This window comes from Choloepus didactylus, chromosome 3 (assembly GCF_015220235.1).
Source record: "Choloepus didactylus isolate mChoDid1 chromosome 3, mChoDid1.pri, whole genome shotgun sequence".
NCBI lineage: Eukaryota > Metazoa > Chordata > Mammalia > Pilosa > Megalonychidae > Choloepus > Choloepus didactylus.
In genome coordinates, this window is record NC_051309.1 from 172,367,030 (window position 1) to 172,655,387 (window position 288,358).

General features: G+C 37.2%; 4 protein-coding genes and 2 pseudogenes across 6 annotated transcripts; 2 read left to right on the forward strand and 4 right to left on the reverse strand.

The window, feature by feature from the left end:
* Window positions 1-4,250: 4,250 nt before the first annotated feature.
* LOC119530538 lies at window positions 4,251-4,780 on the reverse strand (annotated as a pseudogene).
* Window positions 4,781-12,730: 7,950 nt separating this feature from the next.
* RXFP1 (relaxin family peptide receptor 1) lies at window positions 12,731-168,984 on the forward strand. The gene is made up of 18 exons (XM_037829098.1): window positions 12,731-12,814; window positions 61,581-61,718; window positions 93,911-94,009; window positions 100,889-100,994; window positions 112,686-112,757; window positions 115,063-115,134; window positions 118,082-118,153; window positions 118,242-118,313; window positions 118,900-118,974; window positions 148,079-148,150; window positions 149,827-149,898; window positions 152,625-152,696; window positions 154,027-154,098; window positions 154,997-155,068; window positions 157,319-157,548; window positions 159,209-159,619; window positions 160,371-160,589; window positions 168,614-168,984. The coding sequence occupies exons 1-18, from the start codon at window positions 12,766-12,768 to the stop codon at window positions 168,913-168,915; spliced, it is 2,277 nt and encodes a 758-aa protein (XP_037685026.1). The 5' UTR covers window positions 12,731-12,765; the 3' UTR covers window positions 168,916-168,984.
* Window positions 26,806-27,725, reverse strand: LOC119528894 (annotated as a pseudogene).
* Window positions 168,985-182,982: 13,998 nt separating the features above from the next.
* C3H4orf46 (chromosome 3 C4orf46 homolog) lies at window positions 182,983-186,704 on the reverse strand. Its single transcript, XM_037830906.1, has 2 exons — window positions 186,033-186,704; window positions 182,983-184,486 (listed from the first exon to the last, which is right to left on the reverse strand). Exons 1-2 carry the CDS (start codon window positions 186,216-186,218, stop codon window positions 184,331-184,333), a joined length of 342 nt encoding a protein of 113 aa, XP_037686834.1. The 5' UTR covers window positions 186,219-186,704; the 3' UTR covers window positions 182,983-184,330.
* ETFDH (electron transfer flavoprotein dehydrogenase) lies at window positions 186,412-231,389 on the forward strand. 2 transcript variants are annotated; one of them, XM_037830902.1, is made up of 13 exons: window positions 186,412-186,778; window positions 198,796-198,936; window positions 199,359-199,588; window positions 200,970-201,051; window positions 201,486-201,604; window positions 204,419-204,496; window positions 215,009-215,155; window positions 216,730-216,870; window positions 218,087-218,230; window positions 221,231-221,399; window positions 228,612-228,794; window positions 229,209-229,430; window positions 230,877-231,389. In XM_037830902.1, exons 1-13 carry the CDS (start codon window positions 186,547-186,549, stop codon window positions 231,038-231,040), a joined length of 2,052 nt encoding a protein of 683 aa, XP_037686830.1. In that variant the 5' UTR covers window positions 186,412-186,546; the 3' UTR covers window positions 231,041-231,389. The 2 variants fall into 2 exon arrangements, with proteins under 2 accessions (XP_037686830.1, XP_037686831.1); XM_037830903.1 differs by having other exon boundaries at window positions 186,634-186,967.
* A 393-nt stretch (window positions 231,390-231,782) lies between these two features.
* PPID (peptidylprolyl isomerase D) lies at window positions 231,783-245,995 on the reverse strand. Of its 2 annotated transcripts, XM_037830905.1 has the most exons (11): window positions 245,789-245,995; window positions 244,362-244,502; window positions 240,492-240,598; window positions 237,912-238,100; window positions 236,846-236,968; window positions 236,604-236,710; window positions 234,691-234,832; window positions 232,983-233,069; window positions 232,851-232,893; window positions 232,422-232,423; window positions 231,783-232,036 (listed from the first exon to the last, which is right to left on the reverse strand). In XM_037830905.1, exons 1-11 carry the CDS (start codon window positions 245,871-245,873, stop codon window positions 231,950-231,952), a joined length of 1,113 nt encoding a protein of 370 aa, XP_037686833.1. In that variant the 5' UTR covers window positions 245,874-245,995; the 3' UTR covers window positions 231,783-231,949. The 2 variants fall into 2 exon arrangements, with proteins under 2 accessions (XP_037686833.1, XP_037686832.1); XM_037830904.1 differs by lacking the exon at window positions 232,422-232,423.
* Between the last annotated feature and the right edge of the window lie 42,363 nt (window positions 245,996-288,358).

The window sequence follows — 288,358 nt, forward strand, 5'->3', positions numbered from 1 at the left end:
CCTTTTTGGTCAGGAAGGCTTTCTCAATCCCTCAATGCTGGATCCAGGCTCATCCCTGGGAGTCAATGTCCTGCATTGTCAGGGAGACTTACACCCCTAGGAATCATGTCTCACACAGGGGGAAGGGCAGTAATTTTACCTGCTGAGTGAGCTTACAGAGAGACAGGCCACTTCTGAGCAACAAAGAGGTTCTCGGGGGGTGTGCCAGTTTGAATGTATTATGTCCCCCAAAACACCATTATCTTTGATGTAATCTTGTGTGAGCAGACGTATCAGTGTTGATAAGATTGCAATTCTTTGAGTGTTTCCACGGAGATGAACCCCACCCAACTGTGGGTGATGACTCTGATTGGATAATTTCCATGGAGTGTTACCCCACCCATTCAGGGTAGGTCTAAATTAAATCACTGGAGCCATATAAATGAGCTGACAAACAGAAGGAACTCAGTGCAGCTGGGAGTGACATTTTGAAGAAGAGCTACAGCCAAGAGGGACACTTTGAATAATGCACAGTAGCTGAGAGAGTAGCTGCAGCTGAGAGACAGTTCAAAAAAGGCTGTTGAAAGCAGACTTTTGCTGCGGAGAAGCTAAGAGAGGAAAAACGCCCCAAGAGCAACAGAGTGACATTTTTGAGGAACTACAGCCTAGAGAGGAGAGTCCTGGGAGAATGCCATTTTGAAACCAGAACTCTGGAACAGACATCAGCCACATGCCTTCCCAGCTAACAGAGGTTTTCCAGACATCATTGGCTATCCTCCAGTGAAGGTACCCAATTGTTGATGCATTACCTTAGACACTTTATGGCCTTAAGACTGTAACTTTGTAACCAAATTAACCCCCTTTATAAAAGCCAATCCATTTGTGGTGTTTTGCATTCTGGCAGCATTAGCAGACTAGAACAGGGGGTGACCCTTAGGCACAATTACAAGTAGGCTTAGCCTCTCCTCTGCAGTAACAAGCTTCATAATGGCAAGCCCCAAGATCAAGGGCTTGGCCTACTAAGATGGTAGTCTCCAATGCTTGAGAGAATATCAGGAATTCCCCAGTTGGGGAAGTTTAGTATTTCCACATTTTTCCCCTGTCCCTCAGTGGTCTTTGCAAATACTTTTTATTCTCTGCCCAAATTACTCTGGGGTGATTCAGGGTTTCATGCTTACCTGTACAAACCAACCAGATCTCACCCCCTATTCAGGGTTCCATGTAACTATGGTGTTTGAATAAACTGACCATACAAGTTAAATTATATAGCGTGCTACTGAAAATATAGATTTTTCACCAAATAAATATTTTTTAATAATTCAATTTTATTGAGATATATTCACATACCATACAGTCATACAAAGCGTACAATCAGTTGTTCACAGTACCACCATATAGTTGTACATCCATCACCAAAATTAATTTTTGAACATTTTCATTACCACACACACAAAAAGTAATAAGAATAAAAATTAAAGTGAAAAAGAACAACTAAAGTAAAAAAAAAGATCACTGGGTAGCTTTTTTCCCCCCCATTTTTCTACTCATCCGTCCATACACTGGACAAAGGGTAGTATGATCCACATGGCTTTCCGAATCACATTGTCACCCCTCATAAGCTAAATTTTTATATAATCGTCTTCAAGATTCAAGGGTTCTGCATTGTAATTTGATATTTTCAGGTATCTACTGCTAGCTATTCCAATTCATTAGAACCTAAAAAGTGTTATCTATATTATGCATAAGAGTATCCACCAGAGTGACCACTCGGCTCCTTTTGGAATCTCTCAGCCACTGAAATGTATTTCATTTCATTTCGCATCTCTCTTTTGGTCAAGAAGATGTTCTCCATCCCACAATGCCGGGTCCAGATTCCTCCCCAGGAGTCATATTCCATGTTGCCAGGGGTGTTTACACCCCTGGGTGTCAGATCCCACATAGAGGGGAGGGCAGTGATTTCATCTGCCAAGTTGGCTTAGCTAGAGAGAGAGGGCCCCATTTGAGCAACAAAGAGGCATTCAGGAGGAGACACTTAGGCACAATTATAAGCAGGCCTAGCCTCTCCTTTGCAGTAACAGTCTTCCCAAGGGCACATCCTGTGATTGAGGGCTCAGCCCATCAAACCACCAGTCCCTAATGTCTGTGAGCAGATCAGCAACCATCGAGGTGGGTAAGCCCAACAACACCCCATGCATTCTCTCCCAGCAATGTTCACATTAGTGGTACCATATAATATTTATCTTTTTGTGCCTGGCTTATTTTGCTCTCCATCATGGGATGGAGAACATCTTCTTGACCAAAAGGGGGATGTGAAATGAAATGAAATAAGTTTCAGCATTATGTCTTCAAGGTTTATCCAAGTTGTCATATGTTTCACAACATCGTTCCTTCTTACTGCTGCATAGTATTCCATTGTGTGTATATACCATATTTTATTTATCCAAATTTTTTTCCTTTGGTCTCACACAGAAGTTAAGGTTTTAAAACACAGTCAATATCATCCTTTTCCCTTTAGACTGGTTTACCTTAATTCTAATCAAGTCCATTTTGTTCATATCTCTAATTGAATTCTGATCTCTTTTTCAGCTTCTCTAACATTTGCTGTATGGGGAATTTTTTAAATGAAGATTTTTAAACCAATTTTTTAAAATATTTAGAAACAATCTGCTCTTCTGAAAAATTAGGCTGATTTGTGTTTTTTCTGTGATTATAACAAATTAGGCATAATTATAACACAGAATTGTTAAGTAGAAAAACAATGCACTAGTTTTCTTGTTAAAATTTAAAGGCTTGATTGTGAAAGAGATATATAGCAAGGCAGGTTTAACCTAGAAATCCCAAACTGGAAAAATACTAGTATTTGTATGCATATTTATATTATGTATGTCATACATACATAAAAGTAACAGATATATTGTATAAATTATATAAATATGTTATATATATATGTACACACACACACACTATCATACAAAGATAGCTAAACAAGAGTGATTTTAACAAACCAGGCAAAAATACCATATATACCTGAATATTAGGTAACTGGAAGTTAAAAGCATTCAATTAAGACAATTACTTTATTTTGAATAAGAAAGTAGTCTAAGCTACTTAGAGTGCAGCCATAATAGGAGAGGCTCTTCCCTGTTCCACTATATTATATAATTTGGGGAGAAAAAAATGTATCTTATATTTGATTAGTTCTAATCTCTATTATTATACCTCCTTATAAAGCCACTGATAATCTGGTTTAAAGTCTAAGAATCATATCCAGACAGAATATGCTAAGTAGTTACATTTTGAGAGATTAAACTTTCATTTGGGTTGAAGTTGAATGCATGTACTAATGCAAGGCTACTGAAAACCACTATTTTTTATTTAGTTAGAGAAAATGAATGTAAAAATCAGTTATATTGTTACTTTCATTAAAAAATATTCTATGTCCTCTCTAAGCCAACTCCCAGGCAAACTCATTGCCCTCCCCCATCAAGTGGGACACGACTCCCAGGGGTGAAAGTCTCCCTGACAATGTGGGACATGACTCCTGGGGATGAGCCCTGACCAGCACCATGGGACACAGAAAACTCTCTTGACCAAAAGGGGGAAGAGAAATGAAACAAAATAAAGTTTTAGTGGCTGAGAGATTCCAAATGGAGTTGAGAGTTCACTCTGGAGGTCATTCTCACGCATTATATAGATATCCTTTTGTAGTTTCCAGTGCACTGGAATAGCCAGAAGGAAATCCCTGAAACCTCCGAACTGCAACCCAGCAGCCCCAATTCTTGAAGAAGACCGTACAACTGTGCAGCCTTCACAGTGCAACCATGTGACTGTGAAAATCCTGTGGCCCACACTCCCTTTATCCAATGCATGGATAGATGAGTAGAAAAATGGGGACAAAAATTAAATGAACAATGTGGGGGGCAGTGCTTTGGGCATTCCTATCCACTTTAATTTTTATTCTTATTTTTATTTTCCTTGGAGTAATGAAAATGTTCAAAAATTGATTGCGGTGATGAATGCACAACTACTGATGGTGCTGTGAAAAATCAACTGCACACTTTGGATGATCACACAGTATGTGAATGTATCTCAACAAAATTGAATAGAAAAATATACATATATTCTGACCAAATAAGCTTGCATAGAAAAGACAACCTAGCCTCAATTCTACACTATAAAGGCAAAAAGAAAGTGACTGGTGTTCTGCTCAATTATCATGTTTAGGACTGTTACAAGTAATTATTAGTGTCTAGAGAGCATCACTATAGTGTCTATATCAAAGACATCACATACTGTCCTCGAGCATCAAAATGGTCAGCTGGCTGTTGTAGGCTGTCCACACTGGTTCTCCAACAAACCACCACATTACCGTCACATAGTTCTTTTCATCCAGTGTGAAGCAGTGATAAATTCCTACAGGAAGTGTTATTATGTCTCCCTTCTCCATGAAAATCCAGATTCACGTGTCCTCTTTATCCCTCACATCAAAATATCTACTTCCATCCAAGATATATCAAATTTCATCATCCAAGTGTACATGTTCTTCATAAAACATTTTAATCTTTTCTTCATAATTTGGTAGTTTATCTTTGCTTATGGTTATTATGTCCATCCAGGAGTAGTTTCTCTTGTTTCAGATCTTTTCTAATTCTGGATCATTCTCATATTTGTCAGCATCCAGTTTCCAGTAAAAGACCCTGAGTTGACGCAGCAGCTCCAGGTCGATGGGGCAGCTGGGCTCCAGTTAGTAGGGATTCCTTTGGTCCTCCGGGGACTTGTCCATATACCACACGCCCACCATATTCCCAGCCTCGACCACAGGAGGCCACAGGTCCCAGGTTTACCAGCTTCTTGCATAAGAACTTTCCCAGCTCCACAATCAAAGAAACTCTTAATAAAATGGCAGTTTGTACTATTGAAAATGATGGTGGTCAACAGATTCAGAAGCAAAGACAAAAGTCCCCACGTGTCATCATTTAATTTTAAAATATGGTGCTGAAGAGAGTAGTGGTCTATTTCAGTCATGGAAGGATGGAAAAACTACTGATTAACCACAAGGTTGGAGACTTGGATCTATAGAGCATAGGTAACAATATTGTCATGTGACTCACAAAGTTGTTATGAGAAGTAATTTTGAAATACATAATTTTGTTATTATTCAGAATACCTCAATAAAGTTTTAAGAGGTTCCAAGATAAGAAAGGGTGTTAACCTATTACCCTGTGCCAGCACCTAACCTAGAATCGAGAATCCTGCTGTGCTCAACCAAATAGAGACACTGACATCAGAGATTCCATCAGGTTCATAATGCAAGTTTATAATTGAACAATGTGGGCAGGAAGAAAACGCTAGAAACACACACCATCTATTTGTGTTTAAAACTCTTAAATGTATATCCTGAAACTGCAAAAGAAGAGAATGAGAAAACACACTTTATTCAAATTTTAGGAAGGAAGAATTCTATTTTAGTTATCTGGTAAAAATCACTACCCAAACATTGTTCAAGGATTCTTTTGCTTGAATACAATGTTCTCAACCAGGGGCGATTTTATCCCTCGGGACATTTGGCAATGTCTGGAGACATTTTTAATAGTCACAACTGGGGAGTGCTACTGGCATCTAGTGGACAGAGGTCAGGGGTGCTGCTAAACATCCTACAAAGTGGAGGACAGCTCTCCACAATAAAGAATTCTCCAGCCAAAAATTTCAGTAGTGCTGAGGTTGAGAAACCCTACTACCATGTATGGTATGAATACTCTATGTTCACTCTTGGGTTTTTCCCACCAACATATTTATAATACTCGATTCACTCCTTTGCCAAATATAAAAAAGAAGTAGCATCCACAGAAAACAAATGTCTAAAATTGTTTCTTTGGGTAAATATCTATTTCAGCAAAATGAATATATTCTTAATAAAATGATAAATGATTTTGAAGCCTTCTTTACTAAGTAAGCCAGACACAAAAAGACAAATATAAAACCTGCAAATTCAGAGAAACAGAAAGTAAATTGCAGGTTGCCAGGGACAGGTGGTGAGGGGTGGGAAATGAGAAGTTATTTCTTAATGGGTATAGAGTTTCTGTTTGGAGTGATGAAAAGTTTTGGTAATGGATGATGGCGATGGTAGCACAACTTTGTGGATATTATTAATACCACTGAATTGTACACTTGGAAGTGGTTAAAATGAGAAATTTTGAGTTGTATATATGTTCCCACAATAAAAAGTCAAATGTGTATGTGTGTGTGTGTTTGTGTGTGTATATATATATATAGTTAAGACTACTTCCTGGCCCATGGTCAGCTAATTGTTTATAATATCACTTCAGCAAAATTTTCAAAGCTAACAAAATAACATCAGAGTTACTTTGAAAATCTCTGTATTATCAGCTTAGTTTATACTGGGAAAATTCACAAAGCAAGTTCCTTAATTTTACTGTTGAAAAGAATTTTATGGGTTGCCCTTCAGATATTCTCATAGCATCCCTCCAGGAGGCACTATTTCTGAAATATATAATCCACCAACCACTCACAAAACATTTTTAAAACATTTCATGTATTATTAAGAATACTAATCATTTTCAAATTCAGTTAACCATAAACATTTCTAACAAAAGAACAGTGTCTTCATTTTCTAAAAATCTACTGCTAAATGAGTAAGGATTTATCAAGATTTGTATACTGCATTTCTCCTTTCATGGAATTAATTATATCTACCAGAAAAAAAGCAGTGTTACTATAAGCATTTAGCCACCATTTAGAAACAGGCTTTTCTTATATTGCTGTCAGTAAGATAAAGACAGGCAGTTTAAGCATATCCTATTTGTAGAGTGGTTAGGAGACATTAATCTTAGAAACAAATTTCTCGTGTCACCATGATACCCAGTTCTTCTAACAAAACTTTACCCTGTAGTGAAATAAGAATGATATAGCCTGGTTAACAGAGAATGCAAAGCTTTTCAGACATCCAGCCAACCAAGATGGCAATGTAAGATGCTACAGAGTACCATTCCCCCACAGAATCTGAATAACCAGCAAAAACTGGCAGAGCCATCTTGCTTAAACTCCAGACACAGTTAAAAGGTTGCAGTAACTGGGTGAGGGCTGAATCAAGAAAGCACAGATTAAAAACAGTAGCAGAAGCTTACTGCTCATCAAACCCCTCCCCAGCACAGTGCAAAACCAGTATGTACTCCCATTCTGGGTCTCTGGCCCTGTTTGGGAGGGAGCAGAGTAAGAGGTGCCTGTATGTCAGTACTAATTTATCAGGTGACAACATGAAAGATTGAACCCAGACATTCATTTCTGGCTTGCCATACCCAGACTTTTCCTGCAGGCAGAAGCAACTTGTAGACAGCTAAAGCAGTATAAGAACCAATTAAGTCAATGCAGTCTTGGGCAAAATATTACCAACTTTAAAACTTACAATAGAGCACCCTGGAGCAGGAAGAGCACCCCAGAATGGGGAAAGTCAATTTCACAGGGCGTAAGGGGGACATTCAGATCCCTGTAAATGGGGGAATTCCTAAGGCAAGGAGCAGGCGGCAAGCACAGCACCAAACTCAGATTCAGGACAGAAAGGTCCCAGCACTTCACTTTCACTCCAGCTGATCTTCTTGATGGGAGCCTAAACTCTGAAGAAAAATACTGGGCAATGCAGAGCCAGTTTTCAAAGACTGTGAAAGGTATTTGTTGCACTGATTTGTTGTTTTGGTTATCTCCCGGCACGCTAACAAGTCTGTCATATCAATAGTCATGTACAAACAAGAAATAGGCAGCTGAGGGACAAAGTACTGAGTTAACACAAAAAAATATTAAAATATACAAGGTTCAACAAAAGATTACAAGAAAAGCAAAGAAATAGGAAATGATAGCCCATCCAAGGGAACAATATAAAATTCATCAACAAAGAAGATTAGACTTTGAACAATGACTTTTTAAATTTTACCTTTAATATGCTCAAGGAAATAAAGGAAAACAGTGAGAAAGAACTAAAGGATTTCAGGAAAATGATGAATGAACACTATGAGACCCTCAATAAAGAGACAGAAACTTTAAAAGAAACCAAACAGATAAACCAGAGTTGAAGAAGACAATACCTGAAGTGAAAAAAATCCCTAAGCATTTCAAGAGCAAATTGGAGCTGACAGAAGAAAGATCAGTGAACTCAAAGACAAGACAATTGAAATGATTCAGGCTGAGGAGCAGAAAGAAAAAAGAATGAATAAAAGTGAACAGAATCTAAAAGACCTAACTAAATCTAAAAAATCTAGATTGAAAAAAGAAAAAAGAGGACACAAATAATCAAAATCAAAAGGGGGGCCATACTACCAGCCCCATAGAAATAAAAAAGGATTATAAGAGGATATGATGAACAACTATATGCCAACAAATTAGATAACTTAGATGAAATGGAAAAATTTCTAGAGATACACAAACTACCTGCACTGACTCACAAAGAAATAGAAGATTTCAACAAACCAATAACAAAGAGATTGAATCAGGAATCAAAAACCCCCCACCAAAGAAAAACCCAGGACTGCATGGCTTCACTGGTGCATTTTACCAAACATTCCAAGAATTATCACCAGTCCTGCTTAAATGCTTCCAAAAAATTGAAGAGGAGGGAACACTTCCTAAACTCATTCTATCAGGCCAACATCATCCTCATACCAAAGCCAGATAAGAATACCACACACAAAAAAAATTATAGACAAATATCTCTTTTGGATATAGATGCAAAAATCTTCAACAAACACCTCACAAACCAAATCCATCACTACATTAAAAGAAGTGTACAACATAATCAAGTAGGATTTATCCCAAATATGCAAGGGTGATTCAACATAAGAAAATCATTTAATATAATACACTACATTAAAAGAACAAAGGAAAAAAAACACATGATCATTTCAACTGATGCAGAAAAGACATTTGACAAAACCCAGCATCATTTCTTAACACAACCACTCTAGATAAAGGAAATATCCTTAACATGATAAAGGGCATATATGAAAAACCCACCACTAACATCATACTCAATGGTGAAAGACTTAAAGTTTTCCTTCTAATATCAGGAACAAGAAAATATGCCCACTGTCACCACTGTTACTCAACATTATACTGAAAGTTCTAGCCAGAGCAATTGGGTAAGAAAAAGAAATAAAATGCAGACAAATTGTAAAGGAAGAGGTAAAACTTCCCCTATTAACAGATGACATGATCCAATATATATATAAAATCCTGAAAAATCCATAGCAAAATTACTAGAGCTAATAAACAAACTCAATAAAGTGGCAGGATACAGGATTAACATGCAAAAATCAGTAGTGTTTCTATACACTAATAAAGAACACTCAGAACAAGAAATCAAGAAAACCATTCCATTCACAACAGCAACTAAAAGAATCAAATATTGAGAAATAAATTTAAGCAAGGATATAAGGACTTGTACATGGAAAACTACAAAACTTTACTGATAGAAATTAAAGATGACCTAAATAAATGGAAGGATATTCTGTGTTCATGAATTGAAAGACTAAATATTGTTAAGATGACAATTTCTACCCAAAGCCATTTACAGATTCAACACAATTCCTGTCTAAACTCCAACAGCCTTCTTTGCAGAAATGGAAAAGCCAATCATCAAATTGATGTGGAAGGGTAAGGGACCCTGAAGAGCCAAAGCTATCTAGAAAAAGAAGAATGAAGTTGGAGAACTCACACTTCCCAATTTTAAATCTTATTATAAAGCTACAATAATCAAAACACCATGGTACTGGCACAAGGACAGACATATAGACCAATGGAATCAAATTGAGAGTCCAGAAATAAACCCTCACATTTACGGCCAAATGATTTTTGACAAGGGGGCAAAGACCATTCAATTGGGAAAGAATAGTCTATTCAACAAATGGTGCTGGGAAAACTGGCTCACCATTTGCAAAAGAATGAAGGAGGAATCCTATATTACACCTTATACAAAACTCAACTCAAAATGGATCAAAGATCTAAATATAAGAGACAGAACTATCAAACTTCTAAAAGAAAATATAGGGAAGCATCTTCAGGAACTTGTGTTAGGCAATGGTTTCTTACACTTTATACCAAAAGCATGAACAACAAAAGAAAAAAATGGATAAATGAGACTTCATCAAAATTAAAAACCTTTGCATATCAAAGGACTTCATCATGAAACTAAAATGACAAGTTACACAATGGGAGAAAATATCTGGAAACCACACATCTGATAAGGGCTTAATATCCAGAATAGATAAATCCCACAACTCAACAACAAAAAGATAACCTGCTGGGGAAGTCACAGACACACACACCCAGTGGCCATCTTCCAGGCCACACCTACACCCCACCCCACCCCACCTCCTCTTCTATTGTGTGATGATCTTTCAGTCAGCTTCCATTCCACAACCTGGGGACATGTTAGGTCTAATGGAAAGACCCAACCAGACCTTAAACCTGGAAGCCAGGAACGAACAGTCCCAAATGCTTATCAGGGCAGAAACTCTCAGTGGCAGGGGCCCCTCCCCCTTGGGTCATATAAATACCTCACTCCAACAGCACAGATTTGTCTCTCCTCTTGGTTGTAAAGTAAGGCATGTGGAGCTGCCACCCACTGACCCTAACTCAAACATTTTGGCCTCCCTGGGAGACCAGCAGTGATGAGATCTCTTCCCTTGCTCTTCTAAATCCTTTGTGCTATGTAAGTAATAAAGTGGATATTTGGTAAAAATTTCTGTTGCACCTAAGCCTGTGTTCCCACAATACATCGTCTAGCAACTTACTCCAGACAAGCCAGTTACAAAATGGGCAAAAGACTTAAGCATTTCTCTAAAGAAGATACACAAATGGCCAATAAGCACATGCAAAAAATGCTCAACATCATTAACCATTGAGATATGTAAATCAGAACCACAATGAGATACCATTGTAGAATGGCTACTATTTAAAAAAAAAAACAAAAATAGAAAATAGCAAGTGTTGAAGAGGATGTGGATATATAGGAACCCTTGTTCATTGTTGGTAGAAATGTAAAATGGTGCAGCTGCTGCGGAAAACAGTTTGGCAGTTCCTCAGAAAACTAAGTATGACCTGTCAATCCTTCTTCTAGATATATACCAAAAAAGCATTGAAAGCAGGGACTCAAACAGATATTTTCACACTGATGTTCATAGCAGCATTATTCACAATTATGAAAATGTGGAACCAACCCAAATGTCCATCAACAGATGAACAGATAAACAAAATGTGGTATATAAATACAATGGAATATTATTCAGCTATAAAAAGTAATGAAGTTCTGATATATGCAATGACATGGATGAACCTTGAAGACATCATGTTGAGTGAAATAAGCCAGACACAAAAGGACAAACAGTGTATGATCTCAATGATATGAACTAATTACAACAAGCAAATTCATAGAGTCGGAAACTAGAATACAGGTTACCACGGGCCAGAGTGGGGTTAGGAAATGGGGAGTTTCTACTTAGGATGATGGAAAAGTTTTGTTAATGGCTGGTGGTGATTATAGAACAACATAGTGAATGTAAATAACACCACATAATTATATATTTGTGATTAAAAGGGGAAATTTTAGGATGCATATGTTACTAGAATAATTTTTTTAAAAGTCATGGGACTGTACATACAACACAAACAGTGAACTCTAAGGTAAACTACGGACTATAGTTAATGATTTTTCCATAACCCTACCACTTCTCTGATTAAAAAAAAAAAAAAAAAAGAATCCCTGCACCCAAAACAAAAAGAGAGAGAATGCATGCCATAGAAAATATTCTTTACATTTGCATGTCTTTTTCACTGATCAAAATACTAAAAACATCACCAATGAATGGCTGCTATTTATTAATCACCTATTATCCACTAGGACTTGTGGCAGACATCAGGATGCACTGGACTCATCATCACAGCTACCTTGTTGAGTCAATATTTTCCTCTTATTATAGAGGAGGAAGCCAAGGCTCAGCAAGACTAAGCAACTACCCAACTATAAAGTAACAGGGTGTGATTCAAACCCAGGAAGGCTTTACTTCACAGCCAATCACATATCATGGTCTCCACTGTAGTAAAATTCACTTAAATTCAAGGGGATTTAAGTTTTTAAAAAAATGTTTGCAATTTTTTTGGAATGATATCCTATTCCAATTCTTAAGCTCAGATAAATCATAAAAGATTGCTATAGTTATACTTTAATTCCTCCTTATACTTAATTCCAGAAAGGTAATCTGTCCTGGGTAGTTCTGTTCTTTTCTAGCCCCAAGTCATGGAGAAAAATGCATTTTTGTGTGTTTGTGATATATATCCAGTTCAGTTTCTTTCTCGTAGCGTGCCTTTGATCACTTCAGACGTTTGTCAGTGTTCATACAAACCCTCATTTGTAGACTGTCACAGGACATAGAAACAAGATGTTTACAGTGAACAAGAAAAGCCTGTGTGTTCTCTCTGAAACTTTTCCTCACCACTCAGCTTTGTCTGTGTGTCTGCATGTGTGTGTGTGTAAAGTAGATTGAGACTTACAGAGAAGGGGGGTGGGGAAGAGAGATCCTGAGGGAGAGAAAAGGATAAAGAAAAGACGAGGGAATGACAAGAGAAAGGGAGAGGCAATGGGAGAGGAAGGAGGGAGGACAGCTTTATAGCTGCTAAGACTGCAGACAGAAATAGCACACAACCACCAAGTGCTGTATACGACTCAGAAACCAAGATCAAATTGTATTCGTTTTTATTAATCAGTTGCTCAGAAAGAAGAAAATGACACCTGGTCCTGTCTTCTTCTACATCTTGATTATTGGAAAATATAGTAAGTATGCTCAGTATTTAATTTTGTGTATCTTAGTTTTTTATGGAAATAGAAGTACAAATGCTTATACTTTTATTTGTGCTTTTAAGATAAAAATGCATTTTCCAATGAAATTGCAATCTCACTTCAGAATAAATCTTCCTAATAAATGTCTGGTATTTGTATTTAAAACTGGAATATATTGTTCTAGTCAATAGTTGAGAAAGACTGTTACATAGAGCTATGCTTCATAACAACCAATTGTATAATTGATACTGACAATTATCTTAATAAGTTTATAATGCTTAAAAGGTAGCAACCCTTAAAGAAGAGATTGTGTACAAGGAATATGTCCAATGAAATATGCTAGTAAATTCTTTACATTTATTCCAGTTACTGTGTAGTTTTACTGCTTAGTCTTCTTTGTCTTTTGTTATTTGATGTCATAGGTGTGATTCTTCTCAAAGAGATGAATACATATAACCCCTTTTTTTATTTAGCAAGATTTCTTATTATTCCTTGAAAGAAAAACAAGAAAAAGCACAAAACAATTAAAAGCACACATAAACACAAACACAATGAACTCCAAATGGACATTTTACTTTTGCTAAAGTGACAAATTTTGCTTTCTGTATGTGTGCCATAGTTTATTTTTCAGAACATCTTTTAATTCAAGGGAAGGAGCCATTCTGCATTAATCCTCATTTAAATTATGTGAATAGAAGTAAAATGTTTTTGTTTCTTGGGTAATAAAAATGAGAAAGGCAAAGCAAACCAAGAAAGAAAACTTTCTGGGTACCTTTAATACCTTATGATGCTGGGGAATGATTAAGCTTTAAATAATTTGAAACTCACAAGGATGTTTATATTCCTCTCTCTTAAAAGTTTGCAAAAGTTTTGCTTTCACTAAATATCCTATGGAGGAATATCTCAGGGTAAATTTTAATCCTAACTCAAACCACTTATGGAATGCCTGATACTTTAATAAGCAATAGAACTAAAAGATGAATATTGTATGATCCCTGCTCTGTAGGAATAGAGTGGAAAAGATATGAACTTAATCTAGAATTACCATTCAGTCAGACAAGGGCAAAACCGAGGTATACACGGATTAAAATTCTGATGGCATGTACTATGCCAAAATGAATATTTTTTCCTTTCTTCTCTCTCCTCTCGACCTCTAGTATACCTCTTCTAAACGGGCAAAGAAAGGTGAGGAACATCATCAAAATTATCCAGAGTCCTGGAGAAACATTCCAATTCATAGCTTTTTCATCTCTAACCTTGTTTACTGAACATTTCCATTTTTAAACTGGAGAGAAAAATGTCAAATTGTAATCCACCACCAAAAATTTAATGTTTCTAATTATAATCCCATGTTTAAGCTACCAGAGTTTTGGACATTTACAGTCAACAGCCTCATAAGTAGATACTGTATTTTACCTTCTCTTATCCAATTTCAATGAAATGAATGGATTGAATAAGCCAAAGGCATACATACTTCCAAAACAGGAATTCTAGTATGAGGAGTTCAAGGATATGTAAAAGATGTTCAGGGCAGGTTAAAAGCAATTTTGGCTAATGTACTACCAGTCATTTCAGGTTAGTAAAAAAGTTCCATGTTTACATATTATCTTTTGTTAATAAGACATTATTTTCATGAACAGAAAATAGATAATAAAAATGATGATACCCAAACCCTCCATCCTTTTAAATTTAAGTTCTCTTTTGACTAAAAAAAATGGTTATTAATGCAATGTGAGTACTTGGAAGCTCCAAGTTCTTATTCCTCCATGAGTTCCACAGGCGATGAGGCCATAAACGTCTAAGATGTCTATAATGAAGAGCTGAGCAAGCCAGATTCCTGGCTATATAGTGTTCACCCAGCAGAGGGAGCACTTGCCAGGGACCCCCTGAAATAGCATCTCTCACCCATGGCTCACCTTTGGACTTACTTAGCCCATCACCCAGCCCTACCTAATAGAGGATTTCCAGTGCACGGAGCAAAGGAAGTCAACAACTACACAGAAGGATAAATTTCCTATACCTCTATGACTGACCATGATTGTTATCTTTTTTATCCACTCTCCTGTTACCGTGGAAAGGCAATGGGATGTCACATAAAATGCTTGACCTAAGGTGCTTATCAGCACTACCATATACTAGTTCTGTGACTTTAGATAAATGACTTAACCTCTCTGAGCCTTAGTTTATAAAATGGCAATAAAATCCTTTACCTTATCTAACTCTCAGAGCCCTGTGTTTGATCCTTTTTGACATAAATTATATTTTTGAATCTTCACGTATCTAAGATGTAGACAGAATTAAACACATGAGGAAGGTAAGACCCAACCCCATCCAGTGCCTTGTCACAAGACACAAGCTAAAAAATACCAAAATTTTGATGCTTTCCAAGTCTATGCTTTTTTACATAAACCATGATAAATTTCAGGAAAGAGAATATGTATAAATGGGCTTTGAAAACTCTAAAGTCCTTTTGGGACTTGAGCAATTATTAGTCATCCTTTTAACCAAAACCACTTATGGAATGCCTGATACTTTAATAAGCAGTAGAACTAAAAGATGACTGTGGTATGATCCCTGCTCTGTAGGAATAGAGTGGAAAAGATATGAACTTAATCTAGAATTACCATTCAGTCAGACAAGGGCAAAACTGAGGTATACACAGATTAAAATTTAGAGGTTTCCTTTTACCCTTGACGATTTTTCACTCCTTAAAAATTCCTCTGTGTCTAGCTAATTATATTGTGTCATTGTCAATTTCCAGGTTTTGATAATGCAGTATAGTTAGGTATGGTGTTACCATTAGAGGAAGATGGGTCAAGAGTATACAGAACATCTGTGTAGTATTTTTGCTACCTCTTGTGAATCTATAATTATTTCAAATTTTTTAAAAATCCCCAAGAAGAGTCCTTATCAGCAAATGCTTCCATTATTACTTAGTATCATTAAGCAAAAATAATCATTTTACTTTACGGCTTGGATAGGCAGGGGAAAAAAGTGAAGAAATAGGAAATAAAAGGGCCCAAACACAAACTTGATCTACTTTAATATTTTGCCAAGGACTGACCCAGCTGGTAAAAACCTCACTTTTAGACTCTGAATAGATACTTAGATACCCTGGTCTTTGCCATGGATCCTAGCAGTGGCATACCTTCTAGAATTCTCTTCTCTTACCATGAAAGAGAAGTATAAGGGAGGAGGCAATCCCAGGACAGATCAGTTAGTACGTGAAAAAGGAGAATACTGGTGTATTTATCAAATCCAAAAGATAGGAGAATATACTTTCCAAAAGGTAAATTACAGAAATATCTAGTATTCCATATTAAATTATTTTAAGGTTGCTTACGATTTTTGTTTCAAGTAGAAAGAAAAGTAATGTCTCTGCAAATAGCATCACCATCTCCATAAAGGTAAATAAATTATTATATTTGTGAACTAATTTCTTAAGCATAATTTCACACATCAGGACAAACTTGTTAAACTGGAATGCCAATAGTTGTATGTTCTAGTTAAGCTTATATTTTTGTCTGGAAGAAATTGTAAGCATTTAAACCATTTTTATTTCAACACTTATGGTTGTGGGATGGGTAGTGGTTGTTTTTATATCTACCATTTATTGAGAGCTGTCCATGGGCCAGGAACTGTGCTAAGTGCTTTGAAAATATTATTTCATTTTATCCTATAACAACTCTGTGAGATATGCCCACCTTACAAAATAGGAATAAAATGTAAGAAATATTAAGTAGCTTGCCTGGCAGGCATCATGCTTACCATGCTTGCCTGGTAAGCATTGGAAAAGAGGTTTGAATCAAAGTTTGTTTCCTTGAAAAGTGTATGCTTGTAAAACATGACTCAAGTCTAATACTTTCTAAACTGAAAATATCTTAGAATTAAAAGGGACCTTAACAGATCATCTGATCTAGCTCACTGGCCTTCAGGCAAGTTAGATATTTCTCCATTTTTTAATAGTAATTTGGATATTTGATTTTTTTTGTTAAATAGATTCATTTTATATTTATTTAGATATGAAATGAATTAACTGGATTCACCATTTTTTTAAGTCTTATGTAATAATAAATGTGTCTTTTTGAAATATTCAGTCTTCAAAAAATTTCTGAGAATTATTCTTTGGGAAGAGGACTGTCAGGGCTTTTTCACAGGCAGAAGAGTCTTTGCTTCTCGCCATCATGCCAGCTCCTCTCTCCACCTCTCTCTCCCCATCATTCTTCATCAACTTCTCCTATACTGCCCAAGGAACTCAAGTTCTTCTGAACCTATAATGCAGAACAACTCATTTCTCTCTTTAGCCCCTGTTTCCAAATTCAATTTCAGATCCTCCTTTGTATGTCCAGTCAAGGCACTCAGCCAAACCAAAATTTCCCCCACGGGATTAGCCACAAAAAGGGACAGCATGATTCACCCTTCTTCGAAGGCAGTTGAGACTGTAAATAAATTTTGGTTTTTGCTGGAGGATTGAGTGTACTTTTGAACTGAGGGGCCATACAACTATATGATCCATTTGACTGATTAAAATTCACTGAGAATCTAGTTATGCTGTTGTCTCCCAAATTCTTATCTAACTCATTTAAAAAAAAATAATACGAAACTTCTTTTTCTGCCTCTTGCAGTCTGGCCTGGAGTTATTGCTCTCAGTTAAATGATTTCCCCTTATATTTATCAAGTAATTTTTTAATTCCAGTTTCAAAAAATCAGATGTTTCTGAGTTGTATGGAAACATATAGAGCACAATGCCATCATATTTTACATATGAAGAATCTGAGACTATATAGCTGTGTTCCTATTTATTTTCAGCTCAATTATTCTTTACTCACTTCAAAAGTAGGTCTCCAAATTTCATGTGTAGGACAAGAAGGGAACAAGAAATATCAGAAGGATGGAAAAATCCCCTTAAAATAGAAAGAATCTAGACTGAAGCAATTAAACTGAATTCATTATCCACCGAACTCTTAGCTTCAAAGATTAAGACTTCGCCTATTCACTTTGCTAATATAATCATTTTTCACATACCTGCCTGGAGCTAAACACTTTAAATAGCTCTCACAGCCAAGGAGAGAATGGGGCAAGGGAGAGAAGGTTCTGATCACACTTCCACAAGTCCAAGATAGCAGTCAGACCCAGAGGAGGTTTAATGAAAAGGACTCTTGAAATTCTCAGAGTGGATTAAGGTTCCATGGACATCTCCACTATCTTGTTTCCCTCTCCAGTTCCTGCTCCTATCCTAGTCCCCAAAAACAAAGTCATCTCTAAGGAAGCAGCCCTGCCCAACACATGCCATCCAGGTAATGAATCTGGTCCCTGGGGTCACCACTCTGAGGTGGGGGAGTAGTTGTGTGTTACAGGTTGAAAAATGTGCACAGTAAAGCTACAATGGAAGAAAAATTTGCCAACTTTTTGGGAATGATTTGTAGATTATCAGAATCTTTCAGACACTCCCAGTTTCCAGACAGATGCATTCTTTTCTCTAGATGCCCCAAATAGCATGGACACCAAATACCTATTTGCTCAACCTCTCTCATACCCCTTCCCCTCCCCCATGATAAAGAATAGCATCTCTTCGGTCTTTCTGCCTGTGCAGGGGCTGGTGCAGAGAGAGGAAGTGCAGGTGAGGCCCTGATTACCTGCAGTGGAGTCACCCTAACCTGACTCTTTTCCTCCCTCTCCCCATCCCCAGCATACACGGTGTCCTGAGATGGGAGTAACATGTTTTCCAACTTTAAGCAGATTGAAAGGACATCCACAGGGGCAATGCAATGCAGTCAGATCATCTTCACTATTGTGTAAGGCTACCCGAAGGTGCTGATTCTTGAGTTGTTAACAAATGGCTCACACTTGTAATAAACTGCCCATTGCCATGACAGTCTGTTTCCTCTTCATCAAGTGGGGTGAGACTGTCTTTGCATTTTAATTCTAGGCATTGAGATGCACTAGATATGTGAAATTATTTAATTCTCCCTGGCTGCTTTCCCATCTCCTTCAAGTTTTGACCCTGCTATGTACTCAGTTTCTCCCTCTTATCTCTCCCATGTACAGTCTATGTATTGCCAATGGAACTTCAGGGGAACTTCCTTTCTGGCCTCTGAGTGGCCCAGCAATTGGTTCCCAATTCTAATCAACTGGTTGCTCTTTCTCCTATAGCATTTGATGTCTCCTCCTTATCCTAACCATTTCTTATTCTCTATTTCTGAGTATTACCACACTGCTTGACAAAATACTCTCCTCTCTTGGTCCCAAATGTTGCAACCAGAATTCTTATTTCTACACACCTCTTCTCCATGATATTCCCTCCTCAGGAATTAGGACTATCAGAGATGACAATTGTCTATTAAACAAACTGGATGCAGATTAGCTCTCATTCTCCACCTCACCCCCATTTTGCACAGATACCTGGATTCATGGACATTTTTAGCAGCTTTTTTCATTATTCAATACGGTGAATCCAATACCTGATACTCATAGTATAGGGAAATTAAAGCCCTGCAGTTACCATAGCAGCAGCCATTTAATCAGATAAATCTTATTTTACAGAATTGACATCATTGCTTAAGAGAATAAAACATACAAACGGATATGAATTGAAAAATTTTGAGAAAACTTGTAAATGTATGTCTCTGGATCTACTGAGAGAAATCAGATAAGCTGCCCTGAAAAACCTTTTTGGAAGCTTTTATTTAGGCCATCCATTGCAAGTATAAATTAAAATAAGTTATTAAGTTCTCAGGTGCACCAGGCCCTGGCTTCAGAGATAGAGCACAATTCACTCTATTGCATTCACTCACAAAACTTCTGATCCTTGTCTTTCTTTTTATCTTCTTCTCTCATCCTCCATTGCTCACACCAGCCTTTTGATATTTTAATAGGTTTTTCCCAGAGCAGGCTAAAAATGTTTGACTCATTTTCAACGGTCCAGAAGTTTTGCCATTTTTACTTTCCTAAGTCATGGCTGATTTGTTGGAAATTGCAAAACTGCCTCATGATTTATAAATGTTTCTACTTTCTCATACATTTCAAACCTAAACAAGAAGATATCATCAGTCATACTTTTTGTTAGCTTCTCCCAACCTCCATTTAACATCCTTCTTTGTGTTAAGGTCAAGAGAGGTGGCTAGTTTCGCTAAGCTAAATTTAGATTTTTATTTCTGCCCTTCGAATAGCAGTCCTTCCATCCTGATCTTGAGAGCTTACAGCAAAGCAATTTAAGCTCCCTATAAAGAGGGATCATTTTTGGGTTTTGAAATTAAATAAGTTTTCTCAACAACTGAGCATTCCTCCCTAGTGTTGACCTCAAATAATGTGGCAGATCATTTGTCCATCAAATCCATTTTGATGAAAAAATCTGTACTAATTTTTTGCATGTTGCTGGTTCTTACACATCATTTTTTGAAGTGTCTATGCTGGTATATGCAGTACAGTCAATATTATCCTCGTGGTCCATTACAGTCAATAACTAGGAGGACCTGCATAAATAATTAAATAGACTTGGTCCTTTCCTTCTAGGAGTACACAATCTAAAAATCTAAGTATAGATAGGTCAAGTCCAAAAGTTATCATTAGGATATCCCCTCAACTTTTTCCCTAATATATGGATATAATAACAAGTGAAGAGACAAATGAAGAATGCATGCATGCATGCATGCATGAATGAATGAATTAGTGAGTGAATGAATGAATGAGTACTGTACATTTCAGGAAAAATGGAACTAGAAGGCAGTGTGCCATGAGGGAAATCAAAGAAGGAATGATGCTAATTGGTGTTGAATAAAAATAGCAAGATTTGGGGACAGACACCAAGCCCTTGGAGGTAAAAGAAGACTTCCCTATCAGTCCTCAAGACTCAAGAGCACTTTCCTCTTTCTACCCAGCAGATTTCTTTTTTTGATCCAAGGCAAGGTGGACGCAATATCTCCCTCACATTTCCCTCAACCACCCTGCCCCACACTGCTGTTGTGCTCCTGACACTGCACACCCCTCTGTCTGCTACACAAAGTTTCTTTTCTACTCTAATTTTTTCATGAGAATTCACCTCTAGTTTTTGTCTTTTCTTTCTCAGAAAGCACAGGGTGGAAAAGGGAATCCAGGCAAGAAGGTTAAAAGGGCAATGCCTAGCATTCTCTGTGATGAAGGTTGAAGACTGGGAGAAATGTTATAAACTAAATAGATGCATACACATTTACACTCAAATATATACACTTTATTAGTTTTTGTCCCATCATTAATATTATTTACCAAAATCAGCTATAATGTGTGGTGCTAAATTTTTCATTGTCTCAAACCACAGATACGCAAAAATGAGATTTTATATTTCTATAACTGAATTCAGAGCTCACGACTCCTACATAAAATACAGGAATTTAAAAATTTTCTAATCCAAGTGCTATGGTTTGCTAAAGCTGCCATTATGCAAAATACCAGAAATGGACTGGCTTTTATAAAGAGAATTTATTAGCATACAAATTTACAGTTCTAAGGCCATAAAAAGTGTCCAAACCAAGGCATCAACAAAAGGATCCCTTCATTGAAGAATGGCTGATGGCATCCAGAACACTTCCATCAGCTGAGAAGGCATATGGCTCGTGTCTGCTGGTCCTTTGCTCCTGGGTTCTGTTTTCAAAATGGCTTTCTCCAAAATGTCTCTGTACATCTGTCTTAGCTCCTCTCTCTCAGCTCCTCTACATCCTTGCTTCTTTCTGGGGATCCTCTCTTAGCTTCTCTGGGGCAAACTCTGGGCTTCATCTCTTTGTTTAGCATCTCCAATCGTCCTTCTGTCTGCATCTCCAAGCATCACCAAGCATCAGCAGCTGTGTCGGCTCTTGAGCTCTCTTAAATACTCCAGCGAACTAATCAAGACCCACCCTGAATGGGTGGGGTCCACACATCCATGGGAACAATTTAATCAAAGGTCTCCCCCACAGTTGGTTGAGTCATATCTCCACAGAAACACTCAAAAGATTCCACCTTAATCAAAAGATTAATAAGTCTGCCCCAACCAGATTTCATTAGAGAACATGACTTTTGTGGGGTCATAATAGATCCAAACCAGCACACCAAGGTAGCCTGATCTAAAAGTCAGTCACTTTTGATCTAAAATTCATTCTCAATCACTTCAGAATTCTTACCATCTCCACCCTCCTTCGTTTCTGCCTGATAGCAAATGGGTTCAGCTTCTGAAACATTGAAGGGCTGGGGTAGGCATGTGAGGAAAGCAGAGAGACGAACGTCTGCTGTAATTTTGCCAGCTTCTCATGAAGTTTAACTCATTCCAGAATGTCTTGGCATCAGCCCTCACCAAAGCATTCACACACCTGTCCATATTCTCACCTACCAGGTATAGATACTCCCCATCCTTCTCACTCAAATAACACCCCTTTACATTGGCTATCTGCTCATAGCCAACCTTCTCAGCAGAGCATAGGAAACTTTCAAACACCTGTCCTTGTCTTTTAGGAGCCAAGGGAGATTTGGGGCTGAGTGAGGCCCTGTCCTTGCTTATCTTTCACCACAGCTACCCAGCCATCTCACATCACCCAGGGCACATGTCTTCTTTTAGAGACTACCCCTTCATGTTGTCCATATTAGGATGTGAGACAGGAATCACCTTGGTTTGGGTAATCTCCAAACAACCTTAGTAGTTCCCACCTCTTCCCTTCCTCTAAGGGGTTTTAGATCCCAAGAGGGCAGGATGCTTCATACTCACATTTAACTCTCACCAAGTCCAGGAAAACTGCTTTTGGGAATCACATATTCTTAACCCTCTCTGCAGGCTGTGAAAAGATTCAATGCTCTGTGACCTTTGATATTTGGTCTTGATATTCAAAGCCAAGATAGTAGAATTGAAAAAATAAATAAGGAAAAGACAAAAAAATTCTATTAAGCGCCTGGCTTTTGCAGTTGAAAGCCACAACTTTTAAGCTTTGGAACTCAAAGCCAAGAATTTGACTATTCTGGAAAGGTTCTTCTGTGCCCTAACTTCCCTGGGGCAATAAAGCACAGTCGAACTGCCTAGTTTCAGTAGTGGAAGAGTGAAAAGGAATAACCAAGAAGAAAACATACTTTAACATATCATAAAGGCACAGAGCATTTTGTAAGCAGGAATTATAAGCATAAAACCACAGTGATTTGAAATAATAGTTAAAATGAAATTTCTTAGTAAAGTATGAAATCTTTTGAAAATTTGCAAAACATATAATATCAAATACTTAAACGTATTTCCCAACAGTGCTAAGTCTACCCGGATGAATATACATGCTTACCCCACTTTCAAGAACCCTCCATAGGAGAATCAGAATTTTCAAAACTTCCATAATAGTGGATAGGGTTATTCATTTTATCAGAGGAGTAACTGCATTTGGTAGTTTCTTTTTAAGTCACACAAAATTTACTCACTCTATTTGGATTCTAACTCAAATATCCTGGCTCAGAATCCTGTGCCCTTTGGGAAACTGTTTCCTCCCACTCTTCCACTTTTTTAGCCACACTTGTTCCTCCTATTTCACTTACACCTACATTTTTATGCAATGTTCATGTTTAATCCCTTTTCTCTACTTTTTACTATATGTCGTCTTTTCCTATTGTTCTAGACAACACTAGTCACATAATTTTAGAAGAAAACACCAAAATAGAAAAGTTATTCAAAATGTGAAAAATAAAAAATCACTGGTTTTATCTACTAACTTTCTTCCACAAATGCTTTCTGGTGGAATGCCTAAAATAGTAGAATTTGGGATAAATATAATGAAAGAGTGAGGAATAGTTTGACAATATACACTTCCAGAAGCTATCACAAACACTCTTCTCTAATAAAGTCTGCCAGGAACCTACCCTGCTTTTAAATTTAATCTGGGGAAATTGCTGCAAAATTTTAATATATTACCATGTGTTGTATTCTGTGTCCTTAGATACACAAAATGTGCTAGACCAAAGTTACCATATTCTGGTCATTATCATAAATTATTTATATTGCCAAAATTCTAATTACAGGTAAATTGCTGAAGTTCTAATTGAATGATAAGAACTTGTAAGCAATGTCTACTTAAATCCTCACAGAAACCATGGAGGGTAATGTATCCTGACTTCTCCAGATGAGAGACTAAATCTCAGATAGATTTAGACATTTGCTAAGGAATATGGGCTTGTAAGTATTTAATACAAAACTAGAACTCAAGTTTATCTGATTCCCAAGCCTGAGCTCTTTCCACTCACCATACAAACCACAAGCTCATGATACATAATTTTGTATATTATGTATACAGAATACACATCATTTTATAGGACAATTATTCTTGTTCCCACTTACAGATGAAGAAACTGCACAAGAAGGTTGAACTCAATTCAAATCTATCACTCATCACTTCCCAGGGAAATAGGAGAGGGCACTGCAGGGCAGGTACTGCCTGTGCAAGGCCACAGAGACAGGAAAGTGCAGGGCATGCTTAAGGAATGAAGAGAAGTTCCAGGTGGTTTATGAGTAGGGCTGGAGCAAATGCTTGGAGATAAAGTTATAGAGGCTGGTGAAAACCAGGCAGACAGGTCTTTGTATGCCACACTCAAGAATTTGAACTTATTCTATAAGTTATAAAAATGCAGATTTTGTGTTGGTAACATAAAGAAATTAATTCCTTAGGAAGTAACTCCAGCAACTTTACCAGAAATGAACTAGAATGTGAGAATCTAAAAGCATCCCTAAAGGATGTGACCAGTTATGCACACTCATATCATTGCACCTGAGTCACTAAAAAGGTATAAGTGATGGCCAGTTCAAACCAGCTGCTGGTTTTTACATGGTCTCCCTGGGACCTTAAGATGTTTTTAATAACTTTTCTCCCTAACTAGTACTTATAAACTACATAAAATATATGGGGAATACAATACAAAGTTTGATTTAATACCCTGAAAATGACAAGACTATCTTTTTTAATATCGTACTACACAAAGACCCAAATATTTTCTCAACTTCTCATTCCCCAGAGTCCTTTTGATCTATTCTGTGACTATATTTACCATACTTCCTATTTCTCTTGTGCCATTTATTTTCTAAGGCTCTGTTGTCTTTAATTGTGTAAAGCTTTTGGATCCAATTTGCAAATAAGGCAAAAGATAAAACACAATAGAAAGCTTTAACAAAGGTGTATACAATAATGGACAGTATGTGGACAGAGTGTTTATACACAGTCATATGAAACAAGTGGCTGTGTACTGATCTGGAAGTACAATCAGTACTCTTTACTCAATAAGTAACTTAGTAACACAAGACTGTTACTAAAAAAGTATTAGTCAACAAACTTAGAGAATTTACTCAGCAACTGTAACCTGACAACAGTAAAAAACTTCGCAAATACAAATAACTTAAAACAGTGTGTTTATAGGGCCAAGACAAAATACCTATAAGAATGTAATTTTACTCTGTTTTACAACACTTACATTTTAACAATAGCACTACCCATGATAAGTTTTATGCTCATGTGTGCCTTCATTATTTTATTGCACTTGGGTTTTTCTTTATGAAGGGCCCAATAAGAGCACTATGTAACACTGCTGAAAGTTTAAGATTCACTATTAAAAATGCATCACAGATACCCTAACCCCTCAGTACAGTTTCATGCTCCTTTAAATTTCCAGAATCCTTGGCAAGCTATCTAAAGAGATAGCTTGTCCAGGAAATCATTAAAATAAGAATACATTATATCATTCTTGCAGGTAATTATTAACCCAAGTATTGAACTAAAAGAGATCCATGACTGAAAATGGGCTCTTTTTGCAAATACTGTATTCATAATACAAAAGCCATTGCTAAGAAGTTCCAATATGGCTAGAAATATTATATGTTGCAGAAAATTTTAAAAACTGTTTCAATATTTTATGAAAGAGTAGTGATTCACCTTCAGCTAAACTAAATCATATTCTTCCACTGGATAAATTACTTTCTGGTGTAAATTAAATGTACATCTGGAAACTGTATTAACTCTTTACAAATAACACTTAGGGTACCATATATATTTTAAAAGTGCAACTCTGGGTTACTAAATAAGGTTTACAATAGTGGGCTGAAATAGTTCCATACATGTGGAAGGCACAATTGTTACTTATCGTTTCCCAAAAAGAAGGAATTCCATGTTCATTTGTCAATTTAGAGAAACTTAGATAAGCCAGGAAAATAGGTTTTTGTTAACTTAATCAATATAGATGTATGTTCTAGCATCTAAATCTAGAATCCAAGCTTGTTAGGGTTTTCACCAGCATTTGATGACAACCTACAGCTGTCATAGTATCATCCGCATCACTAGCTTTACTAGAGAGCTACTGTTGATTTAAAATGGTTCTCTTTTGATCTCTTTATTCCCTATCTCTTCCCTTCATCCCCTCCTCTCCTTCCCCAGAACAGAGCTAAGGCCTTTTAGTCTAGTTATTCTATAAACAAAATATGTGGTCCCTAGAGCTGCTATGAGTGTGGAATTCTATTTGGAAACAGGGACTTGGTGGCTGATTACAGTAAGATAAGGCTCAGGTTGCCTTTGGGGAATATTGTTTTAAAGAAATTGGGCCCTAATCAGCCAAAGCCAGAGTCTGGGGAGAAGGTCCATTTGTCACACATGTTAAAGATATCTTCACACTATTTTAAAACACTATTCTAAACGTTCCAAATACATGAATAATCATTCTTTACTTCTTTATTTTACCTACTATTTTTTTTTAACAATCAATAAGGAAGCATTTATTTTAGGTTTAACATGAAATCATACAAATAAAATTTGTATAAACACAAATCCACACCAAGGCATAACATAGATAGCAAAGGACAAAGTAAAAACAAAGAAAACTAATTGGCAGCTATATACAGTTGGACAGTTGTGTCTTGTACACTAGAAAGTCTTTTACAAAATAATCATCTTAGATCAACAGAAGACCAATCTTCAACATTGTCCTGCAAGATGGGTTACTTTAGTATTTCCTCCTCTTTTCTCCAAGGCCCTCTTTTAGTATGGCTGGTAATTGTTTTGGTGATTGCCACCCCCTCAAGATGCCCTGCCATATGTGCTCTGTTGGCCACTGTAGTCTGTATATCCCTGTCCATATCCATAGTTCCCACAGTTATACCCAGTATAATCGTATCGCCATAGCCACTATAGTTCTGATCACCACCATAGGCACTATTGTAATTTCCATATCCTTGATCATAATAGTTATTAAATCCTTGGTTCCAGTTTTGGCCCTGACCTTGTCCTCGACCCCTTGTACCACCTCGTCCAGCAGCTGCGGCTCCTCTTCCTCCTTTCTGTTGTTGCTGTTGCTGCCTATATACCTCTTTGGGTTGTGCAACTTTGATTTCACACTTTCCAGAACCAATTTGACGGTATCTGCTTTCTAATAATTTCTTTATTGGCTCTTCATCTGTATATGTGATAAAACAAAATCCTCTTCTTTCATTTGTTTTTGTATCCATGGGAAGTTCAATGTTTTCGATCTCTGCAAATGCTCCAAAATATTCTTTTATTTGCTTTTCAGAAGTATCTGGGCTCAATCTACCCACAAAAACTTTTTTAGGGGGTTCTTTCCCTTTTAAAGCCTTTGCCCTTTTGGGGTCTATCAATTTGCCATCCAGTTTGTGTTCTTTCAGTTCCAAAACCTTATCAACACTAGCAGCATCTTTGAAAAGCACAAATCCAAATCCTCTTGATCTTCCAGTGACTGGATCTGTTTTAATTGTGAAGTCTACAGCCTCTCCAAATCAAGACAAATATTCAGTCAGATCTTTCTTGCTTGTATCCCACCTCAAGCCTCCAATAAACATTTTACCGTCATCCTGCTGATTCTTGCTGGCGTTAATCTTGGATCCCTCTGCGAATTCCTCTATGTTGCTGTACTCGTTCCTGTCCCCCATGGTGGCGGAATCGTCGGTAGGGGGTGCTGGCGCGCAGACCGAGTCCCGGCGGCAGCGGCAGCGGTGCGCTGTATGGAGCTGGATTTAAAACGGCGGCGGAAGAGCACCTACTATTTTTTAATCCCTACAATATGCCAAGTGCTAATACAGGCATCCGAAATCAATGCTGGACAAGACAGAAAAGATCCCTTCCCCACGGAATTTACATTCTGATAACAATATCCAAATAACAAAAAAGTAAACTAATAAATAATCCATTTAAGATGGTAATAAGTGCTGTGGAGGAAAAAAAAAAACAAAAGGAAAACATTGAAATAGGATAGTGGCTAGCAAGCAATGTGGAAGAACTTTAGATAGAGTGATCCCAGGCAGTCTCTCTAAGGCAGAGAGATTTAATCTGAGATCTGACTAGTTAGGAACAGCCATCCTTGTAATAATCTGAGGGAAGAACAGTCCAGGCAGAGGGAACAGGTAATGCAAAGACCCAAAAGCAAGATCAAGCTTAGCACATCCAGAAAGGATGGTCAGTGGGGCACAAACTGAATGAGGAAGGAAAAGTGGAGGAAAACCAAGTCAGAAAATAGGAGTGGCCTATTTTATGTAAGGTCAAAAGGTAATGGTGAAAAGTTTGGATTTCATTTTAAGAACAGTGGGGTGGTAGAAGGTTTAAAAGAGGATATTTTCATCATCTAATTTGTTTTTGAAAGATCTCAGGCTGCTGTGTGTAGAACAGGTTGAAAAGAGGCAAGAGTGGAAGCAGGAAGTCTATGTGAGAGACTATTGCAGTTAAGAAACATGGTGACTGACTCTCGGGAAGAAGCAGAGATGGGGAGAAATGGGCATATTCAGGATAGTTGTGCAAAAAACATGGAAGGATTGTAGATAGAAGGTGAGGGGAAAAGAGAAAGGGAATCCTCCATCACTAAAAAGATGAGAGGATGCAAAAGGAATTGTGAGGTTTTGAGAGAAGTTAAAGTAATTGAGAGAGAAAAATAGAGAGAATGAATAAGAGAATAAATGAATATGTAGAAAAGAGGTCATGTAATCTTGGCTTTCCTGCTTCCTGTAGGCGAATTTCCTGCTCTAGAATATTCAATTCTGGAGACGTGGTGCTTCCTCTTACCTACCACAGATAAGCATCCAACCTATTTATTGATCTAGTGAGCTGGGTACAGATGTGCCATCCAGCAGGCAGTCATTCAAAGTAAATCCAGGTGGCAACAGCAAAGACAGAGCATGACCAAAGAGGGAGAAAAATGAATCCTTCCTCACTGCTTAGCCTGGTGACCTGAATTAGCAACCACTTCCCATCACAGGTTTCACTCATAATTTGTAATCACAGCATGGACAGAAATAGGAAATCAGACAGTCAGCAATACACAGCTAAGTACACACATGGCTATGTTCACTAGAAGGCAATCAAGAAAGGTTTAGAAGTGGGGGTTCTCCACAAAAAAATTAAGAGAACTAACTACTTCCCAATAGACAGATATAAGAAAAGGAGAAAGACACAAGCAACATCTCTATGGTGTAAGAGAAGCTCATAGCATCAAAGAGGACCACAAGCAACTCAGTATCTGAGCTAATACATGGCCAGTGCTTAGAATTTCATGGATTGATGACTTATTGAATAGTATAGATTCCATGACTTTAACATAGTTAGTAGTTAAAGTAGAAGTAACCTGGAAATTAGGACCAATGCACTTAGAAAGGAGGGAAATTCATATTTAGTACATGTGACTTCTATTTAGACAGTTTGCTAATGCTGCCAGAATGCAAAACACCAGAGATGGATTGACTTTTATAAAAGGGGGTTTATTGGGTTACACAGTTACAGTCTTAAGGCCATAAAGTGTCCAAGGTAACACATCAGCAATCGGGTACCTTCACTGGAGGATGGTCAATGGTGTCTAGAAAACCTCTGTTAGCTGGGAAGGCGTGTGGCTGGCATCTGTTCCAAAGTTCTGGGTCCAAAACGGCTTTCTCCAAGGCCATTCCTCTCTAGGCTGCAGTTCCTCAAAAATGTGACTCTCAGTTGCTCTTGGAGCATTTGTCCTCTCTTAGCTTCTCTGGAGCAAAAGTCTGCTTTCAACAGCCATCTTCAAACTGTCTCTCATCTGCAGCTACTCTCTTAGTTTCTGTGCATTCTTCAAAGTATCCCTCTTGGCTGTAGCTCCTCTTCAAAATGTCCCTCACAGCTGCACTGAGTTCCTTCTGTTTGTCAGCTCATTTATATGGCTCCAGTGATTTAATTTAGACCCACCCTGAATGGGTGGGGTAACACCACCATGGAAATTATCCAATCAAGAGTCATTACCCACAGTTGGGTGGGGCACATCTCCACGGAAACACTCAAAGAATTACAATCTAATCAACACTGATACACAAGATTACACAAAGATTACATCAAAGATAATGTAAGATTATCTTACACAAGATTACATCAAAGATAATGGCGTTTTGGGGGACATAATACATTCAAACTGGCACAGACAGTATGAGAGACACATTCACATCCGTTAACTTTATCTAATCATACCAAACAACCTGGGAGGTAAAGGTACTGATCTCCATGTTCTAAGTGGAAACTAAGAAGTCAAGAAACCTGTGCAAAGTCCACAATGGAACAACTGGGAACTTCCAAGAATAACCCTCCCTGCCACACAGCAGCCACACTTAGGCTGCACTGTGGCCATGTGATGCAGATGTGTGGAGCATGCATCAGGGACTGCTGTTGTCTTAGGTTGTGGTTATTTCAGAAAATGCAAAAGCAGAAAAAACAGTATTCAAATTTAAATAAGCCTTTTTTGATTTTGTTGAGTATCAAGCAGTTGTAAGGAAAAGTATTAGAATTAAGCCCATGGTAGATGTCTGTTTTAGTATCCTTGGCCACCAAAGCAAATACTATGGAATGGGTCAGCTTAAAGAGTGAGAATTTAATGGCTCACAGTTTTGAGGTTAAGATAGAAGTCCAAGTCATGACATTATCAAGGCAATTCTTTCTCCCTGAAGACTGTGGCATTCCAGGGCTGGCTAGTGGCAATCCTTGGCCCATAGCTTGCATATTGGAAGGCACATGTCGGCATCACCTGGTCTCTCCCTTCTCTTCCGTGTTCTGTTGATGTTCAGCTTCTAGCTGCTGTCTCTGCTTTTCTCTCTCTCAGTGTCTGAATTTCATTCTCTTATAAAGGACTCCAGTAATAGGATTGAGACCCATCCTGACTGAATTGGGCTACACCTTAACTGAAGTAACCTCATCAAAAAAGTCCTACTTACAATGGATTCACACCCACAAGAATGGATTAAGTTTAAGAACATGTTTTTGTGGGGTTCATACAGCTCCAAACCACCACTATGTCATTAACTAAATAACAGCCACCATGAGAATCCCAACAAGGAAGCAGTGCCCACTGGCCTGCGGCCTGTGGAGAAGCAATTAGCCAATAGTCGCTACCCTCAGCTGCCCCTAATGCCACTCAGAGTCCTGCTTATTGTATTTCCCCATGAAAGGTAATATCCCCACTATGAAATATGAGATATCTATGTCCCTTCCAGTGAAACTTTGTCCAATTCTCATAGCCTATAACTTTTTTTGAGGGTCCTTTTGGTTATTAAAGATGGGGGGAAATATATCACAGACTCCAAGTCATAAACACGTGGTTGATATGAAATGAAATACCTTACAAATAGTATTCCTGACATTTAAAATTCTTTGTGTCTTACACACATAATTCTCAGAAAGCCCATGTACATATATGTATACATATAAATATGCATATACATCACACACACATGCATGTGGTGGCCAGGTAATTTCATATTTATTCAAAAGTTGTGTAAACATGTACCCAAATACCAGGCAGAAGGCAGCCAAATATTCTCCAAATCATAAAAATTTTAAAACTTAGAAACTTCATAAACTACTTCACCTGTAATAAGCTAAAAAGATAAACATGTTAACCAAACTTATTTACAAAAAAATTTGAAAAATTTCAAACCTAAAAGTAGTACAGTATGTACAAAGTGCATCCATGTGACTATTACCTAGATTCATCCACATTTACTTTATCTCTATCAGGCATACATACATATTTTTTTCTTACTGAATGATTTAAGAGTACATTGAAGACATTGTGAAACTTCATGCCTAAATACTTCAGCATGTATCCACTAAGAATTATATTCTCCTACAGAGCCCCCATATAATTACTAAATTCAGGAAATTTAACATTGATAAAATAATACTTTTATCTTGATAAAAGTCTATATTCATATTTTATCAATTGTTCCCCCCAAATTTTTTTTCTAATCTAGGCTCCAATCCAAGATCACACATTGCTTTCAGTGGCCACATTGCTATAATCTCCTTCAGTCTGGAGGCAATTGAGAGTTTTGAAGATTGTGGGCCAGTTGTTCTATAGAATATCCCACATTTGGATTTGTCTGATTGTAAGCATACTATTTTATATATATCTAACAGTATACCTTTTGCAAATACAAGATTGTCACAAAATTTGTCATGGAACTATACCAGGGGAAAGCTACATGTTTTGGTCTGGGCTGATCTCCTGTTTAAGTGTTTCTTCACATTTGCATTAATTTTTCTCTAAAATTATGTCTCACCGAACTTCTTGTTTTCACCTCTCACACTTTTAATTGTTCTCTGCAATTCTTCAAACAAAAAAATATTACATTTATCTATCCTGTTTTCAAAGTTATTTCTGAAACCTTGACCCTAAACCCCACACCTTGCCTTCACCTTTTGGCAATCATTTTCAAGGTTTCTTTACATAGATATATTTATGGCTCTGTGGCTCCCTTCCTGATGACACAGCATCTCATCCTTGCACTGAAATATTTACTTTCCACGTGTTCATGCTTGTCAGTTCTGCTTTGATCATCTGAACATTTCACATGGTCCCCTTCTGAATAGTTTTATGAAAACATATTTACAGCCCTTAAGTTTTATTTCACTCATTCAGGCAACAAGTACTTATTAAGCAATCACTGTAAGCCTGTCATTCCATAGGTTCTAGTGTATAACAAAAAAGGTCCCATCACCAAGAACACTTTTTGAAGAAACCCAACAGAATCACATGTCAAGTTACATAATTGTACAAGACAATATGGAAGGCACCATCATATAGTTGGTGAGTTCTATAGGACTTATTCCCCAGAACAGAGTGGTTAGGGAGAAAGAAAGTGTATTGGATCTTGATCTTGAAGGATGACAGGCAGATGAAAAAAATATATACAGAGAGACTGTCATAGTGAAAAAAGAGATGCAGAAATACGAATCATTTCTCAGGGGCTCATAAGCAGATCAATATTGGTGCACTGGTAGAGGTACAGTGGTTGAATTCACATGTTCTGGAATTAGACACACCTGGGTCTGAATCCCAGCTCCACTACTTACTAGTTCTGTGATTCCCAAGCGATTACTCCTCTATGCCTTAGTTTCCTAAACCGTAAAGCCTTTATAATGTTAATACTTATTTAATGAAGTTGTTATGCAGATAAAATGTGATAAGCCATGTAAAGTGCTTAGCCTAGTTCTGGTAATATAGTAAATGCTCAAAAACATGAAAGAAAAATTGACTGACCACAGCAAAAAGTTAATGTAATGAACTATAAGGTTAAAGAAGTAGGTTGTGGCCAGATGAGGATGGCATGAATACAAGCCTGAGGTGTAATCAAAAGGAGGTCATTAAAGATTTATTACCTAGCCCTGAGATAATAAGGATTGGAATCAACATTGGGGTGGTAGAAATGGAAACTAAGTATTGAATGGAAGAGCTATTAAGAAGAAATACTACTGCTCTCAATTTAGGATTCTTATTTTTTTGGCTGTAAGAACACCATAATCAATAAAACTGACTGTTGTCAAACCAATGAGTAGGAATAAAAAATAATGCTTGGGGTAGTCAAGAAAAGAGTTTTGGTCACAGTTTGAGGTGAATGCAACAAATGTACAAATACAAAATTCAGAAACCTCAACTACTCTGTTGGGAAATACATACATTCATTTAATAAAAGTTTACTGAATGCTTATTATGACAGGACACTGAGCTCTAAGTAATGTTTATAATAATACATTACCCATCTGAAGATCTCTTATCCTAGAACCTCAAAATTTTTTGAGTCTCCAAAAAACCCAGGCATTTAAAAAAAAAGAGAGAAAGAAAAATATCTTATCTTTTTCAGGCCCTCATTCATAGTTTATTTGCTCTTACTTTACACAGAAGTCTAACATGTTTGAGCTTCTGCATTTTTAGCCACAGCAGATTCAGGTAATAAATTAGAAATGGGAATTAGGGTAGTGATACTAGAGAGGGGGACAAACTGATGATGGTAGAAGTGAAGACAAGTAGAGAATTATGAAGAAAAACTGTGAAATATGTACAGAACAGAAGCACAGGAATCTGTGATCAAATTCACAGGGCAAATATCCCTTCAAAAAGTCCTAAAGGCATCACTGTATTGTTCAACATGATAAATCCAAATTCACAAAGAAAAGGTTAATTGAATGCAGTGTATTTCTGAAACTTTGGCGGTAAGGCTAAACACAAAATTTATATCTGAGACACCAGTACAGAAATTCTTTGATTAAGTTTTGTTGCAAAAGGGGAGACAAGAACTGGGGATTTAACTGGTGTGGGAAATGGGATCAAGACAGTACTTTTTTCTTTTTTTTTTTCATCTTGTTTTTAAGAGGGGAGATACAACAGCATGTTTTCAGGGTGTTGAGAATGATCCAGGAAAGAAGCAATAATTGATGATGTTTAAGAGAGAAAAGAGAGTCTCTGGAATGTGTCCTGAGTAGAAGGGGGTGGAACATGGAGCTCAGGTGAAGGAATGAATTTAAACAGAAGCACAGACAGCACGTCTAACACGGAGAGCCCACAGGCGGAGCGTGTGAGTGTTGTCTGTGGGGAGGTTTGTCACCGTTCCTCTGATGGTCTCCATTTTACCCTTGAAGTAGGAAGATGGGAGGGGAGTGCAGGATGTTTGAGAAGAAAGGCAATAAAACAGTCATCTAAGAGAGTGGGAGAGTAAATGGAAGAGGAAACCATTGCTGAGCAGCCTTTAGGGCCCCTTAAGGTTTAGATCATGGATTTGACCTGGGTTCAGTGTGCTTTACTCTTGCCAAGTTTAGCCGCTCAGGTGCAGGTCCAGAAGAAACACAAAGTTAGATTTAACCAGGGTTGTGATTTTCCCACAAAAGTGAACAAAGCTTTACATTTAAAAAGGGTAAGTTTCTTTTTTTAATCTGCAGATTTTACTGAGATATGTTCACATACCATATATTCCATCCAAAGTATACAGTGTTTCACAGTATCATCACTCAGTTGTGTAATCATCATCACACTCAATTTTAGACAATTTTCATTACTCCAAAGAGAAAAATAACAGACAGACATAAAAAAGGAAAACCCAAAACACCCCATATCCCTTACCCCCCTCCCATTATTGACCCCTAGTATTAGTGTGGTACACCTGTTACTGTTGATGAAAAATATTAAGGTATTACTGTCTGTAGCTTGTAATAGGTAATTTTTCCCATATACCACTCTATTATTAACTCTTTGTACTACTCTATAGTAATTCATACAAGAGCTTATTTATATTTGTAGTGTTAATCGATGGCATACATGACTTTAAACAACCCCTAAAAGGGGTAAGTTTTATATGCTGCAAATCAACCTAGAGATCTCTTTATTCACTCGGTAAGATTTCCTGAAAGCTTCCTAGGTTTGGGGCACCCCTGAGCTTTCACAAAAGAGAGCAGCTCTTTTCCCAGGTGTTTTAATTTGCTAAAGCTGATGAAATGCAATATACCAGAAATGGACTGGCTTTTAGCAATGGAGATTTATTAGCTTACAAGTTTATAGTTATGAGGTGTCCTAGTTTGCTAATGCTGGAGAATGCAAAACACCAGAGATGAATAGGCTTTTATAAAATGGGGATTTATTTCACTACACAATTACAGTCTTAAGGCCACAAAGCATCCAAGGTAACACATCAGCAATCGGGTACCCTCACCGGAGGATGGCCAATGGCCTCCGGAAAACCTCTGTTAGCTAGGAAGGCAGCTGGCATCTGCTCCAAAGCTCCGGCCTCAAAACAGCTTTCTCCCAGGACGTTCCTCTCCAGCAAGCTTGCTTCTCTTCAAAACATCACTCCCAGCTGCACTCTCTTTCCTCTTTGAGTCAGCTCATTTATATAGCTCCACCGATCAAGGCCCACCCCGAATGGGTGGGGCCAAGCCTCCATGGGAACATCTCATCAGAATTATCTCCCACAGCTGGGTGGGGCACACTCCAAGCAAATCCAACCAGCACCAAAACTTCTGCCCCACACAAGACTACAAAGATAATGGCATTTGGGGGACACAATACACTCAAACCGGCACATTCCACCCCCTGGAACCCAAAATGGCATTATCTTTCCAAATACAAAATACATTCATTTCACAAAAACTTAAATCATTTCAGTAACAAAAGTTAAGTACAAAATCCCATCAAAATCAGTTTAGGCTTGGTCAGTTCTAAGGCATAATTCCCCTCTAGCTGTGGATCTGTGAACCTAGAACAAGTTATGTGCTTCCAATATACAAAGGAGAGACATTCATAGGATAAACATTTCCATTGCCATAAGGAGAAACAGTAAGGAAAACAGCGTTAACAGGAGCAAAACAGTTCCTAAAACCCACAGGACAAAGTCCATTAGATTTCAAAGTCCGAGAGTCATTTACAGAACAATGTTGCATCCTTGGGGCTTGAGAGAGTGGGAGCCTAACCCTTCCCAAGGGCCTTTTCAGCAGCCCGTTCCTCTCCAAACACTTAGGTGAGTGCTCCAACATTTCCACACATTGGGGAGACCACCTTCTCGGCCCCACCCTCCTCAAACATCGGGGCAGCTCCCGGATTCCCTTCCATCTCCGGGTCACACGCTCAACCCCTTCAGAACAGTGTGGTGGCAGCCAGGCTCTCCCCAATTCCCTGGGAATGTGCTCCAACCTCTTTGGGACCTGAGGTGGCAAAACTCTTCCAGAGCATCGAGGCGGAAAGCCCGCCCTCGACCTCCAGGGCAAACTCACCCTTTCCATGCATGTGGGCTGCTCCGCTCTCTCAGCCCTAGACCTCCTGACTCCAGACCTCAACCTCCATGGCTCTGTCTTTGAAGAGATTTTTCCTTTAATTTTTTCCTTGTCTGTCTCCTCCAGTCCAGACCGGCAATGGCTCCGTCTATAAAGATCTCGCAAAAATTCTGTTGGCTTTGCATGAAGCATGCAGGGGTCAAAGCCATCAGACAATAGGAGTTTCCACAAATCCTTTCTGCTTAACTCCTTATCCAATCTTGGCTTGTACTGAAATGGCGGCTGGGTTCCATGTTTGGTTACATCCTCACGTTGGGCTGTAGCTTCTGGGATTCCACCCCCTGGAAGCCTGTAATTTTCCAAGCCATCAACTTCTGGTTTCTTTGAACCCAAGAGTTCAGTTCTAAGTTTATCTCTCTCTGCTCGCGTTTTACTATAAGCTGCAAGGAGAAGCCAGGATATGTCCTCCACACGTAGTCTGGAGATCTCCTCAGCTAAGTATTCCAGGTTGTTGCTTCCAGATTCTTCCTTCCATCTGACACCAGGACTCAATTTTGCCAAATTTTGTGCCACTTTAAAACAAGGATCACCTTTCTTCCAGTTTGCAACAACACATTCATCATTTCTGCTCAAGTCCTCATCAGAAGTATCTTTAGAGTCCATATTTCCACAAACAGTCTCTTTAAAGCAGTTTTGGCCTTTTCTATCAAGCTCCTCACAACTCTTCCAGAAATTCCCCCTTATCCATTTAAAAAGCTGTTCCAACATGTTTGGTATTTGCAAACTCAGCAGCAAAAGCACCCCACTTCTCTGGTACCAAAATCTGTCCTAGTTTGCTAATGCTGGAGAATGCAAAACACCAGAGATGAATAGGCTTTTATAAAATGGGGATTTATTTCACTACACAATTACAGTCTTAAGGCCACAAAGCATCCAAGGTAACACATCAGCAATCGGGTACCCTCACCGGAGGATGGCCAATGGCCTCCGGAAAACCTCTGTTAGCTAGGAAGGCAGCTGGCATCTGCTCCAAAGCTCCGGCCTCAAAACAGCTTTCTCCCAGGACGTTCCTCTCCAGCAAGCTTGCTTCTCTTCAAAACATCACTCCCAGCTGCACTCTCTTTCCTCTTTGAGTCAGCTCATTTATATAGCTCCACCGATCAAGGCCCACCCCGAATGGGTGGGGCCAAGCCTCCATGGGAACATCTCATCAGAATTATCTCCCACAGCTGGGTGGGGCACACTCCAAGCAAATCCAACCAGCACCAAAACTTCTGCCCCACACAAGACTACAAAGATAATGGCATTTGGGGGACACAATACACTCAAACCGGCACATGAGGCAATGAAAATGTCGAAATTAAGGCATCAACAGGATACCTTCTCCCCAAAGACTGGCCATTGGTGACCTTGGGATCCTCTGTCAGATAGCAAGGCACATGGCAACGTCTGCTGGTCATTCTCTCCCGGGTTTCATTGCTTCCAGCTTCTGGGCTTCACTGGCTTCCTCTCTGAGCTTCTGTGTGTTTCTCTCTCTTAGCTTTTGTCTCTCTTGGTTTCTCTGTGTCCTTCTCTCAAAACTCTGTGCCTTCTCTCTTCTTTTATCTTTCATAAAGGACTCCAGTAAGAGCATTAAGACCCACCCTGAATGATGTGGGTCACATCCCAATTGAAATAACCTAATCAAAAGATCCCACCTACAATAGGTCTACACCCATAGGAATGGATTAAAAGAATATGATCTTTTCTGAGGTACATACAGCTTCAAACCACCACACCAGGGATGTCAGATAAGCTAATCCTGTGTGCTTTGCTTGAAATGTTACCTTCCTCCAGAAAGGAGTTGCATGGCAGCAGCTTAGTAACTTTGAGTACATAAAGGTTGGAATTCATCTCAGTGATGTATAATTCCAGAAGTATCCCATTTAAAATATATTTTGAACTCTAAAGTACCTGATTTAAATCTGTTCAAAACACACATGCACGGGAAAGCATACACACAGAATGTGACATTTTAAAAATATGGCTCTTACCGTCATATTGAAAAATACACAATTTAGACATAAGGAAAACAAATAGTAAAACTCCTTTTAGGAAGTTAGGGATTATATAAATGGAATTTTATTTCTCTGTAACTGAAAAACTTGAGTGTCCACTTCTGCAGGTAGCAGAAGACTTAATTTACTCATTTTCAAGTAACTCAATCACTTCTGTTTTCTTTCTCTCTCTCTCTCTCTCTTTTTCCTTCAATAGTCTTTTGACTAATACTCTGTCAGTTCAAGGCTATGCTCCTCTTGCAACTCCTTCTCTTCTCCCCAGGAGTGCTCTTGGTTCTACCATGTTTTTTGCGTCATCTAGGCACCAGAAGGTGGAGGAGTGTCATCTGCTTAAGTCCAGTGGTGATGCCCACTCCTAGGTAATTCACACCATAACCCACACCACCTGTCCTTTGTGGTGGACCTCTGTCCCTGCCACACCTGCAGTCAAGGCACCAGCTCCTCCACACTCTCCAACTGCTGGCTTCACTTGTGTCTGCATCTTCCTCCTCACACTCATGAGACCTGGCCTGGTCTGGGCTCATTCTCAGGTACTTTTGTTCCCTCTGGAGAGCTCAGGAAACTTCTGGTGGCTTTTCCATTCCAGGCCAGGGTTTCATGAAATAAAAGTCTGTAAAAAGGGGCCCTTCGGGTCTCTGTATTTTAACACACCACACCTCCTTTTCTCTTCTATTGTGGGTATATCATGTGAGGTTTGTGATCTCTTTTTACTCCACCCAGAACACAGGTTCCTACTGCTTCTTGGTCCTCCCCCCAGATTATCTGTTTGGTCTCAAACCAGCAGAATAATGGTACCCTCTGATCCATTTATTCCTGCTTTCTGGTGGATTCTTATATCTTTGGAGGTCAGGAAAACTGCCCCACTGTAGGTATTCTAACTCACTCTGTGGTTTATGTATAACTTCTATGATCTGAGTTCTCCAGATGAGTCAATCCTTCTGAGCTCAAAGAAGAAGAAATCTTTTCCCTCTCAAAAACCTTGCTTCTTGCAATGGGAAGCCAATGCTTTCAACAACATTGCTTTAGCTAAAAGTTTATAAATTAATTCAGATAGCAGTGTATTTCTTGGTCCTCAGTATAACTCCCTCCCTCAAAATGAACCAAGATCACGCACCTAAGATTTAAAAGGAATCAGGTCAAATTTAATGGAAATTTATGGACTTATTAAAAATAACATTCTGCCTAGTTTTTTAGGTTCTTTTGTCTTGGTTTTCATGGAAAGTTATTTGTGATGGGCATATCCTTATATTCTTCCAGCCTAATGATATGAAGAGAATATGAGTGGAATAAAGAATGGGCTATTAAGCTAGTAAAAACGAAAAGACAGCACTAATGAAAATTTTGTTAGTTTCTATTCATTTCAGTATAATTTCATTCATTCATGCATTTATATACAAATAGGAACAAACTATATAGACTATTCTTCATCATAATTTCTATAATTTAGTGCTATGCTTCGAACATCTTATATGAGGTACATGTATGTCTACCTCATTTTGCAAATTTTTAAACTGAATATGTATTTATATATGCATACATATTTCTGTAATTGTACCATATAATTTATTTAACTAATCCTCTGCTAAAAATTATACCTCTTGCTTTGTTTTTAGATATCCAAAATAGTTACCAATAGCCATCATTTAAGATATAAATTATCTTTAAAAATAAGTGGGTTGAGCATGGGAAAAGCTTGTCTTTGTTTTTTGGGGCTTAACTACTTTTTAAAAGGTACTTTAGTAATGCTACCTACATACTTTTGATGATATGAGAAATTATCTAAGATAGTAGGAATATTGCATATTTTCTACAGATTGTAAAAGGATTTCAGATGCTGGAGAAATAAGTCATAGAGTCCAATGAAACTCTTATCTCAGTGCTTGTAACAGTAATTGCTATATAGAAACACGCTATAAACATTTTAATTAAATGTATTAAATACACTCACCTACTTTATTTTTTAACTTATAGAACTACCTTTAATGCAGTGACTGCACTGATTTCAGAGTAACTTACTTTAGTCATGTTAAAATTTTCCATATTAATAATTTAATGTTGTTATAGAATAAGGGTTATAATTTCACTGAGTTGATGTTTCCATGAATTCCCTAGACACAGTGGTTGCTTATGCATTTCTGTCAAGTCTGTCAGAGAGTGAAAGCTAATTTTCATTCCACTGATGACAAACCACTAGGGACTTAGCATTCTAGAAATGTTTATTGAAACCCTTAAGGTTTTAGTTCTGAGAGAGGGATTCAAGATTTAAACATAGCCCAGGTCAAATCAGATCTCAGAAGGAAAAAAAAGCCAACATAGTAGCCAGCCATGGCATAGTCACCTTATTGAATGTAAAGTGGTGGCATTTTCTTAAAATCATATTATAAATATGGTCCACTCTATTTGCTCTCTGACTTTGGTCCTCAAATTACATTGGGACCAAATTAAGCCAATGAGAAAAATCACGAAAGCGGTACAGAAAAGTCCAGTGTTTCCTTCCATGTGTCCCACAGTTCCCACAGTGCCCTTAAAATACAGCCAGCGCACGCACACATTTTTTTAGTCACTGGGGAATGGAAATAATTCATTTTAGGACAGGAAAACAAAATCACTGATATTCCCTTGGTACATGTATCTCAGTTGTCAATCAGCCTTTTGTGACTGTTCCATTTTCCATCCACCTAATCTCAAAGGATTTTCAGGAGAAGGAAAAAGAAAAGATTTAACTACTTCATCAAAAATGTTTCTGCTGTTGCTATTAGAATTATTAAGCATTTTTCCAAGTTGATTTCAAATTTTTTCCTGTAATATTTATTTGGGTTCTTATGCTCTGGATTAATTTTTCAGTTAGGGTACTTTTTAAAAAATTAATTAATAAATATATTAAATTATAAATGATTTTTATATGAGATGAGAATATTCGAATTAAAAATCATGATAAAAGTTTAATTTCAAGTAATAAAAAGCAAAATTCATGTTATATCAGCATTAAATATTGATTTATTCCCCACTAGTAGAGCCAAATGCATCATTGTCATAGAGTTACCTTCCTCGATTGCTGCATGGCTGGAGCTCTGCTAAATGTTTTAAATCAGGTCTGAGTCTATTTTGCTACCAGTCTCTGTTGGAATTATTAATTTCCTGATCCCAGTGTCTTACAAATTCTCAGTGCATCAGTATGTTCAGATATATTTAATACTTCATTTATATTGGTCAGAAAGTCTTCAAAAGCTTATTTAGGAATGCATTTACTTCTAAGCCACATATTCTCCCTGTGATCCGAGCCTATCAATGTTGAAATTAAATTTCATTTTCTTAAGCGTCTCTAGCTCATCTATTCACTCCTTATCTGAAAAGAGCTTACTATTACCTTCAGTACTAAAAAAGCCTGATTTTAAAATAAGCAAAATATGACTTAAATGAAGCCATCTGCCTCCTCACTACTATCCTCATCCTTTTGTGCTTTAACTTTCTACATGGTGTGTGTGCTTTGACATGCACACACATACCCATGAAGAACACAGACAGTAAAAAGTAGTTCCTTCCTCCATTTAAACTGTACATCAAGAAATCATGGAGGCTTCCTTATATATAGCCAAATCAAAACACAGATTCTCAATGAAGATGGCTGTCCTAGTTTGCTAATGCTGTTGGAATGCAAAACACCAGAAATAGATTGGCTTTTATAAAAGGGGGTTTATTTGGTTACACAGTTATGGTGTTAAGGCCATAAAGTGTCCAAGGTAAGTCATCAACAATCGGGTACCTTCACTGGAGGATGGCCAATGGCGTCCAGAAAACCTCTGTTAGCTGGGAAGGCACATGGCTGGCATCTGCTCCAGAGTTCTGGTTTCAAAATGGCTTTCTCCCAGGACATTCCTCCCTAAGCTTCAGCTCCTCAAAAATGTCACCCTTAGTTGCTCTTGGGGTGTTTGTCCTTTCTTAGCTTATCCAGAGCAAAAGTCTGCTTTCAAAGGCCATCTCCAAAATGTCTCTGTAAGCTGAAACTCCTCTCTCAGCTCCTGTGCATTCTTCAAAGTGTCCCTCTTGACTGTAGCAAGCTTGCTCCTTCTGTCTGAGCTTATATAGTGCTCTAGTAAACTAATCAAGGCCCACACTGGATGGGCAGGGCCACACCTCCATGGAAATTATCCAATCAGAGTTATCACCCACAGTTGGGTGGGTCACATCTCCATGGAAACACTCAATCAAAGAATTACAGTCTAATCAACACTAATACATTTGCCCACACAAGATTACATCAAAGATAATGGCATTTTGAGGGATATAATACATTCAAACCAGCACAGTGGCTTAATTAGAATTGAGGAATGGATTAGGTAAGGCATATATGGTTTAACATAGCACATCCAGAATTTCAGTATAGGTTTATATTTGGTAAAAACATTCCTTTCATAATATCTACAAAACAATAAAACTGGACTAAATGCTCTTGGTTGGTGGAGAGCCACAAAACATCTTTAAAAATCTTATGTAGGTTATATATTCACTCCTATGGAAAATATAGCAGAATCTCATGGAAGTGCATGAAACATTTTGATCGTCAGAATTGCGAATAGACTCTAAAAGCTTAAGAAACACTGAATTTAAATGAATTCTATAACAGACATCTGTTGGTTAGGTATGAAAAAATAAGCTTTTGGAATGCAGAAAAGCCATAGACCCATAATATTGTAATTGAAGAAGCAAGCTATGTGATCAATAGTTTTAAAATTTATAAAATGGCTTATAACAATTTATATTTATAAAATATATTTATTAAAGAACCAATCAATTAGGGCAAGCTGATGAACACAAAAATTTTGAACTAATGTTTAGGAGTGACAGCTATAGCCACAGTAGCCTCAAAAGAATTTACTTATCCAGCAATAATAAAAATAATTATGTACACATATGAGTTACAAATGGTCCTAGTTTTAAAACAAAACTCACATTGCAATCTGGTAGAACAATTGTTATTCAAGGTGTGATGGTTAAGTTCATGTGTCAAATTGGCCAGGTTATGGTGTTCAGTTGTTTGGTTGAGGGTATTTTATGGACTTAAATCATCAGTAGTTTGATTGCATCTATGGCTGACTACATCTACAATTAACTGAAGACATTGCCTTTAACAGTGAGAGATGCCTCATCTAATCAGTTGAAGGCTTTAAAAGGAGAAGTGAGGATTTCAGCAGTCAGAAAGGAGAATTTCCATCTCCATCTACTTCAGCCAGCCAGCTTCTCCTGGGAAATCTATCAAGGACTTTCATTGCTGTTCCTGGCTTACAGCCTGCCCTACAAAACTTGGACTTGTGCATCCCCACACCCACATGAGACAGTTCTTATAAAAATCTCAGAATATTTACAAATATCTTTTGTTGGTTCTGTTACCCTGAGAATCCTGACTAATATACAAGGACTGTGTAAAATGAAGTTAACCTAGTTTTGTAAGTCAGCATGCTGGCAATTTCCACTGTGTAAAATTTTTATAGATTTAACACAGGTGTTTGTGCTTTAGTTATCATATTTTTAGTTTAAAATGTATTTTTAAACATAAAAGTCTAGCAAATACCCGTAGAACCCCTGATTCACCTTCCTGAATCCTAATTATCTTAAACTACGTTTAAAACCATTGAACCAATTAACCATTTATTTTCCAGATGATGAAAGTTAACTTCAAAAAATTTGTCCCAGATCGCATATCCAGGGAGATGACAAATGAAGGCATGAACTCCTGGTGTTTGATTTCTCAATTCTAATCTTTTTTTTCTTTTGGTACACCAGTAGCAGATGTGTTTAAAAACCATCTCATATACCAATTATATATCCATCATTAATACAAATGGTTAAGAAATCTAATCTCAGGTTTGTGTATCAACCACAAAAAAAAAATACTAATTTTTTCCTATTTTAACATAAATTTGAAGACCATAGTATGCAAACTAAGAAGGTAGAAGTCCGTTCATGACACGATACACAGTTGTCTTTCAGGTGACAAATTAATATTCTTGTAAAATTCTGCAATAATTTTTCTAAGTATTTCTGTTTCTTGCAATGAAATTATTAAGTTGCAACAAACTTGACAAGTAAAATTAAATCACTTATTGTCAGGTAAGGAAAACATCAGGGCTATGGATATACATTAATATAAAACCAAGCTATAAAATGCTTATAAGTTGTTTTAATCATTAATGATGTCTTTCTCCAAGAGTAAAGGCAAGCCCTATTCCCTTATTCCAGGAAAATTAAATTAACATCGTGGGACGCAAAGGGAGGTAAAGCTTTCCTCTGGTTTTTCCTCCTGAACCTGACTGGATGTAAATAACCCAGGTAGCTGCAGGCCACCTTGTTACACAGAGCATATCATAGAAACTACCTGGCTGCATGTCAGCCCCAACAACCTCTCCATAACTCAAACCAACTTTTTACTTTCCAGACATTTCCCTTTGGGATTCCAACAGACTGCATGCCAGGGAAAGACTGATAGCTCAGTGATGATTTCATTCCTACCTGATCTAAGCAGCCTAACAGGGAAGGCTAATCCCACCAAGTCTGAAGGAATGCGTAGTCCATTTATACCTGAGGATCAGTGAAAATGCCTCCTCCTACTGCCTGTCCTTACAAACCCCATCAGTCTTTGGCTTATTCATCCAATCATTCTTTCAAAGAAATTGCCAAAGTAAGATTTTTCATATCTGGAAGTATGCTTTATTGGCAGAAAAGACACTTTTGGGTTTCTCAATATATCAATTTATGTATGCATTTTCTTGAAACAAGAAAAAGCTAGCCTAAAATGGCCTACACAAAGAGGAGTCTGAGTGAGCAGATCTTTCCAAACTGGCATTTCTGAGATATGTGTGCGTTTTCTTGGTCTTGCCCTTGTGCTTGTTACCTCATGGTTGCAAGACGGTTGCTGCAGTTTCACACATCACACCCTGTTCAAGGCAGGAAGAATGTGGAAGGCATGGCAACAGTCTCATCCATCCCTTATGTCAGGAAAGCTAACACCTCCAGAGCTTTCTCTGGCATGTTGCTGCATATGTTGCATTGACCAGAAGAAAGGAAACTGGGAAAGAAACTATTTTCTTTTTCCAATTTCTGTAACAGAAGGGCAGAAAGAAAGAAGGGCTTTGAGAATTGCTACTGAATTAGCAAACCAACAGTATCTACCACACTTGGGTTTTAATTTATTATAGTTTATTATGGTAACGCATTTAAAAACCTAGTTTCATTTAAGCCTTTAACTTCACCTTGCAAACCTTTTTATTCTATTTTTAAATCATGTAAAATAAGAACATTCACCTTCACTTTTTCTTTCATTAATGCTAAACTCAAGTTGAACAAACTGATCTTTTAACAATCAGTCCCATTCAAGGCTAAGTTAGTTAAATATACTCAACGATTTGAAACTGCACTTTAAAGGTAATGATTAAATTTTATTTTAAATACTTTAAATGCTTGACCCAAGAAGCAAAACTTTCTCAATTGTTTAAAAACTAGGAACTCTAATAAAATACATTTTTAAGTATAGTAAATCTCCACTTGTCTTAAATATTCCAATACTGCTTATAAACCTGGTCAAATTCATTTATAACATACAATCTCAAGTTTAAAGTCAATTACCTATTCTAAATAGAAATTTGTAGGAAAATCTGTTATTCTTTAATTGCCTAATTTTCTTAGACATTGAAAACACTTTAAACCCCATAAGCACGGGTTTTCTTATATTAAAATACAGTATCAATACTACCCATTTTATTAATTTTATCGTCTCTATAATTAACTCAAAATTTACCATGGATGAAAATATGCATAATCCATTAAGGGAAGAATTTTATCATACTCGATGGACAAGCATTTCATCTCAAGCAAACTGAGGTTACTTTTCAGCCAACAATTTTTTTACCAAGACACCATAACTGGAATTTCTTATGTCCAGGTTATTCTACCTGAAGCTTGACAGTAGGGAACTCCAAGAGCACACTGGTCAGTGGCAGTTGGTCTCAAAATCACATCCTCTGTGTTCAAGTAATACCTTTTCAGGATAGAATGAAAGCATGATTTGCATACAAATGTAAAATGAATATGTCTCAGTGATTTTATTAAATTTATTTTTTAATGAATGAACCAGTAAGATGTTTCAACCAATTCAAAAGAGAATTCAAAATTACATACATATATAGGCCAATAGGGATGCTGAAATAAATTCACTTAATGGATGTGAAACTCTCCAACATCTACAGGGCAATATTCAATTGTTGTATCTCCACCACCACCACACACAATTTGCCTTTCCATGGACAAAAATCATTTGCATTGCTGTAAGTTTTCTGCAATACACAGAATTGTAAAATAGTTCAAAGACAATGTAAAGTGGTGGTAACATGGCACAGTAATTTTTACCTTTTTTGCACATTTCATAATCTTTCACAATTTTCCCTGGCATAACATTGCCTCATTTATCAATAACTCTTTCAAAATGTAAGACATGATTAGTAGGCAGGGTTTTGTGCCCCTAATAAATTTGTACCCAACTTCCTTCCTTAATCTCTCCACTTTATGATTAAATTTTGTTTTCTTTTTTTCTTATTCCTTCTGTCTGGCAGAGCCACAATTCTTATAAATACCTTAGTATAATCCTAACAGATTCTGCATATCTCCTGATTTTCTCTGATTCTGCTTAGCGTTCCATCACTGGAGACATACTTAGGAAACATGCAAAGAACAACAGAGATACCTCGTCAGCTTAGATTCTTTTTCTTTTCTACTTGGGGTACTCAGCCAACTCCCAATGTATTGTCTATAATCACTTAATATCCTGTACCAGAAAATAGAAATCTCTCTTAGGGTTTGTTAAGCACTATATACTCACTGGTGTATAACAATGACACATTTTTTCTCACCACTTCACACCCGGTCCCAAACTTAGTTATCAGTCTTCCCAACCACAGTTACTAGATGATCAAGATTCAATGCTTTGAGTCAGCTTTGTTTTACCAGCTTGCATCCTTTATAGGTCCTAGGTATGCCGATTCAAATGCAAAGCTATTCAAAAGTTGACATTTAAATCACACCTAAGTGATCCTATCCAAAGCACCCAGTGATTCCTTACATTTTTTACATTCCAATAAGAATACCTTTCCCATATTCCAACAGTTCTGCATGCAAAAATCCTTTGGAAAAGCTCCTTGGGAGCACATTTTTTGGTGTTATTCATATTCCCTGCTGCCTTATAAGGAAATCTGGCTCCTAGATACAGCTATACAAATATTTGAAAAAGGCTAAATTACTCTGCACGAGAAAGAAGGAAGATGAGAGAGGTTGAGGACAAATCCAAACTAAAGAGAGGTTGAAAGCTACTCAAGAATGGAAATGGTGAATTCCTTTTAGCACCACAGCCAGAAAGAGTTTATAAGAAGCATCAGTGTAAAGAGGATAGTTACAATAATTTGCATCGAAATATAAATGCTTTTATCTCACTGCTTTAAAATTGTTAATCACTGAAATTATTTTTAGGGGTCATGAAAATGTGCTAAGGTCTCTATTAACTTTAGCTCAGGACAAAAACAGACAGCACTCAGGGACAGTGGAATAGCTAGGCTACACTACCCCAGCATGTTTACTTGCTCCTATTACTATTAGTTCTGTAACTCTTTGGGCACATTTTTCCAGAGGGACTCGTGATGGTTAGGTTCATGTGTCAGCTTGGCCAGGTGATGGTATCCAGGTATCTGGTCAAGCAAGCACTGGCCTAACCATTGCTGCAAGGACCTTTGTGGCTGGTTAATAAACCAGAAGGCTGGTTTATTAAATCATCAGTCAATTGGCTGCAGCTGTGACTGATTATATCAATGAAGGGCACATCTTCCACAATGAGAGAATTCAATCAACTGGATTTAATCCAATCAGTTGAAGACTTTTAAGCAACACAGGTAGAGGACCTTCACTTCTTCTTCAGCTAACCAGCAAAGCATTTCCTGAGGAGTTCATCGAATACCTTCATCGGAGTTGCCAGTTCACTGCCTGAGGAGTTCATCAAGCACCTTCATTGGAGTTGCCCCTCTGCTGCCTGCCCTACGGAATTTGGACTCATGCATCATTGTAGTTGTGTGAGACACTTCTATAAAATCTTATATTTATAGATATCTCTTGTTGAGTCTAGTTTCCCTAGAGAACCCTAACTAATAAAGGACTTGATATAGGTTTTTCTATTTATCAGTGCTATTATAGGAAGTGGCCCAAATGCCAATGGCCCCCACTGCTGCCACATTACCTTCTTTTTCCCAGTCCATAGCTATGGCCTCATGGGGAGTTCTCCAGAAGAGAAAATTGAGACCTTATTTACAGACAATTCTGCACAATATACCAGTGCCACCTGAAAGTGGACAGCTCTAGCACTATAGCCTCTTTCTGGGACAACCCAGAAGGCAGTGGTGAAGCAAAATCCTCCCAGTGGGCAGAACTTCGAGCCATGCACCTGGTTGTTCATCTTGCTTGGAAGGAGAAATGGCTAAAGCTGCATTTATTTACTGAATCATGAGGTGTTGCCAATGGTCTGGATGGTTGGTCAGGGATTTTGAAGTAACATAATTGGAAAATTGGTGACAAAGAAGTCTAGGGAAGAGGTATGCGGATAGACCTTACTGAGTGGGCAAAAAAACATGAAAATATTTGTGTCCCACATGAATGCTTACCAGAGCGTGACTTCAGCAGTGGAGGATTTTAATAATCAAATGGGTAAGATGACTCATTCTGTGAATACCAGTCAGCCTGTTTCCCCAGCCACTCCTGTCATTGCCCAATGAGATCATGAACAAAGTGGCCATGGTGGTATGGATGGAGGTTATGCATGGGCTCAGAAACATGGACTTCACTCACCAAGGCCAACCTGGCTACAGACACTTCTGAGTACCCAATCTGCCACCAGCAAAGACCAACAGTCCCCAATAAGGCAGCATTCCCCGAGGTGGTCAACCTGCTTCCTGGTGGCAAGATGATTATATTGGACCACTTCCAACATGGAAGGGGCAGTGTTTTCTTCTAACTGGAATAAACACATTTTAGATATGGGTTCGCCTTCCCAGCACACAATACTTCTGCTAAAACTACCATCCATGGACTTATAAAATTCCTTATCCACTTCCACAGTGTCGGAAATAAAGCGGTACCTGTAAGGGAATAAACGCTCTCTCGGTTCTGGAGGAGAAAAGAATTTATTTACAATCTTGCAAGATAGGGCATCCACCCAAACACAAGGAAGGCTGGAGCGCCAGAGGAAGAGAATGGCGATCTTTAAATCTCCTACTCCTAATTCGCAAGTCCCTCCCCTGTTTCCCCATTGACTGGGTACTACAGAGGTTACAGCCTATCCGAGAACACTAACTAATTCATCTTTTGAGATTTTAATTTGTACAGCCAATCCCAGAGAGCCAACTAGCTCATTATTGAGATTTTGAACTGATTAGCCAATTCCCCCCAAATTTTTATTTTTTTGCTGTTAGTTCCCGCCTCTGATATTACCTCATATCTCTTTACATTCCAGTAACTATGGTTACTTTTCCATATAAGGAGCAGGCAGATTCTCTCTTCTCTTTGTCTGGGGCTTGTTTAAACTGGTTTTGCCTCCATTTCCCTTATTCCATGCTGTCTCTGTGTGAAAACGAAACTTATTCCTTTCTTACAGATTCCCTCCTCTTTCTTTTTAAACACTTTTAGTTTTTACATTTTAGATTCTCAAATTTCCTAAGGGCTTTTTCACATTCCTCATCATAGGGATCTTTCTTATTTTTGATTCCAGTGGTTTTGATGGGTTTTTGAACTAGCCTTTGAGCACACAGGATTATGTAGCACCCAGCTGTTATAAACATTTTGGCTGGAATGATAAGGAAAATTAAAATAGATGTTGCAATTCCTTTCCATTTCTCGAACCAATTTTCCAACCATTCTGTGAGTGGGTTGTTAATGCTAGAATTCTTTTCTAGTTTCTGAAATAAGGTTGTTAAGCCTTGTAGGGCTTTGGTGATAGTTCCATTAGGTGCGGTATTATTGGGGATGAATGTGCGACAATTTCCCCCAACTATAGCACAGACGCCTCCTTTTTCAGCTAGCATCATGTCTAGGGCCATTCTGTTTTCCCATGCCATTCGGCCAGTGGCATCTAACTGTTCTGCTATTTCTTTAATGACATCCCTGGTATAGTTGATAAATTTTAGCTGATGATTGACATTTTCATTGATGGTGACCCACCAGAATAAGGACGATTTAAATTCTGCAGCTACTTGATTTTTAGCTTTAAACTCATTAGGAACTTTCTGGGGAACCCCTATGCTATCTACAAACATTTTTTTATTGAAGGAACTAGGTACATTTTGTACATTTTTCTTTTCTCCTTTGCCTTGGGTTGGTACTTATTACTTTCAAATGCCAGGGTAAATGAGATAGCCAGTTGAACCAGAGCACAGGTTCCTCCCCACCTTTCAGGTAGTGTTGGCCAGAGGATGCCCTTCCCACAGCACCACCAGAGGTCTGCTCGGGGTATAGTTAGGCTGGAGAAGTTGCCAGTACTATCCTTGCTCACATTCCACACCTGTGTACACAAAGCCATGGTACCAAGATCCTGGAGCCCTTCTTCCCATCTGGAGAGACAGGCAGAGTGGTTTCCGGGACCAAGGTGAGATGCTGGTATGGCTTTGACACTTCCCTTCTGGGCTGGAGGGAAAAGGGAGGACAACGTACTACCACTTTCACCAGGAGTAGCATTTTGAAAGAGGAGTGTTATACATTTAAACTCCCTTTCATGCTTTTTCATCCCCAAGGGGAAGGGCATAATCTGAACAGTGGGTTGTTTGGTTGTACAAGCATAACAGTCACTTCTGTTTAGACTCTGGATGGTATGTTTGCCCCATTCTACCCAGGCATTTGTATTTCCATAACCTGTCTCTATTTCTGTGGTTTGCTTTAAGTCTTTGGCCTTAAGAATTCTAATGACCTTGGGGTCAATTTGAACTGGAGAGTTAAATTCCAGCCAAGTTTCCCTTAATGGTTTTTCCTCCAACCTGGGTAAGACCCATCCCTCATACTGTGTGGTCCACCAAGCAGTGTTCCAAGAACAACAGGGGTTAGGTGTCTCATAAGTTATACTCTCAAATGTTTGCCCCCCAACAATCTTGCTTTCTATTTGAACAGTCTGCTTACATAAATGTTTATATTTCTCCCTCAGTTGTTGCTGATGTTTTAGATTTTTACAGCTCATTACTTGACAAACATCAAATTGTACAGTTTGAGACTTTAAGGCTTTGACTACACTTATAACTAGCTTAGCAGAACCTGTTACTCCTTGAATATAGAACATTATGATCAGTATAAGCAATTTCATCATTAAGCTATACACAGAGCACAATGCAAACATAGGGTTTAATCCAGCCCTTCCTCCCTCCTAGTGTGTTCTTTCAACTGTTGCCTATTTAAAGTGATCCTTAGGGGATCTGAGGTAGGAGTCACTTTCCAGGATTCAGGTTGAGTTGCTGGATACTTATCGTCTGGTTCAGGCACCGGTCCCTTCACTCGTGTGTAATGAGTTCAGCCTCTTTCTGCCATTCGGACTGCCGTCTCAGTTGTCAGCAAGACTTGATAGGGTCCCTCCCAGATCGGTTGAAGTTTGGATTCTCTCCACGACTGGATCAGAACCCAGCTGCCAGGCTGATGTCGATGGGCAGCAAATTCAAGAGACGGGGTCTAAGCCAGCAGTCCACAGTGCCTGAGAGATGATAAAGTAGAAGACAAGGCCAGTATATAATTCTTAAGAAAAAGATCCTTTGTGTCGATGGAGGGGCGCTCTCCAGTCCTCCTGGGGAAAGGCAAACCAAAAAGCATTTCATAAGGGGAAATTCCCAGTTCTTTTCTAGGGGCAGTCCTGATTCTTAGTAGAGCTATAGGTAAGCACTTGATCCAAGGTAACTTTGTTTCCAAAACTAATTTAGAAAGATGTTTCTTTATGGTTTGATTCATTCTTTCCACTCTCCCAGAGGATGGTGGATGCCAGGGAGCGTGGAAGTCCCAAGTGACACCCAGGCTTCTCATGACATTCTGCAACACACGGGAGGTAAAGTGACTGCCATTATCAGAGTCTATATTTTCCACTAACCCATAACGGGGAATGATTTGTTCAAGGATAACTTTAGAAGTTCCCAATGCTGTAGCTGAGGGTAGAGGGTAGGCTTCCACCCATCCAGTGAGGTGGTCGACAATTACCAAAATATATTTTAAACGACCGATTGGTGGCATTTCAGTATAATCAACTTGAATGCTCTGGAATGGTCTCAGGCCCGGCTCTCTTCCCCCTTGTACCTGTTTTCTTAAAACCTTTTTATTAATTTTTTGACAAATTATGCACCGCTCACAGATTTGTTTAGCAACTGTATAAAGGCCTACACATCCAAATTGTTTAAGTACTACATCACACATGGCTTGTACCCCCCAATGACTCCCCTGGTGTAGGACTGCTAATATCTCCCTCATTATTTGTTTATTTAACATTTGTCTGCCATCTAGGAGAAACCATTTCCCCTGATCATTTAAGGTTGCTCCTAACTGTTTCAACTCTTTTACTTCTTTGGCAGAGAATGTAGGGACCCCAAATTCCTTAGGGAAAGAGGGTATTAGGACCATTATTTTTAAAGGGGGGTAGAGAGAGGCCTCCTTAGCCTTTTCATCAGCCAACCTATTGCCTTTTGCCTCAAAAGTTGGTCCCTTCTGGTGTCCATTTATATGCACCACTGATATTTCTCTAGGTAAGAGTAGATTCGTTAATACTTGTTTCACCAATTCCCCATGAACCAGTTCTTTTCCTTTGCTATTGATTAATCCCCTTTCTTCCCAGATCTTTCCAAAGGTGTGGACTACCCCAAAGGCATACTTAGAGTCAGTGTATATTGTACCATCCTTTCCTTCTAATAATTTGAGGGCTTGATTTAGTGCATACAACTCACAAGTTTGAGCTGACCACTTATTGGGCAATCGGCTAGCTTCTTTTACTTCACAAGTTATCCCATCTACAACTGCATAGCCATTGTGCCTTTCTCCTTCTAGGACTTTGGAGGATCCATCTATGAACAGTCTTTCCCCCGAGTGCAGGGGAAGATCCCTTAGGTCAGGTCGGACTTGAGTTTGGTATTCAATTAGGTCTAAACAGTCATGCTCAGGGGTCTCTACTTGCTCAGGCCCCTTCCAGAGGAAGGAGGCCAGGTTTAGGGTATGATCTGTTGTTAAGACCAAATCATCTTTTTCCATTAGGATTGCCTCATATTTTAAGATTCGGGAATTAGTTAACCATTTCCCTGACATTTGAGACAGAATAGTTCTCACTTGATGAGGAGTACTAACTACTAATGCCCCTCCAAAGGTTAATTTCCTGCTTTCTTCTACTAAAAGGGCAGTTGCTGCAATGGCTTGAACACACCCAGGCCACCCCCTAGAGACTGGATCTAAAACCTTTGAAAGGAAAGCCACCAGCTTTCTTTGGCCTCCCCAGATTTGGGTTAGGACCCCCAAAGCTGTTCCCTTATCTACTGTAACAAACAGGTGAAAGGGTTTTTCGAGGGAAGGAAGTGCTAGAACAGGAGCTTGCACCAGTGCCTGCTTGAGTTCATTTAATGCCTTTATTTCCACTTCCTCCCATTCTATCTTGTCAGGCTCTTCCTCTAGTAATTTTTGGTATAGCTCTTTAGTTCGAGATGCAAAAGAATCTATCCACAATCTACAGTACCCTACCAATTCCAGGAATTTTCTTAGCTCTCTTTTTGTTTGAGGAAGAGGCAACTCTACTATGGCCTGGATTCTTTCTGGATGGATTTTTCTTTTTCCTTCACTTATGAGGTGGCCTAGGTACTTAACTTCCCTTGCTAAAAATTGCAGTTTACTTTTAGATACCCTTAATCCTTGTTCCCCTAAAAAGTTCAGTAGATTTTTCGTAGCTTGAGCCACCACTTGCCTTTCTTTACCTGATATTAATAGATCATCTACATATTGCAGAAGGGTGATTTCAGGTGGGACTGGAAATTTTTCCAGTACCCTCTCTAACTCTTGCCCAAAGAGATTGGGGGACTCCGTGAAACCCTGAGGTAAGACCGTCCATCTGTATTGCTGCTTTCGCCCATTGAAGGGATCTTCCCACTCAAAGGCAAACAGGTCTCTACTTTCTGGATCAAGTGGACAGGCCCAGAAGGCATCCTTTAAATCTACTACACTAAACCACTTATGATGGAAGGGAATTTTACTCAGGAGAGTGTAAGGATTAGGAACTACAGGGTGTCGAACCTGGACAATTTTATTAATGGCCCTTAGATCCTGCACCATTCTCCAGCTACCATCTGGTTTCTGAATGGGGAGAATGGGAGTATTAAAAGAGGACATACAGGTTTCCAAGAGTCCATCTCAAAGGAGACCCTCAATGATGGGTTGGAGTCCCTGTCTTCCTTTAAGAGGAATAGCATATTGTTTCTGGCACACGACCTCCCCTTCCTTTTTTAACTTGATTTTAATTGGGGGAATTTGCAACCCTCCCCTGTTTCCTTCTTTTACCCATACCTCCTTCTTAATGTCTTTTTCATCTTCTTCAGTGAGCAGGGCCAAAACCTCAATCCGTCCATTCCTTACCTCTAAATCCAGTCCCATAGGTATTATTAGGTCTCTTCCTAATAAATTACTCCCAGCTTCTGGGATGCGCAACAAGGGAGCTATGATTTGATTATTTTCCCAACAAATGTTAGTAGGTTCAAGAATGGGAACTTTAAATCCCTCCCCTTTTACCCCTGTGATGGTGAGGGAACTGCCAGAGAGCCTGGCTCCCTTTGGAAGATGATTTACAGAGGAGCAAGCTGCTCCAGTGTCTACCAAGAATGTAATTTCCTCTTGATATGGGCCCACCTTTAAATTTACTAAAGGCTCCTGGTGGGCTTCTGAGATGAGGAGCCTCTGACTCTCCTAGTCTTCAAAATTCATTAGCGGTGTAACTCGACCCTCCTTCTGTAAGTCTGGGCACTCCCTTTTGAAATGGCCAGGATTTTCACAATGATAACACCCTGCAGAGTTCTGCATTTTCCTTGCTCCTTTTTTTAAATCAGCCCAGCCCCCTCCCCTATCTCACCTCTGTCTGCATCCCCCATTTCCTGTTTTTAATCTTTCCTTGACCAAGTGGTCAACAGTGGCTATCATGACTTTAGCCTGCTGCTTTTGTTTTTCATCCTCCCTTCTTACAAATACTTTCTGTGCTTCCCTTAATAACTCCTCCAATGGCTTATTCATCCATCCATCTATTTTCTGAATCTTTTTCTGAATATCAGGCCAAGATCCCTTCACATAGCTGACCTTTAACATTCCCTGGGCTACAGGGTCTTCAGGATCCATACCTGAATATTTCCTTACTTGTTCTCTCAATCTTTGTAGATAAGCAGAGGGAGACTCAACTTTCTCTTGATTTACCTCAAAGGCCTTATCCAAATTTTGAGATTTGGGTACCGCCAATTTTATTCCCTCTACAATGAGGTCTCTGAGATCCTTCATTTGTGCCCTATCCTCTTTATCATTATTATCCCAATCAGGGTCAGTATTTGGAAATTTTTGCTCTGCTGCCATCACCCCTTGCCCTGGCAGGTGTTGCCTTTCCCATTCTTTCATAGCAGCCCCTCTTATCATTTCTCTCTCCTCTTTCTTAAAGAGGATGTTTAATATGGACATAAGTTCAGACCACGTGTATAGGCTAGAGCCTAGGAACTGATCTATTTGCTCAGCCAGCCCCATTGGGTCCTCTATTAGTGATTTCATCTCCTTCTTAAAATTTCTTACTTCTGCACTCGTTAATGGGGCATTTACATACCCGACTTCCTTTGGTCCCATAGGCACCTCCCTCAAGGGGTAAAGAGATTTAACGGGGTGATGTTCCCTTACTCTCTTTCCTTCAAGAGTTTTTGGAAATGGAAAATTTTGTACATCCTTTTTGCACTGTGTTAATTCTTTCCTCAACCATTGATGGGTCATATCTGGTGGGGCAGTTGGCGCCGATGGGCCTCCTGATTCCCCTGGAACCTGTGTGGACTTTATTAGGTCCTCAGATTCTAACAATCTCTGCCCTAGGGGAGGAGGGGAATAGTAGGGAGGAGGAAGGCTTAATAAGGGGTCCCAGGGTTTAGATTCTACCAACTCATCTTCCAAGTTTGGGTTTTTATCTTTCACAGGGTAAAGGGGAGTTTTTTGTTCTTTAGCCAGCACGTGGCATAATCAGACTCCTCCTTAGGAAAGGGTTTCTTCTTATTAACATAAATTACAAGGTTGGCACAGAGCCAGTCCTCCTCTGTCCCATACTTTGGCCAGAATACATCTGGCGGTGAAATGCTTTCTTCAGTCCAAATGTAACAACAATATTTAATCATTTTCTTTTTGTCCTTTCCCTTGGTCCGATCGCTATTGGTCCAATATTTTAACATCCTACCTAGTGGGCTATCTGGAGGGATGTCCCCGAGGGACTCTATAGGTGCCCCCTTTTCTTCTTCCCCGGCCAGCCAACTGCCTCTATTTCCCATCCTGAGTCTTGTCTGGGCTTCTTTCTCTCAGTTCCTTTCGCTTTGTCTGTCTCTGGCCCTTTCCCTCATGGGAGAAGGGAACTGCAGATTGAGACTCCGCACTCGCTTCGTGCAGTATGTCGCACATCTCAGTCACACACAAGCAGCTCGAGACTCATCAGGAATTCCCGACCACCAAAGCAATATATTACTTTCCTTACCTTGGTCCGTGCACGGAGTTGCCTGGTCAAACAGAGGCAAGCCTTTCCTTTTCCCCCTTTTCTCATCCACAACCGGCAGATCCAAACGTCTGGTCTCGGGCCCTTTAGCTGCCGGAGATGGGCCCCCAATGGCGGAGTCCGTGACCCTTCAATCAGCAGGGCGCGCCTTCCCTTTGTCCACCTCGGGGGTCCCCCTCCGAAGCTTTGGATCCCGGACGAGCCCCCAAGTTGTCGGAAATAAAGCAGTACCTGTAAGGGAATAAACACTCTCTCGGTTCTGGAGGAGAAAAGAATTTATTTACAATCTTGCAAGATAGGGCGTCCAGCCAAACACACGGAAGGCTGGCACGCCAGAGGAAGAGAATGGCGATCTTTAAATCTCCTACTCCTAATTCGCAAGTCCCTCCCCTGTTTCCCCATTGACTGGGTACTACAGAGGTTACAGCCTATCCGAGAACACTAACTAATTCATCTTTTGAGATTTTAATTTGTACAGCCAATCCCAGAGAGCCAACTAGCTCATTATTGAGATTTTGAACTGATTAGCCAATTCCCCCCAAATTTTTATTTTTTTGCTGTGAGTTCGCGTCTCTGATATTACCTCATATCTCTTTACATTCCAGTAACTATGGTTACTTTTCCATGTAAGGAGCAGGCAGATTCTCTCTTCTCTTTGTCTGGGGCTTGTTTAAACTGGTTTTGCCTCCATTTCCCTTATTCCATGCTGTCTCTGTGTGAAAACGAAACTTATTCCTTTCTTACACATAGTATTCCACACAGGATTGCTTCTGATCAAGTAACCCCCTTCATGGTAAATTATGTGCAGGAATGGGCACATGCTCATGGAATTCTCTGGTATTACCATGTTCCCCATAATCCAGAGGCAACTGGGTTGATAGAACAGTGGAATGGCCTTTTGACAACTCAATTATGGCATCAACTGGGTGGCAATACCTTGCAGGGCTAAGGCAGTGCTCTCCAGGAGGGTGTATATACTCTACATTAGCATCCATTCTTTGATGCTTTCTACCATAGCTAGGAATCACAGGTTCAGAAGGGGTGGAAATGGGAGTGGCACCACTCACTATTACCCCTAGCAATCCACTAGAAAAATCAGGCCAGTGCTTGCTTGACCAAATAACTGGACACGTCATAACCTAATCAAGTTGGCACATGAACTTAACCATCACAGAATTTTTCTGAAAACCTTGATTTTAAGAATTTTATTTTAAAGATAAAAACATAAAAAGTCAGTCTCCACATGGATAATTTATGTATATGTACACTTGAGATCTCTGAAATGTGTGCTGTTCCACTATTGATGTCCCGTGGTAGTCAAATCCTTTATTTTGACTTTGTTTAATCAATTGGTTGGAAAATGATTGATAAATAAGTTTAAAATAATTTCACAACAGAGAATGCTATTTACAACACAGCTCATTATTACATAGATGACTATTTCCTTCATCAAATTATGTGCTCTAAAACTAATATAGACAGATTGCTTCTCTATGAGAATGTTGCTTGCCCTATTATTAAAAGGTCACATTTATTTTTTTCCTGCTTTGATAATATGCCATAAGTACATTTTTACATAATAAGCTGTTTATTGACTGTTCAAATTATTCTGTTTTTATTTCTTCATAATTGATGAGTATTCTAGAAAGTTCCAAAGCTGTACAAATTTGGTAAGGATAATGAGGATCATATTTTGGTTCTACAATGATTTTTGAAGTCATATAAAACTGAGATTAAAAATGGCATAGCTACCCTTCAAAGTTAGAATAGGGTGGCTATGTAGAATGCTATCATGTATTTGTACATTTTGGTTCTTATTTTAATAACTTTAACAAAAAATCATTTCCTCTAAGTTTTATTGAGCCAACTTTTCTTTATATGTTTATGGAACAGTTTTACTCCTTACATTGATATCACTAATTTTTCTATTCAACAAATAATTTGAAGGTTTCCTAACCATGGATATAAATAAATAATCATGTGGACTTTGTTTACAATGAGTTTTCTTTCTTGTGGGAAAGACAAGTTTAAAGCATGAAAAATAATTTAAGAACCAATAAGTGAGGAAATTTAATTGTTTGTTGGTATAGACTGGAGAGCTAATAGGGAGAGGTTAGTGGGGAATGTTTTCTGAATTCCCAAAATTCCTACATCCTTCCTCATTCTATTTAATGTTTATTTATAGAGGCACAAATATAAAAAGTCAGGTGATATTCCAAAACTTCATTTTAAAAATGGTTTTTGGTATTCAGAATACATTCTCCTTTAGAAATATGGTTACAGATAGAGACTAATTTTCCCTCAAAAACAAATAAATAAAATAATATTTATCTAGTAGGAGTCCCACCTAGCTGCAAGCCAATATAGTCTGAACCAGGAATTCCAAAAAGGCTGGAGCCCAGATTTGGGGGGAAGTGATAGTGATGAAGAGGAAGCAATGGTGATGAAAGAGGAGTTCCATGAATTGGGGAAGGAATGAAAAACCAGAAAGGGGAATCTGGACTGAAGATGGGTGGGTGGAAGGTGGAATTGGTGTTGAGCTGAGTTGGAAAGCTCAGAAGGTGAAGCTTTTGCATAAACGATGAAAATGAAACTAAGTGAGCCATATTCCACCTTGCACCCTATCACATCCCCAGACAGTCTCAGTAATGGCACTACCATGTTCTCAGCTTCTTAAGCCATTTCAGCAAATTCTGCCTATTCTACCTCTAAATTACATCTCAAATGTGTTCATTTTTCTCATCTCCACTGGCACCACCCTAGACTAAGCCACATCATCTTTCCCCTAGAATACTTCAAAGTCTCCTAACTGGCAGCCCAGCTTCCACCCTTGCCTGCCCTAGCCCCTACCCACTGACACCTGACCTCCAGCAGCCAGAGTAATCTACTAAAGTATACATGTTTCCCAGGAGGTACCTTGGCTTAAAGTCCTTTGTAGGTTTCCCTTTGCATTTAAAAAGAAATCCAAACTCCTTCTCTTGGTCTGAAGATACCTCTCTACCTGTCAACGTCAGCTCATACACCCATCCCCACACAGCATGCTCTGTCAAGCAACCTTCTTTCAGTTCCAGGATCCTCTGCTGGAAGCCCTCTTCGGCACCTCTTCAACCACCACCACCCCTTCTCCACTTCCACCTCCCCCACTTCCACTAGTGATTTCTTTTCTTCTTTCATGTCTTACTTAAATGGCACCTTTTTACAGAGGTCCCCACTAACATTTGTATAAAGCCCTGGCAGTCAGTTATGTTGCATTATAGAAACAATTTTCATTCTTTGTGCACCTCTCATAATTTGTAACTATTTGTTGACTTGTTTGTTTTGTTGACTTGTGTCATCCCTGCTAGACAGTAAAATCCACAAAGGCAGGAACCCTGTTTCATTCAATGTGGAACGCACAAAATCATGCACAGAGCCTCACACACAGGAACTATCCAATAAATGAATGAACCAGTGGCACATGCTTTCCTGTTACTCTTTTGTGTTCTTCCTCCTCTAATACCAGACTAGCCTTGATTCTGAACCATTAGGTAAGAATGCAGTAAATTCTGATTTTTAAGTTGATTGCTGAAAAATTTTTGAAGGAAAAGAAGGGAATTGAACTGAATTGTAAAAGATGGGCAGACGTCTCATAGAAAAAGAATGGGGAAGACACTCTAGATGGGAAATAGCATGAGTAAAGGCAAAGAAATGAAAATCTGGAAATAGTCTGGAGACATGGAAAAGAACATCTTATTTGGAGTGAAAGTTCTTAGAAAATAGTTGGTGTCAGGCTAGTAAGTAAGCTGGAGCTACCATACAGAAGGTAGTACGTACTAGGATGATGCAGGCACATGTCTGTGAAACATCAAGGAAGAATCACTTTTTACAATGGCTTTGTATTAACTTCTTCAAATATTGTGTCCTTTCTCCCCGTTTCATCACAGTTACTCATGGAAGCGAACATGATGTCAAGTGCTCCCTTGGATATTTCCCTTGTGGGAATATTACAAAGTGCTTGCCTCAATTTCTTCACTGTAATGGTGTGGATGACTGTGGGAATCAAGCCGATGAGGACAACTGTGGTGAGTGAAGCTACCTGTATTCACAGCAAGAGAAAGGGGCAAAAAGTACTGAAGGGAAGTCACACATCTCTTAACAAAAAGAGAAACGGGAAGGGAGGAAACAAAAATGAAATACAAAACATAAGTTACTTAAGGAAATCTTACATTTATTTCATTAGCTTAAAATATCCATTCTTTGCTATGTAGTGGTATCACAGCCAATGTCTCAGTAGAGTAGTCATTGCTTTGTAAGTATTTTAACCCAGCAAATCTGCCTGGTTAGTCTCTTAGAGGCAGAATGCTGTAGGCAAGGAGATTATGGGCTCTGGAGCCAGACTGCTGGGATTTGAGCCCAGGTACAAAAATGTCCAGCAAAGTAAACTTGAAAATGTTTCTTAACCCCTTTATGCTTCAGTTCCTTCATTTGTAAAAAGATTTGATATCTGTCCCTACATTGGGAGAATTTGTGAAGATTAAATGTAAAGGATTAGAACAGTGCCAGGCCTATGACAAGTGTTATAAAAGTATTAGATGCTATTATTCTTTCTTACCTTTTGCTTACTAGAACTGAGGAGGAAAAGTGAGGCCTCCTAAAAAAGAAAAACAATATGTAAGTATAGCTTACCTATTATTTAACCAACAGCCATACTTATAGCCTTGTAAAGCCAACAAGTAGGGCTTCTGGCCAATTAAAGCCCCTGAGAGAATTTGGCTCTCAGAATATTGTTCAAATTCTGAAGCCTTAAACACATAAATTTATAAAGAACACAAATTGCCTGGTTCTAGCTCACTACAAAAAAGAAGAGCTTCATAAATAGTGTCAAATAATAAGATTTAGCACTCATGGAGAAATAAAGTACTATTTTTGGAGGACAAAAACATGCATAGCAATGTTAGCATTTGAAATACTACTTAATTAACTTAATATACTAAATAGGCCTTTCTGCTATCACTGCCTCAAGTGATACACGTGTTTTAAGGCAGCACCCGAAAGAATTAAACTTTTCAGTTTGGAACGCCATCTCTAGATCAAGGTGATAGCTCAAGGGTAACTACGCTATCTAAACTGGTGACTTTATGCTGTAAGTACATTTGATTTTGTAGGCTGTAAGGATTTGTGTTCTTTTAAAAAATGTGTAACTTCTTGATAAAATAACTAAATGCTAAGCAAATGTTAAAAAAAAAAAACTAAGACAAGACAATGTTCTGCCCACTGCCAACCACTTTCCCCTCTGATGTGATGGTTTCCCATGGGCAATCAATGGAAATGGCAGCCAGAAGCAGGAAAAGGAACTTGATAGGAGTAACAAATTCACCACCAAATTAGTTTCTCAGTGAAGTTTGTAAACTCTTGCTTTAGTGCTAAGTTTAAAGAGACCAAGTAACAAAAAATGACAATCATTAAAGTCATGCAGGTTTCTCAAGATTCACCAACCAGCAAATTCAAATGGAGGCAATATGAGGTTTACAGATTAGGCTTGGGAGTTAGAGAGGCCTGGATTTAAATTCTGGCTGTTAGCGGGATAAAAGTGGCTGATTTCTTATCTATAAAATGAGAATAATAAGAATATCTGTGACTTTGGGTTGCTAAGACAGTTCCGTGAGATAATGTATCTAAGATGCTTAGCAGAATATATGACATATAATTAGCATTCAAATATTAGCTAATACAGTTACACAATAAACACAGTGGCTTAAAAAGTAACCACTTATTGAACTCATGGTTGTATAGATCACAATTTAACCTGGGCTGAGCTCAGATCGTCTGGGCAGTTCTTCTGGTCTCAACTGGACTTTCTCACTCATCTGCCGTCATCTGTGGATCAGCTTTGTGATCCTGACCTTGGCCGAGACAACTGGGGTGACTCAGCTCTGGTCCATGTGTTTTCTCATCCTCCAGCAGGCTAGCCCGGGCTTGCTCTCATGATGGGGACATGAAACTCAACCGTAGGAGTGGAAGCAGCATGCAAGTCCTCTTGACACCTAAACTCAGAACCAGCACACTGTCACTTCCACCACATCTTTGCCAAAGCAAGTCATGAGGACACTCCCATTTCAAGAGGTGGTCACACTGCTTGGATGTAGGGAGGGCAATAACTGCAGCCATTTTTACTACAGCCACAGTTAGTATTATAATTGTTTTCCCCACATACATTAATATTAATTCTCAGTGACTCAGATCCCTCACATGTTTGATGGTAGGAAGTCCTGTCTGTTAAACATTACAAATATTTGTAGAACAGCCATGAGTTATCAAGTTACTTGTTTTACTGCAACAGCAGCTAAAACCATAAGGAATAATAATATTTTTCTGCACTCTGATTATATGTATGTGTTTGTGTATGTGTATCTTACTGATTCTGCAGTACTTAGGGGATGGGTAAGCTTTCCCACATCTCCTGAAATTGTGCTAATAATAACTAATAATTGTTACATTGTACAAATAACAAATGAATGATTGAACAAATAATAATAATAATTGTATGAAGAATAAACCAATAATAGTTTATTATTGGGGGAAATAAATTATGTAGATTGCTGTATTTGGCCCTTTTATATGTTCATTACCCCGAATCCTGGTGAATTTTAATAGAAAGCAATTTAACATTAGAAAAAGCATTAAGGTGTATTTCTTTATATTCAGAATTTGAATTCTTATGGGTTTAAGCATGGGTTTAATTCTTGTGAAAACAATACTTAATCAGAACACAAATCAGAAATGTATCTGAGTTTATCTAAAACAGTTTCTTCTTTTTCCACTGCTTTTATTTTTCTCCTTAACTTTCTCTTCTTCCCAATGTTTCTTCCACTCTCTCTTAAAGTCTGTGGATTTTCTCTCTTTGTCTCAGTGCTTTCGTATGTCTCCCCCACTTCATTCTGCCTCTCTAGCTTTCTCTTCTTTTACTTTATCTCAACTTTCCTTTCTGTTTCATGTTTGCCTTTTCTTCTTTTTCTTCTCTCTTTCAAACCAAGTCCACCACAATATTCATAAATTAGAATTCAATTATTGTTTAGCTCACTTCATTAATTTTATAAACTGATTGATATAACCACTTAAACATCCGTAAGCAAAAGAAAAAAATCTAAGCAGTAGCTTTTAATTTCCTGCCATCCCCCATCCCTTGAGTTAAGTGTCTCAGAATCAGTGAGTCTTATCTTAAGTCAATAGACTCTGAGACTCAAGAAAATCTTTAAGGGTCTGTGGCTTCCCTGAAAACTGTTTGTGAAATGTTGTATATGTATGTTCATGAGCATTTTCAATGAGAAAAGCTCTCATAACTATCACCTTTGCAAAAGAATTTGTAGTTTTTAAAAGGTAAATAACTTCCTAATCCCTGCCATTGTCTAAAACAGAAATCTCCTAACAAGCAACTTAATCCTGAATTGGAATCAAATTCTCCCAATTCGCACTCCCAAATTTATTACTATAAAATCACTATATTGCCTGTAGTTTTAAAAGGCAATCACAGCAATAACAGCTTTTCTGCACTCACTGTGATTTCTTTTTGGAATAGAAACAGTATAGAGTTGTAGGAAGACACTGCAACCAGGCATCAGAAGATTTGGCCTCAGATCCTTGATGTGCCTCTTCCCTTCTGTGGTTACTTGGACAAGTCCCTAGTTTTAGCTAAGTCCCAATTTTCTCATTTTGAAATGGGGATGATAAGTTTGTTGTGAGGATTAAGTGAATTATGTAAAAATGTCAAAATGCTTATCATATAATAGGCACTCGTGGCATGTGGATCAGATTATTGGCTATTACACTTGACAGTTACCCTTCATTTCACAACTCTGCAATCCTGTCCCAGGAATTGTTTACTTTTGATTTCACTGATTCCAAAGCAGGGAAGTACGAAGAAGGTTAAGTGAAGATCGAGCAAGCAACTTTTCCCAAAGTGCCTGCCAATTTGTCATCTTAGGGATCTCCGGCATGAGCAGGGAATGGTGGTGTACCACTGACTTTTATAAAAATGGAATATTCAAGTCATGGATTGAAGCACTCAAATGCTGTCTACATATGCAGATAAATCCCCTAAATCCCCTATCAAAATGAACATTTTGTTTAATGAACTAATATTGATTATTAAAAACATAGATGACATTAGAAAAGCAATTATTATTAAAATATTTTCATTAGACAAAAAAAGTTTATACTATATTAAAATATCCTTTAATCACCATTTTCAATATTTTAAAATGCCAGCTTCCACTTTGGGGATTAAAACCTTTAGTTTTCACCATTGTCAACAGTTGAAAATGCCCAAGTCCAGTTTGGGGAATATGGAGAAAATCTAATTCACTCCCATGAAGAGATGTCTATGTAACAAATACTATTTCACAAACTGTTATGGGTCTTCCTACGCCAGAATCACATAACTCTTAAAATTCACCCAGACCAGTGGATGTCCAGATGTAGTCCCAGACCTAATCCATCAGCATCATCCAGGAATTTGTGAGAAATGCAAACTCTCAGACCCCACCCCAGACCTACTGAATCAGAACTGCCACTCGTGGCTCAGAAATCTGTTTCAACAAGCTCTCCAGATCACAATAAATTTTGAGAAGCATGACCTAAACAAATGAGTAGAAAATGAGAAATGCAAGCAAAATGGAAGCAGTAGAAGAAATAAAATAGAATCAAGTTTTCAGGATGATATTCAAGTATTCTAATCTACTAATAAACTCCATTGTTATCAATTATCTAACATTTATTGAGTTTCTATAAGAAAAACTGACACTTTACTGGTTGCAGTCATCTAGAAACACAAAAAATTGGAACTCTGTTCAAAACTTCAGAGATGGCCACTTATCATGCTGTAGCTGACCATGTGTGAGAACACTGGAACTTTCCAGGAAGGATGGTGGAATTTCATCACCATCTTGAAGGTCCAGGTAATAAAAATCATGAGATATAGTTATTTCTGCTTGCCTCTTATTGCTTTGATTTCCTTTGCCAGCAGTTTGGTTGGGTTTTTTTTTCTTTTCATTTTAAGGTATGGGGCTAATTTATGCTTCCCAGACTATTCATTTTTAAGACATCCATATTTAAATTTTGTTTAATGCTAATTAAATTAAATTAGAAAGTTGTTCTTTTCAGAATATGTAAACTTTAAGCATATTTGAATAAGCAGCTTTATATATTTACAATCCCATAAAAATACCAGTGTCTTAACATATGAATAAAAGAAAGGCCCCCAGTTAAAAATCACTTTTAAAGTGTTCATTTACAACTCAATATTTATTGTCAAATTTAAAAAAAATATCTTTTTTAATGGAAGAAGGAAGTTTGTTCTTAATCAGGACTTTAAAAGTACCTTCTAAAACATAGATACAGAAACTTCTTCCTTATTCTCTTTAGCTATTTAAATATTGACATCAATAATTATTAAAATAGAAAAATTAAGTCAAGTGGAACCAGTGGAAACAAAATTTACAGACATCACTAAAAAAAAAAACACCATCAAGTAAATTAAACTGACTTCTCATATAATGAACTACTTTTTTATTATCATGAGCATTTTTAAAAAGTACTCTTATTTGAGTATTAAGCTCCCTGTTTCCTAGAAAATGCATAAAGTGGATTATAACTGAACACTTTGCTAAGTATAGAAAATAAAAATATCTCAACACAAAGACCATAAGACTTTGAACTGCTGAGCATTTTTCATGGACACACTGCAAGCAAAAGTAATAGGAGCAAAATATTAAGTTGAATTCATGATAATCCCTTACTTTCTAAAATATTTAGGCAGTATAGAATTTATATACATATATATATATCAAGTGATTATACCATTTTTATAACTTTGATCCATACTGATAAACTTCAATATATAAATACATAGAGTTTTACCTAAGTTATGCCATTTGATATAATTCTCATACACTTTCAATACGTTCCTTGCTGTGCATCACACACCCATTTTTCTTCTCTACTCAGACCTGTCAAAGGCCCAATCAAACAGAGTAGAGGCCAAAAACTAAAAAAGTTAGCTTCAGAATAATGTTAGGTACAGCAATGCAAACCAAAAGAAAAAGGGCCTCTCAGTTTTCCAGTTAAAACTCCCAGACATTTTGGAGAAATAAGTCTGGGTAAATGCCAGGGGAACCTGATTACAAAAAGCTAAGGGCTTGCTCTCATTTCAGAAATATATATATATATATTTTAAACTGAGAGCTAACTTAGTAGTGAAAATGAAATATTAACATAGCATCAAACATTCAGGTGCTATTGAAACATCTCACTACTTCTAGATTTTTGTTTAAAAAGGAACTCTGCACTTCCAGATTAGAATTTGCTAATATTCCTTATTCTGTGTCATAAACAGACCTGTACAAAGAGTGCTTCCCACTGAGTCACAGTGACCCAACCTCATGCCCCCAGTGGAAGCAGGTTGAATTAATCTACTGCAAAGATCTGAGTTCCGGTGCCTTTTGAGCTATCTAGATTCTTTCTTTTAAACATCCCTCACCTCCTTTGCACTTTAGCATCCTCCTCTACAGATTTCCTGTAGATTCTGTTTCCATATCAGCATTTCCATAACCCATAGGGGAAATGGAAAACCCCTTCTAATACATCCCCAGATTTTGAGCCATGTAGTGGGTTGAATAGTATTCCCCCAAAATTCACGTCCAATCAGAACCTCAGAATGTGACTTTAATTGAAAATAGGGTCCTTGCAAATGTTAATGAAACAATAGAGATGAGATCATACTGGATTAGAGTGGTTCCTAAATCCAATGACAGTGTCCATTTAAGAGACAGAAAAGGACACACAGAAACGCAGGAGAGAAGCAGGCCATGTGAAGATGGAGGCAGAGTTATCACAAGAAGCCACCAGAAGCTGGAGGAGGCAAGGAAGAATTCTCCCCTATAGTCTTTGGAGGGAGTGTGGCCCTGACAGCACCTTGATTTTAGATATCTGGCCTCCTGAACTATGAGAGAATAAATTTCTGTTGTTCTAAGTCACCAATTTTGTGGTAATCTCTTATGGCAGCCCTAGGAAACTAATATAGGTGGGGACAGGGAATAGAGAAGGGTCACCTTGTCTGTATGGCATTGTGACAGTAAGGCCAACACAAAGTCTTGGTCCAGATTAAAGCAATCCTGAGAGTTTGGTTTTAGTGAGTTCTAGACCATTTCTAATGAGCTATTTTTATGCATAATTGTATGTGGCATAAACTCCTCTAAAGGTGATTTTTCTTTGTTGTTCACATACAATTCTGGGTTGTCCCAAACTTGAACCACATTTTTTATGAGGTCTTTCTTGAATTCGATTTTACTAACATCTCCCTGCCTTCCTCCTCACAAACACATAATAAAGTTGAAATAACTGATAAAAAGAAAAATTTTAACAGTGTGAAATTTAGGACATCACAGCTTTATTGGGCAATTCATGAATCGGACAGCATCCCATCCAGAAATGGAGTGGAGCTCCACCAAGAGGTAGAAAGGGCAGGCTTATTTAGACAGGCTTTCACAACCAACAAGGAAGTTAGCAGTATAATTTACTGTGTTGGCTGCAACAAGATATTTATCCTTATTTTAGTAACACCAAATCAGAGGGGCTATGACACACAGTTAAACTGGAGGTGGCAGGCTAAGACTAGTTGGCCTTAGGTTTTGGGTTCTGGGGAAGCCCAGTGCTACAAGAAACAGGAACTAAGTAAAATTTTGGTCAATTTTAGCACGAGCAACTCCATCTTGGGTCCATGTGCATTATGTAACATAAATCATAGTAGAATGTAAACTTTGCCACCCCTGCAAAACTGTGCCTCTGCTTATGAAGCTTCTTTGGGACACTCCTTGCAGATATGAACATTGTTGTACATAAAGTTTTCTATTTCAGCTCCTTCCTATATTTCTAAAATGCCTTATCTTTTCCCACCCCCTTTAGTTGTCATTAGTATTAATAATTTGTTTGAAGATTTCTCTATTCAGCAGGTATTTTAGGTTTTAAAAGCAGCCTGTGTTCCCTTTTAATCTGCGCTTGACTACTTGTGGCACATCCTTTTAACCTTCCTAGGAAGAGTTGTAATAAAATTAATAGCAGGTACTATTTTTTTTGAGTACTGCTGTGCACCAGACATAGTGCTAATGCTTTAAATACATTATCTTAATTCATCTTCACTATAAATTGGATAGATTATCTTGTTAAATAAAAACTTAAGCAAAATTTGGTTAGATCTCAGAATAAAAACTTGAGCAAAATTTGATTAGATCTCAGAGAGTTTTATTGAATCAATTCACGAATTGGGGAGATTCCAACTGCCAAAAGGTAGAGAGGAATTCTGCCGAACGAAGAGAGCCATGGAACAAGGAAGTACTTGGCGAGGAAATTTTCATTGGTAATGCAGACTACATTTACTCACATGGTTAATGAGGGTGGTTGCTTAGCAATGAAGAAGGTAGCTGGCATAAGAATAAGGACTTGGGAATAGTTGATTGGCTGATTTACATTCTGTTTTCTGGGCAAGCCAGGCATTTACGGGGAATAGAAACTTCCTTAGATTTTGGTTTTGTTAATACGGGGCTTAGCACAGGGTGCCTCAGGTTGGACAATTATTTATCAATCTCCATTCTACAGAGAAGGAAAATGGAAACTCAGAGTAGTTACATGACTTTTCTGTTGTTATGGTTAGGTCAGAATTCAAACCCAAGTGTTTGGGTTGTGTTGTTTCATTCTGTCTTGTTTTGTTTTGTTTGGATTTGGGGGGGGCAATGTCCATGCTACTAGTCATCATATGGAATTGCCTTCAAATAAATCTCTAATTGACAAAATTTGAATTCTATCGTGCCTACCCTTAAATCATGTTGTAAGCATCTTAATAGGGAAAAAAATGTAAGATATTCTTAATTTTCTTTTTAGAATGTAGTATGTGAGCAATTAGATGAACTTCCAAGTTAAAATGACAATGTAATAAGAATAGTAAATATTTTTATAACATCTATTATATATAAGGCACTGTACTGAGTGCTTTTTATGTACTACCTCAATTCATCCTCTTAACAATCTGTGAGAAAATCACTGTTTTTTTCCCCTTTAAAGATGGGGAAATTGAAGCACTGTACCACATGTGGTGAATATAAGAGTCAGTCCACATACTCAGATGAATAAGATATATAAACCCTTATTTTTCTATGGTGAAATGTTATTTTTATTACAAGCCTCAATTTCTATTACAAGTTCTTTCATATGGTAGAAACTTAAACCAAGAGAGTTAAAGGTCTTACTTCCCTCCCTGGGATTGAAACTGAGTTCAGCAGTCTCTATAGTGTCACAACATTGTGTGGTGGCTGCCAGAGACGGCATGGCTCTCTGCAGCATCTGCCAACACAGCATCCAATGAGATGTGTATCAATCCATCTGGTCCTCTGCCTTAGGTCACCACTCTGTCTTCTAATGCCTGCCTGGTGCCCTGTCACATTCACTGCCTGTCCTGGTCACATCGTTGGCATTCTGGGGCCCACAGGAAACCTTTAGCTACTCCTGAACCAGGCTGAACCCCTAGAGAATGTCAATGATCATATTTAGTATGTTGGATTGGAGCCCAGAAATCTGCATTTTTAACAAACACCTCAGGTTAATATCAAGCCTGTTAAAGTTCTTAAATGATTCACTTCTCAATGGAGACAATTTTATTACCCAATTCAGAACACCTGGAAAATGATGACTTATTCTAAATCAGAGGTTTTCAAAATTAGATCACCTGGAGGGCTTGCTAAAACACCGATTGCTGGACTCCACCTGCAGAGTTTCTGATTCATTACTTGGAAATTTGCCTTACTTCAAATTCCTGGGTGATGCTGATGCTAGACAGATACTCTTTCTTATGCAAATGTGAAAGTAAACATTTTCTAAACTGTATTAATAGGTGCGATATAAAATGGGTTAAGGAGGGTGTGGCAAGATGGCGAAGTGGTGAAGTGTGGGTTTTAGTTACTCCTCCAGGGCAGTAGGTAGAAAGCCAGGAACTGTGTGGACCAGACACTGGAGAGCTATTTGACTTTGGGCATACTTCATACAACACTCACGAATGCGTGGAACAGCTGAGATCAGTGAAATCTATAAGTTCTTGCAGCCAGGGGACCCGTGCCCCTCCCTGCCAGGCTCAGTCTCCTGGGAGGAGGGGCCGTCGGTGCTGGGAACCAGGAGGGAGGACTGCAGCTGTGGCTCTTATTGAAACCTCAGACTGCAGATCCAAACTCCAAACAGAGATAGACTGAGACCAGACACTGGAGAATCCAGGAGCAGTCAGCCCAGTGGAGAGAAGATAGGGCTAGTAAAAACAGCAAAAAAATAAAATAAAATAAAATAAAATCCGAGACTTTTTGGAGTTCTGGTGAACATAGAACGGAGAAGGGCAGGGCTCAAATAGTCAGGCTCATATGCAAATCCAAAGGGCCAGTTTCTTTGTCTGAAGAGCTGTTTTCTCTGCTTCCTTGATTGTTCCTCAATGGTCCTAATCTCCTTGTCTCTTAGCATTTCAATAGCCAATTAGAGGTGCAAGGAGGGCTCTTCTTTTTTTTCTTTTTTTTTTTTATCTTTTTCTCTTTTTCTAAAACAATTACTCTAAGAAGCCCATTACAGAAAGCCTCAAAGAGTTGGGATTTGGGCCCAGACAAGAGAAGAGCTAAGAGAGCTCTGAGACACAAAGCAATGAGTCCAGTGGCTGAGAAAATTCACTAAACACCACAACTTCCCAAGAAAAAGGGGGAATCCCCTTACAGCCATCTTCCCAGTGGGCTGGGAACACTCCTGCCTGGCACCAGTGCCACAGCCCAGAGCTGCCCCAAACAACCCAGTGTGATGGGAAGTGTTTCCAAGAACACACACACACCACAATATCGGGCATGGACAACAGCCTTTCCCGCACCCTCAGCTAATTGGAGCTGGAAAGGCGGAGCTGGAAAGGCGGAGCTGTGTGAAAGGGGGGAAATTAACATGCCTCATTCAGCCATCCTTTGAGCAGACTGGGAATGCCTCTACACAGCCCTGCAGCCCAGAACCTCCCTTGGGGGATGGTCCTCACCTGTGACGTAGCACAGTCATCCTTCAGCAGAGTACCTAGGAGTGCACAGCTTGGAAGAGCGACCCACTCGCAAGTCCCAGGGACCATATGCCAATGCCAAGGACTTGTGGTTCAGTGGCAGAGAAAAACTGTGGCAAGACTAAACTGAGGGATTAGACTATTGCAACAGCTTTAAATCTCCAGGAACACCTGGGAGATTTGATCATTAAAGCCACCCCCCCCCTCCCTAACCGCTCAAACACATGCCCCATATGCAGGGTGGGCAACATCAACTACACACACAAGCTTGGTGCACCAATTGGACGCCACAAGACTCACGCCCCCACTCACCACAAAGAAAAAGTGGGGGAGAACTGGCTTGAGGGGAATAGGTGGCTTGTGGACACCACCTGCTGGTTAGTTAGATAAAGTGTACTCCACAAAGCTGTAGATAGGACAAATTGGAGATAAGGGTGTGAATTAGTCTGCATAACCTAAAAGAACCCTATCAAGTTAAGCAAATGCCAAGAGGCCAAAAACAACAGAAAATTTTAAAGCATATGAAAAAATCAGACAATATGGATAACCTAAGCCCAAACACCCAAATCAAAAGATCAGAGGAGACACAGTACTTGCAGCAATTAATCAAAGAACTAAAGATGAACACTGAGAGCATGGCACAGGATATAAAGGACATGAAGAAGAGCATGGCACAGGATAAAAAGGACATGAAGAAGAGCATGGCATGGGATATAAAGGACATGAGGAAGAGCATGGCACAGGATATAAAGGACATGAAGAAGACCCTAGAAGAGCATAAGGAAGAAATTGGAAGAGTAAATTAAAAGTAGATGATCTTATGGAAATAAAACAAACTGTTGACCAAATTAAAAAGATTCTGGATACTCATAGTATAAGACTAGAGGAAGCGGAACAGCAAATCAGTGACATAGAGGATGACAGAACAGAAAACGAAAGAACAAAAGAAAGAATGGGGAAGAAATTGAAAAAATATAATGGACCTCAGGGGTATGATAAATAATATAAAATGTGTAAATATAAGACTCATTGGTATTCCAGAAGGGGAAGAGAAGGATAAAGGTCTAGGAAGAGTATTCAAAGAAATTGTTGGGGAAAACTTCCCAAATCTTCTAAACACCACAAATACACAAATCATAAATGCCCAGTGAACTCCAAATAGAATAAATCCAAATAAACCCACTCCAAGGCATATTCTGATCAGACTGTCAAATACTGAAGAGAAGGAGCAAGTTCTGAAAGCAACAAGAGAAAAGGAATTCACCACAGACAAAGGAAACAACATAAGACTAAGTAGTGACTACACAGTGTCCACCATGGAGGTGAGAAGGCAGTGGCATGACATATTTTAAATTCTGAGAGAGAAAAACTGCCAACCAAGAATACTTTATCCACCACAGCTCTCATTCAAATTTGAGGGAGAGCTTAAATTTTTCACAGACAAACAAGTGCTGAGAGAATTTGCTAACAAGAGACCTGCCCTACTTCAGATACTAAAGAGAGCCCTAACAACAGAGAAACAAAGAAAGGAGAGAGAGAGATGGAGAAAGGTTCAGTACTAAAGAGATTCAGTATGGGTACGTTAAAGGACATTAAGAGAGAGAGGGAAAAAATACATCTGACAAACATAAACGAAATGATAGGATGGCTGATTCAAGAAATGCCTTCACAGTAATAACATTGAATGTAAATGGATTAAACTCCTTGTGATGGTTAGGTTCATGTGTCAACTTGGCCAGGTGATAGTACCCAGCTGTCTGGTCAAGCAAACACTGGCCTAACAATTGCTGCCAGGACGTTTGTGGCTGGTTAATAAACCAACAGGCTGGTTTATTAAATCATCAGTCAATTGACTGCAGCTGTGACTGATGACTCACCAAAGGGTGTGTCTTCCACAATGAGAGAATGCAATTGACTGGATTTAATACAATTAATCAGTTGAAGACTTGTAAGTGAGATGGTTAGAGGACCTTCACTTCTTCTTTGGCTGCCCAGTGAAGCATTTCCTGAGGAGTTCATCAAAGTTGCCAGTTCGTTTCCTGAGGAGTTCATTGAACACGTTCATTGAAGATCCCAGTTCATTTCCTGAGGAGTTTGTTGAAGTTGCTGGTTCATTTCCTGAGGAGTTCATCAGACATCTTCCTTGGAGTTGACAGTTTGCTGATTGCTCTATAGAATTTGGACTCATGCATACCTACAGTTGTGTGAGTCACTTTTACAAATCTGATAGTCAGAGACACCTCTCATTGATTCTGTTTCCCTAGAGAACCCTAACTAATACAACTTGGTACCAGGAGTGGGGGTGGGTCATGAAAAGAGTTAGAATTATCCCTCAAGCCATTTACCTCAGGACATTCTGTTGCATTTTCATCTCTTAAAACAGGATTACTCTCTCCAGACAGAGGAGTGAGGGCTGCTTCCTCAGGGGAGGTGATTACAGGGTTACAGGCACTGAAGGGTTAATCTCCTTAGGTGCTGGTTGGGTAGGAGGCTCCTTAGGGCAGACTGGAAGTGGGGAAGCTGTTTCCTCAGCACAGACCTCTACAGGTAAATCTAACAATAACTCAGCAGAATCCAGAGTTCCAGTGTCCTCACTGCCATAATTGTCAATCCATATGTCCCCATCTGAAGTTTCCAGATCCCATTCTTTTCCAATCAGTGCTTTTACTTTAACAGCAGACACCCTGAGAGGTTGAGATTTTAGTTTACATTGTAAATCTGCTACTCTCACAATAAGAGTCTGTGTCTAGTTTTCAGAAACTTCCAGTCTGCGGGCATAGGAAATAAGACTTTCTTTCAGGACACACATAGAAACCTTTACATCTGTCATTCGGTGTTTAAGTTTTGAATTTGAAGCCTCTAGCTCATCCCTTTCTCTTACAACTTTATCCAAAGTATCTAAGAGCAGTCAGCCAACGTCATTATAACTCTTAATACTGAAAAACTCTGTGAAGGTGTTGAAAACACTGTCACCCAGAGCCTTGCTTTGCACTCGAGTATGATTAGGAGAATCAAATGGTGCTATTTTGCGTATCTCCTTTGCCAACTCATGCCATGGACTGTCAGTGCCCTCTTGATTATTGGAAATAGAGTCATTAGTGCCTTTGAATCTAATCAGAGTAGAAAACAAATTGTAAAAGCCCATTTTAAGATTCTGTTTCCCTGGGTACCCTTGGGGAAGGGCCCTGTTACACTGCCAAAAATTTATACTATTAATCTTCCTCCCAGCCTTCCCCAAGGGGACCTATGGCCTTTTACCAGGGTAACTGTGCACTGGGGAAAAGGAAATGATCAGATATTTTGTGGATTATTAGACACTGGTTCAGAAGCTACATTAATTCCTGGAGACCCAAAACATCACTCTGGTCCACCAGCCAGAGTTGGGGCTTATGGAGGTCAGGTGATTGATGGACTTTTAGCTCAGGTCCATCTCACAGTGGGTCCAGTGGGTCCCCAGATCCATTCTGTGGTTATTTCCCCAGTGCCAGAATGCATAATTGGAATAGACATACTCAGCAACTGGCAGAATCCTCATATTGGTTCCCTGACTCTTGGAGTGAGGGCTATTATGGTGGGAAAGGCCAAGTGGAAGCCGCTAGAACTGCCCCTGCCTAGCAAAATAGTGAACCAGAAGCAATATTGCATTCCTGGAGTGATTGCAGAGATTAATGCCACTCTTAAGGACTTGAAGGATGCAGGGGTGGTGATTCCCACCATATCCCCATTCAACTCTCCTATTTGGCCTGTGCAGAAAACAGATGGGTCTTGGAGGATGACTGTGGATTATCATAAGCTTAACCAGGTGATTACTCCAATTGCAGCTGCTGTTCCAGATGTGGTATCATTGCTTGAGCAAATCACCACATCCCCTGATACCTGGTATGCAGCTATTGATCTGGCAAATGCTTTTTTCTCAATTGCTGTCAGTAAGGACCACCAGAAACAGTTTGCATTTAGCTGGCAAGACCAGCAGTTTACATTCACTGTGCTACCTCAAGGTTATAACAACTCTCCAGCCCTATGTCATAATATTGTCTGCAGGGATCTTGATCATTTCTCCCTCCCACAAGACATCACACTGGTCCATTATATTGATGATATCATGTTGATTGGACCTAGTGAGCAAGAAGTAGCAACTACTCTAGATTTTTTGGTAAGGTATTTGTGTGGCAGAGGATGGGAGATAAATCCAACAAAAATACAGGGGCCTTCCACCTCAGTAAAATTTCTAGGTGTCCAGTGGTGTGGGGCCTGTCAAGATATTCCTTCTAAAGTGAAGGATAAACTGTTGCATCTGGCCCTTCCTCCGACCAAAAAGAGGCACAATGCTTAGTTGGCCTCTTTGGATTTTAGCGACAACATATTCCTCATTTAGGTGTGCTACTCTAGCCCATTTACCGAGTGACCAGGAAAGCCTCTAGTTTTGAGTGGGGACCGGAACAAGATGAGGCTCTGCAACAGGTCCAGGCTGCTGTGCAAGCTACTCTGCCACTTGACCATATGATCCAGCTGACCCAATGGTGCTGGAAGTGTCAGTGGCAAATAGAGATGCTGTTTGGAGTCTTTGGCAGGCTCCTATAGGAGAATCACAATGCAGGCCCTTAGGATTTGGGAGTAAAGCTTTACCATCCTCTGCAGATAACTGCTCTCCATTTGAGAAACAGCTGTTGGCCTGCTACTGAGCTTTAGGAGAGACAGACCACTTAAGCATGGACCACCAAGTTACCATGAGACCTGAGTTGCCTATCATGAATTGGGTATTGTCTGACCCACCAAGCCATAAAGTTGGATGTGCACAGTAGCACTCCATCATAAAATGGAAATGGTATATACGAGATAGAACTTGAGCAGATCCTGAAGGTACAAGTAAGTTACATGAGGAAGTGACCCAAATGCCCATGGCTCCCACTCCTTCCGCCTTACCTTTTCTTTCCCAGCCCACAGCTATGATATCTTGGGGAGTTCCTTACAGTCAGTTGACTGAGGAAGAGAAAACTCAGGCCTGGTTTACAGATGGTTCTGCATGATATGCAGGCACCACCTGAAAGTGGACAGCTGCAGCACTGCAGCCCCTTTCTGGGATGTCCTTGAAGGACAGTGGTGAGGGGAAATCCTCCCAGTGGGCAGAACTTTGAGCAGTGCACCTGGTTGTTCACTTTGCTTGGAAGGAGAGCTGGCCAGAGGTGCATTTGTATACTGATTCATGGGTCCAGGAATCAAGGGGTGAAAACAGGAGTGGCACCACTCACTATCACTCCTAGTGATTCACTAAGGAAATTTTTGCTTCCTGTCCCTGCAAGCTTAAGCTCTACTGGTCTACAAGTGGAAACAGGAGTGGCACCACTCACTATCACTCCTAGTGATTCACTAAGGAAATTTTTGCTTCCTGTCCCTGCAAGCTTAAGCTCTACTGGTCTACAGGTCTTGGTTCCAAAAGGAGGAGTGCTTCCACCAGGAAACACAACAATAATCCCATTGAACTGGAAGTTAAGACTGCCACCTGGCCACTTTGGTCTTCTTATGCCTCTGAATCAACAGGCAAGGAAGGGGATTACTGTACTGGCTGGGGCGATTGATCCTGACTATCAAGGGGAAATAGCACTGCAACTACACAATGGAAGTCAAGAAGAGTTTTCCTGGAATACAGGAGATCTCCTAGGGTGTCTCTTAGTACTACCATGCCCTGTGATTAAAGTCAATGGAAAACTGCAACAACCCAATCCAGGAAGGACTACCAATGGCCAAGAAACTTCAGGAATGAGGGTTTGGGTCACCCCAGCAGGCAAAGAACCATGGCCAGCTGAAGTGCTTGCTGAGCGTAAAGGGAACATGGAATGGGTAGTGGAAGAAGGTAGTGACAAATATGAACTATGGCCATGTGACCAGTTACAGAAACGAGGACTATGATGGCATGAATCTGTTCTCCTTGTTTTGTTATGATTATGTTTGCATTTGTCTGTAAAGCAAATATCTTTGCTTTCTTCTCTGTCTTATCCCCTTATCATATGGCATGACCCACACTGTTAATTTTGCTGTATTTAAGCTAAAGGAAATGAATTTTAAAAGCAAATGTCACCCAAGGACTTGCACCCTATTCTGGAGAGATTTAGTGCATTTCCAGTTGTATGCTGTACAGCGGAGTATTGTTAGGCAAAATATATGTCTGTTATTGTTATCTACTGAGAGATAAAGTATGGTTTTAGGTGATGTGTATCACTGCCAAGTTGACAAGGGGTGGACTGTGATGGTTAGGTTCATGTGTCAACTTGACAAGGTGATAGTACCCAGCTGTCTGGTCAGGCAAACACTGATGTAACAATTGCTGCGAGGATGTTTGTGGCTGGTTAATAAACCAACAGGCTAGTTTATTAAATCATCAGTCAACTGACTGCAGCTGTGACTGATGACTCACCAAAGGGCATGTCTTCCACAATGAGAGAATGCAATTGGCTGCATTTAATCCAATTAATCAGTTGAAGACTTATAAGCAAGATGGTTAGAGGACCTTCACTTCTTCTTTGGCTGCCCAGTGAAGCATTTCCTGAGAAGTTCGTCAGAGTTGCCAGTTCATTTCCTGAGGAGTTCATCGAACACATTTGTCGAAGATCCCAGTTCATTTCCTGAGGAGTTCGTTGAAGTTGCTGGTTCATTTCCTGAGGAGTTCATTGGACATCTTCCTTGGAGTTGACAGTTTGCTGACTGCTCTATAGAATTTGAACTCATGCATACCTACAGTTGTGTGAGTCACTTTTACAAATCTGATAGTCAGAGACACCTCTCATTGATTCTGTTTCCCTAGAAAACCCTAACTAATATACTTCTCAATTAAAAGACATAGATTGGCAGAATGGATAAAAAAATGAATCATCAATAAAAGAACATTTCAAAGAGACCATAACAAGGGAAGTAAGAAAAAGACAACTAACCTAAGATAACTGCTTAACTTCCAACATGTTCCTACTTTACCCCAAGAAAGTTACCTTATATAGCAACATTTCTGTGAACTTGCTCCTACTATATCCATCAGAAATCAACAGACCATAGTCATTCCTGGGCATCCCCAGAACGCCAAACAGCCCATCTGCTCTTCTTGGATTATTGTTCCCCCTTCCTTAATTGCTCTCTATTGTCTTGACCAAAAGGGGGATGTGAAAGGAAATGAAATAAGCTTCAGTGGCAGAGAGATTCCAAAAGGAGCCGAGAGGTCACTCTGGTGGGCACTCTTACGCACACTTTAGACAACCCTTTTTAGGTTCTAAAGAATTGGGGTAGCTGGTGGTGGATACCTGAAACTATCAAACTGCAACCCAGAACCCATGAATCTCGAAGACAGTTGTATAAAAATGTAGCTTATGAGGGGTGACAATGGGATTGGGAAAGCCATAAGGACCACACTCCACTTTGTCTAGTTTATGGATGGATGAGTAGAAAAATAGGGGAAGGAAACAAACAGACAAAGGTACCCAGTGTTCTTTTTTACTTCAATTGCTCTTTTTCACTCTAATTATTATTCTTGTTATTTTTGTGTGTGTGCTAATGAAGGTGTCAGGGATTGATTTGGGTGATGAATGTACCACTATGTAATGGTACTGTAAACAATCGAAAGTACAATTTGTTTTGTATGACTGCGTGGTATGTGAATATATCTCAATAAAATGAAGATTTAAAAAAAAAAAAAGTAAATGAATAATAGGGAGGGATGGGGGGTATAGGATGTTTGGGAGTGTTCTTTTTTACTTTACTTCTATTCTTATTCTTTTTTGTTTATGGTAATGAAAATGTTCAAAAATTGATTGTGGTGATGAATGCACAACTATATAATGGTACTATGAACAACTGATTGTACACTGTGAATGGTTATATGGCTTGTGAATTATCTCAATAAAACTGAATTTAAAAATTAAAAAAAAAAATGAATCATCAATATGTTGCATACAAGAGACTCATCTTAAACACAGGGACACAAAGAAATTGAAAGTGAAAGGATACAAAAAAATATTTCATGCAAGCTACAGCCAAAAGAAAGGAGTAGCAATATTAATCTCAGATAAAATAGACTGTAAATTCAAGGATGTTATGAGAGACAAAGAAGGCCACTAAATACTAATAAAAGAGGCAATTCAACAAAAAGAAATAACAATCATAAATGTTTATGCACCCAATCAAGGTGCCACAAAATACATGAGACAAACACTGGCAAAACTAAAAGAAGCAATTGATGTTTCCACAATAATTGTCGGAGACTTCAGTACATCACTCTCTCCTATAGAGACATCAAACAGACAGAAGACCAATAAGGAAATTCAAAACCTAAACAATCTGATAAATGAATTGGATTTTACAGACATATATAGAACATTACATCCCAAATCACCATGATGCACATTGTTCTCTAATGCTCACAGAACTTTCTCCAGAATAGATCACATGCTGGGCAATAAAACAAGCCTCAATAAATTTTAAAAAAATGAAATTATTCAAAGTACAACCCTGACCACAATGGAATACAATTAGAAGCCAATAACCAGCACAGACTTAGAAAATTCACAAATACCTGGAGGTTAAACAACACGCTTCTAAACAATCAGTGGGTTAAAGAAAAAATAGCAAGAGAAATTGCTGAATATATAGAGACAAATGAAAATGAGAAGACAACATACCAAAACATATGGGATGCAGCAAAAGCGGTACTGAGGGGGAAATTTATAGCACTAAATGCATACATTAAAAAGGAAGAAAGAGCCAAAGTCAAAGAACTAATGGATCAACTGAAGAAGCTGGAAAATGAATAGCAAACTAATCCTAAATGAAGGAGGAGAAAAGAAATAACAAGGATTAAAGCAGAAATGAATGACATAGAGAACAAAAAACAATAGAGAGAATAAATAAGAGCAAAAGTTTGTTCTTTGAGAAGAGCAACAAGACTGATAAGCCCCTAGCTAGACTGACAAAATTAAAAAGAGGGAAGACCCAAAGAAACAAAAGAATGATTGAGAGACATGACATTACTGCAGATCCCAAAGAAATTTAAAAAATTATAAGAGGACACTATGAACAACTGCATGCCAACAAACTGGATAATGTAGAGGAAATGGACAATTTCCTGGAAACATATGAACAACCTAGACTAACCAGAGAAGAAGCAGAAGACCTCAACCAACCAATCACAAGCAAAGAGATCCAGTCATCAAAAAGCTTCCCATAAATAAATGCCCAGGGCCAGATGGCTTCACAGGGGAATCCTACCAAACTTTCCAAAAAGAACTGACAACAATCTTACTCAAACTCTTTCAAAACATTGAAGAAAATGGAACACTACCTAACTCATTTTATGAAGCTAACATCAATCTAATACCAAAACCAGGCAAAGATGCTACAAAAAAACAAAAACTACAGGCCTATCTCCCTAATGAATATAGATGCAAAAAATCTTGACAAAATACTTGCAAATCGAATCCAAAGACACGTTAAAAAAAATCATACACCATGATCAACTGGGGTTCATTCCAGGCATGCAAGGATGGTTCAACTTAAGAAAATCAATGTATTACAACACATTAACAAATCAAAAGAGAAAAATCAAATGATTATCTCTATAGATGCTGAAAAAGCGTTCAACAAAATTCAACATCCCTTTTTATTAAAAACACTTCAAAAGCTAGGAATTAAGGAAACTTCCTCAATATGATGAAGAGCATATATGAAAAACCCACAGCCAGCATAGTACTTAATGGTGAGAGACCGAAAGCATACCTTCTAAGATCAGAAAAAAAGACAAGGATGCCTGCTGTCACCACTGTTATTCAATATTGTGCTGGAAGTGCTAGCCAGGGCAATCCAGCAAGACAAAGAAATAAAAGGCATCCAAATTGGAAAGGAAGAAGTAAAACTCATTGTTTGCAGATGATATGATCTTATATCTGGAAAACCCTGAGAAATCGATGATACAGCTACTAGAGCTAATAAACAAATTTAGCAAAGTAGCGGGATACAAGATTAATGCACATAAATCAGTAATGTTTCCATATGCTAGAAATGAACAAATTGAAGAGACACTCAAGAAAAAGACACCATTTTCAAAAGCAACTAAAAAAACCAAGTATCTAGGAATAAACGTAACCAAAGATGTAAAAGACCTATACAAAGAAAACTACATAACTCTACTAAAAGAAATAGAAGGGGACCTTAAAAGATGGAAAAATATTCCATGTTCATGGATAGGAAGGCTAAATGTCATTAAGATATCAGTTCTACCCAAACTCATCTACAGATTCAATGCAATCCCAATCAAAATTCCAACAACCTACTTTGCAGACTTGGAAAAGCTAGTTATCAAATTTATTTGGAAAGGGAAGATGCCTCGAATTGCTAAAGACACTCTAAAAAAGAAAAATGAAGTGGGAGGACTTACGCTCCCTGACTTTGAAGCTTATTATAAAGCCACAGTTGTCAAAACAGCACGGTACTGGCACAAAGATAGACGTATCGATCAATGGAATCAGTTGAGAATTCAGAGTTAGACCCCCAGATCTATGGCTGACTGATCTTTGATAAGGCACCCAAAGCCACTGAAGTGGGACATAACAGTCTTTTCAACAAATGGGGCTGGGCAAGTTGGATATCCAGATCCAAAAGAATGAAAGAGGCCCCCTACCTCACACCCCACACAAAAATTAACTCAAAGTGGATCAAAGATCTCAATATAAAAGACAGTACCATAAAACTTCTAGAAGATAATGTAGGGAGACATCTTCAAGGCCTTTTTAGGCAGCCACTTCCTAGACTTTACACCCAAAGCAAAAGCAACAAAAGAAAAAATAGATAAATGGGAACTCCTCAAGCTTAGAAGTTTCTGTACCTCAAAGGAATTTGTCAAAACGGTGAAGAGGAAGCCAACTCAATGGGAAAAAATTTTTGGAAACCATGTGTTCTAGTTGCTAATGCTGCTGGAATGCAAAACACCAGAAATGGATTGGCTTTTATAACAGGGGGTTTATTTGGTTACACAGTTACAGTCTTAAGGCCATAAAGTGTCCAAGATGGCACATCAACAATTGGGTACCTTCACTGGAAGATGGCCAATGGCATCTGGAAAACCTCTGTTAGCTGGGAAGGCACGTGGCTGGCATCTGCTCTAAGTTCTGGTTTCAAAATGGCTTGCTCCCAGGATGGTCCTCTCTAGGCTTCAACACCTCAAAAATGTCACTCTTAGTTGCTCTTGGGTTTGTTTGTCCTCTCTTAGCTTCTCTAAAGAAAAAGTCTCCTTTCAACAGCCATCTTCAAACTGTCTCTCATCGGCAGCTACTCTCTCAGCTTCTGTGCATTCTTCAAAGTGTCCCTCTTGGCTGTATCTCCTCTTCAAAATGTCACTCTCAGCTGCACTGAGTTCCTTCTGTTTGTCAGCTCATTTATATGGCTCCAGTGATTTAACTTAGAATCACCCTGAATGGATGGGGTAACACAACCATGGAAATTATCCAATCAGAGACATCACCCACAGTTGGGTGGGGCACATCTCCACGGAAACACTCAAAGAATTACAATATAATCAACACTGATACATTTGCTCACACAAGATTACATCAAAGATAATGGCATTTTGGGGGACATAATGCATTCAAACTGGCATACCATGTATCTGACAAAAGACTGATATCTTGCGTATATAAAGAAATCCTACAACTCAATGACAATAGTACAGACAGCCCAATTATAAAATGGGCAAAAGATATGAAAAGACAGTTCGCTGAAGAGGAAATACAAATGGTCAAGAAACACATGAAAAAATGTTCAGCTTCATTAGCTATTAAAGGGATGCAAATTAAGACCACAACGAGAAACCATCTCACACCAATTAGAATGGCTGCCATTAAACAGGAAACTACAAATGCTGGAGAGGATGTGGAGAAATTGGAACTCTTATTCATTGTTGGTGGGACTGTATAATGGTTCAGCCACTCTGGAAGTCAGTCTGGCAGTTCCTTAGAAAACTAGATATAGAGTTACCCTTGATCCAGGGATTGCACTTCTTGGTATATACCTGGAAGACTTGAAAGCAGTGACATGAACAGATATCTGCACACCAGTGTTGATAACAGCATTATTTACAATTGCCAAGAGATGGAAACAACACAAATGTCTTTCAACCGATGAGTGGATAAATAAAATGTGGTATATACACACGATGGAATACTACACGGCAGTAAGAAGGAATGATGTTGTGAAACATGACAACGTGGATGAACCTTGAAGACATAATGCTGAGCGAAATAAGCCAGGCACAAAAAGAGAAATATTATATGCTACCACTAATGTGAACATTGAAAAATGTAAAACAAATGGTTTATAATGTAGAATGTAGGGGAACTAGCGATAGAGAGCAATTAAAGAAGGGGAAATGATAACCCAATAAGAACAGATAAGCTATCGTGGGTATATTTAATGTTCTGGGAATGCCCAGGAATGACTATGGTCTGTTAATTGCTGATGGGTACGGTAGCAACAAGTTCACAGAAATGTTGCTATATTAGATTATTTTCTTAGGGTAAAGTAGGAACATGTTGAAAGTAAAGTAGTTATCTTAGGTTAGTTGTCTTTTGCTTACTCCCTTGTTATGGTTTGTTTGACATTTTTTAAATTGTATTTATTTTTGAATTTTTTTTTTGATATAGTTGATTTAAAAAAAAAAGAGTTAATTTAAAAAAAAAAGAAAAAAATATTCAGAGCCCCCTTGAGGAGCTGGAGGAGAATGCAGGGGTGTTGGGCTTCCCCACCTCGATGGTTGCTGATGTACTCACAGACATAGGGGACTGGTGGCTTGATGGGCTGAGCCCTCTACAACAGGACTTGCCCTTGGGAAGACTGTTGCTACAAAGGAGAGGCTAGGCCTCCCTATAATTGTGCCTAAGAGCCTCCTCCCGAATGCCTCTTTGTTGCTCAGATGTGGCCCTCTCTCTCTAGCTAAGCCAACTTGGCACGTGAAATCATTGCCCTCCCCCCTACATGGGATCTGACACCCAAGGGAGTGAATCCCCCTGGCAACGTGGAATATGACTCCTGGGGAGGAATCTAGACCTGGCATTGTGGGATAGAGAGCATCTTCTTGACCAAAAGGGGGATGTGAAAGGAATTGAAATAAGCTTCAGTGGCAGAGAGATTCCAAAAGGAGCCGAGAGGTCACTCTGGTGGGCACTCTTACACACAATATAGACAACCCTTTTTAGGTTCTAATGGTACTTAGTGAGTGAATCTTTTATAGAATCTCAGGTAGGAACCTGAGTATTTGGGAACAACTTTTTTTTTTTTATTGATTCATTTTTATTGAGATATTTTCACTTACCATGCAGTCATACAAAGCATAATTCAGTTGTTCACAGTACCATTATATAGTTGTGCATTCATCACCAGAATTAATTTTTGAGATTTTCATTACCACACACACAAAAATAATAAGAATAAAAATTAAAGTGAAAAAGAACCATTAAAGTAAAGAAAGAATACTGGGTGCCTCCCCCCACCCCCCATTTTTCTACTCATCCATCCATTAACTAGACAAAGGGGAGTGTGGTCACATGGCTTTCCCAATCACATTGTCACCCCTCATAAGCTACATTCTTCTACAATCATCTTCAAGATTCATGGGTTCTGGGTTGTAGTTTGATAGTTTCAGGTATTTACTGCTAGCTATTCCAATTCATTATATGAGGTTGAAGGTAGAACAGGTAAACAAAAGGGGATAGAGTTAAGAAAGAGAAGAAAACATAAAAAACATAGATAACTACATCATTTTGAGTTGTTGGACTAAAATGCTGTGATTAAGGCCATGTACAAGGTATCCCTTAAAATAGAGAAAGGAGAAAAGAGTGATGGTGAGGGGTAAAGGATTAGGGAAGGGCCCAGAGCCAATGATTTTAAGCACTTGGTGGTAAAAATGTAGTAAACTGAAATAGTCCTTTTTTAAAATCTCAGCTAAATATAGGGTCTGCTTAAGAACCAAAGTGAAAGAAAATCATCACCAAAAGTGGTCACCCAACCTCCTCAAACCTTGAATTTCATAGCAACGGTGAAACACTACCCACAAGAAAACAGCCCTGTATTCTGGAAGGCTGTCACCTCAACTGATTTTCATTGCGGTTTTCTAAGGTATAAGTGGACGTGTCAGTAATGTGAACATGAGCATGAGGTGTGCACTTCCTCCCTCAAGGTGAAACAAGGCTTTGGCAGCCTACAAGGCTAAATACTTCAGATCCTTGCAAACCCACTCTTCACCATTGCTCTGTAGAGGTTTATATAGTAGTATATGTTTATAGGAATGAATGATGCCTCAGTATATCCAGAGTTAAATGACTTATCTTACTTACATGTTTTATTTATAACATTTGTAAATACATAACAATTTATAACATTGATAAAATTCATTTACTTGGTAAAGTTTTTAGTAATATTTTAAATAGTTTAAGTAATACCTTGATGATTGGCAATATTGTCATTTACTCCACAATCAATATAATAATGATCTTAAACTTCAGTTAATAATTGTTTCTAGCTGTTACACAAATAAATTTTGTATGATTCATTCAATTCTGATGTAAGAACAGCAATAGGGAAATGAAACAGACAACAGAAAAATAGGTAACAAATAATAATAGTTATGCTTAAAGCCAGTATCACACAAAAGTTGGAATTCTATAGCTAGAATGTAAACTGCTTTAATCATTTATTTGGCCAATATATAACCAACTGGAAAGAAAAATACAAAAATAATTTTATAATTTCAATTCATCAGTTATTTTTAATCATTTTCTTTCTTAGTCAAATAATTTTCTCACAGTTTTTCCACTTGTAAATGGAGATGATGATAATGACCAAATAGAGTTATTATAAGGATTAAATAAAGTACCTAATATAGTACAGTAGGTACTTGCTAAATATTAGTTTACTCATATATCTAAAGATATAAACCAATTCTTAAAAAGTAAAAACTTACCCCCCTGCCCCACCACACACACACATACACACACACACACACACACACACACACACACACATACACACACACAAATAAAGAAAAAAAGCCAATAAACTCAGCCAAACCAGGAAAGTGGAATGGGGGATAATCCAATGCCACAAACTTGAAAACTTGACAGCCAAGGAAACAAATAGATGAGTGGAATGCTTCATAAAACTCCTGGCCCTATCTCTAGAACCCATATGAAAGATGCAGGAAAATGCAGATGAGTTTCATAGCATTCCTGCAGTGGAATCACAGAAATAAACTACACTGAAACTTAAATATCCAGGAAAAATGCACAGCTTTTTTCTCCACATGACCCAAGTTTCCAAAATTAATTAACTGATGTCTGACCGTATTCAAACCATATTTTAATCCAATAATTCAACCAATCCCTGTATCTATCAGGGTTTAATTCAAGAAACAGAAACCACCCTAGGTATTTCAAGCGGAAAGGAAATAATTCAGGGAATTAAACACTTGCAAAATTCTCAGAAGAGGGGGAGTCAGCACTGCCCCTATTGGAATTATTGAATTCAAGAGCACAGCACCAAAGCTACAATCTGGAAATTCAGGCAGCTGCTGCCACCACCACTGCCAATTCTGCTGGCCCTGCCACCACTACAACTGCTTCTTGGAAGTCACAAAGCTGGTAATACCTAATATGCTGAGTTCAACCGTGCCACTGCCACAGTTGCTTCATAACACTTATATCTCTGTTTTTGACATAGCAGCAGGAAAATTACCTGTACCTCTCTTCTGGCAACCAAGGCACATGTAAGTGCATCCCAAATCCTGGCTTAAAGGGGATGAAAAATATTATTTTAAGCTTTCCAGTCTCTGCTCTATGGGAAGGCACCAATGAAGGGGAGTAGAATGGAAGATGAGTGAGTCAATCCACAATACTCATGAAAGGTCCATTGAGTCATAACAATATCATAGCCACTATCCTTTTGATGACTCAACATCCATGTGCTTTTGCCTCTCAACTTCATTTAGTCCAGACCAAATGATTTCAGTCAACAACCTAGTAAACTGCTTGAGCCAGCATACTGAATCCAGAAACTCTGCTAGAAGCCTGTATTACTTATATTTGCCCAATCTAAAGTTATATTCCTTCCTTCTGGTCAAGAGCTCTTAAATCCATTCCCACTAAAATTCCTTGGGTTTCTGCTTATATAAAATAACCAAATCTTTTGGTATGCCAATCTCTCCTTTGCTGGTTTGGATATATTATATCCTCCTGAAAAGCCATATTCTTTAATGCAATCTTGTGGGGACAGAGTTATTAATCTTTTTTATTAGGGTGTGACCTCCTGATTGAATATTTCCATGAAGATTTGACCCTGCCTATTCAGGGTAGATAGTGATTATTTCACTGGCGTATTTAAGATGGAAGCTAAGAGCCAACACAGACACAGATGCTTGCTGATGCTTAAAGATGGTTGGAGATGTGGACAGAAGGACATTAGGAGATGCTAAGCTAAGAGATTAAGCCCAGAGTTTGCCTCAGAGAAGAAAAGAGAAGACCCCCAGATGCTTAGAGAGAAACCTCCTGGGCAAAAGAAGCAAGGACACAGAGGAGCTGAGAGAGAGGAGGGAAGACAGAAGCCCAGAGACATTTTGGAGAAAGCCATTTTGAAACACAACCTGGGAGCAAAGAACCAGCAGATGCCAGCCATGTGCCTTCCAAGCTGACAGAGATATTCCAGGCACCATCAGCCGTGTTTTTGTTTGTTTGTTTGTTTGTTTGTTTTTTGATATGCCAAAATCTCTCCTGGTATCCTTTTGTTGATGCCTTAGTTGGGACACTTTTATGGCCTTAGGACTGTAAATTTGTAACCAAATAAACTCCCTTCATAAAAGCCACCCCATTTCTGGTATTTTGCATAATGGCAGCTCTAGCAAACCAGAACATCTCCCTAGGTCCAACCTGTACTTGTCTCCTGGGATGCTGGGACTTAACTCTAGTTATAGTAAGTTGGGAAGCAAAGAAGCACGGTAATGAGAGGACTTGAGAATGGGCAAGTATTTTACCTCAAGTGAAGTAACTAGCATGTCTTCAAGCAAACTGGGACTAACCTCATCACACAGGGGAAGGGAGCTACTTCTGCTAGCAAGAAAGGTTCAGTGGAATGAGGATTTAGGGCACTCAGATTCAACTGAGCACACTCAAATGTACCATTACAATTCACAGGGTTACCCTATTTCCAAGCCAGCATCTGTTCTGGTTTGGTAATGCTGCCATTTTCAAAACACCAGAAATGTATTGACTTTTATAAAGGGGGTTTATTTTGTTACAAAGTTACAGTCTTAAGGCCATAAAGTGTCCAAGGTAAGGCACAACGATAGGGTACCTTCACTGGAGGATGGCCAATGGCGTCTGGAAAACCTCTGTTACTGGGAAGGCACATGACTGGCCATCTGCTCCAGAGTTCCAGTTTCAAAATGGTTTTTTCCCATGAAGTTCCTCTCCAGGCATCTGCTTGCTCCTGGGATGTGTTCTCCAAAATGTCTCTGTAAGCTGCAGCTCCTCCAAAATGTCACTCTCAGTTGCTCTGCTGCTTCTGTTTGTCAGCTCATTTATATGACTCCAGTGATTTAATTCAGACCCACCTAAATGGGTGGGGTAACACTTCCATGGAAATTATCCAATCAAAGTCATCACCCAGTTGGGTGGGTCATAGCTCCATGAAAACATCCAATCAAAATGTTCCAACCCAATCAACACTAATATGTCGGCCCCCACAAGATTGCATCAAAGATAATGGCATTTGGGGGGACATAATACATCCAAACCGGCACAGCATCCTAATGTTCATTTAAAAGACATGGCAAAATATGAATTCAATTTATTAACCTATTGATACTTTTGTAACTTATCAACCTAATTGGCTCAGATTCTATCTGATTTTGTCTGCATCAGAGCTGAGGCTACAAGAGATAAAGGGTTATCTTACAATAGTCATGAAAGCAACCTGGTTCACTGTACTTGTGTTCAGCTGATAATTTAAAACCCTGAGCTTATAACTTTCTTTCTTTATTCTCTCCAGGGAAGTCGTAAATAGCCATCCCACCCCACAAACCTTGAAATTTCTCCTTTTCATTCTAATGATTCATCACAGCAACTACTTTGCCAGAGTCTAGCCTTCTGATAGGCACTTCATTCCAGGAAATCACAAGTGATCATTTAAAACCCTTTTTGTCACTTTTTGCCATAAACTATGAGCACTATTTTTTAATGGTAACAGAATTGCCATTATCTTCAAAATCAACCAGGTCAGATAACCAACCCAATATTTCCATCCTTCAGAGTCTGTTATCTGCAGCCTGTTCCGGAAGGAGGATACTGAAACCACTCTAGCTTTATTCCCCCTTAAAAAAAACAGAGAGAGAGATTTCATACAGGGAATAATGTGTTTATAGAATCATTGTAAAGGCTATAGAAGCAGGATTAAGGAGCAGAAAATGTATCACCATAGTTGCAAGCCCAAGATCAAGAAGTATCTGCCAGTGCTGCCACTATTGTTACTAATCATTTCTTCTACTCCCACTAGATACCCATGAGGCTGGTCTCTAGAAATTTCTAGTCTCCATGAGTGCATGCAATTGGTAAAGGCTTATCTACAAAGAGAACCCTAGCTGCTTAGGGTCTGAAAAACATAGACTTATATTATGACTTCTAAAGACCATGGATGCATTCTAAAGTTAGTGTTTCAGTTTGCTAAAGCTGCTGGAATGGAATATACCAGAAATGGGTTGGCTTTTTCAATGAGGTTTTATTAGGTTACAAATTTGCAGTTCTAAAGCCATGAAAAATGTCCAAATTAAGGCATCAAGAAGAAGATACTTTCTCTGAGAAAAGGCTACTGGCAACCGGAGTTCCTCTGTCACACGGGAAGGCACATGGCGACATCTGCTGGTCTTTCTGCCCTGGTTCTGGTTTCAGTGGCTGTCTCCAAATGTCTATGGGTGTTTCTCTCAGCAATCTGGGCTTTTACTGTCTTTTATCATCTTCACAAAGGACTCCAGTAAAGGATTAATACCCACCTTGAATGGGCTGGGTCACATCTCCATGGAAACAACCTAATCCAAAGGTCCCACCCACAATAGGTCTGCGCCCACAAGAAAGGATTAAAAGAACATGGCATTTTCTGGGGGACATAATAGTTTCAAACAAGCAGAATGAAGATGGTATGGAGGAGGAGCAAATATTCATAAAATCTGCTATAGTCTTGATAAATTATATTGGCTACAAATGCTTAGTCTTTCAAATTTCTTCCCCTTCCTCCTGTTGGTCTATGCCTTGGATGTCATTCTCTTGATGCCAGGGGTCGGAAAGCACCTTGAACTGGGTCTCAAAGTGATGTCCCTTATCCATCAAGTTACTAGATGCCCTTCTGGTGTCCCATGCTGAAGTCTGCATTTGCTAAAATTGAATTCCATCAGCTATCTCCGTCCGAACTGGGATATCATTATACTAGTACCATTTCATACTAGTATCATTTGCTACTTTTGTTTATTTTGAAATTTTCAGTAATAAAAAAACTTTAAAACTAATGAGAAAGGCTAAAGAGAGGAGACTGTTATAAATACAATGTTTAAATAACTTATCTTCTTTCCAATTTTTCACTTTTAGTTGGACTTTTAGAAGGAAATTTAATTATACAAGTATATTTAGCATTTATGTTAAATTACTTTCCTTTCCCAAATGTAATCTTCATGGAAGAGTTAATGAGCAGTGGAAAAACCAAGAAAAGGACCTGGGAAAGGGGAAAAATTGTACAAATTATACTTAATCAGGTATAAGCATACTCCAATAAACTTAACCTTTCTGTTTGGGATAACTTGATAGATTGTGGAGCCCATTCATCAACCCAGACAATGTAGGAGAAGTAACAAGTTTACACAGGAAAAAAATAATGAATTCCATTTTGGAAATGTTGCTTTTGAGGTGGCTATGGGAAATTGAGTGCATGTTATATTCAGTGCGAGCTGGAGGTAACACTTGGAGTCGACACCATGGTTATGGGAAAGTCAGTTTCAACAAATCCTTGTAACTGAACAAACATGTAATATCTGAACTCGTCTTGGATTCAGATTATGTATATATGGCAAAAATAATTTATAAAACCAATCTAGATTTAATGCCGACTTACAGAAATAGGACAAACGTTCATAATTTTATCATCTGTTTATATGTTTGTGCATCCTTTAATAGTCCTGGCACCATTATGAAAAATTTTAGAACCTCTGAAAAGAATCAGTTTCAAATCCTCCCAGGAATGAAGGCTTGTACCATTTGCAAACATCTCCAGAGAAGCTGCTCCTGCATCCCCATTCACTAGTTCATTTCTTCACATAATTGACTTCATTATCTGATTTGTTTTAAAATGTAATCATGAGGAATTTTGTGAAGAAAAATTTCTTTCTTCCTAAAAGTGAAGACTTTTACTTTTGGTTGTTTTTATAAAAAAAAAGCAATACACTAGATTAATATAAAAATCAGAAAGTACAGCTGAGAACATAAATAAGCACCCAGAAGATAATCGCTTTTAACCCTTTGGTGCCCCTTTCTCACTCTCTCTGTGTGTTTGTCTTTGTCTCTCTCCCTCTCTCTATATGTGTGTGTTTCTATATTTGTGTGTCTGTGTTTATGTATACATAAACATATATACATAAGCACACACACACATATATATTTTTAACAGTAATGAAATCATGCTAGTCATGTTGATTTCTTTCTCTTTTACTTAACAATGCAGAATGACCATCTATCTATGTTAATGTAGCTCCACCATCAGTTTTTATGACTGAAGAAGACTTAAGAAATCAAAATTAAAATGCTAAGAACAGTCTGCTGTGTATCAGTGTGTCTAAAGTTCTCAGAGTATGGTCCAAACACTACTTCTGCAGAATTGCCTGTCATGCTTGTTAAAAATGGAAACTAGCAGGACCCATCATCCTAGATCTATTAAATCAGAATCTCTAGATAAGGGGCCTAGAAATTTGCGTTTTTAACATACTCCCAAATGATGCTTCTCTCACTGTCTGAAAATCATTGGTATATTTCAAAGAGAGGACTTATTTTTCCCAACACACCAAAGTATTACTGTTTTCTTGAATTTTTCTGCTATCTGGTTTTATTTTAGGAGACAACAATGGATGGTCTCTGCAACTTGACAAATATTTTGCAAATTACTACAAAATGTCTTCTCCATATCCCTTTGAGGCAGAAACACGTGACTGCTGTAAGTAATCAAAGGGCTGAGTTTCCTTTCCGTAAGTTCGTAATAAGGCAACATGCTTTTTTAAAGTTATGTCCAATTTTAAAAAAAAAAAAGTTAAATTATAGTTTTTGAGTTTGTATTCCCATTAGAGATGCAGCCTTAATTTGGGAATTTTATTTTTAAATGACTTTAGGTGTAAAACTAATAAATCATCCTAGGTATTACTGTGAGCAAACTTAATAACGGTTAGTCAGGATTGCTATTTTGTGTAAGCCCCATCACAAATCACTAACAATCTTATAAACTCTGATGTAAAGGAAACTGAGAAAATAGAAGAATGGAGAAGCTATGTTGATATTATGTTTGCAAGCAAGAAGTTTTCTGGGGACTAAGCTATATTTTAGAGGTATGAAAGGTTTATTAATTATAACCTTCTATTTTTAGCCTAAAACTTACAAAAATACTGGAGGGGTTAGAGGAGGAAGCATAACCTTGAATATTAACTCTCTATTTTAGGTCAATAAGATATATGAAAAATAATTCCTTATAAAAAATTCTAATCAAATGAGTTATGCAAATGTAAATCTGTGCCTTGGAGTTGTACATTTGACTCTAACTTCTCAAAACCTTGGTTTGAAAGCAGAGGTTGGGGAAAAGAATCCTTTACTATATATTTTCCTTTATGTCCTGCTACAAATTATAAAGTCTACCTTTTATGATTTTTTAGTATTTTTTGTCTTCACTACTTAAAGGAGAGTAATCAAAAACTACTAACAGTTCCCGATTTAAGCAGATAATATATGCCTCCCCAGAGTCTCACAGGTTACTCCACAGTTATCATCATGCTTGTCTCCAAGAAGATGGAGACCAAATTATTTGGTCATTAAAAAGTTCAAGCTTTTAGGAAAGAAAAGAGCTTACAGGTATAATTTAGCTATTAATACAATGCAAAAGAATTCATGGATTAGGCTATTTTAGCTCCAAAAGTGGTTATTTTCTTCTGTTTTATTATATATGGTTTTCTCTTCATTTCTTAAATTTTGATTAGATTTTTTACTATCTTACCTTATTCCCAAAAGAATTTTATATGACTTACAATAACAATATGGTTACTAACAGACTTAACATGATATAGAAGAAAATATCAAGTGATGAATAATACAGATGATGAAGAAGAAACATTATAAAGGAAATCCTCACTGAGAAGAGTTCAGCAACTGAGTTCTGGACTTGTAGTCATTAGGTCAAAGAGGGAAACCTAGTGGCTTACATAACTTTAATAGTTTAATTTGTAAAGCAAAAACATACAAATGGGGTAAAAAAAAAAAAAAAAAAAGAGACCAATTCAGCAAGACAAATAAATTTCTTCCTTATTCTGTGCTCTGGGATGAATTTGTCACAAGTATATTTATAGAAGAGGAATGGATCTAAATAATAAATGATGAATCAAAAAAAAAAGAAATAGTTTCTTTTACCAGTACTTCATAAAGAGGTATAGACTTTTTAATTAGAGTTCTTTGAAGACAATTCTGGGGGTATAATTAATAATTTAATATGTTTTTCAAACTTGATATCAGTGTAAAAATGGAATGGAAAGTGTAGTGCAAACTTTGGGGGTGAAATATAAGTTTCCCATTGTTCCACTTTTTTTGAATCAGAATATTATAGGGATTTATTGGAAATTAAACTCATTAACATGGCTAGATCTTTTTGGCTGAATGAAAAAATATAAAGTCACCTCTTAAGAGCAATATTATGGAAAATGTAATACCTATTATTAACCAGTATGTTAATAAAGCTTTGATTTGAGAGACTTGGAAAGTACAGAAATTTGTATTTTTTAACATAGTTGAAATATCCTTTATAAATCATTTGTATCATGTTTACAATTAGCATTTTAGCATAATCAGGTATCCATGTTATTATAAACTCTTTTAAAATATACTATACAAATTACCTATTTTGTAAGTGACATGATTTACTTAGCCACTCCTTTGTTGTTGGATTTTTAGTTATTTTTTTCATTTTTCCAAATTACAGATACCAGTGTAATCAACTTATATAGATTGTCTTAATTCAGCCCATATAAATGGAAAAAAACACACTGGAATTATTGCTGTTTTCACTGTCCTCCCTTCCTGTCCTTCCTACTCACTTGCAATAGCCTCATCTTCCTTTCCAACCCTGACCAGACTGTCCCCACAACATAAACATAGGCTCACATATTAGACATGACTTTGACTTACAGAAAGTCAGTTTTCAGAGTTCCATAGCCCAAATGGGTACTTACAACTATGAAACTGTTTAAAAGCTCTTGGCAAATACTCCATTTGCATAAAACACAAAACCTAAAGTTGTGATTTGGATCTTTTATAACCCTGTAAAGGAGACTGTGGAGAAAGAACACTGATTACCCCATATCTAAGCAAAAGACACTTTATTAGCTCAAAGCCTATAGCCAATTGTGTTTATTAGCAGTTGTCCCACCAATTTTGTCACAGGAGTCTTACTTTGCCATTGAGACTCTTGCCTAATTGCTGGAAGCCTAACTTAAAGGTCAAAAACTGGAAGCCTGCAAGGAGAAGTCCTCATAGAAAGTTTTGTCCCATGATGTTTTGAAGCATTTAAAATGAACTAATATTATTTTTAATAAGTAATTATATGTAAAATTTTGTATTTCTGGTCTCTTTTAGAAAGTAGACTTGGCTACACATGGCCCCCATTGTAGGATGGCAAAAGTTAGGAGCTGTTCCATTTACACATCTAGATGCAGCTTACACCTTTTTCCCTTCTCTTTTGTGTTACCTGCCTGGCCTCTGTAGAGATTTGAGCCTGTAACCTCTGCTCTGCAGTTTAGGGCTCCAGAAGTAAATGCACAAGGGAACATTCCTCATTGTTCATAGTAATCGACCATTCTCCATCAAGGCAGGAATCAGACTTTATATATTATACTAGATAATAATCTCATTACACATGTTCACTATATGAACACATTGCTGTGAGGCCTGAATAGACTTTACTAACATTGAATCACATCCTTAGGAATATTATCAAGGCCCCAAGAGATGACTGAAGGCATACATTCTATCCTCTCTCTCTTTCCGGGCCCCACGAGTGAGAATAGAATGGCTGCACAGAAAACATGTTCATTCCCAAAAATGCAGTTTTAGACATCCTTACATCCCTACATTAGCCAAAGGAAGATCATAAAATCCATCAAAATCTTCTGAAGAACTCCTGAATTTTTCAGGGAAAAAAACACCAACCTGATTTGGGAGGAATGCCCGAGATCACAGCACAAAATCTGTAAGTGAGAACTGCGGATCCAAATCGGGAGACCCCTCCCCCATAGCCCTAGCTACAAAGCCTCGTGGTGCCAGAAAGAAGCTTTCTCCCAGCGAGTGAATATAGCTCAGCTGAGGTCCAACTGGGGTTTTAATTAGCAATTGTGAACTGCTCGCTATGAAGTGTGCGAATCCCCAACAAGTAGACAGAGGCTTTGGGTGACGACTAACCTTGGAAAGCCAGAGGGTCTCCTCGGACTAACACTGTTCCTTTTTCAACTCAGTGGAGAAAGCCTCAGCCATTTTGAGTTCCCAGTTCTGTGACCCAGACAAGGGTGTGGCACAGGCAGAGAGAGACCATTGAAATGCTAATGATATCCCCCTAAGGCATCCATCTTCTCTAAAGAGGAAAGGGGTGGGGCCCCGCTTTACTGCCTTCCTTTCATTCAGAACTTACACCAGTCAAGAATTATAGGCTAATCTTTGCATCAGGCAGACAGCCTCCCTGCATGGCCTGACAGCCCAGGGCTTAGCTTGAGGGACGGCATGCACAGCCTTCCCTCAGCAGAGGTCCTGCAAGATCACAGCTGAGAAGGGGGGCCCACTTGGAAAACCCAGGGACGCTATGTCAATGCCAGTGGTATGTGGGTCAGTGATAGAAAATCTGGGGCAAAACTGAAATGAAGGCTTAGACTCTTGTGGTGGCCTTGAATCTCTGGGAACCTGGGGGATTTGAATATTAAAGCTGCCCTTCCTCTCTGGCCACCCGTACACACACCCCACATTCAGGGCAGACAGCTCCAGCAACACACCCAAACTGAGTTCTCCAACTGAACCCCACAAGAATCATTTCCCCACACACCACAGAGACAGAGTTGGGGAGAACTGTCTGGAGGTGTATAGGTGATTTGCAGACACCATGTGCTGGTTAGTTAGAGGAAGTGTACACCAAGAAACTGTGTTTCTGAAAAATTAGATTGGTATCTTTTTTTTACAACTTAAAAGAACCCTATCAAGCAAAGCAAATGCCAAGAGGCCAAAAACAACAGATAATCTTAATGCATATGATAAAACCAGACGATATGGAGAATCCAACTCCAAACTCCCAAATCAAAATATTGGAAGAAACACAGTACTTAGCAAAATTAATCAAAGAACAACAATCAAGGAACAAAAACATGGCAAAGGAGTTAAAGGACATCAAGAAGACCATGGCCCAGGATATAAGCGACATAAAGAAGACCCTAGAAGAGCATAAAGAAGACATTGCAAGAGTAAATAAAAAAAAATAGAAGATCTCATGGAAATAAAAGAAACTGTTGGCCAATTTAAAAAGACTCTGGATATTTACAATACAAGATTAGAGGAAGTTGAACAACATCTCAGTGTCCTAGAAGTCCACAGAACAGAAAATGAAAGAACAAAAGAAAGAATGGAGAACAAAATTGAAAAAATCGAAATGGATCTCAGGGATACGATAGATAAAATAAAACATCCAAACTTAAGACTCATTGGTGTCCCAGAAGGGGAAGAGAAGGGTAAAGGTCTAGAAAGAGTATTCAAAGAAATTGTTGGGGAAAACTTCCCCAACCTTCTACACAATATAAATACACAAAGCATAAATGCTCAGCGAACTCCAAATAGAATAAATCCAAATAAACCCACTCTGAGACATATTCTGATCAGACTGTCAAATACTGAAGAGAAGGAGCAAGTTCTGAAAGCAGCAAGAGAAAAGCAATTCACCACATACAAAGGAAACAACATAAGACTAAGTTGTGACTACTCAGCGGCCACCATGGAGGCGAGAAGGCAGTGGCATGACATATTTAAAATTCTGAGAGAGAAAAACTTCCAACCAAGAATTCTTTATCCAGCAAAACTCTCCTTCAAATTTGAGGGAGAGCTTAAATTTTTCACAGAAAAACAAATGCTGAGAGACTTTGCCAATAAAAGACCTGCCCTACTTCAGATTCTAAAGGGAACCCTACCAACAGAGAAACAAAGAAAGGAGAAAGAGATATAGAGAATTTTAACAGGCATATATAGTACCTTACATCCCAAATCACCAGGACACTCATTTTTCTCTAGTGATCACGGATCTTTCTCCAGAAGGGACCATAAGCTGGGACATAAAACAAGCCTCAAGAAATTAAAAAAAAAAAAAAAAATTGAATATACTCAAAGCACATTCTCCAACCACAATGGAATACAAATAGAAGTCAATAATTTTTGAACCGTAACTCCATTTACTTCCTACATGATATAAATTACACGAACTCTAATGACAAATCAGTGGTTTTGAACTCAGTGTAAAATGTGTAATTTTAGACAACTATATAAAGGTAGGGGAGTGGAGGAGTATAGGAACATAGTTTATGTGCCCTATTGAAGTGAAGGTGGTATCAACAAAAAACAAGATTGATATGGATTTAAGAGGTTAATTTTAACCCCCACAGCAAACACAAAGAAATTATCAGAGAATATAACTATAGAGATGAAATGTAGAATTTGGGTTAAGAGAAATGGGGGAAGGGGCAATGGGAAGTTAAGAAATGAGTGTGGAGTTGCTGTTTGAGGTGAAGGGAAATTTCTAGTAATGGATGGTGGGAAAGAGCATTACAACATTCTAAATGTGATTAATCCCACTAATGGAAGGCTAGGGAGGGGGTGGAATGGGAAGATTTAGGCGGTATATATGTTTCCACAACTGAAAAAAAAAAAAAAAGTCTAAATAGATGACAATTGACTGCCAAGGATGAACTTGGATGGGATTGGAGGATAGAGGACAGGTGGCTCAAAGGGACACAGTTGAGACATAAGGTAAAGGAAATATAGAATGTAAGCTTCATATCATTGTTGAATCTCTTGTACTTTGTAGCAGCGCTTAATGGGATTGCATAAAAGAATGTTCTTGTTCATGGGAAGTGTATACATGGTTTATAGTGTATGTTCAAGGATGTGTGCAGCTAACTCTCATATGTTCAGAAGACAGAGAAATAGATGATGGATGATAGATAGGGAGGGAGGGAAAGAAATAGCGATGTGACAGCATGTTAAAGTTGGTGGATTGAGCTATTGGAAGAGGGGGGTCAGGGTATGATGGAATTCTTTGTATGGGGTTAGTATTGTTTTTGCAACTGTTCCTATAACTTTGAATTTATTTCAAAAATAAAAAATAAAAAAAATAAAAGCAAAAAAAAAAAGACTTTGTCCTCTATTAAAGGTTTAGATTATATTGTTAATAAATACTGTATTTTTAAATAGCAGCTGTGATATGGACATCAGAGTTCATCACATTTTATTAAGTTAGCTTTGGGCATAACCACACTCCCAGGTGAGTAAGTACAGATGATTTCACTCACTCTGCAACGAATGAGAAGAACAGCTGGTTATTTAAAAAAAAAACAAAGCATGGTCTGGTAGAGGTGTATGTTTCCAATGTTAATGCTTTAGCATCATTTTAAAGTTAAATCAAAAGAAAAGTTTGAAACCTTTAAGTATTGCCCAAATGTCTATGGTAAGACATAACATATATTGTTCTAAATAATTTTCTCATAGCTTTTCATTTTTTTCTTTTCCTTACCCTTGACTTTCTTACCTCTTCTTTATTCAGTGGTCAGTTCCGTGCCCATGCAATGTCTTTGCCGAGGTCTAGAGCTTGAATGTGACAAAGCCAATTTGCGAGCTGTTCCATCAGTTTCTTCAAATGTAACTGTAATGTAAGTAGAAAAGAATGGCTTCACCCTAACAGCCAGAATAGCACCTGTAAAATTTACCATAATTACGGCCTTGTCATTTATTAATAATGCATTTTTATTCAAGGTGATATTGGTTCCTTGGTCAATTATAATAATTGCTGATACTTATTTGGCATATTAAATGCCTGGCCTTATTCTATATTATTTCATATATTAACTTATTTAATCCCTCATAACAATCCTATGAAGTATTTATTATCACCATATCTTATCTAAACAAAAGATATCATCAATCGTATGTACTAGTATAGAAAAAAGGCTACCAAATACACTGTTATACAGAGCTTTCCTATCACACAGAATTTTTATTTGACACTTATAGGAAGAACTCTTTTAGACTTTACTGGACATCATTTTAATATGCCCTATATAAATTAAAAAAAAAAAAAAAGGAAACAAGTAAAATAAATTCATTAAAATATTCCCAGAATTTCACATTTAAAGTCCAACTCCTCTGAATCACATTTTTTTAATATTCATTTTATTGGGATATATTCACATACCACGCAGTCATACAAAACAAATCGTACATTCGATTGTTCACAGCACCATTACATAGTTGTACATTCATCACCAAAATCAATCCCTGACACCTTCATTACCATACACACAAAAATAACAAGAATAATAATTAAAGTGAAAAAGAGCAACTAAAGTAAAAAAGAACACTGGGTGCCTTTGTCTGTTTGTTTGTTTGTTTCCTTCCCCTATTTTTCTACTCATCCATCCACAAACTAGACAAAGGGGAGTGTGGTCCCCACGGCCCCCCCCAATCCCACCATCACTCCCCATAAGCCATATTTTTATACAATTGTCCTCAAGATTCACGGGTTCTGGGTTGTAGTCTGATAGCCTCAGGCATCCACCACCAGCTACCCAATTCATTAGAACCTAAAAAGGGTTGTCTATATTGTGCGTAAGAGTGCCCACCAGAGTGACCTCTCACCTCCTTTTGGAATCTCTCTGCCACTGAAGTTTATTTCATTTCCATTCACATCCCCCTTTTGGTCAAGAAGATGTCCTCTATCCCACGATGCCAAGTGTACATTCCTCCCCGGAAGTCATATTCCACGTTGCCAGGGAGATTCACTCCCCTGGGTGTCTGATCCCGGGTAGAGGGGAGGGCAGTGATTTCACCTGCCAAGTTGGCTTAGCTGGAAAGAGAGGGCCACAACTAAGCAACAGAGAGACATTCGGGAGCAGGCTCTTAGGCACAATTACAGGGAGGCCTAGTCTCTCCTTTGCAGCAACAGTCTTCCCAAGGGCAAATCCTGTGGTAGAGGGCACAATCCATCAAACCACCAGTCCCCTATGTCTGTGGGCATATTAGCAACCATCGAGATGGGGCAGGCCAATACCCCTGCATTCTCCACAGGGTCCTCAAGGGGGATCTGCATATTTTTTTTCCTTCTTTTTTTTTTTAGCTTTTTTTTTCAATTCAACTGTATGAAAAATAAAAAAAATTTAAAAAAACATATAATAAAAGAACATTTCAAAGAGACCATAACAAGGGAGTGAGAAAAAGACAACTAACCTAAGATAACTACTTTACTTCCAACATGTTCCTACTCTACCGCAAGAAAGTTACCTAATATAGCAACATTTCTGTGAACTTGTTCCTACTATACCCATCAGAAATTAACAGACCATAGTCATTCCTGGGCATTCCCAGAACATTAAATTTACCCACAATAGCTTATCAGTTCTTATTGGATTATTGTTCCCTCTTCCTTAGTTGCTCTCTATCGCTAGTTCCCCTACATTCTACATTATAAACCATTTGTTTCACATTTTTCAAAGTTCACATTGGTGGTAACATATAACATTTCTCTTTTTGTGCCTGGCTTATTTTGCTCAGCATTATGTCTTCAAGGTTCATCCATGTTGTCATATGTTTCATGACATCGTTCCTTCTTCCTGCCGTGTAGTGTATACGCAGTGTATATAGCACATTTTATTTATCCACTCAACTATTGAAGGACATTTGGGTTGTTTCCACCTCTTGGCAATTGTCAATAATGCTGCTATGAACATCGGCATGCAGATATATGTTTGTGTCACTGATTTCAAATCCTCTAGGTATAGACTGAGAAGTGCAATTGCTGGATCAAAGGGTAACTGTATGTAGTTTTCTAAGGAACTGCCAGACTGACTTCCAGAGTGGCTGAACCATTATACAGTCCCACCAACAATGAATAAGTTTTCCAATTTCTCCACATCCTCTCCAGCATTTGTAGTTTCCTGTTTGTTTAAAGGCAGCCATTCTAATTGGTGTGAGATGGTATCTTGTTGTGGTCTTAATTTGCATCCCTCTAATAGCTAGTGAAGCTGAACATTTTTTCATGTGTTTCTTGACCATTTGTATTTCCTCTTTGGAGAACTGTCTTTTCATATCTTTCCCCATTTTATAATTGGGCTGTCTGTACTACTGTCATTGAGTTGTAGGATTTCTTTATATATGCAAGATATCAGTCTTTTGTCAGATACATGGTTTCCAAAAATTTTCTCCCATTTAGTTCGCTGCCTCTTCACCTTTTCAACAAATTCCTTTGAGGTACAGAAACTTCTAAGCTTGAGGGGTTCCCACTTAACTATTTTTTCTTCTGTTGCTTGTGCTTTGGGTGTAAAGTCTAGGAAGTGGCCGCCTAATATAAGGTCTTGAAGATGTTTCCCTACATTATCTTCTAGGAGTTTTATGGTACTGTCTTTTATATTGAGGTCTTTGATCCACTTTGAGTTAATTTTTGTGTCGGCTGTGAGGTAGGGGTACTCTTTCATTCTTTTGGATATAGATATCCAACTCTCCCTGCTCCATTTGTTAAAAAGACTTATATCCCAGTTCAGTGGCTTTGGGGGCCTTATCGAAGATCAGTCAGCCATATATCTGGGGGTCTATTTCTGAATTCTAAATTCAATTCCATAGATCAATATGTCTATCTTTGTGCTAGTACCATGCTGTTTTGACAACTGTAGCTTTATAAAAAGCTTCAAAGCCAGGGAGTGTAAGTTCTCCCACTTTGTTTTTCTTTTTTAGAGTGTTTTTAGCAATTTGAGGCATCTTCCCTTTCCAAATAAATTTGATAACTAGCTTTTCCAAGTCTGCAAAGTAGGTTGTTGGAATTTTGATTGGGATTGCATTGAATCTGTAGGTGAGGGTAGAATTGACATCTTAATGACATCTAGCCTTCCTATCCATGAACAAGGAAAATTTTTCCATCTTTTAAGGCCTCTTTCTATTTCTTTTAGTAGAGTTATGTAGTTTTCTTTGTTTAGGTCTTTTACATCTTTGGTTAAGTTTATTCCTAGGTACTTAATTTTTTTAGTTGCTATTGAAAATGACATCTTTTCCTTGACTGTCTCTTCAATTTGAACATAGAAACATTACTGACTTATGTGCATTAATCTTGTATCCCGCTACTTTGCTAAATTTGTTTATTAGCTCTAGTAGCTGTATTGTCAATTTATCAGGGTATTCCAGATATAAGATCATATCATCTGCAAATAATGACAATTTTACTTCTTCCTTTCCAATTTGGATGCCTTTATTTCTTTGTCTTGCTGTATTGCCCTGGCTAGCCCTTCTAAGCACAATGTTTAGTAACAGTGGTGACAGTGGGCATCCCTGTTTCATTCCTGATCTTAGAGGGAAGGCTTTCAGTCTCTTACCATTGAGTACTATGCTAGCTGTGGGTTTTTCATATATGCTGTTTATCATATTGAGGAAGTTTCCTTCAATTTCTACCTTTTGAAGTGTTTTTATCAAAAAAGGATGTTGGATTTTGTTGAATGCTTTTTCAGCATCTATTGAGATGATCATTTGATTTTTCCCTTTTGATTTGTTAATGTGTTGTATTACATTGATTGATTTTCTTATGTTGAACCATCCTTGCATGCCTAGAATGAACCCCACTTGGTTCTGAATCACATTTTGACTCAGAGGTGTTGATGTTGTTTTTACTAACTCAAACTTGTATATGTAAAAGTGAATTATCCTCAAAGTTAATAAGTGGTTTGTTGATCCAGTACTAATTTGAATTCAACCAAACTTAGGAATACATACACATGCACACACACACATGCATAGACCAACAAAATGTATAACATTTTATGTAAAATTTCAAGGAAAGAAATAAGAGGAAACAAGGTGGAGACTGAGATTTCTTAGCTGGGTATTTTAATTCAATATTTTTACTGAGTTTTTTGTTTTCACATGGATGTTTTAATGCCTCGTAGTGCCAGCTTTGGATGAATGACAACAACATAAGAATAATCATCAAGTTTACAAATGTTGACAAATCCTACCTTTTTCCCAAAGCATATAACACAGTATTTATGTTTGAATATAAGGAGTAAGCTGCAGCTCAGAGTTGCTGTTGACAGGGTTACCATCAGATTCAGAGTCAATTCTGGGGAGTTTCCCCAATCCATAGTAGCCTGGGAATATGATTGAGAGCATCAGGCAGGTTAAGCTACAAAGCACTTTCCAAAGGAGAGAACATCCCACCTGAACTAAGGAAAGAGAAGAGCTCTTTGCATTCTATCCTATCCTTGTCTCACAACAGCTCTTTTTTTCATAGTAGTAATTATTCCTACCAGGAAAAAATAATCCCCCAAAAGGATCTGAGGTTCTATGAAGAGTTTCCATGTGTTGAGAATTGAATCGTGTTCCATACAAAAGGCATGTTTAGGCCCCAAATCCCTGGTCCCATAGGTGTGAACCCATTTGTAAACAGAACTTTTGAAGATGTTATTAGTTAAGGTCTGTCCAAAATGAGTGAAGGTGGGCCTTAATTCAATGCGGTTGAAGTCGTATAAGTGGAGGAAATTGGACACAAAAAAAAGAGAAGCCACAGGAACAGCCAGAAGCTGGAAGTCAACAGAACTCAAAGGAGAAAGGAGAAGATGCCTCCATGTGCATTGCCACATGATGGAAACACCAAGGAACCCCAAAGATCACCTGCAAGCCAGAAGATACCAGCCTCAGGAGAAAGGAAGCCTCTACCCTCTGAAACTGTGAGCCAATGTATTCCTGCTGTTAAGCCAACCCACTGTATAGAATTTGTTTTAGTAACCAGGAAATTAAAATGCATTATTTAAATTCTGACTGGAACTGCAAGGTATAAGAATTTATGATGTTTTTTTTCTATTTTTAAAGGAAAAAAAGTCTTATTACCTGAACTGCTTGCATGAAACTACTAGAAAATCCAAATTAAAAAATAGCCTGATGCCACCAACCTCAGTTTTCATTTTTCCCACAAGCAAGACTTGAATTCATTCTTTAACAACATAACTAATATTTGTAAGAAAATGGAACAGAGAGAAAGTGCCAGAGGGAGGGGTGTGGTGGATTGGAGCTATGAACCCCAGAAAACATTTTCTTAAACCTAATCCATTCCTATGGGTGTGAACTCATTGTAAATAGGTCCTTTTGATGAGGTTATGTGGAGGCACGGAAGGTTCCCTGGCTTGGCATGTTAGTCAGAAAGGCCGCCTCTTAAAAGGTTGAGAGAAGGCCAAGGCATTGTGTGCCTGAAGGCAGGCACTGAGGCATTGTACACCTTACGGCTGGCAATTAAGTTAGAGAATGATGCCAGGCTCCTTCCATGCCCCTGCTTTCCCACCTGGTTCAGAAGAGATCATTCCCTGAGATTGTTATTATCCTCAAGCTTGCACCCGAAAATTATAAACATGCTAGTCTTGTTATTTTAGAACAAACACAGTTCCCTGGGAAACAGGAAAACAATCATGTAATCCAAAGAATGCTTATGCTATATAATCTTGTACTAAAAAGCCAATAAAGAACTTCTTGCAGGAACACAAGAAGTGTTCCTTCTTTCACAAGGTTACTTCAGTAAAGTTGTGGCACGACCAAATCACAATACATCGTAATCTTATTACTGGAGTCATTTATAAGCAGAATGAAATTCAGGCACATAGAAAGAGAGAGAGTCATGGGAAGACGCCAGAAGCAGGGATGGCAATACTGATTTCAGATGAGGAAGACTTCAGGCCAAAGTGCATTGAACAAGACAAAGAAGAACACTTTATAATTCTAAAAGGTACAATTCACAATGAATTTATAATGGTTATGCATGTCTGCATTATAAATAATTCAGCGACCATCCATGTAAAGCAGAAACTGCAGCAATGCAAAGAGAAATACATAGAAATATACAAATAACAGCAGACTTCAATATACCAAAAATTAAACCAAAAGAATAAAAAAGGTCCATTCCCTAGAAACTTATAAACTGTTAATTAAAAAAGTATTGTGTAAAAGGGGAAATATAAACAAAAATTACAGAATGTCTGAGAAATAATGACAATAAACAATACATATCAGGATCTATGAGTTTTATGTAATCAGTGATGAGAGGAAAGTTTATATCCCTAAACTCCTGTCATTAAAAATAAAACAATAAAAATAAAATAAATTTTCTAACTTAAAAACCAAGAAAGTCCAGGGAGAGAACAATAAAGATTAAAGCAAAGATTAATGAGGTAGGGAACTTCTGGGGAATATGGTGGAGTATGGAGCACCAGGACTCAGTCCTTCCATCAAAACAACTATTAAATAGGCAGGAACTGTCTGAAACAAGGATTTTGAAACTCCATAGGCCAGAGGAGCACTGTACAAAATCCAGGAAAGAGAAGGAGGAAGAGGCTGATAAATTACAAGTAAAGAACTGTAAATTGCTCTCTTTTCACAGTGGCTACCAGCACCCATCCTCAACTCTTGTAGCAGATCACCACGGGGTCCAGTCCCTGGCTACCTGCTGGTGACATAAAGGGACATAAAAATCCTCTTCCCCAGTAACAGGGGTAGGCATGGCCTATTGCTGATCATAGCTTTTGAGTAGAAAATTTGGATTGCTGGGTCCCAGATCTGAGAATAATTATTGTTTCAACCCACCCCTGACAGAGGTGGTGGCAGACATTGTTTCAACCCTCCCTGAACAAGGGCGGAGGTGATGGAGACTTAAAGAAGCAGAACTTCCTCAGGGCTGCAGGAGACAGTTAGCTGATGGGCTGCACTTACTGGACAGGCCAGGAAAAAGCTCAGCTGTGGGGAACCATCGGAAAAGCTTATGGCACCCCTCCCCAGAGCACTTTGGAGCTGGACTGCACCCCATAGGTGGGTCCCTGGCCCTATTTTGACTGGGAAAGACTGACTTGGGAAAGTCTTCTCCAGAGTGACAAAAATGGCATAAAACTTACAAAGGCTAAATACCAAAACGGCAGAAGAAAGTCTTGTATTATCAGTGGTGACATTAAATATACATGGATTAAACCTCCCAGTGAAAAGCAGAGATTGGCAGAATGGATAAAAAAGCATGACCCAACTATATGCTGTCTGCAAGAGACTTGTCTTAAAGTCAAAGACACAAGTAGGTCCAAGGTGAAAGGATGGGAAAAAAATATACCATGCAAGAAGTAACTAAAAGAGAGCTGGGGTGGCTATACTAATATTGGATAAAATAGACTTTAAATCAGAAACAGTCATGAGGAACAGAGATGGTCATTACTTACTGATAAAGAGGACAATTCAACAGGAAGATGTAACAATTATAAACATATAAGGACTGTTGCATTTGCTAATGCTGCCGGAATGCAAAATACCAGAAATGGACTGGCTTTTATAAAGGGGATTTATTTGGTTACACAGTTGCAGTCTTAAGGCCATAAAGTGTCCAAGATAAGGCATCAACAATCAGGTAGCTTCACTGCGGGATGGCCAACAGCATCCAGAAAACCTCTGTTATCTGGGAAGGCACGTGACTGGCGTCTGCTCCAGAGTTCTGGTTTCAAAATGGCTTTCGACCAGGATGTTCCTCTCTAGGCTGCAGCAGCAAGCTCCTTCTGTCTGAGCTTCTTATATAGGGCTCCAGTAATTTAATTAAGAGCCATGCTGAATGGGTGGGGCCATATCTCCATGGAAATTATCCAATCAAATGTTTCACTCACAGTTGATTGAGTCACATCTCCATGGAAGCACTCAATCAAAGGATTGCAACCTAATCAACACTAATACATCTCGCCCCATAAGACTGCATCAAAGAACATGGCATTTGTGGGGACATAATATATCCAAACCGGCACAAGGACCTAACAGCAGAGTCCCAAAATATATGCAGGAGTTACCAACAGATTTGAAGGGAGAAATTGACAGTTCTACATTGATTGTAGTAGACTTTAATACACCACTCTCAATAATGGTTAGAAAATATAGTCAGAACATCAATAAGGAAGTACAGGATTTGAATGATACACTAAGCCAACTATACCAAACAGACATATACAGAACACTGCACCAAATTAAAAGAGAATACACAGTTGGACATCCTCACCTGGACTGGTGTTGATGTTGTCACAAACATTGGGACTGGCAGTTTGATGTGCTGAGCCCTCGAGCATGGAACTTGCCCTTATGAAGCTCGTTACTGCAAAGGAGAGTCTAAACTTGCATATAATTGTGCCTAAGAGTCTCCCCCTGAGTTCCTCTTTGTTGCTCAGATGTGGCCCTCTCTCTCGCTAACTGAGCCATCTCGACAGGTGAACTCGCTGCCCTTCCCCCTACGTGGGACCCGACTCCCAGGGGTGTAAATCTCCCTGGCAATGCAGAATATGACTCCCAGGGATGAATGTAGATCGTGGGACTGAGAGTATCTTCTTGACCAAAAGGGGGATGCAAAATGAGACGAAATAGTTTCAGTGGCTGAGAGATTCCAAATGGAGTCGAGAGTTCACTCTGGTGGACATTCTTATGCACTATATAGATAACACGTCCTAGGTTTTAATGTATTGGAATAGCTAGAAATAAATACCTGAAACTACCAAACTCCAACCCAGCAGTCTGGACTCCTGAAGATGATTATATAATAATGTAGATTACAAGGGGTGACAGTGTGATTGTGAAGACCTTGTGGATCACACCCCCTTTATCTAGTGTATGGATGAGTAGAAAAATGGGGATAAAAATGAAAGGACAAATGGGGTGGGATGGGGGGATGATTTGGGTGTTCTTTTTTCACTTTTATTTTTTATTCTTGTTCTGGTTCTTTCTGATGTAAGGAAAATGTTCAGAGATAGATTGTGGTGGTGAACGCATAACTATGTTATCATATTGTGGACAGTGGATTGTATACCATGGATGATTATATGGTGTGTGAATGTATTTCAATAAAACTGAATTTAATAAAAAAAAATAGTTAAAAAAAAAAAAACGAGAATACACATTCTTCACGAGTGCGCATGAATCATTCTCCAAGATAGACCATATGTTGGGTCACAAAAAAAGTCTCAAAAATTTCAAAAATATTAGAACCATACAGTATATATTCTCTGACCACAATGGAATGAAGCTAGAAATCAGTAACAGAGGGAGAAAGGTAAAATTCACAAATATGTGGAAATTAAACAACATACTCTTAAACAACCAATGAGTTAAAGAGGAAATCAGAGACGAGATTGGGAAAAATCTTGAGGTGAATGAAAATGAAAATACAACGTACCAAAACTTACAAGATTCAGCACGTGTTTACTGAGAAAATGAACAAATGAATGAACAAACAAATTTTATGAACATACTAAACTTTCATGTACATCCTAAAAAGCAAATTCAAATATATCACAATTTATATTTATACAGCACAGATATTTAGCCAGGATATAAAGTAGAATTTGGAATCTGAGCCAAACAAGAATCACTAGTAGAAAAGCAATTCTTATTAGCTAAGATAATGTAGGAAAGCATGTTTGGTGATAGCCCAGCACCAGCTATTTCAAGAGAGTTATTAGTTCACCCAATTTTGGCATTCATTCATTTAAAAATAATTAAGTGGCTGATATGGGATAGCCTAGAACAGCGTTTCTCAACCTTTTTTTTTTTCACTATTGCCTCTCCCTAGTCCCACTAAGGAGGTGTCTTAGATTTTTTTCCTTAATCGCATACCTACCCATGAAGTTTTAATACCACAGGTACACTATATATCTCTTTATGTACTGTAGGTATATCTGTTCTTTAGACATAAAGAGTAAGATTGTTTTTTCTGACCCCCAACAATGAGTTTTCTATCCTTTAGGGAAAATAACACTTGCATTGAGCATGCATGGTCTTTTAGACTTTGAAACCATGTTTCTCAAATTAGATTCCGAAAACATATTTCAGGAGGTCTGGGAAAATATACATATATATTTTCAAAGGGACCCAATACCAAGTATAATGGTTAAGTTCATGTGTCCACTTGGCTAGGTTATGGTGTCCAGTTGTTTGGTCAAACAAGCACTAGCATGATTGTTACTGTGAGAGTATTTCATGAATTTAAATCATTAGTCAGTCGATTGCATCTCTGGCTGATTGTATCTAGAATCAACAAGGAGATTGCCTTCAACAATGAGAAAAGTCTCACCCAATCAGTTGAAGGCTTTCAAGGAAGAACTAATGATCTCATCAATCAGAAAGAATTTCTCTTCTATTTCCGTCAGCCAGCTTCTCCTGGGGAATTCATCAAAATCTTCATCAGAGTTCCCAACTTGCAGCCTGCCCCATGGAATTCAGACTTGAATTCCATGGTCACATGAACCAGTTCCTAATCTCTTAATATATGTATATATCCTGTCAGTTCTGTTTCTTTGGAGAACCCTGACTAATACACCAAATTAAAGCAACAATGGTCTAAAATCTAAACATTATTAGTATCTTTTGTATGACACTGTCTTAACCTAAATCCTTTATGTCAATCAAGTATTTCCATGTTGTTTATCTCACAGTATGACTTTACCAATGAATATCTGTTCTATCATATTATATTTCAATAATGGCACCATATTATTAGAAGTTATCTAGTCCAAATTCCTCCCTTCACAAAGAGACTGAGAATTGGAAAGTTTATGTGTGATTCATGCAAGCAAACTTAACTAGTTAGAGGCACACGTGGGTCTGGACCCCAGCTACAATGGTATTGGGCTTTGGGGTGTTGTTTGTTTGTTTTGCTTGTTTTATTTTATTTTGTCTCCTCCTATATCACATTGCTTTTCTAGAACATTAAAGGTTTAAGTTCCTTCCATATAAATCCAGCTTTGTGGATTTGGTCTATGTCAAGTTGCTTATCAAATTGTGATACAAGAGAAATCTTTCTATGCAATTTATTGTAAAAATGGCATCATTTATTGAACAAAGATAGTTCAATTGTATGTTTCAATTGAAAGTTTCCTTCAAAACCAATTTGAAAAGAAAGCAAAAGTAATAGAATGTGAGCAATGAAATTTTGACAAGTATAAAATTAAGTCCTTGAATGTGTTTTAAACAGAAAATAACATTTCTCTTGTCACTGAAAAGTTGAGTTGTTTTCTGATATTCATTATATAAATATTGAAAAGGGGAACATAACTGAAAATCGATTATTTTTCCCAGTTTTATTATTTTAAAAGTTATAGTCAGAATTATCAAGTTGCAGCCTAAATTTAAGATGTATATCTTCAGTAATACAAAATCAACATATTAGAATGAAATTACAAATTAAGAGTGAGGTAATAAAAGACAATGTTTACTGAAAGCTGGATATTTAAGTAAAAACAGTTTACAATTATTCATATTGTTGTAGTTTAAGAGAAAAAAACTAGGTAAGAACCAAAAATTTGCATTTATTTTAGGTCACTTCAATGGAACGTAATAAGAAAGCTCCCTCCTGATGGTTTCAAGAAGTACCATGATCTTCAGAAGCTGTAAGAAAAATTTTAATTCCCAGTAATGAACTAAAGTTAACCAGCATTTTTTGGCATATGTTTCTTCCCACTTCTGTGGGAACCAACCCTGTACCCCTGCTAAACAATTCCCTGGAGAGCGATCAGACCTAAGCAATGGCACTCCCAGGTAGCATTTTTCCTGAGTAGTTCTTGAGGTCATTCTAGAAAAATCTCAGATACTTTACCCTAAAGAAACTAGAGCATATGTGCTGTGACTCCTCCTACCACACTCCCCCAAAATGGAGATACTCAGGAGTTTTTGCTCTCTGGCACAGCATGGGTTGTCTCAGTGTCCACCTTGGAGAAAGAGGTAATGGTCTTTTACTAGACCTGCCATCAAGGTTAGATAGTGACAGATTTTTGTTCATATGTTTACAAATTCAATATCTTTCTAAAGTAGCATATCATTGTGGTTTGAAACCTCTGAGCAGGTTGTTTTGGGGATTTGACTCCATTTTTATATCTGCCTTGTATGTTGAGTTTTATTTTTATCTCAGTTAGTATCTGACTTCCTAGCTTCCCTTCACTTTAGGTCTTGTTATGTACTCTCAAAATCCACAATAGCCCCGGGGATATTTGCCTGTTACTTAAGGTCGACTTTGTCATTTAATCGTATTGTCATGTGGTTGAGCTGTTGGGTTGAAATATGCTGTGCCTAAATCACACTATGTAGAAAAAGTATCAGAATTCCTCATTCCATTTTCATACTGGTGTTGGTTTTAGTTTGGATTTTAGACTAAAGAAACCTGGTACATAAATACATATTGGATACATTTGTGACAGGTGGAAGTACAGAACAGATAGTACAACAGAATCAGAAGAAAAAGTAAATCATTTCATTTAATGAAATATTCTGAAAACTGAGAATAAAAATTGTAGTGGAAATTACTTTTCTGAACTTTACTCTGAACACGTATTACCAATTAATGGAGAAGAGCTTTTCTAAATCAGTCCCGATATTAAAATTTCAAGATGATACTTTCTATTTTATTTTTTAGTTTCTGGAATATGGAGAATTTTTCTAACCTATACCACCACCTTCTGTCCAAATGTTTAAAAGGAGTTAGGACCACAAATTTTAAATAACAAAATTCAGGTTTACATAACACAGTAGTTTAGCTTTGCTGCACAATAAAAATTGAACTAAATTACTGAACAGCCAATTTGTTCCAAGCAATAAATGATCAAAATAACCAAATTTAAAAAGCTTTTCCTGATTAGTTATTAAAAGTTTAGCTTGACTTAACCTCTAGACAATGCAGTCTGTTGCTTAGTAGATCATTACAGTAGTTAAAAACAAAAAATACGTATTAGAGTCTTTCTATGAATTAGTGAGAAAGATGCATTTACCTACTATGGCACTCAGCATATTCTGTGAAATTGTTAGATGCATAATAAACGTAACAATAATATTTCACAATCAAGATAGATTTTATTGCATGTTGGAGAAATAGGGAATAGAAAATCTCTTTTAATCAAAATTTCTAGTTAAGAGTTCATTTGTGTTGATCTTTTTCTTCTGCTCCTAAAATTTATAACAGATTATATATAAACTCAGGCTACCCTAAAGGAAGATAGTGACCTTCACTCAGAATAAGAAGTCAGTCCTTTCTTGTTCATTCTCCACAACCTGGGACAAGTACTCATTAAAGCACAAAGCTTTATATGCGTACAACTGATGCAATTGTTTGTGCTCTGGCATTTACTTCCTTTGACCTCCAGTTAACTCAAGGCCAAAGTTCCAATGTTACTGTACTTAACTATGTAGGCCTGCATTCTTGTCTTGACATTCCAATCTAATTTATATTTTTCTAATCCTGATTCTTTATATTTTTCTCTTTTGTAATATATTCTCCCCATGAACTGCCTAAAATACTTTTTGGAATAAGGTTGGGGATATAAGTCAGTAATTACTAAAGTTGACTTGCTTCGCAGATTTACGAGTAACATGGAATATAGTTTGAGACATTAAACTTGCCACATCCTTGTAGTTTTGTCAGCACTGCATTGAGCCTTTCAAGTTTGAAGAATTATAGCAAAGAATGTTTAAAATCTGGTTCTAGGCTTACTCTGTCTGATGAGTAAGTGGTTAGTAGGCATTAAAGTTTATTCCTAGAAAATTCAAATATTTATTTTTAGCTGTGTTGTTTGCTTCTATAACTAGACTTTCTAAATAAATACTAGCCTAATTATACATAATTTTATACCAAAACAAAATTACATGAATATCCAGTTTTACTAAATTATTTCATTATGTTTACTTTTTTAATAATCATTTTCACAGGTGCTTGCAAAACAATAAAATTAGATCTGTATCCATGTATGCTTTCAGAGGACTGTACAGTCTTACTAAACTGTAAGTACCAGTGCCAAATAATTGGTCCATTCCATTGTGATCTGTCAGTCTGACCCAGTCCACATCAGCCCTCCTGCTTACAGCAGTGTCTGGGAGGTGTGCAAATAGTGCTGAAGGGGCAGCGTAGCATAGTGGCCAAGAACATGGGGATTTTGAATCAGGCCTGGGTCTCAGTCCTGACTTCATCACTTACTAGGTGTGTGATCTTGGACGATTTACTTTTCCTTTCTAAGCATCAGTTCTCTCTACTGTAAATTATGAAGAATAATAGTACCCACTTTGAAGGTTGTTGTAAGAACTAAATGAGAAAATCCATGCAAAGCCTGGCACACAGTAAGAACTCAATATTCATTAGTCATGATGACAGGAATGATTATTGAATGAATTTAATCAAAGCAAAAAAACCTGATGATAATAAACATCTATGAAGGAGAAAGCCCAAAGACTTCTCCAGTTATTCTTTTTCCATTAATTCTGCTTTTATGAATATATAAAGCACTGTGAAAACAAAATAGCAAAGTTTTTTAAAATAGGTTTTCTCAAAGGTCTACCAAGCAGTTGACCCTAACCCCTTAGAAGAAGTTACCGAATGAAAATATAACCAAAAATTATATAAATAAACAACTCTCTGTATTTCTATTTCTGTCCCATTTCTTTTAATCCTACTTTCTATCCAAACCCCAGAAATTCATTCCATTCATATTCCTAGCTTGTGATATCAGAGTTTGGGCTTGAGTCGAACGGGCACGTAATCATATACTAGAAAAATGGAAGAAGGCCACTAGGGGACTCAAAGCCTTAATAGTAGCCACTTCGCCATGTCATCTTCCCTTCTATTCCATCTCTGTTCTTTTGTGTCTTAGCATACTGCTCAAAGTCTCTCTTGGCGTCATTCTCATCAATGTCCTGGATAGCTTTCTCTCCAACCCCCATAAACCTATTTAAAACTTGCTAAACAGCATCTGCTTGGCTTTAGGTTCAAAAGATATGGAGGAAACTCTTAAATGTTAGTACAGAACTAGAGAGTAAATGTAAAGGTGCTCTCCATCTATTTTCATGGTTTTTTCATAACACTGGAATATTGTTTGAGTGTTAGAGATGGCACATACCTCTCGGTTTTTTAATAAATAGTCACTAGATACCTGCTCTTCATTCATCCACAAATATTTGTTGGCCCTCATAGTATGCAAGTTCTGCAGTTAGACACCATGGAGCATAGAAAGATAAACCAGTCATGATCCTTACACATACAATTTTGGGTAGAGTGCTATATAATCCCTGAGGAAAAGCCATGCCTCTTGCTCTCTAAAAGCCAAGGTAGAGAAAAGAATGTCAACACACATCCAACAATTTGAGAATTAAGAGGTTACTTAAGTCCTAAACCTGTCTTGTCCAGATCAAAACTGCTATTACAATTCACTGAAAGGAGTGATCATTTTGGATCCAGAGCATGAAGGATAGTTAGGAAGAGTGAGTAGGACTGTGCTAAGCAGATGAACATAGGATGCAGGGGTGGATCAAATGCCTTTTAGGAGGTGGGGGTCTGTTGGCTTTTAAGAGAGCCTCATGGGAGATGTTGAAACTATTCCTTACCCCTTCCTGTGCCCAAACGAGGCTCCAGGTTTATAAAAAGATGTCTCTAGCATGGGGCATCATTCCTTGCTACACCCTGGCAAAAGCCAAACCTGCAGGGAGAGAGGATTCCTGGCAGGGGAAATTTTACATGATGTCAATTCGAAGATCTGTAAGAGGGAGAAAAGAGAGAAATCAGTGTTATCCATGCATCAGTGGAACTGAAATTTGAACTAATGCTTCGATATGAATCATAGATAGAGAGGAAAAAGAAGAGGAAAGAATTTGGAGTGGGCAGTATGAGCAGAGATATTGTTGTAATAAATATGTACTTATTGTTTATTACATACCAGGCTATGATGTGCCAGTGTTTATGACATGCATCACCTCAAATTTTACAACAACCCTATGAAGTATGTACTGATATGATCCCCATTTTAGAGCTAGGGAAACTGAGGCTTACAGTTAATTAACTTGCTCAAGGTCACACTTTTAATAAGTAGCAGAACCAGGAATCAAAGTGTCTGACAGAAGATTCAGTGCATTGAATCACTACTTGAAAGAGATTGAAAATGGCAGGAGGAAGAAATCAACACAATAAATCAGAAAGTTAGTTCACTTTGCAGAAAAACGGGAAGTAAAGTTAGGTAGTAGGATAGGACCAAACTCAAGCAAGAGTTTTCCAGAACAGGTCTCTGCCTAACTCCTAGCTTCATCTCCTGCTTCTCCCCACAACATGTCATGAGGAGGCCAAACTGAATTACCTGGAGTTCCCTGGACTTGTCACTCTGTCTTACACCTCTTGCCTTAACATACAGCTATTTCCTATAACTCTCACCCATTCTTTGTTTTGTGAACATCGTTCCTTCATCCAAGACTTCTCAATTTTACCTCCTTTAGCAAAGACTTCCTGTCTCCTCCTTGCTCTGCATTCCCCACCCCCATCAAAATCAGGGGCTTTCTTCTCTGGAATGTCAGAACAACCACACATTAAAAACTCGACTCTTTTCTTTGTTGCTATAATAAGCTGCTCACCTGTTATCTCCCCTCAAGACACTAAGCCCCTCAAAGAACAGGGTGACATGCCTAACATAGTGCAACTGTGGAACTCTAACAGTTTGACAAATAAATGAATAGATTCATGAATAAGTAGATTAATCAGTTCATTATTTGATTATGGAAAAATTTTAAACTGGGTGTGATAAGGTAAGTGATAAGAAACTTTTAAAAATTCAAAGGCAGGGAAATGGCATGATGAGAATGATACATAAGAAAATTTAAAATAGATGTTGTTTTCTTTTCTTTTTTTTACTTTCCTTATTGTAAGACATCAAGAAGGTACAAATTTAATCTATTTATTTCTCCTTTTTTTCAGGTATCTCAGTCATAACAGAATAACCTTCTTAAAGCCTGGTGTTTTTGAAGATCTCCACAGACTAGAATGGCTGTATGTTTTATTTTTGTACATTTTATAATAATAGTTTTTGTATTTTAAAAATATATAAGTGAACCCATTTTTTTCTTCCGGCTGGCAGGATAATCGAAGATAATCACCTCAGTCGAATATCCCCACTAACATTTTATGGACTAAATTCTCTTATACTCTTGTAAGTACTAAACTAAAGCATATATTTCAATTGAAAGAAAAGACATGAATAAAATTTACTGCTTTAAGCCCAATATATTAAATTTGGAATTGTTAAAACCCTGAAAGTCCTTTTCAGCTGAAAATCACCTTTTGGTCATATGCTACAAGACTATTCTATAGCTTTGAGAATTTGAACAATTGCATAAGCCTCCTGACTCCTAGAATGTCACCCCATTGAAACCAAATATAGCCTCACTATCATATTTTATTGAAATATTCTTAAGCAAATCATTAATTTCCTATATTAATCTTGATAAAGAAAAACAGCTTTCATTTAAAGTTGCCTCATTTCCACTCCCTACTGCTAAAGAGCACAGACTTTATTTCAGCTACTAATATTGCTGCTTCCTCTAATTTGATAGCTAATGCTTGCCAAAATTTGATTTACTAATAAGCTGCTAAATATAACAAAACTTACAGAGAAGAATCGAGAAGGCAGCTAACAGTAAATTTTAATGGTTTCATACAAATAATGATAGTACCACCTTTGACTTAAGGTAAGAAATGAACTAGAAAAATGTGACTTTATTTCTTTTCTTTTTCAGAGTACTGATGAATAATGCCCTGACAAGTTTGCCTGATAAACCTCTTTGTCAGCACATGCCAAGACTACATTGGCTGTAAGTTGCTCCATCTTTTTTTTTAAAGAAGTCAACTATTTTTTCTATTTTGCCTAATTGATTTTGGATATCAGCTTTTTGATATTAGGTTGTTAATATCATATTACATTTCTTCAAATTACTTTAGAATGATTTTTATATTAAATATCCACTTTACCTAAACTAACTCCTCCAAACTCTTACCAAAATTAAACAATTCAAAAAGACACTTTGGAGCCAGGAAGAAGGAAAACAGAAGGATGTCATGGTATCTATATAACATCCCCCACCCCTACCTTTTCCCTGTCTTATTAATTTGCTACAGAAAGACTAAGTCACTTTTGTTTCATTCCTTAACTCTGAATCATGAAAATATGGTATTTAATATTACTTATATTTTAAAATCTCATCACAGTAGAATCTATTCCAGGGAAATTTTTTGCAGTAGCTTTGCCAGTGGTAATTAAGTATCACTCTCTCCTCCTAAAATCAAATATCCAGTAAATTTGCCATTCCAGAATACAGACAAGAATGAAGAAATAAAAATGCAAAATAGCTATTAAAAAGTTCAATGAATAAACTGCATATGCATCATTTTAATCATATGAAAACTCCCACTGTCTTATTTTGTAGGACATTTTCTAAAGGTTGATTGGTTTCTCAGATTAGAAGTGCAAAATTAAAAGTAGAGGGGAAAGGTAGAGTCAGATACTCATTGATTGTGATAAGGAGTGACAACAAATAGCCTAATAAAGTAGAGGACTGAAATGCTATAAAAAATAGACATGCAATTCAAAATATACTAGTTTGAAACTAACTATAGGAAGACAAACATTCAAAACTATTTTCTAAGTCCAGAAGGCATCTTAATATGACATTTATCTCATTGACAATGAACTAAAATCATTAAGGAGAGGCAAATTAAATTCAATATCCTTTGTTGTAATTGAATTTTCATTCAAATGAATACATTAACAAGTGTTACATACTCAGTATCCAATAAAGATGAACCAAAATTGATCAATACTTACATTAGTATATTAGCAATTAAAAATTCATGTACTGAAACAAAAGGCGAGCATGGGAGGTATTATATACATACAATTATAAACCTTCCTTTGCTTTTAAAAGAGAATAAAATATACAATACACTTCGGACAAAAATTAAAATGCTTAACATTTAGTACTATTATGGGTTAAATTGTGTCCCCCAAAAAGATATATTGAAGTCCTAGCCCCAGTACCTCACAATCTGACCTTATTTGGAAATAGGGTTGTTGCAGATGATTCAAATTAGTTAAACTAAGATGAGGTCATACTGGAGTAGGTTGCACCCCTAATCCAACATGACTGGTGTCCTTATAGGAAAAAGTAAATTTAGACACAGCAAATAGACACTCAGGAGAAAGCTAAGTGAAGATGGAAGAGGCAGAGATTGGACTGATGCATCTACATTCCAAGGAATGCCAAGGATGGCTGGCCAACACCAGAAGCTAGAAGGAGCAAGGAGGATTCTCCCCTATAGGTTTCAGAGGGAGCATGGCCCTGCCAACACCTTGATTTCATACATCTAACCTCTATAACTGTGCGAGAATAAAATTTCAGTTGTTTTAAGCCATCTAGTTTGTAGGCTTTGTTATTGTAGCCTTGGAAAACTAAGACAATTACACCAAAAAGGTGACTTGTTTAAGTTTCATTACTAAACTTATCATCTGTAGATTTTAGCTATCCTAAACAACTCATATTATATGCATTCCTGATAGTGAATAATATCCCAGTATTAATACTAGTAATAATAATTTTTGCTTTATAGGTATTCATCTCTTTAAAAATTAATATAATATCTTTACTTTGCACATGAACTTTAATTTAATAAGATATGAACTTGAAAATCTGATAGATCTGTTGGCCAAAAAATATTTTAAGTTTAATTTAGGGGAAAAATACACATAAAATAAAAGACACATCGCAGCCTGGGAAATCATGCTTGCCATATATTTGACAGGCAATGGATTAAAACCTTTAACACAGTTCCTTTGGAGAATAAGAAAACTGTGAACACTGCCATAACAGGTGGGAAATTTGAAAAGAAAGAAATATAAGGAATAAATAAGCATATGAATAGATGGAGAAATAGCCAAAGGTGAACTAAAGAGCAAGAGAGTAAAGTAAACTCTTATTTTGAGATATGAAAGTCTAAGCATGATTATATAATGTCATAAGAAGCCAATATGAAGAGATTGTTAAAATAGGAGACAGTAAAGATATATAATGGAGCAAGGTACTAGAAGACATGGAAAATGATGGAAAAATAAAATGTGAATAATAGATTAAAGAGAGAGAGAGAGAGAATGTATGTATATACAGCAGTGAAAATGAATGAACTAGCCCTACGTCCATCAATGTGGATCCATTTCAAGAACATGATATGAATTATGAAGGAAAAGTCACAGAAGCATACATATAATAAATTACAGCTTCATTCTAACAATATTGTGCTTAGGATATAGAAAGCCACAAGATGACATTGCTCCTTTTCTTCAAGTAAAAAAAACACCTCATAATCTATTAATTCTTATTTTCTGGAACCCATCAGAGAGCTACAGTCATAAGGCAAGTAAGTACACTGAATTCTAAAGAGTGGCAAGGAGAGATGGAACATATAAACTATTTCGTTTTTGGCAAAGCACAGGATGAAGAGTTAGATGTCATAAGAGCAGGTGAGAAGAAAACTAATAAAATTTTAATAACCTTGTAAATGTTAAGGTTGTCTAGCATAACACTTTAGAATAATTGGGAACCCCACACTCAAGAGGAGTCAGTTATCCCTCACAGGCTCTTTTCCACTGCCCTCCACCAGCTCTCAAGAAAAATTAGGAGCAGATAAGGAGGCCAGAGAGACTCTTCTTTGTTGGCACACAGGCAGAAAATACCACCATCTTCCCCAGACTCTTCCCTCTTACAAAGCAAAAGCCTTAAGCCACTGGGGGAGGACAAGAAGCACCCCAGGTCCCAGGCAAAGATTCACTGCTTTGGCAGGAAAGGTAGAAGCAAAAGCCTTCTGCCCCAGTGGTATGGGCAGAAAAAAAAACTCTCCAGGCCAGGATCCTGCACTTATACAAAGAAGTGGGTCGCCCACTTGGGTAGGAGCTGAAATCTCTCTAATGAGAGTTAGACTGCTGGGGACAAGGAGAACAGCAATGCCAAGAAAGCCCCATCCCCAAAAGAGCAAGAAAAAAAAACATTGTCAGAAGGTAAAGCAATCAACAGAATCAGACCTAAAGTGACTCAGATGTTACAACTACCAAAAGTGACATTAAAATCTTATGATTAGTTATTTAAATGATATCATGGGAAAGGTAGACAATATAAATGAACACATGAAAATGTCAGCAAAGAGATGGAAGCTATAAAGGAGAATCAAAGAATTTGGTTCAGCAGACTGAACACAGCCAAGGAAAGAATCAATGACCTTGAAGACAGGTGAATAGAAAGTTTTCAAATTGACACAAAATGAGAAAAGAAAGTAAAGTAAAGATAGAAAAGAGAATCTAAGAGTTTGGAGATAATATAGAATTGTCTAATAAATGTGTAAATGGAGTCAAAGAAAAAAACAGAGGAGAAGAACAGGACAGAAGAAATACCTAAGGAGTTAATGGCCAAGAATCTTCCAAATTGATGTAATACAATCATTTCAGTTTGCTAAAACTGCCAAAATGCAATATACCAGAAATGGACTGGCTTTTACAATGGAGGTTGTTAGTTCACAAATTTACCATTCTAAGGCTACAAAAATATCCCAATTAAGGCATCAATAGGATGATTCATTCTTTGAAGAAAGGCCAATAGCATCTGGGGTTCCTCAGTCACCTGGGAAGGCACATGGACGGAGTCTGCTGGGCCTCTTCCAGGGTTAGCTTCTGGTTTCTGTTGCTTTCTCCAAAATGTCACTAGGCTTCTGTCTTAGCTTCTCTCTCTCAACTCCTGTGTATCCTTGCTTGTTTCTCCCAGGCATCTGTCTCTAGGCATCTTGGGGTCCTTTCTTAGCTTCTCCAGGGCACACTCTGGATTCATCTCTTAACTTATCTCCTGGTTCTGGTTTCAACAGCTATCTCCAGAATGTCTCTGGTCATTTTCTCTCTAAGTGTCTCTGAGATCTCTTCAAAATGTCTTTGCCTTTTATCCTCTCAGAGAGGATGCCAGTAAACTAATTAATATTTAAGACCCACCTTGAATGGGCAGGGTCATATTTCCATGGAAATAATCTAATCAGAAGGACCCACCCACAATAAGTCTGCACCCACAAGATTGGATGAAAAGAACATGACTTTTGTAGGGTAGATTCAAACCAGCACAATAACAAACTTAGAAATCTAAGAACCTCAGAAAAACTCAAGCAGAAGTAGGAAAAAAGAAAAAAACTACACAAATCATAGTCAAACTGTTGAAAACCAAAAATAAAGACAAAACCTTGAAGGCAACCAGAGAAAATATAAATATTACAATATAATCCAAGAAAGATAGATACCACAAACTTCTTGACAAGACAGGAACTATGTAAGCCCAGTACACAATGGAGCTTTACCTTCAAAGTACTGAATGAAAAAAGTAACTGCAACTCAGAAGTTCATATACAGCAAAAATATGTTTTAAAAATGAAGGTGAAATAAGGACTCTTTCAGAAACACAGAAACTGAGAAATATCATTGCCAGCAGACCTACACTATAAGAAATATTAAATGAAGTTCCTCAGGCAAAGGAATAAGATACCAGATAAAAATTTGCATCTACACAAAGAAATGAACAATGCTTAAAAAATGGACAGGGATTTATAAAGCAAATATTACCCACATTTCTTTTTTTTTAATTTAATTCCATTGAGATTGTTCATATACCATGCAATTATACAAAGATCCAAAGTGCACAATCAATTGCCCATGGTACCATCATACAGCTGTGCATCCATCACAATTTTTTTTCAATTTTTAGAACATTTTCATTACTCCAGAGAAGAAATAAAGAGAAAAAAGAAAACTTATTTCCTCCTATACCCTAACAATCCCCCCTCCATTAATGACTCATAGTATTGGTATTGAACATTTGTTACTACTGATGAAATAATTTTAAAATACTGTTAACAGTAGTACATAGTTTGCAATACGTATATTTTTTCTATATATGTCCCTCTATTATTAACTTCTAGTTATAGTGTCATACATTTGCTCTAGTTCATGAAAGAGATTTCTAATGTTTGTACAGTTAATCACGGACATTGTCCACCACAAGATTCACTGTTTTATACATTCCCATCTTTTAACCTCCAGCTTTCCTTCTGGTGACCTACATGACTCTAAGCTCCCCCTTTCCACCACATTCACACACCATTCAGCACTGTTAGTTATCTCATGATAATGTGCTACCATCACCTCTGTCCAGTTCCAAACACTTAAGTTCAACCTAGTTGAACATTCTGCTCATAATAAGCAACAACTCCCCATTCTTTAGCCTCGTTCTATACCCTGGCAACTTATATTCATGTCTATGTGTCTACATATTATAATTAGTTCCTATCAGTGAGACCGTGCAATATTTGTCCTTATGTGTCTGTCTTATTTCATGCAATATAGGGCCCTCAAGGTTTCTTCATCAACCCTTTTTTTTTAAGATGGTTTTGTTCACCCACCATACATTCCATCCAAAGTAAACAATAGATGGGTCCCTGTATAGTCAGATATTTATGTATTCACCATTATCTATATAAGGACATCTCCATTTCTTCCACAAACAAAGAGAAAGAGTCAAAAAATGTAGAGAGACAAAAGAAAAAGAAAAAGAAAGAAAGAAAAAACATGACAGCTAAAAAGCAATGAAAGGAAAGAAAGAATTAAACTAAAATAGAATAAAAGAGTCAGACAACATCACCAATGCTGAGTCCCATACCCCTCCCTTATGTCCCCCTCTTATGCATTTAGCTTTGGTATATTGCCTTTGCTACATTAAAGGAAGCATAATACAATGTTTCTGTTAACTATACTCTCTAGTTTGCACTGATGGTATTTTTTCCCCTATACCACCCTATTTTTAACACCTTGCAAGGCTGACATTCATTTGTTCTCCCTCATGTAAAAACATTTGTACATTTTATCACAATTGTTGAGCACTCTAGGTTTCACTGAGTTATACAGTCCCAGTCTTTATCTTTCCTCTTTCCTTCTCGTGTCCTACATGCTCCTAACCTTCCTCTTTAAACCATACTCACAGTCATCTTTCTTCAGTATGCTTATATTGCTGTGCTACCATCACCCCAAATTGTGTTCCAAACCTCTCACTCCTGTCTTTTCCTTTCTGTCTGTAATGCTCCCTTTAGTATTTCCTGTAAAGCAGGTATCTTGTTCACAAACTCTCTCATTGTCTGTCAAAGAATATTTTAAACTCTCCCTCTTATTTGAAGGACAGTTTTGCCAGATATAGGATTCTTGGTTGGCAGTTTTTCTCTTTCAGTATCTTAAGTATATCACACCACTTCCTTCTTGCCTCCATGGTTTCTACTGAGAAATCCACACATAGTCTTATCAAGCTTCCTTTGTATGTGATGGATCGCTTTTCTCTTGCTGCTTTCAAGATTCTCTCTTTGTCTTTGACATTTGATAATCTGATTAAGTGTCTTGGCGTAGGCCTATTCAGAACTATTCTGTTTGGGGTACACTGCGCTTCTTGGATCTGTAATTTTATGTCTTTCATAAGAGATGGGAAATTTTCATTGATTATTTCCTCTATTATTTCTTCTGCCCTCCTTTCTCCTTCTCTTCTCCTTCTGGGACACCCATGACATGTACATTCATGCACTTCATGTTGTCATTCAATTCCCTGAGACATTGCCCATATTTTTCCATTCTTTTCTCTGTCTGTTCTTTTGTGTGTAGGATTTCAAGTGTCTTGTTCTCCGGTTCCTGAGTGTTTTCTTCTGCCTCTTGAGATCTGCTGTTGTATGTCTCCATTGTGTCTTTCATCTCTTGTGTTGTGCCTTTTATTTCCATAGATTCTGCCAGTTGTTTTTTCAGACTTTTGATTTCTATCCTATATTTGCCCAGTGTTTTCTTTATAGCCTTCATCTCTTTTGCTATATCTTCCCTGAACTCATTGATTTGGTTTTTTAATTTGATTTAGCATATTTCTTTGAAAATCTTTAATAGATTGTTTCATTAAAGTGAAGCAATAACTCAACTGTATTTTGATTGGGGTGTAAGTTTGTTCCTTTGACTGGGCCATATATTTGTTTTTCCTAGTGTAGATTGTAGTTTTCTGTTGTCTAGGCATCTGGTTTCCTTGGTTACCCTAATCAGATTTTCCCAGACCAGCATGGGATCAGGTCTCAGAATGGGGTTATATTCAGGGTGTATCTTAGAAGAATGACATACTTTCCTGTCAGGCCTCTAGTCACTGTGCTTTTCCTAACCTGCCTAGCAGGTGGCTCTTGTCAGCCTGTTGCTCCTGACTGTTGTAAGGAGGTGTGGCCCCTTCAGTTTCTGTTTTGGCTGTTTTCCCCCAGCCTCTGGGGTCTGGTTCTGAAGGGAAAGCTGGGCTCTACCTCCTTAGTCTTAGGGAAGATACACTTCCTAGGGAGTTATCATCCACAATTGAATTGTCTCTCTGACTCTCTTATCTCCAACCCTGTCCGGTTCAGAGTGCTGTGAACTGAAAATGGCTAAGGCTTTCTCCTCTGAGCCCCTCAGGTTGAGAGAGGGAAAAAGGGACAGAAAGCCCCCTTTTGGATCCAGTACTTGGCCCCCCAGTTTCACTCATCACCCAGAGGTAACACCTGGTCTTCTGGACTTCCCCTCCTGGGACAGATGAATCTTCTGGTTCTTTCAGGTCAGTCATCACTAAAAGCCTCTGTCTGCTTGTTAGGGGTTTATAGCTTGTATTCTGCAGTCCACACTTGTTAATTAAAACCCCAGGTGGAGCTCAGCTGAGCTATATTCACTCACTGGAGTGTGCCACTCTACCACAGGATGTTTTGCAGCTCAGTCTGCCATGGGGGGAGGGGCTCTTAGCATGGTTCCACAGCTTTTACTTACAGATTCTATGCTGCAATCTCAGGCATTCCTCCCAATCCAGGTTAGTGTATGGTGTGTGGACAGTCACTGTTTTCTCCCAGCAGTTATTCCAAATTATTTACTAGTAGTTTATGGTTGTTTATTAGTTGTTCCAGGGGACTAACTAAATTCCTTTCCTCTCTATGCCACCATCTTTCCCCTCCCCCTCCTCACATTTCTTTTTGTATTTTAATCTCTTTAAAATGTAATTGCAGAGGACTATGGGAAGATGGCAGAGTAGATGTTCCAGGAATCAGTCACTCCACCAAAATAGCTATTGAACTGGCAGGAACTGTCTGAATCAACTGGTTTAAAACTCTGGCATCTAGTGGAACACTGTGCAGCATCTGGGAAACAGCTGGACAATGAGGCTGGCAAAGTGGGGTAAATATCAGTGAATTTTACTCTCCATGAAGTGGCTACCATCTCCCATCCCCTAAAAACATGGCAGACAGCAGTGGGGACTGTAGCCCAGGCTCTTATTGCAGCTTGCTGATGCCAGGGTGAGCTATGAGGCCTTGGCCTACAAAATCTGGAGGTGTGTGTTCTGATTGTTGACACTACTTTTCATCAGCTACTTCAGATCACTGGGGTCCAGCTATGAAGGCAGACATTGTTCCAAATCCCCTCAGATGAAAGCAGCAGAGGAGTTTTAAATAAGCAATATATTTTCTCTCTCTCTCTTTTCCCTTTCATTCCCCATTGGGGAGCAAAAATAGTTTGCAAAAGTCACAAATTGATGGCTCCAGCCCTCAAAAAAACAAAACAACATTCCCAGAGTATTGGGAGAACTAGACTTCCAGAGTTATAACAACATAAAACTCAGAATGTTGGGAGCTCAACAACAAAAAAAAAAAAACATGCAAAGAAACAAGAAAGTATGACACATTCACAGGAAAAAAGCATTTGCCAGAAACTATCCCAAGGGAATCTCATATATCAGAACTATTAGTCAAAGACTTCATTTAAGTCAACTGTCTTAAATACATTCAGTGGACTAAAGGAATCTGTGTATGAAGAACTAAATGAAATTAGTAAAATGTCTGAACAAAATAAAAGAGATGGCAATTATAAAAAGGAATCAAACAGAAATTTCAGAGCTGAAAGTATAGTAATTGAAATGAAAAACTTATTAAATGGATTCAACAGCAGATTTGAATAGACAGAAGAAGGGACAGCAAACTTGAAGACCAGAAAATTGAAATTATCCAGTGTAAGGTGCAGAAAGAAAAAATAATGAAGAAAAATGAACAGATCCTGAGGGACCTGTGGGACACCATCAAGCATACCAACATATGCAACATTGGAGTCCCAGAAGGACAAGAGAGAGAGAAAAGAACAGAAAAGGTATTGGAATAAATAATGGCCAAAAACTTCCTAAATCTGATGAAAGATATGACTATACACATCTAGGAATCTCAACGAACTCCAAGCATGATACTCCAAGACATTTACACCAAGACACATTATAATGAAATTGTCAAATTCAAAGACAAGATTTTAAAGCAGCAAGAAAGAAGGTACTTGTTATAGACAGTAAGATTAACAGCAAAGTTATCATCACAAACCACGGAATCTACTTTAAATGACATATATAAAGTTCTTACAAAAAAAAAAACAAAACCTGTCAACCAAGAATTCTGTATCTGGCAATATTATCTTTCGGGACTGAAGAAGAAAAGGACATTTACAGATAAGCAAAAGCTTCATACCAGAAGAACTTCCCTACAAGAAATACTAAAAGGAGAACTTCAGTCTGAAATTAAAGGACACTAGATAGGACTCAATGCCATAAAAAAAAAAAAAATGTAGGTACTGTCTTGATTACTGTTGCTTTCTATTAAGTCTTCAAATCAAGTAATGCTGACCACATCTGATGCTTTAATTTTTGTATCCTATGACCTTGCTAAATTCATTTATTAGTTTTACTAGGTTTTTTTTTAGATTATATAAAGGTTTTCTATATAGATAATCATGTCATTTGTGAACAATAACTATCTTACGCTTGTCTTTCATTCCTTACACCTTTCTCTTTTTTGACTGATTGTGAGGCTAGGACCTCCAGAACAATGTTGGATGAAGTGGTGAGAGGAGACATTCTTCCTTTGTTCCCGAAGTATTAAAGAAAAGGATTTAATGTTTTACCTTTAAGTATGATGTTAGATACACATGTTTTTTGCAATGCCCTTTTTCAGATTGATGAATTTTTATTCCTAATTTATAGAAAGTTCTTTTTTATCATGAGAAGGTGCTGAATTTTGTCAAATGCTTTTTCTACATTTATTGAAATGATCATATGGTTTTACTTTTACTTCTTTATTCTGTTTATGTGATAAATTACACTGATTGACTTTTCAATGTTAAACCAACTTTGCTTCCCTAGAATAAACCTTTTTGGTCACAAAAAAAAAAAAAAAAAGAAAAAGAAAAAAATGTAGGTAACTATATAGGTAAATACAAAATCCTGTATTTTTCCACATGAATGAACATAAAATGTATAAGATAACATTTAAAATCTATGTGAATGGTCATACAATGTATAAGGATATAATCTGAGACAATAACAATATAAAGAGAAAGGGACAGATATATATAGGAGTAGAGAGTTTGTAATGCTTTTGAAACTAGGTTGGTACTAGTTGAAATAGATTGTTGTTAGTTTAAGATGTTAATTGCAATTACAAAGGTAATCACTAAGAAAATACGTAAAAATATATATAAAGAAAAGGAAAGAAGAAGGGAATCAAAATGGTGCACTAAAAAAAGCTAGGAATTGAGCAATTGAGGAACAAAAAAACATGCAAGACATATAGAAAGCAGCTGGCTAAATGGCTGAAGTAAATTCTTCCTTCTCAGTTATTACTTTAAATGTCAATGGATTAAGCTCACCTATTAAAATGCAGAGATCGGTAGATTGGATGAAAAAGTATGATCCATCTATATGCTGTCTACAAAAGGCTCACTTTAAGTACAAATACTCAAAGAGGTTAAAAGTAAAAGTGTGGAAAACAGTAATCAAAAGAAAGCAAAAATGATTATATTATTGTCAAAAAAAATAGACTTTAAGTCAAAAGAGATTACAAGAATTACAACAGACAAAGAAGAATGTTATATATTGAGAAAAGGTTCAATCCAGCAAGAAGATATAATGGTTATAAATGTACATGCATGCACCTCAAAATAGAGCCCCAAAATATTTGAAGCAAAAATTGACAGAATTGAAGGGAGAGAGAGTTCTTCAGTAATAGTTGGAGACCTCAATACAGAAGTTTCAATAATTGATTGAAAATAGAAACAGAAAATCTATAAGGAAATAGAGGACTTGAACAACACTATCAACTAATTACACCTAACGGACATATATAGAACACTCCACCCAACAACAACAGAATGCACATTCTTCTCAAGTGCAAATGGAACATTTTCCAGGATAGACCATATGTTAGGCTGCAAATAAAATTTTAATAAATCTTGAAGTATCATCTCAGACCACATGGAATAAAGCTGGAAATCAATAACAGAAGGAAAACTGGAAAATGTACAAATATTAAGCCACACACTATTAAATGGTCAGTCGGTCAAAGGAGAAATCACAAGACAAATTAGGAAAAGCTTGAGACAAATGAATACCAAAACTTATGGGATGCAGTCTAGGTAGTGCTGAGAGGGAAATTTATATTCTAAATACCTATTTTAAAAAAAGAACAAAGATCATAAAACAATAAACTAACTTCACACCTAAAGAAATTAGAACAAGGGGAGAAAACTAAATCCAAATTAGTAGAAGGCAGGAAATAGCAAAGATTAGAAATAAATGAAATAGAAAATAGAAAAACAGAGAGATTCAACAAAATAAAAAGTTTGGTCTTTTTAAAACATCAAGAAAATTGACAAATCTTTAGCCAGACTGATAAAGAGAAAGAGAGGACACAAATATAAAATCAGAATGAAAGTGGGGACATCGCTACTGACATTACAGAAATATAAAGATTATAAGAGGGTGCTATGAACAATTATATGCCAACAAACTAGAAAACTTCTGGATGAAATGGACAAATTCATTGAAATATACAAATTAACTTATCTGATGCAAGAAGAAATAGAAAATGTCAACACAGCAATAACAAGTAAAGAGATTGAATCAGTAACCAGAAATATCCCAACAAAAAAAAGTCCAGCACTGGATGGTTTCACTGCTGAATTCTCCCAAACATGTAAAGAAGATTTAACTCAATCCTTCTCAAACTATTTCAAGAAATAGAAGAGGAGGGATTACTTCCTAATGCATTCTATGAGGACAGCATTGCCCTGATATCAAAACCAGATAAAGATAGCACAAGAAAAGAAAGTTGTAAACCAAGTATCCCTTATGAATATTGATGCAAAAATCCTAAAGAAAATACTGGCAAAAGTATATTAAAAGGATTACACATCATGAACAAGCAGAATGTATTCCAGGAATGCAAAGATGGTTCAATATAAAGAAATGAATCAGCATAATACACCACATTAATGGAATAAAGGGAGAAAAAAACATGATCATCTCAATTGATACAGAAAAGGCATTTGAGAAAATTCAGCTCCTCTTCTTTATAAACAAAACTCAGAAAAATAGGACTAGAAGGGCAGAAATGATCACAGCAAATATCACACTCAGCAGCAAAAGACTGAAAGTTTTCCCTCTAAGACCAGGAACAAGACAGGGATGCCAGTTGTTATGACTGTTATCCAACAATGTACTGGAAGTTCTAGCCAGAGCAATCAGGCAAGAGAAAGAAATAAAGGTATCCAAAATGGGAAGGAAAACATCAAATTATTCCTATTCACAGATTACATGATCCTACATATAGAAAATCCCCCAAAAAATCCATAAGAAAGCTACTAGAACTAATAAATGAATTCAGCAACATTGCAGGATACAAGATAAACACACAGAAGATGGTTGGGTTTCTATATACCAGTAATGAACAATCTGAAAATAAAATCAAGAAAACAATTCAATTTACTGTATCATCTGAAAGAGTAAAATACCTGGGAACAAGTTTCACCAAGGGCATGAAACCCTTGTACACAGAAAACTGCAAAACATTGCTGAAAGAAATTAAAGAAGACCTACATAAATGGAAAGAAATCCAAGGTTCATGGATTGGAAGACTTAATATTGTTCAGATATCAATAATGTCTAAAGCAGTCTACAAATTCAATGCAATTCCTATCAAAATTCCAACAGCTTTTTTGCAGATATGGAAAAGCTGCTCTTCAAATTCATTTGGACTCTCAAGGGGCCATGAATAGCCAAAATAATATTGAAAAAGAACATAGTTGAAGAATTCACACTTCCTGATTTCAAAATTTACTACAAAGCTTCAGTCATTAAAACAGCATAGTGAGGAGATCCAAGATGGCGGATTAGGAGAGAAAGAGCAAAACACTTCTCTGTGAAAAACACTAGGTAGAAGACAGAAAGTGCTCCAGAATACCAGTTTCAGCATTGCACCAGTTGGACAAGGTCTGCTATATCCACAGTGGCTGTGCACTTGGTGAAACCAAGAGTCTGCATTCAGAAATGAATGAGTGAGGCTGCTGGGGAAACAACAGCCACACCACAGTGGGGAGAAACCAGGAGTCAGCATTTGAAGACAGATTAATTTAAAAATCCCAAAAGCAGCTGCAGATCCAACGGCGAGAGCCTCATAGTTGAGCACGGTGGGGAGTGCCTTCCACACCCCGGGCATCCTCCTCAGTATCTAGTGTGGATGACAGCCTTTCACACATCTGCAGCTAATTGTCCCAGAGCTAGGAAGGTGGAGATCCATGGAAGTGGAAATTACCCTGCCCCTTACAGACATCTTTTCAGTGGGCTGGGAATGCCCCTGCATGGGGCTGTGGCCAAGAGCTTCCCTTGCGGATTAGCTCATCTGTGACGTTGCACAGTCTTCCTTTGCTGAAACCCATGGAGGGCATGGCTTGGAGGCAGGGTCCCACATGGAAGTCCCAAGGGCCCTACACCAATCCCAGGGGCTTGTGGACCTGCAGCAGAGAGAGACTGTGGGAAGTCTGAGCCAAAGGTTTTGACTTCTGCAATAGCTTTAAGTCTCCAGGAATGGCTAAGAGATTTGAGTCTTAAAGCTGCTTTCCCTCCCTAATTGCACAGGACACACCCCCCACTTTCAGGGCTGGCTGCACCAACTACACACAGAAATTTGGTGCACTGATTAGACCCCCACAAGATTCAGACCCCAACTCACTGCATAGATGAAGTTGGGGAGAACTGGCTTGAGGGGAATAGGTGGCTCGGGGTGCCATCTGCTCATAAGTCAGGGAAAGTGCATTCTACCAAGCTATAGCTCTGACAAATTATAGATAAATGTTCAAATAATCTTGCATGTCCTAAAAGAATCCTATCAAGATAAGCAAATGCCAAGAGGCCAAAAACAACAGAAAATTTTAAAGCATATGAAGAAACCAGAAGATATGGATAAACCAAACCTGAACACCCAAATCAAAAAATCAGAGGAGATACAGTACTTGGAGAAATTAATCAAAGAAGTAATCACAGACAACAAAATCATGGCACAGGATATAAAGGGCATGAAGAAGACCCTAGAAGATCATAAAGAAGAATTTGCAAGAGTAAATTAAAAAAGAGATAATCTTATGGAAATAAAAGAAACTGTTCATCAAATTAAAAAGATTCTGGATATGCACAGTACTAGATTAGAGGGAGCTGAGGAAAGAATAAGTGAACTGGAAGAGTAAAGGCTTGAAAGTGAAAGTACAAGAGAAGGAATGGAGAAAAAAATGAAAAATTCAAAAAGGATCTCAGGGATATCATGGACAACATAAAGTGCACAAATATTAGAATCATTGGGGCTCTAGAAGGGAAAGAGAAGGATTAAGGTCTAGGAAGAGTATCCAAAGAAGTTGTTGGGGAAAACATCCCAGCCCTTCTAAATGACATAAATATGCAAATCATAGACTCCCAACTAACTCCAAACAGATTAAATCCAAGTAAACCCACTCTGAGACATATTCTGATCAGATTGTCAAATGCTGAAGAGAAGGAGCAAGTTCTGAAAGCAGCAAGAGAGAAGCAATTCACCACATACAAGGGAAGCAGCATAAGGCTAAGCAGTAACTACTCAGCGGCCACCATGGAGGCCAGAAGGCAGTGGTATGACATATTTAAAGTTCTGAAAAAAAAAATTGACAACCAAGAATTCTTTATCCAGTAAAGCTCTCCTTCAAATTTGAGGGAGAGCTTAAAATATTCACAGACAAATAAATGCTGAGAGAATTTGCTAACAAGAAACATGCCCTACAAGATACACTAAAAGTAGCCCTACAGACAGAGAAACAAAGAAAGGAGAGAAAGGTATGGAGAAAGGTTCAGAACCAAAGAGATTTAGTAAGAGTATGTTAAAGAAAATAAAGAGAGAGGGGGGAAAATGTATCTGACAAACAAAAACCAAAGGATAGAATGGCTAATTCAAGAAATGCCTCCGTGTAATAACATTGAATGTGAATGGATTAAACTCCCCAGTTAAAAGATATAGATTAGCAGAATGGATTAAAAAATATGAACCATCAATATGTTGCTTATAAGAGACTCATCTTAGACACAGACACAAAAAAATTGAAAGTGAAATGATGGAAAAAAAATATTCCATGCAAGCTACAGCCAAAAGAAAGCAGGAGTAGCAGTATTAATCTCAGATAAAATGGACTTTAAATGCAAGGATGTTATAAGAGACAAAGAAGGTCACTATATACTAATAAAAGAGAAAATTCAACAAGAAGAATTACCAATAATAAATGTCTATGTACTCAATCAAGGTGCACAAAAATGCATGAGACAAATATTGGCAAAACTGAAGGAAGCGGGGACGCGGGCAAGATGGCGGCATAGAGAGGAGTGGAAGCTAAGTAGTCCCCCTGGAACAACTACAAAAAACCAGAAACAGCTAGTAAATAATCCAGAATAACTGCAGGGGGACAAATGAGACCATCCATTCATCATACACCAACCTGAATTGGGAGGAATGCTCGAGAACACAGCATAAAATCTGTAATTAAACCTGCTGAACCAGGTCAGGAGACCCCCTCCCCCATAGCCCGAGCTGCAGAGCCTCGTGGTGCCAGAGAGAAGCTCTCTCCCAGCAAGCAAATACAGCTCAGCTGAGCTCCAACTGGGATTTTAAGTAGCAAGTGTGAACTGCTCACTACAGGTACGCAACCCCAAAAAACAGACAGAGGCTTTGGGTGACGACTGACCTGGGAGAGCCGGGGGTTGCCTTGGACTGGGTCTGAAGGGGACTATCTGTTTCTTTTTTGGCTCAGTGGAGAAAGCCCCAGTCATTTTCAGTTTCCAGGGTTGTGACTCTGGGAAGGGTGGAGACAGCACAAGCAGAGAGCAAGACCATTGAAATGCTAATGACCTCCACCTGAGGGGTCTGTCTTCTCTAGGAGGAAAGGGGTGGGGCCCTTTCCATTCAGAACCAGACCCCAGAGCCTGGGGGAACACGGCCACACCTCCTCACACCAGTCAAGAATTATAGGCTAACAGGCGTCACCTGCTGGGCAGAAAAGCACAGTGACCTGAGGCATCACAGGGTGGAGCAATTTTCTAAGACACACCCGCAGGGAAACCAGATACTGAATATTTCTTCCCTCTGGGACCTGAGCCTCTTCTGGTCTGGGAAAACCTGATTTGGATAACCAAGGAAACCATGCCTAGACAACAGAAAATTACAACCTACACTAAGAAAAACAAAGTTATGGCCCAGTCAAAGGAACAAACGTACACTTCAACTGAGATACAGGAATTTAAACAACTAATGCTAAATCAATTCAAGAAGTTTAGATATGTTGCAAAAGAGATAGAGGCTGTAAAGGAAGCACTGGACATGTATACGGCAGAAATCAAAAGTTCAAAAAACCTACTAGTAGAATCTATGGAAATGAAAGGCACAACACAAGAGATGAAAGACACAATGGAAACATACAACAGCAGATCTCAAGAGGCAGAAGAAAACACTCAGGAACTGGAGAACAAAACACCTGAAAGCCTACACGCAAAGGAGCAGATGGAGAAAAGAATGAAAAAATATGAGCAACATCTCCGGGAACTCAAGGATGAAACAAAGTACAATAATGTACGTATCATCGGTGTCCCAGAAGGAGAAGAGAAGGGAAAGGGGGCAGAAGCAATAATAGAGGAAATAATTAATGAAAATTTCCCTTCTCTTATGAAAGACATAAAATTACAGATCCAAGAAGCGCAGCGTACTCCAAACAGAAGAGATATGAATAGGCCTACGCCAAGACACTTAATAATCAGGTTATCAAATGTCAAAGACAGAGAGAATCCTGAAAGCAGCAAGAGAAAAGCAATCCATTACATACAAAGGAAGTTTAATAAGACTATGTGCGGATCTCTCAGCAGAAACCATGGAGGCAAGAAGGAAGTGGTGTGATATATTTAAGATACTGAGAGAGAAAAACCACCAACCAAGAATCCTGTATCCAGCAAAGCTGTCCTTCAAATATGAGGAAGAGCTCAAAATATTTTCTGACAAACAGACAATGAGAGACTTTGTGAACAAGACACCTGTCCTACAGGAAATACTAAAGGGAGCACTACAGGGTGATAGAAGACAGCAGTGTGTGGTTTGGAACACAATTTTGGGAGATGGTAGCACAACAATGTAAGTACACTGAACAAAGGTAACTATGAATACGGTTGAGAGAGGAAGATGGGGAGCATGTGAGACACCACAAGAAAGGAGGAAAGATAACGACTGGGACTGTGTAACTTGGTGAAATCTAGAGTATTCAACAATTGTGATAAAATGTACTAATCTGTTCTTTTACGAGGGAGAACAAGCAAATGTCAACCTTGCAAGGTGTTAAAAATGGGGAAGCATTGGGGGAGGGATGCAATCAGCATAAACTAGAGACTGTAACTAATAGAGTCATTGTATTATGCTTCCTTTAATGTAACAAAGGTGATATACCAAGGTGAATGCAGATAAGAGGGGGGGATAGGGGAGGCATGTTAGACACTTGACATTGGTGGTATTGTCTGATTCTTTATTCTACTTTGATTTAAGGTTATTTTTCCTTTTGCTGCTTCCTAGCTGTCATTTTTTTGTTTCCTCTTTCTTTTGCCTCTCTACCTTCTATGACTCTCCCTCCTGCCTTGTGGAAGAAATGTAGATGCTCTTGCTTAGTATGAGCAGAATGTTCAATTAGGATGAACTTAAATGTCTGGAAATGAACAGGGGTGTTGGTAGCAAGATGTGAGAATAACTAACAGTGCCGAATGGTGTGTGAATGAGGTGGAAAGGGGAAGCTCAGAGTCATATATGTCACCAGAAGGAAAGTTGGAGGTCAAAAGATGGAAATGTATAAAACTGAATCCTATGGTGGGCAATGTCCATGATCAACTGTACAAATACTAGAAATCACTTCATGAACCAGAACAAATGTATGACAATACAATTAGAAGTTAATAATAGAGGGGCATATATGGAAGAACTATATACCTATTACAAACTATATACTACAGTTAGTAGTATTTCAACATTTTTTCATAAACAGTAACAAACGTACTATATCAATACTAGGAGTCAACAATTGAGGGGGGTTGGTTAGGGATAGGGGAGGTTTAGAGTTTCCTTTTCTTTTTTTCTCTTTTCATCTTTCACTTTATTTCTTGTCTGGAGTAATGAAAAGTTTCTAAAAATTGAACAAAAATTAAGTATGATGGATGCACAGCTGTATGAGGGTACCCAGGGGCAAGTGATTGTACACTTTGGATCTTTGGATAATTGTATGGTATCTGAACAATCTCAATAAAAATGAAAAAAATAAATAAATAAATAAATAAATATTAGAATGTTCATGACAGCACTATTCATAATTGCCAAAGATGGGAACAACCCAAATGTGCATTAACTGATGAATGAATAAACAAATTGTTGTATATCCAAATATATATATATATACTGGAATAGCTAGAAATAAATACCTGAAACTATCAAACTCCAAAAAAAAAAAAAAAAAAAAAAAAACTGAAGGAAGCAATAGATGTTCCCACAATAATTGTGGGAGACTTCAACACATTACTCTCTCCTATAGATAGATCAACCAGACAACCAGACAGAGGACCAATAAGGAAATTGAAAAACTAAACAATCTGATAAATGAATTTGAATTAACAGTCATATATAGAACATTACATCCCAAATCACCAGGATACACATTCTTCTCTAGTGCTCATGGAACTTTCTCCAGAATAGATCATATGCTGGGACATAAAACAAGCCTCAATAAATTTAAAAAGATTGAAATTATTCAAAGCACATTCTCTGATCACAATGGAATGCAATTAGAATTTAATGACCATCAGAGACTTAGAAAATTCACAAATATCTGGAGGTTAAACAACACATTCCTAAACAATCAGTGGGTTAAAGAAGAAATAGCAAGACAATTTGCTAAATATATAGAGACAAATAAAAATGAAAAAACAACATATCAAAACTAATGGGATGCAGCAAAGGTGGTATTGAGGGGGAAATTTATAGCTCTAAATGCATACATTAAAAAGGAAGAAAGAGCTAAAATCAAAGAACTAATGTAACAATTGAAGAAGCTAGAAAATGAACAGCAAACTAATCCTAAACCAAGTAGAAGAAATAAGTATTAAAGCAGAAATAAATGACATAGAGAACAAAAAAACAATAGAGACGATAAATAACACCAAAAGTTGGCTCTTTGAGAAGACCAACAAGATTGACAAGCCCCTAGCTAGATTGACAAAATCAAAAAGAGAGAAGACCCAAATAAACAAAATAATAACGAGAGAGGCAACATTACTGCAGATCCTGAAGAAATTAAAAAAATTATAAGAGGATACTATGAACAACTATATGCCAACAAACTAGATAATGTAGAGGAAATGGACAATTTCCTAGAAACACATGAGCAACCTACAATGACCAGAGAAGAAATAGAAGATCTCAACCAACCAATCACAAGCAAAGAGATCCAATCAGTCATCAAAAAGCTTCCCACAAATAAATACCCAGGGCCAAATGGCTTCACAGGGGAATTCTACCAAACTTTCCAAAAAGAACTGACACCAATTTTACTTAAACTCTTTCAAAAATTGAAGAAAATGGAACACTGCCTAACACATTTTATGATGCTAACATCACTCTAATACCAAAACCAGGCAAAGATGCTACAAAAAGGGAAAACTACAGGCCTGTCTCCTTAATGAATATAGATGCAAAAATTCTCAACAAAATATTTGCAAATCTAATCCAAAAACACATTAAAAAAAATCATACACTATGACCAAATGGGGTTCATTCCAGCCATGCAAGGATGGTTCACCATAAGAAAATCAATCAATTTAAAAACACATTAACAAATCAAAAGAGAAAAATCAAATGATCATCTCAATAAATGCTGAAAAAGCATTCAACAAAATCCAGCATCATTTTTTGATAAAATCACTTCAAAAGGCAGGAATTGAAGGAAACTTCCTCAATATGATAAAGGGCATATATGAAAAACCCACAGCCAGCACAGGACTCAATGGTGAGAGACTGAAAGCCTTCTCTCTAAGATCAGGAACAAGACAAGGATGCCCACTGTCACCAGTGTTATTCAACATTGTGCTGGAAGTGCTAGCCAGGGCAATCCAGCAAGACAAAGAAATAAAAGTCATCCAAATTGGAAAGGAAGAAGTAAAACTGTCATTATTTGCAGATGATATGATCTTATATCTGGAAAACCCCGAGAGATCAACAATACAGCTACTTGAGCTAATAAACAAATTTAGCAAAGTTGCAGGATACAAGATTAATGCACATAAGTCAGTAACATTCCTGTACACTAGAAATGACCTAACTGAAGAGGCACTCAAGAAAAAGATACCTTTCTCAATAGCAACTAAAAAAATCAAGTACCTAGGAAAAAACTTAACCAAGGATGTAAAAGGCCTATACATAGAAAACTACATAATTTTACCAAAAGAAATAGAAGGGGACCTAAAAAGATGGAAAAATATTCCTTGTCCATGGATAGGAAGGCTAAACATCATTAAGATGTCAATTCTACCCAAACTCATCTACAGATTCAATGGAATTCCTAACAAAATTCCAACAACCTACTTTGTAGATTTTCAAAAGCTAGTTACCAAATTTATTTGGAAGGGGAAGATGCCTCAAATTGCTAAAAACATTCTAAAAAAGAAAAACAAAGTGGGAGGGCTCCCTGACTTTGAAGCTTATTATAAAGCCACAATAGTCAAAACAGCATGGTACTGGCACAAAGACAGACATATTGATCAATGGAATCAAATTGAGAATTCAGAGATAGACCTCCAGATCTATGGTCGACTGATCTTTTATAAGGCCCCCAAAACCACTGAACTGGGACATAACAGTCTATTCAACAAATGGGGCTGGGAAAGCTGGAAAACCATATCCAAAAAATGAAAGAGGACCCCTACCTCACACCCTACACAAAAATTAACTCAAAATGGATTAAAGACCTCAATATAAGAGACAGTACCATAACACTCCTAGAAGATAATATAGGGAAACATCTTCAAGACCTTGTATTAGGAGGTCTTTTCCTAAATCTCACTCCCAAAGCACAAGCAACAAAAGAAAAAATAGATAAATGGGAAGTCCCCATTCTGTACCTCAAAGGAATTTGTCAAAAAGGTGACGAGGCAGCCAATTCAATGAGAAAAAATATTTGGAAACCAGGTATCTGACAAAAGACTGAAATCTTGCATATATAAAAAAAATCCTTCAACTCAACAACAATAATACAGACAGCCCAATTATAAATGGGCAAAAGATATGAAAAGACAGTTCTCTGAAGAGGAAATACAAATGGCCAAGAAACACACGAAAAAATGTTCAGCTTCACTAGCTATTGGAGAGATGCACATCAAGACCACAATGAGATGCCATCTCACACTGATTAGAATGGCTGCCGTTAAACAGACAGGAAACTACAAATGCTGGAGGGGATGTGGAGAAATTGGAACTCATTCATTGTTGGTGGGACTGTATAATGGTACAACCACTCTGGAAAACAGTCTGGTGGTTCCTTAGAAAACTAGATATAGAGTTACCCTTCGATCCAGTGATTGCACTTCTTGGTATATACCTAGAAGAGCTGAAAGCAGTGACACGAACAGATATCTGCATGCCAGTGTTCATAGCAGCAATATCCACAATTGCTAAGAGATGGAAACAACCCAAATGTCCTTCAATAGATGACTGGATGAACAAAATGTTGTATATACACACAATGGACTACTACGCAGCAGTAAGAAGGAATGATGTCGTCAAACATGCGACAACATGGATGAACCTTGAACACGTAATGCTGAGCAAAATAAACCAGGCACAAAAAGAGTTACCACTAATGGGAACACTGTGGAAAATGTAAAATAAATGGCTTATATTATAGAATGTAGGGGACTTAGAGGTAGACATCAAATAGTGAAGGGGGAATGACAATCTAATAAGAACAGATAAGTTATGGAGAGTAAACTTAATGTTATGGGAATGCTCAGGAATGACTACTGTTTGTTAATATCTGGGGGGTATGGTAGGAACAAGTTCACAGAAATGTAGTTATTTTGGGTTGTCTTTCTTATTCCTTTGTTGGGTTATAGTCTGTTTATTTTGTTGGAGTAGTGTAGTAACATGTTGGAAGCAATGTAGTTATTTTAGGCTATTTGTTTTTCTTATTCCTTTGTTTTGGTTTTGTTTGCAATATTGTTTTTTATTGTTTGTTTTTTAATTTTTTCATAAAGTTAAAAAAAATCAATGAATGAGTGTGGAAAAAAGTAAATGAATAATGGGGGGAGGAGGGGAATGGAATGTTTTGGATGTTCTCTTTTATTCTAATTTTTATTTTATTTTTTGGAATAATGAAAATATTCAAAGATTGATTGTGGTGATCAATGCACAACTGTGAACAACTTATTGTATGCTTTGAAGGATTGTATGTTATGTGACTATATCTCAATACAATTGCATTTTAGAAAAACCAGCATAGTACTGGCATAAAGATAAACATACAGACCAATGGAATATAATTGAGAGTCCAGAGATAAATCCACACATCTATTGCCAGTTGATTTTCAACAAGGGTGCCAAGTCCATTGAATGGGAAAATAATAGTCTCTCGAACAAACGGTGTGGGGACAACTGGAAACCCACAAGCAAAAGAATGAATGTTGACTCCTACCTCTCACCATATACAAAAATTAATTCAACGATCTAAATATAACAGCTAATACTGTAAAACTTTTACAAGAAAACATAGGGAAATATACTTACAACTGTGTAGTAAGTATAGGATATTTAGATTTTTTCACCAAAAGCACAAGCAACAAAAGAAAAAAATAGATATAATTACTTCATCAAAATTAAAAACATTTGTGCATCACAGGACATTATCAAGAAAGTGAAAAGACAACCTATAAAATGGGAGAAAATAATTTCAAACCATATATCAGATAAGGGTTTAATATTCATAATATATAAAGAACTCCTACGACTCAACAACAAAAAGACAAACGACCCAATTAAAAATGGGCTAAGGATTTGAATAGACATTTCTCCAAAGAAGTTATTCAAATCGCCAATAGTATATGAAAAGATGCTCAACATCATTAGCCATGAGGGAAATACAAGTTATTTAAAAAACTATGAGATACCATTTCATTCCCACTAGGATGACTATTACTAAAAAAAAAAAAAACTGAAAATAACAAATGTTGGAGAGGATGCAAAGAACTAGGAACCCTCATACATTGTTGGTAGGAATGTTAAATGTTAAATGGTGCAACCACTGTGGAAAACAGTTTGGCGGTTCCTCACAAGCTAAACATAGAATTCCATATGGCCCAGCAATTTTACCCCAGGTATATACTCAAAATAATTGAAAGCAGGGACTCAAACAGTTATTTGTACACCAAATTTTATTGTAGCTTTATTCGCAATAGCCAAAAGGTAGAAGCAACCCTAGTGTCCATCAACAAATGAATGGATAAACATAACTGGTGTATCAAAAAAATGGAATATTATTCAGTTGTAAAAAGAAGTGAAGTATTGGTATATGCTACAACATGGATGAGACTTGAAGACATCATGTTGAGTGAAATAAACCAGACAAAAGGACAAATATTGTACAATTGCTCCTATTTGAAATCCTTAGAATAAGCAAATTCATAGAGACAGAAAGCAGAATAGTGGTTACCAGGGGTGGAGGAGAATGGAATGAGGATTTATTGTTAAATGAGTGTACATTTTGGTTTGGGATGATGAAAACAGTCCAGAAATAGTGGTACAAGTTACAAAGTATTGCCAATGTACCTAAAGTCAAAGAATAGTCCACTTAAAATGTTTGAAATGATTTTTATGTTGCAGACATTTGATCACAATTAAAAATAAATAAATTATTTTTAAATGGGAGAAAAAGCCTGTCCAAGGCAAACATAGTAGCAATACATTATGGTGTTTATAACATATGTGGAAAAATGTATACGTTGGCACAAAAGATGGAAAGAAGGAAATGGAAATACATGTTCTCTCATATTAGTGAAGTGATGTGATATTCTCTGAAGATAGACTGTGATATGTAGAGATGTATGTTGGAAATCCTAGGGCAACAACTAAAAAAAATTTTTTTTAACTGGTATAACTAAAACGTTAACAATGGAGACAAAATGTAATCATTTAAAATAAATCCAAAAGAAAGCAGGAAAAGAGGAATAAAGAACAGATGGACAAATACAAAACAACCCTCAAGATGGTAGGTTTAAATCCAGCCCCATCAAGAATTACATTAAATGCAAATGATTTAAACACTTCATATAAAAGGCAGGACAGATAAAAAGCATAACCAAACCTTATGCTGTCTAAATAAAACTAACTTTAAATATAGAGACCTTGATTGTTGAGAAGTAAAAGGATGGAAAATATACTATGATACATCAATTTTTTAAAAGCTATACTGGGTATATTTCATAACAGAAAAGTAGACATTAAAGCAAGGAATGTCACCAGGATAAAGAGGGATATCACAAAATGACAAAGGTATCAGTTCAGCAACAAGAAATAATATCCTAAGTGAGTAAGCAGCTTCAAAATACATAAAGTGAAAAACATAAAACTGAAAGGAGAAACAGCTAGGAGTCCAGAAATACTATTTAAAGCTAATAAATCCACCAATAAATAATATGCATATTTGATATTTCTACAGTGAACACTAATAAGAAAGTACTTAATTGACCAAAATCATATGGTGGGAGAGAAGAAGAGCAGAAAGGAAGACAACATATACTATTTTCATTCTTATAGGAAATTACTTACTGTTAAAAGAAAAATGCTATAAGGTATACCTCATAAAGGTAATCAGTTGAATATCAAACCTGTATAGATACCATAAAAAATCAATTTTTTAAAAAAAAATTTGATGAAAAGTTTTTTAACCCATAAAACCATATAACAATATTTTTAAATAGCAGGACTAAGTCCAGATATATCCATCATATCAATATATGTAAGTGGGTTGAGCTCACCTATTAAAAAGAAAAAAAAAAGGTTTTAAGATTGGCTGACAAAGCAAAACCTAACTCAGCATTATTTACAAAAAATACACATATAACTAAGTGACTAAGAAAGATTGAAAACAAAAGGCTAGTCAAAAGCATGCCAGGTAGATACAAAGAAAAGGAAAGCAGGCATCATATTTTTATATCAAAGTAGGTGGAATTCTGGCCACTATGCATTAAACACAAAGAACATTTTAATGCTATAGTGTGTAATTTCCAATAAAAGATACAAAATTATGAGTATATAAGCACTAAGTGGCATTCATATAGCTATCAAAAACAAAAGGAAAAATATTCATACATAAGCAGTACAATACATCAATCCATCTTTCTCAGTGTGTTAAAGATCAAATAAAACAAAAAAATAAGGATATGAGAAACAAAATAACATAATTAGTAAGTTAAATCTAATTGGTGTATATTACATTACAATGTTCCTTCTCCATCCCCTTCTCAATAACAGAACTGATTTATTCAGAGCAGTGATGTGCCCAGCTAAAAGACTATATTCCCAGCCTTCCTTTTATCTAGATATGGCCAGGTGACTGAGTTCTGATCAATGAGATGTAAGTAGAAACAGAGACTTCTGTGAAGTGTCCATTAAGAGAAAGAGGCAGACCCCTTCCTTTCCTTCCTCATCCAGAAGAAAATGGATATGATGGCTTGAGCTTTAACATCATCTTGAACCATGAAAACAGGAGCTGTGAACGGTGAATATGAAGTATCTTTGGGTTCTAACAACTTTGTAAAACCACCATACCAGCCCTGGGCCACCTCACTCTAGATTTTTTTTCCTTGAGAATAAAAACCTTGTGTATTTAGTATTATAGTTCTGTCTCTGTTATATATACCTATACCTAATCTCAATAAATACATTAGAAAATAAAGAATGCCCAAAGAACATTCACCCAAACTAACCATATATTTTAGGACACACATATACACACAAATCACACTCAAGAAACAAATGGGTGAAATTAGCTTAAAGCAGAAGAGCCATCTCTTCTTCTGAGATGAGAAGGACACTGGTGCGTCCATGGGTAAGTTTATGGATGTTGGGCAGAAAGTCTTGGGCATCCCTCTCCCCCAAACCTCAATTTTCTCTGTGAAATGGGACTAGAAATGTTACAAAGGTAGGGCAGGAAGCAATGGTAAAGGACATGTGCATGTTTGAAATGCCACTTGTGAATGAGAGATGAAGTTGAGAAGGGACAGGTAACATAATTGGTGTTTTTGTTTTCTATGTTGTTTTACTTCGGATCCAAGGATCAAATTTTCCTTTTCAACCACTTCCTCCAGGAATAAAGGGAAAAATAAATGGTTGGCTCAGAGTCTCATTAAGTGGAAAGGTGGCTTAGACACCACACAGTAAGAAAAATACTCCCCATCAGTTCCATTTGGGCTTAGAGCTAGGGAGTAAGAAGTCAGGCTTTAAAGCCCTGTTAAATTTGTATGCTGCAAACCAGATCTCTGCATATCAGGACCCAAAAAACTCTAATTCCAGGAAGAAAGTCAAAACAAATTTACACTTCAAGGTGAAATTAAACTCAAAGCTAAATTAAACCAATAATTTAGTCAAGTTCCTAATTTGTGCCTAGCTGTGTGCCTCTCACTGATTTTTACAAATTAGTAAATTAGTACTAACAAATATTTTTACTAGCTTAATAGGAAAAAGGTTACAAAGAAAGCTAAACAAGAATATCAATTCACCTAACAATGGGTAATTTGTGAGGATTAAGAGACCATCACCACCTGGTGGTGGGTTCATGGAAACTGTTAGCAATAAAATATGAAGAAGACATGCCCAGTATCTGTTATTGACACATACATACATTATGAGAGGCCAAAAGCCTGCCCAAACCTAATGACCAAAAAAGTAATATTGTAAGTACTTGCCTTTCAATTTAATAGAACTTTTTCTTTAGAACGGTGATCTAGAATCAAGATCTAAGATTCTAATATAATATTCTATATAGTAGTGAAATCTTATCTGTAAAATTCTTGAGAAAAGATATATTGTCTCTGCTAAATACCTACAGTATCAAGCAGCTTATTCTCTCAACACCACAGATTGTTTGGAAGTTTGAGCTTAAATTTGAAATATTTTACATCCTCTGTCCAGTAAATCTACTTTTGCCATCTGATGCAACAGAAAAACCCTGAGATATCCTCTACAGCCTGACTTCCAATATATGTCTCTAAATTTGCTCTTCTCTGGTATAAATACACCCTTTTCTTCAATTGACTTGATTTCCAGACCCCTTCCATCCTGGTTTTCTGCTGCCCCAGATATACCTTGATTAGTCAGCATCTGTTTTTAATGTGGTACCCAAAACAAAACTGACTATCCTGCATGTAGCCTAGTCAGGAGAGAACAGGCACTTCTATTAATGCTGCCCATGTTTGCCTTAGAGATTTTACCAGCTATATCACACTTGAGCTCATGTATTTTTGTCATGATTCTTTCTCAATTGTTTTGTGTTATATCATGACCAGTAAACTAAGTACTGGGATAGACTGAGTAGATTTAAGGACCAGCATTCACTTTTGAAAGTATATCCCTAAAAACTCAGCTAACTCTTTCTCTGCTCTGTAAACTTCCACCATCTTCTTAGTGATAGATAAAGGAACAGAGTCAATAAAAGATGAACTTCATGATAACCATGAAGAAAAGACAATAAAACATAAATTTTACGGCAAATTCTGTTGCTTAGGCCAGACTCCTTCTGGTGACATAGTGTCACAAGCAGAGAAACTCAAGTGGCGTCTATGTGTGGCTCACCGAACTGGGAAAGCACAGCCCAAGGACAGCCTGTTGGTCTCCCTCTGCATTAGCCTTGGTGGGATTATAATAAATTAAACAAGGGTTTCCCCAAGGGTAAAAGGTTATTTTGAGACTTTTTTTCTGAGAAGTGTTTAGGCAAGGAAGTGGAGCTAAATATTGTTTGTGGCAGTAGCAGCTTCTATAGCAGTAATAGAATCTTCTGTCGGCTGTAGCAAAGGAGGGTCACACCACCTAGGGAAATGTCATTGGTAAATATAGACAAATGTTTAATACATTTCACTATTAAACATCTGTTAATAAAAGGAGTATCTACATTAATAAAAGTTTTCTATTTGAATTCTTATTTTCTTCACATTTCTTAAGATAACATAAGTGCCCACGTGACTGAGATGTGTCTCAAAACAGTTTTACTAAATATATAGTATATTATTTCAGCTATTCTATAAATGGCTACATGTTAAAATCTATATGAAATAAACAGTACATGAAAAAAGATATTTTATTAGATAAATAATTCTTAACCAATTTATTTCTGCTTGTGTTTAAAACTTAGCTTTGTCATGTTTTGTTTTTGTGTTCCAGGGACTTTGAAGGCAACCATATCCATAACTTAAGAAATTTGACTTTCATTTCCTGCAGTAATTTAACTGTTTTGTAAGTAATGTTTTATTCTTTTTATGTAATGTTACATTCCCTTACAAATAAACCTGCATAGCAATTCTAGCAAATGTTTACTCTCAACTTGGTTTTTAGAAACAGAAGTACATGGGCAAAATTATTGACGTTCAAACCTAGAGTAATCACAGATTCTCAACGTAAATGAATCATCATACTGACACTATTATCTGGGGCCTGTTTTTCTCAAACTTAAGTAATGTGTAGAACCATTTTAATGGAAAGAAATTCTCATCTGTCTGTGAATCTCAGTTTGAGAAAGAATAGAGTCTTGGTTTATAAGAATGTTTGTCCTTTGCAAATTATTACTGCAAAGATTAAGGGTTTTTATCATTGTGAAAAAATTTTAATTAGAATCAAAATGAAAAAAAAATACTGCAGAATGATCAGACCCCTGAGGATATAATTGTGGACACTAGGATAAACCTTAAAATGTTATTGAGTGTAATTTTCCCTTATGCCTCTCTGGCCTATTTTAAATTCATACTGCCACTTCGCTGGAAGTGAAGAAAGCTGGGCTTCCTTCAATATAAACACAACTGTCTTGTTCCCATTTATTTTTCCAGAACTATGTTTTTTAAACTTGGGTTGCATTTAACAAGTGGGTGATGAAAGCAGTGTAGCATGATTGATTTAGTATGTCCTAATCAGCATTTTTCTAATGAAACAGATTAGAATTAAATTGAATAGAAAATAAATACCAGCGTGCAGTGCAGAAAATAGATATATTGTCTCATGAATCTTGGGTTGCGTGGGTGTCTATTTTCATATCTCAGTGTAAAATGCATTTTTTACTGTGAATTGCCATGGTAAAAGTTTGAAAACCATCACCCTAGACCTCATAGGACCCCTGTGTATAGGCAATACAATAGCTACCATTGCTACAGCAACATGTTTTCTTAAACCATTCCACTGGGTTCAAAACCACTGAAAAGTTTGAACTCTTCTGCTGAGTAAGTTCAGCAGTCTTCAGATACAGGATGCTTTATATCAGTCTTGCAAAAAAATTCATCCTAATTGCCCAAAGGAACCTAAATTCCACCTAATAGACACAGGCCAAATAGATATCTGAAAAACTTAGAATTTCTTTTCTGCTCCACCTGTATTTGTTTTTACAGACATCTCTGTATGAAGAAATCATTTGTGGGTTTCCTCTTGGGAGGTGCTTATACTTTCTGGTCCAGGAATACTGAGAAAAGGTGGCAATGGTTTGGAGTGCTGGGGGGACAACTTCCAGGCATGTCACACAATGTTTAAAGAATCAGAAACTTTTCTGAGTTAATATTTTATGCTAGCTCATAACACATGGGGTCAGAGAGGAAACAAGCTGTTAAGAGTTAAAGACTGATTCAACATGCCAAACTAGAGATCTGCAATAGTCCAGCTTAAACTTCCTTAGGCAGCTCCTACCTAAATCACATCAACTGAGAAATGTGTGAATGCTGTGGTGTGTGAGGTACTTTATTAGACAGACATGCTATGCTAACCGAAAAGGTGACTCCACAATAGCTCCCTATACTCTAGGTTGCATAATATTCAACATGCATTCTCAAGAATCAAGGTTTTCACAATTTCTATTGCAAAGCTAATAACTCCTGTATCAATTACCTCAATCACCTCAAGAAGTTACAACGTGTTTTTCTTTATACTTTCAGGGTAATGAGGAAAAACAAAATTAACAACTTAAGTGAAAATACCTTTGCACCTCTCCAGAAACTAGATGAATTGTAAGTTTGGTTAGATGTATGATATATCATTAAGATTTTTAATTTCTGCTGTTTTATTTCATATTTTATGCATATATGCTTTTACGTGTTTAAGAAATATTATCTCCTCTTTTCCTAGGATTATTTATATAGATTTTGTGCCACAAAGGAATTCAGATAGCTTATAAAATAAACATAAAAGAATAATCTAAAATAAATATTTGAGGGACATATAGTAAAGAAAATAATAGCTATAGGGAAAGAATAAAAACAGAGTAAAATTAATATATAAAATACAAAACCACTCTGTTCCACTGCTAGAGAGAGACGGCAAATTTGTCTTCAAGCTCCGTAAAGGCCTAGGATTCAGAGATCATAAGATAAAAAGATACCATTTTGCTGATTCTGAAACCACAGGATCATCTTTCCCTTGGATCCATAAAGAAATTAGACTCTATTGTGTATAATATTCCCACCTATAACAATTGAAGACATAATTTAAAACAGCTATTTTTATAATGCCCCTTTTTGAAGGTCAGTGACATAAAGGTCGTGACATGAATGACAATGATGGTCAATTCCAAAGGGCAATTAAAACAATTCTATGATGAACCAAAACCATGTATTCCAACCAAGTACATAGTAGCTGATTGTCAAGATAAAATATACATAGAACAATTGATGAAGAGCATGTTCTTCAGACATTTTTAATTTTTGAGCATTATTTTTCTCCTTTTGTTTTTTGCTAAAGTTTGACTAGGAACAAATTTGATTTTGTAGTCTCTAGAAACAATCTGGAATGTGGACAGATCCATATGTTTTGATAATTAGTTGAGCTAGTAAAACCTTTTCATAAAAATTAAAGAACATAACTAGGATGCTTCCCTGGACACCTCACCTTGGCCCTCAGTCAGATGGAGAGAATACGTAAACCATGAGCAGGAATATTTCTCAGAAAAACTTCTGCTCCAACACATCAGTGAACAAGCCCATTGACATATCAGCATTTTTTCCATAATGATTTTTTGGTAGGCAGTACCAATCCTCAGAATCCTCAGGAAAATATCAATATATATATCAGAATAAAACATCTGTTACAATAACTCCTCTTATATAACAATTGGACCGTATCAGCATATATGAAATTACTTTTTTCTGAATAGTAGGGTTAGGAACATCTAGGTGATCTAAAGATATTATTCAGCTATTAAAATACAAGTTAGTTGAGGGACCCATACTTCCCTTATTTTAGACAACTTGAAATCACTGTCTGAACATCAGAAGACAATTCCTCCAAATCCTGATCTTTGTGGCAGCAGTTAAATGTAGGTTTTATGAATGTAGGTTTTATCAGCAGTGAACATGGAACATAAACATCCTAGTCCATAACCAGTGCTAATCCAGGCTGAGAGGTAAAGGAAAGATCTACAAAAGTTGAATGGAGGGTAACGTAGGCCAATGATTAGTTCTGCCTAAAGCCTGCCTTATGCCATATTAAACACTGACCTGAAAAATCAGATTTACATGGATGACGGTAGCATTTCTCTAAGAGGTGATGGTTTTAAATGGGTGAGGTCTCGCTCTAGAAAAAGATTGTTCTTTTGAGAAAGGGTTGTACAACACTCTGTACCCTTCTGGGTTTGATCACACCAACAGAGTTAATGAAGCAAATTGACAGTAATCAGGACTCACTTGTCACAGAGGACTTTAAAAGTAGTTCTAGTGACAGAAAATCTTTGCCGTATGCTTGATTTATTTGTGCTTTTAAAATCAATCACTTTAGCTGATAATGTTTCCTAAGCCTATTCAGAAACACACCTCAAGTCTAAGTTTAGACCAACTTTCTTAAACTGAAGTTGAGAAAATCATCCTTTCAGATGTCACTTAGGTTCTATCCTATTAAATAATTCATGCTGTAAGAAATGTAACCCATATTTTGGTCTGATAACCAAAACCAGGCATTCCCAGCAAAAATTGTTGAGCCTGATGCTTAGAGTTTTCATATCTTGGTGAACTATTCTAAATTTGTTTTGCACATCACATTACAAATATGGTCAATTTTTTATTTGGCTTCTCATACAAGGAACTAGAGCTGTGCCCTACTTTTACCTAAATATGAAGCAGAAAGATTCAGTCTATTAAATGTCTTCTAACTGGGAATGGGAAGAATAGCTAGTCCAAGACTGAGCTATGCACTGGATAGGCCAAGATGAATAGGTGTGGTTCTTGCACACAAAGAACTTACACACTTCAAATGGGGAACATTTGCACAGAAACTGTTTTTTTATATTATGTGTGCTCCATGTGTTGCATGTGCTAATAGAAGTGTGTACAAGAAGTATATGGGAGAAAATAAGAGAGAATACCTAACCTCCTTGGGCATCAGAAGCTTCACAGAAGAGAGTCTTGAAGGATGAACAGGAATTCACCAGGATGGAAGGAAGGAAGGGAGGGAGGGAGGGAGGGAGAGAGGAAGAAAAGAAAGAAGGAGCACAATACATATTAGAATTAGAGAACTGGATCGTATACCATCAAGTATTTGTTTCTGAGGGAGTGATAAAATGGAATGAAATATTTTTTACATTTTCCCATTTTTATTCCTTTTTAAATACTTTTAGACTTCTGGTAACCAATATATATCACCAATAGCACTATTAGAAAGTTGCATAATAGCTTCCTAATGAATTTCAGAATAATGAATAAAGTCTTTAGAAAATAGTAAAACGTGTTTGCAATTATTTTCCTAGGGATTTAGGAAGTAATAAGATTGAAAATCTTCCACCACATGTGTTTAAGGATCTGAAGGAGCTCTCACAATTGTAAGACTGATATTAATTTTTCCACATCATTTCTTTTATACAACTACTTTTTCATTGTTATTCTTTTCTTTTCCTCTTTCTGTAAACTTCCTCTTTCCAGAGGCTCCCCTATCCATCCCTTAGTTAATGATCTAATCTAGAATAAATATATTAAAAGATAAGTTACCTTGGGAAGCTCCCTTTAATCAATGATTCTTGTTTCAAGATGTTGTTTTCCAAAGGTTCTAACAAGTTCCCCTTTAAATTCAGCTGAACTGTCACTCTGATCTAAATCTGTTAGTCCCTACCTATAATCTTTTACTTTTCATTTCATGCCTCTCAAAGAGCTAGTACAATGTCACTCTCTGATATAAGATTTATTATAAAAAGTATTAGATGTGATTCCATTGATTAACATTTGGTCAAATAACATTCTTCTTATTTTATTTAAACCACATTTGAGCCTAGGCAAAATGTGAGGTAGGTGTAGTTTCTCTCTGGGTACCCTATCACTTCTCTGGTGGGAGCCCTTTCTTGACAACTACCTGCATTTTCATGCTGCTTTAGCTCTCTATCACTGTTCTAGTTTGCTAATGCTGCAGAATGCAAAACACCAGAGATGGATTGGCTTTTATAAAAAGGGGGTTTATTTGACTACACAGTTACAGTCTTAAGGCCATAAAGTGTCCAAGGTAACACATCAGCAATCGGGTACCTTCACTGGAGGATGGCCAATGGCGTCCGGAAAACCTCTGTTAGCTGGGAAGGCACATGGCTGGCGTCTGCTCCAAAGTTCTGGTTTCAAGATGGCTTTCTCCCAGGACGTTCCTCTCTAGCAAGCTTGCTCCTCTTCAAAACATCACTCACAGCTGCACTGAGTACCTTCTCTTTGAGTCAGCTCATTTATATGGCTCCAGTGATCAACTTAGATCCACCCTGAATGGGTGGAGCAACACCTCCATGGCAATTATCCAATCAGAGTCATCATCCACAGCTGGGTGGGGTGCATTCCAAAGAAACACTCAAAGAATTACAATCTAATCAACACTGATAGGTCCATCCACACAAGATTACATCAAAGATAATGGCATTTGGGGGACATAATACATTCAAACTGGCACAATCACCAACACAATCATAGAGGACTTACCAAAAGTCAGGAATCCTTCTAAGTGTTTTACCTCCATTAACTCATCTAAATGCCCAATCAATCCTATTAGGCAGATGTTATTACTGTACTTTTTTTGTAAATTTTTAAAAGTAACTCAAAGTCAACAGATCCCTTTCTCTTTACTAAAGCAATTTCTAGCAATGTCCTATTACTGCCCCCTTTTTTTTTCTTTTTGGACAGGAATATTTCCTATAACCCAATGCAGAAAATTCAAGCAAACCAATTTGGTTATCTTGTCAAACTCAAGTCACTGTACGTATACATCTTTGGTTTTGTGATGAAATTGTTTTTAAAAATTCTAATAGCTTTTATTTTTATAGGATCTTTCAAATCAGAAGCTTTCTTCCTGGGATATTAGTTAAGCCCCATAAAACCAGACAGCATGAGTGCTTGCTGGACAATAAGAAAAGCAAACAGATAGCTATTGGTTGCATCTTATATTATCTTGTATATTTATAAACTTCATGATATATAATGATGACTCATTTTATAGGTTTCTCTAAATCACCAGGAATTTATATTGGATAATTTGCTTTGATTCTCTAAAGGAACTTGTGCATATTCATTCCTCCATCAGCACTGGGTAGCTGAGCTGATCACATCCATCCTTACCCCAAGGTGGAATCTTCTGGATTGTATGAATTGTTACTTGTACCACCGAAAAAAAAAAAAAAAAAAAAAAAAGTTCTTTTAGAGTCTAAGAATTGCCTTAAAGAGATGTTTCAGTTCATTCAATTCAAGTGTTCTCTCAGGAAAATGTTATTTTATTAGGAAAAAAAAGTATCATTTATTTTTAAATTATTAGAAAAATTTCAAAGATGTAAAATCCCTCTGCTCTGATAATATTCTCCAAAAGATAATGCCTGTTCATTTATCTTGCAAATATTTATTCAGTGGTTACTATGTACAAAGCATTGTGACATGATCTCTAAGGATCCAAAAATATCAAATAGAGGAGATACATATGTATAAAGAATTAAAAAGAGATGGACTTGGAGCAGTGCCAAGGACAGACTGACTATGAACACTTTGTTCAGAATAAGTGTTAACTAAAAGCATTCTATTAAATTGTCTTTCATAAAAGCTCGATTTAATATACCACATATAACATACATGCTATTTTGTTTGATTTTTAATTTGATATTTTTAGCAGCCTGGAAGGAATTGAAATTTCAAATATTCAACAAAAGATGTTTAGACCTCTTAGGAATCTCTCCCACATGTAAGTAGATATTTTTCTTGCCCTTCACCTTGATTTTAATCTGTTTTATGTTTTCAGTGCATTGCTATAATACATCCCTACCCAATGCATCTATCTATTAACATTTTCTACTGACTAATTTGTCTACATAATAATCAACTCTTAAAACTTTGATATTGGGACAAGGTGATTTTGAATTTTCCAGTCTGGTAGTACCTCATAAGGGATTTTTTTGAATGTGAGGAAACATAAGTAGGGAGAGAATCCACAGTGTCCTCTAAAAAGTTCTCCTTGGCTCTGATACCATTCACAGATAGTGGCATTTGCCTAGTGAGCTGGTAATTTGTACACATAGTCCAAGTGCTGCTAAATGAAGGCGTAGTAATTTATATATGCAACATAAAATAATTATAACTAAGTAATTGCTGTAAATGGAGGAAAGTAGGGAGAGATCCTCCTCAGTGAAAATTGCCCCCAAGGTCAGGTGTCTGTATGATGGGATCAGATGTACATAGATGAAATGGTAAACTTTGAAAAATCTTTCATTCAAACAATGTGTCTGCTTGATTACATAATTTTAAAACATTTTCTTTAATTGTATGTAATCTAACTGCAGACATTAGAATGGTCTCCATGCCTTGCTGGACAGCCAAACCAACAAATATTCAATATAATTTAGACAATGTCATATAAGCCACCATTGACTCTATAACCATGTTTATACTTTAAATCAAACATGGGACAATGCTTTTGTTTTCCATAACTCCTCAGAAAGAATGCTTAGAAAAGATTCCTTGCTTGCATATCACATCAAACACTGAGTAAATAAGCAAAATGGAATTTATTGAAAGAAAATGGCGAGCTTCACAGAATCCAAGAAACAACTAAAGGAACAAACTTGAATTAGGAAGAAATTGTGGCAGATCTGGAGATACAGGCAGCAAGAGTTAAACAATAGTCTCTAGTCTTGTCCAGGCACTGCTGGAATTATCCATTCAAGTGTCACTCAATAAGATGCCAAGTTCCAGGAGTGAAAATCCAGTTGATCTTGCTTAGAGTTCTTACCTACTCATGGCCTGGGAAGCAACTCCACTGAAGGTCCATTATGACTTCTCTCATAGTAGAGAAGTAATTCCTTCAAGGGAAAGCAGAATGCTGTTATCAGAAGGATGCTGGACAGTCAAACCAACAAGCATTCAATGTAATTCTGCTGATGAAAGCAGAACTTCAGCCTAAGACACAAGAAACAAACTGAAATAGCAGCCACCTCTTCTTCCTTCCTCATGTTCTACTCTTCTCTCCTTTAGTAACTCAGAGAGAAAATGGTGAGCAACGATTGGAATAGAAAAAGATATAAATATCAGGGATTGAATTGAATTGAATAGAAAATATACTACAATAATTAAGCTTTATTAGTATACTTTATTACTATAGCTCTTTATACCATAATTTTTTTTCACTAGAGCACATGTTTACAGACAAATAGATCTAATTTGCATCCCAATTTCTACATTTATAGAAAATTTGCTAACAAATAGTCTGCCTCCATTGACGTTTCATCTCCTTTTATGATGATACTAATACCTGCCTCCTGGAATTGATGTGAGAATTTATTCCTATTACCTAGAAAGTGCCCAATAAATGATATTGGTGTTGGTGGCAGCACAGCAGTAATTATTTGTTATCCAGATAGTGTTTTTATCCACAAAGGAGGTGTCTCTATTCATAAAAGCATTCATTCAACAAAGATTTATTGAAAATGTATCATGTACCAAAATCTAGTTTGAGAGATAGACATGTTAGTAAGTAGTTACATATAACTTCTATAATGGGAAAGCCATGGAAGCACTAGGGAGAGAACACTTAATTCGCTCTTCCCTGGAGAGTTAAAAAAGCAAGATCAGTTGCAGCAATAACAGGAGTTATGTAACTGTGCATTTATATATACTAAATGATAAAAACCCAATAAAATTTTCACTGAGTGGATTAATTCTTTTGACCACATCCTAACGTTTATTAATATTCTAAGACACCGCTAACACTTGCATATTCATTATGCCAATTTACAGCTCTCACCACAGTTTTTACAGTGAAATCAAGTCAATGAGAATTAAACTTGAAGTTTAAAGCTTTTCCCTAATGTTTTACAATCCTCTGAGTCTCAAATTAAGACATTTTCTTTCTACCAAGACAATGTAGAAAATAAATCTCAACGTGTGATGACATCAAATTCAATTAAAAGTCTTATTTTACTTTCTCTTTTTACACCAGATATTTTAAGAAATTTCAGTACTGTGGATATGCACCTCACGTTCGCAGTTGTAAACCCAACACTGATGGAATTTCATCTCTAGAGAATCTCTTGGCAAGCATTATTCAGAGAGTATTTGTCTGGGTTGTGTCTGCAGTTACATGCTTTGGAAACATCTTTGTCATTTGTACGCGACCTTGTATCAGGTCTGAAAATAAGCTACATGCCATGTCAATCATTTCTCTCTGCTGTGAGTATTTCCTGGTTAAAGAGGAATTATAGTTTTGAGATGTACAAAAGAATTGCCATTAGAAAATAAGTAGACTTATAGAATTATCTGGTTTCAAAATGTTCTTTTAATGTATGTCATTTCCACATATTCTACAATGAAAATAGAATTACCTTACTGACAGGAAAGAAAACAGTAAGTTTTTAAAACAAGTAAATTCCGTACATTACACAAATTAATGACACTCTCATTCATTGGTTTTCTCTCATGGAGTGACTTAGTGACTTTGATGGCCTAATATTTAATCTTACTCAGAATAAAATTGCAACTTCCTCTGGTAAAATTTTGACAAGAGCTGTATTTACTTTTTTGTTTGCATGACCAATTCATAGATATCAATTTAATATCTAGCTGATTTTCTGGTCTCTGAGCTACTAGAATCTTTTACATTCATAATTTGAAACCTTTAAAAAGGGAAGAAAATATTTTGAAATAGTATTAACTTTTTTAAAATTTTTGAAATGTGATTGCAAGGTATTATATTAAGTGAGAGCTACAAAGAAAAATAAGCAAGAAACCAGTCCTCAGGGAGTTTGTAGTCTGGGTCAAATGGCCTAGAATTTATCCATACTCCATCAAGCAAGTAAATCATAAATCTATATCACGTTCTATATTTTTATGTGTGCTGTCCCATGTCTCACCCCCACCTTCATTCAAAATCTAATATCAATTGTTTTTTCATTGCAAGCTATATAAGAAACAGAACTCAGAAATTATTTGCTACTCTGTATTATTAGCTATAAAAATTTGAGCAAGCTCAATTTCCCTGGTAAAGGCTAGACTATAACTTCAACATTTAGGAATTAGGCTCAGCCTTATGATTTATACAGAAATGTGATTTTAGGGACTTTGGATGGGATTCTCATGCAGTTAAAAAATCTCTCTCATCTTCTGATAGGTAACGTTTGCTTAAAAAGCAAATACACCAGGTAGTGTATCACACTGGAGTTGATTCTTTGGGGTTGAAGAACCTAAAAAGGGACAAAGAAATATGTCAAAATGGGAAAAGAGAATCAGAGAGAATTGGGTAAATAATTTTAGACCCCAAAATTGTACTGACTGCAAAATGCTTCATAACTATTTGTATCTTCTAAATTATAGACTTAAAAAGCTACGGTCATTACTCTATCATAGCAACTTCTGAATTACTTTCTCTGGGATTTTGGATGATGTCCTTATCTTGTTACGCTGAGAGAATTTCAGTGAAGAACTAAACCATATAATGACATCCCTGTCTAGGTTCCTAATTGAATGTTCAACATTGTTGCATTTTATTTATTTACTCAACACTTCTAGTTATGAGACTAAAATGGAAAACAAAACAGACAATTTCCCTGCTCTCATAGACTTGCACTTTAGAGGAAAATAGATATTAAACAAATGATCACATCACTAACTGTAGAGGGGGCTTGCTATGAGAGTAGCTATCAAAAAAGTCAAGCAAGAGGTCCTCACTCATAAATGAATTCTTTGGAGAATAAAAATTAGCCTCCCCCCAAAAAAAAACAGAAGAAACTTGACTTTTTTTTTTTTTTGGTGATATTAAAATTTTTCTGCATATTGATAATTCCATTATACCTGTTTATTTCTCTAAATTTGTGAAAATTACTGATTCCCGTAGGTGCCGATTGTCTAATGGGAATATACTTATTTATGATTGGAGCCTTTGACCTAAAATTTCGTGGAGAATACAATAAGCATGCCCAGCTATGGATGGAGAGTACTTATTGTCAGCTCTTGGGATCTTTGGCCATTCTGTCCACAGAAGTATCAGTTTTACTTTTAACATTTCTGACATTGGAAAAATATATCTGTATTGTATATCCTTTTAGATGTTTAAGACCTCGAAAATGCAGAACCATTACAGTTCTAATTCTCATTTGGATTTTTGGGTTTATAGTGGCTTTTATTCCATTGAGCAATAAGGAATTTTTCAAGAACTATTATGGCACTAATGGAGTATGTTTCCCTCTTCATTCAGAAGATACAGAAAGCATTGGAGCTCAGATTTATTCAGTGGCAATTTTTCTTGGTAAGAAACTGTATTACAAATCCTTTCATTCAACAGGTGGAACAAATCACAATATGAAACCAATCAGATCTTTTAAAGTTCACAAATTTTTATTTTACATATTTTTCTAGCCAGTATTTCTTGGGGAAAGTGAGGGTGGATTCTATGCAAATCCCCTAGAGGGGGATTTCCCCAAATTACCCCTTGATCATATAAATTCCAATTTGATGCAGCTTAATACAAGACATTAAACATTTGTATTTCATGAATTCACTTTAATAATGATAAGCAAAATATCTTTTGGCTCTTTGCCTTTATAATCCAACCATAATGGTATTTATTATCATTTCAAAAAACGTTTTTCAAAAAACACTTTTCATAAAAAGTATTTGTCTTGAGAGTAAACATGCAAATGTTTCGCACCATCAATGTAAAAATATTCTCAAAATGTAGCACCAAGTAATTAAAATATGAAAGAAAAACATTCCTAATACTAGGAAGTTTAATAAGCCCAGGATATTCACTGAATCACCATAATTTCATTTAATATCCCATATTAAAATCAAACATTTCTTCATTCCTAATAACAATACTTCACCTCCAGGAAATCTGATGAGTTCTATGCATCTTAGTAATTCTTTCTGAAGAACAAAAAACATGTTATGGTCTATCTTCTCTTTAATAAGAACACCAAGGAACATGTACTTTTGTTCTTGTTCTTTTTTTGAGAGACTGTCCAGTACATTAATAATATTCCTTGTCTTCTAAACAGGTATTAACTTGGCGGCATTTGTCATCATAGTTTTTTCCTATGGAAGCATGTTCTACAGCGTTCATCAAAGCACCATTACAGCAACTGAAATACAGTATAAAGTTAAAAAAGAGATGATTCTTGCCAAACGTTTTTTCTTTATTGTATTTACTGACGCATTATGCTGGATACCCATTTTTATACTGAAATTTCTTTCCCTGCTTCAGGTAGAAATACCAGGTACAATTTGTTTTCTTTCTGTAAAGACATAATAAATCAGCTTTGTGGTGTTCGTCTAGGAAAGAAAATTAAGATCTTGAGCATTAACTCATGTCAAGAATTATAAATCAATTTTATATGTACTTCAGGCACTGTTCGTGAATAAAATGTTTAACGGGAAGAAGCTGTTCAGTTCTTTAAAAATTCCTAATAACAGAGTTACTTTTGGAACAAAAGAACAATGACCAAAATAAATTACACACAAAGTGTTGAAATTGATTTGTCCATGAAAAAGATGACCAGGAAGGAAAACAGTCCAAAACAATTTTCAAATAATTACTCATTTTGTTTCAGAATGTAAGCAGTTGATTTTGGTAGGATATATGTATGTGTGTGTGCATATATATATATGTGTATATATATATATATATATGTTTTTTTTCTGCTTACACACTTATTAAGTGATTACCAATTTAGAGAGCGTTACCCCAGTATGTGAGAGATCATGAAGAAAACTTTCTTGGTATTTAAAAATAATGTGCAGAGACTTCTGGGAAGAATGGAGGAGTAGGGTGTTCCAAGACTCAGTCCTTCCACAAAAACAACTATTAAACAGTCAGGGTCTGTCTGAAACAATTATTTTGAAACTCTGAGGCCAGAAGAACACTGCACGGCATCCATGGAAAACCGGGAGAAAAAGTCTGACAAATTAGAGTAAAGAACTGTAAATTACACTGAACTGCAGATATCAGCACCTATTCCCCACTCTCAGGGCAGGCCACCAAGGAGTACAATCCCTTCCCACCTGCTGGTGATAGAAAGGGACATAAAAATCCTCTTCCTTAAGAACAGGGGTGGGCACAGCCTATTGCTGATCATGGCTTTTGATTAGCAAATTCAGATCTCTGGGTCCCAGTTTTGAGGGCAGCTATTGTTTCAAACCACCACACCAAGGTGACAGCAGCCATTGTTGCCACCCTCACCAGGCAAGGGTGGGGGCAGTGGAGATTTAAAGATGCAGAACTTCCTCAGGGCTGCCAGGGAAAGTTAGCTGAAGGGCTGCATTTGCTGGGCAGGCCAGGAAAGCTCAGCTTTGGGGAAGCATCAGAGACTTTTTGGCACCCTTCCTGACTGCCTCCACAGGGCACTTTGGAGCCAGTCTGTGGCCCCTTCATGGGCCCCATGTCCTCTTTTGGCTAGGAAAGACTGACATGGGAAAGTCCTCCCAGGGATGATCATCCCTCCAGAATTTGCCCTCCAGGATAAAGCAGATTGAGACAACAAAAAGAGTATAAAGAACGATAGAGACAGACGGTCTGGGATAATGGCCTGCCAGCTTCAGAAACCCGGAAGAGGGAGGTTTCTTCACTGCAAAACAGAGAGGACAAACAAACTCCTATAAACAGGAGAAATCCAAAACAACTGACAAGCAAGAGCCCAGAATAAGACAGAGGCCCGGTAAGACAGGGAAAACCTTGCACACTGCATTTGCCTTAGGCAGGCCTCCCATATGGGAGGCCTGAAGCTCGAGAAAATCTCTGTCTTATCACTAGCTAGTTACAAAACCATGAAACACATCCCAGGGAGTAAATCCAAAATTAACACTTTAAATTATTAGAATGTAGAGTGTGGAAAAAGAATGCATGGCAAACAAAGAAACAGTAAATGATGGCTCATCCAAAGGAAGAGCATAAAAATACAGAAAACACCAACAAAAAAGATGAGAATGTGAACATATAGAACAAAGCTTTACAAAAAAAAGATCCTAAAAATGCTTAAGGAGATGAAGGATAATATGGAGAAAGAACTACAGGATGTCAGGAAAACAATAAAGGAACAATAAGAGAGTCTAAGTAACAAGATAAGAACGTTGAAAAGGAACCAAACAGAACTACTGGATTTGAAGACAATAACTGAAATGATAAATGTCCAGAAGGATTTCAAGAGCAGTTCAGAGCTGGCAGAAGAAAGAATTAGTGAACCTGAAGACAAGATACTTGAAGTGAGTCAGGCTGAGGAGCAGAAAGGAAAAAGAAACATTAGAAGGAAAATAGCCTAAGACAGCTGTGGAACAATATCAAGTGCACCAACATACATGTTATGGGAGTCCCAGAAGGAGAAGAAAGAGAGAAAGGGACAGAAGAAATTGTCAAAGAAATAATGACAGAGAATTTCCCAAACTTAGCAAAAGACATGAATATTCACATCCAAAAAGCCCAGAAAACACCAAACAAGAAAAAAATGAAGAAAAATACAACCTATCACTTACTGATTACACTAAAAAATGCAAAAGACAAGGAGGGAGCTCTGAAAATTGCAAGAGAAAAGCAATGTGTTAATTACAAGGGAACCCCAACTTGATTGAGTCCTGATTTCTCATCAAAAACCATGGAATCAAGAAGGCAGTGGGTTGAAATACTTAAAGTGCTGGAGGAAAACAATTTGCCAGCCAAGAATTTTATATCCAGAGAGACTCTATCAAAAATGAGGGGGAGATTAAGACATTCTCAGAAAAACAAAGCTGAGAGAGTTCATCATCTCTAGACCTGCCCTACAAGCAAGGCAAAAGGGAGTTCTTCAGACCGAAAGGAAAGGACATGAGACAGTGGCTCAGAGCAGCATAAACAAAAAAGAAAGACCTGTGGTGAAGATAACCATGTGGGTAATTATAAATGCCTCTATTACTGTATTGTAGTGTTTGATATATAACTCGACTTCTTACTTCCTACAGGTGCTAAAATGCAAATGATTAAAAAGCAATGATAAATCTAGCATCTTGGAAGTACAATATACAAAGATATAAGTGGAAACAAGAACAAAAATTGGTGGGGGGACAGAGGAGTATAGGAAAGTCTATGTGAATGCTATTGAAGTTAAGCTGGTATCAAATCAAATAAAATTGTTATATATTTAGGATATTAAGTTTTACCTATGGTAACCACAAATGAAACAGATGAAAAATATATCCAAAAAGAAAAGAGAAGTCACACAATATGGTACAACACAAGAAAGCAAATAAATATAAAAGGAGACATTAGTGGAAGTTAGGGTGAAAAAAATAGGTAAAAGACTTACAAAGGCTAAATTCCAAAATGGCAAAAGAAAGACCTGTATTATCAGTAATGACATTAAATGTACATAGATTAAACTCTCAACTCAAAAGCAGAAATTGGCAGAATGGATAAAAGAACATGACCCAACAATATGCTGTCTGCTAGAGACTCACCTTAAAGTCAAAGATGCAAGTAGGTTGAGGGCGAAAGGATGGAAAAAAATATACCATGCTAGTAGTAACAAAAAGAGAGCTGTGGTAACTATACTAATGCTGGATAAAATAGACTTTAAATCAGAAACAGTTATGAGGGACAAAGATGCTCATTACCTACTGATAAAGGGGACAATTCAGGAAGCTGTAAGAATTACAAACATATAAGGACCTAACAGTAGAGCCCCAAAATCTATGAAGCAATTACTGACAGATTTGAAGGGACAAATTGACAGTTCTACATTAATAGTAGGAGACTTTAATATACCACTCTCAATAACGGATAGAACATTTAGTCAGAAGATCAATAAGGAAGTACAAGATTTGAATGAAACACAACCAACTAGACCAAACAGACATATACAGAACACTGCATCCAATTAAAACAGAACACACATTCTTCTCGAATGCACATGAATCATTCTCCAGGGTAGACCATATGTTCAGTCACAAAAAAAAGTCTCAATAAATTCAAAAATATTGGAATCATAGAGTGTATATTCTCCAACAACAATGGAATGAAGCTAGAAATCAATAATGGGGAAAAGTAAAATTCACAAATATGTGGAAATTAAACAACATACTCTTAAACAACCAATGGGTTAAAGAGGAAATCAGAAACAAGATTAGGAAAAATTTTGAGGTGAATGAAAATGAAAATACCACATACCAAAACTTATGGGATGCAGTGCTGAGAGGGAAACTTACAGCTCCAAGTGATTACAACAAAAAGAAGAAAGATGTCAAGTCAAAGACCTAACATCAAAGCTGGAAAAACTAGCAAAAGGTGGGCAAACTAAACCCAAAGCAAGAAGAAGGAAGGAAATAAAAAAGATTAGAGCAGCAATAAAATCAATAGAAAAAAAATAGAATCAACAAAACTTTTTTCTTTGAAACAATCAACAAAATTGACAAACTTCTAGCTAGAATGACAAAGAAAAAACATGAGGATACAAATAACAAAATTCTGAAATGAAAAGGGGAATGTTACTACCAACACTGCTGAATAAAAAGGACAATAAGGGAATATATGAACAACCGTATGCCAATAAGTTAGATAACTTAGATGAAATGGAGAAAATATTTGAAACACACAAACTTCCTGCATTAACCCAAGAGGAAACAGAAGATCTCAACAAACCAATAACTAGTAAGGAGACTGAATCAGTAATCAAAAGCCTCCTAACAATAAAGCCCAGGACCAGACAGCTTCACAGTGTATTCTACCAAACATTCCAAGATTTAACTCCAATTCTGCTCAAACTTATTCAAAAACTGAAGAAAAAGGAACACTCCCTAATTTATTCTATAAGGCCAACATCACCTTTATACAAAAGCCAGATAAAGATATCACAAAAAAATAAAACTGTAGACCAATATCTCTTATGAATATAGATGCAAAAATCCTCAACAAAACACTAACAAACTGAATTCAAAAGCATATTAAAAGAATTATACACCATGATCTAGTGGGATTTATCCTTGGTGTGCAAGATTGTTTCAACACAAGGAAATCAATTAATGTAATATGCCGCATTAATAAAATGAAGGGAAAAAACATATTAACATTTCATTTGATGCAGAAAATACATTTGACAACATACAGCACCCTTTCTTGATAAAAACACTTAGAACACTAGGAATAGAAGGAAATATCCTTAACATGATAAAGGGCATATATGAAAAGACCACATGTAACATCCTACTTAATGGTTAAAGACTGAAAGCTTTCCCTTTAAGATCAGAACAAGACAAGGATGCCCACTGTCACCACTTTGATTCAACATTTTACTGGAAGTTCTTGCCAGAGCAATTAGGCAAAAAAAGAAATAAAAGGCATCCAAATTGGAAAGGAAGAAGTAAAACTTTCCCTATTTGCATATTATTTCATCCTATATAAAGAAAATCCTGAAACTCTACAACAAAACTCCTAGAACTAATAAATGAATTCAGCAAAGTGGTGGGATTCAAGATCAATGCCCCAAAATCAGTAGTGTTTCTATACACAAGCAATGAACAATCAGAACAAGAAATCAAGAAAAACATTCCATTCACAATAGCAACTAAAAGAATCAAATACCTAGGAATAAATCTAACCAAGGATGTAAAAGAGATACACAGAAAACTACAAAACATTAGTAAAAGAAATAAAAGAAGACCTAAAAAAATTGGAAGGATAGTCCATGTTCATGAATTGAAAGACTAAATATCATTAAGATGTCAGTCTTACCCAAAGCAATTTATAGATTCAGTGCAATCCAATCAAAATTCTGACAACAAACCTTCTTTGCAGAAATGGAAAAGCCAAACATTGAAGTTATATAGAAGGGTAAGGGGCCTTGAATAGCTAAAGCCATCTTGAAAAAGAATGAAGTTGGAGGACACACAAACTTGCTGCTCTTAAAACTTATTACAAAGCCACAGAAATCAAAACAGCATAGCACTGGCACAAGGACAGACATGGACCAATGGAATAGAATTGAAAGGTCAGAAATCAACCCTCACATTTATGGCCAACTGATTTTTGACAAGGTGGCAAAGACTACTCATTGGGAAAGAATAGTCCCTTCAACAAATGATGCTGAGAAAACTGGAGCTCCATTTGTTTAAAAAAAAAAAAAAGAAAAAGAGGACTACCCCTATGTGACACTGAAAATGGATCAAAGAACTGCATATAGAGCTTAAACTATCAAACTCCTGGAAGAAAATATAGGGAAGCATCTTCAGGACCTTGTGTTAGGCAATGGTTTCTTAGACGTGATACTCAAAGCACAAGCAACAAAAGAAACAATAGATAAATGGGACCTCATCAAAACTGAAAACTTTCTTTTCTTCCAAGGACTTTATCAGGAAAATAAAAAAACAACCTACACAATGGGAGAAAATATTTGGAAACCACATACTCAGTAAAAGATTAATATGCAGTATATATAAGGAAATCCTTCAACTTAACAAAAAGACAATGCAATTTTTAAAATGGGCAAAAGACTTGAAGAGGCATCTCTCCAAAAAAGTTATATAAATGGCCAAAAAGCACATGAAAAGATGCTCAACATCATTAGCCATCAGGGAAATGCATATCAAAACCAAAATGAGATACCATTTCGCGCCCATTAGAATTGTTCCTATTAAAAAAGAAAATAACAAGTGTTGGAGAGGATAAGGATAAATAGGAGCCCTCATTCATTGCTGGTGGCAATGTAAAATGGTGCAGCCACTGTGGAATACAGTTTAGTGATTCCTCAGAATTCTAAGTATAGAACTACCATATGACCTGGCGAGCTCACTACTAGGTATATACTGAAAAGAATTGAAAGCAGGAGCTCAAACAGAAATTTTCATGCTGTTGTTCCTAGTGGTATTATTCACAATTGCCAAACGGTAGAAGTAACCCAAGTGTCCATCAGCTGATGAACGGATAAATAAAATGTGGTCTATACCCACAATTGAATATTATTCAGCTATACAAAAGGCATGAAGTTCTGATAACATGTGACAACATGGATGAACCTTGAAGATATCATGGTGGATGAAATAAGTCAGACACAAAAGGACAAACACTGTATCATCTCACTGATTTGAAACAATTGGAATAAGCAAACTCATGGAGTCAGAATCTAGAATATAAGTTACCAGGTGACATGGTAGGGATAGGGAATGGGAAGTTAAGGCTTAAAATCTACAGGGTTCCTATTTGGAATGATGGAAATGTTTTGGTAACAGATAATTGTAATGATAGCACAACATTGTGAATGCAGTTAACAGCACTGAAATATATATCTGAATATGATTAAAGAGGGGAAATGCTAGAGTGTATGTACGGTAACAGAATAAAAATTTTTTTAAAAATCCATGGAACTACACTGTACAGTGTACCCTAAGTTAAACCATGGGCTTTAATTAATAGTACAATTATAAAAATGTACTATTATCCATTGTAACAAATGTTCACACCAATGCAAGGTGTTGGTAATGGGGTGGTATATGAGAATCCTGTATTTTATACATAATTGTTCTGCAAACCCACAACTTCTCTAATAAAAGGAAAAAATAATGATGTGCAAACCAGATAACTTTGCTTAGTGCTATATATATTCACATTTTTATAATTTATAAATGTATAATTTTAAATTTTTAATCCCTTGGTTGGTAGTTATAGTATCTTAAATTTTATGAGTAACCACAAGAGCTGAGATAGCACCAATTAAATTCTAATAAAAATCTTTGTTCATTGATGTATAACAAAGTCGTCTTTAAGATGTTAGCCAAAAGTGTTTTACTGAAATAAGTGTCTGGTCAAAAGCCTAAAAATGCATACTTATTTTTAAAATCAAATAAATAGCAGAAAAATAATCTATTAAAGATACATCTCTATATTCTGAGAAAAACTATATGTATTGCATAGTAATGAAAACATTTGAAAAAGTTATGACTTACATGCTAAATAAAATTCTTTCCTAAAATGGAACCACGTCATAATAATATGTACTCACCTTGTGGAAAACATTTCTACCAAATGGAATACTTTCGTTGATGCATTCAAGTGCAGCTACTTAACAAAGGACCCTGTTCTTATGCAGCACTAGCACTCCTCTCAAACACTTGCACTCTGGAAAGATCTTGGAAAAACATATAGACTTTGTATCTATGTGATACCAAAGGGAAAAACAAGGCAAAAATGAAGCGGTGGAGGGGGGGGGGGGACAATGAAAAAAGATTTCTACACCCTGAAAACTAGGACATGTATCAATGCTAAATCTGTTTCATTTTTCTCTTTCAGGTACCATAACCTCTTGGGTAGTGATTTTTATTCTGCCTATCAACAGTGCTTTGAACCCAATTCTCTATACTCTGACCACAAGACCATTCAAAGAAATGATCCATCAGGTTTGGTGTAACTATAAGCAAAGAAGGTCTATTGACAGCAAAGGTAGTCAGAAAACATATGCTCCATCATTCATATGGGTGGAAATGTGGCCACTGCAGGAGATGCAGTCTGAGTTAATGAAGCCGGCTCTTTTCACAGACCCCTGTGAAATGTCACTCATTTCTCAATCAACTAGACTCAATTCCTATTCATAACTGACTCTGAAAGACATCTCTTCACAAGGGAAACTGTGGGGTGCTTCATCAAGGATTTACTGGCATGAAATGAATACCACAAAATTAACAATTTATAATAATAGCTAAGATAAATTAGCTTACAAGGACATGAGGTTATTTGGGAAAAATAAAAGTGACTGATGCCCATATAAAGGGAAATAAATTATACTGATAATGTGTATATACTGGTACATATTTTGCACAGGAAATTAAGAGAAATTTACTTTTGAGGGATTCATTCATCCCTTTTATGTGCAGTTAATTATTGAGTACTTACTATATGCATGGCAATGCAGTCAAATCCTAGAGGTAGATAGTACAGAATCTTTTCAATTTGCAGTGCGAAATTGTGTTTAACTGTAACGGAATATACAAATTCCATCTGAATCTCTTAGTGTAGGTAGAGATTTTTACTGCCATGCATGTCAGCAAATGTAAGAATAATTGGCAGTTTTAAATAAAGGTTTTTTAATTATACATATAGAATACACAATTTAATAGCATCAGAGAAAATGTCTGGTTGTTCCCAAAACACAGAAGCCATCTTATGTTTTCAAGTTTCTATACACTTGAGAGCCAATATAACATATTTATTACTATAAAAAAAAGATTCTTTTCATAAACTCAAAACAGCACTTCTCTATCACTTCCTGCCCAGTTGTCTTTCTACTTTATATCAATGCCATCATATGGGATTGGAATAGGAGAGGACAAGTATTGTAAAAGAATGAATCAGAAAAGCTAGAATGAGGAGATATATGTATCTATCAATGGGAATAGAATTGAGATCCAGAAAGAAACCCTCATATTTACAAATGGTTGATTTTTGAAAGGGTATTGAAACAATTAAATGGCAAGAGAACAGGTTTTTCAACATATAATGTTGGGACATCAGGATATTTACATGCAAAAGAATGAATTTGGATCCCAACCCTATCCCATAACTCAGAGTAGATCAATAACCTAAATATAAGAGCTAAAATCATAAAACTCTTAGAAGAAAACAGGTGTATAACTCCTGGATTCTTGGATAACACACTGAAAGCACAAGCATCAAAAGGAAAAAATAGACATACTGGGTATCATCAATTTTTTTTTAATTTGGGCTTCAAAGGATATCATCAAGAAAGTAAAAAGACAAATGGGTGAATTATATGGAATGTGAATTATATCTCAAAGTTGTTTTTAAAAAAAGAAAAGGTAGAGTGCAATGACTTCAGAAACTTTTAATTCAGGTAGGAAAGGTCCACATGGACATGTTTCACTCTAAGGAAAAAATGGTTGTCACCAAGATAAGATTTACCTTCTATTTGCATGGCCAGTTCTTAAGATACTAAATTTTTAGCCAGTTCTTCTGGTCTCTTATCGAACTACTGGAATTTTTTTTAATTCATGATTTAAAACATTTAAACAGGAATAAAATATTTTCAGGTAGTTTTAAATAAACTAAAATAATTGAAACATGAAAATACTGGAAAAAAAGATAATGCTTTTTTAAATATATAATTTATATACTTCTGAAAATAAATTACCTGAAACTTTAATTCTATTAAAAACATGGATTGCTTTGGGTCTTTTGTGTTCTTATTTGGAATGATGACAATAGTAAGTTTTGTACGTGAAGAATATGGTACACTTTCAACAAAAATCAGAGCATAGTATAAAGCTATAGTTCTCCTTACAATGTTCAATACTATAACCACTTAGATTATAATACAATTAAAAGCTAAAAAAAAAAAAAAACTGCAAATAAACTCACGTGGGACATGACTACCAGGGGTGTAAGTCTCCTGGCAATGAGGGATAGGACTCCCAGAGATGAGCCTGGACCTGGCATCATGGGATTGAGAAAGCCTTCTTGACCAAAAAGGGGAAGAGAAATGAGACAGTTTCAGTGGCTGAGAGATCTCAAAGTTGAGAGGGAAATCTGGAGGTTATTCTTACACATTAAATAAATATTCCTTTTTAGTTTCTAGTGTATTAGAATAGCTAAAAGGAAATATCTGAATCTGTTGAATGCTAATCCAGAAGACTTGATTCTTGATGATACTTATATAACTATATAGCTTTTATCATGTGTCCTGTGATAGTGAAAACCTGGTGACTAACATTCCTTTTAACCAGTGTATGGGCAGATGAGTAATAAAATAATGACAAAAATATATAAATAATAGGGAGGATAAAGGCTATGGGATGGTTGGGTGTTCTTTTTTATTTTTTATATTTCTTTATTTTGGAGTAATGAAAATGTTTGAAAATTGATTGTAGAGGTGAATGCACAACTATAAGATGATGCTGTGAGCCACTGATTCTATACTTTGGGTGGATTATATGGTATATGAGTATATCTCAATAAAATTTCATTTTAAAAAAGCTAAAAAATTAAAAGATAATACATATAAATTCTTTTATAACATTATTTTAGCAGTATTTATTGTCAAGAAGTCTTATTACCGATAGTAAAAAATAGATAAAATATTTTTCTTAAAAATATCTAGAAAGAATAAAAGTAGTCATGAAGATAAGATAGATAAAATGTAATCTACAAAAATGATGATTCTAACCTACGTTTAAGGGACTTCTTAGAAATGCAGTGAATTTACAAGCTATACATCTGAAATTCCCTTTTAGCATTTGTTTTAGTTTCTTAGGCTGCCTAAAGCAAATACCAACAAATGGTTAGACTTGAACAATGGGAATTTATTAGGTTACACTTTTGAGGCCAAGAAAATGTGCAAATCAAGGTACCATCAAGGCAATACTTTCTTCCTGAAGATACCACATGGCAAGGCACATGACAATGTCTGCTTATCTCTCCGACTCTTCTGAGGTTTCGTGACTTTCAACTTCTTGCCTTCATGGCTTTCTCTCTCTTTCATTGAATTTCATTCTCTTATAAAGGACTTCAGTAATAGGATTAAGGTCCATCCTGAATGAGATGGGTCAAATCTTAACTGAAGTAGCCTCATCTAAAGGTCCTACTTACAATGAGTTTACATCCACAGGAATGGAATAATTTTAAGAATGTGTTCTTCTGGAATACATACAGCTTCAATCCACTACAGTATTTAAAGAATTTATATTTTTAAAATATTCTCTAGAAGCCAACTGGCTTACTGACTTCTCCTTCCATTCACTCTACTACTACTACACCTCAACCTTCCTGCATAAAATAATTTCCATTTAATTTAATTAGATAAGTAATTACTGACATGAGTCTAGCCCCTAAGAGCCTCAGTAGAAGAAGCAATAGAAGTAATAAGTTGATCCATATAAAAGTCAAGGTTTTCTCTTTTAAAAGTTTAAAACTTCGGTCCAAAATTTATGGACCATGTTCTAGGACAAATCAATCCTCTGTCAGGCCAAATTTACTTTGAAATTTAAAAATATATATCAGAGGGGAATGGGGAAGATGGCAGAGTAGCGGGCTGCAATGTTCACTCCTCCTCCAAAAACAGTTAGTGTGCAGGCAGAAACTGTCTGAAACAAATATTCTGGAGCTACAGGGGCCAGGGAAGCATTTTCAGCATCCAGGGAAGAGTGGAGGAAGAGGCTGTGACACTGCAGTAAAAAACTGAGTAGACTCCTCAGCAGATACTGCAGGTGCACATTCCCCACTCTCAAGGCTAGCTGCCTGGGGTCCAGTTCCTGGTGGGTTCTTGTAGACAGAGAGAAACGTGGATGCCCTCTTCCCCAAGAACAGTTTTGGGAGTGGGTAAGGTTGAGTACTGATCATGCCTCTTGGCTCTTGGTAAGCAAAATTAGATCACTGAGTGCAGGGTCTTTCAACATGCCCCAGACAGGGACAGCTGTGCTATAATTTCAACCCCACCCCCAACAGGGGTGAAGGCTGTGGAGATTCAAAGAAACAGGAACTACACTGGGCTGTGAGGAAAAGTTTACAGAAGAGCCCCATCTGCCAGGTAGGCCAAGAGATAAAGCTTCAGAGAGCCATCAAAAAGGCTTTTTTGGCATCTTTCCTGACCCTCTCCCCAGAGATATTTGGAATTGTTCTACACCCCATTCATGGATCTCTGGCTCTGTTTTGACTGGGAACTACTGATTTAGAAAGTTCTCTCCAGAGTGACACTCCTCCAAGACTTTGCCCTCCTGGCAAAAGCAGAGAGAGGCAATGAAAGAGAGAAAAAATTACAGAGGCAAAACAAAAACAGAACAGGTCAAGATTCTTGGAGAAGGAATCGAGGAAAAGAAGTTTTCCCCTAGGCAATAGTGAAATATGAAACAATTGCATAATTAGCATAATCTTAAAAATTGTACCACATACCCAAGGCAAGAATCAGATGAAGAGCTGAAAAAAATCTGACCAGTCAAATACAGGCAATTCTAAAGGTCTAGAATGAGTTAAAACAAGTGTCAAAGAAGAAGCTCAACACAAAGCCAATCAACAAGAAAACCCTAGGCAAGAGAGAGAAGCTGACCTTCAAAGTAAACTCAACAAGATAATCAGATGCCTACACATCACCAAAAAAACTTACAAGCCTTACTAAGAAACAGGAAGATATGGCCCAGTCAAAGGAACAAATTAAAACTTTGGAGGAGACAGATAATTTGGAACAACTAATCAAAGATGTTCAAACAGACCTAAATCAATTCAAGGAGATGAAGAAAAATATGACCAAAAAATAAAGGATATTAAGAAGATAGTGGGTGATCATAAAGAAGAATTTGAAAGTACTAATAGAAAAATAACAGAACTTATAGGAATGAAAGGCACAATTGAAAGGATTAAAAATACACTAGAACCCCCTTGAGGAGCTGTTGTAGAATGCAGGGGTGTTGGGCTTCCCCACCTCAATGGTTGCTGATGTGCTCACAGACATAGGGGACTGGTGGTTTGATGGGCTGAACCCTCAACCATGGGACTTGCCCTTGGAAAGAATGTTGCTGCAAAGGAGAGGCTAGGCCTGCCTATAATTGTGCCTAAGAGCCTCCTCCTGAATGCCTCTTTGTTGCTCAGATGTGGCCCTCTCTCTCTAGCTAAGCCAACTTGGCAGGTGATCCCCTACGTGGGATCTGACACCCAGAGAAGTGAATCTACCTGGTAAAGTGGAATATTATTCCCAGGGAGGAATCTAGACCTGGCATCATGGGATGAAGAACATCTTCTTGACCAAAAGGGGGATGTGAAAGGAAATGAAATAAGTGGCAGAGAGATTCCAAAAGGAGCTGAGAGGTCACTCTGGTGGGCACTCTTATGCACGACATAGATAACCCCTTTTAGGTTCTAATGAATTGGAATAGCTAGCAGTAAATACCTGAAACTATCAAAGTACAACCCAGAACCCTTGAATCTTGAAGATGATTGTATAAAAATGTAGCTTATGAGGGGTGACAATGTGATTGGGAAAGCCATATGGACCATACTCCCCTTTGTCCAGTGTATGGATGGATGAGTAGAAAAATGGGGACTAAAAAAAAAAGGGGGGGGGTACAAAATGTTCTTTTTTACTTTGATTGTTCTTTTTCACTTTAATTTTTATTCTTATTATTTTTGTGTGTGTGGCAATGAAAATGTTCAAAAATTAATTTTGGTGATGAATGCACAACTATATAATGGTACTGTGAACAACTGAATGTACACTTTGTATGACTGCATGGTGTGTGAATCTATCTCAGTAAAAATGAATTAACATATAACAGCAGATTGAACAGGCAGAAGAAAGAATCAGTGAATGAGAAGACTGGACAATCTAAGTCTCACAGACAAAGGAACAGATAGAGAAGATAATGGAAAAAATTGAGCAGGGTCTCAGGTAACTGAATGACAGCATGAAACACACAAACATATGTGTCATGGGAACCCCAGAAGGAGAAGGGAAAAAGGACAGAATTTTTGAGGAAATAATGGCCCAAAATTTCCCAACTCTTATGAAAGACACACATATTCATGTCCAAGAAGTGCAAAATACTCCAAATAGAATAAATTCTAATAGACCTACTCTGAGACACATACTAATCAGAATGCCAAGTGCCAAGGATAGAGAATCCCAAAAGTAGCATCACATACAAAGGAACAGTAATAAGAGTAAGTGCTGATTTATCATCAGAAACCACAGAGGAAAGAAGGCAGTGGTATGATATATTTAAGATACTGAAGGAGAAAACTGACAGCCAAGAATTCTTTCTCATGCAAAACTGTCCTTCAAAAACGAGGGAGAGTTTAAAATATTCACAAATAAACATAAACTGAGAGTTCATCAACAGGAGACCAGCCTTACAAGAAATACTAAAGGAAGTTCTGCAGTCTGAAAGGAAAGGACAGGAAAGAGAGGCTTGGAGGAGAGTGTAAAAATGAAGATTATCAGTAAGGGTAACGAAAAGGATAAAAAGTGAGGCAAGAATAAGATATGACATATAAAAATCAATGGATAAAATGGTGAAGTAAGTACTGCCTTTATAATAACATTGAATGTTAATGGATTAAACTCCATAATCAAAAGACACAGATTGGCTGAATGAATAAAAAAGTGTGATCCTTTTACATGCTATCTACAAGAGACTCACCTTAGACCAAAGGACACAAATAGGTTGAAGGTGAAAGTTGGAAAAAGATATTCCACACAAAGAGTAACCGAAAATGAGCTGGAGTAGCTATACTAATATCAGACAAAACAGACTTTAAATGCAAAACTGTTATGAGACAAAGAAGGGCACTATATATCAATAAAAGGGGGCTCTACCAAGAAGAAATAACAATCATAAATATTTATGCACCTAACTGGAGTGCCGCAAACAAATGAGGCAATCACTGGCAAAACAGAAGGGAGAAATAGACACCTCTACAATAATAGTTGGAGATTTCAATATACCACTCTCATCAATAGAACAACTAGACAGATGATCAATAAGGAAACAGAGAACTTGAACAATTTGATAAAAGAACTAGACCTAACAGACATATACAGAATATTGCACCCCAAAACAACAGAATATACATTCTTCTCAAATGCTTATGGATTATTCTCAAGGCTAGACCACATGTTGGGTCACAAAACAAGAATCAATAAATTTAAAAAGATTGAAATTATACAGACACTTTCTCAGACCATAATGAAATGAAAGTAGAAATCAATAACAAATAGAGAACTGGAAAATTCACAAATATATGGAGGTTAAACAACACACTCTTAAACAATCAGTGGATCAAAGAAGAAATTGCAAGAGAAATCAGAAAATCTCTTGAGGTGAATGAAAATGAAAACACAACATATCAAAGCTTGTAGGATGCAGCAAAAGCAGTGCTATGAGGGAAATTTATGTCCCTAAATGCCTATGTGAGAAGAGCTAAAATCAAAAACCTAATGGTACACCTGGAGGAACTAGAAAAAGAACAGCAAACTGATCCCAAAGCAAGCAGAAGGAAAGAAATAACAAAGATTAGAGGAAATAAATGAAACTGAGAGGAAAAAAATAGAATTAACAAAACCAAAAGTTGGTTCTTTGAGAGGATCAACAAAATTGATAAATCCTTAGCTAGAATAACAAAGGAAGTAAGAGAGAAGATGCAAATAAATGAGAAATGAGATGGGGAACATTACAACCAACCCACAGAAATTTAAAAAGATCATAAGAGGATACTATAAACAATTGTATGCCAACAAATTAGACAACTTAGATGAAATGGACAAATTCCTAGAAACACATGAACAAGCTACACTAACTCTAGAAGAAATAGAACTCAACAGACCAGTTACAAATAAAGAGATTGAATAGGTCATCAAAAACCTCCCAACAAAGTAAAGCCCAGGACCAGATGACTTCACAGGTGAATTCTACCAATTATTCCAAGAAGAATTTATATCAATCTTGCTCAAACTCTTCCAAAAATTTGAAGAGGACAGAACACTACCTAACTCACTCTATGAAACTAACATTACCCTCATATCAAAGCCAGATAAAGATACTATAAGAAAAGAAAATTGCAGACCAATTTCTCTAATAAATATAGATGCAAAAATCCTCAACACAATACTTGCAAATGGAATCCAATGGCACATTGAAAGAATTATACACCATGATCAAGGGAGTTTTATTCCAGGTATGCAAGGGTGGTTCAACACAAGAAAGTCAATTCATGTAATTCACCACATTAACAAATCAAAGGAGAAAACCACATGATCATCCCAATAGATGCAGAAAACACATTTGACAAAGTGCAACATCCTTTCTTGATAAAAACACTTAAAAAGATAGGAATAGAAGGAGACTTCCTCAATATAATAAAGGGCATATACAAAAAACCCACAGCTAATATTATATTCAATGTTGAAAGACTAAAAGCTTTCCCTCCAAGATCTGGCACAAGACAAGAATGCACACTGTCACTGCTTTTATTCAACACTGTACTGTGGGAGTTCTTGCCAGAGCCGTTAGGCAAGAAGAAGAAATAAAAGGCCTCCAAATTGGAAAGGCAAAAGTAAAACTTTCACCATTTGCAGATGAAATGATCCTATATATAGAAAGACCCCAAAAATCTCTAACAAAGCTGCTAGAGCTAATAAATTCAACAAAGTGGCAGAGTACAAGATCAATACCCCCAAATCAGTAGTGTTTCTATACAGTAATAATGAACAATTGGAACAAGAAATCAAGGGAAAAATCTGCTTACAATAGCAACTAAAAGAATCAAATGTCTAGGAATAAATTTAACCCAGGATGCGATAGACTTGTACATAGAAAACTACAAAATATTGTTAAAAGAAATCAAAGAAGACCTAAATAAATGGAAAGACACTCCATGCTCATGGATTGGAAGATTAAATATGATTAAGATTCAATTCTACCCAAAATGATTTACATGTGCAACCCAATCCCAATCAAAATTCCAAAAGCCTACTTTGCAAAATTGGGAAAGCTAATTATCAGATTTGTTTGGAAGAGTAAGGGGTCTAGAATAACCAAAAACATCTTGAAAAAGAAGCATAAATATGGAGGGCTCATACTTCCTGACTTCAAAGCATCTTATAAAGTTACAGTGGTCAAAAAGCATGGTACTGGCACAAGGATAGATATACTGACCAATGGAATTGAATTGAGAGTTCAGCAATAGACCCTCACATATACTGCCAACTGATTTTTGACAAGGCTTCCAACTTCACTCAATTGGGAAAGAATAGTCTCTTCAATAAATGGCACTGGGAGAGTCGGATATCCATATGCAAAAGAATGAAAGAGGACCCCTATCTCACACCGTGTATAAAATAACTCAAAATGGATCAAAGACCGAAATATAAGAACCAGGATTATAAAATTCCTACAAGAAAATATAGGAAAGCATCTTCAGGACTTTGTGTTAAGCAATGGTTTCTTAGACTTTACATGCAAAGCACAAGCAACAAAAGAAAAAATAGATAAATGAGACCTCCTTAAAATTAAAAACATTTGCACATCAAAAGACTTGGTCAAGACAAGAGGGGAATGTGAAAGGAAATGAAATAAGTTTCAGTGGCAGAGAGATTCCAAAAGGAGCTGAGAGGTCACTCTGGTGGGCACTCTTATGCATAACATAGACAACCCTTTTTAGGTTCTAATGAATTGGAATAGCTAGCAGTAAATACCTGAAACTATCAAACTATAACCTAGAACCCTTGAATCTTGAAGATGATTGTATAAAAATGTAGCTTATGAGGGGTGACAATGTGATTGGGAAAGCCATATGGACCACAATCCCCTTTGTCCAGTATATGGATAGATGAGTAGAAAAATGGGGGCAAAAAACAAAACAAAACAAAACAAAACAAAAGGCACCCAGTGTTCTTTTTTACTTTAATTGTTCTTTTTCACTTTAATTTTTATTCTTAGTATTTTTGTTTGTGTGGTAATGAAAATGTTCAAAAATTAATTTTGGTGATGAACGCACAACTATATAATGGTACTGTGAATAATTGAATGTATGCTCTGTATGACTGCATGTTATGTGAATATATCTCAGTAAAATTGAATTTAAAAAAATGGATTTAACAAGAGAGATAATAGCATGATATTATTTAAAGATCCTTTTAAAGGATTTTAAAGTTACGGAAGATGGAATTTCTGAAAAGATGGCATTTTATAGAATAACATTGTAAATATAAATGTTTATTATGTTATTGTTTTATTATATAATGTATCAATTATACATTTTTGATTACTCATCCAAACATACACATTAATAATTAAATTATCATCTTTGATTTAAAAAAATAAATAAATTGTAACTCTAGTGCTTTGTTTGTGGGAATGTAAAATGGTGAAGTCACTGTGGAAAACAGTATTGCAGTTCCTCAAAAAGTTAAATATAGAATTATCATGTAATCCAGCAATTCCACATCTAGTTATATACCCAAGGAGAGTGAAAACAGGATCTCAAACAGATACTTGTACACCAATGTTTTATAGCAGCACTTATTCACAATAGCCAAGAGCTGGAAATAACCCAAGTGTCCATCAACTAATGAATGGATAAAAAAAGTGTGGTAGATACACACAATGGAATATTATTTGGTCATAAGAAAGAATGAAGTTATGAGATATGCTGCAACAGGGAAGAACCTTGAAAACATTAGGCTCAGTGAAATAAGTAAGTCATATAACAACAAAAATCGTGATACTGCTTGTAAACAATAACTAGAAATTGCAAAATTGCTAAGGGAGAAAGCAGATTAGAGGTTACTGAAGGGGTTTGGGGAGCAGGGAGAGGAGGAGTATTTGTAAAGGAAATAAGAAAAAAGACAAAGAAGAAAAAAAGAACTCTACTAGGAACCCTTAATCATTGCTAATACAAGGCATAGACTCAGGGGTCCTAGATTTTCCAATAGAAACTGACAGTTTTACTCCAAACAGATGTCATTATGCCGGTAGAATCCAGAACACTTTTAGCCCAGCAATTCAGAACAGCAGACTTTTAACAAACACATAACAGCAGAACAACAATCACCTAGAATTGGGGAAAAAAAAAAAAAAAAAGAAAGAAAATGGGAGAAACATTGTTCCGGTTTGCTAATGCTGCTGTTTTGTAAAACACCAGAAATGGATTGGCTTCTATAAAGGGGGTTCATTTGGTTACAAAGTTACAGTCTTAAGGCCATAAAGTGTCCAAGGTAAGGCATCAACAATAGGAAACCTTCACTGAAGAATGGCCAGTGGCTCCGGAACACCTCTGTCAGCTGGGAAGGCACATGGCTGGCATCTGCTGATCCCAGGTTGTGTTCCAGCTCCTCTCTCAGCTCCTGTGCATTCTTCAAAATGTTGCTCTAGGGACTTTTGTCCTATCTTAACTTCTCCGGAGCAAAGTGTTAGAAGTAGTCTGCTTTCAATGGCCATCTCCAAAATGTCTCTTGAAGCTGCAGCCAACTTCAGGGGTCCACAACTCCAAGCATCTCTGAGCTAAGCCAGCTAGTTTCTGGGTCTCTGCCAGCGTTTTTAAAGGACTCCAGTGATTAAATCTAGACCCAAGCTGGATGGATGGGGCCACACCTCCGTGGAAATAATTCAATCAGAGTTATCACCTACAGTGGGTGGGTCACATCTCCATGGAAACAACTTCATCCAAATATTCCAACCTAATCAACACTAATACATCTGCCCCCACAAGATTGCATTAAAGAACATGGTGTTTGGGGGAACATAATACATCCAAACTGGCACAAACATCATTTTGATCTGTCTCACCTTTATTTAAAAAAACAACAAAAATACCATAATGTTCTTTTACCAAAATTTAGCAGCTTCTTTCTTCATTAAGCATCCCTCTGGTTGTTGTAATTTTTTTACCTAGATTCCAGAGTTTTGAAAAAGTTGATTCTTACAGTTGTTGAGAGCTTATGAATTGCTTAAGTGGAGGGACAGTTTTGGAGTTCCCTACTCCACCGTTTTTAATGATGTCATAGGTAGCCCATGATTTCCTTTTGTAACTTAAAACATACATTGGAAAGAAAAAGAAAGGAAGAAAGAAAGAAAGAAAGAAAAAGAAGGAGCTACAGAGCAAATGTACAAGATGCAGCTAAGACAGGGTGAATTATTAAGGGGTTAAGCAAACACATCATAAGAATAAAATAAAGAGCTAAGATCCAGGAATTTTATGGTATCTGAATGACAGAGGTAGCATTTTGAAAGCAGTGTTACTTGAAGAAACAGCCACCTACATGCAAAAATAAACAAAAGATCCCAAAATCACATACCCTAAACAAGTTGTGGTGGGATTCAACACCTAAATGTTAAAAACAATTTTTTTTTTAATTTTTGGAAGGACATATAGGATAGTATCTTTGAAATTTCCTATACAAGAACCAGAAAGAACCATATGAATATTTGATAAGATTGCATTAAAATTAAAAACCCCTTTTTCAAGCAGACACCATAATCAAAATACAAACCAAAGTACAAGATAGTAGAAACACATAAATGATCATTAGTTAGCATCCAAAATATGTAGTATCTACAATTCAGTAAGGAAAAGACAAAATATAATAGGAAAATGGACAAAACAGATGGCCTGAGAAATCACACACTGCATTTCCTCAATATATGGTACTTATACAGGTCAGCCCTATTCAACGTGAGAAGAGACTATACAAGGTAGTGAATACCGAGATTTGAGGGGATAATTGAAGCTATCTTGGAGGCTGGCAACCACATACGTAAAACAATATTTTATTGTTATTAAAACATACTTATGTATTAAAAATATAAAAACACAAACAAGAATATACAACAACTCTAAGACAATGGTTACCTCTGGGGCAGGAGGAGGAATAAGATCAAAAAGGTAACAAATCAAATGAGATTGGGCACGTTCAGGGTGGCATGGCCATAGTATAGCTTATATGGTGTGACCATGTGATTGTGAAAACCTTATGGCTCACACTCCCTTTACCTAGGGTATGGACAAATGAGGAGAAAAATGGGGACAAATAGTAAATGAGTAATATGGAGGAGGGAGGTATGGGACATTTTGGATGTTCTTTTACTTTTATTTTTATTATTTTTATTTTTTGGAGTAATGAAAATGTTTAAAAATTGTGGTGTTGAATGCACAATTATATGATGAAACTGAACAACTGTTGTTTGCTTTGGATGATTTATGGTATGTGAATATGTTTCAATAAAAATTTTAAAAAGGTAACAAAGCAGGTTTCACATGTATCTAAGTTATACTTAAAAATATATAGATATTCCCCCTTCAGTGTTGGCCTCACATCTTCCCTTCCTTTTAAGTTTGGGGGTCAGGGGCACCACATCAGCAACAGTCATCAACCAACCAATGGGATCTACCAAGTGGTGAACGCATTAGGTGTTCAGATGCTAAGGTTACTGGCCTGACCTCACCATCACATTGCTGTTTGGATTTCTCTAGAGATGGCCTCAGTTTCCACCCTTTCTCCCAAATATTTGCTCCTTACCTACTTGAGAGAGTGTCTCAAGACGCCTGATTGGAGGTCATTGAGCTCAGTCCCCTAGCTGTGTAGACAGACAACACCTAGTGGGAAATGGGGCCAAGGGACTATTACAGCACTTTGGAATTACTTCCCTTGCGTACATCCAGCTTTAATGTTTTTCTGACATCCTGGTAATAGCTGACACTGTGCAAAGTGGATATCAGTGTAAATACTGTGAGGAGACAGAATAATGAGCTGTTTCACCACTTTATCCTGGGTTTGGGGGTGGGTCCCTCAGCTGGCAGTGCCAGGAACTGGTATCGAAATATGCTTCCTGTGTTAGGGAGTCAGAATGTCTGCATTTTACCATTGATTTGAGTGCATCCTTAAGACAACTAAATGTAACAAAAATACAGGACATTTTTGGAAATTGTATGCTCTCCAGCAACTTTGTTTGAATATTTATATAAGCACTGTTTTATAAGTTATAAAATGCTATAAAAATAAATAAATATAAATGGATCTGAATATGGCCAATGCTAACATTTATTGATTAAATCTGCATGGTAAAAATACATGGATGTCCTTTAAATTATTCACCTTTCTAGTATGTTTGAAATATTTCAATTAAAAGTTTTTTAAAAATGAATCAAAAGAGATGGAAATAAAATTTGTTTTCAAGGAGTTTATTTCTGCAAGTTTTAACAACTGCTATTTTCAAGATACATAAGAAAAAATATTTTTCTAATATCAAAATAAGCATCTCTTTGGTACAGAAATCATGCCTGTGTGTGATCTTTAACTTAAACTCATAATTAAGAACTGTGACCTAATATGCTAAACAAAACTATTCATTGCCCATCCATTTGTCCCCTTTCATAGCCCCAATGTGGGACTTTAGAATATTGTCTGTACACATTTCCATATATACAAAGAATTAAGATGCTCCTATCAAAATGTCACAGAAGTTACAATGTAGAGATTTAGTTGGTTTAATTGACACATATGACACAAACTATCAAAAACAAAACAAAACAAAACAAAAGCAATATATAAGATAAAGGAGAAGTAAAAAACAAGGATCAGTAAGGTCAAAGAACATGAAAACAATCACACTATTTAAACTTGATGCATTAGAAACAAAAAACTTCTTTAGAATTGTTACATAAACAATTTCCAGTGCTCCAAATGCAACAGTTTAGAACCCTAACTCTAACAAGGCACTTTTAAGACAGCAATCAAATATATAAATACATCAAATACAGGAAACATTAACTGTAAAAGCACTTAACCACAGAAATAGAGAAAATTATGCATTCTTTCCAGACCGGCTTTCATTTTCTGAATTAAAGACTTAAAAAAAAAAAAATCATAATAAGGAAAAAAATACCCATCATGTATTTTAAAAAGCAATCATCAAAGTGCAAATCCTCATAAAAAAGACCTTTTTTTAAAAAGTAGATAAATAATTAGTCTTCATGCTAAAAACCGGAGGAAAAAAATAGCTTTAATCATGTTGGCTAACTTTTATCCAACACACATTCAGTGAAGGTTTTGTTTATTTAACAAACTATTTCAGGTGCTGGAGATAACAGAGGTAATTAAGACACCATCATCAGCTCTAGGGAACTTAGCTTGATGGAGATGGGTCTACCACTGGCAAATTTAATCACAGTTACCTACTTTGGTCCATAAAATGAGGCTACACTAAAACGTCCCCTCAAACTCTGCCATTCTTGGAATCTTCTTGTAAAATTAATAATGGCCTACCTAGTTAATACTGGTTGCACTGTAGCATTATAAATATTAATTATCTAATGAAATTAACTTTCATACCAAAAACTTGCTATCAACAAAAATATCAGTAACCTGCTTTCACAAAAATCAAAACCAAGAAAATTTCATTCCGAGTACCCAGAACAGCTTGAAAGAAATTATCCTATACATGTGCAAATATATATATGGAAAATTGAATAATTACACAGTCATTATTTCAATAGCTAATTAATCATGCCAAATCAGTTGTCAGGTCTCAAAGAATCATAGCCTTCTTTCAGGAGGTCCCTCCATGTTTTAAGGAAACGTGCATTTTCTGTACATTTGAAGGCAAGCTCTTCCACTTGAGCTGATACTGCAGATGTGGCTTCAAGAAGTTTGGTTAGTGAAAATGCTGCCTGAAAAAAAAAAAAAAGACAAATGGAAGTTTACCTTTAAAATTCTCATCTCATTTTATAAATAGTCTAAAAATACCTTAAAACCTTGAATCCAATGCCAGAGTTATTCGCTTTTAAAGTAAAAATTTCCAAACTAAAACACAGGCTCTTTCAGGGCACGTAAGAAATTTCTTAACATGAAATAAGCTTTGAGGAAATATGTCTGCCAGAAAAAGATACATTATATACGAGACATGACAAGTCAGATTTTATTATTATTATTGAAAATACACAGGAGTCTCATTTAGTTCACCAAGATGACTTAGACCCCTTGACATTAAGTACCAGAAGTATCTGAAGGTCTTCATCACAAACAAGTCTTACTAATATTTGGGTAAAAAAGGTCCTCACTGTTCCACTGCTTTTACCTGTGGGCATTCTAGAGCATGAATATGTAGGGACCAGAAAGAGATACTCCGGGCTCTGACAAATAACAACAAAATCAAAACACAGGCTCAAAGACAGATAATATCCAACTCTTGGTGGAAAACTCACTTCTTAATCAACTGTTTCCTTCAGCCATGACATAAAGTAACACTGTTCCCAGATAACACATCAGCACTTCATTCTACATATTTACTTGCAATCAGTCTTGTTCCAGCAAAGATAAAAGCTGGATCAGCACTTCTTAGTCATCTTTAAAATAAAAACAAATACTTTTTGAGTAATGAGATAATCGGCTTATTCCCCAGTTTCTAAACTCACAGGAAGGTGAATACACGTTCTATTTCACAAAATTCTCTTAGGAAAGTTACTCCCTACATACCTTATTCCACTTGACCCACTCAGAGTCGGTAAACACTTAAAACTCGGTGATGTGTGTTGGGGTGGTGGTGGGGGGGGGGGTGGTGCTAGTCTCTGGGGATTCGAGATTCAGCAGAAACCAACTGGCAGAAACTAGTTACGCATTCTAGCAATCATAGGAGTCCTGCTCTAAACCGTTAAAGTAACCAACAGAGACTAAAGAAAGGGGCCGTGCCTAACCTCTCCAAGCTAAGACCAGCACAAAGCAGGCCTGAGGCAAACAATTAGCATTATCAGCTGGCTCAGGGCAGATGGCAAATCACAACAGCGGGCTCTCAATCCCACGGAGAGAAATCAGCCAGCTCTTCAACACCAACAGAAAGCAAAGCTAACCCTTCGCCCAATTCAAACTGTTCTCTGATGGGGGAGCAGAGGGCAGACAGTGCCAGCACAAGGCGCTGCAACTGAGCTACGTGGTTTCAGTTACTGCTGATGATTGAAACCAGACCGCAAGACATAAAGAGACAATGAGGGACCGGAGGGGCGCGAGGAATGGTAACTCAATTCCCCAACACTAATCCAAAGCGGAACCCTAAAGGTGGAGCAGTAGTTTGACAGCTGGCTCCCCCGCCCATATGCTCAAGGAGACAGAGGAGCGGCCCAGGACACACATACCCTTTCCCTCCCAGGCCCCGCCGCGATTCTGCCTTCGGAGAAAAGCCGGCGGGGCACGCGGCACCGGGATCTGTGGACAGACACTCACATCTCCAATCTGCAGCTCCACTTCCTCCAGCCGGTCCACTGTTCGGCTGCTGCTCCTGCTCGGAACAGGCCAATCCAAAGTTACTGGGAAGACGGGGGAGGACGCTAAAGAGGCCTCTGAAGACGACCGAGAGCAGAGAGACGGCGGGGGCAGCGAAGAGGCACGCACCTCCCCAGGCTCGGCCATGGAAAAAGTCTGGGACGGAGCTCCGCTGATACGGTGGTATCGAACCTGCAGCAGCCGAGCCAACACCAACTGTCTTTCAACAGCTCGCGCCCAAAGCCCAGAAGCTCCGCCTCCTCCAGCCTGAAACCCCGCCTCGTCTCCTCTTGGGTCGCAAGTTCACTTTTCGGGAAAGCCAATCAGATGTCAGCCAATTCGCCTCGGGCCGCTCACCGCTCCTGCGCAAACATCCAGCTCGGCTCCAAGTAAGCCTGAGCGAAGGACACTACTCCCAGGATGCCATACGCGTCGCTACACCTCTTGGGACTTTATACTGAGTGCGCGTTGAACTATGGGATATAAGGATCCCACCTACCCACCCACCCTCGGGGGCCTCACTACGCCTGAGCCAACCGGAAGCGCAGGCCCATCGCGCAAGCCGAAGGTGGGGGCTGTGCTGGGATTTGGAGTCTCCTTCCTTTTCATCATTCGGCGAATGACCCAGAAGCCTCTGCTGGCTGTCGGGTCATGCGGGGCGCCAGCGCGGAGCGAGAGGGAGGCGGGAACTCCGAGAAGCCAGACCGGTAGGCTGAGCCCAGAGGCCAACGTCAGTGGGGGGACTGATGCTTCGGCGCAGGTGATAGCTCCCCCCGCGGCCTAGAGGTCCAGCGCCCGTGGCCAACCACAAACAGTCCGCCTCCCCTTGTGTTCGACTGAGAGCGCTCGGGTTACTGTGAACATGTTGGCGCCGCTAGCTAAGCTGTCTTGCCTGGGTGAGTGGCTACTCTGGACGGGAATGGGGAGGAAAATGGAGGAGTTAGGGCGAAAGGGGCACTGCCACATCTGGGGGCCGTGGGCACCTCTCCCCTCCGTCTCCTCCTCGTTCTCAGACTAAACTAGGGCAAAGGTCAAGCTGCACGCGTTGGTGGGACCTAGATTCCTCCGCCTGGGCTCGCCCGGATTGGAGAAATTGACATGCAGGACAAAGGTCATAGGTAGAGGAAGCTTGTCAACACGGCGCCCTGTGGACTCCTGAACTGAGTCTGTCCAAACTTTGGTCCTAATCCTTAGCCCAAATTTCAGGTGCTATTTTTTGTCTTGTTGAAAATGGAAATATGTGCACTATTTTCCCCTTGATCTTGACCTGACTTGCGTCTTTACAGCAATTCTAAGTCCAGTCTTAAGAATTTGAAGTCTGATCTGACACATCATAATTAGCATTCATATGCTGCCAAGTCATCTCTGGAGCTGGGAGTTTTTCTGCATTGTCTAAAATTTACTCTAGGGTCTTATCATGTGCTCATCGAACCATCAGAATGACACATGAAAACACTCCATTACCTCCCTTTTTGTTGAAAAAAAAACAGTAGAATGATGCAGTTGGACTTTTTAATGTTAAAAAGTCCAAATTAGAGAAGTTCATTAAAGGAGTTGTGCCACAGCTGCCCTTGTATTTTTATAAATCTGTAGTTTACTGAAGTTAACTTTTGGTTGTAGAATAAACAAATATACATATTGCTAATTCAAGGATGTACTTATTATGGAAATTTCATGGAGGTAGAATTTTATCAAATTACGCCCCTGTATGTTAGGTAGTTAGAATTTTGTTTACAGTTCCTGTTATCCATGCATGCATCTATTACTGCACCTAATGTACAAACATGCTTTTGGAACATCACAGCAGTCAGATGCTATGTGCTCTGCAGCCTAATTTAGTTGAAATCAATCTTGGGCATTGTACTAATCAAATTCCACCACAAGTAACATTTCCATTTTCCTTGGATGCTTATCATTGAGTTTTCATGGCCTATTTTTGGCACTGCTGGCAACAAATCAGTGGACATTAATGTGCCATCAGTGTGACATTGATATGATACATGAGTACAATGGACTTTGACTTCCCTTCTCTCCCAAATTCAGAAAGATGCCTAAATGTTCAAACCTCTAGGGTGGCGTCAGGGTCTGGGTGGCCTGTTGAGAGAGTGGGTGTGTGTCTGACAACTGAGCACGGATTCTGAGGCTGTCCTCGTGTGTCTGTTTTGAGAATATGTTTATGTATGTGAAAACTATTGAGTATGTAAGCATGAATATTGGGACGTGGAGATATATACACACACACACACACACATATATATTTATGTAATTGTAAGTGACAACTGGTGGTCAGGAGTGTGTCCCAGTGATGTTTACACGTTTATGAGTGTGTAAATAGGAACTTTTGCAGTGGTTTAGTATTAGCTAATTGAGAGCTCTTGCTAATAGCAAGAATTGACTATACTTCACATCCATACAGCTCTCTTTGTTGATTTCTGCTATTTCTTTGTTATAGTCTGTGTTTAGAAGCTTGTTTATTTTCCAAAAAAAAAAGACTATCTAATACTCAGTCCTCAAATATTTATGCCTACTGTGTAAACTAAAACTGGGATTTAGCATACAAGGAATAAGACAAATATTTTAGCATGCTCTGTATTGGACAATAGAGACAACTAAATGAGACATTTATGTTTCTACCATTTTTCTGGCCATCTAAATGTTTAAAACTTTTAGTCAGATTTTGTGATTTTTGAGATTTGTGTCATACTTAAAAAAGTTTTTTGTAATCTAAGATTTTAAAAAACAACTTTCCCATGTTGTCGCCATACTCTTTTTGTGTGTATTACTGTAAATTTTCTTGTTTTATAACAACTTTATGAAAAATAATTCACATACCATACACTTCACCAATTTACAGTGTACAATTCAGTAATTTTTAGTATATTCACAGAGTTGGGCATCCATTACCACAATCAATTTTGGAACATTTTCATCATCCCAAAAGGAGACCTAATACATAGAAGCAGTTAGTCACTACCATTGCTGCAACCCACACTATTCTTCTAGCCCTAGGCAACCACTAATCTATTTTCTGCCTGTGTAGCCTTGCCTATTGTAGAAATTTCATATAAATGGAATCTTTTCTGAATGGCTTCTTTCACTTAACATAATGTTTTCATGGTTCAGCCCATGTTGTAGCTATATCAGTTATTAATTTCCTTGTTTCCTTTTATTTATTTTTACTATAGCAGTTGTTGCTTTACAGAAAAATCATGCAGAAACTACAGAGCTCCCATATACTACCTCCCACACAGAGTTTTCCCTATTAACATTTTCGATTATTGTGGTATCTTTGTCACAACTGATGAAATATTATTATTATAGTTGTATTATTAACTATGGTTATATTAAGGTTCACTTTTTGGGTTGTGTAGTTCTAGTCTGGTAAAATATGTTCAACCTAAAATTAATCATTTCAGCCATTTACAAATATAAAATTCAGTAGTGTTAAATACATTCACAATGTTGAACTACCGTCACCATCCATTACCAAAATTTTCCATCTCCCCAAGCAGAAACTGTACCAATTGAACAGTAACTCTCCATTCCCCACCCACAACCAAGCCCTTGGTAACCTGTATTCTGTTTTCTGACTCTTATGAATTTGCATATTCATAAAAGTGAGATATGCAATATTTGTCCTTTTGTGTATGAATTCTTTCACTTAAAATGATGTCACCAAGGTTTATCCATGTTATAGCATATATCAGAACATCTGTCCTTTCTATGACTAGATAATATTCCACTGTGTATATATGTACCACATTTTGTTTAATCCATTGTTTTTTGATAGACATTTGGATTGATTCCACCTTATGGCAATAGTGAATAATGTCGCTGTGAACATTGGTGTGTATCTGTTTGAGACCCTGCTTTCAATTCTTTGGGGAATATACATAAGAATGGAATTGCTGGATCATATGGCAATTCCATACTTGCTGAGGAACCATCAAACTTTTCCACAGCAACTGCACAATTTTGCAATGCTGTTCCTATTTCTCCACATCCTCATCAGCACTTGTGATTTTTCCGTTTTTCTCATAGTAGCCATTCCAGTATGAAATGGTGTCTTGTTTTCATTTGCATTTCTATAATGGCTGATGATGTTGAGCATCTTTTCATGTACTTATTGGACATTTGTATATCATCTTTGGAGAAATGTCTGTTTTCTAATTTTTAAAAAAATAAGCAATTTTTGAATTGGGTTGTTTGTCTTTTTGTTGTTGAGGTGTAAGAGTTCTTGATGTATTCTGGATAGTGAATCTTTACCAGATATGTGGTTTCCAAATACTTTCTCCCATTCTGTAAGTTGTCTTTTAATTTTCTTGATAATGCTCTTTGCACAAAAGTTTTTAATTTTAATGCAGTCCCATCTATCTATTTTTTCTTTTGCTTTACATGCTTTTAGTGTAAAGGCTGAGAAACCATCGCTTAAAGCAAGGTTCAGAAGATGTTTCCTTATGTTTTTTCTAAGAGTTTTATTGTTTTACTCTTTATGTTTAGTCTTTCATCTATCTTGAGTTAAATGTTGCATATGGTGTGAAGTAGGGGTCTACTTTCATTCTTTTACATATGGATATCCTATTTTACCGGCATCCAGTTATTTCAGGAAATATTCTTTCCTCATTGAACGGACTTGGCACCCTTGTCACAAATTAGTTGGCCTGGGGAAGTAGAATGGTGCAGCCCATCTGGAGGGCAGTATGGTGGTTCCACAGGAAGCTAAGCATGGGGTTGCCATATGATCCTACAACTCGGTTATTGGGTATATACTTGGAAGAACTGAAAAGAGGGACACAAATGGACATTTGCACAGTGGGGATTATGGTGTCAGTGGTCACTGTTTGCAGTGGATGGAGATGGCCTAAGGGTATATCAGCTAATGAATGGAATGGCAAACTGTGGTATATACATACAATGGAATATTGAGCTGCTACAAGAAGGTGTAAAGTTGTGAGGTAAATGGACATTGAGGACAGTATGTTAAGTGAAATAAACCAGAAATGAAAAAAACATTATAATGCCTCACTAATATGGACTTACTACAATGTACAAACTCTGAGAGTTCAGTCTGTGAGCACAGATTATCAGGAGAAGGCTTATTGTAAAGCTTCCTAGATTGTAAGCTCTTACAGCAGTTACATCTATTCCTGAGTTGTAATGGATATTTCTAAATTCTGAGATGCTGAGCTCTTTGTGTATAACCTGGTAGGTCCCTGGAACTTTGGGTATCTGTGTGACACCTGAGACTCAGAGCCAGAGTCCAGCAGCTGTGAATATCAGCAATACCCCAAACAGCAAATGTTAAGGAGTCTGAAAAAAGAGATCAGACTTTAATTGGAGATAGGAACAAAATGGACTCAGTTAGGAATAAGGTAAATCAGACTAAAGGATAAAGAATGATAGTGACATTGTTTTTAAAACTTCAACTTCTGTGTGACACCAAAGGAAGAAGTGTTTGTTACATGCAAAATCTACATTTTTTTTGTAGCAGGCTATATAATTTAACTTGTATGGTCAGTGTATTCAAGCAACATGATTACATGGAACATTGAATAGGGAGGGAAATCTGGTTGGTTTTTACAGGTTAGTGTGTAGCTCCAATACATCCCAGAGTAATTTGGGCGGAGAATAAAAATGTATTTGCAAAGCCCCCTTGAGGGACTGGGGGAAAATATGGAAATACTAAACTTCGGCACCTGGGAAATTAAAGATAGTCTCACAATCATTAAAGGCTACCAGTTTAGAAGGTTGATTCCTCAATCTTGGGGCTTGCCCTTATGAAGTTTGTTACTGCAAAGGAGAGGCTAAGCTTGCTTAAAATTGTGCCTAAGGTCACTCCCAGAGCACCTCTTTTGTTGCTCAGATGTGTCCTCTCTCTCTCTCAGCCAACTCTGCAGGTAAGCTCACTGCCCTCCCCACTGCATGGGACATGACTTCCAGGGATGTAAATCTCCCTGGCAACACAGGATATCACTTGCGGGGACGAGCTTGGCCGTGGAATCATAGGATTGAGAAAGCCATCTTGGACCAAATGGGGGATGAAAAATGAAACAAAATAAAGTTTCAGTGGCTGAGAGATCTCAAATAGACTTGAGAGATCATTCTGGAGGTTATTCTTATACATTATATAGCTATCCCTTTTTAGTTTTTAGTGTATTGGAATAGCTAAAAGGAAATTCCTGAAACCGTTGAACTGCAACCCTTTAGCCTTTATTCTTGAAAACAGTTGTATAGCTATATAGCTTACACTGTGTGACCGTGTGATTGTGAAAACTGTGTGGCTCCCAGCCCCTTTTTCCAGTGTATGGACAGATGAATAGAAAAATGAGGACAAAAAAATAAATGAATAGGAAGGGATGGGGGTATGGGATGTTTTGGGTATTCTTTTTTACTTCAACTTTTATTCTTATTCTTTTTTGTTTGTGGTAATGAAAATGTTCAAAAATTGTGATGATGAATGCACAACTCTATAATGGTACTGTGAACAATAGATCATACACCATGGATGATTGTATTGTATGTGAATATTTTTCAATAAAACTGAATTTAAAAAAAACCAGTTGGCCATAGATGAGAGAGTTTCTTTCTGAACTTTCAGTTCTATTCCATTGGTCTATATGTTGTCTGCCCTTCTGCCAGTATCTTGCTTGTTTGGTTATTGTAGCTTGGAATAAGTTTTTAAATTGGGAAATGTGTGCACTACAACTTTGTTTTGCTTTTTCAAGGCAGTTTTGGCATTCCATTCTATTTGAATTTGATGATTGGCTTTTCCATTTCAGCAAAGAAGGTTGTTGGAATTTTGATTGGGATTGCATTGAATCTGTAAATCATTTTAGATAGAATTGATATCTTAACAATGTTTAGTCTTCCAGTCTATGAACACAGATTGTTCTTCCATTTACTTAAGTCTTTAATTTCTTTCACAATGTTTTGTAATTTTCTGGGTACAAGTCCTTTATATCCTTGGTTAAATGTATTCCTAGATATTTGATTTTTTTTTTTTAGTTGCTATTCTAAATGAAATAGTATTTTTGATTTCCTTTTCAGATTGTTCATCACCAGTACATAGAAACATTCCTGATTTTTGTATGTTGATCTTGTGCTGTGTCACTTTGCTGAATTTATTGTATAGATATGGTAGCTGTGTTGTAGATTTGGGGGGATGTTCCATATATGGGATCATGTCACTGCAAGTATAAATAGTTTTACTTCTTCCTTTATTATTTGGATGCCTTTTATTTCTTTTTCTTACCTAATTGCTCTGGCTAGAACTTCAGTACAGTGTAGAATAACAGTGGTGACAGTGGGCATTCTTGTCTTGTTCCTGATCTTAGGGGGAAAGCTCTCAGTCTTTCATCATTAGTATGATGTTGGCTATGGGTTTTTTCAAATTTGCCCTTTATCATGGTGAGAAAGTTTCCCTTTATTTCTGGTATTCTAAGTGTTTTTATCAAGAAGGGGTTCTGGATTGTCTCAATTGCCTTTTCTACATCAATTGAGATGATCATGTGGTTTTTTCCTTCGTTACATTAATGTGATGTAATTACATTAATTGATTTTCTTGTGTTGAACTACCTTTGCATACCTGGGATAAATCCCACTTGATCCTGGTGTATAATTTTTTTAATGTGCTGTGGATTTGGTCTGCTAATATTTTGTTGAGGATTTTTGCATCTATGATCATAAGAGATATTGGTCTGAGTTTTCTTTTCCTGTGGTGTCTTTATCTGGCTTTGATATGAGGGTGATATTGGCCTTGTAGAATGAATTAGGGAGTGTTTCTTCATCTTCAGTTCTTCAAAAGAGTTGAGCAGGATTGGATTTAATTCTTCTTGGAATGTTTGGTAAAATTTCCTTGCGAAGCCATCTGGTCCTGGGCTTTTCTTGTTGGAAGGTTTTTGATGACTGATTCAGTCTCCTTACTAGTTACTGTTTTGTTGAGATCTTCTGTTTCTTCTTGAATCAGTGTAGTTAGTTTGAGTGTTTCTAGGAATTTGTCCATTTTGTCTAGGTTATCTAATTTGTTGGTGATAACAGTTGTTCATAGTATCCTTTTATGGTCCATTTTATTTCAGTGGGTTCAGTAGTAATATTCCCCTTTTCTTTTCTGATTTTAGTTATTTGTGTCATCTCCTCTTTTTTTTTTTTTTTTTTTTGTCATTCTAGCTAAAGGCTTGTCAATTTTATTGATATTTTCAAAAAACCAACTTTTGTTTTTCTTTATTCTCTCAATTTTTAAAATTTTCTATTTCATTTATTTCTGCCCTAGCCATTGTTATTTTCTTTCTTTGTCTTACTTGGGATTTAATTTGCTCTTTTTTTCTAGCACCTCCAGTTTTGAGGTTATGTCTCTGATTTGAGAGCTTTCTTCTTTTTTAATGAAAGTATTTTGAGCTATAAATTTGCCTCGCAGCACAGCCTTTGCTGCATCCCATAAGTTTTGCTATGTTGTGTTTTCATTTCCATTCTCCTTAAGATATTTCCTAATTTTCCTTGTGATTTCTTCTTTGACCTGCTGTTTGTATATTGAGTACATTGTTTCATTTCCACGTGTGTGAATTTTTCATTTCTCCCTCTGTTATTGATTTCTAGTTTTATTCCATTGTGGTCTGGAAAGATACATTGTATGATTTCAATATTTTTGAGTTTATTGAGACTTGTTTTGTTAACTAACATGATCTGTCCTGGAGAATGATTCATGTGCACTAGACAAGAATGTATTCTGCTGCTATTGAGTGTTCTGTATATGTCTGTTAGGTCTTTCCACTTCTTTCATGTTATTGATTTCTAGTTGCATGCCATTGTGGCCATAGAAAATAACATTTTAATATTTTTTAATTTATTGAGGCTTTTTTATGGTCTAAAATTTGATCTATCTTAGATATTGATCCATGTTCACTAGAAAAAAATATGTGTTGTTTTGTTGTGAATTGTTCTACATATGTCTGTTAGGTCTAATTGGTTTGTAGTATCATCCAAGTCTTCTATTCCTTATTGCTCTACTGTCTAGATGTTCTAACCATTATTGAAAGTGGTATATTGAAGTTTCTTACTATTAATGTAGAACCATCTATTTTTCCCTTCAGATCTGTCAACATTTGCTTCATATATTTTTGGACTTTGCTGTTAGGGGTATGTGTGTGTGTTTGTGTGTTTTGTGTAATTGTTACATCTTCTTGAAATGACCCCTTTTTCAGTATATAGTTATTTTTTTTCCATCCTTTCACTTTCAGTCTACTTTTTCTTTGAATTTAAGCTGAGTCTCTTGTAATAGCTTATAGTTGAGTCATTTTTTTTTTTTTTAATGCATTCAGCCAGTCTCTGCTTTTTGACTGGGGAGTTTAATCCATGTATCTTTAAAGTAACTAGTGATAATGCAGGACTTTTTTCTGACATTTGTTATTTGGTTTTTATAAGACTGATCCCTTTTCTGTCCTTTACTTCCATTGCTGCATACTTTTGTATTTATTTGATCTTTTTTTGTAAAGAGCCATTTTGAGTCCCTCCTCTTTCCCTCTGTTTTTCAGATGTTTTCTTTATGGTTATCATAAGGCTTAAGTTTAACACCCTAAATCTAAAACAATCTCGTTTAATATGATACCAGCTTAAATGGCATACACAAACCATGTGCAGTATTCCTCCCTTTTATGTTGTTTATGCCACAGGTTACATCTTTATTTATTGTGTCCAAAACATTAAATCTAACATAAATATTTATGCACTTGTATTTTCTGTAAAAAGTAAAAAGCATTGTTACATACCAAAAAATAGAATAATACTGGTGTTTATAATTACACATGTGGATATTTTTACCACAGGTCTTCTTTATGCTGCTTCAATCAACTGTCTAGTGTCTTTTCCTTTTAGTCTGAAGAATTATCTTTAGCATTACTTGTAGAGGAGATCTGTTGATGATGAACTCTCTCAGCTTTTGTTTATCCAGGAATGTCTTATTCTCACCCTCATTTTTGAAAGAGAGTTTCACTGGATATGTAATTCTTGATTAATAGATAGTTTCCTTCAGCACTTTGCATATTTTGTCCCACTGCCTTCTTGCCTCTATGGTTTCTGATGAGAAACTGGCAAATAATCTTATTGGGGCTCTTTTGTACATAACATGTTGCTTTTCTTGTAACTTTCAGGATTCTCTCTTTGGCTTTGGCATTTGGCATTTTGATTATAATGTCCAAGTATGGTTCTCTTCAAGTTTAAACTTTTTGGGGTTCTTCGGGCTTTTTGAATGTTTATATTTGTGTATTTCTTTAAATTTTGGAATATTTCTACCAAAACATTCTTTCTACTCCTTTCTCTCTCTTCTCCCACTTGGTAGTGTCCCACAGATCTCTTAAGCTCTGTTCACTTTTCTTCATTCTTTTTTCTTTCTTCTCATTTCAATTCTCTTCTCTTTACGTTTACTGATGCTTTATTCTCCAGTTCCAAGCTGCTATTGAACCCCTCTAGGAAACTTTTGATTTTGGTTATTATAGTCTTCAGCTCTGCTCTTTCTGGTTCCTTTTAATAATTTCTCTTTATTGATATTTTAATTTTGTTTTTATGTTGTTTTCCTTAAGTCCTTTAGTTCTTTATCCATGTTTTTCTTGATCTCTTCAAGCCTATTTAAGATTTTTTATTTTTTTAAGTCTTTGTTTGGTATGTCCAAAGTCTGGTCTTTTTCATGTATTCTTTTTGATGTTTTATATTTTATAGTCTTTCTTTGGATGGTCCATCATTTCCTTTTCTTGGTTTTTCGTGTAATCTTTTGTTGAACTCTGTGCATTTCATATTTTAATGTGTGTTAACACTGAAAGTTATTCCCTGAGATGTCTGTTCCTTCAGTTTTATCCACTTTGTATTCATGACAGAGATTTCCTTGAGTGCCAGGAGCTAACAAAACAAATAAACCAATGCAAGCACAGTCTTTGCAAATTGACTCTGTGTTGGCTGGTGCACTCCTTCAGAGCTTAGTGGTCGTACCAAGATCAGCCTGAGGCAAAAGCAGAAAGCCCTTTTGGTCCTCTCTGGGCATGTCTTTTTCCTGGGCATGAGATCATAGCCTTAAGAATTCCCCTTTATACCGGGATCCAAATGTCCCTTCTTCTCCCTATGAAATAGATTAATCCTCCTTCACAGTTGCTCTATTATATGTCTTAAATCCAGTAATCCTTGCCTCAGTCCACTTTGATTTGATTGTTTCTTACATACTGATTTAGCTGTCTCTAAGCTGCTTCTACGTGCAGAGCAAGTTCTGCGATGACAAGCGAGAAATGAGTATGTTGATTCAGTCCTTTGTGCTGCCACCAGATAGGTTTTCACAGACATAAATGCACCTCCATATATGCATAGGGGTTACTCTTCTTCCTCCATAAAAGGTCCACATAAAAGGTCCAGGATGCATGCCGAGAGCACAGGCTGGCTCCACACCTACCTGGTTAGGTGTTGCGGGAGAGGCCGGCAAGGGGTCTGTGAGCTTTTCCTACCATTTTTACATTGTGTTTTCTTGACTTTGCACTCGCCCACTTACTTCAATCATTTAACCATTTTCTGGAGTTCTGAGGAAGATGGCTCTGCCAGTGTTTGCTAGTTGTTCAAGATTCTGTTGGGGAATGAATCCCTGCAATATCTCTTGCCACCCTCTTGGTCGACTATAAATTAATTTCTTTTTATTGCCAAGCGTTATTCCATTGTTTGCGTCTATCACATTTTATTTATCCATGTATGAGTTGGTGGACATTTAGGTTGTTTCCACTTTGGGGCCATTATCTTAATGCTGTAGTGAACATTTGGGTTTAAGTTTTTATGTCAATAAATGTTTTTATTTATCTTAGGTTACACGTCTAGGTTTGGGACATATTTTACCTTTATATTTAACCTTTTCAGGAACTGCCAGATGGTTTTCCACAGTAACTGCTCCATTTTACATTCTCACCAACAGTGTATGAGGGTTCCAGTTTCTCCACCTCTTCACCATGTTATAATCCATCTTTTTGATTATAGCCATCCTAGTGGGTGTGAAGTGATATTTCATTGTGGTTTTGATTTATATTTCCCTAAAGATTAATGATGTTGAATATCTTTATATGCTTATTGGCTATTTAAACATCTTTGGAGAAATGTCAATTCAATACCTTACCCATTTTTTATTAGGTTATTTCCCTTTTTATTATTAGATATAAGGCCTCAATATATATTGTAGATACAAGTCTCTTATCAGATACATGATTTGCAAAATTTTTCTCCCATTCTGTGGGTTAGATTTTCATTTTCTCAATAGTATCCTTTGAAGTACAAAAGTTTTTAATTTTGATGAAATCTAGTTTATCTGTTTCTTCTTTTGCTGCTTGTGATTTTTGTGACATATCTAAGAAACCATTGCCTAATCCAGGGTGAAAAAAAAGATTTACTCCTGAATATCTGCCTGTTGATACTGTCAGTTATAAGTGAACAAGTTTCCAAATACAAGCCACCACCTAGAATCATAGAATTTCAGATCAAGAAGATATCTTAAAGATCATCTGTAGACCCTTTTTTTCTTCCAGTGAAGAATCTGAAATCTAGAGGGATAAGTGATTTACTTAAGGTCATACTGCTAGTTAATAAAAACTAAGCAGAAATCAAATCTGACTCGCAATTCTAGTTTTGTTTTTTTTCGTTTTTCAAATGTTTTTTTTTTCAGTCCACTAAGGGAAACTAACTGAAAAAGTAATATTACAATTTCTTTGTGCAGCATATCAGTGCTTTTGTGCCTTAAAAATTAAGAAAAACTGTCTACCTCTGTGTGCTACAAGATGGTCTTCAACTTCTGTTGTACCTCGAATTACTACCCACTATACCATTTATCCCCGGGAAGAGGATAAGCGATGGGAAGGTAAGTAATAATTTGTGTAAAATTGTTGAGACTTTGCTAGATATTTTGTATCATTTTGTGGAAGAGAATGTTATATTTTTCATGATAACTTAAGAGCCTCTAATATTACTTAATAGCTTTATCATATCTATTACATACTAATATTTAGATAAGCAAATATTTGCTAAATTTATAATGATAAATTCAAATCCAAAAGTTGCTTTACAGAAGCTAAAATAAGATATGTAGTGGAACAGAACCTAAAAAACATCAAAGTAATGCAATCATATACTTCGTATATTTATCATATAAAGTATTTGGGAATTTCTATAAATAATGCTTTCACATAGAGGGTATTGTAAATTCAGCCTGTGATTTTATCACTTTGTGTTAATCCCAGAATCTTGATTTTTTTTTTTTTTTTTTAATTTTTTTCCTCTCAGGAGTGAACATGGAGAGGTTTGCAGAGGAAGCAGATATAGTAATAGTTGGTGCAGGCCCTGCAGGGCTCTCTGCAGCTATTCGTCTGAAGCAGTTGGCTTCTAAACATGAAACGGACATCCGTGTGTGTCTAGTAGAGAAAGCTGCGCAGATAGGAGCTCATACCCTCTCTGGTGCTTGCCTTGATCCTCGTGCTTTTGAAGAACTGTTTCCAGACTGGAAGGAGAAGGGGGTATGAAAAATTGTTTTCATACAAAGTCTAATCTGTATTAAATCTCTGTTTCCAAATTACTGGTATATGGAAAACTCTTTTTATGTAATTCTACCTCTTAGAAGATTATTTTATACATATATTATCTTAAGGGCAAAAAGATTGAATCATAAGAAAGAATTATAATCTTAAGATATTAACTCATTTTAATATAATGTCTTTTACATGTTGCATTTATATACTGGATTTATGAGAAAGAATTTTCTTGGAAAGATCTTTGATATTTTTACTGAATGAAATATAACATTTTTTACTTTAGGGTAGTTTTTAACTTGTTCCATAAGTGCTTATATCTTTCTTTAAAAGTCTTATATAAAATTTGAGGGCAGTGCAAAAGCTAAAGCCAAAAAGGACCATCTCCTTTTCTAAGGAAATAAATTAATGTAGCCTTTCATAATCTAGCAGAAAGAGCACTGGCATGATGTGGTACTAGTTCTATTGTTAATTTGTATGATCTTGGTTAAAATCTTCCCCTCCATATATAACAGTTTTTTAAAATGGGTTATATTTTACCTGTCTTCAAGATTAGGTCAGTGTCTGTGAAAATACTTTGTAAAGGTCAAAATTAAATAAATATCTGTATCTTTCCATATGATAAATTGAATTCCAAAAGTTCATTTATGTCCTTCTAAAATATCAAGTTTTTTAAACTAAAAATACTTCAATTTAACTAATTTTCTTTTTTCAAGATTATATTAGAAATGGATATCATTGAATTATTATTCATATAACATCAGTTCTAACAAAAGGAAATTTTTTTTATATCAAAACTTATTGCTTTGGGTTTTTTATACATTTTAATAGGGTAGTTTACTGTCTGAAAATAGCCACAGTTTAATTCCTATGAGAATAAAACAAGGAAAAGGAGTTCCTTCTCATTGCCTTTTTAAAGTTCATAGCATGCATGTGTGTGTGTGTGTGTGTGTGTGTGTGTGTGTGTGTGTGTGTGTGTGAGTTTGTAGAAACAATTAGAAATAAAATCTTCTGCCAACCTGGAAAAATCCTCTCCACAAATGCAGAAAAGAAAGAAAACTGTCTTATTTTTGAATTAGCATTAAACCAGTCTGCAGTCTGCTGCCAGAGTGCATCACGGGCAATACAGCCCATTACATACATGTTAGATATCTTTATCCAAAGGAAATATAAAACTTGTCATATATTTTCTACAAGCAGGAAGTTACAACTTGGAGCCAAGCACCTAAGCTTAAAGTCCCACAGAGACAGGGAACAGCGTGCCATCCTCCTTGATGTTCACATTTCAAAGAGATGGCTCAACAGCCCCCAAGAAAGACATTTCTGGAATGGAAAACTGGCACAAGACTTTAGCTTCTTTTGTTTCTAGGCTCCACTTAATACTCCTGTAACAGAAGACAGATTTGGAATTTTAACAGAGAAATATAGAATCCCAGTGCCAATTATTCCAGGTAAGGTATTATAAATGGTCATAGAATTGTAGAATTCTGTATATCTGGAAGGAGCTACGTTTCATCTGTAAATCCCCTCCTTTTACAGATGAGAAAACTGAGGCCCAGAGATTTAAAGAACTTGCTGAAAGTTATACAGCTAGCTGGTGGGAAAGCTTGACTAGAATCTAGTTCTTTTGAATTCTAGTCTAGAAGAATTAAGATATAGCCTTGTAAGCCAACCAGGAATTTTTAATTTAGTGCTGTAATGTTATTTTTAATTTAGTAATTAGAACTCCAGACCAATATTGGAGAAAATAAGTTGAACTCATGACCATAAGATAACATGTACATTTATGCAGAAATACACATTGATTAGAATTTTTTAAATAAGTATGTTTTTGAGATGTTTATCATTAAAAAGTCAGATTTATGAATTTAGCATATATCTGTAGGTCTTCCAATGAATAATCATGGCAATTACATTGTACGCTTGGGACATTTAGTGAGTTGGATGGGAGAACAAGCTGAAGCCCTTGGTGTTGAAGTCTACCCTGGTTATGCTGCTGCTGAGGTTTGTATAGTTTTTTTGTTTTGTTTTTAACATTTATAGGCAAAACTTTTTTTTTTAATAACTTGAGAATTTTATAGAAGTTAAATAAATATTTTTGAAAAGCCATAGGATTATAGAATTGCAAGATCAAAAGAAACCTCAAAAAGATCTAGTCCAGAGTTCTTGAATTCCTTATATTGTATCCCCATCAAATGATTATCGTAAGTTTTCCAACTTATGATAGAACACCAGAAGGGATGAAAAATTCTCAATCTGATGTTACCATTGGGGAAATAATGAAAAATAAAATTTCTTGCTAACCCAGAAAAATCCTCTCCACAAATTGTAGAAAACAATGAAACAACTTCATTATTGAGTAGGTGTTAAATCAGACTTCAGTGTGTCTGCTAAAGAGATTGCAAAAACAAAGAAATCTTGCCCTTTGGTAAAGGCAGGCGTATACAACCCATTATATACATATTAATTATCTTTATCCAAGGGAAAAATAAAACGTCTCATATCTTTTCTACAAGCAGGAAGTTACAACTGGGAGCCAAGAATTTAAGCTAAACTCCCACAGAGACAGGGAGGCTGAGTGCCATCCTCCTTGATGTTCACACCAAGAAAGACATTTCTGGGATGCAAAACTGACAAGAGACTTTTTAAAGATATTCATACATCTCAAAAAGACAGAGAATAGATTTACAAGTTTTCAAAAGGAAATGCTGAAAGAAAAGGGAGTTGGGAAGTTCTCTTTGGTACCTTTTGGTACCAGGGAAAATTTAATTTTTTTAGGTTTGTATTGACCCTTATAGTATTGCCCTGTAAGTCAAATAAAACATAAGGTCCTATATTTTACTTGCTGCTACTAAAAATTCCTTTTTTTTTTCCCCAGCCAATACATAAACATTTGGGTTTTTTGGGATCCAAGTATGAGATTTTGCTTTTCTCCCTCCTTGTTAGACATTCTTGGCTAGGATCGGTCTCAAAGTCACAGATGGGTGATTTGTGGAATCCATGATTTTGGCATTTGAAGTACACACACACATACACACACACATTTAGTCTCTTATACCTTTCCTCTTCCCCTCAGTTCCTTAAAGATCATCATCAATAGTGCGGTCGCAGTTGATTCGTCTGGGGGGGGGGGGTGGCGGCCGGTAGCTAAATCCTAGGCTTCCAGGCTTGCTCTGAAGGTACCGGCGGCGGGGGCTCTTTCCCGGAGGCGAAGGCGAGGCGGGGGATTTGGCCAGGTCCCCGGCGGGGGGGCGTGCAAGGTGTGGAGGGCGGCGAGAAGGAACAGGCAGGACACGGTACTTGAGGGATGATGAAACCAAGAGAGAGAGAGCTTTATTAGGCGAGAACACAAGCTTATATTGGGCGATTAGAGGGCGGGGTAGCTATAGAGGTCGAAGGCTTGGATTGGTTCAGAGAGGGCGCGGAGGTTGAATGACAAGGGGCGGGAGTAGTTTTGGTAACTGCGCATGTGCACTGACGGTGGGGGAGTTGCTCTGGCAATGGGGAGTGTCAGGGGCAAGATAAGGGGGTGGGGAAAAGGCGGTTCCCTCCGGCAAGCCTCCCCTAACGGTGGTATTTTGGGTGAGGAAATGGGGCCTGCCTCCGGCTCCACTTTCCCAGGCCTGGGGGGCAGTGGAGGGCGCTGTCGCCCGTGCCCACCACCCTCCCCAGGGGCTGATCAGGTCCCCCAGCCCAGGCCCGCCAAGTCGAAGCACGTGATCAGTATCCCGCAAATAGATTAATGATCTGCTTACCAGTTTTCTTGGTATACCCTGAGCCAGACTTCAATTCTAGTTTTGTAAACATTGTGTCTATACCCATTCTACTCTTTATTCATTTTTAGAATACCAGATAAAGCCTTAGGCACCCATGTTCTTTTTTACTTTAATTGTTCTTTTTCACTTTAATTTTTATTTATTATTCTTGTGGGTGTGGTAATGAAGATGTTCAAAAATTAATTTTGGTGATGAATGCACAACTATGTAATGGTACTGTGAACAACTGAATGTACGCTTTATATGACTGTATGGTATGTGAATATATCTCAATAAAAATGAATTAAAAAAAAAATAAAAAAAAAAACAAATAAAGCCTTTATATTTTTTTCCATATTGGTTGCTGCTAATATTTGTTTTACCTTGCCACTTCTCATTACTTTCTTATAGTCTTTCATGTGATTACAAAGTACATATTGTACTCTTCTTTACAAAGAGCGCTTTTCTCCAGAAAAGGAACAGAAACCAAGTCAAAATTATAGACTATTGCTATCAGAATTATAATACCTTTGACCTATTTTTCCCCTTACTTCTTGCTCTCCAAATAATTTGTCACCTTTGGGCTGTCTTTAGCCTCTCTCTGTTCTGTTTTCTCTTTTGTTGTTTTGTATATTTTTCTTTTGGGTCTTTGCTTACTTGGAACACCAGCTTTCCTGGCAGTAACTTTCCTAACAGTTCTCTTTCTATCCACTCTCATTTTCTTCATGTTATAGGCCCCAATTTCAGATTTTATGCACATTCTTTTCATACTGGAACTCAGAGTTGCTTCTTTAATCTTGCTGGTTTCTTTATTTACCCCTCTAGTTGCCTTTCCCTTTTCTTCCCCCTCAAGATTGTGGTGTTTTTTCCATCATTTCCAACTATTTGGACTGTTCCTTTATACTCCAGAAGGGGTACCTTAAAAATATGTCTCTTTTCTGCCTGAACATTTTAGTTTTTCTATACCCTAGAGTACATTTTCACTTTGGAAGAATCTAAGGTTGTTCATTTCTTTTCAATGTTATTATGAATCATGCAATGATAATTAATTTGTCTTTTTTAGGTCCTTTTTCATGAAGATGGTAGTGTGAAAGGGATTGCTACTAATGATGTCGGGATACAAAAGGATGGTGCACCAAAGGTAAACATTTATGTGCTTGACAGAAACTAACAAATGAAAAAAGAAAGAACTGACAAATTCAATAATTGTCTCCCTACAAACTGCACATTAATTAAGTAGATGTTAGAATATAATTATTAATGTGGAATTTTTCTTTCATTACTAAAAAGTACAGATGTAGCTTTGAAATAAATAAGATTTTGGTAAATAGTTACAACATGTTTAAGAATAATTTCTTAAAAAATAAAAACATGTCTCTTATACGGATGTAAAATATATGTGTAAAACTTTTATTTAACTCAATTAATGGGGCAATCAGTAAGATATTACAGCCTGTACAAAGGAGAATTCAAAAAACATAACACACATACTGAGGCTATCAATCAACTGTACCTCTGCCTCCACGATTTTCTTTTCTATGGATTAGAATCATTTCCATTACTATCAGCAAGCAAATACTGTAGCACGTTTGACCTGATTTTAACCAACTGCCTTCCTCTCATTCAAAATAAAAGCCTAGATGGGACTTGTTTTTCAGGTTTTCACAACTTCTGTGTTTGTCTTTGCAAAAGAAAAGCCTTTAGGATATGGATCTCACACTCTCACTTAGGTTCCTTGAAAAGAAGGAAAAATTGTTTTGCTTTCCCATAACAAGAACAAACCACAAATCAACAACTCAGTAAAGTACCTTGTCTAATCTTACTCTCCTTAAAACTTTCTATTGGCTTCACTGCATTTAGAGTAAAACACAGGGACCTACCCAAAATTTCCTACTTCTCCTGTCTTATCCCATGCCTTTCTTTTCATTCTTTGGGTTTCACTTTCTCACTTTTTCAGAGAGGCTTCCCTTGATCACCCAGTCTAAAATAGATTATCATGGCATCATATTCTATTGGTTTACTAGTATTTACTAATATGAAATAGCAAGTAAAACTGGCATTAAGCAATTTAGGAACAAACATAAGTGATTCTTGAAAAACAGAGAGCCCAACTGATTGGTGGAAGCACCAGGTGTACTAGAGAATACCCTACTAGTGTTAATTTCCAGTGGGCAGCCATAAGATAGCACACTCTCTGGCCAGTCTGTTTAGGAGGTGTCCATTAGAGTTTTTACTTTTCCCCTTCCTTGTTGCTCCATTAATAACTTTAGGTTTTTTTAATGTTTATTTATTTTCTAATTTTCCAGCTATATTATAAACTCCATGAGAGCAGAGATCATGTAGAGCATTTCCACTGCCTAACACAGCCTGGGGCATATTAATGTCTTCAATTAAAATTTGTTGACTGACAGTTTATCTTCTCCACCACTCTTCAAGAGAATTGGGAGTCTAATCTAGTGTGTCCTCCAGCAGATTTTTCTACTTCTCACTTCTTTAGAAAGAAGTAGCAATCTCTTGACTCCTAGCTACTTCAGGCCCCTTCTGATTTAGATCATGTGAGGTCTTTACCGCTCAGCATGTCCTGCAGTAGGGCCCAAGAAACTGTTTTTGTTTTTGGTTTTGTTTTTAACAAGCCCCCAAGGAATTCTGATGCACAGCCAGGTTCAGGAACAACTATATTGTATCATACTGCCTCTCATAATGACAAAAGAATACTGTTAGTTATTTTTTCCTATAGTATAATAATTTAATTCTAAATTATATTTTATTCAGTAAACATGTGAAAGATGTTCAAGCTCCTGGTAATTAAATTATATTAATTAACAATGAGATTCTTTCAGATTGAAAATATTCAGCAACAAGGGTATTAATCCCAGTAATGACTATAATAGTGAAACACTGGAACAATTTAAATCTCCAACTCTTGGGAATTGGTTGAAAAATTAGAGGAATCTATTTAAGCATTAAAAATAAATGCTTTATTTAGTACATATTGTCTTAGGCAAATGTCACATTGCATTATAAATTGAAAAATTATAAAATAATATGTACAGTATAGCCAGTTTTCTATGTGAATGTTTGTATTCATACATACTCACAAATATGTGAATACAAAAGTATCAGGAAAGATATATTTCATAAGAGACTCTATTGATTATTCTATATTCTTTTATTCAGTAGCCTTATTGAGTACCTACCATGTGCCAGATATGTGTATATAAAGATAAAGACTTTCATTGTAGCTTCTTTTATACTAGGAAATGACATTTTAGTTTACACTATATGTTCCACAATAGGGAACAAGTAAAATTAAAGTAAAAAAAGCAAGTAGCTGAAAAGTATGCTTAGTATGATTGTATTTGTGTTGAAGGATACAAATAGTTTCTTTATAGTTTTTTATTCATGAAAATTTTTTGGAGTGATTCAAAAGAAAGCTGTTAATAGTGTTATTTACTTCAAATGATAAGACTGGGAAATCAGTCTTCATTGGGGAAATAGCCTTTTCACTTTTTACTTTATATTCACTTAGGGGAATTTTTTTAGCATGCTTTATTTGCTTTTTAAATTTTTACAAACTTAGCTATTCTTTTTTTGTGTGTGGCTAAAGGTTTATTTTATTTTATTTATTTTTTTATCTTCATTTTACTGAGATATATTCACATACCACACAGTCCTACAAAACAAATCGTACATTCGATTGTTCACAGTACCATTACATAGTTGTACATTCATCACCTAAATCAATCCCTGACACCTTCATTGGGACACACACAAAAATAACAAGAATCATCATTAAAGTGAAAAAGAGCAATTGAAGTAAAAAAGAACACTGGATACCTTTGTCTGTTTGTTTGTTTCCTTCCCCTAATTTTCTACTCATCCATCCATAAACTAGACAAAGTGGAGTGTGGTCCTTATGGCTTTCCCAATCCGATTGTCACCCCTCATAAGCTACATTTTTATACAATTGTCTTCAAGATTCATGGGTTCTGGGTTGTAGTCTGATAGTTTCAGGTATCCACCACCAGCAACCCGAATTCTTTAGAACCTAAAAAGGGTTGTCTAAATTGTGTGTAAGAGTGCCCACCAGAGTGACCTCTCGGCTCCTTTTGGAATCTCTCTGCCACTGAAGCTTATTTCATTTCCTTTCACATCCCCCTTTTGGTCAAGAAGATGTTCTCCGTCCCACGATGCCAGGTCTACATTCCTCCCCGGGAGTCATATTCCACGTTGCCAGGGAGATTCACTCCCCTGGGTGTCTGATCCCACGTAGGGGGGAGGGCAGTGATTTCACCTTTCAAGTTGGCTTAGCTAGAGAGAGAGGGCCACATCTGAGCAACAAAGAGGCATTCGGGAGGAGGCTCTTAGGTACAATTATAGGCAGGCCTAGCCTCTCCTTTGCAGCAACCGTCTTCCCAAGGGTAAATCCTGTGGTAGAGGGCTCAACCCATCAAACCACCAGTCCCCTATGTCTGTGGTCATGTTAGCAACCATCGAGGTGGGGTAGGCCAATACCCCTGCATTCTCCACAGGCTCCTTAAGGGGGCACTACAACTTTTTTTCCTTGTTTTTCTTTTTTTTTTTTAACTTTCCCTTCTTTTTTAAATCAACTGTATGAAAAAAAAGTTAAAAAGAAAACAAACATACAATAAAAGAACATTTCAAAGAGACCATAACAAGGGAGTCAGAAAAAGACAACTAACCTAAGATAACTACTTAACTTCCAACATGTTCCTACTTTACCCCAAGAAAGTTACCTAATATAGCAACATTTCTGTGAACTTGCTCCTACTATATCCATCAGAAATTAACAGACCATAGTCATTCCTGGGCATCCCCAGAACGTTAAATAGCTTATCTGTTCTTCTTGGATTATTGTTGCCCCTTCCTTAATTGCTCTCTATTGCTAGTTCCCCTACATTCTACATTATAAACCATTTGTTTTACATTTTTCAAAGTTCACATTAGTGGTAGCATATAATATTTCTCTTTTTGTGCCTGGCTTATTTCGCTCAGCATTATGTCTTCATGGCTCATCCATGTTGTCATATGTTTCACGAGATCGTTCCTTCTTAGTGCCGCGTAGTATTCCATCGTGTGTATATACCACATTTTATTTATCCACTCATCTGTTGAAGGACATTTGGGTTGTTTCCATCTCTTGGCAATTGTGAATAATGCTGCTATGAACATTGGCGTGCAGATATCTGTTCGTGTCACTGCTTTCCGATCTTCCGGGTATATACCGAGAAGTGCAATCGCTGGATCGAATGGTAACTCTATATCTAGTTTTCTAAGGAACTGCCAGACTGACTTCCAGAGTGGCTGAACCATTATACAGTCCCACCAACAGTGAATAAGAGTTCCAATTTCTCCACATCCCCTCCAGCATTTGTAGTTTCCTGTTTGTTTAATGGCAGCCATTCTAACCGGTGTTAGATGGTATCTCATTGTGGTCTTAATTTGCATCTCTCTAATAGCTAGTGAAGCTGAACATTTTTTCATGTGTTTCTTGGCCATTTGTATTTCCTGTTCAGAGAACTGTCTTTTCATATCTTTTGCCCATTTTATAATTGGGCCGACTGTACTATTGTCATTGAGTTGTAGGATTTCTTTATATATGCAAGATATCAGTCTTTTGTCAGATACATGGTTTCCAAAAATTTTTTCCCATTGAGTTGGCTGCCTCTTTACCTTTTTGAGAAATTCCTTTGAGGTGCAGAAACTTCTAAGCTTGAGGAGTTCCCATTTATCTATTTTCTCTTTTGTTGCTTGTGCTTTGGGTGTAAAGTCTAGGAAGTGGCCGCCTAATACAAGGTCTTGAAGATGTTTTCCTACATTATCTTCTAGGAGTTTTATGGTACTTTCTTTTATATTGAGATCTTTGGTCCATTTTGAGTTAATTTTTGTGTAGGGGGTGAGGTAGGGGTCCTCTTTCATTCTTTTGGATATGGATATCCAACTCTCCCAGCCCCATTTGTTGAAAAGACCATTATGACTCAGTTCAGTGACTTTGGGGGCCTTATCAAAGATCAGTCGGCCATAGATCTGAGGGTCTATCTCCGAATTCTCAATTCGATTCCATTGATCTATATGTCTGTCTTTGTGCCAGTACCATGCTGTTTTGGCAACTGTGGCTTTATAATAAGCTTCAAAGTCAGGGAGTGTAAGTCCTCCCACTTGGTTTTTCTTTTTTAGAGTGTCTTTAGCAATTCAAGGCATCTTCCCTTTCCAAATAAATTTGATAACTAGCTTTTCCAAGTCTGCAAAGTAGGTTGTTGGAATTTTGATTGGGATTGCATTGAATCTGTAGATGAGTTTGGGTAGAATTGACATCTTAATGACATTTAGTCTTCCTACCCATGAACATGGAATATTTTTCCATCTTTTAAGCTCCCCTTCTATTTCTTTTAGTAGAGTTATGTAGTTTTCTTTGTATAGGTCTTTTACATCTTTGGTTAAGTTTATTCCTAGGTACTTGATTTTTTTAGTTGCTATTGAAAATGGTATCTTTTTCTTGAGTGTCTCTTCAGTTTGTTCATTTCTAGCATATAGAAACATTACTGACTTATGTGCATTAATCTTGTATCCCGCTACTTTGCTAAATTTGTTTATTAGCTCTAGTAGCTGTATCGTCGATTTCTCAGGGTTTTCCAGATATAAGATCATATCATCTGCAAACAATGACAGTTTTACTTCTTCTTTTCCAATTTGGTTGCCTTTTATTTCTTTGTCTTCCCAGATTGCCCTGGCTAGCACTTCCAGCACAATGTTGAATAACAGTGGTGACAGTGGGCATCCTTGTCTTGTTCCTGATTTTAGAGGGAAGGCTTTCAGTCTCTCACCATTGTGTACTATGCTGGCTGTGGGTTTTTCATATATGCTCTTTATCATGTTGAGGAAGTTTCCTTCAATTCCTACCTTTTGAAGTGTTTTTATCAAAAAGGGATGTTGGATTTTGTCAAATGCTTTTCAGCATATATTGAGATGATCAATTGATTTTTCCCTTTTGACTTGTTAATGTGTTGTAATACATTGATTGATTTTCTTATGTTGAACCATCCTTGCATGCCTGGAATAAACCCCACTTGGTCATGGTGTATGATTTTTTTAATGTGTCTTTGGATTCGATTTGCAAGTATTTTGTTGAGGATTTTTGCATCTATACTCATTAGGGAGATTGGCCGGTAGTTTTCCTTTTTTGTAGCATCTTTGCCTGGTTTTGGTATTAGATTGATGTTAGCTTCATAAAATGAGTTAGGTAGTGTTCCATTTTCTTCAATGTTTTGAAAGAGTTTGAGTAAGATTGGTGTCAGTTCTTTCTGGAAAGTTTGGTAGAATTCCCCTGTGAAGCCATCTGGCCCTGGGCATTTATTTGTGGGAAAATTTTTGATGACTGATTGGATCTCTTTGCTTGTGATGGGTTGGTTGAGGTCTTCTATTTCTTCTCTGGTCAGTCTAGGTTGTTCATATGTTTCCAGGAAATTGTCCATTTCCTCTACATTATCCAGTTTGTTGCCATACAGTTGTTCATAATATCCTCTTATAATTTTTTTAATTTCTTCAGGATCTGCAGTTATGTCACCTTTTTCATTCATTATTTTGTTTATATGGGTCTTCTCTCTTTTTGATTTTGTCAGTCTAGCTAGGGGCTTGTCAATCTTGTTGATCTTCTCAAAGAACCAACTTTTGGTGATATATATCCTCTCTATTGTTTTTTTGTTCTCTATGTCATTTATTTCTGCTTTAATCCTTGTTATTTCTTTTCTTCTACTTGGTTTAGGATTGGTTTGCTGTTCATTTCCTAGCTTCTTCAGTTGATCCATTAGTTCTTTGATTTTGGCTCTTTCTTCCTTTTTAATATATGCGTTTAGTGCTATAAATTTCCCCCTCAGCACTGCTTTTGCTGCATCCCATAGGTTTTGGTATGTTGTGTTCTCATTTTCATTTGTCTCTATATATTTAGCAATTTCTCTTGCTATTTCTTCTTTAACCCACTGATTGTTTAGGAGTGTGTTGTTTAACCTCCAGGTATTTGTGAATTTTCTAAGTCTCTGATGGTTATTGACTTCTAATTGTATTCCATTGTGGTCAGAGAATGTGCTTTGAATAATTTCAATCTTTTTAAATTTATTGAGGCTTGTTTTATGTCCCAGTATATGATCTATTCTGGAGAAAGTTCCATGAGCACTAGAAAAGTATGTGTATCTTGGTGATTTGGGATGTAATGTCCTGAATATGTCTGTTAAATCTAATTCATTTATCAGATTGTTTAGGTTTTCAATTTCCTTATTGGTCTTCTGTCTGGTTGATCTATCTATAGGAGAGAGTGATGTGTTGAAGTCTCCCACAATTATTGTGGAAACATCAATTGCTTCCTTGAGTTTTGCCAGTGTTTCTCTCATGTATTTTGTGGCACCTTGATTATGTAAATGCATAGACATTTACGATTGTTATTTCTTCTTGCTGAATTGCCCCTTTTATTAGTATGTAGTGGCCTTCTTTGTCTCTCAAAACATCCCTGCATTTGAAGTCTATTTTATCTGAGATTAATATTGCTACACCTGCTTTCTTTTGGCTGTAGCTTGCATGAAATATTTTTTTCCATCCTTTCACTTTCAGTTTCTTTGTGTCCCTGTGTCTAAGATGAGTCTCTTGTATGCAACATATTGATGGTTCATTTTTTTGATCCATTCTGTGAATCTATATCTTTTAATTGGGGAGTTTAATCCATTTACATTCAACATTATAACCGTGAAGGCATTTCTTGAATCGGCCATCTTATCCTTTAGTTTATGTTTGTCATATTTTTCCCCTGTCTATTAATATCCTTTATTGTACCCATACCGAATCTCTTTAGTACTGAACCTTTCTCCAAGTCTCTCTGTCCTTTCTTTGTTTCTCTGTCTGTAGGGCTCCCTTTAGTATCTCCAGTAGGGCAGGTCTCTTGTTAGCAAATTCTCTCAGCATTTGTTTGTCTGTGAAAAATTTAAGCTATCCCTCAAATTTGAAGGAGAGCTTTGCTGGATAAAGTATTCTTGGCTGGAAATTTTTCTCACTCAGAATTTTAAATATATCGTGCCACTGCCTTCTTGCCTCCATGGTGGCTGCTGAGTAGTCACTACTTAGTCTTATGCTGTTTCCTTTGTATGTGGTGAATTGCTTTTCTCTTGCTGCTTTCAGAACTTGCTCCTTCTCTTCTCTGTTTGACAGTGTGATCAGTATATGTCTCGGAGTGGGTTTATTTGGATTTATTCTATTTGGGGTTCGCTGAGCATTTATGATTTGTGTATTTATGTTGTTTAGAAGATTTGGGAAGTTTTCCCCAACAATTTCTTTGAATACTCTTCCTAGACCTTTACCCTTTTCTTCCCCTTCTGGGACACCAATGAGTCTTATATTTGGACGTTTCATATTATCTATCATATCCCTGAGGTCCATTTCGATTTTTTCAATTTTTTTCCCCATTCTTTCTTTTATGCTTTCATTTTCCATTCTGTCATCTTCCAGGTCACTGATTCGTTGTTCAACTTCCTCTAGTCTTGTACTATGAGTGTCCAGAATCTTTTTAATTTGGTCAACAGTTTCTTTAATTTCCATAAGATCATCCATTTTTTTATTTAGTCTTGCAATGTCTTCTTTATGCTCTTCTAGGGTCTTCTTGATTTCCTTTGTCTCCTGTACTATAGTCTCATTGTTCATCTTTAGTTCTTTGAGTAGCTGCTCTAGGTGCTGTCTCTTCTGATCTTTTGGTTTGGGTGCTTGGGCTTGGGTTATCCATATCGTCTGGTTTTTTCATATGCTTTATAATTTTCTGTTGTTTTTGGCCTCGTGGCATTTGCTGAACTTGATAGGGTTCTTTTACGATTTGTAGACCAATTGAAGTCCTTATCTCTAATTTATCAGATCTACAGCTTCGTGGAGTACACTTTCTCTAACTAACCAGCAGGTGGCGTCCACGAGCCACCTGTTCTCCACAAGCCAGTTCTCCCCTGCTTAGCCTTTTTGGTGAGTGGGGGAGTGAGTCTTGTGGGGTACAATTGGTGTACCAAGCTTGCGTGTGTAGTTGGTGTTGCCTGCCCTGTATATGGGGCGTGTTTCTGGGCAGTCCGGGAGGGGGGGGTGGCTCTAACAATCAAATCTCCCTGGTGATCCTAGAGTTTTAAGGCTGCTGCAATAGTCTAATCCTTCAGTTCAGTCCTGTCACAGTTTGTCTCTGCCACTGACCCACAAGTCCTTGGTATTGGCGTATGGCTCCTGAGACTTGCAAGTGGGCCCCTCTTCCAGGCCGTGCACCCCCTGGTCCTCTGTTGAGGGATGACTGTGCTGTGTCAGAGGTCAGTGCCGTCCCCCCAGGGCAGTTCTGGGCTGCTGGTCTGTGTAGAGAGGCTCCCAGTCTGCTGAAATGATGGCTGAATGGGGCTTTGTTAATTCACACTGCTCTACCTTCCCAACTCTGGGACAATCAGCTGAGGTTGCAGGGAAGGCTAATGTCCACGCCCAGTTTTGTGGTATGTGCCTGTTATTTGAAGCACTTCCGTCACACTGGGTTGTCTGGGGCAGTTCTGGGCTATGGGGCTGGCGATGGGCAGGAGTGTTTCCTGTCCACCAGGATGATGGCTGTGAGCGGACACCCCCCTTTTCTTGGGAAGTTGTGGTGTTTAGTGAATTTTCTCAGCCACTGGATTATTGCGTTTTGTCTCAGAGCTCTCCTAGTTCTGCTCTTGACTTGACCTGCCCAAATTGCAGATCTTTGAAGCTTTCTGTATTGGGCTTCTTAGAGTAATTGTTTTAGAAAAAGAAAAAAGGATTAAAAAAAAAAAAAAAAAGAAAAGGGCCCTCCTCAGAGATCTAATGGGCTATTGAAATGCTAAGAGACAAAGCAACCAGGGCCCTTAAGGAAAGGTCCACAGGGCAGAGAGATCAGCTTTTCTTCAGGATTTGCATATGCACCTCAGGGCTCTTCCCCTTTCTATGTTCACCAGAACTCCAAAAATCCTCTACTTTTATTTTGGAGTTTTTCGTGTTGTTTTTTTTCTGTGCCTGTCTCCTCTCTGCTGGGCTGGCTGCTCTCAGATTCTCTGGTGTCTGGTCTCAGTCTATCTATGGTTGGAATTTGGATCAGTAGAATGAGTTTCCGATAAGGGCTGCCACTGCAGTTCTCCCTTCTCCTTCCCAGAGCCGACAGCCCCTCCTCCCACGGGACTGAGCCTGGCAGGGAGGGGCGTGGGTCCCCTGGCCGCAAAAACTTACAGATTTCGCTGATCTCAGCAGTTCCACGTTTTCATGAGTGTTGTATGAAGTATGCCCAAAGTCAGATTGCTGTGTGGTGTCCAGTCCACGCAGTTCCTGGCTTTCTACCTACTTTCCTGGAGGAGTAACTAAAACATACAGCTCACCAGTCCGCCATCTTGCCCCACCTCCCCAAACTTATCTATTCAACCAAATATTTTTGAAAGAATAAGGAAAATAAATGCAACAAAAGGTACAAAATATAACATTTAAATTCCATTGACAACATTCCTCTTAGTACAAATATTGTCTCTTCTGTACCTGAATCATAGTTCAATTCACAACTGACCTGAATGTGAATATTTTATAAATTGTCAAAATGCTGCAATTTATCATTTTAAAAATGTGGTTTCTTTTATAGACAACATTTGAAAGAGGACTAGAACTGCATGCTAAAGTTACAATTTTTGCAGAGGGCTGCCATGGACATCTAGCTAAGCAACTATATAAGAAGTTTGATTTGAGAGCCAATTGTGATCCCCAAACCTATGGAATTGGACTGAAGGAGGTATCCTGGTTATGCTTTTGCAGTTTTAATTTTGAAAGATGAAGCTTAATTTCATTTGTATTACATCATGTAGTTTGATAATGATTTAATTTTACATTTAGATTTTCACTAACTTGAAATATTTATTATGACTAAAAGTACTTGAAATGTTTTTCAAGGACTAGAAACTATTACTGATCAAATTCCATTATTGTCTAAATTGTTTCAGCATGTTGGAATTGTTTTATCAGATGTCACTTGATATAAGTTTTGTACTTGAAAATATCTGTAACCTTGATTTTTTCTTTTTCTTTTTCTTTTTTTTTATGTTGTAGTGCCATCTGCCCTAATAAAATTTGACCTATATCTGTAATGCTGTTTTGTAGGATGACCACATCCTACAAAGAATTGTTCCTTCCAGGGTGTAATGTGAAGATAATTTAGGTTATGAAATGTACACTCAGACAGAGTATATTGATCTACAACCTAGAAATTCTAATTAGGTCTGTCCATTTTTTTCAATTTATCCATTCTCCAACCTCTCCCAAGCCATAGGTTTATTAAGATGTAAAAGTTTCATCAAAACCCATCTCTTTAAATTTTTTTTAGGTTAAATCTCAGAAAGGTTCAAATTCTGTATAAAACTAATTCGTTGAATTATTAGTGAAGGCTTAATTGGTTTTGTAGATTACACATTTTATCTCTTTCAGATACATATATTTAAAGTAAAATTTTAGAAACAATGGAAATTATTCAAAATTTAAAACTTACAGTCTGAAAATTGAATGAACAATTTGCTTCTGTTTTTAAGGGCTGGCTGGGTAGTGGACAGGAGTGAGTAAACTGTTTTATTTAAGCGTAACATATATACTATAAAGTATGTATATGTTAAATGTACAGTTCAGTCAATTTTTACAAGGTGAACGCAAGCATGTAACCACAACCCAAACCAAGATATCAAGTATTACTGAAAAGTTTCCTTTGTCTCTTCAATTATGGTGTTTCCTGTACTTATATAGGTGTCTCACCAATTTGAGAATTCTTATGAGTGCTTTAAAGAGTCCATGACCATTCTGACCTAACTCCTATTCATCATGTTGCAGTTTGATATAACTTTGATATTTGAAGCATTTTTTGCATGTGTTTTTCATCGTTACTGTTCATCATTACTGTTGCAATTTTCATAAATAAGACAGAATTTGGCAAGCTTTGTACATTATGGGAACATAAAAATGTTTAAATGGAGTAGTGAAACTATTCTGTGTGATACTGTAGTTGTGGATACTTGATATTATGCATATGTCCAAAACCATAGAACTGTATAGACAAAGTGAACCCAAATGTAATATAATTAATAATACTGTGTCAATATTGTAACAAATATACCACACTAGTGCAAGATGTGAATTAGAAACTGGGGCAGGGGCAGTGGGTGGTGGGGAAGAGTAAGTGTATGGGAACTCTATATTTTCCTCACAAGTTGTCTGTAAACCTAAAACTGCTCTTAAAAAAAAAAAGTCTTATTAATTTTTTTTTTAATTTAAAGAATACTCCAGGTCTTTTTGTTTGTTTGTTTGTTTGTTTGTTTTTTTAAGTTATGGATTATTGATGAAAAGAAGTGGAAACCTGGGAGAGTAGATCACACTGTTGGCTGGCCCTTGGACAGACATACTTATGGAGGATCTTTCCTCTACCATTTAAATGAAGGTGAACCTCTTGTAGCTCTTGGCTTTGTGGTAAGTTGTATTTTCCTTATGGAATATTATTGTTATCATCATTGTTATTTAAAAACATTTTTTTTTAATCTGGAGAATGTTAAATCTTTTTATCTAAAACTTATGCTTTAATGTTATCAATATATAAAGTGTTTATGGGTATTATAGACATTAGTCTACTTAAACACACAGAGCTATAGTAATAGTAGCTACTACTTGCCAGGCACTGTGCAAGATGCTTTACTAGGATTTCTAAATAAGTTTCATAACAATTCTCTGAACTAATTATATCCTTATTTTACTGATGAGAAAACTGAGGTCCAAACATATTAACTTTCCCAAATATGCACATTAAATGACAAAGCCTGATTCCACACCTGAGCCTGTCTTCCTTCAAAAGTCCATTTCCACTATAGCACACTGCCATGAAAATGAAATCAGCCGGCACTGGGTTTGAACCATTATCCTTTTTGAAACTCAAGCAGTTTCTCCTTTTATGGCCCACATACATCATTCAGTAAATTACATCTTGAATGGTACAAGATATGAAAAAACTAAAACACGAGTTTCTGTACCTTGCAGTTAGTGACAGCTATATATTTTAGGTCATTGTAAATTATATATTGTTAATTTTATGCATTTTTGGTTAGTTGTGACCCCAGGCAATTCACTTACTTCAGTGAATTAATCTTATCAAAGCAAAAAGACCGATTATTAATTTCACCACTTTGGTAATACCTTGTAAATGTAACCCTCTATATTTCTTGTCTTCCTTTTTTCTAAGTGTGATTACATTCTGTTTCTTCATTTTTGCTTCTTTATTTCTAGAATTGTTATTGGTAAATGAATAATAAATGATTACAATTCCTTTTGTAGAAACGAACTGAGATGCTTACCTACAGATATTTTTCTAATTTGGACTTTGATTTTCAGATAACAGTGATTTGTTCGTATGTTCTAAATTAAATTTGCTGATTATAAACATACGATATTTGCTTACCCTTTCTCTTCCAAACAGATTGTATTCAGTTATTTATTTAAATGTGGTTTATGCATATTTATTTGAATTTAGGTTACTGTATATGTTTCACCAAATACATTGAGTATAAGAAGTTTAACATACATGTTTTCTGATAAATACTGTTTTCAAATGGCTCACATTTTATGTTGTATTTAACTTGAAATAAAAAGTCTTTAGTTGTATAAATATGTCAAATTTAAATCTAAAACTTTTAAGGTTGGTCTAGACTATCAAAATCCATACCTGAGCCCATTTAGAGAGTTCCAAAGATGGAAACACCATCCCAGTGTTCAGCCAACATTAGAAGGTGGAAAAAGGATTGCATATGGAGCCAGAGCTCTCAATGAAGGTGGCTTTCAGGTAACTCTTCCAACGTTTGTATTCCTTGTTTATGTATTATAAATTCAGCACTGAGACTATAGTGTAACATGTTTAGATAAAGAATAGAAAATTATCTGACAGGAAGAGAATTTAAGGAATTAAACAAAGCAGATGGTGTTTATAACTGTGTCACACAGTAGTCTTCTAGCTTTTGGGGAGAATCCTTAAACAGCATGAGTTTATTTAGACAGTGTTTCTATATTCTACAGAATGTATATACTGTAGCTGCATGTTACATAGGATAGGAATCCATTGACTAAATTACACCATGAATTTAGTGTTAAGAATATATTGGTTTCTAGGGATGAATTCATTGGTGTTTTTTTTTGTTTGTTTGTTTGTTTTTAACCAGACAATAAAAATTATGTGATCCAAGATATTTCCCATTATTCCCTGGCTACCAAGAAACTCAAAGGCAAATTTAATTTTCAACAGATGTAATTAATTCTTCCCAACTATCTATTAACACCCATGCCTTTTAGGTGGTCTCTGATAAGCTTTTACCCTATTGTCCTATTTCATTATATGTTCAAAATAAATCTTATCAAATGTAGTTAATGTATTCAGTATATACTAATTAAACAATGAAAGGGAGACCTATATACCTAACTATAATAAAAGGTCTTAGTAGTGTTGTGGAAGTAATGTTAGAAAGAATAAGACAAGGATCTAAAAATGAACTTTAAGACGTAATACCAAATGATTTGGAGGATGTTGTTTAAGTTCTCTAGCTTTAAGGGATGATCTGTAAAATAAAGCTGGTCCCTTCTTTCTCTGAAATTCTAGGAATTTAGGACTATTTTAGAAATTGGATGTCTTTTTTTAATCTGTCATAAAAATAAATAGTTAATAAATTTGGAAATATACTTAACTTTTAAAGTTCTAAATATCTTTATTACTGTAACAATAATTCATAAAAATCAGATAAATCACAGCTAAATTATATACATAATCACTGGAATCTTGAAATAACATTGTCCTCATGTTCTGTTGTTATGAAATTATCTGGAGGTTGTTTTTGTTTCTTGAGTAGTAATTCATTTACAATAAATATTTATTGAAATTCGTATGTTCAAGCTCATTAAACTCCTTTGAATAATGTCCATAATACCAGTTGGTCTAATTCTATTTGTTTTTATTTATAGTATTAAGGTTTCAATATATTCAGCACATAGAGTCATCTCAGATGATTTGCATTTTGACATGAGAAAATGACCACACACACACACACACACACACACACACACCTTTAGACTTAAATTTTCTGATTTAATTAGTCAGAGATTCAGAAACTTACTTCCAGTAAGTTTTTGAAGACCTTAAGGGTCTATAATTTGGAATGTTCAATTTTATTTATTTTTTTACTCAACAAATGATGACTTTTTATTTCTTTTTCTTTGGTCTATACCAAAATTCACCTTTCCTAGTGGGTTTCTGATTGTAGCCCTAGTTTAATGAATGTCCCAGAACACAGCATTTTTCAGCGCAGCTTTTCCTTGGCTCCTAGTTCCCTGACAGAATACCAAGCTGCTGGTAAACATAGAATAGTATCCTCCCAGAACTTTAAGAACAGACACATTTTTGTTGGACCATTATTAGACTTATTCTTATGGCTTAATTTGCTTAAATCTTCCAATCTACTGTCCTACCATTAAACTTCACACTCTTCTGGTTCTTGAGCCACACTTGTCAATAAGGCCACAGCTTCATTCGATGAAGGTATTGTCATTGTTTGAGTCCCTGGCTAGTATGTCTTCTTTCAGCTAGTAGCATTCTAGAGAGCCTTTTACCAGCATTATCTGCTCTGTAATCCTGATTTAATGCCCTATTGTCTAATTCTAATAGCTTGGTCTGAGAACCATGATCACAAACTGATTCCCCATATATACTGTGAAAAGATGTAGGCCCTGGTCCTTCCTTTACCAACATTCCTGCTGCCTCCAGTTTTGCTCCTCACCAGCTCACCTTCACAGCTAGAATTCTATCATTGATGGGAGCTGTGGCCACGAGAGCCCGCTCCATGCCTCGTTTGCAGCTGATGACAGTAGTTTCCTTCTAAGCCCCTTTTCCTCTGAGTCTCTCTAGCATCATCAGCCAAACTTTTACATCTCCAATACTTTCTCAATAGAGACCCAATGGTTTACTTTAAGAGCCCCTTAAAGAAGAAAAATATAGAAAGGGGAAAGTACAGCTCTGCATTGGCGCTCTTTCCTTTTCAAAGTGTAGATTAAATAACTTTTTCCCATGCAGTCAATCTGTAAAGTTCAGCTGCTTCATTATGGGCTATATATATGCTTTTATTGGCTAAACCAAAAAATATTACCACCCTTTATTACATTCTTTTTATCAAAAATGTATACTAAGGACCAGACAACTGCCGTGCAATTGACTTTGGAAATTCAACTTGTTCTTAAGTTAAGTATATGTAAGTAAATAATAAGGCAGTTGCTAGTTGTAGGGATTCCATCATTAGAATCCAGATTTCCATTCCTAGATTATTGACCAAAAATGAAAGAGTTATATAGAGTTAAAATAATATCCTTTGTAAATCATTTGTTACTCAGAATGCATGTAAAAGTAAAACACAATTCAGATGATAGTTGTTTAAGTTTACAGAACATTTTTAACTACAGCATAGACATGAATAAAGAAAAACATTTTTTTTAAATATGTTAACACTCCGGTCTTAAATCAGTCCCATGTAGGTCAGTCAGGGGAAAGATAAAGAAAACCCCTAAAAGAAAAATAGTGTTAGTTCTAATCATCACTCTTGAGGGGAGTCCTGAGAAAGTGGCCCTGCTCTTGTTTTTTGTTTTTTTGTTCTTTACCTGTTATAGATTGTCAGTGTGTTCACTTTCGTGTATTTATTTTTCAACTTTTTCCTACAGTTTTGGTAGACTTAAGAAGGCTGTAATTTGGAGTATTCAACTTTGTTTATAATTTGAGGTAACCAATGTACTTTGAATCTTTCTTCCTCAGTCTATACCAAAACTCACCTTTCCTGGTGGCTTACTAATTGGTTGTAGCCCTGGTTTCATGAATGTACCCAAGATCAAAGGTACCCACACAGCAATGAAAAGTGGAATGTTGGCAGCAGAATCTATTTTTAATCAACTAACAAGTGAAAATCTCCAATCAAAGACAATAGGTAAGAACTTTCTGTTTAAAATATAGCAAAGAAAATGGTCAGATTCTTCATCGAAGCACTTAGAAATTATTTAAGCTTATATTCAGTATATATAGAATGAACATAAACTCAATTAAAAATCTCTAAATATTAAGATGTTTGCTGTGCAAAGAAAACCACAGGAATATGTTCCTACTCTCAGTAATTTGCAGTCAGAGATTTTTACAGCAATGTTCTGTATTATTCACATTAAATAGTAGCAGTATCCCACCTACATAGAAACTATTTCAAGTTTGACAATAACTGCATTATATTACATTCATGTACACAGGAAGATACTAAGTATCTTCAGTCTGAATACAAAATAGCTTTACACACTGCAGAATCAGACACCTATTATTTAGCAGATGCTGAAAGCACAGGCCTATAACTCTTCTGCCTTGGTGGATGAGGAACAGCAAATGCTTTTACCTCGGTAGATACTTAAATCCTGTCTTAAACCCTTAAATCCTGTCTTATCCATAAGACCATCTAAAGATTCTCAATTTTTCTCAAAATACAAGCCAAAGTTCCCCACCCCTCTGATTTCATCTCTTATTACTCTTTCCATCTGGCTACATCAGTATCTTTACTGTTCCTGGAACATGCCAAGCATGCTCTCATCTCATGGTCTTTTCTCCTGGCTGACTTCTTCATTCCTTTGCCTTTGCCCAGATATTCTCACAATGGCCTTACATTGACCACACCATTTAAATTACAATCCATCCCCAGAGTACTCACAAAACCACCTGCAGTTTTTTCTATAGCATTTACTAGGCTATATAATTTTCTTCTCATGTTTGTCTCCTGCCACTTGGACAAAAACCTCAAGACAGCAGGGATTTTGTTCACTGTGAATCACAAACACCTGGCACACAGTAGAAACTCAATAGATATTTGATAAATAAAACTCTTATTCATTAGAATCCCAAGTAATGAATGTTCCTCTAGTTAGAAGTATGCAACCTGGTTACACGTTCAGTTATCTTTGTAGGATTGGAAGCCTGAGGTGTGGGAATGGAAGGAGATAAAGTATAACATGGAAAAGGCAAAAGGTTACTGCAGGGAGGAGGTGGGGCAAGATGGTGGCATAGAGAGGGGTGGAATTTAGTTAGTCCTCTAGAGCAACTGGTAAATAGCCAGGAACAAGTAGCAAATAGTCTGGAACCACTGTTGGGGGACATCTGTGACTGGACACACATTGTACACCAGCCTTGAAGGGGTGGAACGGCTGAGGTCACAGCATAGAACTGTAAAGTTTCTCACACTGTGGAGCTGGCGCCCCTCCCCACCGGCACAGCAGGCTGAGTTGGAAAACTTCAGTGTGGGAAAAAGAGGCAGGCTACCTTGAGTGAGGGAAAGTAACTCAACAAAACTCCAATTGTGGTTTTAATTAACAAATTTGGACTACTGAATACGAGGTACAAGAACAGATAAATCCAGAACAAGCAGGAAAGGAAACCTGAGATTGTTCACAGCAGGGAGGAGGCGGGGTTTATGGAAAAAAAATAATAAATAAATAAAAACAGAGACTTTTGAAGATGGCTGAGCTCAGATTACTAGAAAATAGCTGTGTCCCAAGAAAATGGGCACAGAGAACCGGGTACCAACACCAGTTGAACAGTAGAACTAGGGGGCTGGGGACTGGGTCTGAAAAGGGGCTTTCTCTCTTTTTCCTTTTGTTTTTTTCCTCCCATTCTAAGTAGCTCATTAGAGAAAGCCTCAGGCATTTTCATTTGTCAGCAGTGACCCAGGCAAGTGTGGAGATCAGAGAGTCAGAGACAAAGGAGGAATTCAGGTGTACCAGGTAACTCCCTAAAGGGTGTATCTTCCCTTAGAAAAGGGTGTGGGGCCCACCTCAAGTGGCTGAACTGCCACACAGAATTCAGACCCTAGGGCCTGGAGGGTGGGGGGATACCGGAAACAACTTAAGCATGGCTTCTGACACCCTCAGCCTCTGGCCAGGACAGGGTACCCTGAGAATTAAAGGGGCTGCACCTCTTATTACCAGTGGGGAGCTGTGGGCTGACAAGCGCCACCTGCTGGACAGGATGGGAAAAGCACAGAGTCTAGAGGCCTCACAGTAAAGTCTCACAACCTGCTGGGTCTCACCCTTAGAGAAACCTGATACTGTATACAACCTCCTCCTGAGACATGGGCCGTCTGGTCTGGGAGAATCTAATTGGGGTAATCAAGGAAACCAGATGCCTAGACAACAAAAAATTATGTCACATTAGGAAAAACAAAGATATGGCCCAATTAAAGGAAAAAACTTACACTTCAACTAAGATAAGGAATTGAAACAACTAATTATCAAACAAACCTCTAAATCAATTCAAAAATCAAATCAATGAGTTCAGAGAAGATATGGCAAAAGAGATGAAGTATGTAAACAAGGACACTGGGCAAGTTTGAAAAAACAGTTGGCAGAACTTATGGGAATGAAAGACAATAGACGAAATGAAAACCACAATGGAGACATAGAACAGAAGACTTGAAGAGGCAGAAGAAAGGATTCATGAACTGGAAGACAGGACAGCTGAAATCCTATGCACAAAAGAACAGACAGAGAAAAGAATGGAAAAATATGAGCAGGGTCTCAAGGAATTGAATGGCAATGTGAAGCACACGAATATACACGTCATGGGTGTCCCAGAAGCAGAAGAGAAGGGCAAATGGGCAGAAGGAATAATGGAGGAAATAATCACGGAAAATTTCCCATCTGTTATAAAAGACATAAAATTACAGATCCAAGAAGCGCAGCATACCCTAAACAATAGATCCAAGTAGACTGACTCCAAGACACTTAATAATCAGATTATCAAATGTCAGAGACAAAGAAAGAATTCTGAAAGCAGCAAAAGATACCTATTACATACAAAGAAAGCTTAATAAGACTATGTGCAGATTTCTCAGTAGATACCATGGAGGCAAAAAGGCAACGGCATGATATATTTAAGATACTGAAAGAGAAAAACTGCCAACCAAGAATTCTAGATCCAGAAAAACTGTCCTTCAAAAATGAGGGAGAGTTTAAAATATTTTCAGACAGACTCTGGGAGAGTTCATGAGCTAGGTACCTGCTCTCCAAGAAATACTAAAGGAGCACTACAGGCAGATGGAAAAGACAGGAGAGAAAGACTTGGAGAATAGTGTAGAAATGAAGACTATTGGTAAAGGTATAAAGAGAGAGAGAGAGAGAGAGGGAAAAAAAAATAAGATAGGACATAAAATCCAAAAGAAAAAATGGTAGACAAAAGACATGTTGAGTGAAATTAGCCAGAAACAAAAGGACAGCTACTGTATGGTCCCACTAATATGCACTAACATTGATGAGTGAAATTTGAGAGTGGAGAACACAGGTTACCAAGAGATAGAAAGAGGTTAGAGATCAAGCATTTGATGCTGAAGGAGTACAGAAGGTTCAACAGGATTGATTATATAGATCCAGAAATAGATAGCATAATAGTGTGTGATGGTGTGCTGGTTTGTATATTTATGTCCCCCAGAAAAAGCCATATTCTTTAATGCATTCTTGTGGGGGCTGATGTATTAGTGTGGATTGGGTTGGAATCTATTGGTTCATGTCCATGGAGATGTGACCCACCCAGCTGTAGGTGATAAGTTTGACTGGATAATTTCCATGGAGGCGTGGCCCCACCCATTTGGCTTGGGCCTTGTTTAGTTTACTGGAGCACTATATAAGCTCAGACAGAAGGAGCTCATAGCTAGCTGGAGCTGAGACAGACATTTTGAAGACAGCCATTGGAAGCTGATGCAGACATTTTGGAGAATGCCATTTTGAAATGCAACCTAGGAGCAAGCAGATGCCAGCCACATGCCTTCCCAGCTAACAGAGGTTTTCCGGATTCCAATGGCCTTTCTCCAGTGAAGGTACCCTTTGTTGATGGATACTTTATGGCCTTAAGACTATAACTGTGTAACCAAATAAACCCCCTTTTACAAAATCCAATCCATTTCTGGTGTTTTGCATTCCAGCAGCATTAGCAAACTAGAACAGATGGTAACACAATATTGTAAGTACTCTGAACAAAGATGAGTGTGAGTATGGTTGAAAGAGGAAGGCTAAGGGCAAGTATGACACAGACAGAAAGAAGATAAAGACTGGTATTGTATAACTTAGCAAAACTTAAGAGTGGTCAGTGATGGTGATTAAATGTACAAATATAAGAGTGTTTTTAAATGAGAGAACAAATGAATATCAGCATTGCAAGGTGTTAAAAATTGGATGGTATAGGGGAAAAAATACAATCAATGCAAACTAGAGTCTATAGTTAACAATAACATTTTAAGATGCTTCCATTATTTGTAACGAAGGCAGTATGCCAAAGCTAAATGTCTATAAGAGGGGGATATAAGGGAATGTGAAACGGGATTCTTGTGGTGGTGATTTTGTCTGACCTTTTCATTGTATTTTATTTTTATTTTTCTTCTTTTTTATTTTTTTCTCCTTTTCCTGTTTCTTTGGGGAAGAGATGGCAATGTCCTCATATATATTGTGATGGTGAATGCATAATTATGTGATGATACTGTGAATCATTGTTTACTTAGGGTGGATTATATGGTGTGTGAATAAAACTGTTAAAAAAATAGAGGGACAGAAGTGCTGGAAGAAATGTGCAAGAGTGATGTACCTATTCCCTGTTGGTAGGGAAGTAGAATGGTGCAGCCCAGCTGGAGGGCTGTATGGTGGTTCTACAGGAAGCTAAGTACAGGGTTGCCATATGATGCTGCAACCCTGTTACTGGGTATATACTTGGAAGAACTGAGAGCAGGACCATGAGTGGACATTGCACAGTGGTGTTTATGGCAGCCATATTCACCATTCGCAGTGGTTGGAGGTGGCCTAAGGGTACATCGACTGATAACCGAATGGTGAACTGTGGTTTGTACATAAAATGGGATACTGAGCAGCGGCAAGAAGAAATGAAGCTGTGAGGTATGCACCTAGGTAAATGGATCTTGAGGACAGTATGTCGAGTGAAATAAGCCAGAATCGAAAAGGTAAACATTATAACGCTTCACTAATGTAGACTTCCAATAATGTGCAAACTCTGAAAATTAAATCTGAGAGCATTAGGTTATAAGGGAGGGCTTATGGTAAAGGTTCCTAGATTGTAATCTCTCACAGCAGTCACATATATCATGAGTTTGTAATGGTTTATCGCTGAATTCTGAATGCTGAGCTGGTAGGTCCCTGTAACTTTGGGTATCTGTGTGTCACCTGAGACTCAGAGCCAGAGTTTGGCAGCTGTGAATGCCGGCATTACTCCATACAGCAGATGTTAAAAAAGCTGAAAAAGAGATCAGATTTCAGTTAGAGATATGAATGAAATGGACTTGACTAGAACTAAAGTAAACCAGACTAAAGGGAAAAGGACGATATTGACTGTTTTAAAACCTCAACTTCTATGTGAGACCAAAGGAAGAGATGTTTATTGGGTGCAAAATCTGTACTTTCGTAGCATGCTATATAATTTAACTTCTATGGTCAGTTTATTCAAACCCATAATTACATGGAACCTTGAATATAAGGGGTAAAATCTGGTTGGTTTGCACAGGTTAGCGTAAAGCCACGATACATCCCAGAGTAATTTGAGCAGAGAATAAAAACTATTTGCAAAACCCCCTTGAGGGACTGAGGAAAATGTGGAAACATTAAACTTTCCCACCTGGAGAATTCCTGGTATTCTCGCAAGCATTGGGGACTACCGTTATAGTGGGCCAAGTCCTTAATCTTGGGGCTTGCCCTTATAAAGCTTGTTACTGCAAAGGAGAGGCTAAGCCTACTTATACTTGTGCCTAAAAGTTATCCCCAAAGAACCTCTTTTGTTGCTCAGATGTGGCCTGTCTCTCTAAGCCAATTCTGCAGGTAAAATCACTGCCCTCCCCTCCTTACGGGGGACATGACTCCCAGGAGAGTAAGTCTCCCTTCCATGACAACATGGGGCACGACTCCTGGGGATGAGCTTGGACCCAACATTGTGGGATTGAGAAAACCTTCCTGACCAAAAGGAGGAAGAGAAATTAAACAAAATAATGTTTCAGTAGCTGAGAGATCGCAAATGGAGTCAAGAGGTAATTCTGGAGGTTATTCTTATGCATTATATAAATATCCCTTTTTAATTTTTAGTGTATTAGAATAGCTAGAAGGAAATACCTGAAACTTGTCAAACTGCAATCCAGTATCCTTGATTCTTGAAGATGGTCATATAGCTATATAGCTTATATGGTGTGACCGTGTGATTGTGAAAACCTTGTGGTTCACACTCCCTTTATCCAGTGTATGGAAAAATGCGTAGAAAAAAGGGGGACAAAAAGTAAATGAATAATAGGAGGGAAAAAAAGAGTATGAGATGTTTTGGGTGTTTTAATCTTTTTTTTTTTTTTTTTGGAGTAAAGAAAATGTTCAAAAAATTGTGATGATGCACAATTATGTGATGGTACTGTGAAAAATTGATTGTACACCTTGGATGATTGTATGGAGTGTGAATATATCTTAATAAAATTGCATTTAAAAAAAGGTTATTGCAGGGAGAACAGAATGGCGAGATGGAATGTATTGTCTAGTGGAACTTTTCTTATAGTCTTGCCGAGTATCTTGCCTCGTTGGACCACCAGCCATACTTACTCTGTATCATTTACACATAGTACCATACATAGATAGTACTGAAGTTAGAATATCACCAGTCTAAATGAAGGATGAAAGCTTGAAGGGGAGTGGAGCCAGAACAGGAAACAATGACCAAAGAGAGAATCGTCAGATGGCATGCACAGAAGACAATAAGAAGGGAAGAGCCAGTTTGTCCCAATGTATAAAATGCATACAAGTTTTAAGTATGAAGAAGTTTCATGGATAAAACTTTTCACTTTTATAGGCAGCATTAACTTTTTATCGTTACCTTGTCAATTTCTCTGCATTTTGCAACTAATTTTCCACGCTGCTACTGTAAGAAATCAAATGCTTTACTCTTAACAAGCAGCAGTAAGTATTTAAGATGTCAAATTTTTCTTTTTGGAAGATGGATTCTTGAATGTGGTATCATAAAAAAGCACCTGTTCTTAAAAATGAGTTAAGACTGACTTTTCAGATATTTCAGTAGCAAACTACATTGATTAGTATATTACTTTAAGCAATTTCACCCTTAAAGCATTTCATGTTTTTAATGAAAGGACTCCATGTAACTGAGTATGAGGACAAATTGAAGAAATCATGGGTGTGGAAAGAACTATATGCTGTTAGAAATATAAGACCTTCCTGCCATGGAATACTGGGTCTGTATGGAGGGATGATTTACACTGGCATATTTTACTGGATATTCAGAGGAATGGAGCCATGGACCCTAAAACACAAAGGTAATTCAAAACATATTTGAGGTGGTATTTGGGAATCCTGTTTTTTTACGCATCATTGATCTATAAACTCACAGCTTCTCTAATAAAAAAAAAAAAATGAGATTATGTAATAACTTAAAAACTCATGAATGGTATCCATTGATTGGTGGAGAAAGTGACATTAATTTTTCTTTAATATCTTAAATTTGCTTTATCAGAGAAAATCCCTACAACAAAATTTTCCTATTAAATTATAAATTCATATAATGAATATGAATTTTTAATTTATATGGATGTAATTTATATGAATTTATAATTTAATTCTGAGAGCTAAAGTCATAGTTTATCCTTGGTATTGTATTTTCAAGTTTATAGTTTAAGAAAGTACTTTTAGTGTTACATTTTCGTTAAACATAGTCCTCAAAACTTTTGCAGGTTTTGACTCTGATAAGCTAAAGCCAGCCAAGGACTGCACACCTATTGAGTATCCAAAACCCGATGGACAGATCAGTTTTGACCTCTTATCATCTGTAGCTCTGAGTGGTACTAATCATGAACATGACCAGCCAGCACATTTAACCCTAAAGGATGACAGTATACCTGTAAATAGAAATCTGTTGCTATATGATGGGCCTGAGCAAAGATTCTGCCCTGCAGGTCAGTAATGTGATTTCCATCCTAACTATTAATACATTTACCTGTAAAAATGATTGTTATTTTAAGAAATGAAATGGTTTCTATATCTCTGCCACTGCTTTAAATTTTTCTAAGTGTCTCAAACATCCAGCTTTCTTTAGGAAACTCCGTATTTTTATGGTTCTAATTCTACAGCAATTTTTAAATAAATTTTTAATGTAATTTTGTTGATATATTCACGTAACATAAATCAAAGTGTTACAATCAGTTGTTAACAGTATTGTCATATAGTTGTCCATTCATCACCACAATAAATCTTTGAACGTTTTCATTACTCCAGAAAAGAAAATTACAATAAAAAACATCCAAAATATCCCATTCCCCTCCTCCCCTCATTGTTCATTTACTTTTTTTGTAATTTAATACTTTTATTGAGCTATGTTCACACACCCTAGTCGTCCAGTGTACCATCAGTTATTCTCAGCCCATCATATATTTGTGCATTCATCACCAGAATCAATTTTTGAACCTTTTCCTTATTCAAAAATAAAAGCAAAAAAGAACACCTCAATCTTTCCATCCCCTCCATCCTACCCTATTCATCTAATTTTTGTCCCCATTTTTCCACTCATCTATCCGTACACTAAAGGGAGTGCGAGCCACAAGGTTTTCACAATCACAGTAACTGTGCAAGCTACATGGTTATACAGTCATCTTCCAGAATCAAGGTCACTGGGTTGCAGTTTGACAGCTTCAGGTATTTCCCTCTAGCCATTCCGACACACTAAAATCTAAAAAGTGGTCATCTATAGAGCACATAAGAATACCCTCCCGAGTGACCTCTCAACTCCATTTTAAAGTCTCAGCCACTGGAATCTTACTTTGTTCCATCTCTCTTTCCCCTTTTGGTCAAGAAGATCCTTTCAATCCCACCATGCTGGGTCCAGGCTCATGTCCAGGAGTCGTTTCCGTGTTGCCAGGCGGATTCACATCCCTGGGTGTCATATCCCACGTAGGGGGGAAGGTAGTGAGTTCATAATGGGAGATTTTTGTTAGGCCTAGCTGAGATGACATTTCTCCAAAAATCCTTTCCCGTTCTACCTCCAGACTAAGGAATATGGGATACCAAAGAATGCTTCTTCACATGTTCACATGTATTTTTTAATTGTTATCACTGTGGGTTATAAACTCAGTTGCCTTTTCAGCTATAGCACCTATATATATAATTGAATCTCAGGCTACTAAACAATGAGTTTTCTTGCTAGTAAAACTAATTCAGACAATTACTGCTGTGTACCTCCTGGTAATATGTATAGCACAATTTATATAAACAGCAATAGCACAAGCAAAGATCCAAGTAATATTCTCTGTGGATAAATAGCCTCCTCTGAGGTTTCTGTTTCTTCTTTTGATTTTTAGAAGTTTAAAAAGTTTGGCACTTCAATGTTATTTGTTTTTACTTTACAGGAGTTTATGAATTTGTGCCTTTGGAACAGGGTGATGGATTTCGGTTACAGATAAATGCTCAGAACTGTGTGCATTGTAAGACATGTGATATTAAAGATCCAAGTCAGAATATTAACTGGGTAGTACCCGAAGGTGGTGGAGGACCTGCTTACAATGGAATGTAAACTGCAACTGATGTTATTTGCAGAACATTTATAGGCAGTTTCTTCAAAAATAATGGGAAGCTAATGTTAAAAATGTTTTAAAGGCTTTAATAAGTGTTAAAGTATCTTACAGCATATTTTTATCAGAATGTTTGGAAATTTTTATACCATACCTAAAACTGTCCCATAAAAAAATTTATGATTATTTCTCTTAAATAAAACTTTCTGAATGATGTAGCATCTACTTACCTCATCAGGTTCTGTCTGAGATTAGTGGTAGCAACAGTGAAATGTAAAATTGACTTTTTATGTACATTTGACTTGCCAAATTCAAGTCTTTAAGCGTAAAAATAAATTACATATTCCAAACCAGGGGTTGCCATCCACTTGTTCTTATGAACAGTTTTATTGGACCACAGCCTGTGGCTACTTTTGAGCTAAAAATGCACAATTGAGAAGTTGTGATAGACTCTGTGGTCCACGAAGCCTAAAATAGTTCCTGCCTGGCCCTTTACAGAAAAAAGTTTGCCCACCCCTGTTCTAGACCATTAAGGCAATTCATGAACAAGTATGTATGTATTTTTCCTAAGTATAAAAATACCAGCACATACCAACCAAAGAGATACAACAAAGGACTAAAGAAACAACTTAACAACAAACAAAATTTAAAGCTTCCATCTATTTAGGAAATAAGATGACGGGGCACCATTATTCTCTGTCAATCATACACAAACAGCCATTTTTAAAAAAATCAACTACACACTATTTTTTAACACTTTTATTAAGAGTGAACTGATATCAGTATTCCTAAACTGTAAATGGGAAATTCAAGCGTCAAAGGATATACATTAGGGATCATATATAATAGATGTCCTTAAGTCTTATTGCCTTTATACAATGAATACAAAGTAAGCAAAACTGAATGGCATATTAAGCAAACATTTTTGCATAAGCTGCTTTCTCTTTATCTTTCTGTGCCTTTATCTTTTGTTGACTTTCAGCAATTCTGCCGGATAGCTGCAAAAAGAATACACAATTATGAGTTCTCAAACATCCAAAAAATTAGGTGACCACAAAACAGATGTTTTAAGATAGTTATCTACCCTTTGATAAAACTTTTCCTTTCTATGAAGTAACTGAACCCTAGTAACAAAAATTGTACTCTGAGAATGAACTATCATTTTCACAAACAAAATCATGAAGGGCAGTCAATTGTGAGAACTCAATTATATATAGATTTGCCTTCTCCCCCTCCATTAGAGAGTAGTGCCTCCCTTGTTTTATTTTAGCAATAAGAGACCAAAAATAATATTTTAACCTTAGCAATGAGACCAAAAATATTTTAAATATCTAGATGTAGTGTCACTTTTAAAAGTTGGCATAATTGAAAACAAGTTTTCACGGCTTTCGTAAAACATTTATCCATTAGCTAGACTCCTAGGCTAGAATTAAAGGTTAAATCCTACAACAAACTTTATTATAGCCACATTCAACTCAAGAAATGGTACCAAACCTTAAATCCATCATGAGTACTGTATCTTTTAAGTGTTGAGCTTTCAAATAGTATTACAATACATCTGAGAACCAGGTCTCAAATTATATAACAGAAATGAAAAAAATTAGTACATTCTAGAAAGGGACTAGAATGTAAGCTCTTTGAGAGGGCAAGGTCCTTGACTGTCTTCTTATAATCAGTGCCTGGCCCAATAACAGGCATTCTGTACTATCTGTTAGACAAGTAAATGCCTAAGTAGCAAAAGGTACAATGATTCATATGGATAAATTCTTAAAGGAAAAAATGAACTTTCTCTATAAAAAAATTCCAACTTACCTTTATCTTCGGGTGCAATCTCCTGAGCTTTCTTAAGATCAGCCTTTAGTTAGAAAAGTTAAGAAAAATTAGGTGTATAATTTGCAAAGGCAGCTATTTTTTTAAAAATAAACATTTAGAACAAAATCTTACCAATGCTTTATCATATTCTTTTAATCCTTGCCATCCTTGAGCTCGGCGGTACAGTGCTTTTGTATTTGATGGATCTATTTCAAGAGCCTAAAAAACAGTGGTAAAATTAATACTTAAATATCTAAGTTACACTAAGTATATGTGCCAGTTCTCAATTTATTGTCCATCAGTTCCAAATCCACCCTGCACTGCCCTGTGATAATGGAGCTGAACCCTGTAAATCTCTCTCCTTTGCCAACTGGCACAAGTTAAGTTTTGAAAGTAGAGAGTGCTGACATGGAAGAGAAGACACTCCTCTTCCAAGTTCCACTGTCCCTTTCGGCAGGCTTCTGCAGTGAGTTTGGCAACAGCACATAAGACACTCCAGACAGATTGCAAATCCCCTAAGTGTGGCACCTCACTTAACCTACCTGCCATCCAATGAGCCGCACCCTGTCCAATGAGGCCTGAATCTCAACCTGGAGGAGAATGGAGCCTTTCTTGGGGTACTCCATCTCTGCCCTAGGGGTAGTGGCTGCTGCTATTCCTTTATTTTTTGAAATCTCTTTACCAATTCCTCATTATGCCAATCTCCTGTAATATTCTTTTGTATCAAACTGCTGTATGGTTTCTCCTTTCCAGATTGGACCCAAAATGATTTTTAGTGAAGTTGTTACATAATCTGTCTCACAAAGGTCAGAAGGGATCCAGCATGAACACCACCAATCTTTTCCTTTGTTTTTTCCTGTTATATGCCCCCTGCTAAAAAATATATTACACTTATTCAACCCACTATCAAATGAGGATCCCATTTTATTTCTACTTGCTCTGGGCATAGCAAATCTATATACATAAGCTTAATGTACAAAATACATCAAAAAGTACTAGGGGTGGTCTTTCTAAAATACATGGTTTGGACAATTTTTCAAAGAAACTATACAATAGGGAAGAAAGTCAAAACTGTTCATTTATATTTAGACATGATAATTTAAAACCTTTTTTTTCCCCCGGTCTCATCAGGTCTAACTGGATCCCAAAAATGCTTTTGTTCCTCATATCTGAGGAAGGTAATGTCACTGTCTTTCTAGCTTTGGTATTCCTGATTGTCCCCCATAAACATAAGTGACCTTTCTGTGTATCCCAATAGTATCTGTTCTCCTTTACAAGTGCTGATAACCCTAAATTCTAACTACTTCTTCCTCCCCCAAATCTGTAAGCTCCTTGAGAGCATGGGTCTGTCTTTTAATCAAAGTAACTGGTAACTATTACACACTGAAAATGTGCAAGCCCTGTTAAATGTTTTACAACACGTGCTCTGTAATCCTTACCACAATCTCATGAGGTATGATTTCCATTTTACAGATAAATTAAAATTTGGTGAAATTAGGAGCTTACCCAACATCACAAAGCCAGTAAGTGGCAGAGGTCTCATTTTAAAATCATGTCTGACTACACTAATAGGTGCTCAATTAATATTTTAAATGAATAAAAGAGCTAAGGAAAAATGTTCTTTGAGGGAAAAAAAGTAAAAAGTTATCTTCAAAAGTACTGACACAGTGCTACAAGCAAAATGGATTGAGAGGAAGAATGGAAGGTCCAAAATATTTAGAGACAAGATGACATAAAAATCTTTTTTTCCCTCATCTCATTAAATCCCCCAAAAAATGCTTTTGTTCACGTTGACTTTCATAATCCAGCTCCTCTGAAGATCAACATCAAACAGACTTACCTCCAAACAACTATCAACTGCTCCCTGCCAATCTGACATCTTCAGTTTACAAGCACCAATATTCAACACACAGCTTAAAGCCACAGGTTGCAGTCTGGAGCTATCTGATTTCTCAGTAACAACCTTTGAACCTTCCAGGTATCTGGAGAAAACAGTAGTAGTATGAATGCCTGTAAGTAAGATTTACCCTACTTCCTCAACTATGCCAGAAAGTGTTAAATCATTTCTGATATGAAAAATGAAATGCTAAAATTAATAACCCTAATGATCACAATGTTTTTTTAAAAAGCTGTTTTTCATTAGAACTTTTCCCCCCAACTTCTCATTCGAAGTGTTAAGAAGTCAATTTAAGAACAATCCTCAAGTCTAAAGATAATTATACACTAGTAAGAACACATTTCTGTCTTTAAAACTTAGGTCCATATTATGTATTTCCCAAAGTAAGCATATATGGAACCTGGGTTCTCACAGTGGGAGAAGGAAAACAGGAATATGGAATAAGAAAAGAGAAAGAACCCCTCCCTGCAGTAATGATTTTGCATTGTATTAGTGTAACTCAATTGTTAATATATTTCCTATCTCTGTCCACTGAACAGACCCAGAAACAATGAGCATATCCAGCCACCATAAGTTAGTTTCTAAAGTCTGTTCCCCCACTGAAAGGAATCTGGGATCTTTGGAAAAACTGCTGATACCAGATCTGAGAGCAAGGGTAAATTTAAGATGTGCCTGGAACATCTTGTGCCCAACAGCAAGTGCTCATAGACTAAAAGGAGTATGTCAAAAAGGATACAGAAGCCAGAGTGAGGTTGATTCCACTAGCCAAATCTGGGACACTCTGAGCATCAAAAAGAATAATGAGTCATAGTCTAAACAGACTGAATTGAAAAAAAATCATGGGTTCATAAGTGATATTAAAAAAAAAGGAGAGGGGGGCTCTTTCAGAGACTGCCAGTTAATAAATGTAGAATAAATGGTAAAAACTAGAAAAATCAAAATTCTGCAGCCATGAATGAAATAACTGATTCAGGCAAGGATTTTCAGCGATGTTAAAACCATTGGGTGAAAGGTGGTTGGGGATGGATATTCATACCACCTCAGAGTGATTATCAGCTCATGGACTTAATAATTATAAAGGGGGAAAAGTACCTTATAACACAGAATCTGGCTGACACCACATTAACAAAGTGCCCAAATTCAAAACAGGGCAAACTGACATATGCATTCCGAATGTGAAGCCATAGATAATATATACCATCACCTACCTAAGTCCTCTAGCCAAAATATTTATCCTTAATCTAATCTTAAGGAAACAAATACAGATGGTATTCTACAGGACAATTGACCTGGACTCAAAAATAAAAACCAAAAAACATACACACACTACACACACACATAAGGAAGACAACTTTTAAAGACTAAAAGAGACTAAAGACATTACAACCAAATGATAAAATGCATGATCGGATTTGGAACCTGGGTTAAAAAAATTGTTTTTGAAACAAGTAGGGAAATGTGAATATGGATTACACATTAGATAATATTGTGTCAATATTCTGAGGTGTTGATGCTGTGAAGAATTTTTTTATTAGGAAATAAATGCAGAAATAGTTAAGGGCAAAGTGCTAAGATACTGCAACTTCCTTTCAAAACTGATTCTGCAAAAACAAATACAGCGAAAGTTAAAAATTGGTGAAAGTAAATAAAAGTATATGGGTAGTCATGTTCTTTTTCTACTTCTCTGTATTTTGAAATTTTTCAAAGTAAGTTGAGGGGAACAAAAGAAATGCAACTATTTCAATATACCCAGTTATTCTGCAAGTAGTTTGCCAAAAATACAATGAACAACTCCGAATTTCAGTTTGTAATTTATGAGTTCTTAAAAAAGTGATTTGTTAAAAATATTATACTACCTTAAAACTTTTGCATATTTTTTAATGGCCATCTCCCAGTTCTGGGATTTGAAAAAGGTATTTCCAATGTTTTTTAAGTCTTCTGCTATTAATAAAATCTTATTTACCTGTAAAAATAGAATACAAATACATACATTTTATTAAGTAATCATTAGAACGGATTCATACAGAAAGCTCAAACTTTTAGTATTAAATATTTTTACTATGTTAATAAAAGGTTTGACTAATCTGAAAGTACTCACGTCTTTTAAATTTATATCTGCATCCTCAGGGAAATCTGGATGACTGTCACCGGAGCCATCTTTTGGAAATATTCCCCAATCATCCCCTTCCTTCAATTCTCCACATTCTGCAATAATGCACAACTGTAAAGATAATCCTAAATTGTGTAAGTGTACTATCATATTAATCAGGTAAAAAATAATAATAATGTGGGTTTAGAATGGTATACGGCTAGAAGTAGTGTACAACACCATCCAAGTCACTTCTAAAACTACAGAGTTATGTAGGAAGACTCCTCTAGCTGCTCTAATATGCCTTTTACATACAATCCAACACAACGTCACTAGCTACAAAAGTATTCCACTGCTATTTAGGAGTTTGGTGGACACAGAATAAGTTGAAAGTTTTATCATTCTCTGTGTAATTTTCTTCAGGTGGGGCATATGCAGTTTACCACTGTTCCCTTTACACACAGAGTGACACTCACCTCCTACAGGTATGAGTTCCCAATTCCTACTCACAACCCTGTTTCATTAGTTTGGGTGGTAATATGGACATTCTGATTCACAGACTCACAAGGATCTTTAGAAGTAATCTAGTCTAAACCCTTAACTAATTTACACAGGATGAGGAAACAAACCAGGAGAAGTTAAAAAACAAGATCAAAGCCAAACAGCTAGTAAATAGCAGAGTCCGGACAAGATTCTAGGTTTCCTGTCCTCTTTCTACTGTGCATACTGACTCAAAGTTCTGCAAGTATAAAGAGACTTAAGAAGTCCATTAAAGATCACCAAGATTGAAGTTGAAATAAGGAAATCTCCTTAAAATCTAGCCTAATCTTCTTTTCCACTATAGACAAAATTTAAAAAAAAAAAAAAAAAAAAAAAAAAAAAAAGCAGCAGATCCAGGCGCCTATACCGAAAGTTATTGTAATATTTTTCCAGCTAATAATACATTTCCTTAAGATAACAATTAAGATGAGTGTATTTCACCACAATTTTTAAATAATCACCTGACATCCTTTTACTTACATTTCCTTAAGATAACAATTAAGGTAAGTGTATTTCACCACAACTTTTTACTTACTTGGGCAGGGTTTTCACCTTTCACTTCTACATTTTCCAGTATCCTTGCCACACCCATTCCTTTAATTACTTGACCAAACACCACATGTTTCCCATCCAAATGAGGAGTTGGAACTGTCGTAATAAAGAACTGAGAACCATTTGTATTGCGGCCTGCATTTGCCATGCTCAACAAACCCTCATGATCATGCTGCAGGAATAAAAATCATTAATAGAAAAAGGTTAGAGATACTAGTCTGAAATAATTCTATCACCATTCACAAAACTAGGGTGGATTGCTGTATCACTTAGATCAAACAACGAAGGGTATACAACTTCGTATAAATTGGGATCTTTAATTCACAAAACATGGGGCACTTAATCATTCCTTAAACTTTAATAAAAGTATATGAAATCAAAAAATAGAAACAATAGCTGACAGAGTGTTATTTCTAAATTGGCCATACTGGGTGTGCCGGTTTGAGTGTATTATGTCCCCCAGAAAAAGCCATATTCTTTGATGGCAATCTTGTGGGGCAGACATAATAGTGGGGATTAAGTTGGAACATTTGGATTAGGTTGTTTGCATGGAGATGTGCCCCACCCAACTGTAGAGGATAACTGATGGGATATTTCCATGGAGGCGTGGCCCCACCCATTCAGGGTGGGCCTTGATCAGTAGAGCCATATAAACGTGCTGACTCAGAGATGGAACAGAGTGCACCTGGGAGTGATGTTTCGAAGAGAAGCAAGCTTGCTGGAAAGGAACGTCCTGGGAGAAAGCCGTTTTGAGGCCGGAGCTTTGGAGCAGACGCCAGCTGCCTTCCCAGCTAACAGAGGTTTTCCGGACACCATTGGCCATCCTCCAGTGAAGGTACCTGATTACTGATGTGTTACCTTGAACACTTTATGGCCTTAACACTGTAACTGTATAGCCAAATAAACCCCCTTTTTGTAAAAGCCAATCCATCTCTGGTGTTTTGCATTACGCAGCATTAGCAAACTAGAACACTGGGAAAATGCTTACACTTCATCTTTAAGATGAAGACGGTAAAGTCAATAAATCTAATAATTCAGTTTGCCCTCTACATGATTCTCTTTTCTGAAAAGACATGACCAGTCTTCCCATGTTTATGGACCTACATTATTCTTTCTTCCTTTACACATCAATAAACTGGGAACAATGATAGGATATTGAACTTATAATGGACATTCAGTTAGGTACTTTCCTAATCTCAAAAAGAATTCAAATCTTGACTCACTCCTTCAGATACTGCCCAAAATTATCTGCTAAACCTATCTCAAAATCAAAATTCCACCTTGTTCCCAATCTGTTCAAAGGTTCTGTGAAACAAAATTTTTTCATCTTTCCACTTCATCTCTTAGGCTTTCCAAAGTTATTCCTCCTTGGCCCATGCATTTTAATTCTTATGTTAGTCTTATACTTAAAATGTCTTCTACCTCTCCAATGTAAATCTAATTAAATTTTCAAGACCACTGAGTTTGCAGAAGGCAAGAACCATGTATCCTTTCTATAGATCCCCTTTCTTTATCATCCTTCCAGTAGCCTCCTTTATTTATATATTAACTGAGCCTCCCATTGCCTTTGTCTTCCCTTAAGCACACCCCTCCCTGTCTTCTATCTGTACTTTAGTTCTTATTAGGCAAACCATAACCAAATTATTCTCTGCCTAACCAAATTTCAGCCACCTTGCAAAATCCCATTTGCCCAGCTTAAGTACCCATTTCCTCCTCAATTTCTTCCTTAATAATTTGGATAATACAGATATCTTTCTCCTATAGTGCATAAAATGTCAATCAATTTATATTTATTTGCATGCTATATTATTCTCCAGTTGTTCCATGTGTTTTAACCTTGTCTCCCCAGAAAGATTATAAAGTTCTTGTCATCAAGGCCTTTTATTTTTATAAACCTTTTGGTGCCAGGAACAGTATTGAGCATATAGTTGCAATCAATAATTATTATTTTAAAGACTGATAACATTTTCTTTTCAAATTATTCTGATTACCTTGCTCATATTCCTCATTTCCAAAGATATCACTTTATCTTTGTACCTACATGTTCATTCTTATAACTTGAGTGATGCAATATACCCCAATTACATCTTGAGATAATGATGATAAGAAGGAACAGGCACCACTAATGTTCTTTAGGAGTTTGGACATTAACCATATCCGCTAGTTTGCAAATCCCCTGACATCCTGGATATTTGCAGTGGTATTGTTGCTCTTCAAATTCAAGGATAAAGATGCACAAGTTACCATCCTTCCCATAATGAGAACATTTTTCCTGGAAGCAATTTTGCCATATGGAGACTATACATAAAAACTCCTTGACTTAAATGAAGTATCTAAGAACTGGATCACACCAATACAACTGTAGAATGTCAGCCAAATAAAATCATTAATGGATGAAAACTTTCCATATTAAAGATGCACATTTACAAAAATGATATCTTTTACAAAAAGAGGAAGATCTAAGCACACTTGGGACATTTATTGGGGTCTTAATCCAACAAGGATTCCAGTTAAATAGTTACCTTTATATTAGCAAATAAACATGCATTTTAATCTATTTTACCTTATAATGGAAATTTTCATCTTCAAATTTTTCACCATAAATACTTTCTCCACCTGTTCCATTCTGATTTGAGAAGTCTCCACCCTGAATCATGAATTTCTTAATAACTACAAAAAAAAAAAAGAAAATGGCTATCAGACACTAAGACATTTGCCTCTCCCCCAACCCACTCCTACAGCTCCATATTTCTCACAAACTAAGTGCAACCTACTTTTTTTTCTTCATAGAGCAACTGAGGTTTCATGTTGTTTTGCAACATCAGACTTTATACCAACACACAAGAAATATGGTTCACTTTCATGCACATAATATTTTTGCACAATAGTAATAGTCGAAAAGAAACACAAGTGCACATGTATACTCACAGTACCAATTTTACAAATCAAGAAGAAAATATTCACTGGTCACTAACTGTCATACATGAACATCTTGCTACTTGACAAAGTTATGGCACTTAATCAATCAGGACATGGTATACCACATCTTCTCTAGGTTAAAAATAATTTCAATTTGACCTAGATTAATACTGCTAATTATATGCATCTTAATTGATACAAAGTGGATTAGAAATCTGTAATCTCCAGCTGGAAAGACTGCTTCAAAATGAATGAGTTTATCAGAGGTTTAAAATAACTGGGAAATTTGCCAGCAAGCACCAAGCCCAAGCTTGAGGATTGGCCAAATCCTGACAAACTGTCTTTCTGTACTTGCCAGGAGGTCAGGGGATCACAGGATAGATGGCATGCATAGATACGTGGCACAAGTCTTGAAAAAGCCGGTTGGGCCTAAGACTTGCCAACTGCAGAAGGTCCAATAGAAGCAGCAATATAACTATTTAAAGTTAAAGTACATTTTTTTTTATTAGAGAAGTTGTGGGTTTACAGAACATACATAAAATATAGGATTCCCATACACCACCCTACCACCACTTGCACTGGTGTGGAAAATTTGTTACAACTGATGATGGCACTTTTTTGTAATTCTACTATTTTTTTAACAATGGTTACAATTGAAGAAAGATTATTAAAGTAATACTACTAATTACTGTCCAAAGTTTACATAGGGGTATTTTTTCCCCCATATTCCCAACCTAATTCTTTTCATGAATGTCTTTATTTTATTACTTATCTACCCATACACCGGATAAAGGGGGTATCAAGTCACAAGGTTTTTACAAACACATGATCACAAGATAAAAGTTATATAGTTATAAAATAATTATCAAAGACCAAGGCTACTGGATTACAGTTCAACATTTTTAGGTATTTCTTTCTGGCTACTCTAATACACTAGAAACTAAAGAAATATCTATATAATGAGTCAGTAGTCACAATCATTTGTTAAATCCTAACTTCTCCGTTATAACTCCTCCCTCTCATTTGATCATTCTCTCAATCTTCAGGGATATCTGAAGATATCTAACTTCTTTGTGCTGAAAAGGGTGTTGACATTACGGGGTGGAGGAATGAAACTGGTTGATGTTCTTGGAGAGACTGGTACCTCTGGGTTTCAGGGCTTATCTGGCATAGGAACAATCTGGAGGCTTTAGGTTTCTGAAAAAATAAACTTGATAAGTAAAACTTTATAGAGTCTTAGAACTCAGGGTATTCTTTAGGGTTTTCAGGAATACTGCTGGTTGGGGCTTGGCATACAGTGGCAAACTGCAGTATCTGGCTAAAACTTGCATAAGAGTAACCACCAGAATGACCTGTCAACTCTCTTTGGAATCTCTTAGTCTCCGAACTTTGTTTCATTTCTTTTCCCCCTTTTGGTCAAGAAGGCATTGTCAATCCCATGATGCCAGGGCCAGGCTCATACCTGGGAGTCATGTCCCACATAGGGGAGAGGGTAGTGAGTTTATTGGCAGAGTTTGGCTTAGAGAGAATGGCCACATAGGAGCAACAAATGAGGTTCTTGAGGGGTGGCGGGGGGGACTCTTAGGCATAATCATAAGTAGGCCTAGCTTTGCCATTACAGAAATAAGAAGTCTCCTAAGGGAAGCCTCAAGGCTGAGGACCTGGCTTATTAAATTGGGAGCCTCTAATACTTGAGAGAATATCAGGAGTTCCCTAGTGGGGAAGTTTAATACCTCCACATTTTTTCTCTAGTCCCTCAAGGGACTCTGCAAAGACTTTCCTATGTTCTGCCCAAAATACACTGGAATGTACCACAGCATTACATTAACCTGTACAGAATAACAAGATCTCATTTCCTATTCTAGATTCTATGTAATCAGGGTGTTTAAATAAACTGACCATATAGGTTAAATAAGAAAGTGTGCTACAGAGAATTTAAATTTTGGACAAAATGAACATCTCTTCCTTTGGTCTCACACAGATGTGGAAATTTTAACATACAGACAATATCACAGACCATACAATAACTGTCCTTTTGTTTCTAGCTTATTTCGCACAACATAATGTCTCAAGGTTCGCTCACCTGGTACAACCTATTTTTACAGCTTGATCTCCCACTAACCCACGAAGACTTAATTCAAATGGAACCTCCCCTATAAAATTGTCTCTAAGATCCCAAAGTGGCTCTCCTAATTTTTCTCCCACAATATCTTGACTCTACCTCCATTTTATAACATATAATGATTTGTCACTTCCACCAAACAGTGTACTCCCTGAATGCAGCAACTGCTTTTTCATTCTTGTAACTATGTGCAGGTGGCTGGGCACATATTAGTTACTCAATAATGTTTGCTGCATTAAGAGCAATTATTCCCAGTAGAGGTTACTTCAGCAAATATTATTATTTTGTGTCAAGGAACCACCCCCAGGTTCAGATTCCCTAGAAGAAATCAGAGAACTCAGCATTTGGTCATACTACAGTGATATAGTAAAGATGCACAGACAGATGATAAGGGAAAACACCACAGGTATCATCTAGAGGAATCTGCATGTAGGGTTTCTTGTGTTCACTCCCTCCCATAAAGTGTCACATAAAGCACTCTTCACCAGCGACAAAAATGTAGTTACATGTGTGATATGTTTCTGCCCAGGAGAGCCTTTTAGAGATTCTAGAGCCCACAATTTTTACTGGAGGCTGATCAGGTAGGCGCTTTCTGCCTAGCACGTAGAAAATTCCAGACTCCCAGGAGGAAAGCAGTTGTTCAGCATAAAGCACACTGTATAAACGGTCTAAGCACATTAAGTAACCCTTAATCATATAGGGAATAGTTTAAATGTACAGTTCTCAGACACTGCCTGAGAGCCAATGTTGCAAGCAGACCCTTCTAAAGATAGAAGTCTACTGTGCTAACTCTTTTCTGCACTTCTTCTTATAACATTCTAGCATTTTATTAAAAATTTAAAAATCAATAGATATTTTTAAATTATTAATTTTTCTTAATCAAGTTTTATAAAAATGTAACTACTCATATATATAACTCAGCTTATTCATTCATTTATTGACTGTCTACTCAATAACTATACCAGATGCTGAGGATGAAATTGTGAGAAGATATAGTTCCTGACCTCATGGAACCTACAGTCTATAGGGGGAACCATCAAAAATTCACTAAACAATAAGGTTTATTTATCATCGCCATACCCTTCATTTCTCAATATTCTCATCCTCTTAAAGGAGTGCTGTAAGACTAGTGAAGCTAGGACAGTCCATGTATTTACAGATATACCTTAGTGTCCTCCCATAATACATGGAGATGGAAGTTTGTATTAATTCCACCTCTCCAGTCTAACTTTATGAAACTGAGCTACTGCCTCAGATGTCAAAACATCTTCTTGGAAACTAACAGTACCTTTAACCTTCTCCCCCTACTTTGTGGTTTCTTCCCTAACTTCTGCAGAACAGGAGTTTATTATCTATTTGGAGAACAATCAGATTCAAAAAACGAGCACATACTTCGATGGAAAGGGCATCCTTTGAAATGGAGAGGTTTCCCAGTGGTGGATCCAATGCCTTTTTCTCCTGTACACAATGCACGAAAATTTTCTGCCGTTTTGGGGACAATATCTGCAAACAATTCTAAGACAATTCGACCGACTAAAAGAAAAGAAAATGAAATCTTATCAGTATGAAAAATAAGCAACCAAATGGGCAAATGATAAAAGAACAGTTGGTTTAATTATGGTGACTGAAATCACCCATGAATTTTCAAGTTTCCCTTTTTTGGTTATTTTTCTAATATTCAAATGTAATGTACCTAAAGGAAGTGTCACCTATATAGATTAACTTAAAATAATTATTCTTCTATATCATACAAAGGATATAAGTAATTACAGTAGCAAGTTAACACTATATAGAGAACATGAAGTACACATGGTTTTAAATTCTGAATAATTGCCTCAACATATACTCGGAATTTCCAAGTAACCAACAGGAGAAAACTAAATACCTGTTAACCGGTCAGGCTGGCCCAATTTTATGTATAACTATAGCCTTTGTGTTCTGTGGAACCTGCCTAGTGCAGGCTCTGAGGCACAATGAAAAATACTGTCCTTCCAGAAAACTCTTGAGGTAGATGAAATTAGAACCCAGCACTAGTTAGTTAGTTAGCACTAATTAAAGAGAAGGGGTGTGTGTGTGTGTGTGTGTGTGTGTGTGTGTGTGTGTCCATATCCATCCATGGGATTCCTGAATCCTGACATATCCTTATGTACATGCACTCAAAGATATACTGCCCGGCCAGCAATTCTAACATGTTCCATCACAAGAGCACTTCAGTTACAAATGAGCATCCTCCCTGAATCACAAAGCCTTATGCACTTCTGAGTTGCTCTGTAACTAAGGCAACCATGTTGCAGCTTCGAACTCGTTTATCCGATACTAAAAGGAAAAAAGATTCGACTAACTAGACCTCCAAAAGTCAATAACAAGGAAAAAGCAATAAGCAAACAACTCACTTTAATTTATAATCAACATGCAAGTGCCCATATGTTTTCTGTGGTAAAAGACACACTGGGTAACTAGAGTGCAGCAGACACGTATACCCAAGTACTATCTGAACAGTTCCATCACAAGCATAAAGTAACATACCCACTCGGTGGCTCAAAGCGGCGAAAGGTGCAACCAAATCAAAAGCGACATAAGCTCGAAGGCCGCCACAATCCCCGAACCTGAAATTTCTAGAAATTTCCAGAAACTTCCTCATGACCGATGGCACTGACACGAAAGCGCTGGCTAGACCTAGCTTCGGATCCCCGAGCTTGTTCCAGCGGTCGGGTCAGAACAGCCATGCCCTTCGCGCTACAGAGCAGTCCCCGGGATCCCCCGAACCCCGGGAACCCTGCTTTCTCGGGGCCCCTCCGCTGGCCTTGGACTCTACTCACCTCGCTCCCCTCCGATATCCACGTCAAAGAAGACTCGGGGATTGCTGGGGTTGGATGGTTTAGCTTGGGGGGATGGGTGCGACATCTTCACTTGCAGACGCTTTAGGAAAGGATCAAACCACCTGGTCACCGTCCCGCAGGTCACACCAAAATCACCTCCCTTCACAGACCCCTGGCGGCGCGCCGACGAGCTACTTCCGCCGCGAGGCCCAGAAGTCGCGACTCGACTTCCGCCGCCGCCGCTGGGCGGTGCTACATGCGCATGAGCAGATGTGCTTCAAGGTGATGTTACGAGTCCTCAACTCACTCCTCTCTTCCCGTTTCTCCAGTTTTCTCAGTGAATTTAACAGCTCCAGTTTTTACACCTTTCCTTTGAGTTGCATTGCCTTTCCTACTGTCATGGTGTATAAGAGCTTTGGAGCCAGACATCCGAATTCCAGCGTCAGCTTTGCTCTGACTGACGCGTAATTTCCCTGAATCGCAATTTGCTCTTCTGGAAATTGAGAATTTAAAAAATGATAACGTTGGGGGATGGTTTTGAAGATTAAGGAAGTAAATATTTTAGCACAATGCCTGTCACAAACTGGTGATAGCTAATCAAAGAAGCCAATATTACATTGCAGTACAAATGATAGAGCTTAGACCAAAGGCTGCAGTCAGAAACTTGAGAGTCCAGAATAGAGCATGGTTTAGATTCCAGATAAAACTGTATATTATAGCCCATTTTTTTTCCCTTGCGAAATTTAGAGTAAAACATTTTACTTACTCATACGAGAGCATTCTCTCACTTCTTGATAAAGCCTACTTTTGGAGAAAAGTGCTGTATTTTCCTGTGTAGATGCGTTGACCTCTAGTCCTGTTGGAGCTCAGAAATTTGGATTCAACCTGATGCTTACCTTGTCAGTAAGCCGTAAGATGCCTTTAGATGACTAAGGTTCCATTATTTTTCTTATCAGCAAAGACACAGTATTTGAATTCAGCGCTCATAGAGTATGTTTCAAAATCCAGGAGCATTGTGTTGAATAACCTGTAGCAACAACTTCAGTGGATTTTTAGAAGAAAGGACCAGTCCTGATTTTTCCCTATCAGGTTTAAGTCCTGCTTGCTGCCTAATCTTAGAAGGTGTAAAAGTTAGATGGATTGTGGTTAAAGAGCAGCCAGATTGCTACCTGCAACTTAAAGTGGACTGCAATGTCATACACTAGGGACTAAGTACTAAGGTTGATTTTTTAAAAAAAGATTCACATTCTGACTGCAATATTCATAGGAGCGTGGCCAAATTAAACTTGATTTCTCTTCACCTGTTTCCTTTTCATTAAAGAAGACAGGACAGAAGTATGAGAATGGAAAAGAGATAATGGGTATGTATTTGCTTTGTAAACTGAACCCTTGTTATACATGGACTCTTTTTGAAATCACTGTGACAGTGGATGATTTGGTGTCTAAATTTGCTTTAAAATAATCTAGGGTCAGGAGATTGAATGGGGTTATGGCTGAAGCAAAATTGGCCAGGGTTAGAATTGTTGAAACCAGATAATTGATGCATGGAGATTTATTATACTATTCTCTATTTTTGTATGTTTGAAATTTTCCATAATAAAAAGTCTTTTAAAAGATAAGAAATTACTTTGCCCAATTTTTAGATGTATTACTTACTAGTTGTTCTTTATAAAACTAAATTGTCAAAGAGTTAAAATAGCAGCCTACCTTTTCAAAGAAAGATGGTGAAATTTTAGGACAAATCAATAAGGAATTATACTGATTACTTTTTCTGTGTAATTGCTAAGTTCTAACATTACAAAAATACATGCATACATAGGCATGCCCACCATACTTAGCAAAGATTGATTTATTTATGTGACTCAAGCTCAAATATTTATTGAGCTTACTATATGTCAGGCACTAGTTTAAGTGCTTGATGATATAATGATGAAAAAGATATATTTTTTATCCTTAGCTATACAATTCCTGTGTCTAATGAAGGAGAAAGACAATTTAATATACCTCTAGGATGTGTAATTTGAGGAAATTTCCCTGTGTCAGCTCTCCATGCTGTTGCTTTCAAATTCCAGCACAATAAAATTCACGTAAAATGTTTATTTCTCATGAGTTGATGTCCTTCAATTCCATGGTGCTTTTTCCCTCTGTTGTCCTGAAGGTCTAGGATGGCTCAGCAGAAAGCCTCTGTGTTCCTTGAGAAAGAGAGAGTCAAAATTCTTCTCTAGACTAGTCTCAATTCCAGAGATTTTGAGACTATAATGAACAAAAATAATGACTAGCACCTCTTGAGCTAGTGAACTGGTAACTTACACTTTGTCTCACATATATGACAATTATAAATGCATGTTAAAATTTTTATTATGATCTACTAGCTTAAAATTAGCTTTTAGCTTATTATTGCTAGAATTGTCACTTTTACACAATTACCTCCTAAAGATTATTATCATGATAAATATAATTATCATTAACTAGGCAGCATAGATAAACACTCCCGCTCTGCCGCCAGTCAGACTTCAAGGTTTAAATTCAAGCTCTAATATATACTAACTTGTGACTTTAGACAAGTTACTTAGCCTCTGTGTGCCTCAGTTTCTTTATCTGTTAAGTAAGATAATAATAATAATAGCTCCTAATGTTTTTATGAGGATTAAATGAAGAACTGTTTGTTTTTGCATCTGACACATAATAAGCACTCAAGTGTACACAATTAGTATTAACTATTAACTAATACTTTGTATAATAATTACTATCAGTATATTTCAAAATGAAAGGTAGAACTGCAAAAGTGCTTGCGGATGCCTCTACATTCATAGAGAACAATAATGTGATTCTTCCTGTTATATCAGTTTTGTAGTGTAAAAGACTAATCCAAATCTTATTCTCACTGTGGCTACGTTTTTCACAGTAACGTAACTGCTTTATATAAACTATTTGATTTCCTGGAACCAAATTGAACAAAAGCATCATACCTTTTAAAACCACTCCAAATTTTGGTGATAAATGCACAACTATATAATGGTACTGTGAACAATTGAAAGTATGCTTGTATGACTGCATGGTATGTGAATATATCTCAATAAAAATGAATTTAAAAAAAAAAAACCCAGTCCACAACTGGGTCTCTAATAAAAAGATAGTTTTCTCCTAGAAGACAACCTGTCCTACTTATGGTCTGCTTACTTAGAACAGGGCTTCTGAGTTATGACATGTTCTTGCCTGTGCATAGCAAAGAACGGAGCAGAAGCACCAAGGGCATGCACTATTCCTTAGTGCTAAGGACACAATTTCATCTGCATGGAGGAGGTAATATTTGCTCTGAGAGCCCATTATTATTATTATTATTCCTCATAAGTGTGGTGGTATAATATTAACAGATTGCCTCCCTTCCCCCACAATACTCTCTTCTCTTATACTCTTTGTCTATCCCTCCAAGCAAGCAGCTAGGCATGCTGTGCTCATTGCTTTAAAAGAAAGATGTGACAGTCGCAAAGAGAGCAGAGAAAAAAAAGATGTCTTCTTGGCCTTGGTGTTGCAAAAGTCTTGGCTCTAGAGGTTCAGAAAAGATTTCCTGCAGATGCAAGATTCAGACAAAACATCTTTTGTAAGGGCATGGCTTTCAACTCTCAGAAAAATATAAAACTAAAACAAACAAACAAAAAAAAAACCATTTCCTGTGTTGGCAATGAGGGAGTTGAGGGTAATAGGAGAGAGTAGTAGGAGGGAACGCAATGGCCAGGCAGATATCTACTCTCCCAGAAATAGTGATTCTGTGCCATGTTCCCTAGACACATCTCTGGGAAGCAAAAAAAAAAAAAACATTCATAGATGTGTTTGTAGGATCCAAGAACAAAGAGAATATGTGCCCTATTTCCTAAATACAGCCCCAGGAAGGCACAGGTCCCAGAGAGGACATAGACTCATGGTGAAAGCAAGCAGATGGAAACTGAACAGGCTCCCAGAGATTTCCTATGCCCTGATTTGGAATGGGAGCAAAGCAATATCCCTGTATACCCAAACGTGAGATGGAAGAGGAAAGAGAGCCTCAGACTTGGACAGAGCTTGCAGATAAGAACTCAACTCAATAGAGTCTGTGAGAACAACTGAGCTGGGATGATTTTTTTATTAGATGCCTATGCAGACAGATGATGCTGAGAACTAGAGGTCCCAACCCAAAAATTTGGCACTGTATTTATAGACCTTGAATTTAGATCCAAATTTGCCACTGTATTAGACCTTCTCAAATTTAGATCCAATCCCCAGGAGGAAAAAAGGAGGTATACTGGGAATTGACAAACATTCTGGTATTACCAACCACTTGAAATAGGAAATTCCAAATAGAACTTGAGTTATAGAAAACTAACGTATTTCATACATATCTGAGTTTATACCTTTATGTGGACATAGTTTGGGGATCATTGAGGTCCTTACTAGGACTCCACAACAAGTTTGAAGCAACACTCATCCCCTTGTCAAAGGTAAGAAGTTTGAAAGGACACCAGAGCTGGTGAAGGAAGTGTCAAGATCCTACCTGTAGAGTCAGGATTCCTGGCTCTTACGGTAAAATTGGAACTCTAAAGAGGAGATCAACATGTAACTCTTTGAGAAGACAAAATGACTCTATTAGAGGAAGCACTGGTGTTGATAAGGTATTAACATGTGGTGGAGTATCTTAACCGAGGATCCCTGCTCTGAATCATGTAGTGAAAACTTTGCTTCCACTATAAAAACAATAATTAAATGTCAGAATGTTACCAAACCAAGGCAGTGGATTCTTTTGCCTGATGCGCTCAAATGACCAATTCCTGACACACCAGGGTTTCAAAGAGAGAAACAGTTTTATTGTTAGGTGCAAAGCAGAACTGATGGCCTATGGGTCCAAAATCTGTCTCCCTGAACTGCAGTAATTCTGATAGTTTTAAAGCATCAAAAGATGGGCAGGTTTAGGATAATGAGCACAATGGCCCCAGATTATCTAATTAGAGGTGATCTAATTATTGTGCATGCACAGATTGATTACATGCTTAGTCACAGAACGTATGTAAGAAAATGGCAGCCTTAATATGATGATGGGTGTGATTTTTAGTATTATAATGTGGTAAAGGTGACTTGTAGGTTACAGTCTAAGCTACTGTGCATGACAGGCAGGCCCATTTTGGTTAGATCCAGCTTCCTTTATCAACTTTGAACTTGGGATGGGTTAGTTCTGGGCTGACCCAAGACCCTCCATTAATAAACATTAGGTGCTGTCTTTAGTGATCATAAGACTTTGAAGTCAAAAAACTGGATAAATGGGTACAAGTGAAGGTTAGTAGCTAGGTTTTTACAATCACAAGGGCACATGATAAAGGCTACACAATCATTATCAGAGATCAAGGCAGCTGGATTACAGTTCTGTCTACTCTAATATACCAGAAAGTAAAAAGTAATATCTATGTAATGATTCAGTAATCATAATCAGTCCTTAAATCCTAACTTCTCGGCTACAAGAATGGAAGAGTGACTCTCAGGCTCTGAGTATTTACGAGTATTTAAGGATAGTTGTAGTTTTTCTAAGCTAGAACATTGAACCAATGGAAGACAACAGATGCCACTAGGGGACAGTAGCGTCTCTGCCATCAGCAGAAATCAGATTCCCAATACGACAAGATTCTTTTCTTCTTGTAGGAACTGGAAATGACATGACAAAAGAGAAGCTGTCTGTGTATTCCTTTACTGAGGAGTAATAAGATTGATTATAACAGGTTCAATTATAAAATATGTATTTACTCTTATCTGGTAGGGCAAAACCAACAATAGACTTGATGAAATCCTCAGTATTCCTTTCCTCAGAAGAAAAAATTTTACAATGACCTAAAAGGAATTCCTTTAAAAAGAAAGACTGTCACAAACAAAAGTAATAATAAGGATCTCCTCTCAAGCTATTACTATGTGCCAGGCTTTGTGCTAAGTACTTTACATATTTTATCTTATTTAATTCTTAAAGCTCTGTGACACGGATAAACTTATTATTCTACTTTACTTTGCAGACAAATAAGACTTAGGTTAAGAAACTTGCCCATATAAAAAACTAAAAATAAAAAATAAAAAATGAAAAATAAAAATAAAAATAAACTTCCCCAATATGATTCTAAAGCCACTGCACCATGAGTAGAAAGATTAGCCTCTGACAATCTTTATAGGTTTAAATATTGTGTAAGAAACACCATAATACGTAAAGGACCTTGAACTTCTCTTATGGTTGAAGTTGAACTTGTTCTCTAATCATATAACTTGGCTTTGACCTGACATCATAAAATGCATTACGCATTTATACCTAGTGGTGAGAGATGACTCTAGCTTGTACTAAAGTGGTAATTGTAAGGATGGATAAAAGTGGATGGAGGGGAAAAGCATATGGGTTATAATCAACAGTACCAAGTGATGGATTGGATATAGGATATGAGAGAGAAGAATGAACAATGGATGACACCTGGCTTTCTGGGATACACGATTTGATGGTTGCTGGGGCTGAGGTGGAAAACACTTGAAAGATAATATTTGAAAAGAATATCATTAATTTGGTCTTAGACACGTTGAGTTTGAAGTAACTTTGAGAAGTCCAAGTTGAGGTATTGGCTGGGTAGTTGGATATTCAGATCTGATCATTACAGAAGTGGGCTATGCTTAAGGCTTAAGATATTAGTAGGTGGTGTTGTATATAGATGATAATTTCGATCTGATCATTACAGAAGTGGGCTATGCTTAAGGCTTAAGATGTAAGTAGGTGGTGTTGTATATAGATGATAATTTCATGGGGAAATGTGTGATTGCTGAGGGTAGAGAGTAGAAGATGAGCAGAGAAGAGGACCTAGGACAGAGCCTGGAGGAGCTGTAATATTTAAAGGCCAAGGAGAGAAAGATGAGTCTGCAAGGAGGCAGAGAAGGAAAGTAGAAAGACATACCAGAAGGAGAATGTGGTATAATGAAATCCAGGAGAAGAATGTTTCAAGAAGAGAGTGATAAACAGGTTAATCCTTCCTGGGATATTTAGTAAAAAGAGGACCAATAAATGTCCACTGAATTGAGTAACATGGAGGTCATTGGTGACTTTGCTGAGACATTGATGATCAATGGTGTTGCCTCTCCAATACAATAATTGTGATTGTTAATGTATTAAATTCATAGTATTAACATTCATTCCCAATGCTCTGAACATTATTTTAATGTACTACAGTTCTGCAGGTCATGCCCTGAACAAGGCTCTGAGAAGCTGAGTGGAGTCCAAAATCCATCTTGAGCTCCCCTTGCCAAATCTTGTGCTTTGCATATGTGATGTAAGAGAGAAGAGAGCTCCCCACAGGTCAATAATGGTACACGCACAATTCTGTCCATGGCAGTGCTGTTTTTGGTGGTAGGAATTTGGAGGCCCTGAGGTTACTCATCACTGAGGAAGCAAAGAGGTCAACTGTGGTGGGTTGATGGACTATATGTGCACATGACAACGTAGGCAAGCCTTAAAAATAAAGGGGCCAATGGGCGGGGCAAGATGGCGGACTGGGGAGCTGTATGTTTTAGTTACTACTCCAGGAAACTAGGTAGAAAGCCAGGAACTGCGTGGAATGGACACCACAGAGCAATCTGACTTTGGGCATACTTCATACAACACTCAAGAAATTGTGGAACTGCTGAGATCAGCGAAATCTGTAAGTTTTTGTGGCCAGGGGACCCGCACCCCTCCTTGCCAGGCTCAGTCCTGTGGGAGGAGGGTCTGTCAGCTCTGGGAAGGAGAAGGGAGAACTGGAGTGGCAGCCCTTATCGGAAACTCATTCTACTGATCCAAACTCCAGCCATAGATAGAGACCAGACACCAGAGAATCTGAGAGCAGCCAGCCCAGCAGAGAGGAGACAGGCACAGAAAAAAACAGCACAAAAAACTCCAAAATAAAAGCAGAGGATTTTTGGAGTTCTGGTGAACATAGAAAGGGGAAGGGCAGAGCTCAGGCCCTGAGGCTCATATGCAAATCCTGAAGAAAAGCTGATCTTTCTGCCCTGTGGACCTTTCCTTAATGGCCCTAATTGCTTTGTCTCTTAGTATTTCAATAACCCATTAGATCTGTGAGGAGGGCCCTTTTTTTTTTCTGATCCTTTTTTCTTTATCTAAAACAATTACTTTAAGAAGCCCAATACAGAAAGCCTCAAAGACTTGCAATTTGGGCAGGTCAAGACAAGAGCAGAACTAAGAGAACTCTGAGACAAAAGGCAATAATCCAGTGGCTCATAAAATTCACTAAACACCACACCTTCCCAAGAAAAGGGGGGTGTCCGCTCACAGCCATCATCCTGGTGTACAGGAAACACTCCTGCCCATCACCAGCCCCATAGCCCAGAGCTGCCCCAGACAATCCAGTGTGATGGAAGTGCTTCAAATAACAGGCACACACCACAAAACTGGGCATGGACATTAGCCTTCCCTGCAATCTCAGCTGATTGTCCCAGAGTTGGGAAGGTGGAGCAGTGTGAATTGACAAAGCCCCATTCAGCCATCATTTCAGGAGACTGGGAGCCTCCCTACACAGCCCAGCAGCCCAGAACCGCCCTGGAGGGACAGCACTCACCTGTGACATAGCACAGTCATCCCTCAACAGAGGACCAGGGGGTGCACGGCTTTGAAGAGGGACCCACTAGAAACTCTCAGGAGCCATACGTCAATACCAAGGACTTGTGGGTCAGTGGCAGAGACAAACTGTGGCAGGACTGAACTGAAGGATTAGACTATTGCAGCAGCTTTGAAACTCCAGGATCACCAGGGAGATTTGATTGTTAGAGCCACCCCCCTCCCTGACCGCCCAGAAACATGCCCCATATACAGGGCGGGCAACACCAATTACACACGCAAGCTTGGCACATGAATTGGACCCCACAAGACTCACTCCCCCACTCACCAAAAAGGCTAAGCAGGGGAGAACTGGCTTGTGGAGAACACGTGGCTCATGGACGCCACCTGCTGGTTATTTAGAGAAAGTGTACTCCACGAAGCTGTAGATCTGATAAATTAGAGATAAGGACTTCAATTGGTCTACAAATCCTAAAAGAACCCTATCAAGTTCAGCAAATGCCACGAGGCCAAAAACAACAGAAAATTATAAAACATATGAAAAAACCAGACGATATGGATAACCCAAGCCCAAGCACCCAAATCAAAAGACCAGAAGAGACACAGCACCTAGAGCAGCTACTCAAAGAACTAAAGATGAACAATGAGACCATAGTACGGGATACAAAGGAAATCAAGAAGACCCTAGAAGAGCATAAAGAAGACATTGCAAGACTAAATAAAAAAATGGATGATCTTATGGAAATTAAAGAAACTGTTGACCAAATTAAAAAGATTCTGGACACTCATAGTACAAGACTAGAGGAAGCTGAACAACGAATCAGTGACCTGGAAGAAGACAGAATGGAAAATGAAAGCATAAAGGAAAGAATGGGGAAAAAAATTGAAAAAATCGAAATGGACCTCAGGGATATGATAGATGATATGAAACGTGCGAATATAAGACACCTTGGTGTCCCAGAAGGGGAAGAAAAGGGTAAAGGTCTAGGAAGAGTATTCAAAGAAATTGTTGGGGAAAACTTCCCAAATCTTCTAAACAACATAAATACACAAATCATAAATGCTCAGCGAACTCCAAATAGAATAAATCCAAATAAACCCACTCCTAGACATATACTGATCACACTGTCAAACACAGAAGAGAAGGAGCAAGTTCTGAAAGCAGCAAGAGAAAAGCAATTCACCACATACAAAGGAAACAGCATAAGAATAAGTAGTGACTACTCGGCAGCCACCATGGAGGCAAGAAGGCAGGGGCACGATATATTTAAAATTCTGAGTGAGAAAAATTTCCGGCCAAGAATACTTTACCCAGCAAAACTCCCCTTCAAATTTGAGGGAAAGCTTAAATTTTTCACAGACAAACAAATGCTGAGAGAATTTGCTAACAAGAGACCTGCCCTACTGGAGATACTAAAGGGAGCCCTACGGACAGAGAACCAAAGAAAGGACAGAGAGACTTGGAGAAAGGTTCAGTACTAAAGAGATTCGGTATGGGTACAATAAAGGATATTAATAGAGAGAGGGGAAAAATACAAAAAACATAAACCAAAGGATAAGATGGCTGATTCAAGAAATGCCTTCACGGTTATAACATTGAATGTAAATGGATTAAACTCCCCAATTAAAAGATATAGATTCACAGAATGGATCAAAAAAAAATGAACCATCAATATGTTGCAAACAAGAGACTCATCTTAGACACAGGGACACAAAGAAACTGAAAGTGAAAGGATGGAAAAAAATATTTCATGCAAGCTACAGCCAAAAGAAAGCAGGTGTAGCAATATTAATTTCAGATAAAATAGGCTTCAAATGCAGGGATGTTTTGAGAGACAAAGAAGGCCACTACATACTAATAAAAGGGGCAATTCAGCAAGAAGAAATAACAATCGTAAATGTCTATGCACCCAATCAAGGTGCCACAAAATACATGAGAGAAACACTGGCAAAACTAAAGGAAGCAATTGATGTTTCCACAATAATTGTGGGAGACTTCAACACATCACTCTCTCCTATAGATAGATCAACCAGACAGAAGACCAATAAGGAAATTGAAAACCTAAACAATCTGATAAATGAATTAGATTTAACAGACATATACAGGACATTACATCCCAAATCACCAGGATACACATACTTTTCTAGTGCTCATGGAACTTTCTCCAGAATAGATCATATGCTGGGACATAAAACAAGCCTCAATAAATTTAAAAAGATTGAAATTATTCAAAGCACATTCTATGACCAAGTGGAATACAATTAGAAGTCAATAACCATCAGAGACTTAGACAATTCACAAATACCTGGAGGTTAAACAACACACTCCTAAACAATCACTGGGTTAAAGAAGAAATAGCAAGAGAAATTGCTAAATATATAGAGATGAATGAAAATGAGAACACAACATACCAAAACCTATGGGATGCAGCAAAAGCAGTGCTAAGGGGGAAATTTATAGCACTAAACGCATATATTAAAAAGGAAGAAAGAGCCAAAATCAAAGAACTAATGGATCAACTGAAGAAGCTAGAAAATGAACAGCAAACCAATCCTAAACCAAGTAGAAGAAAAGAAATAACAAGGATTAAAGCAGAAATAAATGACATAGAGAACAAAAAAACAATAGAGAGGATAAATATCAGCAAAAGTTGGTTCTTTGAGAAGATCAACAAGATTGACAAGCCCCTAGCTAGACTGACAAAATCAAAAAGAGAGAAGACCCATATAAACAAAATAATGAATGAAAACGGTGACATAACTGCAGATCCTGAAGAAATTAAAAAACTTATAAGAGGATACTATGAACAACTGTATGGCAACAAACTGGAGAATGTAGAGGAAATGGACAATTTCCTGGAAACATATGAACAACCTAGACTGACCAGAGAAGAAATAGAAGACCTCAACCAACCCATCACAAGCAAAGAGATCCAATCAGTCATCAAAAATCTTCCCACAAATAAATGCCCAGGGCCAGATGGCTTCACAGGGGAATTCTACCAAACTTTCCAGAAAGAACTGACACCAATCTTACTCAAACTCTTTCAAAACATTGAAGAAAATGGAACACTACCTAACTCATTTTATGAAGCTAACGTCAATCTAATACCAAAACCAGGCAAAGATGCTACAAAAAAGGAAAACTACCGGCCAATCTCCCTAATGAATATAGATGCAAAAATCCTCAACAAAATACTTGCAAATCGAATCCAAAGACACATTAAAAAAATCATACACCATGACCAAGTGGGGTTCATTCCAGGCATGCAAGGATGGTTCAACATAAGAAAATCAATCAATGTATTACAACACATTAACAAGTCAAAAGGGAAAAATCAATTGATCATCTCAATAGATGCTGAAAAAGCATTTGACAAAATCCAACATCCCTTTTTGATAAAAACACTTCAAAAGGTAGGAATTGAAGGAAACTTCCTCAACATGATAAAGAGCATATATGAAAAACCCACAGCCAGCATAGTACTCAATGGTGAGAGACTGAAAGCCTTCCCTCTAAGATCAGGAACAAGACAAGGATGCCCGCTGTCACCACTGTTATTCAACATTGTGCTGAAAGTGCTAGCCAGGGCAATCTGGCAAGACGAAATAAAAGGCATCCAAATCGGAAAAGAAGAAGTAAAACTGTCATTGTTTGCAGATGATATGATCTTATATCTAGAAAACCTTCAGAAATCAACGATACAGCTACTAGAGCTAATAAACAAATTTAGCAAAGTAGCGGGATACAAGGTTAATGCACATAAGTCAGTAATGTTTCTATATGCTAGAAATGAACAAACTGAAGAGACACTCAAGAAAAAGATACCATTTTCAATAGCAACTAAAAAAATCAAGTACCTAGGAATAAACTTAACCAAAGATGTAAAAGACCTATACAAAGAAAACTACATAACTCTACTAAAAGAAATAGAAGGGGACCTTAAAAGATGGAAAAATATTCCATGTTCATGGATAGGAAGACTAAATGTCATTAAGATGTCAATTCTACCCAAACTCATCTACAGATTCAATGCAATCCCAATCAAAATTCCAACAACCTACTTTGCAGACTTGGAAAAGCTAGTTATCAAATTTATTTGGAAAGGGAAGATGCCTCGAATTGCTAAAGACACTCTAAAAAAGAAAAACGAAGTGGGAGGACTTACACTCCCTGACTTTGAAGCTTATTATAAAGCCACAGTTGTCAAAACAGCATGGTACTGGCACAAAGATAGACATATAGATCAATGGAATTGAATTGAGAATTCAGAGATAGACCCTCAGATCTATGGCCGACTGATCTTTGATAAGGCCCCCAAAGTCACTGAACTGAGTCATAATGGTCTTTTCAACAAATGGGGCTGGGACAGTTGGATATCCATATCCAAAAGAATGAAAGAGGACCCCTACCTCACCCCCTACACAAAAATTAACTCAAAATAGACCAAAGATCTCAATATAAAAGAAAATACCATAAAACTCCTAGAAGATAATGTAGGAAAACATCTTCAAGACCTTGTATTAGGCGGCCACTTCCTAGACTTTACACCCAAAGCACAAGCAACAAAAGAGAAAATAGATAAATGGGAACTCCTCAAGCTTAAAAGTTTCTGCACCTCAAAGGAATTTCTCAAAAAGGTAAAGAGGCAGCCAACTCAATGGGAAAAAATTTTTGGAAACCATGTATCTGACAAAAGACTGATATCTTGCATATATAAAGAAATCCTACAACTCAATGACAATAGTACAGACAGCCCAATTATAAAATGGGCAAAAGATATGAAAAGACAGTTCTCTGAAGAGGAAATACAAATGGCCAAGAAACACATGAAAAAATGTTCAGCTTCACTAGCTATTAGAGAGATGCAAATTAAGACCACAATGAGATACCATCTAACACCGGTTAGAATGGCTGCCATTAAACAAACAGGAAACTACAAATGCTGGAGGGGATGTGGAGAAATTGGAACTCTTATTCATTGTTGGTGGGACTGTATAATGGTTCAGCCACTCTGGAAGTCAGTCTGGCAGTTCCTTAGAAAACTAGATATAGAGTTACCATTCGAACCAGCGATTGCACTTCTCGGTATATACCCGGATGATCGGAAAGCAGTGACACGAACAGATATCTGCACGCCAATGTTCATAGCAGCATTATTCACAATTGCTAAGAGATGGAAACAACCCAAATGTCCTTCAACAGATGAGTGAATAAATAAAATGTGGTATATACACACGATGGAATACTACACGGCAGTAAGAAGGAACGATCTCGTGAAACATATGACAACATGGATGAACCTTGAAGACATAATGCTGAGCGAAATAAGCCAGGCACAAAAAGAGAAATATTATATGCTACCACTAATGTGAACTTTGAAAAATGTAAAACAAATGGTTTATAATGTAGAATGTAGGGGAACTAGCAATAGAGAGCAATTAAGGAAGGGGGAACAATAATCCAAGAAGAACAGATAAGCTATTTAACGTTCGGGGATGCCCAGGAATGACTATGGTCTGTTAATTTCTGATGGATATAGTAGGAACAAGTTCACAGAAATGTTGCTATATTATGTAACTTTCTTGGGGTAAAGTAGGAACATGTTGGAAGTTAAGCAGTTATCTTAGGTTAGTTGTCTTTTTCTTACTCCCTTGTTATGGTCTCTTTGAAATGTTCTTTTATTGTATGTTTGTTTTCTTTTAAAATTTTTTTTCATACAGTTGATTTAAAAAAGAAGGGAAAGTTAAAAAAAAAAAAAAAGAAAAAGAAAAACAAGGAAAAAAAAAAAGATGTAGTGTCCCCTTGAGGAGCCTGTGGAGTATGCAGGGGTATTCGCCTACCCCACCTCCATGGTTGCTAACATGACCACAGACATAGGGGACTGGTGGTTTGATGTGTTGAGCCCTCTACCATAGGATTTACCCTTGGGAAGATGGTTGCTGCAAAGGAGAGGCTAGGCTTCCCTATAATTGTGCCTAAAAGCCTCCTCCTGAATGCCTCTTTGTTGCTCAGATGTGGCCCTCTCTCTCTAGCTAAGCCAACTTGAACGGTGAAATCACTGCCCTCCCCCCTACGTGGGATCAGACACCCAGGGGAGTGAATCTCCCTGGCAACGTGGAATATGACTCCCAGGGAGGAATGTAGACCTGGCATCGTGGGATGGAGAACATCTTCTTGACCAAAAGGGGGATGTGAAAGGAAATGAAATAAGCTTCAGTAGCAGAGAGATTCCAAAAGGAGCCGAGAGGTCACTCTGGTGGGCACTCTTACGTACAATTTAGACAACCCTTTTTAGGTTCTAAAGAATTGAGGTAGCTGGTGGTGGATACCTGAAACTATCAAACTACAACCCAGAACCCATGAATCTCGAAGACAATTGCATAAAAATGTAACCTATGAGGGGTGACAATGGGATTGGGAAAGCCATAGGGACCACACTCCACTTTGTCTAGTTTATGGATGGATGAGTAGAAAAATAGGGGAAAGAAACAAACAAACAAACAGACAAAGTTACCCAGTGTTCTTTTTTACTTCAATTGCTCTTTTTCACTTTAATTATTATTCTTGTTATTTTTGTGTGTGTGCTAATGAAGGTGTCAGGGATTGATTTAGGTGATGAATGTACAACTATGTAATGGTATTGTGAACAACTGAATGTACGATTTGTTTTGTATGACTGTGTGGTATGCGAATATATCTCAATAAAATGAAGATTAAAGAAAAAAAAAAGCCAAAAATAAAAAAATAAAAAAAATAAAGGGGAAGTTTTGATTGTATATGTTACTAGAATAAAATATTTTTTAAAAAAGCAGTAGGACTGTACAATACAAATAGGGAACCCTAATGTAAAAGGACTATAATTAATAGTACAATTATAAGAATATTCTTTCATCAATTGTAACAAATGTACCACACTAATGCAAGGTATTCACAATAGGAGGGATATATGGGTAATCTGTGTTTTCTGTATGAGATTTCTGTAAAACGACAACTTCTATAATAAAAAAGTTAAAAAAGTAAATAAATGCAGATGGTCTTTGCAAATTACTCTCAAATGTTCAGAAAATAGGCAAATAGCAGATAGATGATTGATGGCTAGATAGTGTGCCCATTTGAATGTATTATATCCCCCCAAATGCCATTATCTTTGATGTAATCTTGTGTGGGCAGACCTATCAGTGTTAATTAGATTGTAATACTTTGCGCCCCACCCAGCTGTGGGTGATGACTCTGATTGAATAATTTCCATGGAGGTGTTGGCCCACCCATTCAGGGTGGGTCTGAATTAAGTTACTAGAGCATTATATAAGATCAGACAGAAAGAGCAAGCTGCTACAGCGAAGAGGGACACTTTGAAGAAAGCACAAGAGCTGCAGATGAGAGACATTTTGAAGATCGTCATTAAAAGCAGACTCTTGCTCTGGAGAAGCTAAGAGAGGACAAATACCCCAAGTGCAACCAGGAGTGACATTTTTGAGGAACTGCAGCCTAGAGAGGAACATCCTGGGAGAAAGCCATTTTAAAACCAGAACTTTGGAGCAGATGCCAGCCACATGCCTTCCCAGCTAACAGAGGTTTTCTAGATGCCATTGGCCATCCTCCAGTGAATGTACCTGATTGCTGATGTGTTACCTTGGACACTTTATGACCTTAAGACTGTAACTGTGTAACCAAATAAACTCCCTTTTATAAAAGCCAATCCATCCCTGGTGTCTGCATTCCGGCAGCATTAGCAAACTAGAATAGATAGATAGATGGATAGATAGATGATAGATAGATAGATAGATAGATAGATAGATAGATAGATAGATAAAGTATGACAAATGTAGTAAAATGTTAAAAGTTGGCTTTTAGTGACCGCTGACCTTGAAGAACCAGGGGACATCTCTGACTCGAGACGGGGAGCCCAGAGGACCGGGTGCTATCTCTGGCTGATGGATGAAACTCGGGGCTGTGGACTAACCCTGAAAGGGGGCTTTCTGTCCCTTTTTCTCTCTCTCAACCTGAGCGGCTCAGCAGAGAAAGCCTCAGCCATTTTCAGTTCACAGCGCTCTGCAGTGGAGAAATCCTCAGCCATTTTCAGTGCACAGGGCTGGTCTGACCCAGAAAGGGTGGAGATAGCAGAGTCAGAGAGACAAAGAAACTAAAGGCAAATGAAAATTCCCTAGAGGGTGTATCTTCCCTAAGAGGAAGAAGGTGGTGCCTGGTTCTACTACCCACCTTCCATTCAGAAGCAGGGCCTAGGGGAAAACAGTAAAAGCAGAAACAACTTAAGCTGAGAATTGAAGGGGCCACACCTCCTTATACCAGTCAGGAATGACAGGCTGACAGACGCCACATGCTGGGCAAGTTAGGAAAAGCATAGCACCTTGAGACCTCACAGGGTGTGTCAATCTTCTAAGACACACCCTCAGGGAAATGTGCTGAATACTTCCTCCTTCTGGAACCTGAGCCAGTTCTGCTCTGGGAAAACCTGATTGGTGTAACCAAGGAAACCAGATGCCTAAACCACAGAAAACTACAACCTACACTAAGAAAAATGAAGGTATGGTCCAGTCAAAGAAACAATCTTATACTTCAACTGAGATACAGGAATTGAAACACTTAATGCTAAGTCAATGCAAAAAGTTTATAGAAGATAGGGCAGAGATGAAGCATATAATGAAAACACTGGGTGTACATAAGATAGAAATCGAAAGTTCAAAAAAACAACTGGCAGAATCTATGGCAATGAAAGGCACAACACAAGAGATGAAAGACACAGTGGAGACATACCACAGATCTCAAGAGGCAGAAGAAAACACTCAGGAACTGGAGAACAAGACATCTGAAAACCTACACACAAAAGAACAGATAGAGAAAAGAATGGAAAAATATGAGCAACATCTCCTGGAATTGAATGACAACATGAAATGATTGAATGAACATGTCATGGGTGTCCCAGAGGGAGAAGGGACATGAAAAGGGGCAGAAGCAATAGAGGAAATAATCAAAGAAAATTTTCCATCTCTTATGAAAGACATAAAATTACATATCAAAGAAGTGCAGCACACCCCAAACAGAATATATCTGAATAGGCCTATGCCAAGACACTTAATAATCAGATTACAAAACATCAAAGACAAAGGGAGAATCCTGAAAGCAGCAAGAGAAAAGTGATCCATCACATACAAAGGAAGCTTGATAAGACTATGTGCGGATTTCTCAGCAGAAACCTTGGAGGAAAGAAGGAAGTGGTGCGATTTATTTAAGATACTGAAAGAGAAAAACTGCCAACCAAGAATCCTATATCTGGCAAAACTGTCCTTCAAATACAAGGGAGAGTTAAAAATATGCTCTGACAAACAGACAATGACAGAGTTCGTGAATAAGATACCTGCTCTACAGGAAATACTAAAGGGAGCAGTACAGACAGATAGGAACAGATAGGAGTAAGAGGTTTGGAGCACAATTTTGGGTGATGGTAGCACAGCACACAGTGAACAAAGATAAGTTTGAGTATGGTTGAAAGAGGAAGGTTAGGAGCATGTGGGACACCAGAAGAAAAGAGGAAAGATAAAGACTGGGACTGTATAACTCAGTGAAACCTAGAGTGCTCAGCAATTGTGATAAAATGTACAAATAAGTTTTTTCATGAGGCAGAACCTTGCAAGGTATTAAAAATAGGGCAGTATTGAGGGCAAAATACGTCAATGCAAACTAGAGACTCTAATTAACAGAAACATTGTATTATGCTTCCTTTAATGTAACAAAGGCAATATACCAAAGCTAAATGCATATAAGAGGGGGATATAAGGGAGGGGTATGGGACTCGTGGCATTGGTAATGTTGTCTGACTCTTTATTCTACTTCAGTTTAATGCTATCTTTCCTTTCGTTGCTTCTCAGCTGCCGTGTTTTTTTTCCTCTTTCTTTTTCCTTTTCTTTTTGTCTCTCTACCTTCTTTGACTCTTCCTCCTCCTTGTGGAAGAAATGGAGATGTCCTTATATAGATAGTGGTGATGGTTGTGAATACATAAATATGTGACTATACAGGGAACCGTCAATTGTTTACTCAGGATGGAATGTATGGTGTTTGAACAAAACTGCCTTTAAAAAATGGGTTGATGAAGAAATCTTAAGGGCACTATATTTAGTGAAATAAGTCAGACACATAAGGATAAATATTGCAGGGTCTCACTGATATGAACTAGGTATAATATGTAAGCCCATAGACATGAAATATAAGTTACAAGGATATAGAACGAGGCTAAAGAATGGGGAGCGGTTGCTTATGAGCAGAATGTTCAACTAGGTTGAACTTAAATGTTTGGAAATGGACAGAGATAATGGTATCATGTTGTGAGAATAACTAACACTGCTGAATGGTGCATGAATGTGGTGGAAAAGGGAAGCTCAGAGTCACATATGTCACCAGAAGGAAAGTTTGAGGTTAAAAGATGGGAATGTATAAAACAGTGAACCTTGTGGTGGGCAATGTACATGATTAACTGTACAAATATTAGAAATCTCTTTCATGAACCAGAACAAATGTATTACACTATAACTAGAAGTTAATAATAGAGGGCATATAGGGAAGAAAATATACCTATTGCAGACTATACTACAGTTAGTAGTATTTTAACGTTCTTTCCTCAACAGTAACAAATGTACTATACCAGTACTATGAGTCAACAATGGAGTTGGGGTGTTACAGGTATGGGAGGATTTGAGTTTCCTTTTTTTATTTCTTTTCTGGAGTAGTAAAAGTGTTCTAAAAATTGAAAGAAAAAATAATTGTAGTTATGGATGCACAGCTTTATGATGGTACTGGGGGCAATTGATTGTACACTTTGGATCTTTGGATAATTGTATGGTATGTGAACAATCTCAAGAAAAAAAGTTGATGGATCTGGGAATCTAGCAGGGTAGAGGTATGTTGGAGTTCTCTGTATGGGTTTTGTATTATTTTGCAAATGTCCTGTAAGTTTGAAATTATTTCAAAATAAAAAATTAGTGTGCTGAATGTAAAAAGGAATACACAGAATGAGCAGTGTAACATAATATTTTTTATGTAAATTAAAACACGTGTAGAGGGTGGGGCAAGATGGTGGAGTGGTGAGGTGTGGTTTTTAGTTACTCCTCCAGGGCAGTAGGTAGAAAGCCAGGAACTACGTAGACTGGACACCACAGAGCAATTTTATTTGAGGCATACTTCATACAACACTCATGAACACGTGGAACAGCTGAGATCAGCGAAATGTATAAGTTTTCATAGCCAGGGGACCTGCGCCCCTCCCTGCCAGGCTCAGTCCCATGGGAGGAGGGGCTGTCAGTGCTGGGAACCAGGAGGGAGAACTGCAGTTGCGGCTCTTATCTGCAACTCACTCTACTGATCCAAACTCCAATCATAGATAGACTGAGACCAGACACCAGAGAATCCAGAAGCAGTCAGCCCTGTGGAGAGGAGATAGGGCTAGGAAAAACAGCAAACAAACAAACAAACAAAAAACCCAAAAATTAAAACAGATACAGTCTGGAGTTCTGGTGAACAGAAAATGGAGAACGGCAGGGCTCAAACAGAATCAGGCACATATGCAAATCCAGAGGGCGAGGACCCTTGTCTGAAGAGCCTGTTTCTCTGCTTTCCTGATTGTTCCTTAATGGCCCTAAACTCCTTGTCTCTTAGTATTATAATAGCCCATTAGATCTGCAAGGAGGGCCCTTCTTTTTCTTTTTTAATCTTTTTCTCTTTTTCTAAAACAATTTAAGAAGCCCATTACGGAAAGCCTCAAAGACTTGCAATTTGGGCCCAGGCAAGAGCAGAGCTAAGATAGCTCTAAGGGACAAAGCAATAAGTCTAGTGGCTGAGAAAATTCACTAAACATGATAACTTCCCAAAGAAAGGGGGGTGTCCCCTTGCAGCCATCTTCCTTGTGGGCTGGGAATGCTTTTGCACGGCTCCAGTGCCACACCCCAGAACTGCCCCAAACAACCCAGTGTGATGGGAAGTGTTTCTAGCAACACGCACACATGCCACAATATCTGGCATGGACAATAGCCTTTTGCGCACCTGCAGCTAATTGTCCCAGAGCTGGGAAGGCGGAGCTCTGTAAAAAGGGGGAAATTAACATGCCCCAATCGGTCATCCTTTCAGCAGGCTGAGAACACCCCTGCATGGCCCTGTGGCCCAGAACTTCCATTGGGGGAAGGCACTCACCTCTGATGTAGCACAGCCTTCCCTCAGCAGAGGCCCTAGAAGGGTACAGCTTGGAAGAGGAGCCCACTTGCAAGTCCCAGGGATGGTACGCCAATACCAAGGACTTGTGGTTTAGCAGCAAAGACAAACTGTAGAGAGACTGAACTAAAGGATTAGAATATTGCAACACCTTTAAATCTCCAGGAACACTTGGGAGATTTGATTATTAAACCCACCCTCCCTCCCTAACCACTCAGACACACGCCCCACATTCAAGGTGGGCAGCACCAACAACACACTCAAACTTGGTACACCAATTGGACCCCAACAAGACTCAGACCCCCACTCACCACAAAACAAAATTGGGGAGAATGGACTTGAGGGGAATAGGTGGTTCACAGACCTAACCTTCTGGTTAGTTAGACAAAGTGTACTACACCAAGCTGTATATCTGACAAACTAGAGATAAGTGTTTGAATCAGTCTACATATCCTAAAAGAACCTTATCAAGTTAAGCAAATGCCAAGAGGCCAAAAACAACAGAAAATTTTAAAGCATATGAAAAAAAACAGATGATATGGATAACCCAAATCCAAACACCCAAACCAAAAGATCAGAGGAGACACAGTACTTGGAGCAATTAATCAAAGAGCTAAAGAGAAACAATGAAAGCATGGCACAGGATATAAAGAACATAAAGAAGACTCTAGAAGAGCATAAAGAAGAAATTGCAAGAGTAAATAAAAAGACAATCTTATGCAAATAAAAGAAACTGCTGACCAAATTAAAAAGATTCTGGATACTCATAGTACAAGACTAGAGGAAGCTGAACAGCAAATCAGTGACCATGAGGATGACAGAACAGGAAATGAAAGAACAAAAGAAAGAATGGGGGAAAAAATCAAAAAAATCTAAATGGACCTCAGGGATATGATAGATAAAATCAAACATCCAAATATAAGAGTCACTGGTGTTCCAGAAGAGGAAGAAAAGGTAAAGTTCTAGGAAATGTATTCAAAGAAATTTGGGGGGAAACTTCCCAAACCTTCTTTTTGTTGTTGTTGTTTTTCTTTTTTCTTTTTTTTCCAAACCTTCTAAACAACATAAATACACAAATCATAAATGCCCAGAGAACTCCAAATAGAATAAATCCAAATAAACCCACTCTGGGACATATTCTGATCAGATTATCAAATATGGAAGAGAAGGAGCAAGTTCTGAAAGCAGCAAGAGAAAAGCAATTCACCCCTTACAAAGGAAACATCATAAGACTAAGTAGTGACTACTCAGCGGCCACCATGGAGGCAAGAAGGCAGTGGCATGACATATTTAAAATTCTGAGAGAGAAAAATTGCCAACCAAGAATACTTTTATCCAGCAAAAGGAGAGCTTAAATTTTTCACAGACAAATAAATGCTGATAGAATTTGCTAACAAGAGACCTGCCCTACTTCAGATACTAAAGGTAGCCCTACAGATAGAGAAACAAAGAAAGGAGAGACAGATACAGAGAAAGGTTCAGTACTAAAGAGATTCAGTATGGGTACATTAAAGGACAATAAAAGAGAGAGGGAAAAAATATATCTGACAAACATAAACCAAAGGACAGGGTGGCTGATTCAAGAAAGTCCTTTACAGTAATAATGTTGAATATAAATAGATTAAACTCTATAGATTGGCAGAATCAATAAAAAAATATGAACCATCAATATGTTGCATACAAGAGACTCATCATAGACACAGGGATGCAAAGAATTTAAAAGTGAAGGATGGAAAAAAAATATTTCATGCATATGTTGCATACAAGAGACTCATCATAGACACAGGGATGCAAAGAATTTGAAAGTGAAGGATGGAAAAAAAATATTTCATGCAAGCTACAGCCAAAAGAAAGCAGGAGTAGCAATGTTAATCTCAGATAAAATAGACTTTAAATGCAAAGATGTTATGAGAGACAAAGAAGGCCACTACATACCAATAAAACAGGCAATTCAACAAGAAGAAATAACAATCATAAATTTTTATGTACCCAATCAAGGTGCCACAAGATATATGAGACAAACACTGGCAAAACTAAAGGAAGCAATTGATATTTGCACAATAATTGTGGGAGATTTCAACACATCACTCTCTCCTATAGATAGAGCAATCAAACAGAAGACCAATACAGAAATTGAAAACAAAAACAATCTGATACATGAATTTGATTTAACACACATATATAGAACATTACATCCAAATCACTAGGATACACAATCTTCTCTAGTGCGCATGGAACTTTCTCCAGAATAAATCATATGTGGGACATAAAACAAGCCTCAATAAATTAAAAAAAATGAAATTATTCAAAGCACATTCTCTGATCACAAGGGAATACAATTAGAAGTCAATAACCATCAGAGACTCAGAAAATTCACAAATACCTGAAGGTTAAAAAACACACTCCTAAACAATCAGTGGGTTAAAGAAAAAATAGCAAGAAAAATTGCTAAATATATTCAGACAAATGAAAATGAGAAAACAACATATCAAAACCTATGGGATGCAGCTAAAGTGATACTGAGGGGGAAATTTATGGCACTAAACACATACATCGAAAAGGAAGAAAGAGCTAAAATCAAAGAACTAATGGGGCAACTGAAGAAGCTAGAGAATGAACAGCCAACCAATCCTAAACCAAGTAGAAGAAAAGAAGTAAGGATTACAGCAGAAATAAATGACATAGAGAACAAAAAACAATAGAGAGAATAAATAACACCAAAAGTTGGTTCTTTGACAAGTTCAACAAGATTGACAAGCCCCTATCTAGACTGACAAAATCAAAAAGAGAGAAGACCCATATAAACAAAATAATGATTGAGAAAGTTGACATTACTGCAGATCCCAAAGAAATTTAAAAAGTTATGAGGATAGTGTGAACAACTGCATGCCAACAAACTGGATAATGAAGAAGAAAGGGACAATTTCCTGGAAACATATAAACAACCTAGACTGACCAGAGAAGAAATAGAAGACCTCAGCCAAAAATCACAAGCAAATTGATCCAGTCATCAAAAACTTTCCACCAATAAATGCCCAGGGCCAGATGGCTTCAAAGGGGAATTTTACCAAATGTTCCAAAAAGAACTGACACCAATCTTCCTTAAACTCTCAAAACATTGAAGAAAATGGAATACTACCTAACACATTTTATGAAGCTAACATCAATCTAATACCAAAACCAGGCAAAGATGCTACAAAAAAAGGAAAACTACAGGCCAATCTCCCTAATGAATATAGATGCAAAAATTCTCAACATAATACTTGCAAGTTGAATCCAAAGACACATTAAAAAAATAACATAACAAATCATAACATAAGAAAATCAATCAATGTATTAGAACACATTAGCAAATCAAAAAAGAAAAATCAAATGATCATCTCAATAGATGCTGAAAAAGCATTCAGCAAAATCCAACATCCCTTTTTGATAAAAACACTTCAAAAGGTAGAAATTGAAGGAAACTTCCTCAATATGATAAACAGCATATATGAAAAACCCACAGCTAGCATAGTACTCAATGGTAAGAGACTGAAAGCCTTCCCTCTAAGATCAGGAATGAAACAGGGATGCCCACTGTCACCACTGTTACTAAACATTGTGCTTAGAAGGGCTAGCCAGGGCAATACAGCAAGACAAAGAAATAAAGGCATCCAAATTGGAAAGGAAGAAGTAAAATTGTCATTATTTGCAGATGATATGATCTTATATCTGGAATACCCTGATAAATTGACAATACAGCTACTAGAGCTAATAAACAAATTTAGCAAAGTAGCGGGATACAAGATTAATGCACATAAGTCAGTAATGTTTCTATGTTCAAATTGAAGAGACAGTCAAGGAAAAGATGTCATTTTCAATAGCAACTAAAAAAATTAAGTACCTAGGAATAAACTTAACCAAAGATGTAAAAGACCTAAACAAAGAAAACTACATAACTCTACTAAAAGAAATAGAAAGGGGCCTTAAAAGATGGAAAAATTTTCCTTGTTCATGGATAGGAAGGCTAGATGTCATTAAGATGTCAATTCTACCCTCACCTACAGATTCAATGCAATCCCAATCAAAGTTCCAACAACCTACTTTGCAGACTTGGAAAAGCTAGTTATCAAATTTATTTGGAAAGGGAAGATGCCTCAAATTGCTAAAAACACTCTAAAAAAGAAAAACAAAGTGGGAGAACTTACACTCCCTGGCTTTGAAGCTTTTTATAAAGCTACAGTTGTCAAAACAGCATGGTACTAGCACAAAGATAGACATATTGATCTATGGAATTGAATTTAGAATTCAGAGATAGACCCCCAGATATATGGCTGACTGATCTTCGATAAGGCCCCCAAAGCCACTGAACTGGGATATAAGTCTTTTCAACAAATGAAGCAGGGAGAGTTGGATATCCATATCCAAAAGAATGAAAGAGTACCCCTACCTCACACCCTACACAAAAATTAACTCAAAGTGGATCAAAGACCTCAATATAAAAGACAGTACCATAAAACTCCTAGAAGATAATGTAGGGAAACATCTTCAAGACCTTATATTAGGCAGCCAATTCCTAGACTTTACACCCAAAGCACAAGCAACAGAAGAAAAAATAGATAAGTGGGAACCCCTCAAGCTTAGAAGTTTCTGTACCTCAAAGGAATTTGTTGAAAAGGTGAAGAGGCAGCCAACTAAATGGGAGAAAATTTTTGGAAACCATATATCTGACAAAAGACTGATATCTTGCATATATAAAGAAATCCTACAACTCAATGACAGTAGTACAGACAGCCCAATTATAAAATGGGGAAAGATATGAAAAGACAGTTCTCCAAAGAGGAAATACAAATGGTCAAGAAACACATGAAAAAATGTTCAGCTTCACTAGCTATTAGAGGGATGCAAATTAAGACCACAACAAGATACCATCTCACACCAATTAGAATGGCTGCCTTTAAACAAACAGGAAACTACAAATGCTGGAGAGGATGTGGAGAAATTGGAAAACTTATTCATTGTTGGTGGGACTGTATAATGGTTCAGCCACTCTGGAAGTCAGTCTGGCAGTTCCTTAGAAAACTACATACAGTTACCCTTTGATCCAGCAATTGCACTTCTCAGTCTATACCTAGAGGATTTGAAATCAGTGACACAAACATATATCTGCATGCCGATGTTCATAGCAGCATTATTGACAATTGCCAAGAGGTGGAAACAACCCAAATGTCCTTCAATAGATGAGTGGATAAATAAAATGTGCTATATACACCGCGTATATACTACACGGCAGGAAGAAGGAACGATGTCGTGAAACATGTGACGACATAGATGAACCTTGAAGACATAGTGCTGGGTGAAATAAGCCAGGTACAAAAAGAGAAATATTATATGCTACCACTAATGTGAACATTGAAAAATGTAAAATAAATGGTTTATAATGTATAAGGTAGGAGAACTAGTGATAGAGAGCAATTAATGAAGGGGGAACGATAACCCAATAAGAACAGATGAGCTATCGTGGGTAAATTTAACGTTCTGGGGATGCCCAGGAATGACTATGGTTTGTTAATTTCTGATGGATATGGTAGGAACAAGTTCACAGAAATGTTGCTATATTAGGTTATTTTCTTGGGGTAGAGTAGGAACATGTTGGAAGTAAAGTAGTTATTTTAGGTTGGTCGTCTTTTTCTTACTTCCTTGTTATGGTTTGTTTGAAATGTTTTTTTATTGTTTTTTTTATTTTTTTATTGATATAGTTAATAGTTAATTTAAAAAAAAAAAGAGTTAATTTAAAAAAAAATGAAAAAAATATGCAGAGCCCCTCTAAGGAGCTGGTGGAGAATGCAGGGGTGTTGGGCTTCCCCACCTCGATGGTTGCTGATGTGCTCACAGACATAGGGGACTGGTGGTTTGATGGGAAGATTGTTGCTGCAAAGGAGAGGCTAGGCCTGCCTATAATTGTGCCTAAGTGTCTCCTTCTGAATGCCTCTTTGTTGCTAAGATGTGGCCCTCTCTCTCTAGCTAAGCCAAGTTGGCAGGTGAAGTCACTGCCCTCCCCTCTACATGGGATCTGACACCCAGGGGAGTAAATCTCCCTGGCAACATGGAATATGACTCCTGGGGAGGAATCTAGACCTGGCATCGTGGGATGGAGAACATCTTCTTGACCAAAAGGGGGATGTGAAAGGTAATGAAATAAGCTTCAGTGGCAGAGAGATTCCAAAAGGAGAAGAGAGGTCACTCTGGTGAGCACTCTTAGGCACTGTGCCAGTTTGAATATATTGTGTCCCCCAAATGCCATTATCTTTGATGTAATCTTGTGTGGGCAGATGTTATCAGTGTTTATTAGATTGTAATTCTTTGAGTGTTTCTGTGGAGATGCACCCTACCCAACTGTGGGTGATGACTCTAATTGGATAATTTCCATGGAGTGTTGGCCCACCTATTGGGTGGGCCTTGATCAGTGGAGCCATATAAATGAGCTGATTGGCAGAGGGAACTCAGTGCAGCTGTGAGTGATGTTTTGAAGAGGAGCTACAGCCAAGTGGGACGCTGAAGAAAGCACAGGAGCTGCAGATGAGAGACATTATGAAGATGGCTGTTGAAAGCAGACTCTTGCTCCAGAGAAGCTAAGAGAGGACAAATACCCCAAGTGCAACTAAGAGTGACATTTTTGAGAAACTGCATCCTAGAGAGAAACATCCTGGGAGAAAGCCATTTTGAAACCAGAACTTTGGAGCAGATGCCAGCCATGTGCCTTCCCAGCTAACAGAGGTTTTCTGGATGCCATTGGCCATCCTCCAGTGAAAGTACCTGATTGCTCATGTGTTACCTTGGACACTTTATGGCCTTAAGACTGTAACCGTGTAACCAAATAACCCCCCTTTTATAAAAGCCAATCCATTTCTGGTGTTTTGCATTCCGGCAGCATTAGCAAACTAGAATAGGCACAATATAGACAACCCTTTTTAGGTTCTAATGAATTGGAATAACTACCAGTAAATACCTGAAACTATCAAACTACAACTAGAACCTTGAATCTTGAAGACGATTGTATAAAAATGTAGCTTATGAGGGGTAACAATGTGATTGAGAAAGCCATATGGACCACACTCCCCTTTGTCCAGTGTATGGATGGATGAGTAGATAAATGGGGGCAAACAAATGAACAAACAAACAAACAAACAAACAAAAATGCACCCAGTGTCCTTTTTTACTTTAATTGTTCTTTTTCACTTTAATTTTTATTCTTGTTATTTTTGTGTGTATGGTAATGAAAATGTTCAAAAATTAATTTTGGTGATGAATGCACAACTATATGTTACTGTGAATAATTGAATGTATGCTTTGTATGACTGCATGGTATGTGAATATATCTCAATAAAATTGAGCTAAAAAAACACATGTAAATAAAAGAACACACAGTTCACATGAACACAAACAAGCCAAAGAATATGATTAAATATATTGAGATTGTGGTCTTTTTGGATGCGGAAGGGAACAGGAGTGAGAAGTGGGGAATAAGAGGAAAACAAGTAAGGGGCCTTATATTGACCAATTATAATATAATATAATATTAAGAAATGAAGTTGGAGAACTCACACTTCCCTGATCTTCAATTATTACAAAGCCACATTACTCAAAACAGCATGATACTGACACAAGGACAGACATATAGACCAATGGAATTGAATTAAGAGCTCAGAAATCAACCCTCACATTTATGGAAAATTGATTTTTGGCAAGGGGACCACTCAATTGGGAAAGAATAGTCTCTTCAACAAATGGTGTTGGAAAAACTGATCTCCATTTGCAAAAGGAAGAAAGTGGACCTCACACCTTGTTACAGTTTGCTAAGGCTGACAGTGTGCAAAATACCAGAAATGGATTGGCTTTTATAAAGGGGTTTTATTTGGTTATAAGTTTAGAGTCCTAAGGCCATAAAAGTGTCCAACTAAGGCATCAACAAGAGGATATCTTCACTGAAGAATGGCCAATGACATCCAGAACACCTCTGTTGGCTGGGAAGGCACATGACTGGCATCTGCTGTTCTTTTACTCTGGAGTTCTGGTTTCAAAATGGCATTCTCCAAAATGTCTCTAGGCTTGTCTTTCTTAGCCTCTTCAGCTCTTCTGCATCTAACCATCTGGGGGCCCTCTCTTAGTTTCTCCAGAACAAATTCTGGACTAACATCTCTTAACTTAGCATCTCCAAACATCCTTCTGTTCGCATGTCCAAATATCAGCTTTCAATGGCCTTCTCCAAAATATCTTTCTCAGCTATTCTGAGCTCCTTCTGGTTTGTGAGCTTTTTTATAGGACTCCAGTGATTAAATTAAGACCACTCTGAATGGGCAGGGTCCATATCTCTATGGAAATAATTTAATCAAATATCTCATCCACAGTAGATTGAGTCACATCTCCATGGTAACACTGAATCAAAAGATTAATGTTTGTCTTCACAAGATTGCATTAAAGAACATGGCTTTTTGGGGACAAAATATATCCAAACCATCACATACCTTATACAAAAATCAACTCAAAATGGATCAAAGACCTAATAAGAGCCAGAACTATCAAAATCCCATAAGAAAATGTAAGGAAGCAACTTCACAACTTTGTGTCAGGCAATAGTTTCTTAAACCTTACCCAAAGCACAAACAACAAACGAAAAAAAGAGATAAATGGGACCTCATCAAAATGAAAAAACTTTTTTACCTCCAAGGACCGTATCATGAAAGTAAAAGGACAACTTACACAATGGGATAAAATGTTTGGAAATCACATATCCAATACAGGTTTAAAAACTGGAATGTATAAAAAAAATCCCTCAACTTAACAACAAAAAGACAACTCAATTAAAAAAATGGGCCAGAGACTTGAGAACACATCTCTCTAGAGAAGAAATACAAATGGCCAGAAAGCACTTGAAAAAATCTCAATATCAGTAGCCATCAGGGAAATGCAAATCAAAACCTCAATGAGATACCATTTCAAACCTATTAGAATGGCTGCTATTAAAAAAAAATGGAAAATAACAAGTGTTGGAGAGAATGCAGAGAAATAGGAACATTAATTCATTGCTGGTGGGATTAGTGAGAAAATCCATAAAGCTCTGTATCAATTAAACTTTAATTCCCCATTCCTCACCCCCACACCATCCCCTTTTAACCTGTATTCCAGTTTTTGACTATGATTTCCTTAGTCTAATTACATCATACAGGTGAGATTATGCAATATTTGTCTTCTAGTGGCTGGCTTATTTCTTCAATATTCCAAATAGGAACCCTGTACATTTTAAGCCTTTACTTCTGTGCCAGTTTGGATGTATTATGTCCCCCAAAATACCATGTTCTTATAGATGGAGATTTGGGTTGTTTCCACTCTAACTGTGCTGAAATAAATATCTGCATACAAATATCAATTTGCTTATTTACAAGTACATCTATTCAATAAATTTGAAGAAGAATTGCTGGTCAGAGGGTATGTATGTGCATCTGTAATTCTGACAGATATAGCCAAAATGTCTTATATGGAGATTGTAACAATTTACACTCCAACAAGCAATGTATGAACTACCTGTCTCCACAAAACTCTCAGCAACATATGTATTACTAAATTTTTTTATATTTCCCTATCAATAGGGGGAAAAAAACTAACTGCTTTAAACAGATTTTCTCACTAATCCCTATAACATGAAGTACTATTATAATTGTTTACATATGAGGAAATTAAGGTTTACAGAGGTTCGGTAACTTGCTCAAAGTCACTCAGATAAAAAGCAGAAGAACCAAATTAAACTTGCTTGGTCTGTCTCTTGAACAAAACCCCTAACCATTACACCATGTGGTCTTTCCATTAAGGAAAACAGCGCAATAGCTTTAAAAATCAAACGACATTTCTCATAATTAATTTTTTGATGATTCAGAATTTATTTCAAAAGGTTGAGCAGGATTTTAGAGTATGTTAGTTTCATCATTATTGATATAATTATCATCGAATAATAGAGGAGTGTGCTAGTTAAAAAAGCATCCTTCGTAAGAGGGTGAACTGACTCTAGTGGTCTCATATGATATCACCAATTTTGAAAAGCTCCATCAGATTCCCCCACATTCAGCCCCCATAGCCACATGCAGCTGCCCAGTTTTATAGCTAGTGGAGCAGAGATGGATGATTTTATACAGGCTTAAGCAGAACTCCATTAAGTCTGTAATGCTGATGTCACAATAATATGCTTGAAATCTGAAATACAAGAGGATTGCAATAGCACTTTTCTTCTCCATAGCTCAAAGTGATTTGCAAATATCATGGTCTGGTCTTACTCACATGTCAATGGAGTAAGTCTGCAAAGCAAACAACCAAAAATCTGTGAGCATTCCCATCCATGTTTTTACATTATTAGAATGCACATGAGGTAGAAGAGCTATGTAAGAATCATGTGCTCACAATATCTCAAGCTACAATTTGGTGACATTATATGTGCATTTACTAGGTGTGGACTTTCAGCAAGGTACAGGTTTGACTTGTTTGCAGCTCTCAGTGGCATATTAGAAGTTGGTGCCACCTCCTAGGAAGTTTCACAAAGAGAAAACACTGTTTACCTCAGTCAAAGCTCACACCCATTAAATTCTGCCTAAGAATCTCCTGGGTGGCTTTTCATGACAATGGAGAAAAGATGGGATTATCCAATGAATGGTGTTGGGACAAATAGGTAGACATCTGGAAAAAGAATTAAGTTGACACGGTACTTCACACTTTGTACCAAAATGAATTCCAGATGGATAAAAGAATTAATGTGACAAAGAAAAGTGGTTACAGAAAACAATCTCATATTAGGGAGGCCTTTTAAAGTCTGACACAATACTTGGAACCCATAAAAGAAAATGTTGGTATTAGATTTTCAATTTTTAAAAAAGTCTGCATACCCTACCCCTACCCATACCTCTCTTCAAATTGTGCTCATTTATTGCTGTACCTCTTTACTTAATATTTCTCTCTATTTATTAATACTCTATTGCTGTTAAATGTAATAAAAATTCAATTAATAAAGATTTAGTGATTAAGTCAAAAAAAAAAAAAAGTCTGCATAGAAAAACCTACCATAAATAAAGTCAAGTGACAAACTGGGAAAATTTTATTTACAGACAAAGTGCTAATTTCCCTAATATAAAGAGCTTCACAAATAAATAAGAAAAAGAACAATATTCCAATAGAAAAGTGGGCAAAAGGTATGAACTGACAGTTTTCAAAAATGGAAATATAAATGGCTGTTAAACTGATGTTCAAATTTCCTCATTAGAAAAGAAATGCAAATTAAAACTACAATATAATGTTAAAAATTCAAAAGTTGGTAATACACTCTGTTGGCCAGAGTATGGGGAGGAAACTTGTATCTTGTATGCTCATACATTGTTGGAAGGATCAACTTGGAAATATTTATCAAAATACAAATGCTTATACACTTTGATCCCTCAATTCCATGTCTAGGGAAATGCGATTTTATTTAGGGTAGCCAGGAAAGGATGCACTAAAAGGCAAAATCTGAAGGAGGTGAGGGAGTGCGCCTTGTTGATATTGGGGGAAGAATAATCCAAGCAGAACACAAAATGGTAATGCCCAAGTTGGTCGAGTGCATGATATATTCTAGAAACAGCAAGAAAGCCAGTGTGGCTGGAATAGAATAGGCAAAGTGGGGGGTGAATAATATTGGGAGGCACATCAGAGAATTATTGGCAAGGCAAAACATGTAGGCCTTATAGGTCATTTTAAGGACTTCTGCTTTTACTCTAAGAAATGGGGAAATACTGCAGTATTTCAAGCAGAGGTGGGACCTGATAGGATCTACATTCTTAAGGAATCATTCTGGCTGCTGTGATAAGAATAATCGAGTGGGGCAGAGAGCACAGTTAGGAGGTAATGGTAATAACCCAGAGAATAGATGATGGTGGACTGAATCAGGATAATAGCAGAATTATATGGTATTATGAGATTGTGGGGATATTGTGAAAGTAGAGTCACTTGGATTTGCTGACAGATTGGATATGGGGCAAAGAGAGAGCCTAGAATGACACAAAGATTTTTGGCCTTAATAACTGGAAAGATAGAGTTGCCATCAGCCAAGATGTAGAAGACAGAGAGAGGAACAGATCTGGAAGGACGTCAGGTATTAGGTTATGGACATGATCAATTTGAGATGCTTGTTAAGCATTCAAATGGATATATCAAATACACAGTTGACTATATGAATTAAGGTCCCTTGGCAGAGATCCAGACTTAAGCTATCACTTAGGAAGTTTGTATGTATAAATGATAAAGCCTGAGAACTTGACGAGATCACCAATGGAGTTAGTATAGACAAAAAGGAGAGGACAACAAGAACTAATCCTAGAGCACACTAAGATTTAGACATGGGAAAGGTAAAGAGGAACCAGAAAAAGAGATTGAAAAGGAACAAGTGAGGTAAAAGTAAAACCATGAAAGAGTGATGTCCTGTAAACCAAATAAAGGAAATCCATCAAGAAGAAGGAAGTGATCAATTGTGTCAAATACTGTGACCCAAATACTGAGTCAAGGATTGTGAGGACTGAGAATGGATTTTAGATTTAGTCATATGAGTCATTAATGAACTCGATACTGTTTTGGAGCAGTAGTGGAGGTGAAAGTATGATTGGAATATATTCAAGAGAAAATGGAATCAAGCATCTAGATATTACTACCAATTTAAAGGAATTATGGGAGGGAGTGAGTAACATGCTAAACAAAACCATGAGGATGCAAGCAACCAAATCCAGAATGTGGGAGCTTCTACAGAAAAAATGACCTGCTTCTTAAACATATGAATGGCATGACACTGTTAGAGATAAAAGAAGACTTAAGAGACATATCAGCCAAATGAAATGTGTCAATCCTGTTTAGAGTTTGATTTGAGCAAACCTACAGTAGTAAAAAGGTTTGTGAGACAATCTAGAAAATTTGAACCCTAATTGAGTATGTTAGGAATGATATTGCTGTTGTGACTACGGTTTTTTAAAGTTACTATGTTTTAGAGGTGTGTACTGAATTATTTACAGGTGAAATGATATGACATTTGGGATTTGTTGTAAAATACTACAGAAAAAAATTGGGAAAAATGAAGGACAAAATAAGATTGACAAACTTTATACTTGTTGAAACTGGGTAGATATGTGGAGGTTGATTATACTCTCTCTCTCTCTACATTTGTGTAGCTTGAAATTTTTCATAATAAAAATGTTTAAAAAGGTAGAAAATAGGGAGAGAAGAATTGAAATCAAGAAATATAGATAACTCTTTTCAGAGATTTTGCTATAAACAGGCACAGAGGGATGAGGTGATAGCTGAAGGGAAGCTGGATCTGAGAGGTTTTAAAAAGATTTTGAGATGGAAGAAATATAAGTATGCTATGGTAAAGATCCAGAGAAAGAAAAAAAAATTCTCTTCTGAAGCCTTCAATCCCTGAATGACATAGAATGCTGATTACAAGTTTGCAATGGTAACAGGGGACGAGGTATTGGAGGTTTGAGAAAAAAGAGGGGTAGAGTACTTTGTCTATAAGGGTGGGAGAGTGAATGTACCAGGGAGTTTGGCAGCATTAAAAACCTTCTGGAAGTTAGCGGTTGTGAATCTAAAGCAAGACCAATTGTTAAGATTTTTTCTCCAGCCAGATCCTTTGCATGAGAGTAGGAGAGGAGGAGGAGGAAATTTAACCAGGGTTATGGTTTTGCCAAGTGAGTATTAGAAAGTGAGAGAGGGCCAAGGGAGTCAAGAATTCTATTATTTAGAGTAAAGGTAGACTGCTATAACAAAGAGACCTAATACTAATTCTGTAACTTCAGATAGAGGTTTATTGCTATTTCAAGCAAGAGATTCCCTATTGTTGGACCTTGGCTTCACATGATCATTCAGAAATTTGCTGTCCTTCCATCTTGTTTCTCTGCCACGTCCTAGAGCATTTTCCTCATCTCAATGGTGGAAGCTGGGTAGCAGGCTCATCCTTTACCAGTTATCAGGAAGGGAAAAGAAAGCATGAGATGTAAATCTCAGTGGAGTAAGGGACTGTTGGACTCGTGTACTAAAAGGAGCAGTGGGGATATTAGAGGGATGCCTGACATGGAGAATATGAAAGAGTGCTTATGGGTAATGCCAAGGTCTAGTGTATGATTGCGGAGTGAGTGACCGATCTAGGTTGAAGGACAAGATCATAGGAAGTGAGAGGTCAAGGAACTAAAGCCAAGATATTAGAACATTGATCCAAGTGGATATTGAAATTACCAAGAATTATGACAGGAGTTCTGTTGGAGAAGATGAAATGAACCAGCTCCTAAAATCTTTGGGAAATGAGGTCAAGTGAAAATGAGGGAGATTAGGTGATATAGTCCAATGACATGAAATTTAAAGCTAGGGACTTTTAGGGAGTAGGAGTGGCTTGAAAGTGGCAACAAGGAACAAGGAGGACCCTCACCCTACCTCCAGGCCTAATGTCATATGGGGTGTTACAGAGGTAACAGCCACAGCTAGAGAGGACTGCAGAGGAAGTGGTGATCTCCTAGGGGAGATTCAGGTCTCAGCTTGAGTGAGATAATGAAAAGCACCTTCACACAGGAGTTGAGAAGGTGGAGGGATTTTCCTTCTGACAGAGGCATTCCAGAGAGCAAAATGGAAGTATTTTGAGTGGAGAAGGTGTGGGAGAAGGGAAGAGAATAAAAAGATTCCGGAGCTCTGTGGCGACTGGAGTAAGGGAGATGGAGGGTGATTTGGGAGTCCGGGGCTTCTTGCGGTGGCTGATGTAAACAGGGATAAAGGGATAATGTGATTAATCCTGATGGTTTCAGGGTGGATAATGTTGGCAAGGCTGTAAGTATAGTGGAACAGGGAGCAGTGGGGTCTTTCCAGAAATTCTGAGGCCCCTTCTGCTCCTGCCACTGCACACAGGCAGGGAAGGAGCCATCTAAATCCAGCACAGAGTAAGGAAAAATAGCTATAATTTGCAAAGGCCTTACATCACTTGAGGGAGGTCAGGGCTCTCCTCAAGCTTCTGAGTTAAAGCATCCAATGTTTTCTGGTAGCTTCTTCCTATACTTACTCTGGGTGGAGTAACAGGGAAGTCTGTGGGACAAGCAGCAACAAGATCACTTCTTTGCCCACACTCGTTAGGTTCTATTCATTAATTGTGGCAGGAATGTTACATTAGGTGAGATTCCTCACAGAATGGATTCCTGCTGCCTACAGAGTTTTCTAACTTCAATCTCTGATTCCAGAAGAGACAAGGTCTCTTCTCTGCCAGTGCATCCTTTTCAGTGCTTAAAAACTCTCTCATTTTCACATAGACACACACACACACACACACACACATACACACACACACACACAAACACAGATGAGGAGAGAGAGCACAGGCTACAAGCCCTTTTCCAAGTCCACAGCAATCAATGTCTACTGACATCCTCAGTCTTGTCTACAGGGGAGCTATGTAGGGAGAGAAGGATGGGGAAATCTGTCATGATGATGTTCTTCTATATAAAGTGTATGTAAGGGCCCCACTCAAAAATCTTTTCACCACCCCCTACAAGTTAGTCTTTGTTTTTAACATATTTCTTATTTAAAAGGCCAATTAGGTCTTTGACATTTAGGCAGCAGATGTCCTTTTTAAAAGAGACTTTAAAATTATCCTGGTATTATTCAAAGGTCAAAGTGTTCCAGGAAGCCTCAAAGGTAGAAAAACTTTGGTATTTTTCTTAAAATCTGAGGAAGTCAGAAGCTCTGATTGGATCCGCATTGGGAGAATTTGTCTAATGTCCAGGTCATTTTGTCTCTTCAGGTAAAAAAAAAAAAAAAAAAAAAATCGAACTCTGTCAAATCTGCCATATGATGTAACCAAGCCACAATTTATCATCCATTTTTGAGGGATTATAATTTGTTTGAGGCTTTTTCCTGGCATCTCTCCCACATTCTTCCTGTTGCAATAGTAGTTCATGAATCAAAGCCTTTCATTCATTTATTTATTCAACAAGTTTTTCTTTCCTTAGCAACTGTTCTGAGCATAGCTTTGTCCTGCCACTTAGGAGGTTCTAAGGGCAATCCTTTCCCTACCCTGTAAGAGTTTACAGTCAATATGGGACAGCCAGAGGAAAAAAAAAGAGAAAAGAAAAAAAGAAGCAAGTGAGGGAGAGAGGAGAAAGAAAGAACACACATAGTAGCCAAATATATGTGCTATCTTAAATTCAAAAAGAAATATGTGAAACCCATGAAAAAATAAAACCATAAAATTTTATTGTGGGTTAGGAAAAGACTTGCATGAATGGAAAGGATTACTGGGTTCCAGATGAGACGTTTCAGTATTGGAATGATGTCAGATATATCCAAATTAATCTAAAATTCAATGTACTTCAACAAATAGCTCAACCCAAATTTTTAAACTTTTAAGATGATATAAAAACTGTTGGGAAAGGTAAATATGAGCTAAATTTTTTTTTTTTTTTTTTTTTTTTAAAGAGAATAAGAGTAAGTGAGGAACTTGCCCTGCTGGTACCAGAATACACTTTAACTCTATAATAATAATTAGAGTTGATAAATGACTAGGAAGGAAAAAAGAAGAAAATAGGAAGTCCATTAAAAATAATGGGAAGTTAAAGCTAACTTTTAATCAAGAGTGTTTTATATGCTGGGCACCATTCTAAATTTTGATGATTGACCACAGTGATTTTTTAAATGTAATTTGGAAGGAAAAAATTATAATACTGTAACAAAACTGTTTCCATTCTTACCTACTTATTTACATAAATAAGGTTTCTCAGCATTTACTACTATAAAACAAAATGTATAAATTAATGTTGAATCTGTCTCATTCTAGCAATGAGTAATCTTCATCTGTAAGAAAGAATTGAATCCAGCTCTATCTGTCACTGAGAAATTATTTCCAACACAATTTTATTATTATGTTTAAAAATTACAAATCTATGTTATATTGATCAACTTGATACTACTAATAACTAAATGATAGCGAATTTTAATACTTAAACCCTTTAACCTAGGAAATAAATTAATTTAAATTAAAATATATTTTGTTTTAATGTAATTTATATTGTATTAATTATACTGTATTAATGTAATTTAAATTAATATTTCTTTTGTTACACAGTATAATGGAGTAATCAAAAACATAAAAATGTTTTACATTAGTATAAAATTATGCAGGATAAGTGAAATAGAAATATTAGCTCAAGAATATAAAAGAATGATGCCAAAGCTCTGACTGTTAAAGAAGACATAACAAATTCTGGGATATTTAGATTTCATCTGATACCTTTTTTACACTGATATACCGTGGTTTAACACATTTTTAAAAATGAAATGTATATATGTGATATTTAGATCTCATTTACACCGTGATTAAAAGTTATTTAACTAAGAAATGTAGTTAAAAGAAAAGTCATTTAATTGGGGACAGAACAAATGGGAAATTCAGGCTTGTTAAGTAAGTGCCTTAGATAGCCAGAGGGTTGCATGGAGGAATCTCCATAGTGAGCCTTGAAAGAAAAGCATCTCAGGGGAGGCAAGTAAATGCAGAAGGGGCTGAGAGAAGGGAACAAAGCCAAAGAGGAACAACAGAAGTGGAAATTTCAAACTATTATTTAGGCCACCATTTCAGAAAATGTTCTTCGAAATATTAGGTTTCCAAAAGATGTTGGTAATAGCGGTTTGGTGGGGGAAAAAATGTTGGCAGTGTATTTTCTTTTAACATGCATATTTTAAAAAAATCTTTATATAAGAAATTCCCATATTTTTATGTAATTGTTCATCTGCAATAATTTGCCCTCTGGGATTATAGCATAGGGATTAAGAGAACAGATTCTGGTGCCAAATTGATGGGTTCAAATCACTGTTCTGCCCTTTAATAGCTAGGTACTTGTGGGCAAGTTACTTCTTTGTGCACTAGTTTTCTCATTTGTAAAATGGGAATAAATAATACTATACCCCTCACAGAGTTTACGTGAAGGTTAAATGAGATAATGCAAGGAAAATGCTTAGAACAAGGCCTGGGACACAGTAAGTACTATGGATGGGTTTGCTATTATTTATAAGAAATGATGTGACATACCTAAGAATGTCACAGTGTCCCTTCAGAGATGATTTGACATTTGAATGACGGACATTTGATATGCAAATTAGTGCACAGACAGCTTAAATAACTAGCAATGACCATGGTATATATTACTGTTCATTCAACAATTATTAACTTGTAAGCTTCTGGTTTTTGCAGGTGTATGTGATATACTTTATTTTTTTTTTTAGATGAAATATTTTATTTTGTTCAGGTAAACCATATATAACATACAGGAATATTTTTTAATCATGTTTTAAATTGTAGAATATAACATATATACATAATAGTGATAACTTTCCAAGTGCAATTTAACAAGTAGTTAGAGAGCAAATTTCAAAGAATGCCTTGGGTTACTGTTCCATTTCAATTCTTTCCTTCTAGCTACTCTAATACCCTAGCAACTAAGAAGAAGAAAATTATATAGAGATTCAGTATTCATAATCCTTTGTTAAATTCCTTCTTGTCTGTTGCTACCCCTTCCTCTAGTTTAATCACTTTCCCGATCTTCAAGGATGTCTACACAGTGACCACCCTAACTTGTTCATGTTGAAAAGGGGTGTCTACATTATGGGAAAAGAAGATGCAACTGGTTGATGTTCTTTTTTTTAAATGCAATTTTATTGAGATAGATTCACATACCATACAATCATCTGAAGTGTACAATCAGTTGATCACAGTATCATCATATAGTTGTGTATGCATCTCCACAATATATGAACATTTTCATTACTCCAAAAAATAAAAATAAAAATAAAAATAGAAGTAAAAAAAATATCCAAAACATCTCATACCCCTCCTGCCTCCCTATTATTAATGTATTTTTGTCCCCATTTTTCTACTCATCTGTCCAAACACTGGATAAAGGGAGTGGGAGCCACAAGGTTTTCACAATCTCATGGTCACACCATGTAAGCTATATAGTTATACAATCATCTTCAAGAATCAAGGATACTGGGTTGCAGTTCAACAGTTTCAGGTTTTTCCTTCTAGCTATTTTAATACACTAAAAACTAAAGAGGGATATCTATATAATCCATAGAAATAACCTCCAGAATGACCTCTACACTCCATCTGAAATCTCTCAGCCACTAAAACTTTATTTTGTTTCATTTTTCTTCCTCCTTTTGGTCCAGAAGGCTTTTTTTTTTCTCAATCCTACAATGCTGGGTCCAGGCTCATCTTTGGGAGTCATGTCCCATGTTGCCAGGGAGATTTACACCCCTGGTTGTCATGTCCCACGTAGGGAGGGAGGGCAGTGAGTTTATCTGCAGAGTTGGCTTAGTGAGAGGGGCCACATTTGAGCAACAAAAGAGCTTCTCTGGGGGGTGACTGTTAGGTACAATTATAATTAGGCTTAGCCTCTCCTTTGCAGTAACAAGTTTCTTCAGGGCAAGCCCCAAGATCGACAGATAGTGTGGCCTACTAAACTGGTAGTCCCCAGTGCTTAAAAGAATACCAGGAATTCCCCAGGTGGGGAAGTTTAATGTTTCCACATTTTCCCCCAGGCCCTCAAGGGGGCTTTGCAAATGCTTTTTATTCTCTGCCCAAATTACTCAGGGATGTATCAGGGCTTCACACTAACCTGTGCAAACCAAACAGATCTCACTCCCTATTCAAGTTTCCATGTAATTATGACATACAAGTTAAATTATTTAGTGTGCTACAGAAAATATAGATTTTTTCACGAAATAAACATCTCTTTCTTTGGTCTCACACAGAAGTTGAAGTTTTAAAACACAGTTGATATCATCCTTTACCCTTTAGTCTGATTTACCTTAGTTCCAACCAAGTCCATTTCATTCATATCTCTGAGTGAAGTCTGATCTCTTTTTCAGTTTTTTAACAATTGCTGTATAGGGTAATGCTGACATTCATAGCTTCCGAACTCTGGCTCTGAGTCTCAGGTGACGCACAGATACCCAAAGTTACAGGCACTGACTAGGTTATACACAAACAGCTCTGCATTTCATAATTTAGAAATAACTGTTACAACTCATGAATGGATATGACTGCTTTAAGAGCTTAAAATCTAGGAACCTTTACAATAAGCATTCCCCTGATAACCTATGCTCTCAGATTAAATTCTCAAGTTTGCACATTATACTTAGTTCATATTAGTGAGGCATTATAATGTTTGTCTTTTTGATTCTGGCTTATGTAACTCAACATACTGTCCTCAAGGTCCATTCACCAAGTTGATTACCTCACAACTTCATTCCTTCTTGCCACTGCTCAATATTCCATTGTATGTATACTATGTATACACCATAGTTGACCATTCTGTTTGTCAGTTGTTGTTCCCTTAGGCCACCTCCATCCATTGAAGATCATGAATACTTCCACCATAAACACCAGTGTGCAAATGTCTATTTGTGTCCCTGCTCTCAGTTCTTCCAAGATATGGAAGACCAAATGGCAACCCCATACTTAACTTCCTGTGGAACCACCAAACTGCCCTCCACATAGGCTGCACCATTGTACTTCCCTGCCAACAGTGAATAGGTACATCCTTCTCTCTACATTTTCTCCAGCACTTGTACTCCTCTGTTTATTTTTTGGCAGTTTTATTCACACACCATACAATCCATCCTAAGTAAACAATCAATGATTCCTGTATAGTCACATAGTTATACATTCACCACCAAAATCTGTATAAGGAATTTCCATTTCTTCCTCAAAGAAAGAGGAAGAGGAGTCAAAGAACGAAGAATAAAAAATAACAGATTGAAGGGAAATAAAAATAAAATAAAATAAAATAAAATAAAATAAAATAAAATAAAATACAATGAAAATGTCAGACAACAGCACCCCAAGAATCTCATACCCCTCTCTTCTATCCCCCTCTTATAGACATTTAGCTTTGATATATTGTCTTTGTTACAATTAATGGAAGCATCTTACAATGTTACTGTTAACTATAGACTCCACTTTGCATTGATTGTATTTTTTCCTATATACCATCCAATTATCATCACTGCGATGTTGACATTCATTTGTTCTCCCTTGTGTAAAAACATTCTTATTTTGTACACTTAGTCATCATCGTTGACCACTCTAGGTTTCTCTAAGTTATACAGTCCCAGTCTTTATCTTCTATCTTTCTATCTGGTGTCATACATGCCCCTAGCCTTCCTCTTTCAGCTGAACTCACATTTATCTTTGTTCAGAGTACCTACAATAGTTTGCTACCATCACACAGTAATGTGCTATCAATTTCTGGATCTATACAATCAATCTTGTTGAACCTTCTGTACTCCTTTGGTATCAAATGCCCAATCTCTAACCTCTTCCTATCTCCTGATAACCTGTGTTCTCAACTTTAACTCTCAATGTTCACTCATCAATGTTAGTGCATTGTTCTGGTTTGCTAATGCTGCAGAATGCAAAACACCAGAGATGGATTGGCTTTTATAAAAAGGGGGTTTATTTGGCTACACAGTTACAGTCTTAAGGCCATAAAGTGTCCAAGGTAACACATCAGCAATCGGGTACCTTCACTGGAGGATGGCCAATGGCATCCGGAAAACCTCTGTCAGCTGGGAAGGCACGTGGCTGGTGTCTGCTCCAAAGTTCTGGTTTCAAAATGGCTTTCTCCCAGGATGTCCCTCTCCAGTAAGCTTGCTCCTCTTCGAAACGTCACTCACAGCTGCACTG

Excerpts from the sequence above, each read along its gene's own strand:
- RXFP1 (XM_037829098.1), top strand. The coding sequence starts at position 12,766 with ATGACACCTGGTCCTGTCTTCTTCTACATCTTGATTATTGGAAAATAT. Across the intron at positions 148,151-149,826 it reads TGCAGTAATTTAACTGTTTT|GGTAATGAGGAAAAACAAAA; the intron begins GTAAGTAATGTT and ends TTATACTTTCAG. Across the intron at positions 157,549-159,208 it reads GTCAATCATTTCTCTCTGCT|GTGCCGATTGTCTAATGGGA; the intron begins GTGAGTATTTCC and ends TGATTCCCGTAG.
- C3H4orf46 (XM_037830906.1), bottom strand. The coding sequence starts at position 186,218 with ATGGCCGAGCCTGGGGAGGTGCGTGCCTCTTCGCTGCCCCCGCCGTCT. Across the intron at positions 184,487-186,032 it reads TGGAGCTGCAGATTGGAGAT|GCAGCATTTTCACTAACCAA; the intron begins GTGAGTGTCTGT and ends TTTTTTTTTCAG.
- ETFDH (XM_037830902.1), top strand. The coding sequence starts at position 186,547 with ATGGGATATAAGGATCCCACCTACCCACCCACCCTCGGGGGCCTCACT. Across the intron at positions 201,052-201,485 it reads CCCAGTGCCAATTATTCCAG|GTCTTCCAATGAATAATCAT; the intron begins GTAAGGTATTAT and ends ATATATCTGTAG. Across the intron at positions 204,497-215,008 it reads AAAAGGATGGTGCACCAAAG|ACAACATTTGAAAGAGGACT; the intron begins GTAAACATTTAT and ends TTTCTTTTATAG.
- PPID (XM_037830905.1), bottom strand. The coding sequence starts at position 245,873 with ATGTCGCACCCATCCCCCCAAGCTAAACCATCCAACCCCAGCAATCCC. Across the intron at positions 236,969-237,911 it reads AAGGTGAAAACCCTGCCCAA|TTGTGCATTATTGCAGAATG; the intron begins GTAAGTAAAAAG and ends TTATCTTTACAG. Across the intron at positions 232,894-232,982 it reads AAGAATATGATAAAGCATTG|GCTGATCTTAAGAAAGCTCA; the intron begins GTAAGATTTTGT and ends TTCTAACTAAAG.